This window comes from Lissotriton vulgaris, chromosome 5 (assembly GCF_964263255.1).
Source record: "Lissotriton vulgaris chromosome 5, aLisVul1.2, whole genome shotgun sequence".
NCBI classification, from domain to species: Eukaryota; Metazoa; Chordata; class Amphibia; order Caudata; family Salamandridae; genus Lissotriton; species Lissotriton vulgaris.
Genome location: NC_141693.1, coordinates 1,406,136,431 through 1,406,424,788, shown reverse-complemented (window position 1 = coordinate 1,406,424,788; position 288,358 = coordinate 1,406,136,431).

The following is a 288,358-nucleotide window of genomic DNA, read 5'->3' as shown; positions in this document are numbered from 1 at the left end:
CTTTATTTTTAAACTTTCTGTAAAAGTGCCCCATAAGCTCTTTTGATTTAATTGGCCCGTTCCTTTCTTAAGACGCTGCTCACTGTAACCTGAATACGGCAAGCAGCCTCTAAAGAAAGGGGGTTGGCCACCATTAAAGAGGTCTTGCATTTGCGAGAGTTTGAGCTATTAGCATTAGAAATTAAAGGGCCTTTCATATATTTGTTGCTTGGGAAAACATAAGTAAAAGGCATTATAATTTACAATGACAATAGCTTAACATCACGCAATTGCAAGACCTATTGCATTGAAAAGGCTTGTTTCTCTAACTTTCAATTATTTCCTATGGTGATTTTCCATCTTATTACGTTTGTCTGACACTTTATTGCATTGCAATTTTCGAACTTTTAAATAGCTAGTTTCTAATTTTCAACTTCTAATGTATATTTCATTTTAAATGTGTGAATATTTTGTTAACCATGTTTGCATCTGCCTTGTGATTTTTTTAGATAAAGGCCAGATGTCCGAACTAAAGGCCAGATGTACGAAACAATGGTCAACTGCTTTGTTTGTGGCCTGTGTGGAATTTTGTGAACCGACCTGTGTGCTATTGGTCGGTTTACTGAATTCCAAATTGTAATGGGGAGCAATCTGACGTTACTCATCAATATTTATGCGGTAGGTCGTAAATTGTGTCTGACTACGATTGGTAGCCATCTCAGGGACCATTGCCTGCTGGGATCAGCAGACCACCATGACTGTGATCATTTTTCAATCCTATTTTTGTTTTTTTAAATGCAGATTGTTTTCCTTAATGCAAAAGGCGCTGTAGCCTTAGCAAAATTGCAATGCTATACTCAGAGATTTTGTCTCCTTGCATAAATATTTGGAACATTGTGTACGTAATTAATACTTTACATCGAGCTACAACGCAACAGAAAATTCATTAGATATAAGTGGTTAATAAATCCACGTTTAATGTAACTAATAGAAGGAACATTGTGAGCTGTTAATGTTTAATTAAATCTTTTGATATTCAATTCTTTTAACAAACTAGGATATGAAGGTTAACAGTAATGAGGATGGGAATAACGTGTATTTGTCATTAGAGAGGCTATTTTGTTCAGTGTTTACTTAATGAATATCATGTAGCTGCAGAAATTAAATGATACATGTGATGCCCATGAACTTTAAAGATAATTGCGGAGCCAAGTGCAGTAGATATGTTCATTGGAACGATATAAAGGCTTAACGAGGCCATAAAATTAATATGGAATTAAAATACTGCAGCGAAATTAATATTGCCATAAATTCCTAGATGCAATTTACGACTGCTGCATGCCTACAGGCAATGCTTCTGTTTTATATTTGTCAATGCTCCTTGTGACAGATAACTACAAGTCGAAGGACATGATCACCTATCAAAAATGTACTTATTGTAATCAAACTGAAAGAAATGGAAATATTCTTGACTCTGCTGTTACTCTGGCTAATTATGACATTTTGAAATATACTAATAAAGAAGAAACACAATATGATAACTTTATCACGGTAAAAGATAGTGTGCCCTGCTATGTCCTCCTCAAAAAACAGACGTCCACTCTCAAATGTAGTAAACAAATGTACAAGAAATTCCATGGGTAGGTTTCTCCTTTGAGCACACTCATTTTTTTATGAACGAGTGATTGAATGACCGCCTGTAGGGGCTGATTCCGAGTGACTCACTACTGGGAGCACACTTATATAAAGTGTGGCCACAGTGCTGTATTCATGATTGGAAAAAGGAAAGGAGAAGATGTCTTCTCGAATAAGAAGACCGCACAGATTTAAGGAATTCTTTTGAAGAGTCCTCAGGGTATAAATTATTTTGGGAAAAAAAGTTTGATCTTTTGCTACTTTCCTTCAAATTGTAAACGTTGTTGTTCTGTTAATTTTAATTCTGGGGGAAGCAGCTTCCCAACAGACTGGGGAGCCCTACTGGAGGGATGTGGATTCCACCTTTGAAAACCCTCTATTTTGTTTTCGGACTTCTTTTGCTTTTTGGATCTTTAACTGTTGACATCTGCTGTGCTGCGAGACTCACGAGGTGGGTCTCATTCACCATAATGTTCCATGCAAATTAGAACATTAGCTGGAACTTCCCGGGTCCACTTTTTAGTGTACGTTTAGCTACTTATTGTTACCTAGCATAAGAGACTTTGCTATGGTTCCGAATGGCACATGTGCAGGAGCACACATGTAGCTTGAGAGGGTAGGTAAGACTGTTATTAAACTTAGTCTGCATGTGCACTGATACGCCTGTGGGCAGATTATACCCAGTTTAAGGTGCAGGTGGACTGACACATAGCGTTGCCAAAGCTTCATAATTAATGTGGGTTCCAAAAGGAATGCACCATTTCGGATTGGTGTCACTACAACGCATGCTTTTACATCGCATGCCTTTACAACGCGGTTTTTACCACGCAGTCCATTACAACGCATAATGCTTTTAGGCACTGGATAGTGAATTATTTAATTTACTATTCCAACTCCAGTCCCCGTGGATAGCAGGGAAGGTGTTGGATAGTAAATTAAATATATTCCCTATCCTAGAGCGCCCCCCAGCGCAATGCGTTGTAATGGTGAGCGTTGTAATGGTTGCGATGTAATGGTAGTGCGTTGTAAAAAATGCGTTGTAAGTGATGTTCCCCCACCATTTCTATTGTGCAAAGTGTATTTACAATAGTGTTTTGCATTGTGCACTTTATGTTTCATATTTGTTAAAAGTGTAACTTGATTGATAAATGTTACATGGAGCAACGATTTTCTTTTACACTCAGGGGTCCTGAAACCAGATATAAGGTTGGTTTTAACCTTATTAATTCCTTCACTTATTGGTGCATGATTATTTAGCATTACTGAGCTCCCTGCAATAAAATTCACTGTTGATCTTTCAGGCTGGGTGGAGATAATTGAAATGCTTTCCAGCTGACAGAGCAAAAGCCCCTGAGACAGTATGTCCTCGCAAAAGCAAATTTACCTCTGGAGCTGGAGGATGAGGGAGGCGCTTGTGAACATGCAATCAGCTACATTTTGTCTATATGGCCACCTCCAAGCCCCAAAAGATCCCAGGGGATCATAATGTCTCCTATCATCTTCAATCTCTTTTTAAAACAACTTGGGGCACTACTCCTAAATAACCGCATCATGATTCGCCATCATACGAATGTTGCACAACCCTATCTGAAAGTCTCTGCTATAGACATCTGACGCCTCAAACAGTGCCTGCATCCAATCCAGACCTGGATGGCCAGTGCCTACCTGAAGTGCAACTCAACCAACACATCATTTCTGGTATCTTCAGAGAACAAGTAAGAAATTGTAAAACCCTAGGTCAATGGCATGAACCTTGTTGGCTTCAAACCACAATTTTCAAGGCCAAGTCAATTAAAACACTAACCTCACCTTCAAGGAACAAATCGCTAAAAAGCAGGGCCATCCAGTGTGTCCCTTTCTTTTTTATATGTATTTATTTATGTTCAGCAGTTAAACAACCTGGGGGTGTGGTCAGCAACATGTTTGTTCTCACTGAGATCTCCTGCTGCAGTAGCTAATTCAAACAATATCCAGCCATTCCAATCAGAAACCAAAGTATCCCAATTGGATCTTGAGGGTAGCTGCATGCCGTTGATCGATTAGCGGCAGCGCCCGGACAGTCCTATCTGCTGGGATGACACACACCTGGTGAGGAGCCTCTCTGGTCAGTGCCCGTCAAGATGGAGGCCTACTCAGAGTGATCACTGCTAGAGGCTCACCTGCATGACCACTGAGGGAGAGGAGCTGTGCCGGTCTGCAGAGAAGAGTACTTCGGCACAGGAAACGAAGGTATTGTGCCCCATGAACCCTATCCCTGCACTTCCCCACCAACTACTGCTGCAGCAGTCGCACATGTGGGAGGGGGATGGTGAGTGGGGCCAAAGCAAAGCAGCAATGGCCCGATTGCGACTACAGGCAATACATGGCCATGGCAGGTTGTCAGTGTACCTGAGAGGTAAGGCAGCGAGGATAAAAACAGCCACCAGCCCACTGTATGAAATGCAGCCCTGCAGGATCACCTGAATTTGCAGAACCTGCTTCTTTTGGAAGAGAGATTGCTACAAGAAGAACTTGTGGTCTCTACCACCTCTAAAACAATAAACAATAACATACCAGACAACCTTGGGAGACTGTGTGAGAGGTGGGAGAGTGACCTGGGAAGCCTGTAAGATGTTGACTGGGAGGAGGCCCTTATGCACACCATAGAAGTGGCCATTAAAGCTAGAGTGTGCTTAGTCCAGTACAAAATCCTACAGAGGATATACTATAACAGAGAGAAACTGCAAAGGATGGGCAGGGTGAAGACGCCATACTGACTTGAATGTAGGAATATCAAGGGGTACTTCTACCACACAGTGTAGGATCGTCCTGTTTTGCCGACATACTGCAAGAGAGTGGTGGGGGAGCTGGGGAAGACCTTGGGGGTGACCGTGCCAGTGGACCCTGGATTCGTCCTACTGGGAGTGAGGTTGACATTAATAGAACCCAGCTACATTTTGCATCATTTCATCTGGCTGTGGCCAAGAGAGATGTGGCACCGTGGTGGGGAGTGGAGGAGATTCCCACGATACAGGAAAGGAGGAGGAGAATGAACCTCTACATAGCCGCTAAATGTACAGAATACACCAGAAGGGGATGGACCCATAAGTCTTTATAAAATATGGGGCCCCTGGAGATGCTTTCATGGATTAGACCTATTGGACAATGTGCCTGCACTCACACCATCAGCCACCTGCCTCAGCAATGCCATTACTCGGGGAGTAATCACTAGACTAATTATACACCTACCTTTTCAAGATGAGTTCTTGTTTAGGATACAATACTGGAGTTACCAGATTCTTGTGCTATTCATGCTCATTCAATGGAGTACATCGGTGCTGAACATATGCTGTTCATTTTGACAAATTAATGTTTTGATGACAATATGTTTTTGCTGTTTGCAACATGCAAGAAAAATAAAAAAAATATTTGAGAACAAAATAAAACAATAAAACAATCCAGCCATGCAGTAATCCTGGATGTAAAACTACGCTCTGCTTGTGGAGTTTGTAGATTTTTGGCAACTCTGCATTCCTTGTAGAACACAGAGTTGCTGGAAATCTCCCACTCTGCAATGGAGTGGAGTTTTTTGGGGTCTACGCACCCTAAATGTTTTTCCGCGTGCATGGGAGTGACTTACTGGGTGCCTGCCATTGCTGATGAGACTTCCCATCCATTCGGGAGCACCACAAGATTTGCTAGCCGGGCGCATGCTCCCAAAAGAGTTTGCGATCGCAAACATGTAATTCGGGTCCACCATCGGACTTCTGATGGACGTTTTCTGAAGAACGTGATCCCGAACATGCAGAATCTGCAATCTGTTGAAGGTTCTCTACCGAGCAGCATCAAAACCTTCTTGGAATGACAATTTGGATTTCAAATCTCCTCAGATTGACATTTGGCTATACTTTTTGGTGCAAAGAAGAGCCCCAGAGTCTCCAACTTCCTGTTCTTGCCAGTATGCTCCTCCCAGTGCTTTTTCCATCTCCTGTTCTCTTCTCATTTGGATGTGGAGCTCGAAGGATCTCTCTTTGTGTCTGCTGCATCACATATCATTGGATTTGAGGACGTTTTTCTGTGGGGTTTCACAAATAAGTAGGAAAACTGTTGTTGTTTGCTTGATTGCGGCCATGCACCTAGCTTTTTTGTACTTTTCATCGTGTTTCAAATGTATTGTGGTGGGTGGCTTGTGGCTTCAGTAGGTACCTAGTTGTTTCTTTGTAAGTAATTTTTCATCTTTTAAAAAGGAAACATGTTACACAGTTTACTACATTTCCTCCAACCTTTGAATCAATTTGCAATATTTATATAATTCACTAGCCCAGTAGTCTGCCAATAGGCCTTTCAGCCAGTAGGCCCAGGGCTACTCGTGGGTGCATGAAACAACAGTTTATGTGGTATTTGTTGCATTGAAATATCATTTAGTGCATGGATGGCATTGAATTGAAAAATGCAAAATATGTTTTTTTTTGGTATTTAACTTTTTTCATGTGTGTTAAATAAAAGCCTTTGTTGAATGTGTGTGGTTGTTGTAACTTGCAACCCTGTTTTAGCGCTTTGGATTTTCTTTTTTGCCATTGTTGCAATAAAGCTGTGCTGTTTAGCATGCCTCCTTTGTGTGGCCAGTGTGTGAGTATGTTTGTAATAGTTGGCCAGCATTTGCCTTGGCTGAGCCTCCCCATGTGACCAGGGGTGATTTTGTAAAGTCTGTGTCCAACCCCATATAGGCCTGCTTGAGTTCATTGCTTTCCAGGCCTCCTGCTTGTTGTTGTTGTGAGTGGATCCACAACAATAGGGGAAGTGTAGAGGTAGTAGTGATAGAATCACCCTCCAATATGATATGAAAAAACAATGGGATTTTATCAATGTGAAGTGAAATATTTTTATGTCAATTGTCAATTTTATAGTGGAGTGAACGCCTCTCTTCGCGGGTAGCGAAGAAGGAGCACTATGTGCTTTTAAAATCACCCTCACACACTAAGAATCCCTTAGTGTCATGCTTCATCATAGGGGTCTTCCCGTCCCTCTACGGGGCGGGGCGTGCTACGACCTACGAGCTACGTGGGAGCACTGATATAAATGACGATAGGCTATGTGTGGTGTGGGACAGTGATAGGTGATTAGAGTGTAGGGACCTAAATATGTGAAAGTAAAAAGATTAAAAATCTAGTCAACTAGGTAGTTAACATATTCTGTTCTACCTCTCTAAACCCCCTTTTTAACATTCCCAGCTAGGGAAGCCATTAAATTAATTTTTTCCACTAGCCAGGGGATTTTTAAACTTTTTACTTTCACATATTTAGGTCCCTACACTCTAATCTCGTTGTTGTGAGTGACCATGTGGCTGGTGGCCATTTTGTGGTTGCCGGTTAGTGTGCTTTTTTTAAAAAAAAATTTATTGTTAGCAGGCTGACGAAGAGAACAACAAAAAAAGTTTGTAATGATGCGTAAAACACAATACATATGTATAATAACTATCATACAAATCGTATACACGAAGATCGGTACTGCAATTAAAAGAAAAAAAAAGAAAGAAGAAAGGGCAAAAAGGAAATAAGGGCAGAAACAATGAAGAAAGGAGCAGTTTCTTGTTAACCATCTTAAAACACAATAATAGTTATCAAATAACATAGTTTTTCCTAAGTATAACATCAACGTTCGATGAAAGTTCCCCAAATTTTTTCATATTTTTTCAGTGCCTTTATGCCCCTAATGTTTGCTAAAGCAAGCTCCATCGAGTGTATTTCAGTTACCAATGCCCACCAGTTCCAGATTTTTGGTGTTTCTGGACTAATCCAGGCTCTTGCCACAGTTAGTTTAGCACAAGATATTAATATTGTAATCAAGGCGGCATGCGGGAGTGGAACTGGATAGATATCTAATAAAACAGACGCAGTTGTTAGCACTGGTATCTGAATCTGCTTCATACACAAGACTTTTTCAATTTCGCCCCAGAAAGTTTTCAAATTCGGGCAGGAGAACAGCATATGTATCAGGTCTGCTGCTTCAGTAGAACATTTAGGGTATTTAGTACGATCACTATAGGTATTGTTGAAGGACCATTTAGAAATTCTTTCGGGGGTATAGTAAAGCATACATGTTGTTCTGAATTGTTGAAGTCTTAAGCTAGATGACCGTACTCGTTTGTTAATATTCGTTAGGGAGCTTGTTATCTGTTTAGGAGTTATGTTTGATCCCAGTATTCTGCTCCATTTATCAGCAAGTTTGCTGCAATCGTTAGATTTGCAGCAGTAAAAGTTCTATAAGTCTCACTTATAACAAACTTGTTTTTTGATGAATGTAAGCAAGTCCAGATATCGCATTCAGGGGCTTCAAAAACTTCTTTTTTGTTAATCAGATAATCATGTATCTGTATGAATTTGTATCTCATATTTTCAGATAAATTATATAATTGCTTAAGGGTGATGAAATCCATGAAACCCTGTGTATTATATAAGTCTCCTAAGGTAGTAATGCCTAATCTGGACCATCCGTGGACAGTGTTATCATTGAAGATATTCGGAAGACCAGGATTTCCCCATAATGGTAGATTTGAATGAAAAAAGTTAGTATCACAAAAAGATAAAATATTGCCCCATATCTTTGTTATATCTCTAGCTGTCTTAAACATGACTCTTTTGTAATAATTGGGATCATTAGTTCTAAATAAATATAAATTTGAATCAGATTTTAACATAAAATAATGAAAAAATAGAGCCCTTCCTTCGTTGAGTAGGGAACGTAGACGGTTAATGAAAGCAGACCAAAAGTATAGTTTAAAATCCGGAAAATTAGGCCCACCTTCATGTGTATCATTTTTCATAAGGTTTAGTGATCTTCTCGCCATTTTATACCCCCATATAAAACTGCTGAATATTCCGTCCAGTTTCTTAAAAAATTGGTTGTTTAATGCTAATGGTATAGATCGAAATAGGTATACATATTTAGGTAATACCTTCATTTTTATCAGATTAATTCTGCCAATTATACTAAGAGGTAGCCTATGCCATTTTTTTAATAATAAACTAGTAGATTTGAATAATTCGTCATAATTTACTTTGTTAATGTCTTGTATTTTGGCTGTTATTCTTATTCCCAGATAAGTGGCTATTTTGCATATCTCAGGCACTATCACAGGTGGGGCATAATTAACTATTATTTGCGTTTTTTGTAGATTTAATTTATAGCCCGCTACCCTGTCATATTTCTCTGCTTCTAAGATTATTCCTTTTTGGGCCTCTACAACATCTTCCGTGTATATCGCTATGTCATCAGCGTATGCGGTTATCTTTAATTCTTGGTGTCCTGATTTAAACGGTTTGATCTGGGTTTGAGATTGAAGGGCTAGTAAAAAAGGTTCTAAAGAAAGTGCAAATAAAAGAGGTGAACGAGGGCAGCCCTGTCGAGTTCCTCGTAAAATCCTAAAATCTGAAGATACCAGCCCCCCATAGCTAGTAAAAGCTGTTGGTTTGTCATACAATGCTTTAATACATTTCAGAAATTCCCCCCCAAACCCTAGTTTGGACAGTACGCACCAAAGAAAATCCAACCCCACTCGGTCAAAAGCTTTTTCAGCATCTAATAAGACAATACCGAGTGGGGTGGCATCCGTCTCTGCAACATCGAATGCTGTTATGGCCGTATTAACATGTATGGTGGTGTCTCTCCCAGTAATGAAACCATGTTGCTGTGGATGGGTAATCTTGGGCATAATGGGGGCCAATCTTAGAGCTAGAATTTTGGCAAAAATTTTCGCATCAGTGTTTATCAGCGAAATGGAGCGGTAAGACCCTCTTTCTTCTTTCGGTTTGTCCTTCTTTAGAAAAAATATTATTTTAGCCCTGTTCCAAGATTGTGGTGTTTTTCCTTCAGGGCCTACAGATTGGATTACTTTCAGCAAGGGTTGTTCAAGCTCTTTTAAACATACTTTATATATTTCTAATGGTATAGTGTCTTCCCCTGCTGCTTTGCCTGAGGGTAATGAAGCCATTGCTTGATGTAGTTCTAGCATTGTTATCTCATCAGACAGCGAGTCTATCTCTATAGTATTTTGAGTGTCTGTGGTGTAATTTTCAATATATTTCTGTATGTCATCTATGCTAGGGGTTGTTTCTGGGGTGTATAAGTTCTTATAATAATCAGCAAATTGTTCTAAGATGTCTTGAGGTTTATTATAGATTTTGTTTCCTCTCCCCCGTATATTTGTGATTATGGCATTTGCTCTGTCTTCAGCAGTTTTATAGGCCAGAATTTTACCAATTTTATCCCCACCTTCGTATTGGTTTTTTTTAAATTTATGTAGGCTATTTATACTTTTTTTGATAAATTTGGACTTTACTTCATTTTTCAGTGACGTGAGTTTAAGTCCTATTTCTATGCTTGATGGCAAGTTAGACTGGAGAGATGATGACAGTAATTCCTCTTGGATAGTTATTTTAGACATCAAAGTATCATTCTTTTTTTTAATTCTATGTTTTGTCTAATCACATAAGTTTGAGTATATCCTCTAATACTAGCTTTACAAGCATCCCATACTATTGCTGGTGATGCTGAGTTTGAGTTTATATTTATGAATTCTGTGAGATGTGATTTTAGCTGTGTTATATAATCTGTATCCGATATTAAGTGTCTTGGGAAAGAAAAAGGCCTAGGCGTGGTTCTAATATTTGTTGTTTTAAATGATAAAATTATAGCGTTGTGGTCAGAAGAAATACGTGGACACAAGATCATAGAGCTTGTATTCAATAAGTTCTCGCTTATAAGTGCCATATCAAGCCTTGAGCATAATTTATGGGGTGCAGAGTAGTAGGTATATCCTGGCTTACTAGCATATAAACTTCGCCAAGCATCTTTTAAATTATGTATACGGCATATGTCAGATATAGAAGCCCTTGTCTTATGCATTCTTTGATGTCCCCCAGATCTAGTTGTATCTATTCTATAATCCATAATACAATTAAAATCACCCATGATTATAAGTTCTCCAGTCCAATCTAATAGCTTAATGTTCAATTCGTCAAAAATTGTAGGGTCATCTATATTACATCCATATACCACGCATAAAACATAATTAGCATTCTCAAACCGTATCTGAGCAATAGCCCATCTACCATTTTTATTGCAAGATGTTTGTATTACCTCAGCCTTAAATCGTTTATCCTTAGGTATAGCAACTCCCCTAACAGATTGGCCATAGGTTGAGCTGATGATGACATCATATCCTAGATGGTTGAGAAGTTTTCTATCCTTCCCTGCGATATGTGTTTCAGATAGAAGGGCTACATGAGAGTTATGCATTTTTAGTTCTTCTTTTATCAAAATTCGTTTATTCTTGCTATTTAGCCCAGCAACATTCCAGGCTAGGCATTTTATTTCATACATCTATAAGGCAGTTTAGAAAGTAAAAAAAGAGACAAAATTAAAGCTTTACTCTCAAAGCTTATCTTATATTGATCAAAGTATTGCCCATGATAATAACTTGATCTCGGGTATTGCATTCTACGAGTACGTTTAGTGTATAAAAAAATTACAATATCATTGTTTAAGTCGACCACCTCAGCCTGCAAACTGTTTTCTTTATTTTTACCTCCCCCACCCTCAACCCCCCAGAGTGCGGAGAACGCCCTCCCACCACCCCCCTAGCTCTCACCCCAGCCGGAGTAGAGCCATCCCTCCGCATCTGCTGCCGCTGGTTGGGCAGCTGGTTGGCAGGTCAGCACCGGAGCCTCCCACCCTCTCTTCCCTTAAACAATCCATAGATCCATAAGTCCACTGAGAAAAGGATAAGTCTGAAATTAGTCTTGCATATTATGATGCACATAACCACATAACCTAAGTGATATTAAGTGAAATTAAAGAGTTAGACAGTTGAAACTAGATTTGTTTATGAATAAGTTCTTAATGGAGACTGAAAGATTCTTTTTGCAATGTTTCTGTTTATGTTAGTTCTTAATTCTTAATTTTTGGAGTTAGTCTTGCTCGATCCAGCTGTGGTGTGGACGAAATATGCTTCTGCTTCTTTTATGTCCGTAAAAAAATAGGTACGGCTCCCTTTTATTACCTTTAGGCGTGCTGGTTCCTGGAGAAAAACTTGGGCGCCACTTGATTTAATTGGATCTATCAGCTTACGTAGCAACCACCGTCTCTCCATAGTTTCCTTACTAAGGTCAGAGCGGACAAAAATCGAAATCGCACCAATGATTACCGGGGTATTAGGGCGGGCTCTCTGCCAGATGGCCTGACGAAGTAAAAAATTGCCAAAAAAAACCAAGAAAGGACGCGGAAACTGGCCCCCCCTGTTTCTCTGTATTAGAGGAAGGCGGTGTGCCCTTTGGATTTGTTAATCCCAATCCCAGTCCGCTAAGTCGGGAAAGGCTTTCTGAAGTAGCCCCACTAAGTAGGCCCTCGGATCAGATCCTTCTGTTCCCTCCGGTATGCCAAAAATTCTTAGATTTGAACGTCTTTGTCTATTCTCCAAATCTTCCACTTTTTGTTGTAAGGTCACAATCTGTGTTTCATGTTTATCGGATGAGGATGCAGTTTTAGCACTTGTTTCTTCCACATCGGCAACTCTTTGCTGTAATTCCACGATATCTTGTGAGATCCCTCCAAGCTTTCCAGTCAGTTCTTGTAGGGCTGCCTGAACTTTGTTATTATCTTCTCTCAACTGTAGATAGTGTTCCTGAGCCTCAGTCCGTTGATTACCTAATAACTGAAGTATTATATCCAATGGGGAGGCGTCAGTTGAGTCTTGTGAGTTTGGTTCCTCTTCAGGGGCAGTTATATGACTGTTATTCTCCAAGATATTGTGAGGAGATAAAAGTTCATAAGAGGAGTTCACAGGAGAAGTAGGAAGAGTAACATTGTCTGTTGTCTTTGTGTCCGTTGTGGCTAGGAAGAGTATTTGTGACTCAGACGCCTCCCCCTCTATTGCTGGAATATCTATGGTAGAATCTTGTGATTCATGCAACATTGATATTGGCATTTGTTTGGAAAGAGTATCTGATGCTATATTAGGTGGCGTATTAGATAGTTCTGGTGAAGTAGTTGAGGGACCATTTTTCCCATTGTTTCCATTATTAACATCGCTAGTAATTCTTTGTGCAATTTTATTGGAGGATAATTCTGTTGGACTTGCTCCTGATAATCTTTGAGTCATGTTTTTTACTAGCCCTTTTCCCACAATCCATCTTATTAGCGGGCTTTTGTCCTGTAAAGTTTTTGTCGAGGACTGGCTGTTATTTATCATAGGACTGTTTGTCAGTAAGCCAGGTTTAATACTTTTTTTTTTTGCCTTAAATTTGTTTCTTTGTTTGCGCCCTTTCTTAGTTTTTAATTTTGTAGTTATGCCGGCATTATTCTCCTTCTCCCCTGACTCATCTTCTGTTTCAGCATCGTAATCTTCAAAAGAGCTTTGTTCAGTAAAGTCTGTCAGTACTGTTGCTAGATCTCCCACTAGCCCGCCTTCAGCTGAGTCTGTTATAGAGGCCATAGCCATAGTTCCTTGATCAGCATTGGTTACTAAGCCTGTTAAATCATTATCTACCCCGCCAGAAGCATTTTGGAGATCTGTACACGGACTAGAGCTTGATTTTCTTAATGTTTCTGTTTCTGTTACTGCTATCATGTCTATGTCCTGGACCCCATTTAAGGTAGTTAGTTCTCTGTTCACTATTATCTGGGGTATATCTGACGAATCTTCCTCATCTGCCCTTTCTTTTGTCATTATATTATCTTTGGTGTTATCTTTAGCAGTAATTTTAGCAGAAGTCTCCCCCGTTTGCACAATCTTTTTCCCAATCATTACAGAGGAAATATTAGACTTTTTCAGTACCTGCTTTGTAGCGCTGCTATCTTTCTGTTGTTGGCCTCCCATCATATCTGAGACTTCAATCGTCTCTGTGGATTCTGCAAGCGCGGGAAGTTTTATTTTCTTCTTTTTCTCCCCTTCCTTGCTAGCAGTTGGGGCATTTGACGCAATTGAGGCTGCAAGGGCAAGCACCTCCTGAGGGGTATTCTCTGACATGCCTGGAGTCTATGGAGTCGAGGGAGCAGCAGACGCCGCTGCTGTTGTCAGATTTGATGAACTTGGCTGTAGCGGTGCCTGCGCGGGTAAAGGAGGAGGAGGCGCCGTTTTGCTTGCTGTATTTTTGCTACTCCTCGTAGCTCTTGGGGGATTCTTTGGTGACATTCTTCTCTGTCTCCAAAGATTCGAAATCCGCCGACTCAGGCGGCTCAGGCGTGCAAGTCCCGATGAGCTGAGCCCAGAGCCCTTGAGCAGACCGAAAGTCGTCTGCCGAAGAAACTCAGCTGTAGTGGTAAGATAGAGCATCGATACAGGGCTGCCGTCTTTGATTTTTTCCCTCGTCACAGCGCAGCACAACTCCCCGCGTTAGCATCTGCTTAAAGCGTCGCTGATTTCTTCCTCGGCACAGTACAGCTCCTCACATCATTGTTAGATTCAGAGCATCAGCTTATAGCTACCGTCGTTAATTTTTTCCCTCGGCACAGCGCATCGGTACAGAACTACCGTCACTGGCTTTTTCCACCGGCGTAGCACAGCTTCCTCACGTTGGTATCAGCTCAGTTCTTTATTTTTTTAATTCCGCTCTTCTTTTCCGTGGTTATCGCATCTCCTTGTGAAGAGTGAGAGGGGAGACTCCGAGTGAGCTGCTGGCGTCAATCCTCACTCCGCCATCTTGGATCCACCCTACCTGCCGGTTAGTGTGCTTTAATGAATTTGCCATAGGCCTGCATGTTTTTCCTTCATTCCTACAGGCTTATTGCTTCCATCCATTGTCAGCTATAGCTCCCTGAATGCTGCATCCCATGTGATGCACACTGCCAAACCGGACCCATTACATTTCTCTGTTTGTTGTTTTTCTTCTTCTATCCTATCCTTCCTGAGTATACTGTACAGCACACCAACCAATAAAGCCCTTGCTGTTTTCACAGTCTCACAAATGGCTAAACTGTATTGCAATGTTTTTTTAACTACTGAGGTAATAAATGTAATAATATTAATAAAACTTGTAACCACACACTAAGTTATATATTATATTTGTTTGTTTTGTTTGTTTACACTAGTAGTAATTGAACCACAACAATGACTGCCCGTTTCACTGATATTCGTCTTGCTTCTTTGATTTAGGTGACCAAAACAGGAGGAGACAACATCAGCCATTGTACTGCCAGACAGAAGTCCTGCTGTGTATGACGTCATGTGATGTTTGACCACAGAAATCTCTTCAACTTGTACCACTGCTTGCTGCTGACATCTTCAAGATGGCCCCAAAGAAAGGTACCAGGTCCTGTACCAAGAAAGTTGCCAGTGAAAAGAAGGCACTGCCACTTACCAAGACTGGTATTTCGCCCAAGACCTTGTCTAGGAAACCAAACATTGTGCCTGCAGCAGTAGTGTCTGGGGAACAAGCAGAGAGCAGCACCTCCATATCAGTGGACCCATCCCACCAATCTAGGCCCAAGCCCATGTCTGTTGCAGAGGCAGCCAGTCTAACGCTGACGAGCAGTGATGTTGAAATTGACTAATTGTTATCTCAAAGTAGTACCCTAACAATGCAGAAAACTTAGATAAGTAAGTGGGCAATAACAGATTCAATAACCCCCAATAGTAGTTGTTCCTCCCAAAGTAGGGGTATTTCAGGAGATCGAGCTTCCTGAAGAGGAAGAACAAGAGCAAGCCACTCTTTCAGAAGATCCATTGTATTCCAGATCCCCAGCAAGGAAAAGGAGGGTTAGTCCATCAACTTCTTCTGCAAGCCTCCCTTCTGATGGCCTTGACGCCACTTGGAAGCCACCTCAGTCTGAGAGTGAGACACGCCATGAGACAAGGCTAGGGAAAAGGAAGGGTCCATAAAGTCTCAGAATTATGGAGGTATATGTAGAAGAGGAGGAGGATGATGATGAGCCAGTCATCTTGGACATAGTCCAGCCCCAGTGGAGACCGACATTACCCCATCCCAAATAGCTGTGAGGGATGTGGCAAGGAAACCAGTACTGATACCACCAACACAACCTCTAGTTTCCATATTTTGTTGGTACCGACGTACATCCACCACAACCAACTCAATAGAGTTAGGTGCTACCAGTTCATCCGACATTGCAAGTGGCACAAGCAGCGCCAAAAAATGTACCTCTCTAGTATGGGACATTTTTAAGTTAGCACAAAGGAGGTGAACATTGCTATGCACTCCATTTGTGGACAAGGTGTTAGTCAGGGTAAGCTTGGTACAAACTATGGTGCCGGAGGCCAAACAAACCCGAGAAAACATCACTTTAGCCAGTGGGAGATACACCTTAGCGGCCTAAAAAACTGCACCTGTTGTTGATGGAGCGGAGAAAGAAGAAGAAGATCCAATCATGGTGGAATGTGAACAAGAAGGAGACTTTTTCTCTGTTAGACAAAGCAGCCCTGACCCCAGCATTGCAGTGGGGACAGGGGCCACATCACCTTCAGCAACATGGCAATTGTACAAGAATCAGGCTGAGACACCCTGGTGTCCAAGGCACAAGAGTACTGCAATGAACAAATGTGCAATGATCCTAACATCTGCATCAAGAAGTCACCTGCATCAGTTGCACCAGAAAAGAAAAAAATTCAGGCTACCATTCTCAGTATGTTTATGTCAGAGCATCAGTACGGATGCAACCACCCAATGGCACATGTTAGTGCTGAACCTCCTCCTTTTTTCTTTTGTGAAAGGGGTGTGTTTTCTTGAATTTGTGGCAGCCATCTCCCCGAAATGGAAGATTCCCAGCTGGTCCTATTTCACAAGAGTTACTGATCCATCCCTACATCACAACGTGCTGGAATTGCTTGGTTCTGTTCACACTATCCACCTGACATCAGACAAGTGGATATGTTGCCAAGCCACTGATTACATGTGCCTAACTGCACAAAGGATCTCTTTTGTAGGGATTAGAGAAAAGATATCTGCAGGTGTTGACACTGCTGAGATTTTTAATGCCGCTCGGAAACATGCAACTGTAGCCATGTTCGCCATGGAGAATTCTCATACTGCTGCAAACATTTTGAAAGACTTTGAAAGCAAGGTCTTTAAATGGCTGCGACCAAGAGGGCTTAATATTGTTTTTTTTGCCACGGACAACGGCAGTAATATAGTTAAGGCCAGGGCTGATGGTGGTTACTTCAGGGTCCTGTGTTTGGCGGACTCCATTAACATCATTGTTGAAGACTCTCTAAATAAAGAAGACCGAGTCAGCAACTTTCTGACCACCTGCAGAAGAATCTGCACACATTTCAGCCATTCTTTTAAATGCCCAGAAGCAGCTGAGGATCATTGAACATGATAATAGATTGCCAGTTAAAGCACTCATCCAGGAGGTGCCAACACGTTGGAACTCAACTTATTACATGCTTGAACATCTGTTTGAGCGGTACAGACCAATCAATGAATATGTAATGCAAAGAGGGGATGCTACTGTCAAAGGCAAGATTATTATGATGGACCAATGGGGCCAGTTAAATGCCTGTGAGAGATGCTACTTCCTTTCAAGGTCTTCACACATGAAGTTAGCAAGGAGGACTGTACTATGGGCCAAGCTATCCCATTGTTGCAAATGCTACAGGAACAGCTGAAGGGGGTGTCTACAATGTATTCAGGTGTGGATGAAAAAAAGAAGCATATGAGTTGGTGGAGAGCTTAACCTTTTGCTTAACTAAAAATACAAGGGTGCAAAGAGGCATTGTGTCATCCAACCATTACATTTGTGCCACAGTTCTTGATCCACGGTACAAACCATTACTGCACAATTTAATTCCTTATTCAGATGGGAATTTTGCCAGCTACAAAGCTTGGATAGCTGTGCGGTCAGTCTGTTAGAAAAAGAATGTCTGGGAATTGGCCGCCCCCTTCTCCAGGGCACAACAAGTACTTAAGGTCACCCTTCAAGTTCAACTTCAGAGCCTGAGGGCAGTTTACTTAGCTCACAGCAGCAAAAACCATCAACAACACCAAGAAAAACATCAACAACAAGAAGAACTGGAATCAGCCCCAAAATCGGCCCAAGAATGGTTTCTACAGACAGGGCTAAAGTCCAGTGCTGAGTGCAAAGGCAAAAGAGGCAGAGCAAAGCGGAGCACTCATGAGCATTGAGCGGATGGTCCAGGCCTATCTGGATGACCCAACTGTGGTCTACTTTGATTGAACCCCATTGCTATATTGGAATTGGAAAAGGTGCCAATGGCCAGTACTCAGCAGGCTGGCGAATAACTATCTGGCGTATCCTGTTGCAAATGTCTCTTCTGAGAGTGTTTTCAGTGCTGCTGGTGCCATTCTTACAGTGAGAAGGACCAGTCTCTCACCCCAAAATGTGGAGAGGTTAATCGTGATCAAAATGAATCCGCAATTTATACCACCGGATTACATCATACCTGAAGTAGCAGAGCAGGAAGATGATGAGGGCTACTCAGGTCATGGAAGAAGTATGTTAGGTGACCTACTTCTGGGCTAACCACCAAAGCTTGAGGACAAGCTCTACTTCACTGAAAACTAGAATTTTGATTTACTTTCTTTTTTTTCCTTTGACGCCCCATAGAAAACCAAAAAAGAAATAGTTGAGTAACAATATTTACTTTATTATTTGTGTGTGTGTCACTGTCTTTCTGGTTTGAATCACACCAAATCAATCACCACTGTCCTACTCTTTTATTGCCAGATTGGAGTTGCACCTGTATGTAGTCAGTGAAGAAGTAAGTCCACTCCTCCTGACTTGCCCTAAATCCATTTCCCTCAAGCCAGACATTGGAAGGAGAATAGTACAACAAATTGGAAATGTGTGCCCGCCTTGAGTGCCTCCAAACTCGACTCTAAATCTATCCTCCTTACTGAGCTTATAGGGACTGCCCTGAAAAAACAGGTAAATGATGGCATGCATTGCACGCTCACTCTGAGAGATTGGAGTTTGTTGTGAAAAATGTTTACTAGTATTCTACACACAAAAAAGTGACTCAAGTCAATGTTTCCCTTCTTGTTGTTCTTTAACAGAATTGTACTACTGAAGACCGATCCATTGTATTTTTGAGTCTGGATTCACTCGGAGTTGGACACCATGACCATAACATACTCGCAGTCAGTCACAGTAGTATCAGAGATGATTGATGGAATAACTCAGGGCATTTCATGAAGTGGCCTAAAAGGTAAACAACAATATCAGACCTACTTGTCTGTCTAGTGATGGAGGCGTGTGTGGCGGTGTAACTGACGTTGGCGCATTGATTGTGTAACTTAATTTGGAAAATACCATGTTGCTATGTGCGTATGTGTGCTCACTGCTCAGTGCTGTCTGGCTCAAAATCTTAGCTCACTGGAGGTTGGGTGAGGGGCCTGCTCCTGTTGTTGTAATTAACTAGCACTCCTCCTAAATTTATGATTTGTCAATATCCTTTTTGTTTTTCCATCTACAGGATGGCTTTTACCCGGCACCAAACTGAGAAAAACAACTCACATTTACCTTACCAAACCGCATCCACCAGGCAGGTACCCAAGATTGCCGGACGGCCAGTCTACGGAAGGACCAAGAAGAATGCAAAGATGCAACTTCCAATTTGGTAATATTTATAGTATTGTTTCATTTGGATCATTTATTCTCTTCATCATTATGATTGTGTGTGTGTTGTTGTTTATGCTTGTTTATATATTTGACTACTTCAGATATTTTTACATTTTCTTTACTATCTTTCAAAGGAAGCCCAGTATAACAAAAGAACATAAAATGTATGTAATTTGGGGCTCTCTGGGGCAGACAGGCAAGGCAATTACATAATAATGAATAATACACTGCCCTGTACTAGTCTAGTACTACACTCATCAAGTCATCATCATGGATGCCTTTCTTTTTGATCCTTTAACAGATTTAAGATGGTCGGTTGCCAAGATTATGTGTGTTGTCCATGTATAGTGTTTGTCTTTGTCCAACCTTTCCCTCAAATCCCCCTTCCCAACCATCCATCAAACCCTAACCCTCTACCCCTGTGCAGTGTGATTTATATTGAGGTGTAACTAAATTAAATTTACACCAATAATTGATCACACACTTGCTGGGGCATATGTGTTTAAAGCAACACTAACAAGGCGGAGCTAGGATCTTCTTCTGCTCTAAGTAGTTATACTATAGCCCACTCTGACAATATTAGATAGCCCACCCATGCACAGTTCAATTTTTTTTTCAGATGAGCATAATCCATCATAATTTAATTGGATCATCCTACTTCCAGCACTAAAGGTTACAAAGCCAAGGTTACGAAGCTGCTTGTCCGCTTCATAGCTTGAGTTGACTTCAGTTTGTAACTTGCTCTAGGCTATCCCTCCAGGCATTCTGGTTTATAATTTTACTTTAGCATTGCTTATAACCAACATGGTTTCTTGATAGGCAGTCTTCTTGTGCTCTTTACTTCTACTACTCATTCCCTAGTTGCCCTCAGGTGACTGACTGCCTCATTTTCTTTTATTGCAAATGCTACTGCCAGTGTCTACTACTACTACCACCACCATGGAATCTTGGGAACCCAAACCAACACCACCATGCAGCCATTGCTTCGCCTAAGTATAAACATTAATCAAATGTAAGAGAAGAAGTTTGGGGGAGGCTTAATATATATACTATGGAAATTAATTAATTCATACAACCACACCCTTCCGAGTCCATAGCGGTTTTAGTTGCAGAATACATAGACTAGAAGGAGAGACTGACAGTACTAGTAGAACAAGTGAGGGTACCGCATCTATCTGGGGTGTATTACATTATTGGCAGATTTCAATCAAATACTGATTGCAGCCCTGCAGCAAAGAAAACAGTATGAAGCAAAAGAGTAATCCCCTACAAAAGATTGACATGATATGTAAACTATAATAAATGTATTTCCCTAACAAATAAACTACCTTGAATGAAAAAAAACAACACCTGACCCACCCCTCTCCATAACCCCAACCAATGTCCATCATTAAGAGTTCAATGTCCATAAATTAAAATGTCCATAAAATTAAACACGTTTTCCCCAACACCCATTTCCCACCCACCAAAAAAAGATTAAAATAGGGACGGAGGTCTAAGTGGCTGGCTTGTCCGATCTTCCTCTTTAGAGGGTTTATCTGCTTCTTTAGGCGCACCATCCGTAGGAATATTCAGCACTGAAATGTCTTACAGTTGCATGAAACGGGGTGGGCACAGGTGGCTGCCAGACCACAGCACTGTACTACTGGAGGCACTGGGGGGGCCTGGCTAGGGCCCAAGGCATTGGAAGAGGCTGAAACTGCTACCGCCTCCTCCTCCTCCTACAATAGAACCACCAGCTGCCGATATTCCTCACTGATGGCCTCAAGCTTCTGTTGCTGGGCCATGGCTGCTAATTCCTTTCTGTTGGGTTATTTCGGTTGGGAAGAAGTAGCTATATCAAGAAAGAAAAAAGTCAATTGTAACCAATACTCTTAGTAAAACAGTAACTCAAAAATAATTATACACATAAAAGTTTAGTGGCACAGTAGTACTAGCAAGCACAGTACATAACATTTGTGGTATCCTCCCATTTCTTTGGCCTCTAACATTTGTGGGAGTTTGAGGCATTACTAGGCACCATGGAGTAGACAAGTCTTCTTTTCCTCTCTCTTGTTTAGCTAAATTAGCCTAGTAGGCATGCCAGCTCAGTCAGCTTGCGCCCTAGACAGTCATACTTGTGTCGCAGTCGCAGTCTCATGTTACTTTACAACTGTCTGCAGGTGGGGTAGCTGCAGTCTGCAACTACACAATTATCTATTTTTCTATTATGGCCAGACTGTTTGAATCAATGGCAACTGCTTAATTTCACTTTTACCCTGACTACTATATCAATGCAGATGATATCTGATATGAGGATGATTATATATGGGATGATGTGAGGCACTATCAGTACTATTGTTTGATTGTGTAACCATGCAGCCGATAAGCCACCCATGGCTGACACGGTCGAAATGACATAGGTAGAGAGTAGGCCCCAGAGTCGGAGGTAGGTGATTGATAATGAGTGGGTATGGGTAAATATATACACAATATATATGCTGTGCTTGCAAACTACTGTGAGTCAAGGGAGTATTCTGCAATGCAACCTTGAAACAAAAGCCTTCTGTTCTAGCATTATTTTTTATTCTAATCTTATTCTTTTAATCTTCACCCTTGGCTTTGCTAGTCTGGCACAGTGTATTTTTGTTTTACATTTGCTTCATCCAGTGACAGTCTTCACCTGTGCTATTATTGAATACATGGCTATCATTCTTCTTAATCTCTCAACAAACCTTTAACCAACAACATACATTTGTAATTTTTTAAACAACCACCCATGCACCCTTGCTTGCCTTTGATTTTGACCCATCAAACCCCCCTGGCAGTCGTGGAAGACTCCAAAAGGATTCTTGTTGCAGGTGGTTCTTTGGCCGTGATACTATTATATCTTTGTGCAGCATTCAATATGGTCAATCACTGTATCCTAGTTCATCAACTTCAAAATCTGGGTGTGACTGGAGGAGCCCTTGGCTGGCTGCATTCTTTCCTGGAAGACACATCCTTCAAGGTCTTCGAGGGCGAGGCCATGCCAAGCCCAAGGCCTCTTCATTGTGGAGTGCCTCAGGGGTTGTTCTGAGCCCCACTCTTTTTAATGTTTATATGGCCCTTCTTTCTGACATCGTCCTACCCTTTGGGGTGCATATTATTACATGTGCTGACGACACTCAATTGGTGGTGGCACTTAACCACAAAAATAGTTCCACTATCAGCCCCGGTACACATGCCTTGAGGAGGTGAAGAGATGGATGCGCCACTCCAATCTAAAATTGAACGGTGACAAGACCGCGCTCATGTTGCTTGGTAATCCCTCCCTCCTCGAGGCCTCCTCCATTTGGCTAGCATGTATGGGTCCTGTGCCTTTCCCCAAAATCCAAAATAAAGAGTTTGGGTTTTTGGCTTGACTCTGAGCTTAGCGTTAAAACTCAAGCAAGGAAAGTTGTTGCTTATTGCTTTGGCATTCTAATAATGCTGCACAAAGTGTTGCCTTTGTTACCTCCTCAAGCACGAAAGCTCGTGGTCCAGGCACTTATTCTATCTCGCCTGGACTATGGAAACACTCTTTATCGCGGTACCCCTGCGCGTTTTTTAAGAAACTTCAAACTATGTAAAACTGTGCCACAAGGATTCTTGAAGGGATTCCAGGACCACCAATCAGCTAAACCTGCCCTTACAGTCCTTACACTGTCTCCCTATTCAAGAAAGAGTCCACTTCAAAGCCCTCTGTACAACCCAAAAGATGCTACCAAGCCAACGAATGGTTATGTTCAAATGACCTCCACTTGGCATCGTTCCCTGAATCAAGAGGGCCAAGAAGTGGCAGCCGGCTCTTTTCCTACAACGCTGCTAACCTTTGGAATTCTCCCCCGCTTCAGCTACGTAAAGAGCCTAACCACACTGTTTTGCGCAAGAGGGTCAAAACTTAGCTTTTCCCCAATTAATTCGCCACAGCACAGTGTGGTCTCTGCTCTAGTGCTGGGATGCCTCCGGGTAACCACACGCTTTACAAATGCTTTTTCATTTCATTTCATTATTCCTATCACCTATACAGTTTCACCTACCCATGCAGGCATCCTTTCTTTCACCTTTCACCCATCCTTCAAATACCCATGCATCCTATCAGCCACCTATGCATCCCGGGCCCCATCCTTCACCCATGCATTCTTCTGTGCTAGTCATATATTATATGTCACCCGTCCTTCCTCCTTCCATCCTTCTTCCCCTTTTCGTTCAACCCATCCATCAAGGTTGTCTGACACTTAGTCATCTTCATTAAACTTTCCTAGCTAAGTTGAAGTCAGATAGAAGAGGCCATTAGTTACTCAACTCCCACTGCTAATGCTATTGCTAAAGATAAGTAAAGGGTGTCTTCTTTAACCATAATTCACAACAACGTAGTCTCTCTCAACAGTACAGTGTATAGTACACCCGTGCAGTGAGTGTGTATTGTAAATAAGTAAGGAATATAACTAACCACTGCCTGCCACTGCTGCTGGCTCACCCCCTGCAGCTGCCGTATCTGCTCTCTCCTGGCTGGCGTCGCCTTCCCCACTGGCACCAGCACTGGTGCTTGTCACCCCTATAAAAAACATTACACATTTCTTAGATGCAATATACGACTCCCCCTATTTATTTTAAGATTTAAAATACAATACATTCATATACCACACACATCACTAGTACAAATCGGGTACCATGACTAGAGTAGAGTAGACAGCATGTCCTAGCCTATCAAAAATATTAAAATATCTGGTTGTGCGTTTTGTTGCTGGCAATTTTCAAAAAGCTTCTCAAGAAGGGGACAACCCAAATAACTGGTCTGAGTGGCTAGAGCTATTAGGGATTCTGAGTTTTAAAACTTTTTAAAAAGAAAAATAGTAGCCAACTGGGCGGACAATCGGACATGAGTTCTTTTGAGTCCTCTCTCGGCTGGAAAATATAATTGTGCCTTCCTCTTCCTCATACTTCCCTCCAGCCATGGTGCATGTTAATTAATTGTTCACAATCATCTGCTGCTAATAATAATAGTACTAGGCCTAGATGAGAAAAATATACCACTTGAGGTCTCCAGTGTGACCATTATTTTATTTACTGATTGAGCATGAGAAAGTAGAAGAAAGCCTTCTAATCTCAAAAAACATGCATAGAATACCTATTTTGGGCATGCAATCTGCTCAGCAGAGTAGTAGTACTAGTAATAGTAAAGGACCAATGTCTTCTCTGAGTCTTCCAGTAGTACCACCAGTAGCAAGTCCACAAGATATAAGGGGAGAGGGAAAGCTGACTAAAAAACTGGAATAAATTATAAAGCAAGCTACAGACAGACTAATAGTAGTAGTAGTACAGAGTCATATGCAGTTAGTTTGATAAAAAAAAAAACAGGCACTAGACAAATAAATATCTCAGTTGGTAGGTAATGCAGGGATAACAAGAATTTATAAACAGATAGACCAAAGAAGATTTGGTAAAAAATAGAATTAGGAAACAGAAAAAAATATTTTAAAGAAAATAAGGTGCAGTAATAGTTAGGGAAATATAATTAATAATATTAACAACATGAGGACTTACTGGGGCCAGCAGAAGAGCCATATGTAGAGGAACGATTCTGAGAGGCACCTCCAGCTCCCACCTCAGCAGACCGTTGTCATCTTCTTGCCCCTGGATGTTGATAATGTAAGACATAATAAAGAGACAAAAACTGATTGGTGTGAAACAAATAATATATTATGAAAATTGCTCCAAAAAGATTTTTGGACAGGAAACGGCAAGTGCAAATACAAATTTACCTAACTAATCAGATCACTATTAGTAGAAGATTAGTATTGCGGTCTCAGACTGTCCTATCTCTTTATTACTCCACTGTTCCATTCCGATTCCAGAATCTTAAACTTAAGTCGCACCTAGCCCGCCTATTCCAAAGACTTTGGAATGAATTGCCAAAAATTATATTTGCTTCTTCTAAGTTGAGATCTCACTCACAATCATCTATGAACCAACCCCCTTTGATGGGCCAATTCACTAAGTCTGCATTTATTTTAGTCCTCAAAAATGCTTTGATGGATGCATGCATATTGCATACATCAAATTGTTGGTTGGTTGCTGATGTGCTAAGTTGCTATATTGTTCACTCACTAACATGCTACAAAGGGTTCTACTACGGAGTGAGCAACACGTGATGGAGGACGCATCATGCATACCGCTAAAAAATTACCAACTAATACTAAGTAACTAACTATAATTAATACAACTATCTTAGTGGCAGGAAAAAGGAAAGGAGCCTCTCCTAACTTAAGTTCTCTAACTTCGCTTACATAATCACCCCAAGCGAGCTCAAACTTGCAAACAAGTAAGATTAGTTGCACCTTTCACCTGTCTAGAAGAATAACAATCACATAGTATGACATTTATAAATGTAACTTACCAGGATGTAAGTAACCATGGGCGTAGGACTACGCTACGCTCGCGGAGTGTGCGCAGGTTGCGCTACTACGCGCTACGTGAATTGCACATAGCACTGTGCAAAAATGCATAGCGTAGCGGGCATTTTATGCTTGCTCGCGGTCCTCAACCTCATGTTGGCGACTGTGAGCGAGCAAAAAGATTTTGGGGAGACTTTTTCCTTGTTCGCGATCAGCAACTTCAATTTGCCGATCAAGAGCATGACAAATATACTTACGGGCGAGATTCTCAATGCGGGAGGTTAAGTTTCTCATTGCGAGTGGCCGCATATGCTCGCGAACGCTTGTGGTGAGAAACTACCAGTTTGCATTGAGAAAGCTGCCGCTAGAGTACTAATCTACTCGAGCAGCAGAAAATGACTGCTTGCACTGAGCAAAATGCCATTTGCAATGATTGCACAGTGAGGACAAGCATCCGGCACTGTGCAATCAGTGTGAACGGAATTGTCCCTACCGCACTACGTAGTTCGTGTAGCTATGCGCACCTTGCGTAGTGTGAAGTGCTACTACGCAAACTACGCCCAGGGTTACATGTAAGCAGCAGCAGCATTCTTGCTACACAGAACTTAAAATAGAATATTAATAAATTGGCACTTTGAATGAGCCCCTTCCTTTGATGTCTCTGAGCTATGTCTTTTTGAAGTATCGATGAAATACGTTAAGATGTGTATAACTTATATGTGATGTATGCATCTTTGGTTCATTGTGAGTATGGTTTGAGTATGCAGTTGGCTTAGTGGTGTTGAATGAATGTTGTGCAATGGGATCTGATTTGTCCAAAAATAATTTTTGTTGTTAGGATATGTATTTATTAATGCACTGATATTCTTGTACTGTAAGTATATGTAACAAAGCAAATCTATATATACAAACATGAATAATAAACTAATAAATCAAAGAATTAGTATAACTTCTTAAAATGTCTTTATATGTGTGCTAATAGTCCAGCCAGAGTGTCCATCTCAATATATGACGTAAAGCATATGTTAAAGTGACATAGGTAGAGTTTTTTTCTGTGTGAATATTAGTAATACATTATCTACTCAACAAGCCCCACATCCTCAACACCTAGCAGGTACAGCAGGTCCTGCCCCCGGTCCAGGATGTCGAACCACCAGTGAGTCAATTAATTGTGGGTATGCCGGACCTCAGAGCAGTGAAACACTGCCTGGTGAACCCTTGCCAATTGGTGGCGATGCTCCTGGATCCCTTAGACAGAACCAGGCCTGCCACCTGCTGCCAAGGTTAAGGGGATGTGACACTGCACAAAAAAATCTAGGGCAGCCACCTCCACCTTGGAGAATAGGACACGGGGCTGCACCCCTTCTGGGCACTGATTTCTGCAAGGAAGGCGGCTCCTGGTTTCAGTCTGCATCATCTTAGTACTCTTAGCCATGGTTCTGGGGCGAGGGGGCAGAAAAGAAAATGTAGAAGTAAAAAATAAAGTCACGAGAAGAAGTAGAGAAGAAAAAATACTAAAACAGTATATTAACGCATTCAAAACAGGCCCCAGAACAATAACAAAGAGGGGAAAAACAAGATGACCGCGTCCATTGGTGACTGCGTGGTGAAGTTTGGGCGATATTTCCCCCACATGATATTTGGTGACAGCCTGACTAGATATACTAAGCACAGGAAGGCCCAGGTTTGAGCTGCATACAGGCCTGGGCACAGCTGGTAGGCCCCCTTGAAGCTAAAGCAGGGGCAGGGGCGGCTCTAGGCTCATGGTGGCCCTGGGCATGGAGCGTAGGTAGTGGGCCCCGGAATAGGGGGTCCAGGTGGGGCGGAGCACGGAGGCCAGTGAAGAGGGGGGGATCAGGGTGTTTGAAAGTGGAACAGAGCCGGAGGCCGCCAAATCCCTGCCAGGGGGTGCCGCACAAATATGTATCCATCCTCAGAGGATTATTATATTAAGGACATATATTGTTGTGGTTGCCCCTGGGGTTTGGTGGCCCTGTGCAGGTGCACAGCTTGCACATGCCTAAGGCCGCCCCTGGCAGGGGCTGGATAAAGACCCTGGCTATCCTGCGAATGAAAGGAGCACCCCATCTTACACCAAAGGGCCTTTTTCCACTGTCAGTTAGCAATACACTCACCACTCCAGGGGAATACTCAGGGGTTGGGTGAAACTATATACACTGGCAGAAAGACACATTTGGCTTAGCAGGAACATTATAATTTTCTGTAAGTGTAATTTCTAATCTAGTAATATAAAATCTGACTCTGCCATTTAGTTGAAATGACTATTCAAATTAGTCCTTGAAGCATGTTTCTAGCTGATCCTGAATTGAAGTTAAGTTTTAAATTTACCCTAGTGATTTTATATGGGATAGACAGTCTTGCCACAGTATACTACCACTTTTGGAAGTTTTCACTGCAAGGACATATAAAACATTTGGTATACATGCCCAGTTTGTTACCTACAATTGTTATAGTCCATATAGGTACCCTGATATAGGCCCAACTAACATCATAACCCTTCACTTGTATTCTTCTCTAATTACTTTTACATGGTTTACAGGGACTGATCTTTTACCTGGATACGGCACTGCATTCAGAATGTGGGCTTCCCTTAGTTCTAAATCTCATATATTATGCATGAGGATTCTTGGATGCACAGCAGGACTACCATCTCCTGTATAATATCTATGTATAAAGTTCATGCCCAATATCATCTTAAGTCTGACATAGTAATACAGCGAGGTAGGACCCCTGGGGAGACCTATGGGTATATATACAACACCTCTTGCTAAGATAGCCAGAGGAGACCAGACTTCCCAGCTGATACACTGACCAGAGACGCTGAGGTTCCTGCATGCAGACATTCCAGCTCACAGTGGTCTAAAACATCCCTTGTGGGGTGTCCAACTCGACACCAGGACAGGGTCCCACAGTCTCTCACTCCAGGTAATGGGATTGACTGTATCCTAGAGGGTTTTCTTAGCTTAAAACATACACACATGTTAGGTACACTTAGGTACATCTAGTTAGGGAGACATCGTAGGAGCACGCTGTCGAACCCAGGCCTGAAACCAGCTAAATTCCACAGGAGCGAAGATGAGGTTCCCCCAAAACTTCCTGAAAACAACACCAGGAGGGCAACTGTACAACACACTCACATGTAACTGTTCCATAAAAGTATGTGGAATAACCATAGAGTGATTTGTCTGGTTAATTCCGATAACGATCGAGACTCCTCCATGCTAACTAGTTACGCGACCCCCAGCTGGTATGATTTGAGATTTCATACTCTATTACTAATAAATTTGTTTTCTGCAAAGATAAACTTTCAGATCATATATTATTTATGTTTGAAATTGTGAGAAATGTTTTTTCTCTTCAGGAACAGTCCATCCTGCATGTAGGCCCTGCTTACATTTGCTTTCAGTATAACCATAGAGTGACCACCACTCTTCCCCAGAAGATGTTGCTGGAAAGTCTACAGTGAGATGACAGGAGATGTAGAGCACTGCAAATAAAAGATAGCTGTTACTGATGTGGACTAATAGCTATACCAAACTTCATAAAACCTTAATGCACCTCAAGTTCAGTGATCCACTTACCCAAAGTATGCTCCCGAACTTCATGATGAACAGCAGAGGAAGTCGCAAAGTAGTAATGTAAGGGCTTCTGCTGATAAGACTTGATAGAACGAGGACACTCGCATTCAGTCATTCACACAAAAATAAGATGGAGAATATCAGGTGGTGGCAAAATAGTAACTACATTTCAGGATAACAGCTCAGATATTTTAAGAGGAAAATGTGGTATTCTTGACAAAAAAAGGAGGTGCCGATATGAGAATGTGTGAAGAACTTGCTCAACAGGGAGGCCGAGCATGACAGACACGCAAGTGCACACCTCTACTTATTTCCACATAGTAGTGAGCTGACATAAAAAACAAGAGCTGAGTGGTAGTGGAATCAGGAACTAGGGAAGGAAATTCTTTTTTTTTTTTTGTTTTTTTATCCTCATTTGTGTGCTTAGCTCCAATCTACCAAAACCAAAAAGAAAACCACCACAGAGCAATTGGCCGACTAGTCGTGTATTGTGCCAACTCAGCTTATAGCTGGTAAGGAAATTGTAGGGCGCGAGGCAAGGCCAGTTCCTTTCAGCACTTTATACAGTGACCAATCTTAAACCAGCTTAGGATAGTATCTCAGTTGATAGTGTTCGATTTATCGAGACCACTTTGGTACCAAGACTGTTAATCTTGAAAACCAGTATGGGCAGTGCACACGTTAATCATAGGACCTGGGGAAAAAACAAACAAAAAAAAAAAAAAAAAAAAAAAAACCCCAGGTATGGTCCCGATTATCCAAGCATTGCCCAAAACGCTCTACTATTTAGATTTCCAGACCTGGCTAGATCAAGTTTGGTGATTTGAAGGAGAGATGTTCGCCATTCATGCACTGTAGGTGGTTGAGCGTCTTTCCAATGCCTGCAAATCTCCCTACGTGCGGCAAGTATGGCATAGAATATCAATTTGGTTGCTGGATTGCAGATCTTATTTCTTAAACCAAAGATAACAAGAACCAAGTCTATATTTACATGTTCACCCACTGATTGCGATAATTTATTCTTAATGGCTTCCCAAAATTCTGTTAGATGTGGGCATTCTAGGAACATGTGTGTATCTGTGGCTTCAATTAACCCGCATCTCGGACATTTAACTGGACCTGTTGATGAAAATTTAGTTAACCTATAGGGAGAATAATATGCCCTATGTATAGTAAAAAGGTGGTTCCTGCGAAGCCACGAAGGTTTAACTAGCTCCCATAACAATGAGCAAGAGGCAGACCAGAGCTCTTCCACATCTAAGCCTGGCATTAACTCTGCCCACAATGTAGTTGGTAACTGGAAACTAACATCCATTTCATCTATAATTTTGTTATACCAGCGTGAGATTTCCTTTTTTGCAACTGGGCTGTCCACTAAGCAAGTGAGCAAGTCACTAAAGCCCCCTATAGATTGCTTGATACGTCTCGATGGCAGATCTTTATATGACTGAGCCCAGCTGGAAATCTGGATATATTTAAATCTTGACAACCCAGAACCTACTTTATTGCTAAGATAATCCCATGGGAGTAAAGACCCGTCCATAAACAGATCGTCCCAACAATGGATATCAGCTTCTATTAGCGAGTTGTTTAAGGCATCCATTGTCCATAGGGGAGGATCGGGTAAGTTCCATATTGGAGCCTTAGCAGAATAATATCCAATCTTAGTCGCTTGCCTGATTTTATACCACGTGGATACAAACCCTTTTAGAACTTTCAATTTTATCTTTTTAAAGAATTTGGGATCACCAAACTTAAACAAGAAACTGGCGTGATCAACACCTTCGCAAACCAGTAATGTAGAGAAAAGCGGGCCCATCCCTGTAGATATAGGAGTTTTAAACAACATACGCATATGCGATAATTGGAATGCCCATGCGTATATTTGAAGGTCTGGGCCAGCCAACCCCCCCTTCTCCCTACGACGCCTAATTTTTTTCCAAGAGATTCTGGCACTTTTATTATTCCATATAAAGCTGGTAATCGCACTCTGCAGTTTAGAAATTAACTTTGGATCAAAATAAAGTGGTATTGTGTTAAATAAAAAAGAAACTTTCGGAAAAATGCTCATCTTCACCAAATTAAGTTTACCCAAAACGGAAAGTGGAAGGTGAGACCAGTCCCTCATAAGTTTCCGACACTCTGCAGCCACTTTATTAAAATTTAGGGAGGCAATAGCGTCAATATCGTTAACTATATTCACCCCCAGATAGCGAATTTGGCTTTTAGATGTCCCGTTGTTATTCGTATTGTTACAATTCCAGGACATTGATTCTGTCTTAAGGGCATTAATTTCATACCCTGACACTTTCCCAAATGTAAGGGCCTGATCAATTATCTCTGGATATGCCTCTTCGTAGCTTGTGGAGAAAATCATAATATCGTCGGCATAAAGTGCCACCTTCTTATCCCAGCCACCAAAAATAAAAGGTTTAATAATTCTATTGACCCTAAGAGTCTGAGCAAAAGGCTCAATATATACGTCAAAAAGGAGGGGGGACAGAGGACAACCCTGTCTGGTTCCTCTCATGACCTTGAAAGGCTCTGTCAAGCCGCCATTAATTAGCAAAGAAGCAGATGGATTACGATACAGAAGCTCTATGGTCCTCCGAAATCTGTCTCCCACGTTAAACCTCTTCAAAGCCTCCGATAGGTATAACCAATTCACCCTATCAAAGGCCTTGGTGGCATCAAGGGTAAGAACAACCAGTGGAATTTCCTCCTTTATTGCAACATCTATTGAGCCAATCAGTTCATATGTAAGTTCCCCAAGCTGTCTTCCTTTAATAAACCCCTTTTGGTTTGGAGCTATAATATCCGGAGCCACCCGACCGAGCCGATTAGCTAGTATAGATGTAAAAATTTTGTAATCGGCATTTAATATGGAGATGGGTCTGTATGAGCCGCAGTCAGAAGCAGGTTTACCTGGCTTCAGGATGAGGGTTATAGAGGCATTATTCCATGACTCTGGTGGTAATTCGCCTTCTCTAAGAATTTGGTTGAACAGAGTGGCCAACACTGGAGCAACCTCCGAAACAAGTTTTTTATATATCTCGCAAGGCATCCCATCGGTACCCACCGCCTTTCCACTCTTAGCTTTCTTAATGGCCTCCTCAACCTCTGTTATAGTTATTTCTTTATCTAGTGAGCAGGATTGCTCGGTAGTTAAGGACGGAAGAGATATACCTTCAAGCCAATTAATTATGTCACTCTCTTTAGGCTTAAGATCGTCCTGGTATATAGACTCAAAGAAATTCCTAAAGACTGCTCTAATTTCCTCATCTCTGGAAACAGTGCCCTGCGCTGATGTGACTGAGCAAATATTATTACGTACCCGATCCGATTTTGTTTTCCAGGCAAGCAGTTTTCCAGCCCCCTCTCCATATTGGAAATGCGAAAGTTTGCTTGCCTCCCATCTCTGTATAACCCGCTTCTCCAATACTGCTGACAATAAAAGCTTCAACCTATTCAATTCAGCTTGTTTAATAGTAATGGTTTGATTATCTGTGAGAGTGGTGTTATCTATATCCCTTTGTAGAGCCAAGATGTTTCTTTCGATGGAAGTTACTTCGTCTGTATATTGTCTCGCACGGTAGACTACTTTATTTTTAATAAGACCTCTTAATGTACTCTTAAAAGCGTCCCAAATTATTCCAATGGGGGCTGTATCCTTATTAGTGTTAAAGAAGCATCTTGTCTCTAGTTGTAAAAAAGTAATATCTTCTATTGAACAAAGAAGAGACCTGTCAAAAGACCATATTCTTGTAAGTGGTGTCGAAGTCAGTTTTAAATCGAGCACCACTGCAGAATGGTCAGAGAGATGTATTGGATTGTAGTGTATTGCGGTGATATTCTCAGCTAAAGCTCTACTTGTGAGAATAAAATCAATTCTGGATCTGTGCCTATATTTCCAGTTTCTAAATGAAAATTCTTGCTTTAGACCCTCTTTGAATCTCCAAATATCTATATAATCATATTGGTTCATTAAACCTAGTAGACAGTTTCTAGATTTCGAGATAGTTTTCTGCCTACTATTAGGGGATTTATCTAAAAGTGGATTCAAAGTTATATTGAAATCTCCCGCTATAATCACTGGGTCTGGGAAGCTAAGTAGGTGGCTAAAAAGTGTTTCCAATGCTGAGGGGTCATCTATATTGGGGCCGTAGTAACCAACAAGAGTAAGCTTAGTGTCACCTAGTTCTATTGCTGCAATAGCCCATCTCCCTCCGGTGTCTACTTTATGCTGTATTAGTTTACGGATTTTCTGAATATAATCGAGACCCCCCGTGTGTTGGAACCTTGTGTTGTTGAAATAGCTGATTCTATCCATTTATTTCTACGAACCAAGTCTAGCATCTCACTCTCGATTAAGTGCGTTTCCTGGAGGATAATGATCCCCGCATCACAATCTCGAAGATACTGCATAATTTTGTTAGCCCGCGGTTTGGTGCGGAGACCGTTAACATTCCAGGATAATATTTTTAATTTACTCATTAGGTTGTAGAAAAAAGTAGATTGTTATTGTTGACTTTAAGAAGAAGGGACTGGAAAAGTTCAAGAAAATTATTATTACGTGGCTTAAGATGAGAAGAAAACATAATATTAAGAAAGTTATTTACACAAACCGATTGGAGCTCTTTTTTTGAAATATAGTTGTGCCCCCTTACCCCCCCGCTCCCTCCCCGACACCCACCCTGGGAAAACCCCGTACTCACCAACCGGAAAACTTCCGGAAGTAAGTGCCCCTAGCTCTTCCCCATCTTGACCCCTCGTGCCTATTAGTATCTGCAATGTGACTTGCCATTACTTTCTATGATTAACTTAATGCGAGTAATGTAAGTGTAGTTGTGTAATTGTGTGGTTTTTTTATTTATTTATTTATTTTATTTTATTTTAGTTACTTCTTACCACCCCCGATTATTATTATTTTTTTTTTTTTACACCTTTTTATTTCCGTTTTCCCCATATTTTTTTTAATTTTTTTTTTTTGTAGAGTTGTGCTTTTATAAACTTTATACACTAATTATATTAGATTTTCCTCTTAGATTTCCTCTATGGGAGCTCTAGGAAACTACCCAATTATGGGGATGATTTCTCCATATATGTATAAGATTATATCCTCAATGCATAATGTCACACTCTTTGTTTCTTATTGCCAAGAGACAATAGGAGATCATCTGCAGCTTGCACTGATCTGATGTTGTGCATTTTGTTGTCTATCATGATTTTAAGGGATGCAGGAAAGCCCATCTGTACTGTTGCGCCAAACTTGCGGAAAGCATCCATCCTTTTCCCTAGCTCCCATTGTTTATCCAAGGTGAAACGGGACAGATCAGAGCGGATCTGGAAGTTATATCCCTTGTATGTTTGTGACTTGAGCTTAAGCGCCTGGTTCAAAATTTGTTCTTTTAAAGAGTAAGTATGGAAATTAACGAGAATTTTCCTGGGCTTGGTCCGCTGAATGTTACGTCTAAAGGGATCTCGGTGTACACGCTGAATATCCGCTGCCAGCTCCTCAGTAGATTGAGAAAGATTTAATGTTTCTTTTAGTAAAGTAGTTATATAACTCTTGATATCAACACCTTCGCCCCCCTCAGGAATATTCAAAATGCGTATATTACTCCGCCTTGCGTTGTTTTCTAAAATCTCCATTCTTTCGGAGAGGGCTTGTTCTTCCTTCCTAAGCTTTACAATATCTTCCGTGGTGCCTTCAGCTCTCATTGATATTTGGCCCACTGTCTCCTCTAGAGCTTGAGTTCTTAACGTCAGGTTGCCTAGTCTCTCATCAAGAGATTCACAAAAAATTCTTATCTCTCTCTGGTTAGAGGCTGACTCAGCAAATCCTTGCTTAATCTCTGCAGATAAGGCTGCAAACATTGCTTGTACAGATGCAACAGAAATAGTCTCTGTGCCTGAAACAGCCGCTTCACTTAATTCTTGAGGCGCGCCCAAAGAAGTTTCATCGAATATTCTAGCCTCAAAATTATCTTCAATGTGATTGATAGGGCTCTCAACTGAATCATTTCTACCATCTACAGAGGAGATCGGTACTAATATTTCATCTACTGCCATTAAATTTTCAACGTCTGTTGAGCCTTGTTCCGCTATATTTTCCAGTGCTGAGCTCTCTACCTCAAGCTCCGCCAAAGGAGTCTCTTCTACTTCTACTTGTGTCTCTTCTACTTCTACTTGTATAGTATGGGATAGGTCCGTGGAGGCAGCTTCTAAAGTAGTTAGGGTCTTAGGTGGCAAATCCGACTCTTTGTTTTCCATAGTCTTAAATCCTGAGTTGGAAATATTACTACTGGATTGGGCTTGCTCTTTCCCAAGGCTCAAAATCTGAGGAATCACCTTAAAATACGAGCGCAAAGAGGGGGTCACTCTAGGAATGGGAGCTGTTGAAGGTTTTGCTTTGGCACGTTTTCTCCCCCTTTTTGCTTTAACCTCCACTGAGAGATAAGAGGATGTTTCTTGGTTCAATTGGTCTAATTGTGAACTTTCCCCTGTCTCAAAAGCCTCCTTATCCACCTCCTCAGCAACAACTTGCAATGTGCTCTTTCCTCTTTTTCTGCGAGATACTACTGCCCCCACTAAGTCCTTTGATTCACCCTTCCCTCTTAGCTTCCTAACGGGCTCTAAAGCACTCATGTATGCCCGAAGGGAAGGAAATTCTGAGGGAGAAACGTACTTTCCGACTCTGAGGTAATGAAGCAGAACAGCCATGCACTCAGCAATGATTGGGAATGAGACACGCCGTCCGGCTCCAGGGGGAGAAAGGAGCGGAACAGCCACGCACTCAGCAAAAAGGGAAATGAGATATACTGTCCGGCTTTTGGGGGAGAGTGGAGTGGAACAGCCACGCATTCAGCAAAAAGAGAAATGAGATGTGCCATCCGGCTCCTGGGGGAGAATGGAGCAGAACAGCCACACACTCAGCAAAATGGGGAATGAGTAGTGCCGTCTGGCTCCTGGGGAAGAATGGAGTGGAACAGCCAAGTACTTGGAACTGCAGAAGGATAAAACGCACAATCCGGCTCCACGAATGACCAAATCGGAAAGGCCACACACTAACCAGATGAAAGAGAATCTCCAAAAGCAGACTCGGGAATCCTTGTGACTCAAAAGAGAATAGGCTCGGAACAGGACTAGAAGCAATGCGCAACGCCAAACACGGCAACCAGGAAGTAACAACAAAGGGGAGGGGGTGTGGTCACATCTAGAGAACAGTAAGCCTAGCAATGGCTTATGTAGGCGACAGCCTTTTACGTGTCTTAGGGACTGTCTCCAAATTACAATAGTAATGGCCACAACATACCTTGAAAATGCATTAAGGTTGGTTCCGCATACACCCTGGTACCTATACTACCTCCTATTCCTAACACACGCATCTTTATATATAGTTTATATACTTGTATGTATTCATGATTACTGCAGAGGGTAAAACTTTACTATCCATTTACTTTTATAGTACTGCTAATCATTTATTTATTTTACTGTCTAACGGTTGTTGCAGCTAATCTATTTTACACCAGAATAACAACAGTTCAATAAATACTTATTGAAAACGCCCAGCCTATTTAGTCTGTGCATCTTTCTAAGACAGACTAAGTAAGCAGGATTGACTGCGCGAAAAGTAGTATATTAATCCACAAACCTGAGGGATCAGAGTTGTCATGTTCAATGGTTGCCAAGAAACTATTCTCTCCTTGTTAAGAGAAGATTCTATTGGCACTGTGAGCTAGCTGATACAAAAGGCCAACATACCCGACGGGGGTGTTCAGAATCAGTCTAACACTAATCTTGCATTGTATGCTGTCCAAACACGCAGATCCTGTAAAGTTTTATAGGAACTACACAACACCATGTCCCACTGCCCTGTGGGCATTTAGAGCCTTTCTCAGGGGTTACTTGAAAGTATTAACAGAAAGCTTTAGTGCTGACAAAAGGTTTATTTTAGGAGGCTGAAATGGCAGTTTAAAATTGCACACACAGGTGCTGGGACAGGCCTGGATACACGTTTTATAGTGCTAATTTAGTGGATGGCACAGTGAGTGCTGCAGTCGACTTGTAGCACTTAATTTATTATTATTATTATTATTATTAGGATTTGTATCGCGCAACAAATCATCCCTGCAGGGATCTCTCAGCGCTTTTGGCGGAACAGTGCTGGTGGCTAGGACAGAGTTAAGGATTTAGAACAGCCAGGTTTTTAACAGCTGCTTCAACTGTCCCAAACTGGAGCAGGCCCTAAGCTCATTTACAGACCCTAGGCATATTTAGCACAGTAATCTATGGACATATAAATAAATGAAATGCTCAAATTAGGCATATGTCAATTTTACTATGTTTAAAATAGAACACAAGCACTTTATCACTGATTAGCAGGAGTAGTGTGCAAAAGTTCTATGGCCAACAAAAACGGGTTCAGGTAAGGCAAAACCTGGGGAAATACCACACAAAAGATCTTAATTTCCAACATGCAAGGCATTTAGGGCATTCATGCCTATCCTAGTTTCTTACACATTGTCAATGTACCCTTCCACCCCTGAAAGCTTAAATATTAGCATCTTTATTAGTAGAAAAGTGCAAAGTGTTGAAAAACAGGATGAGGAATATTTTCATGCGAATAATCGAAAATATATAAGTTGCATGTACAAAAAGAATACAGGTACTAGCAGTGAATAGTGTCTGTTATAAGCAGAATATTGTAATATGATTTACTCACCCTGAGCTCTGCAAATTCTTTCATATATATATATGGCAGAAAGGATGTATTCTCAGGTAGTAGACCACAGACGAGGCGAGACCCAGAACTGGTGCAGTTAAATTTTATTAATGCTCTTCACCATGCCACCATTACGCGTTTCAGCCTGAAAAGGCCTTGATCACATGACACGAGTTAAAGGGCAGAGTGCATATTTATAGTATAAAGTGCAGCGTGCCATGAAGATAGAGAATGTACTATGCTTACAATATACACACAGTAAACCTCATTCGAGATTTGACTACATTGGGTCATCATGGTAAGGATGGTCCAAATATCAAGGGCAATGCACGTGTGAGCAAAGTGTCTCAGCAATTTAAGAATACAATTTTTAAAAACATATAAAAAATATACATATCTTTATACATGTTAAAATTTATAAATATTCAAGTCCTTGCTGAAGACACTACCATTGATAAAAACAAATGATTTCTGCCTAAATGCAAAATTAGGGTGCAATTATTGTCTCCAATTCGCGCCAGCATAAATTGAACAGGAACATATGTCGCCCAAGTGGGCAAATTGTCAATCCCAAAGGTGGAGTACATCTGTGCAAATTCGCATGCAAACATGGCATGTTATTAGTGCAACCCAGATAAGTGCAAAAAAGTGATGAAGTGCAAAGTGCAAAAACAATTAAAGAGTGAGATTATTACATAAGCTAAGAGGCATCTAAAAACAGGCAACAGGTTTTTGCATAGTGTGACTCATAAATATGTGTAACAGTTCTCACTAGCATTGAGGCCATTAGGGGTCTTGCTATCTAAAAGAATGATATGCCTCGTCTCCAACTTTCGCAGCAAAGATTCACGGTCGCCACCTCTTCTCTGAGGGGGTACTGTATCGATAACGTAGTATCGAAGCCCGGCCGTTGTTTTTTTATGATGTTCCTCAAAGTGTCTAGCCACTGGGTACACAGTGTCACCATTGGAAGCCGCCCTAAGATGTTAAAGGATGCGTTTGTACACCTGTGGTCGGGTATATATTTCACACACTCTAAAAGCAAAGTATTTCTACTCAAAGGAGACCAGCATATTATGATGAACTAATTATGTAACATACATAAAACAGCATTAATTGAATTGTCTCTTGGCACTTAAATAATAAAGAAATAATTACTCACCACAATAGTATCCATTTTATCACTCTTCTAGAAAGTCTGATAAAAGGCAGAGTAGCTTGATTCTGAGAAGACTTAGTTGATAAAATAGCACATACAAATGTTTCGATTTTCGAACAAATAGAACCTGCAAATCACACAATTATCCCTTCGTTCCTAGACAGCCCGTCAAATAAAGATGCATTTGCTTATTTGATTGATTGTTTGCTAATGCAGTCTCTGTTTGTTGTTTCAGAAAAGATAAAGTGAGTGATTTGGCCGACTCAGGAGATTTCTGGCATGGCTCATTGGGTTTTGCATAGTTTTGCTATACAAAAGTAGTATGAAAAATGCCAAAGTGTTAGGCTAAATAAACTAGAGACAGCATTTGTTCAAGCCTGTCGCCGTGTTTCCAGGGCACTGCTGTTAGCGTTGGGAAGAGGATAAATAGTTATTGGAGCTAAAGAACTGAAATGTATTTGCTTCAGCATATCCAATTGCTTTGGAGTGGGAGGATGAATTAGCTTTAGAGAAATTGAAATAATTTAAAGGGGAAAGAACAAAATATCCTCTAAAAATGCAAATTGGAAACATCTTGCAGTAACATTTAAAAACGTAGCATGCATTTTCTTTGTATATTTTGGTTTGTTTTAATGCAGAGTAAATATGTATTGTGATGGATTATGTTAACTACATTTGTTGAAACCTTTTGAACTTTTTGGGGGGAAATATTATAAAAGTTAAGAGCAGCCATGTCCGGTAGTATGTGTACCTGCACGGCGGTGACTTAGGGAGGGGGAGGAGAGGGTGGGGGGTTGTAATGTATGGAATACGGACTATAACAGGTAAGTAAACTTATTAATAAATAAAACGAATTTCGTTGTGTGCACTGCATCACCAACTGCGATGCAGTGCACACAACGAAATTCGTTTTATTTATTTATATGTTTACTTACCTGTTATATTCCGTAATCCATACATTACAACCCCCCACCCTGCCCCTCCCCCTCCCCACGTCGCCGCCCTGCAGTTACACCTACTACCGGTCGTGGCTGGTTAAGAGGTGATAAAGGCTAGACTGCTCGTCCTCAAGGGCTAGTCCTTCATTTCACATGTAAAAAGAATATCTTGACTTGGACAATATTTGCCCTCGGTGACGCAAGGTGGGCAACTGCCTCATGAAACAGTACTAACAGGGAAGTCTTTGATAGTAGTTAGGCAACTTTGTGTGTGTAGTCCCCAGCCGTTCTAGAAAGAATACCCCCAAATGAAGTAACATCTTCAGCTGGAGCCCTTAAAAAAAATGAGAACAGGATGCAAAATAAGGAAAGGGAAATATAACAGAAGGAAAGAGAGAAGAAAAAGAAACAAAAAATCAACATGGGAATAATGCCAATAGTGGAGGTGTAAAGGATAAAAAATGAAAAGTTACAATAGGTGAATACAAGAAGAAAAAGAAAAAAAGAGAAAAACAGAGAAAGAATAACAGCGGAGAGAAGATGAAAAAAGAAAGAAGTTAAGACTGAAAGAAAGCCTGGAAAGAAGGAGAGTAATCAACAAATCAACAAAGAGGGAAATAATAATAAATGGAAGAAAGGGGAAGACAGAACAGGAAGGAAAAAATAATGAAGGGCCAAAAGAAAATTATTGGGAGAGAGGTGAAGAAAAAAAAAGTGCATTGGAAAAAGAGGAAAAACACAGAGAATGAAAGAAGAGATAAAAGGAACAAAAGAACAAAGAAGAGGAAAGTGAAGGAAGGCGAGATAAAGAAATAAATAGAATAAAACTCTGAAAAAGAAAAGTAAAAGAGAAGAAATGCGAGTCAAAGAAAGGAAAGCAGAAATAAAGTAAAGAAATAATTTTACAGAATAGGTAGGCTGTATCGTCCTGCACTTTCTTTTTTCCTTTTTTTGTCTTTAAATGACCATTACTGCAACATCAGGTGCCTTCTGTAAACACTTTCCGGCCGTTAGCCTGTTGCATAGAATCATTGGCCCATGCCACTCGGCCTAAACCAGATCCCTGGTTCATGGCTGTGCCCAGGTGTAATCATGGGACCACTAATTGGATTGAATATTTGATCCTCATATCGCCCGACCTTTGGTAGTTAGCCCAGACGTTCTTTTCCTTAGCCCCTCCATGTCTACCGACCATATACATTCGACAATTATAGCTAACAGCTTGAAGCCAGTTCCCCACTTTTTGGGGTATCGGGTATGTCCATCATTTACAAATCTCCCTCCTAGCCAAAAGCACAAGATTAAATAGCAATGCCTGCTGTGGCCATGACTGCAATTTTCTGGCAGAAATGTCCACCCACATTAAGATTCAAGATTATATTTATCCCAAGGATATCCCCAACCACCTCCTCAACATCCCGCCAGAAAAATTTCATCTCTGGACATGTAAAAAAAAATGTGTAAGTCATCCTCTTTTAGAAGGACACACCTTGAACATCTGGAGGTCGGTTCCTGTACAATCTTTTCAATCTTTTGAGGAGTCCAAAACAGTCTATAAATAGTGAAGAAGTGATTACGTTTCAGTTTGGCAGGCTTAACTACTGAGTAAAGTAATTTTAAAGATCTTTCCCAGACTTTCTGTGTCTCTGTCCCATTAATACCTTCTTCCCAGACTGAGTACAGGGCCTTCGGTTTTCTAGCCTAGGTGTCATGCAGCCTCCAATACCATTCAGTCTCCTATTCTCGCCTGAATCCTACCTAATACCGAGACTGGAAAAGGTATAGGAATACAGGTAAACAGATATGGCAGTTTGAGTAATGTCACCATTTTGACTTAATTGACTCACCCATATATTGTGTGTATTTTTTACACATCACCTCCAACTTCACATTATTCACTAAATAGGCGACACAATCCTTTAAAACAAACCCCACCCTAGGGATAGTGCTTACAGGGTGTGAGGTGTAGATTATTAGGTCATCTGCATATAGCACAATTCTACTGTTGAACTGCAATGCAGTGAAGGAAATGATCTGATCAGTGTGCAGGAGCTGTGCTAGTGGCTCAATATAGATATTAAACAATAATGAGGAGAGGGGAGAGCACCGCCTGATACTACTTGATATGGTGAAATTCTCAGTGAGTTAGCCATTAAGGAGGATTCTAGCGTTTGTCTTCTCATATAGCCCCTGTAACATAGAGACAAAACGTGGATTGAAACCCAGAACCTCCAAAACACCCCACAGGTATGCCTAACAGACCCTGTTGAAAGCCTTGGCTGCATCCAATGTAACAACAGCCAAAGGCATCGACACGGTTGTGGCAAGATCTATACGGCCTATCAGCTGCTCAGTAAGCTCATGGATATGCCTCCCCGGGACAAAGCACTTCTGATCTGCATGTATAATTGAGGAGCAAGCTTAGGCAATCTCTCTGTTGAGATACTTGTATAAACCCTATAGTCTGCATTCAGGAGTGATATTGGCTGATATGAATCAGCTTTCCTGGGAATCTTTGCTGGTTTTAAGATCAAAACAAATGTAGCATCCTTCCATGAGTCAAGGCTCCGTACCTCCCCCTGATAGATTGAATTGAACAACTTCTCCCAGACTGAGTCCATTTCCTCCTTTAAGAGATTATACACTTCCGACGGGATGGCATCTGGGCCTGCCGCCATCCCATTCTTGCTACGTGATAGAAACCCACAAAATTTCTCCTGGGTTATCAGTGCCTCCATAGGGGTCTGGGAAAGTAACTTCTGTGTACAAAGCAGAAAAGAGGGAGACTAGATGTCTCTGCATAGCCTCAAATTTGTTTGAAATCTCCCACTGGGAGCGTACCACCAACTCCTTAATCATGTTTCAAGATCTCTCCATTTTGCCTTCCAAGCCAGAAAGGCCCCAGCTCGTTCCCCATACTCAAAGTGCCTAATGGATCCAGCCTGCCACCTTTCCCTGCACTTGGAGTCAATCTTAATCATATACTTTAACTGTACCTCTTCTAACTGCTTTGATAACATTCCCCTGTCAGTTATCCCTTCTGCATCTGTAAGATTGTCTCCAGTGACCCAACATTCTGCTCTAGTTTGGAAAATTCTACTCCCTCTTCCCTATGCTTTAGGCATCCCTGGATAATTAGTATCCCCAGAATAAAAGCTCTAAATGTGTCCCACTCCACTTCAAGGGGGGATGAGCCTTCGTTGTCTGTGAAAAACTCAGCTGTGGCTTTTTTTAATACAAATGCCAGATCGCTGTCCAAAACTATAGCTTCCGTCATAGTCCACCTTAGAGTCAGCTTAAACCCAGGGGGTTGCAGTGATAAAATAATAGCTGAATGATACAAAATATGCCCTGAGATATGATTGACATCCCTGATGTGTACCGCTAAAACCCCATCGACAAGAAAATATTCTAACCTGGAAAAGTGCCCATATTTTTTGTTATGGAAGGTGTATCCTTTCTGCTGACCTTTTAGATAGCGCCAAGCATCCACCAATCCCAAATCCTGCAACATTTTTCTGAGCGCCTGTCTCTTCCTTGGTGCCTGACTCCCCTCCCTCGGGTTTGAGCTGTCTAGAATCCCGCAGGATGGTAAAATCTTCCCAGAACCAAGAGAACTCAACACTCTGCTAAGCGTAACTCCAGGTCCACAATGTGATAAGGGTCATCGACGTTTGGCCCATAATACCGGATGTATGTCGTTACAACGCATACTTTTACTCCGCGTACCATTACAACGCGGTATTTACAACGCATACCGCTACAACGCATAGCGCTTTGGGGTGCTGGATAGTGGTAAGTATAATTTACTATTCTAACTCCAGTCCCCGTGGACCCTAGGGAAGGTGTTGGATAGTAAATTAAACTTACCTCTTATCCTAGAGCGCCCCCCAGCGCAATGCGTTGTAACGGTATGCGTTGTAATGCCCGCGTTGTAGTGGTAGTGCGGAGTAAAAGATGCGTTGTAACGGGTGAATACCCATAATACCCCACGCATATAAACTCAAAACCATACCTTCTCATCCTAGCTAGAACTCAAGTTCCACTGCTATCAATTTTAGAGCACGTACAACACTGGTCCTGATCAGTCACCACCAAACTCTCGATCCATCCATACCTAATGAAAAGCCCCCTAATCTCTCTTGCAACCAAATGTAATTCTTTTAGGATGATTATATGAACCTGGCTTTCTTCCAAATACCACAAAACCACTCTCTGCTTGGCTCAGGCCCATATACTGTTCATGTTCCAGGTAAAATATGATTTACTACTACCAGCCCAATCCATTTTTTCCTTGTTTAATATACCTTCTCAAACAGCCCATCCCCCCCCCCCTTGTGAGCCCTTGTGAGCTACTCCACAGGACCTGCTGATTCTATGAGTGCAGCAGACACCCTCGACCCTTCCTAAATCTGAAACACTTGTATTTGACGATAAAGTAGTCTGGGGGCACCTCCTTTCCCTTTAATGGAGTCTATCAGAGCTTCACATCATCCACTGTGCAATAATTGTACATTTGATTGTTCCACAAGATGTGAAAAGTTGCTCGGAATTTTAGCTGCAGTTTTGCCCCAAATTCCAAAGGTCCTCCATCATCTTGCCCAACTCCACTGTCTCTGCTCCGTTGCCTTGTATATGTCTGATCTTATTGCAAGAGAAAAGCCGTTGAGAGTGTAAGGGCCCTCCCTTAGAGCAGCACTAAAAATTAGCTCATTGACTGTATACGAAAGGAAGTTTACCAAGATTTTCCTTGGCTTGGACCATTGTAGGTTCCTCCTGAATGGATGTGTGCCCTCTGAATCTCATGAACTAGGTTGATCTCTGACTTATCCTTTAGAGCTGTGTCTCTCAGGAGCTTGATTATAAAGGGCTTCATATCTGTACCCTCCTCCACTTCCGGGACATTCATAAATCTTAAGTTATTCCTTCTGGAGTGATTTTCAACCCTCTCAATATACTCTCTTAGAACTTTATTATGTTTGCATAGTATAGAGATCCCGGAGGAGTTGTCCACAAAAACCTGCTTTATTGATCCTACCTCCACTTCCAGTGCTTTAGTACGGTTGGCAACGCATCAATATTCTGGCCCAACTTCGAACAAGAGACATGAATGTTCTCCTAAATAGCCTCTGAGACCAGAAACCTATTTTTAATTTCTTCTTTTAAAAAGCACTTTTAGCTTTCAAGGTATTTTAAATAGCTGCCTTATCAGGTTGGCAGCTGTATATTTTCAAGTCTGCTGACAGGCAATTTTCATGTGCGAGCTTCTCAGTGGCAGCCTGCGAGCTACTGGTAGCTCATGATTAACTTGTTGGAGACCCCTGCTCTAGCTGTTATTCCTAATAATAGTAATTGTCTCAATTGTCAACACTAAATATGTTTTTGAGTCATTTTCAACATCTTTCAGGCCCCTAACTGCAGCCATAGAACCAACCACAAGAGAACCCTGAACTACAGCTGAAGAGCTCCGGTTCGGATTGCTTTAAAAAATATGGTAAGCTCTTGTGGAATCATGGATTCAATGACCCAGAAGGCAAACTGCATTATGTTAAAATGTTGTTGAGGTGCTGCTACACTCCCTACAGCCCCTAAACCTTAATAAAATGATTGGTGGTGCCCCTGCATTATAGGGTTGCCACCAAAAAGAAAATATGTACTTTTTGCAGAGTGCTTGGGATGGGATGATGTAATTATTGGCAACTGAGGAGAACTCATGGATGATATTGAATAGTTATCTGCTGTTGTTGGAGCTGGCATCAAATTTGCGAGAGTTAAGGCCTTATTCTGTGCATCACATTGTTGTTGGTGGTATAGGTCGAGGTCAGCTTTGTATGTAGATTTTGCAGTAGTGTTTCTGTAGAGTCTCCATTTTCTCTCAAGTTGTTTGAAGTGGTGCTTGTTCTCTCTGAGGTCGTTTGTGTACCAGCTGCGTCATTTGTTAATTTTTTATGTCTTTTTTTCTGGTGGGAGGAGTGCGGTTCGCACAGTTGGTGAGCCATTTATTGAAGAGCTTAGTGTCAACTTGGATGTTCCCGGTGTGGTTAGGTGGGCATTCCAGTAGAATCTTGATCCAGTTTTCTTAGAATATTTTGCCCCAGTTTTTTGATGGGGCTTTGAGTTCTTCTGGTGGGGTGGCTTGGTAGGTGGGTATCTTGAAATGTAGGATGAAATAGTCAAGCCGAGTGAGTGGGGTTGTGGTGCTGCTGTTGTTGGAGGAGAAAATAGGGTGTGGCCTGCTATGTGGGGTTGTCCTTGGCTGATCTGGCTGAGTCCAAGGTTGCAAAGGCTGTCAAGGAGGGTTGTGGAATTAGAGTCTGTGAGTTTTTCAGATGGAAATTGAGGCCCCTGAGGAGGAGGATGGAGTTGAGTAATCTGATGGGGAGGGGAGTGATGAAGTCTGGGATGTGGTTGCAGAATTCTGCTTGGGGACCAGGGGATGGAAGGCAAGGTTTCCATTAAGAGTGCTTAAGTGCTAAAAGTGCCTGTGCTCTTTCTCTACAATGTGGTACATTGACTTATCCACAATTGGCATACTTAATTTACTGATAAATCCCTGGTAAAGTGCACTTTTTGTGCCCAGGACCAGTAAATTGAATGATACCAGTGGGCCTGAGCACTGGTTGTGCTACCCATTTAAGTAGCTCTTTAAACAAATCTCGGCCTGCTTTTTGCAAAGCCTATGTGTGTAGTTTTAAACTGCCATGTCGACCTTACGAGATATACCTATTTGCCAGTCCCAAACCTTTCTTTTTAGTTGGCCTGTCATCCCTTAGGTAGGCCCTGGACAGCAGTGTATTGAAAATTAGGATATGTACTCTTTGGTTTTACATGTCCTGGTAGTGAAAAACTCTTAGATTTGTTTTCCATTACTGCAAGGCCTATTTCTCCCATAGAATAACAGCGGGATTACCTTGGCAGCTTTGTTTTTTTACCTGTAATGGATGTGCAATACAACAGTAAAAATTCAATTTTACATACTCCTTTCCTTTGTTATCTCCTATATTTGTCATTTATACCTGAGAAGCGTTGGTCGTATTCTCATCTGTTTTTCAGTTTCCGCGCCTTGAACTTTTCTTTTGGTTGGGTAATGGTTTTTTTTTTTGTGAAACAGAGAGGGCCTGTCAGAAATGTTGGTTTGTTTACTGTAGTTAAAGCTACTTTTAAATCATTTGTTTGTTTCCCACTTTTATTTATCTTCCTTTTCCATTTTGCTTCTTAGCGCGATGAGTTGTTTATATTGCGTCCTACAAAACATATAGATTTGTTTTGATGCCTTATGTTAAAAATGTCTTTGCATTGTACTTCCTTTTCAACTTAAATAAACATTTATGTGTTTACCTGCATTGTTGAGTCGAACCGTTTGTATCTTTATTTCTATTCTGTTAACGCAGCCGTTTTTCTGAGAAGAGATAGTGTTTATTTGTAGTGCATTGATTTGCAACATTGTTTCTCTATTGTTAGAAAACATACCTTATTTGCGGAGTGACAAATATTTCAGCGCTCTTTACTCGCATGTGCGATGTTCTCGCTCGTGCATACTGAAATAAAACCAATGGGAGCAATTATCGGTGCTTGCCTCGATACAGTTACATTTTATTCTATTGTCCAAGTTGGTATTGTTATTACCTTGTTAAACCATAAGATTTATGTCGACTTTACTGCTACCTTTCCAAAAGGCTGACATTTTATTTCTGGGCTTCTATTAGTGGAGTTTTGCATGAATTCTGGGAAAAAGGGTTTTGTGCCTCTTAGCCAACCAGACAGTGTGCGTCAGGTGGATAGTTGTGTTGCATTATGGGTCACGTAAATTCTTAAGTTTTTAATATTTTGACAACTCTGTAATAGTGTTGAGGCTTGTCGTGGCACTGTTGTATTTAAAAATTAGGTATGCCTCTGTTTGAAGTAGAGCGTTATCAACATCCATCGGACATTTTGATGAATCAAGTGTCGCCAGGACTGTCCATTTAAACTCATTTTCTCCATGTGACTTCTCAATAAAGTGCTCAACCATAGGGGCAGTGGCTACCTTCTTTTTTATTCTTCATCTGTGTTGGGAACTTCTGGTGTTAAACTGTTGATTTGTCTTCCCTATATAGATTTTCAAGCAGGGACATATTATAGCATAGACTGTATTTTAGGTTTTGCAGTTGGTAAATGCAACATGTTTCGATTTGATACTGTTATGACAGAATTCCGTGCCTTTTATTGTAGTATTGCAGGACATGCAATTGCCACATTTGCGATGGCTTTCAATAGGTTTTAGGTTCCATAGTGTTAGTAGGTCACTTTTCTGTTTGGGTAGCAAGATATCTGCACGTATTATTTGCTATCCTATACTCTTGTTTTTTTTCATGGCAAACAAAGGTTTAGGATAAGGACATTCAAGGTTTTCAAGGAGGTGCCAATTTTTCAATATAATCTGTCTGAACTTATATGTATCAGGGCCAAATGTTGATACGCAAACAACTTATCTAGATCTTTTTTCTCTTTTATTTGGAGGAGACTCTCTCGAGGTGTAAACCAGGCTCTTTTCTACAAATGTTTTAATAATTTATTTGGGTAGCCCCTTTCGGCTATGTCACTGCAAAACATGACTGCGTTTTCTTCAAAGTCAGCTAGGTAGGTGCAGTTTCTCCTAATTCTTAATAGCTACCCATATGGCAAGTTTTCTTTTAGACTATTGGGGTGGGCACTGCTTTGATGTAGAATGGTGTTTTGTCTGTCTTTTTTCTATAGAGAGATGTTGTCAATTGGTTTGCTACTGGAGCAACCTCTACATCTAGAAAGGTCATCTGTGTTTTGCTAGATTGTATGGAAAACTTTATGTCTTCGAGTCGGGCAGTGAGCCATTTGTGGAACAACTCTAACTCTACCTGGCTCCCCTGCCATAGTAGTCAGATGTTGTCTATATATTGAAGCTACTGTAGTATTTTACCTTTAAAAGGATTGTTGTTTTCAGTCAATCTTTCCTCATATTGGGCCATACAGAGTACGGCCATTTCCGGAACATAAGGACATCCCATAGCGGTGCCTTTCACCTGTACAAAGAACTGGTCTTCAAATTTAAAATAGTTCTTTCTTAGGGCTCCCTCTGCTAGTTGTAGGATAAATGTGGTTGGAACCCTATGGGTTGTTCTCTGCTCTCTAGATATAGTTCCATCACTTCCAGTGCCTCATCTTGAGGTATCTGTGTATAGAGCAATGTGACATTTAGTGTCACCATCAGTTGTGTCTGCTCATCAAATGATGTGCCTTCTATTTTTGTGATGAAGTCTGTGATGTATCACAGATATGACCGTACTTGTTTGAGGAAGGGTTTTAGAAAAAAATCTACATATTTTGCAATTGGCTCTAGAATTGAGTCGCAGCCCAAAACTATCGGCCTCCCTGGGGGCTCCTCTAGATTCTATGAATGTTTGGCACAAAGTACAGTATCAGTGTTTTTGGGAACTTTTTAATTAAAAAGTCAAGTTCTTTACGTCCCAAGAATCCTCCCTCTATTCCCAGTTGTAATATTTTAGAGATTGTGTCTTCTATAGCTTTAGCTGGGTCTTCATTAACTGGTCGATACCAGGTTTGGTTATAGACCTGGCTCCTTCCCTCTTTAAGGTACATCTCTCTAGGCCAGACAACTACTGCACCGCCCTTATCTGCCTGTTTAATATCCAATGAAGTATCTGATTTAAGGTTGTTTATTGTCGCTTGTTTTTTGAGCTAATGTGTCTAAGAACATATCTTGTTGTCTTTTCTAGTTCATTAATAGATGACAAAATAGTTTGTTCGAATGCAAGAATCTGTTTAGGGATATTCTGAGTAGGGATACATTTTGATTAGTTTCTGAAGCCCGTCACTTCTTTGTTGGCTGTTGGTTCATTATTTGCAAAGAAGGCTTTTCAGTCTAATTTATCTACAAAACTCTATTGCCTCCAAGTTGAGCTTTGTATAGTCTTTTGGTCCATTTGGGACACATTTCAAACCCAAATTTATAACAATTTGCTCATCTATAGAGAGTTGTTTCTGTGACAGGTTTACTATAGTGGATGTCTTCATGGCTTGTAGGTCCGGTTTCGGGTTTGCATTTCCCATGGTGGTTTGAACCTTATTTTTTGTTACCTACCCCTGTCTAAAAAAGAAACCTGGTTTCTAGGGTTGCCTTCTCTTGTATCTGATTCTCCTGAAGATTCAGATGATGATGTGTCTGAAAAAGTGGTAAAGAGGTTCTTTGATCAACCTTGGTAGGTGACAAGGGCTCTACATGATACAATAGAGGTGTAATAGTCCTCTTTGAGAAATGGGTACACCTGTTCTATATTGAGTGTCTTAAAATCTTTTTCGAACTTAGCACTCTTTATATTATTGGTATTGTCTTTGAAAATTGGAATGTCCTTTTCTATTTTTTGAAGGAAATTCTTAGCCTCTGCAGCAGATGTGTTGTCTTCTTTATTAGTCTGTGTCAAATTTTCTAATTCTAATTCTTCAAGTTCTTTTTTGCATAGTCTTTGGGCTGTTTCTATCGTGTGGACCATAAGGTCTCTAATGCATTTGGTGTTCATAAAACTAAAACCTTTTTTGTATTCAGCATCTTCTATAAAGATCACTGGTACGTTTTTTACTTGAAGTCCCCAGGGGATAGTTCCTGCTCTTAAGTGTTCCAAGAGAAAGTGTCTGTGCGGATATGCTTCTTATGAAGGAGTATTAGTTGTTCTGCCTCATTCAGTTGTTTTGCTGTGGAACTTAATGAGATTGTGGAAAAGGGAGAAGGAGCTGTAATTAGGTCTTGGATATGACTTACAGTGAAAGACAACGTGCCCTTTTCAGATATTATTTTACAGGAAGGTGGAGTACCTGCGTGTATTAGATGCTTTAACTATTTCAATCAAAGGACGCTTTCTTTGCGTTACCCCTGCTCTCACGGATGACCACCCGCTCTATAGTTTTGGTAAATGAGGAAACAGGCCAAAGAGACAAGGTTGGGGCAGGGCCATATTAACTTTTTCAAAAGAAGGGGAATGAGCCTTCACCACGCTTTCATTATAGGCATTCACAATAACATACATGTTTATTTAAGTTGAAAAGCAAGTACTATACAAAGAATATACCAACAATAATTCCAGTGGAGTGCATACATTTAGAAGTATTTCTAAAGTTAAACTTACTACAATTCCTATTGTGAGAACTCATTTATAGCAATGGTATTGGCAAATGAAAAAGAAAAAGGAAACTACTGATCCCAAAATGCAACTGTAATGAGAAAGAAATCGATAAATGTTATTACAATAATGCTGGATTATGAAATGACAAAGGACAGGAAAAACAACCACTTTTAACAACACTGCATTTAGAAAGGATAATTTTCACAGTTTTAATAAATTTTTACCACATGTGCATTCATAAAACTACACTTCCCATGACCACTGTGTGCGACCAAGCAGAATTGACAAAAAATGTTTTAAATGATGATTGGTTGATTGGTTGAAAAAACACTGAACCTGTGATCAAGGTCCCTGCAACGGGTGGTGCTGTAAGCGGCACCCGCCGCAATGATAAAATGGCATGTTGTGCATTGCCATGCACAACGTGATAGGCACTGTGCGGTGCCTGCCACCTTGTGCGTGGCAATAAAGGGGTTACCATAGGTACCCCCCAAGTGCAGCCACCCACCCCCCAACCCCCCGGGGCAACAGGCCCCGAAAGAGATTCACTGTATGCCTTTCCATGGCGGCGTTTCTGCCATGGAAAGGCATAGCCACCACCAGCATCTTAATATGGCCTGCAAGGTACCCTATATTGTGGGTCTTTTCCGCCTGGCCGGCAATTGTGCAGATTGCTGACCTGGCGGAATAGCGCAACGTGGACTTTCCGTCCATCAGGTTACCCCCTGCCATGGCAATATGGTGGGGGGTAAATGTAGTTGTGATGGCAGGTGGAGTGCCACCGCCGGCCGGGCAGCGGCGATCCGTTGACCATCATAATAGGCCCCATAGTGCGAGCTATAGATTCCTTAGGGCATGAGTCATAGTTACTTGAGCTAACCATAACTGCTGAATTTCTATGCTTTTGTGTGTGTGAGAAATCTGAATCTTACCATGTAGTGCCTGTAAATGTTGTTTTTTTCAGTGAATTTCTTTGGTGTTTTTTACATTCTTTTTCATAACTATAACATCCCTGTAACCTTTGTTTTTTCAGTGAATTTCAACTCTTTTTAAACACTATTTCTTAACTATAACGTCCCTCTAACCTTTGCTTTTTTTGAAAATTCTACAGCTGTTTTCACATAAATTGTACTACGATTTGACCCATAAGTTAAATTTACTAGTATACATTTTTGCAAATTCAAAAATACTTCTTATTCACACATTCATTATTATATATCTATATACACTCATCTTGCACATCTTAACAAGTTGTTTATTAAATCCCAATGGCTCTTCACAATAGCCTTCACAGTTAAGAGCTGTTGGGATTACAATAAACAACTTGTTTACAACAAAATTGAAGAAACTACAAATGAAGACTACATTATTGCTATACAATTGTTATATATAAATCTCTACGTGTGCAAGATGCGTGTATATCGATTTACATAGAACTTCAGAGTGGGACTCTAATTTATGAATGTTTGGTGAACATACATCCATGCGCACCATTTCTACTTGGTTTGTACAATAATACTTTCTGTTAACTCTTAAGTAAGCACTGTGGAACCCTTCTTTCACCCCTCCCTTATAGTAGTTCATTATTATATATTTTAAAACAAAAAATGTAAAGATTAAGGTAAGGTAACCTATGTAGTCTTTCTATATTCATTTAATGGATATGTTGGGAATCCTCAGACAAATAAGGGGTTTGCAGGGTATATTGCACACATTCAATACTTTTTGTCAGGGTGAAACACAAGTAAGCCCCACATTACCCTGTGATTAACCTGTGCATAACACTCTGGTAGCTTGGCACAAAAGCAGTCAGGCCTTAACTTAGAGGCAATGTGCAAATGATCTATGCAGCACTTCAAACAGTAATAAAGTGAAAAAACAATGCAAGAAAAAATCCACCTCACTCTAGAAACATAGATCAAAATGTAATACATCATTTAAGACTGAAACAAACATAAAATCAGCATACCTGAAGCTCTGCTATTTTAAAGAATTAATTTAGTATTGCACCTAAAAGCACAAATCGTCACTTACGGTTATGTGGTCTTGTGAGACCGGATGAAAGTTGTATTTTCAGGCCAACTGGGATAGAGCATGGGCTGGATACAGGGACAAGGTTAGTCAAACTGAGAGAGTTACTTTTGAAAATCCAGCGTGAAGAGTTCTATTTGTGACAGGGTGCTGCGAGGAGCAGGGAGAGCATCATGGATGATTGTTGACGTGGGGCGCGAAGAGTAGGCCGGGCATTACGGATGGTCAGAGCTGTAGCCCTAAGATCCTGCCAGGCTATTGTTGTTGAAAATTCACCTTGCAGCCACTGTGATCTGCATTGAATTCCACTGCGGTCTGTTGATGATGTAGCACAAAGTGCAGATATTCGATTTCATCACTTGCGGTCACTGTAGTGCAAAGAGTCAGATTCACATTAGCTTCACGTTGGTGTGTGGTGCCGATGGCAAGATCTTGTTGTTAACAGACCCATTTGTTGTTGTGAAGGGCTCAAAACAGCAGGATGTCTCCTTTTCTTGGAGAAGGAGCACAATATATACCACACCAGGGTCCAGGACCTGAGGAACACCTCTTGCAGATAGGCAATGCATGCCAGCAGAGGCCCACGGGGCTCAGGCAGGTCTAGTTGCAGGTCCATGCAGCAGGCCAGCTAGGCAGATGCAGCGAGGCCACTGGAGCTTGTTAAGACCCTATAGTTCAGAACAGGAGGTCAGTCAGCTGACCCTTGGAGTCCTGCATGTTGGGTGCAGGTCAAATCACATGTCTCAGCAAGCAGATCAGCAGGCAGCAGGCAGCAGGCAGCAGGACAGCAGGGTAGCAGGGACGTAGAGCAGCACAGCAGTCCTTCTACTGTAGAATCCACAGGTCCAGATGTTTACTGAAGGGTTGGGTCTTAGGCTCCAATATTTATACCTTGTACCAGCTTTGAAACAGGACATTTCTAGAGGTTTCCACCCCTATAGGGGGCCCCAGTTTTTCTGACTGAGAAACGACTAGGGGCAAACATTTTGTGAGTGTGCTCAAGCAGAAGTTTTGTGATGTGGAAGAGTGGTAGGTGTCAGCTCCGCCCCCTTGCAAGACAGCGTTGGCTCAATCTGACAAAACCTATTCCCCTTTTGTTTCACTGCCAGGTATACCTAGTCATGTGACCCTGGATATAGGCTGCAGGCACAAAATGGTTAGGACAAAAACATGATAACTTTCTAAAAGAGGCATTTTTCAGAATTATGATGTAAAATCCGACTTTACCATTAAAGAGGTTTTAAATTACAATTCTTTAGACACTAAACTCAAAATTAGCACTTACTTAACATTGAAATTTAGCACTTAATAAATGAGGTAGGCCAGTTTCTGTAAAATGTAAGGCTACATGTCCAACTTTTTAAAATCACATCAACTTGCCCTATAATAATAATAATAATACTTTTCATTGTTTGAATATTTAGTATCTTACAATAGATAAAAAATTATAATTCATATCATAACACATTTATTGCGAGTAAAAACATATTAGGATTAAAAATATATACTTGTTGTACTAATTGAGTACTAGCATATTTTTTTAATATTGCAATTCTAAGTAGTGCAAAATTTATTATACTGATTAACTATTAAACCCATCCTATGCGTTCTTATTGATCAAATCATTAGGCGTTCATTTCCTTTTCATCATTAATATGCATTTTACAAATGCAGAGTTCAAAACTATGCCAATGTATCTTGGACATTGTATGAGTGCTTGTCTGCAAGTCCGAATCCCACAGGTATTGAAAAGCCACTCAAGTGTATTCTGTGTTCTTCCTTCAATTTTGAACATATGCAAAGCAAATGGATACTGTTCTCTTTTCCTGTTTTACATAATCTGCAGGGTATTTGTTCTACTGTATGCAGCCATGGCATCATGTTTCCATCCAAAAGTCTCTGCTACTAAAATGCTACCTAAAAACAATTATGGGATTTGCTATGACATTGGGTCTACCAAAATCTGAAATTGTCTTAATAATAAAAATACGAGTGACGTTCTAATCTTAAATCTACAAGAGCGGTCAGTAAAGAATCACATTCATCATTTGAGATGCACAGGTTAATATTAGAAGTGACAAATGTCTGTAAGAAATATGGCACCAATCATGTGCATTCATTGGATGATTTGGATCCCAAAAAGATCACGTTAAGGAATGAGAGTTTTGATATGTGAAAATGTATTGTGAATCCTATTCAAGCTATAACATTTTCCTGCCCACTGTAATGAGGTGCTCCTTCAAGTCATAGTCAGTTATGCATATGTCATTGAATTATGACAACCCTTTAGAATCACCCTTTAGAATGTCCATTGTTTGAGTTACAAATAACTCTAGGCTATTCGTGGACCCCTATGGGATACCTGTATATGCATTTTGAGTACCTGCAAATGTGAAGATAGTTGGATATCAAGAACAAGGTGGTATATTGAGGGTAAATAATCAATTAGAAGTGCCCAGAGTTATCTTTCTAAGTATGTCTTCATTCCAGTCCTTTACCATTTTGCACAGAGAATATGTGTGGGTTCAAATTTCTATTGTTCCATGCAAGTATCTATGAGTTGTCTGTAATTGAAACCAGAAAAAGAAAAATGTTCTGTTGCGTGTTTATCTAAGTTCCTGATCGATACTGCGACCTTATGCCCCTATTCGGCTATAAATCCATTTATTCCCTATATTGGCATAACCGTTCAAGTGCGATATTCAGAAAGTCATCTCTGGCCTCACACGAACAGAGCCACATTCCAGAATAGTTTTCTGCCACTTCCTTTGCAACCAATTAGTGCAATGACAGAGCAGAAGTCACTATCTGATATTCCTAGATTAACACTCCGAGTTCTTCAACAAGATAAAAACTCAGCAAATCTGGAAATCCCCGCTTGCTGTGTTTTGATTAGTAATGGAACTCTAATGAGCAACTGATAGCTATCACTTCCTAGTGACATCTTTAATTGACGTCTTATGTCCAACAAACTTGCGTCAAACCAGGCACCTGTCAGGTATAAATACTACCAACGTTGCCTTAAGCAATTGCTGTCGTGCACCCTGTTGTGCATCCCATTGCTGTTGTATGCTGCATGCAGTACGCTGATGCTGCTGCTGTCCCCTTGGTGGTGAAGCTACTGATACCATTATCGCTGCTAAAGCGCGAACGATGGTGTGGTAAGCTTAGGAGCTGAACAGCCGTCCCTCTGCGAAGGGCCCAGCACATTCCAGCTGCCGCGGACGCTGTCCCCCGCCTCCTCCTCCCGACGCGCTGAGAAGAGAGCCGCTGCCTTTCTCCTGCAGAGAAATCCAGCTCCAGCGTTTCTAGTCTGCCCTCGCGGGTGACTGGGATACCGGGTTCCCCCTGAAGGAGATACCAGACCTCCATCATTCTATTCAGAGGTATGGTGTTGACTAAACCCTTAGATGAGAATTCTTGAAGCAAACCTTGGCAAAACCAACTTAACTTAAAGCTACTTACTTACTCCCCTTCCACGTGTTAGGCTTAGGTCAGGCACACCGGGGTAGGCTTAGCTAGAAACACCAGTTGAGTATTTTAGCCTAATGTATATATGACTGTATATATGTTTTATTACTTTTAAACCATTGTATTGCTAAGAAACCATATCAATGCTTTTACAGTATTATTTCGCAATACTTATCTTACTGTACGTACTTTTTATAATAACAAGTCTTGCAATTGTGGCAATACATTCCTCTTGTACGAGAAGAAAGACTGTTCAATAAATGTTAACCCTTTATTGACAAACGCCCGTCTCTCTATTCTCTACATCTCGTGAAAGTAAACTGCACTAATCTGACTGAGTGAAATACATGTCTATTGTTTCACACGACCCTAGAGATCGACTCTTGATCTGAGGAGCAAAGTTGTCATGTTGCACGGTTGTTGGAAAGCTGAATCCCTTCTTGTCTGTGCCAGGGAAGCTGATCACTTCCCATGCAGAGAAGAAAGTTTCCAGTGACCTCTGAGCTAGTTGGTAACACACCCAATTAAGTTTAGCATAGTCAGTGGAGGCCTGGAATATCCGCAGTTCCACGTCGATACTACTGTTTATGTTATTCCAATGCGCAGGGCCTAGTGGGAAACTAGGAACTACACTACATGGCGCCCAACGTTTGGTAAGGCGATAAACTAACGCAAGACGTTAGAGTAACTCAGTCGTGCATATTTCACACAGACCCCTTTCTCCCGTAAATATTCCAATAGACGTCTGGAGTGGGTGAAAGGTTAAAATCCGCCCGACCTTAGTAGGAAGAGATTCCTATGTAAAGCTCTGGTTTATTCAACGTTGAAGGATACAGTGTTCCAAAATATTGTGCACCTAATCTTTGTCTCCTTGGAGACCAACTCTGCAAACCTTGCATTTTAACAATGCCAGGAGAAAACGGAACCACTGGGGCCGCAGCAGATGCGACTCAGCAAGGTCCCGAATACACAGACCCGGATGCAATTATCATCCCGGTCCACTTAAGAAAATCTATAACGTTAAAACTTATAGAAAACGGACTGACACCTCAAGGTGGTACAGTAATTTTCGTGATAGAGGCTCACGAGTATCGGCAGACAGAGGTATTCTATTCATGGATAAACTTTCCAGCGGCAAACGCTACAACAAAAGAGTTTCACTATTACAAAATAGAGGAACCTCCGGAAGAGTACGCTCCTTTCGAGGAGATTGAAATTCCACTAAAATTTCAAGAGCACCTGCTCTGGTTTAATGGCGCCCTAAAACACAATGATCACATTACCAGGCTCGGTCCACTAGGTAGACCAGGAGCAACGTGGCCGGTTCTAGCCAGCTACACACCACATCCGGACATTGTAAAAATGTCAAAGGAAGAGCTGTTAGTACAGCTAAAAACACTAATAAGAATACATAGGCAATTAGTCCAATATGTAATGCGGACTGCAACAGTCCAGCCAGCTGTTAATGTACCACAGCTGACCCCTCATCAGGGGAACACTAATAAAATTACACCACAGAACATACAGTCATGTCTTGGTAAAACACCCGTAAAACGGGAACAAATTCCTTTCTGGTTAGCACAGAAAATCACTCAAATAGAGGCAGTATTTCCTGATACTACCCCTATTGAGAAACAATGGGAATCGCACCACACGTGGAGGACTGCAACACTTGGGGTACAGTCTTTGCTTCCATTTACACAAAAACACACGGTGTTCCGTCTATGGCGGTAGTACCAGAAGTGCTAAAACAGATTCAGAATGAATACGGTCCAGAGCCCGCTTTAAATCTAGGTATGAAATTACTGAAAGACTTCAAGCAGGTCTCGGCTATATTATTAGCCAATATAAAGGGAGAAGCAGCATCTGTGGCGATTCGCCAGAAGTTGAAGGAAACAGATATAAAAGATCCTGTTGAGCTTGCAAAAATCATAGAGAAATGCTATGAAGAATTAGGTAGAGACAGCTTGGGTGGAAAACCAGTTAAGCCCCAACTGCTCGAAAATCCTGAAAAATTATTTATTAAAAATAATTCAAACACTCCTAAAAAGAGCTGGGATGGAAATAAACAATCCACTCCCAAGGAAAAAGTTTTCCAGTCCAGAGGAAGGTCTCCTCGACGGAGGGAAAGAACTCCAACTCGAGAACGCCAGTCTCCCCAGAGGGAGCCCTCTGAGAAAAGATATAACCTTAGAAATAGGGATAATCTGAAAAAACCTGATAGATATCAAAGTATTGATACACGTCCCTCTCGATCTTTTCCACAGAATTCGGAAAGAAGAGGACGGTCAGACCCAGGAGAGCACACCAATTCCAAAGACAAGGAACCTGCTCAGAGTAAAAAATCTCAATTTCAGAAAAAGAAGGTAGCCAGTATTAGAGTAATCAACCATGCCGAGAATACTGAGGACACAGTTGAAAAACGGGGAGTGGGCATTGACAATGTTGGACAGTGCAGCAGAAATCAGTATAGCGCGCAAGATCTTGATGAGTCATCTGGAGACAGTGGACACGAATGAATACATTCAGGTTGAAACTGCCGACACCAGACTTAGCGAGCCCCATAAAATATACGAAATAACATTGCGTATAGAGGGCGATAAGACTAGGAAAATAAGAGGTCTATTTTGGGATAAGCTCTCAAAAGGCTATGATATTCTGTTAGCTGAAAAAGATTGGCCCCCAGAGTTTGTCAGGGAGTGCCCTCATGGCGAAGAAATGATTATGCCTGCCTTCTCGAATCACATTCCGATTCACAAAAAATATACATATGCAAGGAAATGGGCAGTGGCCCAGGCACCTGCATTGTATAAAAATCATGTAGGATGGGATGAGGACTCTCCTCCTCACAAAATCCAATTAAAAAGTGAACCAACTGCCCAACGGCAGTATCCCATTAAGCAAGAAGCTAAAAAACAAGTCAGGGAGATCTTAGATCAACTTGAATACCAGGGGGTGATTGAAACATGCACCTCTCAAATGAACAATCCTTTGTTTCCTGTCTCCAAGCCAGACAATTCATATCGTCTAGTTTTGGACTACAGACATCTTAATACATGTTGCAAAACGTTTGCAGTACAAAACTCGCATAGTGCAGCCCTAATGAATAACATAGTTAGGAAAAAATATAAAACGACATTAGACATATCTAATGGTTTCTTTTGTCAAAACATTGCACCAGAAAGCAGATATTTGACCGCTTTCTCTGCATTTGGGTCGCAGAAAAAATTCTGTCGACTCCCACAGGGGTTCAAGAACAGCCCAGGACTATTCTCAGCTAAGGTAACAGAGTTACTACAAATATATGATGATGAGGCATTATCTTACGTAGATGATATTTATCTCACAGATGAGGACTTGGATACTCACTTGAAAAGAGTGAACACCATTATACTTGGGTTCGCAGCAGAGGGTTACAAATTCAACTTTAAAAAGTCTCGAATTGCCCATCTGACAGTACTATTTTTAGGGTACGAATTATCAAGTGAAGGGAAAAGCCTAGCGGACAACTTCTTAGAGAAGTGCGCTGTACTCCAAGCTCCAAAAACGCTGAAGAATTTACAATCCATTCTAGGTTTTCTGAATTTCGGAAGAACTTACATTCTGAATTACGCAGAGAGGGTTAAACCTCTCTACGAACTAATTAAACCTGATTTTAAACAAATCAATTGGACTCAAAAACACACAGAAATTTTGAGATCACTGCAAACAGACATGTTAGCTAAAACAAAATTAGATACACGTGACAACACGATCGATCTTGTAATCCGAGTCATCCCAGGAAGATGCGGATTCACGTACCTAACCTCTAATGGGGGAGAAAAGGTACCAATTTCAATGAAATCTCACTTGTACACACAAGCAGAGAAAACATTCAGTCCCACAGAAAGAACTGTGAAAGCAGTGCAAATCGCATTAGCAAATGAACGAGAACTAGCACACTGCAAACGGATTAATATCCTCACAGCGGAATCCGCCTTTGAGGCGCTATTCAGCCCAGTAAACCTGCCTACAGTGTCACTGGATCCGAAATGGATACAGTGTATAGATTCTCTAGGAGCGGAAGACGTGAAATACTATTTCGCCCCGCAATTTGAAGAACTGAATGATTTAGAATATGAAGAAGAGTATCCTCTGCCTATCGAAATTCTGCCTCTCCCACAACACGCCTGTATAATCTATACAGATGGATTTGTACAGCATTTCAACGTAGAGAGCAAATCCTACGATGCAGCATGTGCGATCATTAAAGGTCGTTGGCTGTGCGGTAAATTCAGACCGAAAGTAACAAAAACTGAATCTGTAAGAAACTGTTCGGTTCAAAGAACTGAAATCAGATGTTTAAAGATGGCGCTCGAAAATGCAGAACGTGAATTCCCGACACTTATAGTGTGCGATTCTCATTTTTGCGTCAACTCTTACAACAATAAGCTGCAGAGTTGGATTGAAAACGACTACAAAGATGACACAGGTGCCACAATAAAGCATAAATTGCTCTGGAAACAGGTAGCTCTTTTACACAAAGAACTACAAAAGACTCACGTGATTCACGCACATAGTCTTCAACGTGATGGCGTTCACGTTGCAGGGAATTCATTGACTAATACAGCCACAGCGGAAGCAACTAAACCGGCTTCCGTAGCCACAAAAAAGCGTACAGAAAAATACATAGACGGGGAAACCATGCTGGCAGTAAAAACGACCGTAAAAGGCGACTGTGCAGCACTACCCGTAAACTATCCACTCAATTATGCATACGTAATCGATGCAAACTCCGTTCCTTTTGCTCGAATCCCTGGAGTGGGGTACAGAGTAATTCCAAACAGGAGCAGGAGGGGCTTCCTCTTACTGGAAGCACACATGGGGTTGGGTCTGAGACACCAAACAATCAAGGTTTCTCTGAAAGAATTACAATCAGAGTACTGGTGGCCAGGAATGAGTATAGATATTCAATGTTTTGCTCAAAAAATTGTGAAAACTGCAACAGAGATCGCAGTAATGAACAGGCCAGTGTAGTTTCAGGATCCCTGATAGACAGCATAAGGCGATCTATCTGCGCAATCAAAGAAGAGAAGCGCGTCCCATTGTACACAGTTAAGGCTAAACACACTTAAATAATGTAGGCCCCAGCGCTCGGCTGACGCCTAGAACTGTTATAAAAGATTTGCGAGTCCATATTGGCATATACGCAATTACCACGTTCCATTCTGACCAGGGTCCTGCTTTCAGCTCTCGAGCTTATAAGGAGGCCATGGCCAGCATGGGAATTGGGTTGCGGTATTCTTGTCCGTCGCACCCCGAAGGGAATAGTGTGGTTGAAAGAAAAAACCGGGACATAAAGCGATCTATAACAGCGAAGGTATTAGGTTCAGGCGCTGGGTGGGTCAAACATTTAATAAGTGTCCAGACTAGTCTTAATAATTTGCCAAGAAATTCTCTAAAAGGTTTCAGCCCATACGAACTATTGTTCGGAATTAGAATGCGTATTCAGGACCTCGATAGTCAGATGTCAGTGGTACAAGAAGAAACAACGCACTTTGATGTAAAGGATCGTTTGGCTGTTTTACAGGAACTGAATGAAACAAGAAAATCCTTAAGCAACATAAAGTTAAAGCAACAGCCAACTACCACTGACGAGGCACCACAAGCAACAGCCCCAGCAAGGCCTGTCTGGATTCCAAAGATTGGGGATCTAGTCAGAGAAAAGATTGCGGTAAAGAAGGAATTTGGGCCTTCTTACAGAAAAGCAGTACCTGTCTTGGCAGTCACCGGAACAAGATCAGTTGTGCTACCGCCCCTTGCTGGTAAAAAGGAGAACAGAGTCGTGTCTATCGATCTGGTAAAACCACAAGCATGTGGCCTATAATCAACAGTAGGCCCAGTGGACTCCCAAGAAACAACAGAATACCCAAACTTGCAACAATCCAAGAGGTTCAAACTGAAAGACTAATCACATTCGATCAACCTGCAGTGCACGGTGAAGGACTATGCAATAATGCCATGGAACTCGTGCCTCTTGAGACACAGATTGAAACAGTTCGTCAAGAAACAACACCAGTCTACACTAATGTGGCATCAGAAAGTGCTACCGAGAGACAGATTGAAAGAACAATCCCAACAATTGACAGAACTGCCTCTGGTTATTTCATCAACTTCGACAACTTCTCTGAAGATCAAAACGACCCGAAGTGATGCAAGAAACAAAAAAGTATTCTAAAGAAAGTACAACAGGACTCCTTCAACAAATCAAAGAATTATATCTGGATTCACCGTTGATTGAGCATTGGATTATTTCAGGGGTATTCATACTCCTACTATGCCTAATTTAAGTTTTAATTTTCGGAAAGTTTATTACAATTGAATGGACACAGTAAGTCAGAACATCAACCTAGTCCTGAAACCATACAGATCATCCCATGTGAAGAAAAGAGAACTGTCAACAGTAAATGTCACAGCAATTCCAATACCTGGTGGGGTAGTATGGGAGAAAACAGACTATGAAATATATGGTCCGGTCGAAATCCTGAAGTATCCTCATCAACTGAAGGTTTCCTTAAGTGACTTTGTAACGCCTAGTACATTCTCTGATGATTGGGACTTTAACAGTATTAATGACATAGGGCCAGATGTAGGTAAGTAACATTTACCGAATCTTAATTACCGAAAATTACCGAATTTTACCGATTCGGTAATCAAGATTCGGTAAATGTGAGGGGTTGGTATGTAGGGAATCCAGATGTTCCCTTTTACCGAATCGGTAAAATTCGGTATTTACCGATTCGGTAAATACCGAATCGGTAAAGCCTATTGATTCCTATGGGCTTCAAAGCCCATAGGAATCAATAGGCTTTACCGATTCGGTATTTACCGAATCGGTAAATACCGAATTTCACAAGGGTGCAGGGGGTGTCACTTTGACACCCCCTGGCACCCCCTAAACAGGCGTGGGTGCCATGTGGCAGGCATACATGCCCTAAGGGCAGGTCTGCCTGTCACATGGCATAGGTGTGCATGCACACATGTGCATGCACACCGGAATCGGTATTTTACCATGAGGTTTTATTTCATGGTAAAATACCGATTCTGTAAGGCCTCTGGGACTCAGAAGAGTCCCACCTACATATGTAAAATACTGAATCGGTATGAATACCGATTCGGTATTTTACAGATTAGGTAACTTTACCGATTCGGTAAATATACCGAATCGGTAAACAAGGTCCCCCTACATCTCATTGACCCATTTACCGGTCGGTAACGGCCGAAATCGGCCGTTACCGACCGGTAAAGGCCACCTACATCGGGCCCATGATGTCTGATTTAGTAATGTCAGGTAGATTCACAGATCATGATTATTTACAAGGTTCATCTAGTTATGAGCAGTTATTCTGTTACACACACTATGGTGATCATTACTTGCATAAATCTGCACAGCCTAGAAATGTTTTTATGTATAATCAATGGGAACATTGTGCTACACCACCTAAAAGCAGTTCTAAAGCATTTTTTGAGAAATTTAAATACTTCTCAGGGTTTAACACTAGTGATGCAGAAAAGTTTTATTACAAACTGTTAGATAAAACAGGAATGAAAACAATGCTGACAAATTCTAAATTGATATATTCAGAAGCATTTTATGATAAAATGATGACATTTGGTTTTGATTATTGGAAAAATATTATTGAAACGAAAACAATCTGGGGTACAAAAGATTGGCAGGTACAGGGCATTGAAGCACTATTTAGAACCTGCATGATACCAGAACAAATGTTGTTTTTAAATGACACAATACACCAAACATCCTGTCTTGGCCTAGCTAAGATCAAAGACCTTAAAACACCGTCTATACCAAAGCCGATACCTGAAAATACAACTGCAGATATTGAGTTAGACGTGTCACAAATTTTACATTTTAACAGAACACATCCTGATTGGAAAAAGTGGTTAATCTGGCCTACTGACACAAACAGCTGTCAAGATAGATTCCTGAATAAAACACAGGGGTTAAAAATGACCAGATTAGACCCGAGATATTCCCAGAGACAACATCCAGGGATAATAACAACATACAGTGTAGGGAAACTCTGCCTTGAATGGCTAACATCATCCACACTGGCTGAAATTAAGCAACACTTGTCTTTACTAAAAGATGGTGCTGATTTGCGCGATTTCATTCTTGGACCACGCAAACAGCGTCAAAAGCGTTTCATAGCGACCAGTATCTATGCTGCGTACAACGAGGCTTGGAAAGTCAAACAAATCGAAACAGCTGAAAAAATACGAGAAATTGATCGTATTAATTTGGAGAAATCACTTTCTGTAGTAGACAATGGGTTAATGACTCTGTCTTCCAGAATATATTCGTTGGACAATATTGTATCCTCTCCTCTGCCTTTGATGTGATAGATAGAGACTTGCTAATGTTACAACATGGCCAATCTCAAATACGTTCTATTATAGAATTAGGCTGGACGCTGCAAAATCTCCGTTCAGGCTATGTGCCTTGGCGTTTAATCAACACAACGTCATTATTTTCCATTTTTAACCTTACTGATAAACAGATCAGTTTGGCACAGAAAGGAGCAGACTATACAATCCTGAGCATCGAAAAACTTGAGAGATTACCATTGACAATGTCAGAGAGTCCTGTCATTGAATGGATAATACACGGAATTATCACAATTCCGATAACAACTTTCCGATTTAAAAAGTGCCTTGAGTACATACCTGCTGGCCAGTATGAACAATTGGGTAAAGGATATGTAAAATCCGAATGGAAATTACCATACACACATTCTTGCTATAGTGACAGCGACAAAAATGTATTTCTTAGTGGTGAAAATTGTAAACATTCACTAAGCGGTATACTTTTGTGTCAGGGTATTAATTTACTCGGAGCATGTGATGGAAATTCTAACAACCTTTCATGCCACCAGCTAGTCACACCTGCAACTCAGATAGAGCCCTTCTTTATGCAACTTGCGAACGGGAGTTACATTCTTAGAACGGATCACAGATGTTGTGTCCTAGTGCCAGGGAAAAGTTATCTAGTAAGCGTAACATCCATGGTCAAATGCTGTATGCAAGCATTGTTCCCGAGTGGGCCTGCAGACACAGTGACTCCCATCTGGCTTCGTCTGAATCTCTATTCTATACGAATTGATACTTTAAGCAAAATGAAATCTGTACTTTTACAGACAACAGTGCCTATAACTTCATCAAAAGAGACGTATGATCTTCTAGTTGCAAGGACAGCTACTGAAGTTCATGAACTTTTATCAACAAATTGCCCCGTGCATTTCGTAGAAATGCTCAGCCAACTCCTTAACATGTCTAGTGCCACAAGCATCCCAGGCATATTTAAGACAGTCTTTACGAGACTGCTAACACCTTTTCAGGCAATTTTGGGAATCGTTCCTAATTTTGTTCACTCTGTTTTTGGCGGCATACCATTATTTTTGGGACTTGTATCAGGTATTTTATTTTTGACCCTCCTGCTTCGTTATGGCAAGCCGAAACTCAGACATAGCTCCCATGGGAATGGAAGAGACAATCCTAGCAATGCGCTACCGGGACAGGATAACTAACGTCCTCGGATTGGCCAGGCTGAGAGATCTAAACATGACCTGGTTCCTTTCATTCAGACCTATATGGCAGAACAGTATCTTACCGGTACTACGATGTATGCTTTGCGGCGATGAATGCGTGTTGGACATCTGTCTTTCACTTCCATCAGCAGTACCAATGGACGTCGATACTTTGCTCAGTCCAATAACGGCTCACGCATTGTGTTGTCCCCAGCGGCTACCAATCCTGATGACGGCATTCGTGGAGACACCTGTACTACGACTAGGTGGTAACAGTGGAGCGAGTGACAAAAGCAACATCACCCAGGTACGACCTTCTGTGAGCATTGCTGATCCTGACTATGATGACAGCAATCATTCTCACACCTGCCAAGTTACAGCGCTATCTAATTTGGTTGAACTGTCACCTGATTTTGTAGACCAATTCTTTGAGAGCCTGTCTGATACGATGTTCTCACCCGTACAGAAACAATAACTTTTGAGAAGCTTTCCGACACACAGCGTTCCCATGAACTCTGAATTCGGCCTTCAGTTTTGATCAACAAAAACTGCTAAAAGCGTTGGAACTCTATTTCCCCGTTCAAGCATTAATTCTTTTGAATTGGACATTTTTTAATATTTGACCTTTTTTGGCACGAACAATTCTTTGCTTAACGTAAAAACTATTCTTAGAGAACAGAAGCTTCAAACGTCTATTCCTACACACATCTAGAGACATAACAAACTTACATCAGCCTCTAGCACATTTATTGCAATGAAGACATGGCTGTTCCCTTGATCCCTGCTTTCCCCCCGGCCCCTTCCTTGGAGACCTTAGTGGATTCTGTCAGCGCTGGGACGCTCCCGGGCAGCCATGCGCTCTACAAATCTCCTAAATAAATAAAAATAAATAAAATTTATATGTGATGATTTATCTCGCCCTTCTTCTGTCAGAGATATTTCATGTGTAATTCTTTATACATAAATGTTCATTGATTTCATATGCAATAATTTTTGAATGATTTCTATGCTTCAAAAAACGTACAGTACCTAAAATTTCACGTATTGCAATATACGCCTATTTCGAATGCATTTATGTATTTTGGGGTGGGCAATGTTACACATGCATCTAATTGCTCTAGTTTTAGGAATTTGATGGACATGAAAACGTGGAGTGGGTGTTGCGTGTTTATCTAGGTTCCTGATCGATACTGCGACCTTATGCCCCTATTCGGCTATAAATCCATTTATTCCCTATATTGGCATAACCGTTCAAGTGCGATATTCAGAAAGTCATCTCTGGCCTCACACGAACAGAGCCACATTCCAGAATAGTGTTCTGCCACTTCCTTTGCAACCAATTAGTGCAATGACAGAGCAGAAGTCACTATCTGATATTCCTAGATTAACACTCCGAGTTCTTCAACAAGATAAAAACTCAGCAAACCTGGAAATCCCCGCTTGCTGTGTTTTGATTAGTAATGGAACTCTAATGAGCAACTGATAGCTATCACTTCCTAGTGACATCTTTAATTGACGTCTTATGTCCAACAAACTTGCGTCAAACCAGGCACCTGTCAGGTATAAATACTACCAACGTTGCCTTAAGCAATTGCTGTCGTGCACCCTGTTGTGCATCCCATTGCTGTTGTATGCTGCATGCAGTACGCTGATGCTGCTGCTGTCCCCTTGGTGGTGAAGCTACTGATACCATTATCGCTGCTAAAGCGCGAACGATGGTGTGGTAAGCTTAGGAGCTGAACAGCCGTCCCTCTGCGAAGAGCCCAGCAGATTCCAGCTGCCGCGGACGCTGTCCCCCGCCTCCTCCTCCCGACGCGCTGAGAAGAGAGCCGCTGCCTTTCTCCTGCAGAGAAATCCAGCTCCAGCGTTTCTAGTCTGCCCTCGCGGGTGACTGGGATACCGAGTTCCCCCTGAAGGAGATACCAGACCTCCATCATTCTATTCAGAGGTATGGTGTTGACTAAACCCTTAGATGAGAATTCTTGAAGCAAACCTTGGCAAAACCAACTTAACTTAAAGCTACTTACTTACTCCCCTTCCACGTGTTAGGCTTAGGTCAGGCACACCGGGGTAGGCTTAGCTAGAAACACCAGTTGAGTATTTTAGCCTAATGTATATATGACTGTATATATGTTTTATTACTTTTAAACCATTGTATGGCTAAGAAACCATATCAATGCTTTTACAGTATTATTTCGCAATGCTTATCTTACTGTACGTACTTTTTATAATAACAAGTCTTGCAATTGTGGCAATACATTTCTCTTGTACGAGAAGAAAGACTGTTCAATAAATGTTAACTCTTTATTGACAAACGCCCGTCTCTCTATTCTCTACATCTCGTGAAAGTAAACTGCACTAATCTGACTGAGTGAAATACATGTCTATTGTTTCACACGTCCCTAGAGATCGACTCTTGATCTGAGGAGCAAAGTTGTCATGTTGCACGGTTGTTGGAAAGCTGAATCCCTTCTTGTCTGTGCCAGGGAAGCTGATCACTTCCCATGCAGAGAAGAAAGTTTCCAGTGACCTCTGAGCTAGTTGGTAACACACCCAATTAAGTTTAGCATAGTCAGTGGAGGCCTGGAATATCCGCAGTTCCACGTCGATACTACTGTTTATGTTATTCCAAAGCGCAGGGCCTAGTGGGAAACTAGGAACTACACTACAGTTCATGGTAAAGTGACAAGACATTATCACATCCTGATATTGTAATTTGATTGGGTTGGTTTTCATACTGCAAATCGTCTGTGGCTCTAATGGATATTGAGCCTATACCTGTAGTTATCCCTTGGGGGAATCACATGCATCTCAGATTCTTTATGGCACCCTCTCTGGATTCTATACAATACAGGAGCTTGTTTCAAAGACCAATCAGGTTCACACTTGTCCCTGAGATCCTAAGGAACAAAGCTTGAAAACATGCTCTCCACGAGGGGAACCTTTTGTACAAGAGGGAGGGCAATCATCTTTAGTGAGCATGATATCATAGACATCCCGTATGTGTGACCATAAAATGGCTTTTGTAGAGTGCAATTGATGACAGTATTTCTGCATTTCTACCTTATAAACTCTACCGGGTGAGTTTGCATGTCCATCCAGTTCTTCCATTTGAATGTATTTGTCAGTTGAAGTCATGGCCATATGCTGCTTAAGAGTCTGGCAAGCTGCACTTACTTCTGCTGGGCCATCCAGAAGCTCTGATTTTTATGTCCATTGCCACAGAAGCACTCATATTTTCTAAATCATACTTCTTATTTTTTGTCAAACCTGCCAACTTCTACTTATAATGAGCTTTTGAATCCAAAGCTTTCTATTCTTTACACTAGACACATTGCCACATGATTGTCCTTTCTCAGCCTTATGCTTGCATATTCGTCTTAACTCTGATACCGAGTTTGTCTACTACTGGTGTCTTTCTCTCAATATCTACTCTCCTCAGAATTCTGTGACAAATGAGAAAGATTGCATTGGTATACTGATAATAGTCCAGCTTTCCAGTTTGTCCAAGGCCTCTCAAATTATAACCATCCCCACATGTCTCCCACTGTGGAATAGATAAAGTCCTTATTTTCTGCTTGGCTCTTTGATTTTCTGTGGTTTTAGGAGGGCTCTCTTGTATCCTGCTTCAGTCTTGCACTTTCATTGTGGTTTTACTCAATGATTACTCAGAGCACTTTGGCCTATAGATGTATACATCTCTGAAATAATTGTTGGACGTTCACATTCATGCTCATTTAAAGACGTCACCAACAGATGCTAGGATATGGCCAACAAAGATGTCTCCTCTCAAACATTAGTAAGAACTATAGAAGAGGATGTATTAAAGTTGTCTATCAACTTCATACCCAAATCAATGATCGTAGCCGCATCATGTTCATTTTATATTTCTTTCAGAACATCAGGTAAAACTTCTTTAGAGTGGGAAATAAACAAAGTGGTATCTACATTGTCAACCTTATTTCCTCATGTTGTACAATCTATGCATGTGGTATCCTTCCCAAGGGAAGGCCCATAGTCAATAGACTGTGCTTGTCATGGATTGTTACATGAAGAAATACCACATCCAGTTTATTAGTTAAGCAAGCAATCCAAAATGTAATTGTATCTTGCTTAGTGGGTACCTTGCTCATGACCATAGTCTATAGAATGATCGTTTTCATTCCCTGTATCTGTTCTGTATATGTTCTGGTCTCCAACATTACCCACTCCAAATGATGTGTCATGTGTACTGTCAAGACACAGTCACTAATTCACTATATTGTTTTTGTTGCACTGCAATTCACTTAACCATTAACCGCATGCGGTTTAAAAAACCCGCGTTACGTGACAAAGCCAGCTCGTCATGCGCGCAGCGCAGGTAACGCCCATGACGAGCTGGCTTTGTCACCAGCACCAAAGGGGTTAAAGATCAGCCATCATTGGACGGTTCATTTGTGTTGGTGGACCAAATCCTAAACCAGCAACAAATGGTGTGGCTCTATAGGTACCAATGATCAGGGGACTAGCCTTACTCACACCTGGGTATGGCCAGATGATAGGACTGATCACCAAGTCAATTTGATGGTAACCCATTGCTAAACGGTTTGGACTTTGTAAACCATTTTATGAATGTCCTATACATTGTCTGTGTTTCCTATAAACATAGTGTTCACCTTTCTATTAATAGGCTGTCTTTATGTGATTTAGACACTCCGAGATCTTGGTCATTCGGATAGGCAGCCTTGATATGAGAGTAATCCGCCATCTAAACTTGAGATAGTTTGCATTTTTTATTCTACAGGAGCATCTATGTGATACACCACATGCATCTCTACGTGAGTACCGAGACATATGAACCACAGTTCTTACACCATACAGATGATGACACTAGTGTGACAATATGGGTATAATCTAAGCATTGATCAGCCATCTAAATTGTAGCAACATTTTCTATTCAGAGATGCTTCCCATGTCATGCTATATCACATGCATGTGCCTGAACGCGAGGACCAAGTTTTTCTCACTGAAGTTAATTTTTTCCTATATGGATTAATGCCCTGAACCAAGATGGCTCCCATTTAGAACACCACAAAAATAGTCAGACCTTGCTGTTCTTTAAAGTAAGAGTGTATTGAGTCTCAAATAGATTATTACTGGTTTGATTAGTGTAAAAATGACTTTTCTTGGATTCTTTTGATATACTACTAAGCGTCATTTGTAATTTTTGTCACAGATTTATTCTTGGTGTAGAGTTATATGTTTTCACCCTAAATTCATATGCTAATGGTTGGATTTACGTTTATATAGAACAATTGGTAAATCCTTGATGTTTAAGTTATCATTGGGATTATATTGTAATCTAAGGTTTTAGTAATCCCTGGATTAAGGTCCTCAGGATATATTGTGACACATTTCTCCTATACCTGTATTTTTCAATAATTTTAAATGATAGGTGGAGCCTAAATCATAATTTCCCTTCCATGCTGAGTTATACATTCACTTAGAAGGTGAGTATGATGATATGCTGGCAAGTAATACACACACATGAATGATCCCTAGGTGTTGCATGCCTCACATTGTTCGGTTATGATAACCTTTAGGTTCTGAAAAAGATTGTGCTTCATGCAATACATTAATAATTTGGAATGTGTTAGTATTGGAATTGCACTTTGTGAATGTGATGATCTGCTTCAATCATGGATAATTATATGCATGGTTAATAGGTTCTGCTTATCCCCACATTACATATTTGTTCTGAGATTTTAGGCTTGTGGTATTTATATATTTAATGAGGGTTTCACAAGACTAAGGGCCTGATTATGAGGTTTGCAAATGGGATACTCCATCACAAAGATGAAGGATATCCCTTTTCGCCATACTACAGGTTCCATTGGATATACCTGAATTGTATTTTGGCAGACGGGATATAAGCCATGTTTGTGATAGATTAACCCAGACGCCAAACTCGTAATCAGGCCCTAAGAATTTTACTAGTAGGAAATTCTGTTCTTTTTTATGACTCTATCACTTGGTGTTAGCGATTTTATGAACAGCAACTGTTGAGCTTCATTGTGTAACATATACTATATGGTTTTCTACCCTGGTGAAGTCATTAAAGACGCAACACATGATGGCTCCAATCATCATCATTCTTTCTTTATTTCGATCACTTGGACCATAAAAGATATACATTAAAAGAAAATAACAATCAAAAATAATTCAAGTTCATAAAACAAGAATAAAAGAATCATTATGAACGTCATAATATTGTACAGGTTCAAAGTACAGGTGCAAGATAAAGATCTGATTGCAAGATACTATTAAAAACACATTTGTTATAGTAATAAAAACAAATGCAGTCGCATCACGTCTAAAATTATCTATGCATTAAATGCTTGTGGTAGAGAGAGCCCTGCCGACTATCCTCAGGTGAGTCTCAAAACCGAATTCAGCCTATAGAAACTACATTTAGATTACACATAATGAGAGTTAACATACCCCCATCTTCTCTCTCCCTCTTTTCCCACAGGCAGGGAGATCTTTTAATACCAACCCTGCATACAATATTTGAGAATCTGTTTTAACTTCATCACACCTCAGAAGCAGAGGAATTCAGTTCTCTAGGTAAGAAGACCAAACAATACAGTTAGGGACCTAGCTGCTAAAAGACAGAAAATAGACAATTAATTTTTATATTAATTATTTTTTTATAGGCAAATAGGAGGCTTACCAAAACACTTCCTTGCCGACTGATTATTTCCTAGAGCTGAAGAATACATCCAAAATATCAGGAGAACATTATAATTTTAAATAGGTAAGACTAAACTAAATATAAACAATGGAATATTATCCCATTTCGATATGTTTATGAGTAACCCTATCCCCACTACCACCGCTGAAAATAGGAAAAATGAATACTTTCTTATCTCCCTTTATATATATATTTTTTTTAAAAATAGATACCTAGAATACCTCGAAGAGCCCAACCGTGGATTCTACAGAGCTCCAATCTACATTAAGGGTTCCGGTGGCGGACGTTAAATATTTATCATCCATATCAACCAGGTAAAGTTACCTGAAAATAATCGCTTGAATAGTAACGATAACTAGAATACTCCATAAAAAAACTAACAGCCAATATGACTTTTCCCCCTGTTAAAGCTTCGGCAACACTTGACGCTGAAGAATTCAGAATAAGAAGCAGACATATTAACTTGGTCGTTTCTTTAAAAGAAAAAACCCCTATTAGTGAGTATCTTTTTTACAAAAAATAAGATAAAAGAAGTACTTCAAGTTTGAGTGACTTTTTTATAAAGATCGAAAAGATAAGGGATAACAATGTTGCTTTTCATCGTGTATCTATTTCCCCATTTTATGTCAATACAGATAGTCTTTTATATATCCGAAAGAGCTATTGCCCTTCATTATACATCTGACCCCTTGCTATATATCGAATAGATTGAACCTGAGAGAATCTCATTGCTGTTTTTATTGAACCGACAGATATCTATGTCAATTCTCCCACCTTCCTCACGTATCATTTAAGAATTGTTCGTCCCCGCACCAATTGGAGAACTACAAGGAAATGACAAAAATAGAGGAAAATGTAAACTAGATTGCTTTTTATTAATCATGTGCTTTTCATTAACTATGGCTGCTAAAACACAAACCTTGGGATGTTAGATTTCTTTTTTAAATCTGTATAAATATGTGAATTTGAAATGATATGCATTTTTATTTTTATAGATATTACGTGGCTACTCCAGGAAGAAGGCGCTGGCCGCCGAAACGCGCGTAGAGTCATATAATTTCGCCACTTATCTACTATAGATAAAGAATCAAATTTGTATTGTTCACTAATTGCTGTTTGATGATGTTTATGATAAAATACACTGTGAATTTTAATTTTGTGTTATGTGAATGAATTGTTTATTGTTTTAATTATTAAATAAAAAAAGATGTCTTTTAGTCAGCTGTAGCCAATCGCTTATTACCTTTTACCAATATGGTATTTTAAACATTGATTGCCTAGGTTGTTACTTTTTATATATATTAAATGCTTGTGGTGCCTATAGCAAGTCCGTATCAGAGTTCATAATGAGGCGGGTGCGCTTGTACCAGATCACTGTTAAAAATTTGGCTACGGCAAACACAGTCGGAGGTGATAAATCCGTCTTGAGTATTCTAGAGGCTCGGATACAGTGTCTAAAACCTAGAAGAGGGACAAGCCAGTACTTTCTGGGTATTTGGTAGGCATTGCAAAAAAATGAAACATGTAGTTCATTTTCCAGAAGATGTGAGCATGCGGGGCATTGTTTGATGGAAGGGGAGTGAGACCAGGTGTTTGTAAATGTTCTAAAAGGAAGGGTGCCGTATCTCCACTGTAAAAATAACTTCCGAGTCAGGACAGGGCAAATTGCGTCTAGGACTACTTCCAGATGATCAGAGTCTTTAAATTGGATGAATGAGTTTGTTAGAGATCCCAAACGCCTACTCCCTAGTAAGGTATTTAGTTTCAATTCGTAATAGTCCTTAGATAATTGTTTACGTGAAACCTTACTGCAGGCATTTTCAGGATCTGTCCATAATTCAGGCCTTCCCAGACTTTCGCATGACTTTTTTATATATTTTAGCCAAGGAGTATTCTTCATGTTTGGTAAGCTTAGAATCTCTTTCAGCTCCATCCGGTATGGCAGGAGCTCTGTAGAAGTCCAGATTCGACTCCAGAATGTTAATGGTTTTAAACCCAACTCTTCATCTTCATCAATCGGTCTGAGGCCCAAGTCAAGAGTAGGGGGGAAAAGCGGGGTACTTAGAGGTAAAGCTGTCAATTGCCTGAGAAACTTGTTTTCCGTAGTCGTCATGTTTTGACAAGCTGTATGCCCCCAAAGTTCCCTGCCATATGTAATTGCCCCTCTTGTCTGCATTTTGTAGATTTCAAGCACAGGAGTGAAGGGTTTGTATTTTGATTTATTTATCATCCTGGAGATACCACCCGTTAACTGCACCAGTTTGACATTTGCCTTTGTACTCTGGGTATCCCAGGTCATATTCTGGTTAATAGTCACCCCTAGATACTCAAATGTTTGGACCCTCACTAACCTCGTAGTACCTATAGTTGGATTGGGGCGGGTTATTGGCGGGGCCTGAATATCATGTATTTAGTTTTCTGAGCATTAATGTCCAGCCCCCTCTCCCGGCAGAATATCACAAAACCGTCTAGTACACGTTGTATCCCCATAGGGGATTTTGAGAGCAGGAGGGTGTTATCCGCAAACATGATTGCGGGCACCCTGCTGCCATTAAGCTTTGGGGCGTCTATGTCGTTGATCCTAGTCAGGTGGGCGATTACCCCATTGACAAAGAGGCAGAACAGGGTGGGTGCAAGCACGCAACCCTGTCTCACCCCCCTGTCAATGGGGAATCTTCCTGAGAGCACTCCATTCCTGCCACACCTGACCCGTGCGTAGTTATCTTGGTGAAGTCTCATCAATATGTTCAGGATGTCAGGTGGGATACCCAGCTCCTTTAACACGAACCACAGTTTGGATCTTGGCACTAAGTCGAAGGCGGCGCACAGATCTACAAAAACCGTGTAGAGGCTACCGCCCTCGAATGTTACATTTCTCCAAAACAGCAGGTTAAGGCGGAAGATCTGGTCCGTTGTGGAGACCTTCTGTCTAAATCCTGCCTGGTAAGGGCTCAAGATGGAAAACTCTTTGATCCAATCGTATATCCGATCAAGTATCAACCTACCGAATAGTTGGTTTGAATCAGTAGCGGACAGTGGTGGGAGTAGCTGCGGGGCGGTGACGTGCGGAGGGGGAGGGGCAGGGTTGGGGGGGAGTAATCTATGGATTACGGAGGATTACAGGTAAGTGAACATATAAATAAATAAAACAAATTTTGTTGCTTGTGCTGCATCCTCGAATGCGATGCAGTGCACCCAACAAAATTTGTTTTATTTATTTATATCTTTACTTACTTGAAATCCTCTGGAATCCTTGGATTACTACCCCCCACCCTGCCCCTCCCCCTCCCCCTCCCCACATCACCGCCCAGCAGCTACTCCCACCACCGACCGCTACTGGCTAGAATGGATGAATGATAAAGATTATGGATTATTCCCAGAGACTGCAATCTTGGTTTATTCGGATGACTAGAAAACAAACGTGCTCAAGGGATTACTATAGAACTGCTTTCCGGATCCCCCTTTTAGGAGTGATTGGCAGCAACTCCTACCATCAGGAAGAACTGAGACTCAGTAAATCTGAAGTAATCATATGATTACATTAGCAGTGTGCGCGTTGTCTTCTCCTGGGTGCCGTCAGTAGTGAATATCTTTCCTCGAATATTGCACACAAATAAGATAACAGCGAAGTAATTTAAAATGTGTTTTTTTGGATATGAATGCTCTGTTCCAGTGCAGGATTTATGAACGTGTGTTTTGCAAAATAAGCATTAGAGTGAGTAAAATAATGCCATGTTAAAACAAGAAAATGAATAACATCATGTGTGACAGCTTTGATGCAGTTTGTGATAGAATCTGTTCACTCAGTTCAGTTCCCTTTTTCCCTTATTCTGGCTAATATCTATATAAACAACAACATCTTGCTGAAAATAGGAGCTTTCCAAGTCGCACCCACCCATATCTGCTAATCATAAGCCTGTTTCGACTCGGTTGCCTGTCCAGGTGCAAAGCCAAAGTCTGTCTATATTTTGTAAGTGAGTGGCCTTGATGAGGACGTTGTGATGGATTCCTCTTCTGGGATACCAGAAGACTTTCTCACTCCCAGCGAAGCTCTCACTAAGATTTCATATAATATTTCTCGGCGTTATTATACGAAAATTGAACCTGTGATTTGAAATGTAAGGTGTGAATACATAGGTGTGCATTTTCTTACAGATATATTTTCTTTCCACGTAGTAAATTTGATGAATATATGACATGTGAACTATTGCTACACTATCACCCTATAACAAAAACATTGAATGAATGAAAAAACACATATGATTTAAATTGTAAACAATATTATGGTTTGTAGAATATTTGCAAATCATATTAAAGACACTATTAAATTTAGGTTGTCAGAGAGCAAAAAAAAAGCAAGGAAAGTCATACGACACACCATTGTATTCAGCTTTCCAGTCTGGTCTTCAGTTGATCCTTCGTGGGTGTTTGCATCTTCTTTGTTATGCTCTCTTAGGTTGCCTATCTGGTTCTTTATACTCTTTGTCAGGGTGCGTCTGTTAAATTTTCCTCTGGGTTTGCATGCTTTCAGCTGCTATCTGTTGATTTCCTAGGTTGATATTGTGCACTTTACGGTTCTCTATTACAAGGCTGCCTGTTGTTGAATGGTTGTTCATCTGCCCTCGGAGTTAGAGTGCTAATTATGACATACTGGATTATGACTTGAGTCTTGTTTGCATTATGGCTGTTCCTTGTTTTCATCCTGGATCTGAGGCATGACATGGGGTTTGCGGGGGCAGATACCTACTTTAGAGGGTACAGAACGGATGCTCTTCCTCAGATTTCTATGTTTGGTATTTTCCTATAACTAGGTGCCAGGCTGCAAGGCTTGTCCACTCCAACCTATGGTTTTCTTCACATTTGTGCTTGCATAGTGATCGTGACATGACTTGCTTTTTGATGCCTTCCACTGTTTGGGCTGCTTTCCCTCTCATTTGCTGGGGGTGGAAGAAGTTCTGAAATGAACAGCCCGCTGGTTAGCAAAACCAGCATGAAAGACTTACATCATGAATTCCTTCACTGTCATGTGCCCACCCAAGTTTACACACCTAGTAGTTTGGCTTATATTAACAGCCTGGTTATCTACCAATTGAAAGGCAGCACTATGGAACCCTCATCAATGAGTTGTTAATGTCTCTCCTTCCACACCCTTAAGCTCCTTGCACCTACTTTCAGATCCTCAACCATCCGTGGTCCTCTACAATGACAGATGTCACATCCTCCCTACACTTCACTGGGCAGCACAACAATGATATCTACAAGCTGGTAGTAAACATTTCTACATACCAACATTTGCCCTCATAACCAGCTGTGGAAATAAGCAGTGCTGTATCAACATGGTTTCGTGGCAGCATGTCGATGAGGGTGGTTGACCAAAAGATGCTTAATATTCAGAACAGCAGGTACTACAAGAGGCTGTTGGGGCCTCAGACCACATTTCCATTCCACATGTGGAAAGGCAGGATCATTGCTGCGTGCTCAATTATGCTACTAGCTCCTGCAAGTAGCAGATGCTGCATATGACAGTGCAGGCTTTGCGCTTAGCTGTTCTCATAGATTCTTCTGTATTGCGTCTTTTCATGTTATGCTTTGAGCTGTGTGCCCATCAGCTGAGTGGTCTTCTTTGTCCAACCTATGGCTGAGTTGTCTGGGTGCAGAACCATGGTCCTTCTGCTCTACGTTTTGAGATGTAGTGTCTGGATTGAGATATTTTCCTTCCAGCTCTTGGACCAAGTTCCTTGGGTCCCATGGCAGGTGTGACTAATGCAACCTTTTTATAAGACATTTCGCATTGAGGGAGAAACATCTATAATTATACAGACATACATCGTACATTATAAAATAACATTTCTTCCAGTTATCTTAAATCAAAATCACAAACATTCTGCATCATTATCAGTGAATGATATAAAGATGGGTGAGTGTAATTGGATCTTTAGTGTCTGCGAGAATTCGTAATTAATATCAATTTAGTAGCGCTGCATATAAATACATGACACCAGTACCACTAAGTAACACACAGGTGTAATTTGTATGGCTGAGTTCAACTGTTTTGTAGTGGTCATTTTAGTTTTTCTGTCTTTACCCGTGGGTTCCGGATATGAAGAGAGAGGATACTGGGGTCAATAATCATTAAAGAGTAAAACCTCAAGTTGGCGTTCGAGAGGATCAGAGAAAATGGTGCGATTTGGAGTGCATTGGGGAGGGGTAGTGGAGGGATGGTGTTGAGGAAAGGCAGGGGTATTTCCTGTGTAGGACCATCAAAATTTATTATAGGATCACTGTTGGACCAATTTAGTGAAGGCTGCCATATGTTCACATTATGCTCTCTGTTAGGTTAGTTATGTGGGATGTGTATTAGTGAGTGTAAGTGGTTTGGATCAGTTCTCATTTGAGGTTGTACGAATAGGATACTGTTAAATAGAATGATTAGAATATTGTTAGGAGAAATATCTTCTGACATTGTTAGCATGGTCAAAATATCAATTACAAGAACATTGCTCCTTTGATCTTTTCCTTTACATTTCGCTATCAATCAGAGGGGAGGGGTGGACCTACATGGCTGCAAGGTGCTTATTCCAGCATGTATTATGGGGTGGATTGGCCTAGACTTTTTGACTTATACAAGTCACATATGGGACATTCCCCATCCTTGGACCTGGAAACATAATTGCTTTTCACAAAAGCGGTGGATTGCCGTTGGCTACAAACATGGATACTAGTTGTACTTGTTGCATACATAGTGGTTTGCCCTGAAGAAGTCCATTATATAGTTCACAAAATGTGGTAATATACAGGTGAGTATTTGACACCTCAAGCATGAAGAATCGCCGTTAAGGCCAGATTTTACAAGACTTAATAGGGTCAGTCTAGCACCAGTTCTAGAAGATTTTAAAAAAAACATTAATTTAAGTTTTCTCCGTCCGTTTAGACCTTTGCTGATGTTTGCTGTAAGTGTGAACCATTCTTCCTTGGAGTAATCGTACAGCACATTATTTTCCTAGATATCACGGAGAGTAGTTTTAGAAACAGGTGGGAGATGCATATACGACACAAATCAAACCTCTGCGCTAATCGGTGTACTGCTGCTTTGGCTGCTATATCCCCATACAAAAAGGATTGGATGAGTGTTCCGTACCAAGGGCTTTAGTGTAAAATATAATTAGTTGAGCAGAGGGCACCATTGCTATGTTTCCCTCGTTTGCTCCATTCAGTTTGCTCAGTATTCAGTTGGCTCCTATGTCCACCTGGTCTGCTTCTTACACAGGTCAGTTCCTAGTCTGTCCTATAAAGGCTTGTGTCAGCTGACTATCTCCTTGCGTATGCACAGGCTTTCCTGATTGCTTAGCATTGCCTTATTTCCTTTCAGCTTCTGGTATCATTCCATGACAATCACTCCAGGGGTTGCTACTTGCCTCCGGTGAGTTTCCTGGCTGAGGTGTGTTCCTTGTAAGGGGTGTTTCTGTGTGGACACCTTCTTCTTTTCTCTCTCCTCTGAATTGATGGTTCAGGGTCCCAGCTATCCCAGGGCGGTTCTCTTCTTGCCTTGTATGTTTGTCCTTTTTTCCTTTTTTCTTGATACCGGTGGATCATTGCTCCACATTTTCTTTGGCAAGGTGGGTATTTGTACCTTTAGTCTACAATAGGGGAATGATTTCCACATGGGTTATGGCATTCTGTGTTCCTTGGCTCTTAGATGGCCCTGGCTTGAGAATGCAGGTCTTGGTTCTAGTACAGGGTGTTGCTGGTATTTCTCTATTGGTCTCCTGTCCACCTAACTAAGATTACAGGGCCTTCCTTTTTAGGTCCTAAGTGGTCCGCTGTTTGGGTTCCTGCTCTAAGAGACCAGCCTGCCGTCTATGATCATACAATGATCATACAGTTTTCCTATCTGTAGTTGTCATTGGTCTTAGTTTTTCCAAAGCTACCTGATACTTGGGATTCCTGATAAGTAAGGATTTTGATGAGGAAGAGGGAGATAATTGTAACACATTGAGTATTACCGGGTAATCATCATTAATCTTAGGACCTGATTTAGATCTCAGGGTGGGTTACTCCACACAACAGTGACGGATATCCCGTCCGCTGAAATATAAATCCCATTATATCTTATGGGATTTATATGTCAGCAGACGGGATGTCCATTTCCGTTGTGATGGACTAACCTGTCCGCTGAGATCTAAATCATGCCCAGAGTCTGACTCTTTCTGTTCACAGTCCTTACAGCCTACCCACATGCCATCTTCTGTATACCCTTTGGATTTGGCTTGTATATTACAGGAGTGTGCACTATCGGGGTGACTCTTTATGGTAGTAAAATAAGACAGTTACCCCCAGATTCATCAAACTCAAAATCTGCGATTTCTAAATTGCGAGAAATACCGAATCGCAATTTAGAAATCGCAGAATGAGATTCATGATCAACAGCAAGTAAAAAAAAGCGAATCGCAATCGGCTGCAATTGCTGATTGCGATTTTCCCAAATTCGCAGAATCGGCCGTTTTCCGTGTTGAAATTGCGATCTCGCTAATTGCGAGATTGCAAAAATGGGAAGTTGCATTTCAAGCACAGGGATGACATCATAACTAGGAAGCAGCCAGTTCCCACCCTCATTCTGCATACTGAGCCTGAAGTGGAAGCAGCACTGTCCAGAGCTCCACTCCAGGTCACCTCCAGCTCAAAATCAGGAGACACCCCACTCCAGAAAATGTCCCAGGAAGCAGCAGGGGGCAGTTCCTCAGGAAGGAAACGAAAATAAAGTTTTCTGAGCAAGGATTGGAATACCTCATTGAGGGAGTGAGCAAAGACCACAGCCGACTCTTTGGGAAGGACTAAAGGAGGGTGCCTGAGTTGGACAAAAGAAGGATTTGGCTGCACATCCATGCCAAAGTAAATTCCGTGGGAGTGACCCAGCGCTCCATAGATGATTTAAAGAAGAGGTGGTACGACCTCAGAGGGCGTGCCAAGGAGGGGATTGCAGAGAGGCTGGGGGAGCGTGTTGCAACAGGAGGAGGAGAGCCCACTGTACCACCCAACACCCCACTGGAGGACCTCGTGGAGGACACCCTGAAACCCGAGCCATGCATGAGGGTGACCCAGCTGGACTCTTCCCGACCCACCCAAGAATCCCAAGGTAAGTGCCATGCGACTGCGACCCTGCCCCCTAACAATGGCCATGACCCCAGAGCTACCCATTAGAAACCCCAGTCATGCAGTCCATGCACACCAGAAAAGCCCTATTGCATTGCGGTAGCTTGTTTCCTTCCCAGTATAAGAATTGGCTTGGTAGTTTGGTCTGCCCTGTTCCCATGATGCACTGGGCCAGGGTCAGACTAATTTGCATATAGCCAAGTTCTGAGCTGGGATGGTGCAGTGAGCTGAAAAACGGTGATGGATCAAGCCCTGATCTTTGGACTGGGTAAGAGTGGTCTGCTTAATTCAGACACTCTGTTCATCACCAACCCCTTTTCTGAATCATTTTTGTCCACCATAAGCATGGAAGGGTATACTCAGATGTGAGTCCCTAACTCATTGCACCATCAGGATTCAAGCAAGCCGGGCCGAAGACGGCTGAAATGCCAGAAACCGGTCCCCGGTAGCTTGTTTCCTTCCCAGTATAAGAATTGGCTTGGTAGTTTGGTCTGCCCTGTTCCCATGATGCACTGGGCCAGGGTCAGACTAATTTGCATATAGCCAAGTTCTGAGCTGGGATGGTGCAGTGAGCTGAAAAACGGTGATGGATCAAGCCCTGATCTTTGGACTGGGTAAGAGTGGTCTGCTTAATTCAGACACTCTGTTCATCACCACCCCCTTTTCTGAATCATTTTTGTCCACCATAAGCATGGAAGGGTATACTCAGATGTGAGTCCCTAACTCATTGCACCATCAGGATTCAAGCAAGCCGGGCCGAAGACGGCTGAAATGCCAGAAACCGGTCCCCGGTAGCTTGTTTCCTTCCCAGTATAAGAATTGGCTTGGTAGTTTGGTCTGCCCTGTTCCCATGATGCACTGGGCCAGGGTCAGACTAATTTGCATATAGCCAAGTTCTGAGCTGGGATGGTGCAGTGAGCTGAAAAACGGTGATGGATCAAGCCCTGATCTTTGGACTGGGTAAGAGTGGTCTGCTTAATTCAGACACTCTGTTCATCACCACCCCCTTTTCTGAATCATTTTTGTCCACCATAAGCATGGAAGGGTATACTCAGATGTGAGTCCCTAACTCATTGCACCATCAGGATTCAAGCAAGCCGGGCCGAAGACGGCTGAAATGCCAGAAACCGGTCCCTGGTAGCTTGTTTCCTTCCCAGTATAAGAATTGGCTTGGTAGTTTGGTCTGCCCTGTTCCCATGATGCACTGGGCCAGGGTCAGACTAATTTGCATATAGCCAAGTTCTGAGCTGGGATGGTGCAGTGAGCTGAAAAACGGTGATGGATCAAGCCCTGATCTTTGGACTGGGTAAGAGTGGTCTGCTTAATTCGGACACTCTGTTCATCACCAACCCCTTTTCTGAATCATTTTTGTCCACCATAAGCATGGAAGGGTATACTCAGATGTGAGTCCCTAACTCATTGCACCATCAGGATTCAAGCAAGCCGGGCCGAAGACGGCTGAAATGCCAGAAACCGGTCCCCGGTAGCTTGTTTCCTTCCCAGTATAAGAATTGGCTTGGTAGTTTGGTCTGCCCTGTTCCCATGATGCACTGGACCAGGGTCAGACTAATTTGCATATAGCCAAGTTCTGAGCTGGGATGGTGCAGTGAGCTGAAAAACGGTGATGGATCAAGCCCTGATCTTTGGACTGGGTAAGAGTGGTCTGCTTAATTCAGACACTCTGTTCATCACCACCCCCTTTTCTGAATCATTTTTGTCCACCATAAGCATGGAAGGGTATACTCAGATGTGAGTCCCTAACTCATTGCACCATCAGGATTCAAGCAAGCCGGGCCGAAGACGGCTGAAATGCCAGAAACCGGTCCCCGGTAGCTTGTTTCCTTCCCAGTATAAGAATTGGCTTGGTAGTTTGGTCTGCCCTGTTCCCATGATGCACTGGGCCAGGGTCAGACTAATTTGCATATAGCCAAGTTCTGAGCTGGGATGGTGCAGTGAGCTGAAAAACGGTGATGGATCAAGCCCTGATCTTTGGACTGGGTAAGAATGGTCTGCTTAATTCAGACACTCTGTTCATCACCACCCCCTTTTCTGAATCATTTTTGTCCACCATAAGCATGGAAGGGTATACTCAGATGTGAGTCCCTAACTCATTGCACCATCAGGATTCAAGCAAGCCGGGCCGAAGACGGCTGAAATGCCAGAAACCGGTCCCCGGTAGCTTGTTTCCTTCCCAGTATAAGAATTGGCTTGGTAGTTTGGTCTGCCCTGTTCCCATGATGCACTGGGCCAGGGTCAGACTAATTTGCATATAGCCAAGTTCTGAGCTGGGATGGTGCAGTGAGCTGAAAAACGGTGATGGATCAAGCCCTGATCTTTGGACTGGGTAAGAGTGGTCTGCTTAATTCAGACACTCTGTTCATCACCACCCCCTTTTCTGAATCACTATTGCATTGTGGGACATGTAGTCTGACCACAATTTCCATTTAGCCCCATACAGCCAGACTGGTACAGTTAGAGTCAATCCTACAGCCAGTCAGGGAATGCTAGCCTGCATGCATGTAGCAACCTTACATGTGCAAGATACATGTCATTAATCAACGTCCACTTTATATCACAGGTGGCGCTGAAGAACTCAACACTGATAGTGAGGCCCTGAACATAGATGAAAATCCTGAGGACACCGAGGGAGATGTCCATCCTGCCCTTCAACCAGGACCATCAGGGCAAACAGCAGCACCATCAGTACTACCACCACCTGCCCCTGTGGACAAGGCCACCTCAGCACCAACAGGCGCGCAACAACCGCACTGTGTGACACCCATGTCAGTGACACTGCAAACAACAGCTGCAGCACAGAAACAAACATGGCGCACAGCCACTGTGAGAACACAGTCCAGCGGACTGGTGAGGGAGGCGCGCAACACAACACCACGTGCAGGCAGGGGGGTGAATGTGCGTGTACCTGGCCTGTCAATAGAGCGGCGTATGCTCCGCATACACCAGAAGCAGGCCCGTCATCTTGCAGCCATTCACCTGAAGCTGCACAAGACTGCAAGCAATGTTGGACAGCTGTCTGACAGAATGGAGAGAATGACCGCTGCAGTGGAGGCAAACACCAAGGCCATGTTGACCCAGCTGGATGTCAACCGGCGGTGCCACCGCCAGCTGCTGACCCGCCTGTCTGCGTACACACGGTCTAACCACATCATAGGGAATGCCACCTCCCAACTCTCACGACGCTCGTTGGCCATGCAAATTCAAATGGTGCAATGCTGCCACGATGTCGCTAGGGCACTGGAGAAAGTCAACACTGTAGTGCAGGGTCTGCAGTCGACTGGCCATGGCCAGGCAGGTGTGGGTGATGACACAAGTGAGGCCAATTCAAGCCACAGCAGCCAATCGTTGCCACTGGTGACAGTACCCCGCCGGAGCACCAGGCCCACTGCTGCTTCACGGGCAAATGCTAAGGAAGAGGTGGAAAGGCGACTTGGAGCGTCCGCCCGGAGGCACCATTGACAATTCATTTTCTATCATGCAGGGACATGCTGATGACATAAGCATGCCCTCCTCACATACATGGGGTTGGATGACTCAATATGGCTCTCATGTCACGAAACAATGCCACATTATTGTGAAGAAAACAATATTATATTTTCAATACCGATTCATCTGACTCATGTCATTATTTCAATTGTCATGCACGAGTGAAGTGTCGGGTGAGGGGAGTGGGTGCACTAGAAACAGTTAATTGTGATGTGGTTGTGGCGCCTGTGTCCTTCAGCAGGATTCTCCCAGCGTGCCTGTCGCACATGTGCAGGTTAGCGGTTGTCCCCTTCCGACTCACTGCCAGAGAACTCTAAAGGTATCCTGCGCTTGGTAGCAATGTTGTGGAGTATTGCACACACGGCCAGGATGCGGCAGCAGACCTCAGACCACCAGTCTTTTGAAGTATGCGGAATCGGCTCTTCAGGAGGCCAAAAGTCCTCTCAATACAATTTCTTGTGCGTATGTGTGCAGCATTGTAACGCCGTTGCTGTGGTGTGGCAGGGTTGAGGTATGGGGTGAGGAGGTACTCGCGGAGACCGTAGGTGCTGTCACCTGAATGAAAGGAGCAGAGGGTGAGTGCCTGTTATGCGCAGATACATGGTCACAATGTAGGAATTGGTGGCATGTGTACTTACCTAGTAGGTGTCCTTTGCCAAAGTCTCCCCTGGACAGTCGTGTGTGCATGCCACTGTGCCGGAATATGAAGGAGTCATGTGTGGTCCCCGGGTATTGTGCCACTATGTCCGTGATGATTGTCTTAGCGTTGCACACAATCTGGATATTCAGGGAGTGGTAGGACCTGCGGTTCTGGTACATGTATTATGTTTGTGCAGGTGGGCAGATGTGGATGTGGTTACAGTCAATGCATCCTATTACATTTGGGAATTGCGCAATGTTGTAAAACTGTAGCTTGGTTTGATTCAAGTCATGTTGGGTGGTCGGGAATGTGATGTAATGGTGTAGCCGGGTCAGCATTGCCTCCAGGAAACTCCTTAGGCAGCGGGACATGGTGCTCTGGGAGATCCCCCCTGCCACGGCAACTACCCCCTGGAAGCTTCCGGAGGCCAGGAGGTGCAGGCTGCACAAAACCTGGACATGGGTGGCCACAGCATTGGTCCTCCTTGTTGGGTGCTGCATCAGGGGGTCTAGGTCACGGATCAGCTTAGTGATCATTGCCCCATTCAGGCAGTACTTGGAGTAGATTTGCTCCGCAGTTTGGCCGAGAAGGGTGATCCGCTGGCGGAATATTCGCTCCTGGATTCTGCGTCTGTTCCTTGCTGCAGCCTGGAGCCTTCGCCGCCTGACCACCATGTAGAGTCCTGGCATTGTTAGAGTCCTCATGCTCCTACTGTGTCTCCTTAAGTGTGTTTGGTCAGGCCTGCACCTGTGGCTAGTTTTTTTTGTTTGTTTTTTTTTCAATTTATTCATGGTTACCACCTGGTTTGGGTTCTCCTTAAATTGCGCGTCGCAAATAGCGATCTTCGGATTTTTCACAATTTGCGATTTTTCATGAATTGCGTTAGCGATTATTTAGCGAGTTCACAAAATATTTTGCAGAATCTATGGATTCTCGCTATATCCGATTCGCTATAGGGGTTCCTCCTGGATTCTGCGAATAATTTTGTGATTTTGCAAAAAATGTTTGCAAATTCGCAATTTTGTACTTATTTCAATCATGAATTGCTTTTCTTTGGATTGCGATCGCAATAGCTAATTCGCAGCTATTGCGATCGCAATTTTGGATGATGAATCTGGCTGTTAGTGCTTACATTATAGTCTAGTCTCAGAGGTCAGACTCAAGACAATGGTAAGAACTGTGTTAAGGAAGTAGGACTAGGAGAAATGAAAATTACCAGTAAGCATGTAAGACAGTTACTGACTTGCGCATTCATGTAATCACTCTCAAGTACAAACACACACACACACAAACCTACCCATTGGGTAACCCATACTTCCACACAGCCTTCCATTACTAGTTCTTCTGCATACTGCATTTACATTGGGGTTAATTAACAATTTACAAATAACTACAGAAATGTAAAAGGAAACGGTTTCATCTATTGTTATGATTGCTTGGAGAATGATGAACAGTCAACATGGTTGAAAGTCTGTATGTCCCATCATAATGAATAAATTAGTTCCAGTAAATATTCAGCAACCTAGAGGGCACCTTCGGCCTACTTTGTCGCTCTCATACACACACAGTAGACCGAAATGTAAGCCTTGAACAAAACTCGTAATACCCAAACACAAAACATCTCTGCAAATTACTCACACATCATACTTAAATGACAATTTGTAAAAATCGGTAACCCATGATTCACAAGCAAACACATACGCACACACGCACACACACTTCACATGTAGTACAACCCCATCTCACCATTTGAACACTCGCACTCGCACACAAAACATACTACATGTTCAGAGTCAGCAAACGCCATACTGGTAACACTAAACCCACATCAAAGCAGTTCTGCCCACAAAATCGCAATTACCTCTTGCAACGTGTCCATGTATTGGCAGCTGGTGTGCTTTACAAATCCTAAAACATAACAAACAAAAAAAACAAGACCAGTGGGCTTTTACAGTAACGAATTTCCAAAGTATTGTGTCTCTCGACGAAAATAGTTCCCGTTTATGATACTCTTTTAATGTATTTTGCATAAATAACATTTATCAAAACTCCCTGTGCTATGCAGCTCTCTCACTTTTAAAAGGCTGCCCACTCCTACATGTTTTTTATTCTTTTTTCCGGTTTATTAAGTATGTGTTAGATCATAAATGAGTGCATTCAATAGCATAATGCTTTGAAATTCAAATAAGCTATTAACCAAAGTATTTCAAAGACTATTGTAAATCCCCAGACAAATAGATCAGAAGGCTTCTAAACTGTGAGATTATGAAAGCCCAGAGAATACCAAACTGGAATGATACTTATCATTGTGAATGAGTGCTCAAAATAAATCGTAGCTAGATATTTCTCCTTCAGTAATATATTGGATGATAGTAACTACAAACAGAAGCTTAATGGCCAAAATGCACCATTAACCCTGGAAATATTCAAAATTTTTATGAAATACCGAAAATTGAATAAATATTCTGCTCAGAAGTGTAGGGTGGCTTTAAAATGAATTGTGTAGAAGATTGGCGTTTATCATTAATTATATTTCATTGTATTTCGAACCAGCTTCAATTCATGCAACAAGGAATACTTATTACCTTCGCATCCTTCCCTTGCCTTCCTTCCGTACAAATGAGGAGCCTTTCCTGCAATCATCCATCCCTCTCCCAAAAATAAAAAATCCTCCCAACCACTTCCCACCTGTTCTTTTTTGTCACATCAGAATAACCTGTTTTTCCCTCGAGGCGGGGCCCGGAAGGAATGTCGGGGCATATTATCTAGATGTGCGTTAAAAAACGCACATCACACATTTTCATATCGCCGGCTATCGCCGGATTTTTTCGCTGTGACAGCGCGTAATTATCAACGTGCATCACTTAGGCGAAATCAAATCCGGCGATAGTCGGCGATATGGAACATTAGCGCATGAAAACAAGCGTTGTTTTCATGCGCTAATGTGTGCCTTGATAATATGGGGGCGTGGATTCAGCATTATGATCCACACCCCCATGTTATCTATGCCTAACACCTGATCAAAGCAGACGTTGGGAGACCTGCGATAAATGAGTTTATCGCAGGTCTCCTTCTCCCAACGCCTGCCTTGATGATAGGGTGTTAACACCTCCAACCACATTTTACATGTGGTTGGAGGTGGGAACGCCCACCCTGCATCCCATTAGCGTTATCTATCGCCCCCAGCACGGGGAGATAGATAACATCAAGAATACATCTCTAACTCAGGTTAGAGACGTATTGGGAATAGTGCAAAATAAAAATTAATGCGTTAGTGACTTAAAAAAAGTTGCAAACACATTTATCGAGGGCTTGGTATTATGCCCCGTCGTTCTTCAATGAATTCCTTGAGGCATAGATTACATCATATCTACTTCCAAACAGGCACCACAATATAAATGGTATTCTGTGTATATACTGAGTGTACAGAGAGTAGAGTAGTGGCAAATTTAGTTAACGTTCATTTTAGGGTTTGGGGGTGGGTAGTGGTACACGGATGTAAACATTTTTTGTGTTCTAGTCTTAGTATGCGTCTGTCAAATTAATTCGACCAACACAGAATGCCAATGATTTGTGAGTTTGGAGTGCATGACTAGAAACAATGTCTGTGTTAACATGGAAATTTTAATTTTAAATATTAGCTTGATGGTCACTTGACATAGTAAAAAGAAGGTGCTATCTTATGGTCACAATCCTACACTATTTTTAAAAGTGTGTAGGCCTTACATGCTGACAGAGTAGGGTAGGTCGAGGGAAACTCTCCAGCATTGATCCCTTTTCTCCCGTAGTTTACACGCGGACCTCTGCCAGACCTAAGGGGCATTTTCACTCTGAATTTCTGGTGGAATTTACCACACTGCAGAAACACAGGTGCAATATTGGCTACTTAGGCAGGCACCAATGAACATAGTTAGGGCCAACACCCATTTACATTAAGAGTAGGATTTATTCCTAGGTCCTGATGAAATGCCAATTGACCCTCCAGGCAAGGAGGGCATGAAGCATGTTGACCATATTACACTTCCCACTTACTAGCTATTAAGGCCCGTTGTGAACACAAGATAGTACCTTGTTTTTACTGTGTCAAGGGACCGTCACTCTAATAATTAAAATCACTTTTAGGTTCCCTTAGACTCTTTTAATTCACAATCCTTTTCCCCCACCCTATATATTTCTCTGACCTCTCACATGAATGCATCTTACAGCATTTAAGGATCAAAAAGTTCTCTGATAAAGAGCCCCCAGGCCCATCAGGCATTGCAGCACTGGCTTGACAAGGTGCGCCCTATGATGAAGCATGACACCCTATTGGGCCTGAGAGGGCTCTGTGACATCAGGACACAGGATAGGTCATACTCCCTAAGGAGTGCTAATGGCAGCTCCTACATTTGCCACTGTGCAAGCATCCAGGAAGTCACGAGGGGTTTATTTCTCCCCCACCTCTAGGTACATCCAGAAGGCACCACATATATCTATTCTTTCTGAACTACACCTAGAGTCCAAATTACAGGGCACAGCACTCTAAACACACACACTCTACCCGTCCATGTTTGAGTAGAAGAAACTCCCTAGGTCCTGATGAAATGGTGAGATCCTTCCGCAAGGAAATGGAATGAAACATGCTGACCCCTTTCACCACACCAACTCAAAAAGAGCTTGAGAGGTTGTAATTCCCCCTCCCTAGCATTGACTTTTCTAGTCCTTGTTTTTATTATAGCATAGGAACCCAATCAATAAAGGACATCTTGTGGGACTACCATAGCTATTTTCAGTTCTCACCTGCATCCTCCTGATTCTACTCAAAACTCTTCCTTGACTCCCCACCCCTTACACTTCACATTGGAAAAATGAGAAGACCTCAGGCAAAGAGCCCACTCACAGAGCCCATTGGGCCCAACAAGAAGCAGCCAGATGATGATGTATGAAACCGGAGGCATCTTGCTCCTAAAATTAGTGATCCCCCTTTTGGTTTCTTTATCTTCTGGCTACTGGAACATCACCCTGTATCCCTCCCCCCACCCCCACACACCTCGCCCTCCATAGGAATTGCACACCCTTGTTTTTGCCAGGCTCCATGATCTGACCACTCAGGTCCCTTGTGACTCTGATGAGCCATACACAATAGGGTTGAACAAATAGGAACTACCTCAATGATTTGTTTATCTAACAATTAAAGGAAACAAAGCCAAAAAAGTCATGTTACAAATTAATTCAAACGATTTTATCTACAGCACCTTCGTCCCTATCTAGTATCACAGCCACGTCTTTGCAGACTTTTAAACAAAAATTGAAAATATTCTTCTCTTGGAAAAAGTGGCAACTTTACTCATGATATTCCTTCTCACAAAATACATTCTCCTTCTGTGGCAGTAAAAGCATAACACAAATGTAAGGAGTAGGCAGATTGGACGACCTAAGAGGTACTAGAACCAATGAAAAAACTAAACCTAGCTGTTGTGTTTAGAAGAACAACAATATAGCAAGGCAGGAGTTCTGAATGAAAGATTTATTAAGAATAAATCTGTAAAGATATAAACCCACAAGAACAGGCTATGGAAGAGCGATGCTGTCGTGTCCAAGTAACGGAATAGAATGACACGACAGCAGAGCTCAGACATAGAACATGGAATACAGTATATGTCATTATAAGAACACAGTACATGTAATACAATAAGCACATTAAAGGTACAGATACAACATCTCCATTCCATAAAAGAAAAAGAAAAACAAAAGTAAGCTAAACAAGTATTAATATGCTAAACAAGTATTAATATAAATAATAATCTTTAAATTTGGAAGGAATAACAATGTTTCTTTTCACAGAAGTCTGATTGGAATCAGAATTGGATACAGAATTTTCAGCTGTTTCTACTTCCTTAGTTACAGAATTTTCATCTGTTTCTACTTCTAACAAATTACTCTCACCCATTTCCTCACCGAAGTAAGATTGAGAATTAGTTTCACTAACATGGGAATCATGTAGAGAATTTTCAACAACTACTTAATCTTTAGATGAGAATTCTTGCTCAACATCCAAAGGATGAGATGGCTGCACAACATCCATGAAGTCTTTGTAACACAAAAAAGAGGAATTTCCTAAAAGATTTTTTCGATCAAGTTTTTTCAAAATAATGTCTTTTTGATAAGGTTCAAGTTTGATAACCGCACTTTTATTCCACCAACCTTTATTCTTAATCATAACAGACGAATTAGATGATCTAACAACCTGTTGAGGCAAAGAAAACTTAGATTCCCCCTTGACAACTTTTTTGGGTTTTTTAATAATTACCCAATCACCAGTTTTAAACTCACAGTTTTTCTGGGAAATAGTATTTTCTAACTTATATTTTTTCTCAAAATTATGCCTAACACACTCATCAACTGAATTAGCTTTGGAAAGATTTAACTTATTAAGAGAAGATGAGTTTTTATCAAAAACAGGTTTGATGTTATCATTTGCATCCCTACCCTTCAACAAGAAAAATGGGGTAAAACCAGTAATAGAATGCGGAGTATTAAGATAACTCCAAACTTTGTCTTTTATGTCTTTTCTAACATCCATACCTGATGACAAAGCTGTTTGTATGCCTTCTTTGAAAAATGTATTGGCTCTTTCAACGAGTCCATTTGCAGCTGGAAAATACAAAGGACTTTTAATATGCTTAATGTCATATTTACTCAGAAAATCAACCATTTTTTTAGATACAAAATGTGTGCCATTATCGGAAACTAATTTCTTTGGAAATCCTTCTACGTTAAAAATCTTCTCAAGGAAATCAATTACAATATCCGTAGAGGGAAATTTAACAAAATCATATGAAATCCATTTTGAATAATAGTCAGTTAAGACAATTAAATATCTCATATCTTCTGGCAAAATGTTATAAGGCCCTGAAAAATCAATTGCTAATTTTTCCCATGCTTGTTCAGGCAACAAATTAGTGGATGTAATTTTTTTTTTACTTTTCCAATGCTTGTCGGATAGGAGACATTCAGGGCATTGGTTAACAAATTCATCAACAAAAGAATCCATACTGTACCACCAATAAAATTTTCTCAAAATTTTCTTAGTGCCGGACATTCCTGGATGCCCAGTATGAGTTCTCTCAACAAAACCCTTTCTCAAAACACAGGGCGGAACAAAAAGTCCACATCTAGTGATGAACTAATTCTCCAGACTTAATTCAGAGGTTACTTGTTGATAAGGTACAAAATCTTTACCAAGACTTCTAACTGGTGGCCATGCTTTTCTGATGTACTCTTTGACTTTTATCAAAATTTGATCTTTCTTATAACCATCCAACCAATCACTCTCTGTAAAACATCCCAAAGAATTATCACATGCATCTATTGCTGAAACCACGACACACTCATCGTCAAAGATATCAGAGGCTCCAATCTGATTGTCAAGAGGAATTCTGGACAAACAGTCAGCCCTAAAATTTGCTCCTCCAGAGATGTGTTTAACATCAAAATTATATTCTTGTAATTTAGAGATAATTCTTACTAGTCTTGAAGTTGCTTGGCCTGTACCATTTCCATTCATCAAATAAATGAGAGGCTTATGATCTGTAACAAGATCAAAACGAGTTCCCCATAAATAACACCTGAACTTTTCTACTGCCCATGAGCAAGCTAAAGCTTCACGCTCTATGGTACTGTAATTGGATTCAGCTGTGGTCAAGGTTCTCGAAATAAAAGCAATAGTATTTTCTTTTCCATCAACAAACTGTGTTAAAACTCCACCAAGACCTACGCAACTTGCATCTACGGTGACAACACACTTAACACCACAAGAAAATGGTTTCAAGGCTGGTGCATTCTTTATCATATCTTTGACTTTTTTAAATGCTTCATCATGGATCAAAGACCATTCAAACTTTTCATTCTTCCGTTCAACCACAAATGCATAACCATGCACAAAACGTGCATAGTACTCGCTAAGTCCTAAAAAGGATCTAAGGGAGTCTTTATCAACTGGAGCAGGTGCAAGCATGATGGAATCAATCAGGTTCTGTTTAGGTTTAATGCCCTCTTTAGTTATTGAGTGCCCTAAATATTCTAATTCTTGAACCAAAAAACTGCACTTCTCTTTAGATACAGTCATCCCTCTTTTACTCAAGATGCTTAAAACTTTATCGAGAGTTTTATTATGGTCATCCACTCCATTTCCAAAAATGAGTATGTCATCCTGAAATTCTTGCACCCCTTTGATGTCTCCAAATAACGAGTCCATTAGCTTCTGGAATACACTTGCTGCAGAAGCTAATCCAAACGGGAGTCTCGTATATTTGAAGGCACCAAAGTGAGTAACAAAAGTGGTAAGATCTTGTGATCTCTCTGACAAAACAACCTGATGGTAGGCTGACTTTAAGTCAATTAAGGAAAAATGAGTAGAGTCTCCTATTGCCATAAGCATCTCTTGAATCAATGGCAAAGGGTGGCAATCCACCAAAATGTTTTTGTTCAGAGAGCGCAAATCTGCACACATGCGCAACTTACCATTTTTTCGTTTGGCTAAGACGACAGCCGAAACCCACTCAGATGAATCTGTAGGTTTAATTACTCCATCTTTACATAGACTATCCAAATGTTCTTTTAACTCTGCTCGTACACTCAAAGGTACATTTCTGACCTTATGTATAACAGGTATCGCATTTTCTTTTAGCTTAATGTCATGCTCAACACCCTTCACACAACCAATTCTGTCCTCAAACACTTCTTTGTATTTACTAAGAATAGAATCCAGGTTATTTGAAAATACTTTTTCTTTGCAGATATCTATAGAAGCTACAGGAATGTCACCAAGAATAATGGGAGTGTCACTACCAGGATTTAACATGATGCCCATCTTACCTAAATCACGCCAACCAATAATATCTTTGCCTTTTTTAACTACATAAACCTTTGTTGTAATTTCCCTCCCTAGCAGTTTAACTAAACCAGTGAAGTACTCTAGCATATTGATGAAATGTCCACCAATTGCTTTTGGATTTACATCAGCAACAGACAGTTTACTAGGAAAAGGATAATTGGCATAAGTCATTTCATCTAAAATGGTTATTGGCGAACCTGAATCTGCCATTACTTCCAATTTTACACCATGAATGATAGCTTCGCCTAAAGGTGCTTTGAAAGTAATCTCAGAATCAACTAAATTTATATTAATAACAAGGTTACTAATTTCATCTTCCATGTAATCTAAAGCATTTACACTGGTATGTGAAACATTCCTATTTTTAAAAATAGTTTTGCATGCACTCTCAAGATGTCCAATTTTTTTACATTTTGCACATTTCTTTCCATGTGCAGGACAAACAGGATTATTTCCGATGTGAGTTTTAGAACCACAACGATAACAAACTAAATTCTTTTTTGCAGAAATGAATCCTTTTTCTTTTTTAAAGTCTTGTACTTTACTCTTATTCGTTATAGAACATACAGCTTCCGCATTGTTTGTTCCTGAAATAACCTTAGTTGATACTGAAGACCTTTCAATCCCAATTGCGATGTCGATGACCTCTTTAAAGTAGGGTTTCTGCATGCCAGAAGGCGTTCTTGAACTTTGTTTGAAAAACAGTGAAAGACCAATTGATCCCTTAAGTAAGTATCAAGCATGTCACCAAAGTCACACTTTGAGGCTAAAATGCGCAAATTAGAAAGATAGTCTTCAATACTTTCATCTTGCAATTGTTTTCTCTTATTAAAACCATGCCTTTCCACCATTATATTAGGCTGTTCATGAAATCTTTTTTCTAATCTTTTTACTGCCTCTGTGTATTCATCCCATGGAATGAACTGTCCAGGTGGTGGTTCACTTTCAGGCATGTTGTCAAAGATTTCTCTTCCAGCATCACCTAAGAGTCCATATAAAACAGCCTTTTTTCTTTCCTTTGAATAATCTTTACCATCAATTGCAACAAGATAGCTTTCAAAAGATTTATGCCACTGTTCCCACCTAACAGGCGGTTTACCTGCATTCTGTAGGAAAGGATTTATTTGATAAGGTTGAATTTGGTAAGCCATTTTCAAAATTCACCTTATTGCTGTTATTTAACTTATTGATGTAATATTAATTAGTTATCTTATTTCACCAAAAAAAAACTCTTTTTTTTTAAAGTTTTAACTTCAGTTTTGAAATGTATATAACAAAGAACAGTTCCGATTTATAAATAAAGTAATTTTACCAGTAACGATCTTCCTATTTATTTAAAAATAATCTGCTCGTTTTTGCCGGTGTCTCGAATCGGGAATCTTTTTCCTTGTTTACATGTAAAGTAAAATGGCCGCTGCGTGGGGTCACGTTGGTTGATCTTGCGTGATGACAGCGCGTAATCTAACACGTAACCACGCTGTGTTTAGATCGCGCACTGAGCTCTCTCTCTCTCTCCTGCGCTCGCGCTCGGCTCCCAATGACGTTTCGTGTTCCGCACTCAGCTCTCTTGCTCTCCTTCACTCGCACTAGGCTCTCAACGACGTTTCAGTGGAACACCAGGTAAATTTAAACGCATTCAGTCTTTAACTTCAAGCGATGCATACGAAATTGGTAAATAGATCTTACCATAAGTAGGTAGTCGCTGTAAACAAAGTCTTCATTTTTTGAAGCCTGAATATTTTCTCAGTGGGTTAAATTAAATTGAACTCAAGCTGCCAAAAATTAAAATTCAATCAAGATATCTTCAAGATCCCAATCCATCGCCGCCATATTTATGTTGTGTTTAGAAGAACAACAATATATCAAGGCAGGAGTTCTGAATGAAAGATTTATTAAGAATAAATCTGTAAAGATATAAACCCACAAGAACAGGCTATGGAAGAGCGATGCTGTTGTGTCCAAGTAACGGAATAGAATGACACGACAGCAGAGCTCAGACATAGAACATGGAATACAGTATATGTCATTATGAGAACACAGTACATGTAATACAATAAGCAAATTAAAGGTACAGATACAACACTAGCCTTGTTAACCAGTTCACAAAGACTTGTAAATGATCTTTTAGGATTGTATCTTTTTTTGCTGGTTTCAAAGTACAACATTTTCTGCCTACATCCTTTGGCAAGCAGAGAAAAATGTAAATGGTGTTTTAAAGACCTGTGAAATACTTTGGTGTGGCTGATTTAGGATGCTAGCCACTGCCCAGCTGAGATGCAACGTTCGGTCGATGACACAGAGAAAGAAGAATTTCACATGTACATTTTGAAATTGGTTTTATGCCATAACTGGGAGGGCCAAGGGTGATTTTTGGGTGGTCCTGGTCCACCCTGTAGAACTCAACCTGTTTAAGAAGCAAAGCGTGACTCTGCAAAGCGGTGGCAGGTAGAATTCCTTTTATCAAAGGTGTCGAGAGCCCAGTTGGGCCCCTTTTTCCCCTTCAATTTGGTGTCAATAAGTATATTTTTTGATTGGTGAATGGGGAAGGAAGTGCTGGGTTGTCTCTATTGGTCGGTGCGAGAAGTCAGATGCTCTTTTCATGGGAGAGTTAGTCTGTGTTGAGGATGGAGTGGAATAGGACTTCAACAAGGAGACGTGTTCTGTCCACTACATCTTCCTCTGAAGGGAGTGTCTGTTCCATCCAAGAGGCGTCCGAGGTCAGGCAGCCTGGGTGTTAGTGGGCCATCTCTCATGTCTGAGGAGGAGCTTCAATATACGATCAATGTGGCAGGGTCCAGAGATATATACAAACTCAACCATTGTCAGGTATCGTAATACTAATAGTAGTGAGTGCAGCAGCAAATAAAGGCTTAATTGGAAGATTAAAAATGAATCTGTTGGCGTGGCTTAGCGCCCGGCGGAGACGGAGGCTTCCATGTGAGCGCTCCGCAACGCCGGGGAGAACAAGCGACGAACGGACTTCTCTTTCATCAGCAATACCGGCGTCTATCGTCGGAAACACCAAGGAATGCCCTGGGGAAAGGCTTCCTTGCCTGAATAGCAGTTTTACACATCTCTGCAGCATTTCTCTTCACCCGCGGCAATACCACGGCTGTGGCCGCCATTTTGAATGCCCTGGAACATATTTACTAACGGCGCCTCTCTCCTCCTCATAATGACATGAAGGCATGAGCTTTTTTCGCTTCTGCAAGGTTGGCCACATGTTTTTTATTCTGATGCTTACAATGACTGAAATACTGTGACCTTTTTCTTTTTTTTTTTTTCTTCAATGGACATACTTCCCTCTGCTGTTTGCTAAGGGCATAAGGGCTTTTTTTGCCTTGATCAGTTTGGCATTTTCCTGAGCATTCATACCGCTTTTTGATATTTCTTTCCCATTTTAAGGTGTCTCTCCTCTAATACTTTGCCATTATTCCTGCGTGCTCCTGTAGAATCCGTTGTTATCGCGCCTACCTGTTGGTGTTCACACGGACAGAGTGTACCAGGTACTAGCCTCTTTTCTTGGAAAGTGCTACTCATCCTATGGATAAGAGTGCAGCTGGTCGTCTTCCTAAGGTCCCGAGACACATCTTCATCAAAAACTCCAAAGTGTTTTCTGCGTTGGCTCATTTGGAAGCTTCTCAGGCATCTGCTGACCAAATGTCACAGTCCAGTGTGGAACATCCTGTACAACCCTCAGGGAAGGCCACAACGAAAAGACTTAAAAAAGATCCTCCATCACCCTCAGGCTCCTCTTCAGCTGTATCCATGGAGTTGTTGTTGGAGGAGATACGTGCCCTTTGTCCCTTTATGGAAGAAACTAATACCAAGCTACAGGTCTTGACTGATAACTGGTCGCAGTTGGATACAAGAGTCACAACGGTAGAGCGCAGTGTTTCTTCTCTCCAGGAATCTTCCTCCAAAGTCACGCATATGCAGTCGCAGATTTCCTCTCTCCAGAAGCAGGTTGAGGAACTTGAAAATCGTAATCGGAGCAACAACCTGCGCATTTACCGCCTGGCGGAGAATTGTGAGGGGAGTGACCCTATTGCTTTCTTCAAATCCTTCCTTCCTAAGCTCCTTCATTTGCCAGAAAGTACCGTGCTTAATATCCAACGGGCACATAGTCTTGGTCATGCTTCTTCACCTGCTTCCGCCTCCTCCAGACCAAGGGGCGTCATCATGTATTTCCAGGAGTATACCGATCTACTTAACGTCCTCTCAGCAGCCAGAGCTTCTCCTCACCCCACATGGTCAGGATCCAGCTTGTTCTTCGCGCAAGATTACACCAGAGCCACAGCAAACCGCCGCAAAGCTTTTTTGGATATGAGACCAGAACCTCGTTCGATTGGCGCCAGATATGGCCTCTTTCATCCTTGCCTCTTCAGAGTCACTTATAACAATAAGACGATGACTTATGAGGATCCTGTTAGCCTTCGGAGATTTCTAAACTCTTGCCAAACAACTGACATGGACTCCTCCAGCTCCTCCTCCGCTTTTCCTCCATGACTCTTCTAAGTGGCTATTGTTCTTTATCTGCATCACTTAGTTCCTGTTGATTTGGTCATGCTTGTCGTTCTAGTTCTTTCTCCTTTCAATAGATTCCCCTGTTTGCTGTTCCTTCATATTTATATAATCAGTTCATGCGTTTTTCTCCATTGTCTGATTTTATATTGTTGGTGTTTCGTCTCTTGATTTTTTTTTTTCCTTATGTTTTTTACAGAATCCACATTCCGTTGCACGTTGTTTGCCCTGGCTTGACGGTCCGCTCACACTGGATGTCTTGCCTTCTCTAGTTGGTTCTACCCCCCCAGTTTCTTCTCGTTTGTTCTCCTTCTTGATTGTCCTCCCCCGGTTACAAACCTCGTAAGTATGTTTTCCTTCCTCCCTTTAATGTTCGCTTTCCCCTTTTTCTCCCTTCTCTTCCTTCTTTCCCATTTTCAATTTTGTTCAAAGGTGTCCCCTTTCCTTTACTTTAATCACTCTTTCTGTTCTCTTTCTATTTATGCCTTTTTACTTATCACTTCTTTTTCTTTCCTTTGTCTATTTAAATGGATGATTTTTTTTCTCGTCTTTTTGACCCATACTCTTTCTCTCGGCTCCTATTCATTCCCTTCCGCTCTCCCTTTTCTTTATTTCTATGATCTTTTATTTATCAGTTGAAACTTTTTCTGGACTTCGCTCTCTTGTCTCTTAGAGTACTCTTCTTTTTTCTCCCATCCACCCTCGTTACATTTCTCGTCCTCTCACCTGCAATTGCTTTTTTCAATTTTTCTCTCTTTTGCCATACTTATTGTCCTTTTCTATCTAATCTATTTTTTTCTCACTTGCCTGTTTTCTCTTCTGGGCTTTCTCTTTGATTTTCACTCTTTCGCTAATTTCAATCTTTCTTTTATATTATGTCCTTAAAAATAGTTACATGGAATGTTAAGGGTATTAATTCTCCTATCAAAAGACAGAGAATTTTATCTCACCTAGCTCGTTTAAATGTTGATGTTGCATTTTTGCAAGAAACTCACTTGTCTGACATAGAATCTGCTAAACTCAAGCGTGGTTGGGTGGGCGAAGTTTATTATTCCCAAGGAGATGGTAAGCGTAATGGGTTTGCCATTTTATGTCATAAAGCTCTATCCCTTTCTTTGCTTGCCCAGGAGTCAGATACTGAAGGACGTTGGACATATGTTAAACTGTCTCTTAAGGGCGTTCCAATTTCCTTTCTTAATGTTTACGCTCCTACTGGTGGAGATCCCATTTTCTGGCATGCGTTCTCCCACCATATCACTAGATTTATTGATGATAACTTTATCTTAGCGGGGGACAGTAATCACCCCTTTGATCCCTTCCTTGATAGGAATTCTAACACCCACTATGTTCCAAACAAATCCCATAAACTTTTTTCCCAAGCCATTTCCCAACATAAGCTCCTTGATGCTTAGCGCTTATGTAATCCGGAGGCACAGGAATTTACTTTTTATTCTCCATGCCATCACTCCCAATCCCGGTTTAATTATATATTTGTTACCCATAACATTGCCCAGACTCTTACTCGCGCAGAAATTGGTCCAATTTTACTCTCGGATCACGCCCTTACTTTAGCTCAGCTTGACATCCTTCCCAAACCAGTTGGACCCAAGCGTTGGCGCTTCAATAATACCCTTCTTTTGGATCCCAAGTTCACTACCCCGTTTACTGAATTCTCAAATGAGTATGTTTTGCTCAACGACACTCCTTCCATTCCTCAGCATACTATTTGGGATGCTTTCAAACAACAGCGAGAGATTTTATAATTGGCTTTGTGGCAAAGAAACTGAAAAATGCCCGCAAATTTACGGCCGACCTTCTCCTTGATATTAAGAAATTGGAGCACTCTTATTTCACCTCTCCCTCGCAAGACAGTTTAACAACCCTTGTTAATGCTAAAAAGAAGTTTAACAAAAAGTCAACGGAAGATGCTTCCCTGTACCTATTGAAATCAAGCGCAAAGTTTTATGGGGGCAAAAATAAGGCTGGGAAAGTTTTAGCTAATTATCTGAAAGTCAAACATAACAAATTGAACATTGAATCTATCTATGATGCACACTCTATTCTTAAACACAAAGATACGGACATTCTCACTGAGTTCTCTGCCTTCTATACAACTTTGTACTCTTCCGAAACTCAACCCTCTTCTCAGTCCCTGGATCGCTTTTTCTCTAATATCCATAAACCTGCCCTCTTTCCTCTTGACCTTTCTCACTTAAAAATGATAAAGCCCCAGGACCGGATGGCTTTACCGTTGAATTCTTTCTTCACTTCTCGAAGCTTCTCATCCCCAAACTACATTCCCTCATAGATACATTCCTAGCTTTAGGTGCTTCCTCAGGTTCTTTCTCTGATGCACACATTTGTCTGATACCTAAAGAAGGGAAAGATGCCAAATACTGTAAAAATTACAGACCTGTCTCTTTGGTTAACATTGACTACAAAATATTTGCTAAATCTCTTGCAGCTCGTCTTGACCTTCTTCTCCCAGACCTTCTGGGTGAGGAACAGTCAGGTTTCGTCAAGGGTCGATTTATCACTGACAACACCAGACTTTTATTTAATGTTTTATCCAAATCTCATCACTTGCCTCACTCCCTTGCAGCGATAGCCCTAGATGCTGAGAAAGCATTTGATAGGGTAGAATGGTTTTATCTTTTTCATACCCTTAAATGGTTTGGTTTTGGTCCCAAATTTATTTCTTTGATTTCCTTACTATATTCTAATCCCCGTGCAGCAGTTTGTGTTAATGGCCAAGTTTCCTCCTTTTTTACTTTGGGGAGGGGAGTTCGTCAAGGTTGTCCCCTGTCCCCCTTTCTTTTTAATCTGGCCCTAGAACCCTTTTTATCTAAACTTCGTCAAAATTCTGATATCCACGGATTTCAAATATCAGACTCCCAAGTTAAGTTGGCCGCTTATGCGGACGATATTTTACTTTTCATTTCTAATCCCACTGAATCTATTCCTGCCTTTCTTGCTGAAGTGAGAGATTACTCCCAAATATCTGGTTACAAACTCAATAATGACAAATGTGAGACCCTACCCTTGACGAAATTCACTTTCAAACCCGATTTTAGCGCCTCCAATTTTACCTGGAGTTCCTCCCATAATAAATACCTTGGTTTGCATATTACACCTTCTATCTCGGACACGGTCTCCCTTTGTTTAACTAAATGTACTCAAAAATTGTTAGACTTAACGTCCAGATGGCACCCTCTTTACCTATCTTGGTGGGGCCGTCTTGATATTATCAAAATGATGTTATCTACTATAGTCCTTTACACTATTTCTAATATTCCAGTGTCCATTCCCTCTAAATTTTTCAAAAAGATTAACTCAATTTTATTGTCTTTTCTTTGGAACAACAAGAAGCCAAGAATGTCCCTTGCTCGACTGATTCGCTCCAAATCAGAAGGCGGGGTAAATTTTCCAGATTTCCCAGCTTACCATAAAGCGGTTTTGCTTAGGCATGCTTCTTTTTGGTTACAGGATCCCACTTCTCCCTGCCCTTTATGGACCAAATTTGAACGCCTCCTTCTTTCCCTCTTTTCTTTTGCTGAATATCTTTCTTTCTCACGTAAACCCTCTTCCATTTCTAACCCCATTCATAAATTCACTACTACATTGCTCTTATCTTCCTCTCCCGCCTCTCCCTCAAATATTGCTGACTTCCTGTCTTCCACTATCTGGCACAATACCTCCCTCCTCATCCGTAACAAACCCTTCTACTGGAAGGCATGGCGCCGAAGAGGGTTGATATGGGTCTCCCAATTATTTTCGCAATCATCTTTTATATCCTTCACTACTCTTCGCTGCCTCTATGGTTTACCTGCTTCTTTTTCCCGCAATTATCTTTTGCTTAAGGAAGCAATAATGAGAATTTACACTTGCCTATCTCAGGCACACTCCTCTCCTGCTTCCCCCACCCCCACTTCATTACTTCATTCCTTTTTACGCACCACTCCCAAGGCTTCCTCCATTTACAAACATCTTCATACCAGCAACTCCATTAGGCCCAAATCCAAAGTGGAGGAATGTTGGGAACAAGATCTCACCACATCCTGGTCAGTTTCTTTATGGGATAAGATATGGATTAAGATACGTAAATCCTCGAGAGCGGCGACTTTGACACAGACCATGTTCTTCATTTACAATAGGCTTCTTTTTACCCCCTCTGAACTCCACAAACGCTTTCCAGACACTCCCCATATTTGTTGGTCTTGCTCATCCCCACAAGCGACTTTGTTTCATATGCTGTTTCTTTGTAAATCTGTTCATGACTTTTGGTTGCAGGTTTGGGCTCAAATCAATGTAATTTTTCACACTTGTATTCCCTTTTCTCACACTAACATTTTTCTAGGCAGTCTTTCCTCTTGCTGGGATGATGTTGATTTGAACCTTCAGATTATTGATTTATTGTTAGCTGTTGCATTTCAACAAATTACAGCTAATTGGAAGGACTTTTCCAATATTTCCTTTAAAGCGTGGTGGTACAACGTTTGCCACAACCATAGACTGGATACTGCTTTTGTTTTTCCAGCTCACATGGCTGCAAAGAGCACGGCCTTATGGCTTCCTGTCACGCTTTATCTTGATGTTTGTGCTAAGCGCTTGTTTCACCTGTTACCATCACAACAAGAAGTCTCCAAACCCCCTTAAATAGCTCCCTACATTCCTCCTTTTCTTTGTTTCATTATCTTTTATGCTCCTTTATTGTACATTCATTTTTGTATAAACATTGTTTTTTTTTTTATTCTCGCTTTCTTTAGCTTTATTGCCCAGAATTTGCTCTTATTATCATTGCTTATAACTGTATTGTTCTCATTATTTACTGATGTTTTCAGCAGTTTATACTCTTCTTATATTTTGTATTGACACCTTATTTCCCTTCTTATATCTAATAAAAATTTTCTTGAACTTAAAAATGAATCTGTTCAAAACTAAATTCCGAAAAATTGTCTTGGAGATATTTGTGGGGAAGGCGATCTCTCAAGATGGTCTCTGCCCTTGATTGGCAGGTTGCCACTCAAGTTTTTACAAACAAAAGCTCAAGAACAAAGGAGCAGTGTGAAGTGTGTGCGCTGCCTCGTTAGTGGTGCACTTCATTGAAGAACCTTGATGGAGTAGTGGCCTTTCCTAGATTCGGCGTTGAGGCAGGAAGAATAGTATTTAAGGGTTAGTTTACCTTTGCGCATGTAAGACAGATTCGTGTTAGGGAATCGATGATTAATAAGCAGTAGAACTGGTTATTGTGTAACGGTTTAGACAGAGAGACTCCTAAGTAGCAAAAAGAATTTAATTCACAAGTTAACATTCATATTAGGTATATATATGGGATAAAAATCTGAAAATCATTCAAAAGGAGTGTACAAATTTCTAGACACAGAAGATGAGCTAAGGCCAGTCTATTAAGGGGTATGTTATAGTACTCAGAAGGAGAATGCCACTGTAACATGCTTAAGGTACCAAGGTAAGAAGAATGTTAATGTTTACTGTTGTTTTGCAGTAGACCAAATCCTTCCCTTCGAGGCAGTTCTAGGAGCTGGATAGAAAGTTTGTAGCAGCTCTCAGAAAAAACATGAGGCCCCTGGAGACCCTTGAATGTCTTTTAAATCTAGATTGGAGGTTAAAGGGTGCTCTAACAATAGTGAAGGTGCTGTTTTCCGGACAATGATTCTTCAGGGCTCTGACTTGGAGGCTCCGTCTACTAATTGAGAAGGCAAGTACATGTCTCTTGAGGTAATGTGTGATATTCTGGCTCATGTGAGGGAGAACTTGGGTTTTCCTTCTTTACATTATGGAGAGGATGGTGGAAACGTATTTCCTTAATATGTTAAACCATTCAGATTTTCCATGCCCTTTCTTGGCCTGGTAAGGACATGGTGATGTGAGAATTCATGGATCAAGACAATTCAATTTTTGATTGTGACACTTCAATAGATTCTGCCAATGGTAGGAGCAGGAGATTTTTTTAGCAATCGTGGAGCTGAGAATGCCTACCTCTATGTTCAAATCACGCTTCCATCCCAAAAGATTTCTGTGCTTCTCTATAGACTCAACGTTCTCCAAAGGTTTTCACAAAGGTCCTAGCCATGTTGATTGTGATTCTTCACTCACAAGGGATGTACATTCATCCTTACATGGACAACATGCTTGTGCAATCTTCAGAAAAATCTCAGCTGATGTAGCACGTGTAAGGGTATTGCAGGTGTTTCAAGTCTACAGGTTCTTGGTACGCTGGGAAAAGTCTTCCCTGATTCCTTCCCAGGACTTGGTGTTTGTCAGGACACATTTCCAGACTGAAAAGGGATTTGCTGGGCTGTTAGAAAGAAGACTGGGTGTCTTGTTCAGCCCATGTTCAGAGCTTGTTGGGTCAGTTGGCTCCAAAAGCTGGAGACTGGCTGAGGGTTCAGAGCTGTTTGGCTTCAACCGTCTTTCTAGTTCCTTGGGCCAGGTATCACCTGCACAAGCTCCTCAGGTGGATTTTCTCCAATTGGTCTTCAGTGTCCCACAGTCCATCAGATCGCATCAGGATGACAGAACAGGTTGAGAGAGATCGGTCATGTTGGTTGGATCAGGACAATCTCCTGTCTCCTCCTGTTTTGATGGTGCTGACAGTGGATCCCAGCCTCTCAGTTTGTGGATCCTGATTAAATCTAACGCAGGTTCAGGGTTTCTTGTCAATAAGTGATTCTAAGAGGTCCTCAAACTGGAGAGAGATGAAGTCTGTTCATCATGTACTGTTACACTTCAGTAATTATCTAGTGGTGGAGGCAGCGGTTGTTTGTACTGAAAATATGTAACACAAGCTTTTGATCAAGAAACATGGTGGCACCAGATCCAGAACTTTGAACTTGATTGCTCTGGACATTTTTGAATGAGCTCAGGGGTCTGTGCTGTCCCTAATTGCAATCTATATTAGGGGGAGGAGAATGCCTAGGCGAAGCTCTAGTGCAGGGAACTTCCTTCTTCTCAGAGATTCTCTCTTTCCCCTACTCTATTAAGCCTCATTGTTCAGAGATGGGGTCTACTGGGGCTGGATCTGTTTGCTGCAGGGGGAGATGTCCGCAGGCTAGGGCAATAGAAGGCTAAAGTGCCCTTGGCCTCTCTCTCTCTGATTACAATGAGGAGAGTCTAATGCTTAGATTTCTTCAGGGTTTGTTGAATCTGCTTCCTATTTTTTTGTTATTTTCCGTGTTGGAATGTTCAGTTGGTTTTGGATGCCCTGACTATTCCCCTTTTTGAGCTACTTGATCAACTTGATTTGAAGATTCTGAGCTTTGCGACATATTTTTTAGTGGCAATTACTTCTGCTAGAGGCCTAGGGGTATTGGGGACTTCATCCTGCAAAAGTCCATTTAGTGATGTTTTTCAGGAAAACATTAATTCTGGTTCCTTCTTTTACTCCCAAGGTTAATTCTGTTTTCCATTCTAGTCAGGAGGTGCTTCTTCCAGCAATTTTGTCCTGGTCCTACCTCGGAGTAGGAGCGCAGGTTCCATTTTTAGGACATTAGGAGGTCTCTCCTAGCGTATTTAGATAAAATGGAAACTTTTGTGAAAGGTGAAGCCTTGTTTGTAAATGTTTTTAGGCCTGCTAGAAAAAGTGAAAGGCCAAAAACAGCCACATTGAGTAGATGGATACGCTCTTTAATTCTATTGCCAAATGAGGTGAAAGGTGAAGTCTGGGCGGAGTTCATGGAGTTCCCCGTAGCAAAAAAAACTCTGGTACTTTACGCAAAGCTCCGTGAGCAGCAGAGTGCATTAGATAAAAGCCATTTTCAGTGATTTTCAGTGCCAGGTGCAATCATCACAAATGGCGCCATGCACAGTGCAAGTGGGCGCTGCTTCATTTCTGATGCTCAAGTAGATTTTTACTCGACCGGCAGTTTTCACAACGCAAACATACAGTTTCTCAACTCGTAATGAGAAATCTGCCCGCACACGTTGAGAAATCTCGCAGGGAGGTTGATTTTCCATGCTAGCGTTAACCCACTTGATGTTGATGATCGCGAACAAGGAAAAATCCCACCAGGAGGTGGATTTTCCTCGCTCGTGCCCTTAACTTGACATTGACAAATGCGAGCGAGGAAAAAAACTCTGCTACGTCAAGAGGAGTTTTTTGGAACTCCGCGTAACGAAGAGTGCGGAAAACTCTGCAAACTCCGTGAGTGGATCGGAATTTACTGCCCAGACTTAGTCTACACACAGTATTGATATTACGATGCTGAGTTGCAGGGGGCTTCAATTGTGGAGATTAGTAGGGCAGCTACATGGGCTACTCCATTCATGTTTGTAAGACATTATAGGACTGCTGAGTTGGAATGCCTTGATAATGTCCTTGGTCATAGAGTCTTGCCCACTATGAAAGAATAGAGCTATCTTTTTGCTATTTTGATGCATTAAATGCTGGCTTCGTGAGTCACAGTATCAGAGTGTCATGGTCAACTGTGTCAAAGGCAGCCCAGAGGGCCAAGAGACGTAGCGCAACAACCCCTTTGCGGTGAACTGTGTTCTTCAGGTGACCACAGATGGCATCGAGGCCAGATTCTGTGACTCTTCCTGGACAGAATACCATTTTGAAGTCATAAAGTATGGCATTATTTTCAATAAATTGTGACATCTGGATAAATGCCGCTCTTTCTACAAGTTTGCCCAGGAAAGGTCCATTTTTAATCGTCTGCAGTTTTCAGGGTTCAGTGGGTCCAAGTTTGACTTTTTGAGTCTTCTGGAAATGTTCCAATAGTTGATGATTCTTCTTACCAGTGTGGCAGCAGAGGTTTTTCGAAGACTTGTTTTGAGGGTTTGCAGTGGACAGGTAGACTGGCTGCCGCCAGGCCTGCTAGCTCTGGCCATGTCCATAAATTAATCATGTGAGATGTGTTGGAAGGAACGGAGAGGCTGGGTTAGAGTATTCATGGATTGTTGTTTTAAAAAAGGTTGGTGTTGGTGCTTTGTCTTTGTTTTAAATATGTGTCCAATGTGTCTGCTTTGGCTGTATAATGATTTGTCTATTTGTATGTGAAATCTTGAGTAACGGAATGAGCTCCTTCTAGGCAATTTGGTTTACGAAATTCATTGAGAATTTTATAGAGTTCTTTATTTGCACATTTAGCATTTTGAGTTCTTAGTTTTTTTGATAGCTGACTTTTATAATCTGTTAATTTTCAGTAGGGAAAGTTTGTCTTGATTGGTGTTTTTTTCAGCCTGTCACATTGCAGATTTCTAATTTGTTGGTTTATCGCCTTTATCTCTGTATTTCTCCTAGGTGCTTGTTTACATTTGTTCAGTTGTGTTGCTTTTAGTGTTATTAGGATATCAAAATCTTCTGGTAGCCACTCATATAGTTTTATAACTGAATTGATTGTGACTAGATCTGTATTAGATGTTAGTTGTGCTTCTAAGGATTCCAAATTGAGTTTGTTCCACAGTCGAAAGGTGGATGCAGGTAAGGTGATTTTAGATGCGTTGTTTAGTGTTGTTTTATGTTGGAAAAGCAAGCAAACGTGATCTGACCATGTGACTGGAGTTATTGTTAGAAAGGTACCAAGCTCTGTATTTGCAAAAATGACATCTAGGATGTGTCCAGTGATGTATGCAGGTTTGTGGACAATCTGATGCAAGTTCAGTGCCTTTAGGCCAGCGTTGAGTATTTTGCGATGGGGCATATTGGGTTTGTCAAACCAAATGTTGAGATCACCCAGAAAGCATAGGTTGGAGTGTAGTGCTATCAAGTTTGAAACCGTGTCTAGAAGTTTGTCTAGGAATGTTGGTCTGTAAAGGAGAAAAGTTATGGGAGGAAGATGGTGTAGATTTGCAACTAGTGAAAAGGGCCTCACAATCTTTTATAGAGATGTCGTCACCCTAATTCAGATGCCAAGTTTGCCTAAACACATCAGCTAGGCCCACCTTCTATTTAGAAGATGATATCATTCATTTTGAAAGTTACATACATTCAGAGAGGACTACGTCTGATATAGGTAGTGCACTGGAATGTCCGACAGCCAGGTAGCGGTCGCGATTGAGGGGATGGGGGTGTGATCTCAGTATGGGAAGAATCTATTTGTTAGTAGCAGTTTTACTTCTTTACTGTAAAAGGATCTAGTGGTTTAGCTATGTGAGCGAACGGGAGAGGAACCGGAAGGCTTTCAGCAAGAAGGAAGGATTGGGACATAGATGGGTAAGTTGGGCAGGAGCCTGGGGAGGTAAGGTACGTTTTAGGGGGTGGGGCTGGATTTTGGGCTCAGGGAGGGGGGTTGGGTGTCAGAGTCATTTTTAGGGGGCCGAATTTTAGGGCACAGGGCAGGGGGCAGGAAAGGGGCAGTTTTCAGGCCTAGGTGGCAGTTGGGCTAGGGCCGGGGGGGGGGGTAAGTTGTAGGGAGTGGGAGATGGTTTTAGGGCTCCGGGATGGGGCTGGGGTTGGGGTACTTTTATGGAACTAGGGGGTCGGGTTTTAAGGCTCTGGATAGGGTGTCAGGGTAGTTTATAGGGCTGGGGCGGGTAGAATAGACTGCAGAGGGCTGAATTGTAGGGCTCATGGCATAGTGGCAGGATTGTGATCTTTACCACTCATGTCACTTTACAAATAATGTCTTTACCATGAAATTGCGTAGTAAGGGCATGTATGGTAAAGGTATGCTTGGTAAAGACTAGGTCATGGTTAAGACCAGGTGGTAGGGGCATGTGTTGTTTAGGCATGCATTGTTTCATCACACTACGTTTCTAACTGGTTTTCACAATAACATATTAGCAATAATTACATGTTCATGGCCCCCTTGCATATTTGCGTACTCCCGCCCCTACTTGCCTAGCTTTGCCTTGCTGTCTCACTGCTTGTGTCTGTGTTGCGATGTGTTATGCTGTACTGACACGCCCGATGCTTTGTCACATCACCGCCTGGGGCACCAGGAAGCGGTTCGAAAAAGCCTGTGGCCTCTTTCTGTCCTGCCTTCAGCTGCCCTATTTGTAGTGGTAAGAGAGTAACAAAGTAACAGAACCTATGACTTATCTGCTGAACAGGTGGGAACATTGAAGATCCTGATACTGGAACGTATGGTCTAGAAATTATGCAGTAGCTGGAGGTCAGGTACTGGACATTGAGAAGAAGGTCTAATGTGGAATTTTCTTATGTATTGGACCAATGGTGGTTGACTAAGTGCGATAAAAGCAGCACATACGTCTCACAAACATTTCAATAGATATTTATAATCCTGATGATTGCTAAAAGTATATAATACACATATTGCTTTCTTACTAAATGGTGCAAGTTCTAATGCAAATAAAGTATTCCAACAACCTTTAAACAACGCTAATAAGTGCACCTGCATGCCATCAAAAGCAAATGTAATAGCAAATTATTTCCTCAAACAACCAAGTGAGCAGGTAACCCCTCAGAAAGAGATCCGAATGAGCCTAATCGAGATGCAACTAGTCACTACAACATTTTTGTCTACACCAGTGCTGCTGCACCTGGCCCACTGGATGGGAAGAATGTAGGGTGACAATATTGTACTCTAGTGGAAACTATAGACACACATAGCTGCCAAATTTTCAGATTGCTTATGTGTGAAATTTCAAAGGCTTCCGTTTGAGAATGAGAGACATTCCATTGCCAAATGTGAGACACTTTGAATGACATATTAACACGAGCAACCGAAGCTATGTAGTGCATGCAAACAGATAAGTATCACAAATTCCCCGGCCCCTTTGAGTAATGTGATGCTCCAGGGAAGGCCTTGAAAATTCTGCAACATCATTGAAGTCGATAGTCCCTTACAAAACTACCCTTTCTAGCGTGATTTTGCACTGTTAACAATTATGGATATAACCAAGATAGTAAACACACACAAGTCTGCAATTGACTGAGTGTTGGGATTGTACCTTAAGGTGTTTACTGAGTGAGGGGCAGTGAATGAGGCACTCACTGCCTATCACAATCAGGGAATTCACTGCACTCACAGGCCCTTGCAGCAAGTGAGGCACATACCTGACCTTCTAACAGACAACACATTTGTCAGACAGCAGAGCTATCCCTTATGTTACGGATCTTAGGAGCTCACATCTGTAATGGCAGAGACGTGGCTAGGGGCACTAGCCTATGTGACACAATGGAAGTCTCATGCTGGAATTTATTTATTCATTTATTTATACTGAGTTCATACAGTGCCTGGTTACACTAGCCAGTGTGTCCCCGCGCTATTCAGTGGCCTAGGAAACCCCCCAGCACAGCTCACAAACTAATGCTACTTCTACCTTGGATAGCAGAGCTGGTACTCACGGTGGAAAGACCGCATGGGCCACAGCTGATCCAAGCCATTTTCCGGCACAATCTCATACCACATCGTTTAGGGTGTCATAGAAAGGGACTTCAAAATGGAAATGGAGGGATTTGTTGTGAGGCTGGTAGGCCTGACTTGTGCTGAAATTGTGCGGGCCAGTATACTGAGCGTTTACTTGTAATTGGGGTTAGTAGGGAGGGCCGGAGGCCTACCCCAAGACGATTATATAGTTTTTTTGTTAGTGACATTGGGCAGTTCTGTAGCAGAGGTGAAGCAGTCTTTGGGGGCATGTTTGTGGCAACGTGGTGGAGGATTGACCTGGTCTGGTGGCAGTGGCGGTTGGTGACATACAAAAATGGTATAGCACACACAGTCAAAGCTCACAAACACACATACAGTCACAATCAGAAACAGAGCCACAGTCACAATCAGGAACACAACCACAGCACACACCAAATCAAAATATATCACGAGTCAGGAAGGAACCACATATCAACTAGAAAATGAAACTTTCACTTACTTTATCCTGCAGCAAACTACCTTATCCAATCCAGACATTGATCTTGTTGCTCTCATGCTCCTAAACCATAAGTGAAGTGTCTGAATTGGCTAGAGCAGGCTGGCTTAGTGCTCTGAAAGGCCCTGGAGATATGTGCCTGGTCTTCAACCCAGCTGTCTAGGACAGCTGGGATGGAGAGTTTGATCAGCGCCTGTCGGGCTGGCCATATCAAGATAGTCAGCCAAACCAATGTGCACTTAAAACTGAAGGGGCCACTCCTCATTGCTGCCAATCAGCATCAACAACACACTTGTCCCTTCCTCACACTCCATTTGGCCGTAAGCTGGAAAAATAAAATGATAATAAAATCATTGTATGACCATTTTGTTTTTCCAGCGTTTTTGCGCAACAATGTCTGTGTGGGGGGGGGGGGCACTATCTGGTGGTCCTGATGCCAACATTACCTTCTAGAGGAGTACGATTGGTATCTTTTCAATCATGTTGAAAAGATGCATGAAAATGCTCCTCCTGTGATAATATTGGGACGGAGGGGAAGGAGGGGATTGGGGAGACTTGTTGGTGCCCTGGCCTCTTTGGGCACAGTGTTTGCATAGTGTTCAAAGAGTTTGTGAGCACATTCTAGTTCATTTGTGATGGAGCAAGGACTCGTAGAAAAGAGACTTGATCGAAAGCAATCTGCTCCTTTCACTCACTAACAAGTATTAAAAACTGTTTTGTGTAAAACTAATGTTCACTACACCAACACACGGGTTAGTGAAGCTGGCATATGTGTTTGCTAACGTTAACAACTCGATCGAATTACTAAAATGGCTTTCAATGGGAAATCTTTATTGCGCATGCGTCAACTGCATCTACGTAGTATGATAAAATGTCGCTTGGAGGGAAATTCTTGTGCATGAGCAGAAGGATCTAATATGGAGTCTTGAAGACATGCGTGCTTGCCACCTGCTTGCTTGGAACTAAATCAAGTGATTTTTACTAATACTAACGCGGGGATAAGTCTAATAAATACACTGGGATAGAGAAGAAATTGGTAGTATACAGTGAAAACATTAAAGCAACATCTGTCTTTCTGACTCAAGTGTGCCTGGGTGAGGAGTCTGAACGTGATTCTCTTGCTGACGGGGAGCCAGTGCAGGTCTCTCAGGTGTCCGGTGATGTGGCTTTGTCGGGGGATGTCCAGGATGAGTCGTGCGGAGGCGTTCTGGATGCGTTGGAGTCTTTTTTGAAGTTTGGCTGTGGTTCCGGCGTAGAGAGTGTTCCCGTACTCCAGTCGGCTGGTGACGAGTGCCTGGGTCACGGTCTTCCTGGTTTCTGTGGGGATCCATCTGAAGATCTTGCGGAGCATGCGCAGGGTGTTGAAGCATAATGAGGAAACGGCATTGACTTGTCTAGTCATCGAGAGGGAGGAGTCCAGGATGAAGCCCAGGTTGCGTGCGTGGTCCGTTGGCTTGGGAGCGGTGCCCATGGCAGGGGGCAACCAGGAATTATCCCAGGCGGAGGGTAATGATCCCAGGATGAGGACTTCCATCTTGTCTGAGTTCAGTTTCAGGCGGCTGTTCTTCATCCAGTCGGCGACGTCTTTCATCCCTTCGTGTAGGCTTGCTCTGGCGGTGACGGGGTCATTGATGAGGGAGAGGGAGAGGATCAGTTGGGTGTCGTCGGCGTAGGAGATGATGTTGAGGTTGTGTTGGCGTGCGATGGCTGCGAGGGGGCTCATGTAGACGTTGAAGAAGGTTGGGCTGAGTGAGGATCCCTGTGGTACGCCGCAGATGACTTCGGTGGCCTCGGATCTGAACAGGGGGAGGCGGACTCTCTGGGTTCTTCCGGCGAGGAACGAGATGATCCACTCCAGTGCTTTCTCTTGGATTCCGATGTTGCTGAGGTGCTGCACTAGTGTGCAGTGGCAGACAATGTCGAACGCCGCAGAGAGGTCCAGGAGGATGAGGGCCGCTGTTTCTCCGTTGTCAATCAGGGCTCTGATGTCGTCGGTGGCTGCGATCAGGGCGGTCTTGGTGCTGTGGTTGGCCCGAAACCCGACTGCGAGGGGTCGAGGGATCCGTTTGTCTCGAGGAAGGCGGCGAGCTGTCTGTTGGTGGTCTTCTCGATGACTTTGGCAGGAAAAGGAAGGAGCGAGATGGGACGGAAGTTCTTGAGGTCGGTGGGGTCCGCCGTTGGTTTCTTCAGGAGGGCGGTAAGCTCGGCGTGCTTCCAGCTCTCCGGTAGGAGGCGGTGAGGAAGAAGGTGTTGATGATGTCCCGGAGATGGGGTGCGATGATGGTGTCTGCTTTGTTGAAGACGTGGTGTGGGCAGGGGTCGGTTGGTGATCCGGAGTGGATGGAGTTCATCGAGCGGGTGATGTCTTCGGTGCTGATCGGGGTCCAGTTGCAGAAGGTGGTGGTGGCAGGCGTTGGTTCGGTGGTAGGGTGCGTGGTCTGTGCGTCGAAGCTGTTGTGTATGTTGGCGATCTTGCGGTGGAAGAACGAGGCGAGTGAGTTGCAGAGGTCTTGCGAGGGAGTGATGTCGTTGTTTCCAGCGCTGGGGTTGGAGAACTCTTTGACGATGCTGAGGAGTTCCTTGCTGTCGTGGGCGTTGTTGTCCAGTCGTTCTTTGAGTGCCGTCTTCTTGGTGGCGCGGATCAGCTGATGGTGTTTGCGGGTGGCACGCTTGAGGGCGGTCTTGTTGTCTGTGGTCCGGTCGAGCCGCCAGGCTTTCTCGAGGTTGCGGCAGTTCTTCTTGGAGTCCTTGAGTTTGTCGGTGAACCAGGGGGTTTTCTTGCTGCCGGGTTTGCTGGGAGGGTTCTTTAATGGTGCGAGGTCATCGGTGCAGGCGGTCAGCTACCTGGTGAGGTTGCTGGCTGCTTCGTTGGGGTCCATGGTGCTGGTGGGAGTGTTCTGGTTGAGGGAGGCGGTGAGCTGCTCGGCGGTCATCTTGCTGCAGCTCCGGCGGGGAACCTGTTGCGGGTGGTGGTGGGTCATAGTTCTTCTGAAGCTGAAGTGAACGTAGCTGTGGTCGGTCCAGTGTAGTCCGGTGGAGTGGCTGAAGGAGATGTGCTTGCTGGATGAGAAGACGGGGTCAAGCGTGTGGCCGGCGTAGTGGGTGGGGGTGTTCACCAGTTGCTTGAGTCCGAGGTTGGCGAGGTTGTCCAGCAGGGTGGTGGTGTTTCTGTCATTGTTGTTCTCCAGGCGGAAGTTGAGGTCCCTAGGAGGATGTAGTCGACGGAGGGAAGTGCGTGCGGGCTGATGAAGTCTGCGATGTCTTCGCTGAATTGTGTGCATGGTCCCGGGGGTCTGTAGATGAGGGTGCCTCTGAAGGTGGTCTTGGGGTCGGTGTGTATCTGGAAGTGGAGGTGTTCGGTGGTGGTGAAGGTTTCATCGGAGTTGGTCGAGATGCGGATGGTGTTCTTGTGTACGATGGCGATGCCTCCTCCCGTCTGGTTGACGCAGTCCCTCCGGGTGATCTTGTATCCGTCCGGAATGGCTACGGCGATGTCGGGTGCTGAGGAGGCGTTCATCCTGGTTTCAGTGAGGAAGGCGACGTCTGGTGCTGTCGCGTCCAGCAGGTTCCAGAGTTCCACGGTGTGCCTGTGGACGGAGCGGGTGTTGAGCAGGATGCACTTGAGGTGGTTGTTGCTGGTGTCTGGCTTGGCGGGGGCGGTGCAGGTCCGGAGGCAGGTGAATCGGCCGGCATGGCAGGCGAAGGGTCCGTGGGTGCGTTTCGGGGTGGCTCGGTAGCAGGCGGGCGTCCGGCCAGCTTTGAGTGCGTTGAGGGTGGTGGGGTCGTAAGTCCGTCGTGTGGGCTGGCGTTCTTGGGGGCCAGGAGTCCTGGCGCTGGGCGCGGTCCAGGCGCAGACGGGCGCAGAAGGGCTTGCCTTTGGGCGCGCCTTTGGCGCACAATCCGCGCGTCATAAGAGGGGAGGAGGGGTCAGCTGGGAGGTGGGAGGTAAGAATCCAATGGGTGTGGGTGGGTGGGGCCGCACGGGAGGTAGCGGCGGGAAAAACGGGGCTGAGGAGCCCGGCGGGCGTAGCAACTCACTCGGGGGTACAAAATAGAGAATGGGGCAGGCAGGCACACGGGCACTCAGGCAGTCCAGGCGGGGGTACAGAAAAAGAGAATGGGGCAGGCAGGCACACGGGCACTCAGGCAGTCCAGGCGGGGGTACAGAAAAAGAGAATGGGGCAGGAAGGCACACGGGGGCACTCAGTCCAGGCGCAGGCAGTCCAGGCGGCGCTCGAACAGGGTAGGAGTGCGCCGATCTGGAGGGGGAAGCGAGAGGCAAGAAGACTGGCAGGCGGGGCAGCAGTGGTGGGGAAGTGACCTACCCGAGGGTTAGGGTCACTTTATCACTAGTGCGCATTCGGGCCACTCGTGTATATCTGATGTGAGCTAAGTCAGATGATATTGTCGCATGACAACTGAAAGTCAATCCGGAAGAATGAAACAAGAGTCGGGAAGAGGACAAGGTTGCAGGGTGCCTGAACCTGAGAACTGGCAGGGAAAAGTCTAAATGACTGAGCCTACATGCTAGATTTTTAACAATTGTTGCAGATGAAATGTGAATGCTAGTGGGAAAATAAAGTATGAATAAAAATCAAGGGGATGGGTTTATGAACAATGGTCTGACAGAATAAAGTGACATATCAGCATGGTGTGATGATGATCTTCCTCCCTTGCCTGACCAATCAGATTTAGCATTTTTATGACATTGAAACGTTAATGGGAGGTACATGAAGAACAAACAGTATAATTGAGATAGGTTTAGTTAGTTAGCGCGCACAATTCGGGATGCTGTTGCTGTGAGAGATGCTGTGAGATGCTGATGAAAAATCAAATCGAGAGCCGTATATCCTAAATTAATTAAGATTTGAATAAAGATTGCGGAAGAATCTCGAGGAGGAAGAGAGTTTCAGAGAGGGGTGCGACGCAGTTATCGGTATTTTAAAGAGGTCATCTATCCTGTCCTGATTCCTGTCCTAAGGCCTTTGTCGCCTGATCTATCCTGGGTGACCCTTACCAGCCCTTTGGCCAGGGGGTTGGTCTTCACACCATTCTTGGTAAATATAACTTTGTGCATTTGTAGGTGTTTTTTTCTCTCTGTCCTCTCCTTTCTGAGTATTGATCCTTGCTTGATCCAAAGTATGTGTCTAATTGAATATTCTCTCCTGACTTCACTGTGTATTTGAGATGGTTCAGATGCGTTTTGAAATTTAGATAACGATTTAAAACTTTCCAAAGTCTGTGGTTATTTACCTTAAATAAAGAATAAGTTAGCTTATGTCATTTCACCATTAACTAGTTCAAATGATGGTACATCGACCAGAGGAAAGAACTTTTTGATCTGTGAAAGATTAGTCAGGAGGATTGAATAACTAATCTTTAAAATTGGGAAGAAATGTATTAAACTTTGACTCTAGCGGTTTACCCAACTAAGTGTGTGGGTTTATGGTCCCAGGTGAGTATATGCTGTTGGAGTATCTGTTGTTGGTGTTCCGCTGGATCAGTTTTTGTGTGATGCCTAGCAGTCTATGGTGTTTTGTCCTCTATTTTTCAAATGGTGAGTGCTGTACTTGGGTTAGTAATTGTTGTTTTGTGTGCTGAACAGTTTTATGTCCTGGGCAAGGCTAGCGCTATATTTAACTGCCCATAAACAAAGCATGGATTGTGCCTTGCCCCCATGCTCTAGTATAAGCCTTTGTGTAACTCCAAGATTTTGGCCATTGGGGGCTGGGATGCGCAGCATGAAGCTGAGGGAACTGGATTGATTCCTAGTATGCCCAGCTGCGGCCGGCAGTGGGAGTACCTGCAGGGCGGTGACGTGGGTAGGGGGAGAACCAGGGTGGGGGTAGTAATGTATGGATTACGGAGTTTTACAGGTAAGAAAATATTTAAATAAATAAAACCAATTTTGTTGCACGCACTGCATTGCATTTTGGGATGCAGTGCACTCAACAAAATTCGTTTTATTTATTTTAATGTTTACTTACCTGGGAAGCTCCATAATCCATACATTACTACCCCCCACCCTACCCCTCCCCCTCCCCCTCACCATGTAACCGCCCTGCAGGTTCTCCTACTGCCGGCCGCGGCTGAGCATGCCTACTTGACCATTATATGTGATCCTATAAAAATACTTTTATTCTCCATGTTTTTTTCAATTGACCAAGCCTTATTTGTGTTCAGAGCCACATAAGGGTTCAGGTGTGTGAGTCTGGGGTGTGCTCAGGCAGAGAGGCCTCTGTGAGGTTTAGTTTGCACTGTGCAATTAAGCCACTAGACGCGTCTAATTTTCTCACGTAATGGCTAATGCTTTAATATTCGTGGCCAGCCCTGTATCCACATTTCTTGGCATTCTGCAGAATGAGCCTTGCCCTATTGCAAAAGAGTGCTTCACCAGAACCACAGAAAATATGACAAGGTTTTTTTTTTTATCAGACAGAAGTTTACCTGGATTTGTAGGCTGTTTAGCCAAAGTGTTATATTGTAATTTACCTTAGTTCACATACAGTTGTATGTTTACATTTCTACCTTTAAGAATCGCGACTGACGCAGCTTTGGAATGTATTTTGGATCTTTAGGATTTAAGTCCTTGGGTCAGTTGGTAGCTGAGCCTTGGACTGTGAAGCTGTGTTCCTGGCGCTTACCTGTTTCCTTGTATTATTCTGGATTTATCTCTAATAAAGGATTTCAAGATATACGGCATCCTTTCTTCACTTCACAAAGCCATATTCGATCCGGGTTTCTGTGTGGCAGTGGTGTCACCTGTAGCCATTAGGCCACATGGCCCCTTGTGAAATCTCGGCTCGTTTCTGCTTTGGATTAAAAGTGAATCTGAAGCGGGACTATCAAAGGGGCAGCTTGCTCGAGGTTTCAGTGGGCCACCAATCTGGCGTCCTGCCAGCATGTCCCAAGACTGGCTGTCAGAGGTTCAGAAAAGAATATTCTAACAGCCAGCACAATCGTTCTCCATGGTAGGCACCACTGTTAGGAGGTGCGGGACCTGAATGCGCCGGTTTTCTTCTGGGGCTGCGGTTTAATGTGGAGAGGCAGAATCAGTTTTGTACAAAAACTATTCTGGTCCTTCCATATTAAAGCAAATCACTTGACCTCCAAATTTGGATAACTGTAGTTGTTATGTTTTGGAGTGCTGGGAAATTAAATGCAGTGTTTCAAAGCTTTAGTACTTCCTCAGATAAACTTAACAAATGAGTTACACTTTCAATGGGTTAGGGATGATTATAAAAAATTATTGAAGAGAAACAAGTTGGTTGTGCATCACATTATGGATTGATTTAAAAGAAGCTACTATTAGGAAAGGTTCAAAACAGTATGTTGAAGTCTTCACACATGTTTGTGTATATAGAGAGATAAAAGACAAATGTCATTTTGGGGTAAATGAGTGGATCACCCATTTTAGGAACATGTATGCTGGGGAGTGATCAATCCCTTCAATAAAGCGAAAAAGTGCCCTGTCCAGAATGAGGGGTCTGGTGGTACAGCACAACCTTGATTATATTTATTCGAGAGGCAGAAAGAGCATGTAAGAAATGTCCCTTTTTGGGTGGTCATCACCATTTTCTGTTAAATTGTATTGCTGGTTTTTAGACTCTGCACACTGGGGCCCTGCTGTCCTGTGCCCAGTGTATATGCTCTGTCCCATAAAACATGTACAGATTGGCTAATCCTCATTTGCATACTTAACCCTACTATAAGACCATTGGCATTGTTTATGGTGTAGCACTTACACCAAGAGCATGAAAAATTGAATATTAAATGTGGAATGGAGCACTTTTTATGACATTAGAGTGTATGACACAGACAACCATGATAGCCTTATAGCCTGAGTACTGCAGTTTAAACCTACAGACCAATCTGTCAAAATAGCCCTTTTGACAGGAAGAAACCTTCCTTTTCAAGATTAATAAGTCACCGGTATTTAGGCTTTGTAGCTAACAAGGTAGATGGCAAGGTATTTAAAACTGAGAAACATTGAAAATTAATGTTACCATGCTCCTTTAGTGACAAGGCCCAAAACACAATTTGCACTCTGGAAGGCTCTGGCTGCTCTGTGAGGAAAGCAGCTTAAAATATAAATTCTTCTATTTCAGGTTTGAGAACAGCTAGAAACATGATTTCACAACTATTTTAATATTAATTACAAATTCGGTACAATAGTGGAGCTGGATTTTTAATTAATATTTTTGAAAACTAACTTTTAGAAAGTTACATTTTACCTGCCTGAAGATCATGTAGGCTAATTTTCATTAGCATGCTAGAAGCTGTCCTATCAGGACTTGACTTTAATGAGGTGCAAACGCAGCTTCCAGAACAAAATCAATGACCTGGGTGTGGGGAGGTGTTATTATTTCCTTTGCAGGAGGATGGAACCAGGAGCTTAGGTAACTTGGAAAAGGCCTGCCCTTTCACAACTAAATGTAATATGAGACCTAAAAAGGCAAACATTTGTTCCCTCAGGTTGGCCCAAACCCAGTGTGAGGGAAGATTTTCCCAAAACAAATTTGATGTCACCATGAATATGGGGGCTCTCATTTCCCTGGTCACTCCACTGGGTGGGCATACAGGCTCTGTACGAGGGAGAAAATGTTTCGGCATCTTCGAATTTAGGACAAAGGTGCACTGCAGGATTGTTTGCAGTACGGCAAACAGGAACTGTTAAAAAGAGTGTAAGGTTGTTCCTAGAAACATTACCCCCATTGGTTAGGGAGGAGCCAGGATTCACACCCACTGACTATCTAGTGCAAGCAACAAATGTGATACGCCAAGAAACCATCTTCAAAACACTTTCTAGACCAGTGGAAGAACTGAAATGGAACTGCATCTGCTGTTTGAAAACTATGAGGAGACCTAAAGCGCTGTCCATGCTCCCACATGCACCCAAGGCAAAAAAGAGGACTCCAATAGTCCATTAGCTTACCTTGTGTGTGGCAGGACTTTCAGTAAGCCCTCTACATCCATTGGCCTGATCATCTGCCATTCACCTTTTGCTTTCACCCACCACTGCAAACAGGATGGGTTTGTGGGCCAGCTCCCTTCAGCCACTGGCTGCTCTCACTGTGAGATGCTTGTTTCCTGTCCAGGGAAGACCTGGCTTGGCAGTTTGGGCTGGACTGTTCCCATAAGGAACAGGGTCAAGACTTATTTGCATATGGCTGGGTCCAAACTGGGGTGGTGTGGTGAGAAAAGAATGATTGATTAAACCCAGATCCTTGTGGCTGGGGGTGAATGTTTGCCTTGTCCAGAATTCCGTCCATCATTTGTATCTTTTGCATATATTGCCCTAAGTGGGAAGGGTATGCCCAGACATGGGTCCCGTGCTCACTACACCACTGGATTCAAGCTAGCCTGGCTGATGAAGGTGATGCCCTGAAACTGGTCCCAGGATCCTTGTTTCTGGTCCAGGGAGGACCTGGCTTGGCAGTTCAGGCTGGACTGTTCCCATAAGGAACAGGGTCAAGGCTAATTTGCTTATGGCTGGGTCCAAACTGGGGTGGTGTGGTGAGCAAAATAATGAAGGATTAAACACAGATCCTTGTGACTGTGGATGACTGGTTGAATTGTCCAGCCTTCTGTCCATCAATTGTTTCTTTTGCTCACTGTGAGTGATGGCATTTTGCCTTTGAACAATGTGGTGATCCCTAAGGAAAAAGTTTCACGTCAGTGTCAAGACTGGTATGGCAGTAAAGTCAGATTTGGTTGTCTCACCACAGGTTTTGCTTATTATGATGTACATTAATCACAAATGGATGAGCTTTGGGTGTGCCTTTTGTGTTGAGTACATTTTAGAGACTCACGAGTGATGGCATTTAGCTTCTGTACTTTCTTAGATCATTGAGAACTTAGTGCATTCCAACGAGGAGATGCGTCCCTTTTCAAGCAAATCAAGAACTCATCCAGACAGCCTCAATATATGTGTGAGGCTCTATAGGACCAGGTGCATGGGGTTTGACATTGTCAACACACTACAATGCCCTCACATGAAGAGCAGTCAAATAAAATACACTGAGACTGAAGGCACAGCATCTAAGGTGCTCTCCACCGCAGTCTGTCACCTGGCCTTACATCATGCATACAAGACTGGCTTGCTCATTGGTCATAAGACATCCCCATTTGTTTTAAAATTGCTTTACACCTATGTGTCACCCTTGAGAGCCTGCACTTCTACTCTTGTTAAGTATTGAAATATGTTCAAGATGCTGTGAGAACAAGACACCTTTTGCACTTTACTGGCATTTGTGACATAAAGGATACTGTCAGTGGGACATGCATTAGTAAATCTTTATTCTTCCTCTGCATATAGTTCTTTTCATACCCAGCTATTGAGGTTCAAGCTTGCCAGTGCACAGGATGAGTCACCCAAGCATTTCAAATTTGTGCTTTCTTTAGGGTCAGAAAATGCTGCTTTTCATCATAAATGTAATGTATTTTCCTAGTTTGCATGCTGAAATTGGTGGAAGATTAAAAGCGTGTGACAAAAGTCAAAATTATCATGTTTCACATGTTTTAAGTATATGAGTGAACATAGAGGAGTTAAGGATATTTTAGAAGACTCCCATGCAGGTATGTCGCCCTTAAGCAGGGGAGCAGCCTAGTCAGTCAGATTTGAGGGTGTGTGAATCACAAGTTTCCCAACTAGAAAAGCAGTGGGCTACAGGGTGTAGGGGCACGATGACTAAGGTTTGAGGTGGGCTGTTTCCATTAGGAACAGGGTCAGTACTGATTAGCATTAGGTCTTGAGTAGGAGAGGGGAAAATACTATGGATTCGAATGTTACCCGAATGACTGCCACTGGTTGGAGTATTTTCAAGCTTTCATCCCATTACCTTTAGGGTGTAAATATTGTAGCAAAATGAGGATAAGAAAACTGCCACAAACATAGCCGGCAAAAATCAGGGTCTCCAGAACCAACTATCAAACTAAGAATGCACTTGAGGGGTGCCTCACTCCGAATACCCTGGCTGAAGGTACCCCCCCAGGATATACCCATCTCACCAAGCCTGTTTCCCTCGGAGCTCATAACTACTGTCAGGTAGTTTCTGCCCTGGGTTCACTATTTTAAAAAATATTTTCACTGCACACACTCATCTCTGCTACAAAAAGCTTTGATGTTACAATTGTCAAATTGGTGCATGTGTGCAGAGCTCCATGTTTCTAGTCCTCGCCTTTTACGAATCAGTTTATCTAAATTAGCTTTTTTAAAGATGTGCAGAACACCTGCTTACAACCTTCATGAGAATTATGCACATAGCGTTTGTATATCTTGCTTGCAACCTCTGCCAAACAATATCACCATCAGTGACCTAGCCAGAGAGGGCATAAAGACACTCTAAGTGTATAATAAATTTGAAACTGTTCTGAACAGAGGCCTCAAAAATACTTTAGGCCCAAGGCCCTAAAATCCTTAAGATGTCCCTGGCTCAGATCTGTAAATTCCCATTTAAAAGGGGTTGCAATTCGACCCACTTGAGCTAACCTTAAAGAGACTATCCATGTATTCCCAGAACTCTAACATGACGACATGTACAATTCAAAGAAGCTCACAAATTTCAACTTAGTCTGATTGGATGTTATCACAAGGACCATGCCCTACAGGAGTTGCAGACCACCATGTCTGTGACTGCATTTAAATAAACTTTTTATTTGAAAATGCAGCCTTTTTTCCTTAAAGGAACAGAAAAATGGATTACTATTTTGATTTTATCAAACGTATTTTTATAACATTATGACATAAACTGCGATACAATATAACAAATTTGATAGCGGAATAAGTTCACAAAGTTTAACAGTAAGAAGAGTCCAGGGCTGATGTATGACACAAGGCAGATATCAAAGTCTTCTTCCCATTAAAACCTAAAATAAGAAGTACAGTTTCCAGTATTGTAAGGGTCCAGAACTTATCTACTTGAAGAAATGTACATTCAGTCTGTCTTTCTTTTGTAACAGGATTTAACTCTAAGCCTTCAAACTGGGAAGGAGCCCCTTAAAAGAAAAGAACCCCGAAACAAAATCCCCAGACAAATAATTAAGAATTTCCCACCCTCCTCACTACCCACAAAATAACAGTTGTGGCTACATATTGTCAGGATGTAACAAGGTCTAGTCACACATAGGCAGTTTAAAATTGAAAGAGATGCATTTCTTTAATAGAGGGAGGATAGACAGTGGCAATCCCCGTGTAAGAAAGACAACCAGTGGACCCCATTGGTATTCAAAGGTTTTATAGTCATCTCAAAAGATGTCTGACATCCTTTCGATGTTCAAAAAAGACAGAGCCACCCAATAATCCCGTGAGGACTGGGTATATTCAATAACAAATAGGCATTTGTCCTCAAAGGAATAATTCATGCATTTCTTTCAGATAATTTGATATTGTCAACATAAGTGATCAATCATTCATCTGAGGTAAGGTCGATACAAGGTCGATACAGTTTCTTACTGTTTTTTATTCTATTTTATATTTCCAACAACTTAATTTGTTAGAATATTGTTCATCAAGATTTAGACTTGGCAATAAAAATACTACAACAGTTGACAATTTTTTGTAGTAAACCACACCTCATGCTAAACACATGGATCCAACCAAGTACCACGTGTGAGAGAATTTCTCAAGATGATCCATTTTTCATTGACATAAACAATTATTATATCAATATCAGCGAGACTGTGTTAAGCGTCGACGTTTCGGTCCTTCTTCAGTTAATTAATTCCACAGGACCATCCTTTCGAGACACAGCAATTTCCAGAGCCTAGAATGCCACAATGAGATAGCGGGAGCCTCCCTCCTCTCCCAGGCCGCTGCTATCACTATTTTTGCTGCCCCTATGCATGTCCACATAATGGCATTGTCTGCCTTAGTTTGATGTTCAAGAAATGGATCACGGAGGCCAAGGGGAATCTCTGCCATGGTATTTGGGAAGGGGTAACCCAGCATGTCTTTAATGTGTGCAAGAATTTCCTCTCCAAATGGCCGTATTGTGGACAGTCCCACCAGATGTGCTAAAAATTCCCTAATAGTACATATCCTCTCCAGCATTTATCAGATGTGTTTGGGTATATCCTCCTAAGCTTAGCGGGGTACAAGTACCAGTCTATCATTGTTTTGAGATGAACTTCCCGAAGTTCTAAGGAGTGGTTAAATTGCGTAATGTCTGACCACAAACCAGACCATTCCCTATCAGAAATATCACGTTGGAGCATTCCTTCCCACATAGTCTTGCATCGGGGCGTGGAGAGTGGTAGAAGCAAGCAGATAGTTGTATCGGAATGAAATCACCCCTTTCATAGAGCCTACATTTTGCACATAGATTTCAAACTTCGTAAGCGGGTGTGTGACTGCTTTGCGAATGTGAAGCATGAGGACCCAGTGTTTCAATTGGATATAGTGAAAATATTCATTAGGCTCCAAGCCATAGCCCCTTCTGCTATTATCGAAAGTAAGAAGATCATAGTTATGAACAAGTGTGTCAGTGCCAAACATCCACCCTCACTCCAGGCATTGAAAGGTCCCGCCTGAAGAGCCTGGGGGAAAGCTGGATTTAGGTGGAGGTGTGTGTAGGGTGAGAGGAATGTGTTTCATTGGTCGTTCCCAGATATGGAGTTCTATACTTTCAAAGTGGTGCAAGGGGGAGTGCTAATGTATGCGTTTACAGGTCCCTCCCTCTTGGGTCGCCATATGGGGATCCAAATAGTCCTTCCTGCGATGGAGCAATCCATATGGAGCCAGTGATTCTCTGACTCCTATTTCGACCACTCAGTCACTACCCGTAGTTGTGCAGCTTTATAATATAGGCCGAAATCTGGTAGGACTACCCCTCCCTCTGTCCGTGGCCGCCTCAGTATCGAGAAAGAAAAGCATGCTTATCCTCCTTGCCAGATAAATCGTAGAATCATAGATTTACCTTTAGGAAGGAATTCCTTATAAAATTTGATGGGTAATGCCTGAAAGACCTTAGGGAGTACGGTCATTTTGACTGCGTGTATGTGGCCGACCCAGGATATAAAAAGTGGCTTACATTGTGTAAGATCGGTTTGGAGTCGGCAGAGGGAGGACGGAAAGTTAGCCTTGTAAAGCCCTTTCACGCGTGGTATCAATTGAACCCAGATATTGGATTGAACGTGAGGTCCACTGGAATAGAGTGTGCATCTGTAAATCCCTGACCTCATCATCTGGTACTCTGAGATTAAGTATATACGATTTATCTAGATTAACCTTAAATCCTGCTACTGCTTCAAACTATTATTAAAATAAGTTCAGCTTGAAGTGCAGGTAGAGAGTTGGACGGGTCGGTGAGGTACAGGAGCACATCATCAACAAAGAGCGATATTTTGTGGATATTATCACTAAAAGGGGTTCCCTTAATCTCTGGGGCTGCCTCGATGGACATCTCTAGCTGTTCAATGCTGAGAGCGAATAGTAAGGGTGACAGGGGGCATCCTTGACGGCTGCGCCTAGTAAGAGAGAAGGGAGCTGTCACTAACCAGTTCACTTGTACTCTAGAGCGAGGTTGTACTTAGTTGGCTTGAATCATAGTAATGAATTTATCTTCAAAGCCAAATTGTGTGAGCCGTTTAAAAAGGATTGACCAATCCACCCTGTCAACAGCCTTCTTGGCATCTAACCCAACAAGCACTGCTGGGATCTTTCATTTGGTGGCTTTCTCAATCAGCTGTACTAAACGCCGGGTTTTGTCATGAGTCTGAGGGACTTTAGTAAATCCGGATTGATCAGGGTGGATTAAATCCGGCATAAGGTCATTTAGCCGAGGGGCTAAGATTGCGAAATAGAGCTTCGCATTTAAATTTAAAAGGGCGATGGGGCGATATGAGGAACATAGTTGCCTATTCTTCCCTAGTTTGGGGATAACTGTGACCAGTGCCTCAGTCATCGAGTGGGTGACCTCTCCTTCCTTGGCCATTTTGTTAAAAAGACGTGTGAGATGGGGGATAAGATCCGGAGCAAACGTTTTATAAAACTGAACCGTACACCCGTCATGTCCTGGGGCTTCATGAAGTTTAAGGGATTTAATGAGTGCCCCCCCTCTTCTGAAGTTATGGGGGCTTTAAGTTTATTGTTCTACTCCTGCAAGACACGGGGAACTGTAGTGTCTGAAGGTAGCTATGTTGCATATCTGTGTCTCGCCGCTCCACAGTGTATAGAGCCTTGTAGAAGGAGCCAAAGATATTGGCCTTTCTTTGTGGACCAACTCACCCGACCCATCCTATATGCATTCTGTATATTCTCTTTCACGTTTCTCCTTCAACTGATTGGCTAGGTGTTTGCCTATCTTATTACCCTGGGAGTAGGAGATATGACGCAGTTTCAAGAGTGTGATTATTATACATAGCCTCAAGCTTCCCTCGTAGTGCAGTAAGAGTGCGCAAGGAGCCTCTAGTGGGGTTAGTTTTATGAATGGTTTCGACTAACTCCAGTTCAGCCTCTAGTTCCTCTCTCTCTTTGGTCCTTTGCTTATTCAGGGTGGAGTTAAGTGTGATGCATTTCCCCCATAAAACTGTTTTAAAAGCATCCGAATCATTGAACACCAATGTATCTTCGGGTGCATTCCAGGCAAAAAAGTCTGTGATCATTTCTCTTAGTTCTGTGCAGAGCACCCTATCTCTTGTAAGAGAAGTCGGAAAATACCATCTGGGGATTGGGGACTCAATGCCACTCCCCTCAGACAATTCAAGACGAGACAGTAGTCCCACACAAAGAGAGGGAAAATCTTGGTCTTCCGAAGAGCTCCCATCAAAGTCTGGCTAATGAACACGTAATCAAGTTGAGAGTATGTGCAGTGCACGTGTGAATAAAAAGTGTAGTCTTGTGCTTGAGAATAGAGCGTACACCAGGTATCACTAAGGCCCATATCATGTATCTGTTGAAGGAACTAATTTACGATCTTTGAGGGTGGGTGCTGTTGAGATCTCCTTGCCATGTCAAGTTGAAGATCCCAATAAGACTGTTAGCTGCTCAACAAAGGCCTGAATTTTCCCCACAAGTGTAGTTAAAAAGGCTGCCTGTCCCGTGTTAGGTGCATATGTTTCAATGAATGTGCATGGTATACCCTTCAGGGTGCCCTTAACCATAACCAACCTTCCTTCCTTGTCCGCCTGGATGTCAGTAGGTTGGAATTTTGTCGAATTATGAAAAAGGAGTGCTACCTCCCGGTGTTTAGTCAGTGCGGATGATCTATAAATCAGCAGATATTTTTTGTGGTGAAATTGAGTGTCCTCTGCTCTAGAAAGATGCGTCTTTTGAAGTGCCACTACATCAAGATGGTGATCGGTAGGGTATTTCAAGACTGTTTGTCACTTTTGGGGGAATTGAGACTCTTCCCATTCCAGGAACCTATAGTGAGTACCATCTATCCAATGTGGACTCTCCTACCTTCATCTTGTACCTGTGTGCAGGACCCATGTATCCGGACATACCTGGCGCGAGCATTGGACTTCCAAGTTGTGCCTGTTGTGTGGAAGACATCCTGATCAAAACATACCTCTGTGAAAATGTGTTTAAAATGTCTCCACCATTCCCAAAACCCTCCCCCTCCCAAGAAACAAAATAAAATAAAATGCAACATTACCAACTACATGTGTTGGGTCAATGAAAGTATCCCAACAGTGGGGTGAGTAACCCCGTGGAACACGTTGGGGGGACGATGCCACCGAGGTCCCCGTCCGCGCCCATCCCGAACGCTATGTAGAGCGTCAATGAGCTATACTGCATATTCAGTCTGGCGAAGTTGGCCCTATGTAACCAAGTCCGAAGATCAAGCATTAGCAGTCAGGTCACAGGTGGCCTCAGAGCAGGGCTAACTGTCGTGCTGTAACAGAAATTGTGGCCCCACAAGAGTATAATCTATAGTCAATCCGAGTTTTAATAACAATCCGCATCTGGGTCTCCTCCCTGAGCTAGTATCCGTGTGGGTCATAATTGAGTCATTGCAATCGTTCCGCATTTAGCGATTAGTGGTGCAGATCGAGCTCCACTCCTAAATCGATCGGTCAGATTTTGGCTACTGGCACTCCCTGACTGAGCAAGATGGTCCATCTTATGTTGTAGTTTCTTGAATGGTATAGGAGTGCAACGCGTTTGTGCGTCATTTATGATGTCCCCGTGAGCTAGTGGACCACTGTGACTTACGTGAGCCACTCCTCAGTGCTCCTTATGTTTTGCTTTGTGTTGGCTTAGGGTCACCCGCAGAGAGACCCAGGAGATCCTGTCCCTCTCTCAAATCAGAAATATGTTGCAGTTTGTTATTGTATTCGAAGATCAGCCCAAACGGGTATGTCCATCTGTACCTGATTTTGTCGTCACTCAGTTTTGATGTGAAGGTTTCAAACTGCTGCCTCCTTGCCAATGTAGCAGGTGCCAAATCTTGATAAAAGGTACAGGAGTGGCCCTGTTTCTGGGCTGCCAAAAGAACTGCTTTCTTCACCTTGTAGGAATGGAATTTAGTGAGTACATCTCATGGCCATTTCTGTTCTCCAGTCACCAAACCTCCGACTCGGTGCACCCTTTCCAACTGGATCTTGAGAGTCTGTGGGCTTATGATCTCTGCGAACAAGCCCTCTAGGAAAGCTTTAAGGTCTGACCCTTCCGCTCTTTCCTCCAGGTCTCGGATTCGTGGGTTCTCCCTCCAAGCCCTGTTTTTTAGATCTTCACTTCAGCCTTTAATTGGGTTTGGCGTAGTTGGTCTTGGAGGGCATGTATGGCATCTCGCAGTTCGGAGGTGCATTTGTCAACTTCTTGAGTTTGCGCTTCCAGATCTACCACTCTGGTGCCCACCAAATCTACATTGTGTTGGAAGGTGGCCAGTCGTTTGTTGAGATCGGACTTCAGTTGATCAATGGAGGCCTTAATGTCCTGACTTAATTCCGTACGGACTTCCGTTTTGAAATCATGTAAGGAATCCAAGAGGTCATATTTTGTAAGGGCCATGGTGTCCACCTCCTCGTCACGGTCCGATGGTAGCTTTTTTCCGCTGGAGGGAAGAAATTGGAGACTTTATTCGTTGCTTTGTTCGGCAACCTCTTTGGCAGCATAGAGGCAAGCCCAGTAGGATCTCCGCTGCTATGGCATGGGAAGTTCTCTATTGCAATGTCCGTTAATGCAGAACTCCTTCCTTGCAAATAGTTGAGGGCTGTCACAGCGAATCAGCAGTCGGGCCCCTCGAAGGCTTCAGGTTTAGAGCAGGTGCACCAGCCGTATTACATGAGGTAGCGATGCAGGCGCCCGCTCATCATTGCTCCCCTCAACCTCTCCACCTCAATGGCCTAGAAATATAAGGTACGGTCTATGTGATATGAATTTTCACCTGAACACAATTGATGCTAGAGATACGGAGGAACTACTTGATATAACATCTGAATAAGGCCTCAGTCAGTTGGTCCAGGGTGCCACGCATATGGCAGGACATACCTTGGATGGCCTGTTCACTAACCATCAGCCATTTCTAATTACATACCCTCCCGTTAATCTGGTCGGACCATCATGCCATTCTTTTCAAATATAAGCTCATACAAAGCAATAAATACTAGGAATGCAAAGATTATTGGTAGAGCATGGCAAAAAATTGACCATACAACTGTGGTCAACGAGCTAGCAAAAAGTGAACAGGAGGTAGAGAACGATGTAGAAATATCAGCCAAAAAAAATACCACCTGGCTTGAGACCAATTATGCAAACCTAATCCCTAGTATGTGGATTAATAAAAATAGGAAATCACCTACCGCCCCTTGGTTTTCTGAAGCCTTGAGAATAGATAAACTTTCAGAAGGCAAGAAAGGATTTGGCGTAAAAATGATGAACTTCTAGAACAAAATAGATTGAAATCCATGCTCTCAATTTTTTTAAAAAAATTGATCGAGGAGAAAACTCTTTACTATACAGCAAAGATAGAAAAAGCTAGTGGATCTAGTAAAGAATGATTTTGTACTGTGAAAAACCTGACCACAACCAAAAAAGATGATTTGGTTAAATTTAATCAAGAATTCTGTTATGCCTTAACGCTCTCTTTTAGAACAAAGGTAGACCAAATTTATGATCAGTGCACTCACTCTACATCAAATGGTATAATAAAAATTTGAGCAAGAAATTAATGAAAATATATTTTTTTTAACTTCTCACCGACCTCTTTTATGCAAATCACTAAACTGATCTCCATGGCTAAGTCAGGCTCTCCCGAAGATCCTTGCCCTCCTAACGTCTTACAAAATATCTGCTATCTTCTTAGACCGCACCTATTGAAGATATTTATTTATTTTATTTATTTAAAAGGTTTTATATAGCGCTACTGGACCCAAGAGTATCAGAGCGCTTTACAGGGTAGTTAACACATCATGAAAAATAAAATCAATAAACGGCACATTTTTAACAAAGACTAGGTGATAAAGTCCTCAAAGTGTAAAAGGAAAAGACGGAGTACCTTTAGAGAACAAGTAAAGGAGAATAGAGCTGTTGAAAAAGTAAAATAGGGGGTTAAGTATTTAGTTAGAGGGAGAAAGAAGGAGAGCGAGAGTAGGAAGAGTAGTGGGAAGAGAGATTGTAGAGGAATGCCACGGGTAAATGGACAGATAGTTCAATAGGAATCAGGGACCCCAATATTTGTTGTGAAGCAGCAGCTAGAGGTTTTTCTTGAAAAGCGAGAGTAGGAAAGGTAGTGTAAGGGAGAGTGTAAAGGACAGCAAAAAGTAAATGGACTGATAGTTTTACTAGGGATTACAGACCCCAATATTTGTTGAGTAGCAGCTTGAGGTTTTTCTTGAAAAGGGGGTAGGAAGGGTTGCAGCGAAGGTCTTTGGGAAGAGAATTCCAAATAGATGGGGCATTTCCTGAGAAAGAACATGATTGAGTCTTTTTCTTTTTGGTCTAAGGGGGAATTAGGACAAGGGCGTTGGTGCTCCTCAAAGATCTAGTACATCCTGCTTTTTGGAGTTTGTCGGAAAGGTACAAGGGGGTGTTTTGGTGAAGGGCTTTGTGAGTGATACACGCAATCTTGTAGGTGGATCTGCCTTCGATTGGGAGCCATTTGAGATTTTTGAGGACCGGGAAGATGTGATCATAATGCTTACTGTCCGGGATAAGCCTGGCCGCCAGGTTGAGGACAGATTTAATCGGGGCAAGATGGTCTTTGGGGGTGCCAGCAAGGGTGGCGTTGCCATAGTCGATTCTGGAAAGGACAAGTGATTGTACAATGGTTTTAAAGTCATCTATTAAAATAAAGGGTTTGATTTTTTTAAGGTGGTGTAGAGTGAAGAGGGCACCTTTGGCAGTGTTTTTAATATGAGGGATAATATTGAGATTCTGGTCAACGCTGATGCCAAGGGATTTGACAGAGTTGGAAGTAGTGAGAGAACAATTAAGTGCTTTGATATCGGCAATCCAGTGTTGGATAGGCAGAGGGTTGTTTTTAGGTGCAAAAAGGAAGATTTCAGGGGCATATTATCAAGGGGGTTTATCTCCCCTTTTTTGGCTTTAAAAGCCAAGAAAGCGGAGATAAAATAGGAAGATAAAATTATCTCCCTATTATCAAGCTGTCGCTAACACCAGTTAGCAACAGCTAGTAGGAGATAGCGACCATCTTGGGCCCCACTTTGCATGTCAGTGATATTTATCACTAATGACATGCAAAGTGGGCGTGCCAAGATGTTAGGGACTGTACACAGTCGCTAACATCGCTATCTCCTATTACCAACTTTTGGAGATATTCGCGCTAAGCGCGAATATCTCCAAAAGCTAACACCTGCCATGAGCAGTTCTTAGCCATGTTATCTAATGGGAGGTGGATAACATGGCTAAGAGCATTAGCTCGGTAATGCATGAATATCACTGACTTTTCAGCGATATTTATGCATTGCGGCCGATTTTTATCGCATTTGCGATAAACCTTGGTAATACAAAGGTTTATTTGCGATAAAAATCGCCGCAGCTCAGCGGTAATTTTTGTCTCTAACCAAGCAATAGCGATAATTATCGCTATTGCTTGGTAATATGCCCCTCAGTTTTTTGGGGATTAAGTTTGAGGTGATTAAGATGGACCCAGGTTTGAATTTTGGTCAAGGTATCATTAAGATGTAAGATGTTGTTGTGTGATTTGATCTTGTAGTATAATTGTGTGTCATCAGCATAGAGGTGGTAGCTGATTTTAGCTTGTTTGAGAATAGTAGTGAGGGGTTCCACAAAGAGGTTAAAAAGAATAGGAGAGAGGATAGAGCCTTGTAGGACCCCCAGAGAGACAGGTTATGGTTTTGAGAGGCAATCATTCAGTTTAACTTGTTGGGTTCTATTGTGGAGAGAGGAGGTGAACCATTTAAGGACAATGCCGTTTAAACCGAAACGGTCTCAGAGAGTTTTCAGAAGGGTGAGATGATTAAAAGTATCAAAGGTCGCAGAGAGGTCAAGGAGGATGAGGAGGGAGGATTCGCCTCTATCCAGGAAGCGGTGAATGTCATCAGTAATGTTGAGCATCGCAGATTCCGTGCTGCATCCCTTTCTAAAACCATATTGGAAAGTGTCCAGGCGATTGAAAGTGTTGATGTGATTATCCAATTGTGATAGGACACATTTTTCAAGGGCTTTAGAAAGGAAGGGAAGGTTTGAGATTGGGCTTAAATTGTTTAAGTCATTAGGGTCCGCTGTTGTGTTTTTGAGGATAGGGGTGATTTGACCAAGTTGGAGGGAAGCAGGAACACTGCCAGTAACTAGGGAGGAGTTGATAATGTTGGTCCAAATAGGGGCAATGATGTGCTTAAGTTCCGAAACCAAGTGAGCATGAAGAGGATCTTTGGTATGAGAGGAGGGTTTGAGTTTGGAGATGATGTTGAGAACATCGTATTCAGAAATAGGGAACAATTCACTCCAAGAAGCATTGTTTTTAGGTAGGAGGACAATGGGATCGGTGTCAAGCTGGGGAGAGAGAGGGAGGATTGAGGGGGGTTAGGCGAGGGGAGGGAAGTGGGCAGAAGTACCGTTGGAGTGCTAGGGTGGGTGTGTTGGCTGAGGGGAGGTGGAGTATGAGGGGGTTGTTGGGTAAGTGGTGGGGGGATGGAGAAGGATAGGTCAATCTAGTTGACTTTATTTGAGAAGAAGCTAGCGATCTCTTCACATCTCTTGACTGTAGCTAATAGTTTTGGAGGGCCAGAGGACGTTTGTTTTTTGACAATGTTAAACAGTTCTCTGGGATGGTTTATAGCCTTGTCAAGTTGGGAACAAAGGAAGGAGGCTTTCTCATTAAAAATGTGCTTTTTGTAGTTGGCTCTGCCATTTCTGAGGATTAAGAAGTAAGAAGAGGAAGGTTGATTCCTCCAGGCACGTTCAGACTGCCTGAGGGCACGTCTTCCATTATTTAGGTCTGCGTTGAACCAGGATTTGGTTGTGATGTTTTTTAGTGGTTTAAGTTCCGATGGGGCAATTTGGTCAAGGTCTCCGAGGATGAAATTGTTGTAATGATCAGTTAGATCAGTGGTGCTATGGGAGAGAGGGGGGAGTGATAATCAAGATTTGAATATAGAATCTAGCTCGCTTGGAGGGACGTGTTTGTTTTATTTGTAAACTGTAGCTAGGGGTTGGGTGAGTAGTAGGGCTGTTCATGGTGATGAGGATAAGGTGGTGGTCAGACCAGTCAACGGGAATGATTTTGGAGAGGGAGGCCAGATCTTTGCTAGAGATAATGGCATCAAGGGTGGCACCCTTAGAGTGAGTAGGAGAGTGGCTGAGTTGAGTCAGGTCACTAATGTCTATGGTCTCTTTAAGGTTAGAAGCAGGGTCTTTGGTTTTATTCCAGTGAATATTAAAGTCCCCAAGGAAGAGATTCCTGGAGTTGGAGAGCAACGCTTGGATGATGAGGTCAGATACCTCCTCGGCGAAAGGAATAGGATTACCGGGGGTGGTATATGATATGTAGGCGGATAGTAGGAGAACCAGGAATGGTAAAATCAGCGCAGAGGTATTCGAAGGATGCTGGGATTTGGAGATGAACCTGCGCAAGTTTTAGTTTGTCTTTAAAGATTATAGCTAGGCCACCACCAACTTGATCAATTCTATCTTTCTTAAGGATGGAATAACCAGGAGGGGTGAGCATATCAAGGATAGAGGTAGAGTGGGGGTTGAGCCATGTTTCCGTTAAGAAAGCAATGTCGATACTATCGCTGAGAATGGTTTCCGCTATTTCCGTAGCATGATGTGAGGCAGCTCTGCAGTTAATCAGCATGCAGCTGAGGGGGTAAGATGTTGGGGTGTAAAGTGGAGGGACATAAGGGGATAGACGTTAGTTGTTGAGGTGGCCTAGGTGACAAAGGTAATATGGGGTATCTGCTTGTTCCCATAAGAACTGGGATGGCAGAGTGAGGGGGGGTGGGGATCACAAAAGAGATATGGGGAGGTTGGGTATTAAGGTGATCAGAGAGGTCATGGTGGTCACATGGGGAAGGATAGATGGGGAGGGTGGAGGGCCGAGTGGGCTGAGATCATCAATCAAGGAAGAAACAGGGGAGGTTGGGGTCAGGTTAATTCCCAAGGACATTGGGCAGGAAGTATGATGAGAGGGGAAGGTCGACGTAGCGGTGTATGGGGGGAAGTCATAGGTGAGTTTGAGGAGGTCTGGTGAGGGCTGGTTTTTCAGATGGAAGGGTGGGCTCGGTGGAAAATTAGTGTTAGGAACAACAGGAGGAGAGGTGATTGAGGGTGAAATGAGAGGCACTGTGAAATCAGGGGTATTGAAATTATGTGAGGGGTCAGGTGTATTGAAATTATGTGAGGGTACAAAGGGGTGGGTGAGATCCATAGAGTAGTTCCTGGAGAGTAGAGAGACATCATTTCTGAGGGAGGCGAGTTCTAAGACAAGAGTCGAGAGGTGTAGTTCTATATTCAGGAGTGATTGAGTAAGGAGTGAGGAATGTAGGTGGTCAATTGGGTTCAGGAGGTGGGAGGTGTCAAATTTTATTGGGAGAGGGTGATTGACAGAAGGGAGCGGGGGGAAACCTGGGGGGGTATGGGAGGGGAGTTGCAAAGGGGGAGAGTAGTTGGAGAGGGGGGAGAGAAGTTGGGATCCTCAGGTTTTTGGTGGTATTGGTTAGGGCATGAGGAAGAGGGATCTTGTAGGCTGGTATAATGGGGATCAGGGGAGTGATAGGGGGAGTGTGTGATGGAGTTGGCTGGGGAGGCAAAGGGGAGGTAGGGTGAGCCGTAATGGGGGTGAGTGAGGAAGTTACAAGAGAAAGTAGTGGATTATGTGCAGCTGGTGCAATTTAGTGCAGAAACAAGGAGGGGAGAGGGGTAGGGTGGCTCGTCGATCGTTAGCAGGTGATAATTGGGGAGGGTAAGTTTAGGAGGCTTGTGGAGTTAAGAAAGGGTCATAAGAGGTGGTAGAAGGAGGAGATGGGATCAGGAGTGGATCACAGGGCAAGGGGCAAACAATAGAGTCTATAAACTTGTGGGTTAATGCGGATGCCAGAGTATGGGGGTAGGGGGATGAATTTCAAGGGGGCTAGAAGAGTCAGGGGGAAGGAGTGCATGGGTCCAGGGGTGAGGGGGCTAGGGAGAGGGGGGTGGGGTAGTTGCAGGTCAGGAGTGGAAGACAGGGTATGGGAGGCAAAGGGGGGAGTGAGAGAGTCTGGGGAGGGTGCGGATGCAAGGGAGGATGTCAATGTTAGGGATTGAGGGTAGGGGGTGTCACTATTGATTATCATATTGAGAGAAGGCATAAACGATTGAGGTTGGGTATAAACATGATGGTTAAGGAAAGAGGTGGAAGTATCAGTGAGAGGAAAGAGGGGGACTTGGGGTGCGGGGGTAGCAAGACATCTAGGTGTTGGGGGTCCTGGAGGAAAGGGTTCAGGGTAGGAGTGAGGTTCTAGGATAGTGTGCTGAAGTGATGCTCAAAAATATAGAGGTGTTTTTCTGATGCTTGAATAAGTATGTTTCCCGATTTGAAAAATGAAATGTCTATTTCTCCAGGAAAGGAATTAAGAGGGGGAGGTGGAGAGTTTCATACCATGCGGAATTTTGCGGGATTTACTGATAGGAAGATGTCATAGAAATATGCTTTTCCATTTGGATGGGCGTTTAGTGAAGAAGATGTAGTTGATAATAGTGGAAGAGGTGAGGCTATTGTGACTGTCGGCAAATAATGTTTCTTGATGAAGAGCAAGAAGGTTATATTTGAAGTTTTTTTTACCATGTTTGGAGAGATGGGGGAGTAAAGGATGGACCAGGAGTTAGGGCCAATTTTAGAGATAGGAGATTTAAAAATCTTGGGCGAAGGTGTGAAGGGGGGCATGATGAAAGGATGAGTGAATGGGGATAGAAAACAGAAAGGTATAGCCCACCTAAACAGTAGGAAACCAGGGTTTAAAGTGCGGGCTAAAGGGGGGAGTAAAGTTAGGGTAGGCTAAAGCAGTAAGATTTTAATATTAGAGGTGGAACATTCAAAGGCGTAAACATAAAAATATAAGAGTCACACAAAAGGTGTGAGGGGAGGCAAGAAAAGAGGAATAGTGAAAGGGAGTAAAAACAAATCGATTAAACCACATAAACAGTGAGAACAAAGTGCAAAGATCATGGGTCAAACCATGTAAACATACAAATATAAGCAGTAGAACTAGGCACTGAATAGATAAATACATTCACAGATAATTAACAGTAAAATTAGAGGTAGAATAGAAGGAAAGTGCAAGAAGAGAGGAATAGTGAATGGGAATAAAAATAGGGAATGAAAAACAAATCGATTAAACCACATATACAGTGAAAACAAATTGTAAAGAAAATGAGCCGAATTTTGACGCTGAGAGATTGGCGAGGCTCTAAGGGGCTGTAAAGGGGGGAGATAGGGGAGGGTAAAGAGAGGTGAATTAGAGAGAGGTTAGCAAAAGACAGCAGGCATTGACAGATCAGTGGGGCACGGAGAGGAGCATATAAAGATACATTCACTATTTTAAAGAATCAGAATGAGGAACATTGTGTTACCACAAACCTTCAAACATATGAGTAATAATATTCTGCAGATGTTACGTCAGTATTACAAGAAGAACTCAGTCCAATAGAGAGTCTGGACAGTCGAGTTGCATATAAAGATACATTCACTATTTGAAGGTATCGGAATGAGGAACATTGTGTTACCGTAAACCTTCAAACATATGAGTAATAAGTTCCTTCAGTATAACAAGAAGAACTCAGTGCAATAAATGGTAAAAAAGAGGCATATCAATCAGAGTGCAAATATAGCAAAAGAATAAAAAATAAATGACATGAAGCGGCTCATGCAAAATTACAATTACAAGACATAATCAGATATAAGACAGATAAGGTCCTGCCGCAGCAGTAGGTTAGATTGCAGGAAATGTATAAGTGCATTGAAGAAACAACATGTGGCAGATTCTTAGGGTGTATGTATTTCAAGGGATTAATAATATCATGTTGCTGTTCAGACTAAATTACAAGGGAGACACTCAGACCTAAAAAGACATAACAGGGGGGTAAACATTACCTCGAGTCAAAAATATTAGTCCGTAGGAGGATGTAGAAATTTCCCCAACTTAAAGTGACGTAGGATAGTAGGTTAAATGCCTCAGTGGGTCAAACTCCCGAAAAAGGGGACCATAGCAGATTGGCATAGCCATTAGTGAAGGTTCCCTTCCAAGATGGCCGCCCTAGAAGTGCGGCGGAGAAAGTCCCTTTTCTATTTCCCTTAATGCCAAAGCCTCAGGTCAAAGGTATAGGGCTTGTCTCTGGACCTGAGGAATGGGGATAAAATGACGAGCTAAACAATTAAAAACAAACAAAATGAGCGCCAGGAGTGAGTATCACCACCCCCTAAAATCACGACGAGGTCAGTAAGACCGCAGTCACTGTCTGTTAAATGCTGCTTCACAAACAGTGAAAGTCACCTCAGCAGGCAGGCCAAGAATTTCAGAGTCCGGACTGCCGGTTAAACTCAGCATCCAGGAGTCACTTTCGATTAGGGCAGAAAAGGTAGCAGCAGAGGGGAAGTGCCGATGACCCCAGGCATCTTTATGACCCTGAGTGTGTTTCCCCTGCAGACCTCAACAAGGGGCTGCCAGGAGCCTCTCCAATTAAGCAACTCGAAGGCTCCTCTCCATCGAGTGCGATGATGTAAAATTGGGCTCACTGAGTCAGTAACCACAATTAATTTATTAAGTACACATTCCAATTTAAGCCGTGAAGGAGGAGCGGGCCATCATGCTGCACTCAACCGTGGCGCAACAGCAACCAGGCAATCCAAATTAAACCAGGGAGACAATCCAGTGAAGTGGGTTTGTCTGACCAAACCCACTTCAAAAGCAGCGTCTCAGCCCGTCTTCCATTGATAGCACCCCGGGGACATCAAACACGCCTGCTGGTCACACAGATTACGGTGCCCGAATCAGAGTTTAGGGCAAAGCGGCGCATGGGCGCATGAAGCGAAAGAAAGCCCGTGTGAGAGGGGGCTTCACCCGGCGGTCGCAGCGTCGAGGCTCAACACCAGCACCTGCAGCATCCCATGAGGGCAGGGGACCCACAACCAGAGGCAACAGCAACGGGGCTCCCTAAATGTACAACCACGTCCAACAAAGTTGGGGTCTCACCAGAGGCAGCGGAGTCGCAGCTCAGTATGTGCGCCAGCCTTGTGTCAACTCAGATTTCAACCCGTGACGACAATGAACCCTGCAGCAGAGTCGACGCCGGTCACAAGCTTCAACAACAGTTTGGCCAACCATTCAGGCCAGAGTACTGCTTGGGATCTGCTGGACACTCCGGTGCACTGCTTCTACAACATACTGGGCACAACTTCAATCCTCTCCCAAGACGATGGGCCGCATGACCAGGTACTGATATTCTCAGCGCTGTTGCAAGTTTTCAATTGTGGCGATGATCCTCTATCCAAGCATGTCGAGCGAAACGGATGGCTAGGGGGCATACGCAGGAATTTTCAATACTTTTTGATTCCTTGCCCCGAAGCTTCAATAGGGTGATCCTGCTTAGCGGCCATCAAGCGAACAAGGATGCTTTCCCGCTGTGTGAAAGCAGGCTTGTATCCTGCCTCTTTTTATAAAAAAAACTATCTGGATGCAACTGACACAGCTAACTACCAGCCCATTGTGAGAATCCAACTTCCGGGCAAGATAACTGGGAAAACCATGAATGCAGAGCTCTTCACCTTTATTGCAACTAATCAGATTTTAGATCACAGCCAGTTAGTCTGTAGAGCTAACCAGAGTAGAATCAGCTCTGATTAAGACTACAGAAGAAATCCGCTCTTCTCTAGACAGTGGTGGGTCCGCAGCCTTGGTGCTGCTTGACCTATCCTCTGCATTTGATATGGTAGAACATACTCTACTGATTCATCATTTACAAGAAACTGGGATAGGAGGAAAAGCCGTCTCCCTGTTGACATTGTTCTTATCAGAGAGGACTCAATCAGTTCATTTGGGTGAATTTAAGTCAGAACCTTTTACTCTCCCATGTGGTGTTCCGCAGGGCTCATCGTTGAGCCCTTCAATCTTTAATATTTATGCAGCGGAATTAGCCCCACTAATAAGAAGTTTTAACTTGATACATACATCTTATGCTGACAACACCCAGCTGGTGATCTCGACAGTGGACAAGGACATCAATCACTCGTTAAAACTCCATGTCTGCAAGCTCTCCTTAAGTCACTGGATGAACACTAATTGCTTGAAATTAAATTCAAGCCAAACTGAGGTGGTTATGTTCAGAAATCTCTTTCCACCTTGGTCCCCAGCTTGGTGGCCAGATAATCTTGCCCCCCTCACCCTGGTAGAAAAGCAAAAAATCTCAGGGTTATTGTTGATGAAAAGCTTAGTTTTGAAGCTCAAATCTCCCAGGTTGTGTCTTCTTCGTTCTTTATGATTAAGACTATAAGAAAAATGTTGCCTTTCATTCCTAAACCATGCAGAAAGCTAGTAGTAACCCCCTTAGTCTTGTCTAAACTTGATTACTGTAATGGACTGTACATTAATGTGCAATCCACCCTCCTCAGTATGTTACAGGCAGTGCAAAATGCTGCAGCAAACTGATTTTGGACATACCGAAATATCAGTCAGTTAGATCAGCATTACGAGAACTCCACTGGCTGCCAGTTGGCCAGTGGATAAAGTTTAAGTGACTCTGCATGGTTCATAAGGCATTACACAAAGAAGGGCTGACATTTTTAGAGGACCTTTTTAGGTGGTACTCTCCAAATAGAGGGAGGGAAGGAGTTTCACTTTCAACGTAATGGAATTCTCTCCCCTCATATGTCAGAAAAATTACTCTCATTCTTGAATCCAGGAAACAACCTTGAAGACCTGACTTTTTTCAGCAGTAGTAGCACCTATTACAGTATGTTGCACTGGAAGTGCCAAGACACCTGAGGGTATTTGTGCGCTTTACAAATGTTATTAACATAACATAACATAACATCCTGATATGTCGATTGGGATAAATCTCGAGTAAGAGTGCTAACATGAATGGGGGATGGTCTTCGCCTTGCAAGGCTGGCCTCTTTTCCGTCCTCCCGTGTTTTTGTGAACTCGCATGGCCTCTCGATAATGCTCACAGTTCATAATGGGTCCCGGTCCCTGGAAAGCGGCAGCTCTTTGCGGCCATACAGTGCTTTGTGGATAGTGTGGCTCACCTGTCCTTAACTCGACCCCAAAGTGGGTAATTTAAATAGTTTGCAAATGATGTGAGCTACGACTCCCGTGCTGATGCACAATCACATCTTAGCCACCATTTTAAGGTCAGGCATGGCATGGATGTGGGACCCGGGTATCGGCAATCATCTCTAAATCCCAAAGCCAGGGTAAAGTCTATTCATACATGTATTGCCTCATTCAAGTAGTAGACCATTTTGCAGTCTTTCCCTAGGCCATACACGCACCTGTGCACTCCAGAATCAAAGCGTGAGCTACGAGGACTGTTGCGGCGTGCTCTCCGCAGAGGTCGATTCTCCTCCATAAATACAGCACTTCACCGGCATCTTTGAGTGCCTACTTTTGGCCCCATGGTCGCCCATCAGTCAGACAAGAGCCACCACTGCTCAGGAGATGGCGGTCCCCATCTTGATGTGCCCTGAGGCAGCTCCTTTGAGGCTTCGACCCGGCCCTTAGAAGTGAGAACCCAAAAGGTTGCAGGGGCTCATTACATGCTCCGATCCTGGAGTTCGCCAGTAGTGGTCTCTGCGACAGCTAAGGCGGTGGTTAGCAGCAATTAGGCATCCGGGACTTGAGCGGGACCTGGAACAGAGTTCAGCTACGTCCGCTACGTCCGCTCGGCCTTCTTTCCCGGCCACGCCTCTTCTGGGATTTTTTTAAGTTAGTTTGCTAGTTGAAAGTGGTCCCCATCCCACTGAAGAACAAACTTTTTTTTAATTCACTAAGGGGGAGCAGTTGCCCGCCCCAATCCCTTTCATGATTGGCTGTGCATCACAAATTAGGAATCAGTCATTTTTAAATTTTTTGTGACGAGGTTGCTGTTGCAAAACATCTCATTCTGATTCACATTTTGAAAGGGATACCCACAATACGCTCATTCGAAATCACGAGTCAGTATCCATTTGTAATCCCAATTAAGGTGCAGAGTGCACTACCAACTCTGTGTTTGCATTTTCAAATGGGAAACTTTCGTGGGTTTTTTTCTTCTCTTTTTTTAAAGCATCCTGAGTTCCGTAAATGAAGTAATGCTGCTCTAAAAAAATACTCATTTTCTAATTTGGGAAAATATGAGGAATAGCTACAAGTGGTTTTCTGGTCCACTGCCTACTTTCCTTAAGGGTATCTACATGATTCACAATGGAGAAGGGGTCCCACAAGGACCTCTTCCTCTTAGTGAAACAGTTAACAACTCCATTGAGGAATCAGTAACTGGTCAATGGTTTGCAAGGAGCTTTGCAATCGGACGCCTTTTACACATTCCATAACAAATTACCACATGAAAGTAACTTCCAATTCTAGTCCCGTTTCAAATTTTGATGCAGTATGTATGGATCCTAAATAAAAATCCAGAATATAAAGTGGGTTTGGCACATTGCACAAAGGAATTTTGCTCTTGCAAAACCAGTGATTTTTTTTAAATCGCAGGGATTGTGATTGCAAAATACATTTATACATCTAGCCCGTAGATCTAAAACATTACCTCTGACACTATCAGAGTCACAAGCATTCAGAGTCACAAGCATCCCTCATTGACTTGTAAGTCGTTAATTCAGTACCAGCCACTCGAAATGTCATTGCTAGAACAACAAGCATTTGCAATGCAAAAGGTCCAGCATTTGTAAATGTTTGCCCTTTTGGCGCTGCAAACAATAATGCAACGCCAATCGCTCTAATTTTCAGTAATGAGAAATCTATTGCATTGCAAATGCTTGTTTTCCACTAGAAGGTTAATTTCCTGTTTAAAGAGTGGACAGATAAGTAGCGAGCAAGGGAGGGAGCAAGAAAACAGGAGAGAGTGAAAGAGGAAGGTAGGACGAGAGGTAGAGGAGGAAATGTGGGATAGCAAAAGTGAAAGGGAGGAAAAAACCAAAGTAATCAGAACGCACCGATAGATAAAACCTCTGGAAGATGATTACAAGCCATGTTATTTTGACAAAATATGATGTCTACTAAATTATGGAAAACGAAAACTTCTGAGTTCGCTCATCGTGATGGAAAATAGATGGTTCATGTGCATTTGGGGGAGAGATTGCATATTTTTGGACTGAGAGATGGGATTAGCCTGAAGTGTGATAAGAAATACTAGGAGGGGCTTCCAAGGTTTATATAGTGTCAACCAAACAAAATGAGCAAGCAGCAACATAGAGGAGCTAGCCATAGAAGGAAAATTCTGTCAGAAAAGTACAGCACAATTACCGAAGTTGTACAGCGAAGGGACTTGCATTTGTTTCCCTGCCAAGAAGATAGACATTGTAAACACTGCAAAACGATGACCTAGGAAAGCTGCCTACCTGGTAAACAAGTGTGGATGAAGGGGAGGGTGGAACAATTGGTGTCTGCAGCAGTGAAGGAATATGTTTAAACAGAAAAAAGTACCTTAAAAACACAGGGGCACATTACCAACAACTAGCGATAATTATCGCTATGTTGGCTTAGCGGCAATAATATTATTGCGGAGCTCCGCCAGTTTTTATCACTTAGGAGCCTTGCTATTATCAAGGTTTATCTCCTAAGCGATAAAAATCGGCCAAAATGCATGAATATCGCTGAAAAGTCAGCGATATTCGTGCATTACCGAGCTAATGCTCCTAGCCATGTTATCCACCTACCATTGGATAACATGGCTAAGAACTGCTCTGGGCAGGCGTTAGCTTTTGGAGATATTCGCGCTCAGCACGAATATTTCCAAAAGTAGGTAATAGGAGACAGCGATGTTAGCGACTGTTTCCACTCGCTAACATCTTGGCACGCCCACTTTGCATGTCATTAGCGATAATTATCGCTGACATGCAAAGTGGGCCCCAAGATGATCGCTATCTCCTACTAGCTGTCGCTAACTGGTGTTAGCGACAGCTAGGTAATAGGGCGATGAAATTATCGCCGCTTTAGCGGGAAATATTCCAGCTAAAACGGCGATAATGCCCTTGGTAATATGCCCCACAGTGTGTTCAGAGGAAAGACACTAATAAGGCTGAATGAATCTGTTCTTAGTCCATGTGCTGGAGAAAAATCGGCCAAAATGCATGAATATCGCTGAAAAGTCAGCGATATTCGTGCATTACCGAGCTAATGCTCCTAGCCATGTTATCCACCTACCATTGGATAACATGGCTAAGAACTGCTCTGGGCAGGCGTTAGCTTTTGGAGATATTCGCGCTCAGCACGAATATTTCCAAAAGTAAGTAATAGGAGACAGCGATGTTAGCGACTGTTTCCACTCGCTAACATCTTGGCACGCCCACTTTGCATGTCATTAGCGATAATTATCGCTGACATGCAAAGTGGGCCCCAAGATGATCGCTACAGCTAGGTAATAGGGCGATGAAATTATCGCCGCTTTAGCAGGAAATATTCCAGCTAAAACGGCGATAATGCCCTTGGTAATATGCCCCACAGTGTGTTCAGAGGAAAGACACTAATAAGGCTGAATGAATCTGTTCTTAGTCCATGTGCTGGAGAAAAAAAAAACATTAATGCCTTGCCTGCGTTGATCAATTAGGAAGCAGTAAAGAACAAGCTTGCGCAGTAATAAAACAAAGCACGGCACCCATGTAAATAGAACCTATGTGCGTGGTGGCCCATTTAGTTGGTTTTGGAAGTCCTAGATGATGAGGCTCCGCCATCAGGTGGGCTGATAGGACTTAATCAGCAACAGTTGATAGTCTTTGTTTGAATTACTTTCTGTGCAATCTTACCAGTGTTAATTGTTATATCTCAGCACCACTTGACCTACAGGCTTTGTTGTTATTTAGCCCATTTAGTGCACCAGAAGTAGTGGTGCGGCGTGTTATAGCTGGGTCATTAAATGCTTCTAATTAATAGAGCTGCGTGTCCATGGTAAAAAAAATGCAGAGCGGCTGCACCTAAAGATGGTGCCGTACTGTTTTAGCAGTGTCCGCAAATGCTTTTTTTCACCTGGATTTGTGGCACACTGCATTAGCAGTGTCCGTCCCTGATTGTGAAGGAGAACCCAGACCAAATTTTTTCACCAGTTGTCCGGGCAAAATTCTAGAAATTCTAGAAATTTAGCTCATGTCCTGGTTTTTGGCAAGGGTCGACAAAAAACAGGGGGAGGTGTTTTTTTGTTTTACAAAGTGGGGATAGTTGTTCCAAGAAAGCAATTTAATTCACAGGCAAGCTACTGGCTTTAAAAATTGCATCGGATGTATGTTCTTACTGCCTATTTTGTAATTCGCTGCTGAGGAACGCTGTCATTCTGTGCGCTCGCTTTACGTAAAATTATAGTCCCTCTTCTATTTTTATGAAATGTCCCGGTTTTTTGCTTTACAATTCTGGGCAGCCTATGTCAGAGTTGTGGGCGCAAAATCCGTTCTGCTTGCGGATTTTTTGGATTTTCGGCAATTTCGCGATCAGCGAATCTCACGAAATTGTCGAAAAATCTGCAAATCCGTGCCAACACGGTGGCATCTTCGTGGATAAATATGCAGGCAGGATTCATTCTGGCACGATGCTCCTGTCACAAAAATTAAACCTCAACAGGAAGCACTTACAAATTCAGTCACGCATTATAATCAGCCCAAACAACCAGTGAGCACGGTCTAGGCTAAGCAGGAGTGCTTCCTCCCCATATCTACCGTCTACAATTAGATGTAATCCTTGATGGAGGTCTCTGCATCCACGAGTTTCTCGAGCGCAGTCCCCGTGTACTTCCTGTGACCAGGAGGCTGCTTCCTTCTCATCTGCTGATCGGTCTCTGACCCTTACAAGAGGCATGTGAACTCTCATGGAAGCCCTACCCGTTTGGGCCCGCCCCACACACACTAGGGTATGCAAGGCCTTCCCGCCCTTTCTTCACTATCATGGACAGCTAACTCGAGGGACCTAGGCGCCTGTCGGCGCGGTGGCAAAGTTACAGACATACGTGGTCACTGGAGACAACTCTTCTGGGCCTTTACGCAGCTGTAGTGTAGCAATAGCACTACACATTTACCCAACGAGGTAGCACCTACTGATTAGCCAGAAGAAAGTACTCCAGTTGAGTAGAGGTATGGCGCAACACGGTGGCATCATCGTGGAGAAATATGCAGGCAGGATTTATTCTGGCATGATGCTCCTGTCACAAAAATTAAACCTCAACAGAAAGCACATACAGATATAAAGCTGGTGCCCGAGTTGAAGCTCAAATTCAGTAACGCATTATAATCAGCCCAAACAACTAGTGAGCATGGTCGAGGCTAGGCAGGTGTGCTTCCTCCCCATATCTACCGCCTACAATAAATGTAATCCTTGATGGAGGTCTTTGCATCCACAAGTTTCTCAAGCGCAATCCCTGTGTACTTCCTGTGACCAGGAGGCTGCTTCCTTCTCATCTGCTGCTCTAATCGGTCTCTGACCCTTACAAGAGGCATGTGAACTCGCATGGAAGCCCCACCCATTTGACCCTGCCCCACACACACTAGGCGAGATTACACTACATATAGAGAGATTACAGCGAGTCTTGTATACAGCGGATGTGTACTGATATTTGACATAAAAAGGTAGCACTGTGACGACTCGTGGTGATTGCGCCAGTGAAAATGTTCGCCTCCCAAAGCATGTACATTAGGGAGAGTGTTGTGGTGGCGTGAGTACACAAACAAAGGACTAGCCATGCTTTACACCCCTCTGTTTTCACAGACCATTGAAGGATCGCCCTTTCACAAGGGCATTGTAGAAAATTAGATTATTTTAAAGCTGGAATTTCTGCATTTAATTGATTCTGTATGAAATTGTAAATTAGTTTGTTCTAAATAAGTACCATTGTGTGGTCAAATAAATCATATATCTGTTACAGAGAAAGACAAGTTTATTTTTGTGTGTAAGCACTTACTTTGAAATGTGAATTTCAACATATCAGTTCACACTCTTGCATAGTATAGCGAAAAGTAGAGTGAACATAATAATTTGTACCTTGAAAAACATGTCTTTGGCTGCCTCAGCACCTTGATTGTTAATGTATTTCAGTGATTTGCATGCATTAAAAACATATTGGAAAATTAACTTGGCTATCATCTGGGAATTTCTACTTGCCTTAATAATGCATAATCTTGTCAGCTGAGGAAAACATTTTCAATCAAAGATGTCATTAGTACAAAGAAACTGTGTCACCTTCCCTATGTGTCTCTATTAAAAATTCACCACTTTTAAAGTGATCTGACATTGTAATGTAGGGTTGTTACAAGATGTTTCTAAACTCTAAATTATTCAAGGATAACACAGTATATCTCAATTAAATCATGCGAGACCTTTCAATCAGAGTTAGGCAGCTACCTCATGTATGGGCTCTGGTGTAAATTTATGTAATTTTCTTCTCAGAATATGCAGAAATGGACAAGAAATGTGTCTTAATACACAAAATGCTGGCTTTGACATCTTGCACAATTTTTTATTGGAAAATGAGCCCTTGTATCTGTTTTTGTTGAAAGCACATGCCAAAACAACTGTAAAATTGTGCGTGCCTCAAATGAAAGCCTCTCGTGTTCTATTCATTAATTTCCTTTGTGTGCTCTCTTGATAGAGTTTTTACCTGAATGAAGTCTCAACTATGCAAGATGTCATAATGATGTAAACCCATTTCGAGTAACAATCATAATGTGAAAGGCTTTGCATTACGCACTATTATGGCAACATAAATACATTTTATTTTTCCGGGCATAGTTCTGCTGTTAATCGAGATCCATATTACAATGTGCTGGGCAAACACATGATGGATGGAATGCTGAAATAAATCATACATTCACTCCCCGCCAACAGATCTGGATTCAATCCATCGTTCTTTTGCTCACCATGCCACCCCAGTTCAGACCCATTGTTAGACCTGGCACCATTGGCCTGGGTCTCCCTTCCATTTTTTAATGTTGCCTCTTATGTTTTTGCTAGTTTTAGATGATTTGGGAACTGTGCCACTGCTATTTAGTGCCTCAGTGCAAGTGCTACAGTTGGTATTTTGATGTATGGAATAGTGATTCCATGATTGACTTGATTGGTTTTATTTGTTGGACCCTAATACAGTGCACTGTGTGTGCCCAGGGCTTGTAAATCAAATGCAGCTGGTGGGGTTGCAGCACTGATTGTGCCACCCACCGGAACAGCTTGTAAAGTCTGTCTCAGGACTGCCATTTCAGATCCTGTGTGCAGTCTGGTACTGCCATGCACCCACTTGCCAGTCCCTAAACTTTCCCTTTTCTACATATTAGTCACACCTAAAGTGGGCCCAACGGCAGGGTGCATTGTAGGTAAAAGGTAGGACATGCCCTGATGTGTGTGGCATGCCCTGATAGTGATTTACAGCCATTGGCATTTTTCAATATTGCCAGGCTATCTGTTCCCCATAGGCCAGAATGGGCAGTTTGATTATACAATCTTATAATCCTAACTGACTCAGGGAACTAGGTAGAAATTCAAGTTTAGTATCTGAACTCAGAATGATAAAATTCATCTTTTAGTGAAGTTGGTTTTAACATTCTTTGTTTGAAAATACCACTTTTAGAAAGTAGGTATCTTCTTGCCAACTGTCCAAGCCTGCCTCTGCTAGGTTGTGTATTTCTTGTCTGGGTTGTGAGAGACAGGGGCTGGGGGACTCCAGGAGGCCGGGTGAGTCAGCACAGGGCTGAATAGACCCATCTGCATGTAGAGTGGTGGGAGGGAAGCACCTGGGACCTGAATAGGGCTGTGCCTGCCTTCCACAATGCAGGGTCAACCTCCTTTGGTGCATCTGATGTCCCAGGCCTACACTGTAAAAGGAAGAGAAGGAGTCCTGGAAACAAAGTGCTCCAGGACTCAATAGAATTGGTTTGGACTAGGCACAGACACTCTCTGCCTTCAGAGACAAAGGATTTGGGTGTATAAAAGGGGGGACCCAGACCCCAAAATTTTAGATCAGTTCTGGGAATCAAGACAAAGCTTTGCTGAGGAAAAGAACCAGGAAGCTGAAGGAGGAGACTACCCCTGTGCTGTGTGTTTGGAGGTTGGCCTGCAGTGGTTGCTTCATTGCCAAAGAAAGGAGAAGAGGATTAAGTGTGCTTTTCATCAACTTGAAGAAGAATCACCAAGGGCTTGAACTTGAGCTTGCCTCCTGCCTGAAGTCTCAGGCATGCAAGACTTAACCAACGAGCTCCCCCCGAATTCCCTTGCTGGGAATTGAAGTGCTTGCTGTTGTGCTGGGCCTTCTGAGAGACTGCGTGTTTCTGGGAGCTGGAAGCGCGAGGCAACGACAAGAAGCATGTCACCGCCACAGCAGCTGTCGTCACATCGCCGAAAAAGCGAGCCGCCGTTGTCATCATCGCATCGCCGAAGCGCGGCGCATCACCGGAGAAGCGTGCAGCCGCTGCAGAGGTCGCTGTTGCATCACAGGAGAAGCACGTCGCAGAGCCTGTCACGGCTCCAAAGATCACCGAGTCGCCGCACAGCCCTGGGGCATGCACGCATCGCATAAACATTGTTGCATCGTGAGCAAGGCGCCATTTTGTCGCATCGCACCGGGGAAGAGTATTGTATTGAGGTGCCATCTTGTTGCATCGGAGAGCAGTAATAAACCGACACATCCACTCCCCTGAGTGTAAGGAACCGACGCATCAACTTCCCTGCTACCCTTTTGTTTTCTTTGCGTTACGCTTTCAAGGTACATTGCGAGTAAAGTGTTGCATTTGCATCTTGAGAGAACTGAGCTATTTTAAACCATTGTAAAGTCTATTTTTAAGTACAGTATTGTGAATTTTTGTTGTTTGGTCTTGTGTTAAGTCTTTATAAAAATACTTTTTTTTTATAATACAACCTGTGTGGTGTCCATCTATAGTGTTGTTACTGTATTACTGTATGTGTTCGCAAATGCTTTACACACTGCCTCTGAGATAAGCCTGCCTGCTCGTTTCAAGTTACCAAGGGGGTGAGCAGGGGTTATTTTAGGAGTATAGTCCCTTACCCTGACTAGACACAAGGGTCCCTGTTTGGTCAAAGGTACCTACCTCTGCCAACTAGAGACTCCAAAATCTAACACCCAGCCATATGCAAATCAGTCTTGACTGAAGGCCCGAAACCGGTCCTAGGATGCTTGTTTTAAGTCCAGGGAGGACCTGGCTGGCAGTTCGGGATGGACAGTTCACATTGGGTGCAGGGTCAAGACTGATTTGCATATGGCTGGGTCCAAACTTGAATGGCATGGAGAGCAAAACACTAATGGATTTAGGCCCAGATCTCTGTACTGGGATAAATGTATGACATTGTTATGCATTCTGTCTATCAATTGTGCTTTTTGCACTTGTCACCCCAAGTGAGACGGGTATGCCCAGACGTGGGTTGCGTGCTCTACATGCCACTGGAGTCAAGCTATCCTGGATGGTGAGGGCTGAAAGCACGAAACTAATCCTAGGATGCTTGTTTGAAGTCCAGGGAGCACCTGGCCTGGCAGTTCCGGCCGGATTGTTCCCATTGGGTACAGGGTCAAGACTGATTTGTATAGACTGGGTCCAAACTGGAATGGCATGGTGAGCAAAAAAACAATGGATTTAGCCTTAGGCCCATATCCTCGTACTGGGGTGATTGTATGACATTGTTCTGCATTCTGTCCATCAATTGCTGCTATTTGCATTTGTCACCCCGAGTGAGACGGGTATGCCCAGATGTGGGTCCCGTGCTCTCCATGCCACTGGAGTCAAGCTATACTGACTGATGAGGGCTGAAAGCCCAAAACCGCTCCTAGGATGCTTGTTTCCAGTCCAGGGAGGACCTGGCCTGGCAGTTCGGGCTGGACTGTTCCCATTGAGTGCAGGGTGAAGACTGATTTGTATATGACTGGGTCCAAACTGGAATGGCAAAGAAAAAAATTATGGATTAGGCCCACATCTCTGTACTGGGGTGAATGTATGATATTGCTCTGCATTCTGTCTTTCAATTGCTCTTTTTGCATCCATATTACAATGCACAGAATATTTTGTTTGATTTTGACCCTGACTGTATCTTCTGAATCTTCACCCTAGTCTCCCCTTGCAGATGTGACAGGTTCTAAATAAGATGTGGAAAATTAACTGCATAATGCCAAACACCAAGTGTTACAAGTCTAAGCAAGACTAAAGGGAGGCAAATGGCTAAATCATGCAATGGACCTGTAAGTGACCACGGCCGGCTGGATGGGGTGCTCTGATACAAAGTGTTTCCTGGGTAGTTAGTGCAAGACTGGTAAGTTAAGTCCCTGATTCCGAGTTTTCTGACCCTTGTGGTACTGTTGTTTGCAAAGGGCTCGAAATCGAGTTGGATGATAGTTATTGCACCCAGTAATTTCTCCATCAGATGCATTACATTTCCTACTCTTTTTTCAAGTTAAAGGAGGACAAGCAGATTTTGGTGCAATAAGCATTCTCCAATACCTCAGAATAGGTACCCTTTGTCGCACTCTGAAAATTTTGGACACTGAAATATCAGATTTTTTGGGGTAGATAAATAACGCTTTCAAATCAACAAACTCAGAATCATTCCCTAAGTGTTACCTTGCTTTCTGTTTTTTCCAATCATTACCTCGTTTAGAAAGTAAAAGGGTTCTTGGTATATGTTAGATCTGGGGTTCTCTAGTTGGCAATGGTTATCAACTTTGTCCAAATAGGGACCCTTACTTCTAAGTCAGGATAAGAGAATTACACTCCTGAAAATAACCCCTGCTCACCCCCTTGGTAGCTTGACACGAGCAGACAGGCTTATCTCAGAGGCAGTGTGTTAAGCAATTGTGAATATACACAGTAATACAGTGATAACACTACACAGGTTTTATAAAAATAGGTATTCTTTATATGGACTTAACACAAGACCACAAATGACAAAAATCCTCAATACTATACTTAAGATTACTTAAAAGATGATTCAAGTCTCTTAGTTCAAGTTGTTGGTAAATGCGACAAAGTTCTCAACAAAGTACCTGGATGCGTAACGCAAAGTGAACAAAAGGCTCGCAAAAAGGGGAGGTGCGTCGGTTCCGTGACCAGGGGGAATGGTTGCGTCCTTCCTCAATACTTGTGCAGAGTAGGGGACTCGTTGTGAGCCTTACTGGTGCGGAGGTGATGCGTAGTGTTAGGAATAGGAGCGTGTAACCATCCGTGTACTACGAATCCCATAATGCATCATTAATGAGGTAGAATGTGCAGTCTCATACTGACTTGTTCCTCCCTGCACTACGAATCCCAGAATGCCTTGGTTTAGGAGTAAAAGGCGTGCCGTCACATGATGCCTAAGAAACCAATCACGTACATGTGGGGAGGTTCATAAACCCCTCCTAACAACATGGCTGCGCTTAGTTTTCTCGCGTGATTCCTCCCTGTGTTTCCCCGTTTCCTAGTACTGGACCTCGTATTTCTGCTTCACCTCATCGAAAATCAGGTTGCTGCCTTTAGTATGATTATTGCCCTTCAACCTGGGATCGTCCTTGCATCTCTTGCGACTCCAGAACTCAAGTGTCAGTTTCACGGTATCCTGCCGCGATACGCACGGAGCTACCTGACCCCTGTTTTTCTCAACAAAACTTTATTGACTAACACCCCAGCCGTCACGTCCACACCCACCACGAAGACGATGAACTGAGTTCCTTATGGCTTCCCACCCTGGTGTTTCCAGCATCTGAGCCTCCTTGACGGTGTGGCAGGGATGCAGTCACTCTGTGGCAAATTTTGCACTCCCTTTTGAGCTAAACGCGAGGACGCGTTTATTTATCTTGTTTTTGAATATCGACATCCGCCCAACGCGAGTAAGCATTTTTTTTGTTTTGCATGCCGAGTTCTGACCAATGCTAGGAAGCGTTCTTTCTTTTGGTGTCAGAAAGACTTATATTACAACTTTATTTCTTTAAAGACGCGAGGACGCGTTCTTTTTCTTTCTTCTGTAATTGGAGTTGTAAACTCTCAGCTGTGGAACTAGATACAGAAAGTGTCTTACTTCCATAATTCTGGGTTATATGATTCCCCCGCTTCCTGGAATTAAAGTACAAGACATATTCCAGAGACTAAACAAACTTTCCTTTTTTCTTTTGTTTTCATTATTTCGGAACTAATTGGATGACTTTTATTCATCGTGAGTCTACAGGTCTGGTGAGTTTGAGACAGCACATTATTGTAGAGAAGTTAAAACCACATTGAGGGAGAAGCGTGGAGAAGTGTGGCTCAATTGTTAGAGCGGCAGACCCTGATGCAGAGGTCTAGCCCGGGACCAGGGTCCAATTCCCCGCCTCGGCGGGTCTTGGGCTCAAAATTCCACTGACCTGATAATTCTCTCCTCGGTGCCTATTCTAATCATAGAGTCCCACTCTGCAACTCTGGGCAATAGCTTGCTTAATCTCCACAACGGCCCCCACAACGCTAAGGATGCCTGGCCTTCACCCTGGGGGTGCCCAGGAGTGGACGCCTCACAGAGAAAGCCAGGACGGGTTCCACAGCGGTATTCGTACAAGCGCCTTGAGACCCTTGCGGGTGAGTACTGCGCTATACAAGTATCAATTTACATTGATAATTGAATCTTTTTACTAAGAGCTGTGCTATTGTGTTTGTGTCTTTCCTCACTGCAGTGAGCTGTGCTGACTTGAAGCTCGGTCTCCAACACACCCCTCCTATCTGGGTAGACCTGTTGGTTTGGTCTCTCTCTTTTGACGAGATAGTTATCTTCTCTTTGGTGTTCTTTGAGTCACCTGAGGGGTGGTATCTTATTGAAGGAGAGTGACACTATCTTTGCTTCTGAAGAGATTGGAATTCTGCCAGGATACAAGTCCACGCCCGACAGAAAACCATGCCCACGTTTAGCTACTCCTCCCAAGTGAATATAGTCATGGACGAAAACGTCTTAATGGGTGATTCCGAGGAAAGTACATTAAGAGAATTAGCTACAGCAGTAGTGAACTTACAGACAGAATTAAAATTAATCAAGAATGAGAATCAGAGACTGGTATCTGAAAAGACAGTATTGAGAGCAGAGAGTAAGGCTGCTGAAGCACACCCTAGACATAACCGTAGTTACATACACCCTGCACATTTCCAGGTTCCCACTGTTAGTGCTACCTCCGAGAACGCCGCAGGTCCCTCTCATGCTCCTCCCACTCCTGTCAATGTCACTGTGGTTACACCACCGCAAACACCTCATGCTATGCCGGAAATGTTTAACGGAGACAGCCAAAAATGTTGCGTTTTTATGAATCAATGCCATCTGACCTTCTAATGTAGAGCCGCTTCTTTTCCTGACGATACTGCCAAAATAGCCTTCATCATTTCCTATTTGAGTTGTAACGCGCCTCTTGGGCCGTTACGTTAGTAGACAACGATGACCTGGTGTTGTATAATTTGGTTTTGTTCAAAGAAAGAATGAGAAGTCTATTCGCACGTCATATTTACATGCAGTCGAGCGATAATGAGCTGTTGAATTTAAAACAAGGTTCCAAGGATTTATTGTCCTACATTACGACCTTTAACCGACTTGTTACTGAAACCCAATGGCCAGCAGAAAAACTTAAAGACGAATTGAAAGATATACTATCTCAAATAGTCAACCCTCCTGAAGAATGTTCCGCGTTTATAGATTTAGTTGAAAAACTCAATCACCGTCTCACGGAACGTAAAGGAGAGAAGACGAAGGGAGACTTTCCGAAACTTTTGCTACCTAGGACAGAAAAGAGAGATACCAGTGAGCCTATGCAAATCGGTGGTATCCGTGGTCCTTTATCCCCAGAAGAAAAGGAAAAATGCAGAAAGCTCAATCTCTGCTTTTACTGCGGTAAAGGAGGACATTTCGCAAAAGAATGTCCTGTCAGGCCTAAAGTACCCGGCCGTGATATACAGAGTAAGAGTGCATGAAGCATGCCCTCGGGAAACTAAAAGACTTGGGGAGTAGTGATGTCGCTCTTCCAAGTCCTTCCTTTTTACAGGCCTCTCAATACCTAGCAAATACCTGGTCACCTATCCCCCAGCCATTCACTATCAATGTTGTATTTGTATTGCCTTCTCAATTTAGACACACCATGGCTATTCTCCTGGATTCTGGGGCGACGGGTAACTTTTTGGACATAACATTGGGTAAGGCATTGGGCTTAGAATTTGTATCCAAGAAAAACCCTGAAAAGGTTAGAGCAGTGGATGGGTCAGAACTGTCTTCCGGCATGATATTGTATCAAACCCCTGAAATCATAGTTATGTGTGACAATGGCCACTCGGAGACTGTGTGTTTTGATCTCATTGATACCCCCAACTTTGGAGCCATATTGGGAGTACCATGGCTCCAAAAACATAATCCCCATATTGACTGGGTAGCTAGAACTGTCACCTTACGTTCTCCTCATTGTCTGACCCACTGCTACCAAGATATGATATCTCACATTGGCATACACCAGTATACTGGGCCTCAACCACTATTGATGACGCCTCCCTACCTAGAGAGTATCAACAATATTCAGACGTATTCGATGAGGTAAAATCTGTTGCCTTACCTCCCCACCGAACCTACGACTGTAGGATAGACTTGGTCCCGGGTGCGGAGTTACCTGTAAGTCGCATATATGCTCTCACTGAGATGGAAACTCAGTATCTCTGTGACTATCTGCAGGACATGTTAAAAAAGGGGTTCATTAGACATTCTACATCTCCCGTCTCATCCCCCATTTTTTTATTCCTAAACGGGAAGGAGTACTCAGGAAGTGTTTGGACTACTGCGCCTTGAATAAAGTGACGGTCCAAAAGGTGGTGGTGATGGACGGAGCATCTGAATCAATCAATCACTCACACCCAGTCAAAAGATCTGGGTTTAATCCATCACCGTTCTTTAGCCCACTCTGTCACCCCAGTACAGACATGGCTATATGCAAATAAGTCTGACCCTGTGCCTCATGGGAACAGTCCAGCCCGTACTGCCAAGCCATGTCTTCCCTGGACCGGAAACAAGCTTCCGAGGACCAGTTTCTGGCATTCCAGCCATCTTCAGCCCAGCTTGCTTGAATCCAATGGCAAAGTGAGCAAGGGATTTGATCACTGTTTATTCAGACCATCAAAATTACCACGTCAACTGCGATGGGTCGCGTTCTTCAGCGAATATGACTTCCAAATACATTTCCGTCCTGGAATTAGACAGGGAAAAGCGGATGCTTTATCGAGATTGGGTAAAGAACATAAATGTGCCTTCGAAGTACCTTTGCCTATCATCCCTATGCATAAAATCATCGCTGTAGGAGACACTGAAGTAGATTCTCACACCTTCCTAGCCCATCTTGAGCAATCCTATGCGGACATTAAACATGAAAGATGGGTAGAAGATACAAACAATACGATACTCGACAACTTGTTGTTTAATAACAATAAACTTTTTTTGCCCACCAAAGAAACACAGCAGTTTATTAGGCAATGGTGCTATGACTTACCTTTAGCGCGTCACCCTGGAGAAGCCAAGACTAGACAAATGTGTCAGAGATGGTTCTGGTGGCAGGGAATGACTCAGGACCTAACTGATTATGTCTAAAAATGTCCTACCTGTGCCCGCCAAAAATCCTCACATGCTGTACCTGTGGGTTTACTGCAGCCCCTCCCTGTGCCCAATAGTCCATGGGCCTCTATCAGCATGGACTTCATTACTGAGTTACCTATGACAAGAGGATACACCGCTATATTGGTGGTGGTGGATCTACTGTCTAAAATGGCCCATTTTATACCCCTTAAAAAGACACCTACGGCATTAGAACTCGCAGATGCTTTCATACACAACATTGTGCATCTGCATGGCCTACTATCCATGATTATCTTGGACAGAGGTCCGCAGTTCATCTCTAGGTTTTGGCAAGGACTGTGTCAAGCTCTTCACATAGACCATCGATTGTCTTCCGCATATCATCCCCAAACAGACGGGCAAACTGAGAGGACTAATCAAACATTAAAGCTATTCCTACGATGTCTGATCACTACCACTTATCAAGACTGGGTACAGGCTCTGCCCCTCCCCGAGTTTGCCTACAACAACTCCACTCACTCGGCCTCCAAGTCCTCTCCATTTTATTTCATGAATGGTTACCATCCCAAATTCCTCCCACTGGAATTACCACCCTCGGTTGCACACACACCAGAGGTAGTAGGTCATAATAAAAATCTCCTGAACATCTGGGAACGAGCTAGGATAGAGTTAATACAGGCCAAGGAGGACATGAAGACACAGGCTGATAAACATAGGCATCCCGCTCCCGAATATAAAGTAGGGGATAAAGTATGTCTATCATCCAAGAACCTGAAATTAGAAGGTCCCCGTAAGCTACAACCACATTTCTTGGGCACTTTCGCAGTCAAAAAAATACTTTCCCCAGTAGCTATCAAATTGAGTCTCCCCCCTGAAATAAGGATACATCCTGTCTTCCACACCTCTTTACTAAAGCCCTATTGGATCCATGCTTACCCTGAGCCACCACCACCCCCTCTGAATGTAGAGGGAGAAATGGAATACGAAGTTAAAAGGGTATTGGACTCAAGACGATACAGAGGGAAACTGCAATACTTGATTGATTGGGTAGGATACCCTCCAGAAGACAGAACCTGGGAGCCTGCTGAAAACATACATGCCAAAAGATTAATCTGGAGGTTTCATGCCCTAAACCCCTCCAAACCCAGACCTGTTAGAAGACCTTTAGGGGGGTACTGTTAGGAATAGGAGCGTGTAGCCATCTGTGTACTACGAATCCCATAATGCATCATTAAATAGGTAGAATGTGCTGTCTCATACTGACTTGTTCCCCCTGCACTACGAATCCCAGAATGCCTTGGTTTGGGAGTTAAAGGCGTGCCTTCACATGATGCCTAAGAAACCAATCACGTACATGAGGAGAGGTTCATAAACCCCTCCTAACAACATGGCGGTGCTTGGTTTTCTTGCCTGATTCCTCCCTGTATTTCCCCGTTTCCTTGTACTGGACCTCGTCCTTCTGCTCACCTCATCGAAAATCAGCTTGCTGCCATTAGTAGGATTATTGCCGTCCGTCCTGGGATTTTCCTCGCATCTCTTGCGACTCCAGAAGTCAAGTGTCAGTTTCACGGTATCCTGCCGCGATACTCACGGAGCTACCCGACCCCTGTTTTTCTCAACAAAACGTTATTGACAAACACCCCAGCCGTCACGTCTACACCCACCACGAAGTCGACAAACTGAGTTCCTTATGGCTTCCCACCTTGGTGTTTCCAGCATCTGAACCTCCTTGACGGTGTGGAAGGGTTGCAGTCATTCTGTGGCAAATTTTGCACTCCGTTTTGAGCTAAACGCGAGGACGCGTTTATTTATCTTGTTTTTGAATACCGACATCCGCCCAATGCGAGGAAGCATTTTTTTTGTTTTGCATACCGAGTTCTGACCAACGCTAGGAAGCAATTTTTCTTTTGGTGTCAGAAAGACTTATATTACAACTTTATTTCTTTAAAGACGCGAGGGCACGTTCTTTTTCTTTCTTCTGTAATTGGAGTTGTAAACTCGCAGCTGTTGAACTAGATACAGAAAGTGTTTTACTGACATAATTCTGGGTTATATGATTCCCCCACTTCCTGGAGTTAAAGTACAAGACATATTCCAGAGACTAAACGAACTTTCCTTTTTTCTTTTGTTTTCATTATTTCAGAACTAATTGGAAGACTTTTATTCATCGTGAGTCTACAGGTCTGGTGAGTTTGAGACGGCACATTATTGTAGCGAAGTTAAAACCACATTGATAATTGAATCTTTTTACTAACCGCTGTGCTATGGTGTTTGTGTCTTTCCTCACTGCAGTGAGCTGTGCTGACTTGAAGCCCGGCCTCCACCATACCCCTCCTTTCTGGGTAGACCTGTTGGTTTGGTCTCTCTCTTTTGATGAGATAGTTATCTTCTCTTTGGTGTTCTTTGAGTCACCTGAGGAGTGGTATCTTATTGAAGGAGAGTGACACTATCTTAGCTTATGAGGAGATTGGAATCCTGCCAGGATACAAGTCCACGCCCGACACGTAGATTCTCGGCCTGCGGGCCCGCTGCGGTGCGCGAGATGGCGCCTTGATGCTATCCGACGATTCGGTTCCGATGCGAGAAGATCGCGCCTTCGATGCGGCGATGACGATGTGATGACACCCTGGCAGCCTTGCGACAACTCTGTACTTTGGAGCCGCAACAGGCCCTGCGACATGCTTCTCCGGGGATGCGATGGCGACTCTCTCGATGGTGTCACGCTTCTCCGGTGATGCGACAGCAGGCAGCTTCGATGAACACACGTTTCCAGGGAGATGCAGCGAAGGCTCGCTTCTCCGGCGTTGCGATGATTCCTCTCGATGCGTTGCGCTTCCAGCTCCCAGCGTCACTCAAGTGACTGGAGTCCGAATTCCCACCAAGGAAATTCAGCAGGAGGCAAGCACAGTTCAAGCCATTGGAGAATATTCTGTAGATGAAAGTCCTTACAAAGTTCCTTCTCCTTTCACTTGCCAATGAAGCAACCACTGCAGGCCAACCCAGCAAAACAGCACACTGGCAGAGGGACAGTCCAAACTCCTGCAGCTTCCTTGGTTCTTCTCCTTGGCAGAAAGGTTTCTTGTTCCAGAAGTGATCTAGGGCCCGATGTAGGTAAATCTACATTTACCACTTCATAAATACCGAATCATACCGAATCGGTATTTATGAAGTGGTAAATTAGAGGGGGGGAGATGTAGGTATTTCAAATTCGGTAAATACCGAATCTGTAAGATTCAGTATTTACCGATTCTGTAAATACCGATTCGGTATCCCCCATTGCTTCCTATGGGCCTTGAAGCCCATAGGAATCAATGGGCATTACCGAATCGGTAATTACCGATTCGGTAATTACCGATTTGTGCAAGGGTGCAGGGGGTGTCACTTTGACACCCTCTAGCACCCCCAAAACAGGCATGTGAGCCATGTGGCACACAGACATGCCCTAAGGGCATGTCTGTCTGTCACATGGCATAGGTGTGCATGCACACATGTGCATGCACACCTGGATTCGGTATTTTAACACCCAATTGGATTGGGTGTTAAAATACCGAATCTGAAGGGCCTGTGGGACAGAAAGTAGTCCCACCTACATCCCAAATTTAAAAATCGGTAAAATTACCGATTCAGTATTTTTGCGATTCGGTAATTTTACCGAATCAGTAAAATACCGAATCGGACAAAAAAAGGTCCCCTACATCTCAGTAGGCCAAATCGGGCCCCTAATTTCTTGGGATCAGGGTCCCAATATTTATACCCCAAAGTCCTTTGTTCTCAGAAGGCAGAGAGGCTTCTGCCTAGTCCAAACCAGTTCCTGAGCACTTTGTTTATATGACTCTCTTCTTCCTTTCACTGTGAAGGGCAGAGACATCAGCCGCCCCACAGGAGGTGGAGCCAGCACAGGGAAGGGAAGATACAGCTCTGGAGCACTCTGTGGACATGATTCCTCCTCCCCTTTCACAGTGCAGGGCAAATACATCAGACAAGCCACAGGGGGTGGTGCCAGCATTGTAGAGGGAAGACCCAGCCCTATTCAGATTCCAGGTGCAACTCCTCCCTCCCATCTAGATGCAGATCTCTCTATTCACCACCTTGCTGCCCCAGCCTGTCTCCTGGAATCCCCCAGCCCTGTCTCACACAAACCCAGACAAGGAATACACAACCCAGCAGAGGCAGGCTCAAATGGTTAGGCAAGCAAATACCTGCTTTCTAAAAGTGGTATTTACAAACACAGAAGATTAAAATAAACATTACTAAGAGACGTATTTTATTATTCTGAGTTCAGGCATACTAAATTTGAATTTCTACCATGTTCCCTGAGTCAGTTAGGATTATAAGACTGTAATAATCTAACTGCCCATTCTGGCCGATGAGAACAGGTAGCCTTCAATAGTGAAAAACGAAAATGGCTGTAATTCACTATTAGAATAAACACTGCCCTTGGGCCTACCATAGGGGTGTCTAATATGAAGCACAGGAAATGTTAAGGGACTGGTAAGTGGGTGCACTTGGCCAAATCGACATGGCAGAGCTAGACTGCACACAGACCTTGCAATGGCAGGGCTGAGACACACTTTACAAGCTGCTTCTGTTGATGGCACAACCAGTGCTGCAAGCCCACCAGCAGCATTTGATTTACAAAGCCCTGGGCACATATGGTGTACTGTACTAGGAGCTGACAGATAAATCAAATAACCCAATCATGAATTCCAATCAGTATATCAATTTAACATGGGAAGCACTTGCACTGTGGCACTGATTAGCAGTGACACAGTGCCCAAAGCATAAATCCAGCAAAAACATATCAAAACAGGGGAGGCAATCCGTCAAAAATGGAAGGGAGACTCACACCAATGATGTCAGGTCTAACAGTATAGAAACTCAGAATTTGAATACACCTTGTAGGTCTGGTCTAGAGATCGCTTTAGCTGTCTCACCAGCCTTTTGTTTTTCTAAAAAGCATTATAGAAATACACACAAATATATACACATAGAGGAGCATTCATTCAGTCTCTTCAGCCATTGGTCTGTTCAAGAGTCAGCGACGTTTGGTTCTGATGGAGCACGATTTCACTAAAAGAATCCTGCTCGATTTAACACCCCTATAATACTTACAAACAGCAAGTAGTGTCTAAACGACTAATGTGCACATTTAGTAATATTAACAGTACATAAGTGTTGTAAATCCATACGAGAAAAAAAGGTGCAAGAGATAAAAAGAACAAAAGAAAGGAAATACAGAGAAAGAGAGAAAAATAGAACTTTAGTAAATAAATGAAGAATACTATGATGTGAAGAAAAAGTTAGATGAGGGTGCCATAAAAGAAGAAAAAGTGAATTTTAAATAAAAAGGTGGCACACTGTATGTGAGTATGAATGATGGTTCCTAAGTCAGAGAGGGGATTGATAAAGCAGGATTTCGCAAAAAAAATCCTGTTCGATTGAACACCCCTACAATACGTACTAACAACAAGTAGTGTCTCAACGACTAATGTGCATATTTACACTGCACGTGGGATGCTTACTTTGCAAATATGCACAAACTAATCAGAATTATTATGTAAATAGCGGGAAATGTAATAACCTTGTGTTTAGAATGGATAAAAGGGTTTTGCATGGCAAGGCTGCAATTGTAATTCGTAAAAGGCATGGTGTGTGATGCTTTAAACTCACAAAAAACGCTGTTTTCTGCTTAAGCTATGCTAGGCTGACACATTAATAATAAATTAGTGGTAAACAGTGAGAATTGTATTATTGTTTCATTAATAAATGTCTGTTTCCTGTTCTTTTAGTAATGAACGAGTGTTTCATGTTCTTAAATTGTCTAAACTAGAGGGAGGGTGAATTGTGTGCGAGCAAGAGTTATGTGACCACATAACTGAACTGCTGTGCTCAGCTGAAAAAGCCTGACCTGGTGAAGGACAAAGACGTTGACTGCCAACCAAGCCAGTGTCATCATGAGAAACGGAACCAGTAGTTGCTGAATTTAATAAATTGTATACAAAATTGTAACATAAGTACTCATGAGAGAGAGGCCTTATTGATGACTATGGGAAAATTATTTTGAACAATGGTATAGTTGAAAGAAGAATGATTTCTTAATGGGGTGACATTCCACCCCTAAAAATCAACCAATCACTTAGAAAATGTGAAGATCGCAACTATTGTGGGACGAACATGTAACTTTAAAGTATAAAGTGCTTTGGGGGTGTGGTTATGAAGCCGTCGGGAGAGAGATTGTGTAGGTTGAGGTGTCCAAAAGTGGGGTGCTTCGCTATCTGTCGGTTTGGCAAGAGGCCTAGCTATTCCTGTCCTGTCCATGTCCTGATTACTGAACAATGACTCTTAGTTCAGGGGTCCCTCACTACTGCCTAGGTCTGGGTGATGGTTTACCCCTACAGATCCATTGGATTTGCATTATTTAACATTGCAGAAATATATTTGCCTTTATATTTTCTTTTGTTCTTTTGCCTCTTCCTCTATCCCTCCGAAATTGATGGTTAAATTCAATATATTTTATTTTTGCATCTAATGTCTCTTCATCTTTCTGCTCTTTGCAACATATATTTGAGATGGTATTTCTGTTATTGCTATGATTAGTTTGTTACTCTCTCATAAGGTTTCCAGTATTTGAGTTTATAACGTTTGCTTTGAGTATTTACTATAGTAGAGAAAATACAAAAAATTATAGAGAGTCTGTGGTACTTTTAGTCAATTATTCATTGTTAATGTTCTTAGAATTTCCATTGCCATCAACACTTCAGCTGATTGGTTCATCGACCAAGTAGATGAAAAGTTGATTACATATGTTAAATATGCATAAAATACAGGATATTTAAATATAAGTTTTAGTAGTAAGGAAGGTTGGAGGAGGATACATAAACTTGACCCCAGCGCATCAGGGATTTGGGTGAATGTGTATGGGCCAAAGTAGTTTGAAGATTTTAAGAATTTATTCCTGATACATTTATTGGCTTGGTGTTGGATCAGTTCCATTCACCACAATCTACAGAGTGGGGCAACAGATAAGCTCATTTTACTCATTTCACTGTTAGTGGTGGCATTCTGCTCTTTCACAAGTGCACCTGTTCCTAGAACGTGGTCTACTTTTGATCCCTGGGCAAGCCACTTCAAGGCAACAGATTTACTTTTTTTTAAATTTACGTTTACATTTTTATGTCTACTACAAATGTTTTCAAAAATACATGAAAAATGCAGAGTGTTCCAAGGCCAGATCTTTTTGGCTTTGCCAACGCTATTTCATAAATGTGCATAAGAGACTATTTTATGAAAATTTTAAAATTACTTATTAACAGCAGCTTCAACATTCCTCTAAATGGAGAGGTTGCTTAAAAATAAAACTATACACTTATGGTGCCCTCTGTTACACTCCTGGTCTGTCAGTAGAGCAATCTTTAACCTTGAAGTTAGGGTAACAGATTTCAGAGTGCAAGTCCTTCTGAAACAAACAGATGTTAAAGCAGAATATATAATATTTAGTAGAATATATATATGCATATCATGGGAAAACAGATTATATAGAAGGTTTGCCAAATACTGGACTGGAATTACAAGCAGCAGAGAGTTTTTAGATAGGATTCATTGAGAATGTAGCTACAAGCACTGGATATTTGGATTACACTATTAGCAGATATATACTAGTTTATTGAGGACAGGGTATGAACAAATGGCCTGAAGTGAATACCCAGATGGCTCTATGTTTTAAAAAGTGTGTATTCACATTTGTGCTCTTGGCAAATAACAAAACACGGGTATAGAAGGTGAGTTAATGTAAAATATGCATAACTCCAGGACAGCTACATATGCATGATATCCAAAACATCTGTCAGGAAGAGGCAGCCTTCAGTTTGGGGAAAAACCAAAACCCATAACAACATGGTCAATGAGGATTTGCATTTGAGATGAAGAAACACTCCATACAAGAAAATGTTATCTTTGGGAAAATGCTCAGCCTCCCACAACCCTATATTCACTAGATGCCCAGGTGAAAACTCTCAAAATATCTCACCAGTAAGAGAATGTTAGTAAATGACCAGGGCCATGGGGAAAGCAAGGGTTACTGGGCCCAAACGTGGAGAATCAGGCCCTTTTTACTACTGATGTCGGGCCTTGACTTCCTATGGATCCTGACCAACTGGGGAAAGTACTCCTTCTGCACTTGAGTGTCTGTGCTGTGGACAAATAGTCAAAGGATGCCTAAGGGAGGAAGTGTAGATACAGATAAGTGAACAGAACTCATAACTTAAAGTGCACACAGTACAAACAATAAATCAATGTCCAGTTAAATATTTACTATTATAAGAAAAATAAGTATTTTAATTCCAACTCTACACATTCAAAGGAATCACAACATACATAAGTAACAGCACAATCCCCTTGAAGTCGTGCTGAAATAGTTGTACAGAAAATCCCTGTCCTATTCTTTTACTTATGACGTTGTTGTGGTTATTTCCCATTCACTGCTAGCAACATCCATTTAATGATTACTAGTAGTATGTACACAAGAGTTCCCTTCTGACTCCTTAGGAATTAGACGAAAGTATCTCTGGTGCTGCAGCACCATTAGCAGTTAGTCTCCCAGGTCCCACAGGCCCAATTCTAATCATACCTTCTCGGGCGGCATGAAATTGTTCAGTGATGCAGCAAGTGCCTTCTCTGCGGGCGCCTACAAGTCCTGATCCTGTTCGGTGAAGTTAGGCTACATGCGGGAAACACGTCAGCACCCAGTAGGCGAAGGTTCTCTCTCTCTCAAGCCCCGCTCCCACTCTGCAGTGATGAGGTAATGTGGTCCCTACGCTAATGGGGGTGCGCGACTGGAGTCCAGCGAGGGGGTGGCATCCCAGGAAGTGTCCTTCATGGTCCTCAGGGAATCAGTCAGGTGCAGGCCTTAGTCACAGCCACAATCTTTAGTCTAAGTATCAACCTGAACTCCTGGCAATGCGGGTACTGTCAGCCCATTCTAGAATATGGTATAGACCTAGCTGAGGCACAGTATCCTATAGTACACTTGCTCTGGCCAGGGAGGCCCCTCCTGGAATATGTGGTTACCGATTAAGGTGATAACAAGTTTCAACACTCAGGCAACAAATAGTTCAATGGTGGCCCCTCCTGGCTTATGGGTTCACCACAAAGAAGGAATAAAGGCATTTTGCTTCCCACAAGATACCAGTAACATGTCTCAGGTCATAGCAGCCCTCTTCTGGCATACCAGGATTGTCAGATTACTTCTGCACATAGGCAATGACAGAATCAGTGCACAGCAGTGCACTCACACCTTACTTAGGGAGCCCTCTTGGTTGGGCTCCCCACTGGAGCTCGCTCAATCCATTGCTGTCCTATTCCTCACAGAGAACACTGGTCTTGACAAGCAGACAGGCACTAGTGCTCCAGCCTCCAGGGTAGGCAATCTTAGTTTTATTTGGTGGGGTCCCTTCACCCAGTAAGGAAATTATGAAGTGTTAGCTGCCAGTCCTGATCACACGCAGAAATATTGCAGAGCTTCCCATTTTCACACATCACAAATGTCTGCTTGGCAAAATACACATTTAGGGGTCCCAACCTCCCCCTCTTATAGTCCTTTTCCAGACACCAACTGTGATTTATGGTCTAAGTCTTTAAAGTTTTGTGTTGAGGGGTCTTCTTCTTTTGAAGTGTAGAATTTTTTTTTTGTTTTTTTTTGTGGAAAGGCTGTTTGACGCAGCACGCTAGACTCCGAAGCTGACAGACCCATAACACAGTTCATGGGAGTGACCAGATTTTACACCTGGATGTCAGTCACAGTGATATGTGCATCAAAAGGTTAACCATGAGCATCAGCCCCACTCTTCATGGTCTGTCACTGAATCACAGAACACCCTTTTTAAGTGTAAAGTTGGAGTCTCCTCCTCCTTTTTCCAGTGTGTGTTTCACACCCAGCTCCAAGTATTCCAGCAATACACAAATCTGTCTGGGAGGACTCCTTTTGTCTTCACCAGGGAGGCCTAGGCTTCCTAAAATGGAACCCAAAGGTTCTCTATGTAATGTACCATTGCAATTTCCAAAAGTCAGCCAGCAGTGGTGCTTCTGGACAGCAGCAGTCACATATACCAATTTTAGTTCTGTTATGCCCACTCCTGGAGTTCTGACTGCTCACAAAACTTAATCCTTGGTAAATGTTTTTGCAATATTAGGAAAGCAAACTGATTTCCTTGTTCACATGAAATTACAAATTGAAAATGCATGTATCTGTAATCACTCTTGTTTTCAATTACTTTCCATATTTAGTTTTTCCATTAATTTCACACATTGGTGCCTTTTTTCATAAAGTTATTTTTATTAAGTATCCAATTCCATCACACTGAAAACCGATCCAGACAACGTATTTCATCCTTTGTAGGGACTTCATCAGGGCATTTTGAGCAGCCTTTCAGTGTGTGTCCTAGTCCTGTCTGATCGATCCCAGTACTGTTCCCTTCATGCATTGTGCCAGTACAGGCACACATTGCTAGACTTATCGCCTTAGCATGGTCTTTCCCCCAACATTTTGCCTCCTCCTCCCCCATGTTTTATGACTTTGCCTTTTCAGGTCTTAGGACTCTGACCACTTTACCAGTGTTCTCTCCAGTAAACATTGTAATATTGGCTCATATCGAATTGGCATATTTAAAATATGTATAATGCCCTTGCAAACTGCACTGCCCAGGGCCAGTAAATTAAATGCTACTAGCGGGCCTGCAGAACAAATTGTGCCACCCACCTAAGTAGTCCTCTAAACAGAGCTGTGGCCTGCCATTGTAGAACCTGTGTGAGCAGTTTTAAACTGGCATTTCATTGTGGCAAAATAAAACTTTTGCAAAGCCCAGACCTTCTTTTTTAATACATTTAATGAACCCCTAGGGTAGACTTTGGACAGCACAGAGGCCATGGTAAGTGGTTGTTTGCTACAGCAAGATCGAATTCTCTCATAAGATAATATTGGGATTACCATATTACGTTTTAAAAATGCAATTTGCATATAGGAAGATACAGCTGATTCAAGTTCAGTTTCTCTGGAGTCCTAATTTGAAATCCTAATTCGTGGTAAAGTTGTATTTTAAATTACATTTCTGAAAGTGCCACTTTAAAAAAATTGGTATTTTCTTGCCTTTGCCATTTGGTGCCTCCAGTCTATCTCTGGTCACATGACTGGTTGTAGTTGGCGGTTGTGCTTTGTGTATTCCTCTAGACCGTCACACACAATGGGAGCTTAGGTGTGACTGAGTGGGCCATCACTAACAGGATGGAATGGAAGAGCTAGGCACAGCTGCCTCACTTACACCCGAATAGATGTTGACCTGTCTTCACACAAATTACTTCATCCCCCTATAGTTAGTCTTGAATCAGGACAGGAAAGGGAGGGCACTCGTGCACTTCAAAATCCTGCCTCTAGAAGCATCTCCCTACTTTAAAGGAAGAACAGTATACAAAAAGGACCTCAGACATCAGCACTTCAGTACACATCAGCTGAACTGCATTCTGTTTGACTCCTGCTTTGCTGTGCTAATCTGCTGCCTGGTGCCCTCTTGCCTGGTGAGAGGACTGGACCTGCATCTCTTGATCCAGGAATTCAGAGTGACTCCAAGGCCTAGTTGGCTGCCCTCCTGATCTGAATCATCAAGGCCAGAACAGTTCAACGAAAACAAGAACAACCCAAATGTCCATGTGAACATAGATATCAAGTAACCTTGTTCAGGAAACAATGGTTTCCAATTATTCAAAATGAACACTCTCCCAATCAGAGATGCAATGGTAACTATTACCAGTTCATCACATCTCCGATTGGGAGAACGTTTTCATCTTTTATAACTCACATTTTTTACAAATGTGAAAGATTGTAATAATGATCTTTTTCTAAGAAAAATTTAATTTAATTTGGCTGAATCGAAGTACACATCAAGATACTGGATTATCTCTTGTAATTAATATTTATATTGATTAAATCCAGACAAAAAGTTGCTGTCAAAAAAGTGTAACTATAATGTTGGTATAGATTAAGTCCAGACAGAAAATTCAGTGTCACTACAATCTTTGCTTCAAATGAGTTCAATGTGACCACTTGTTCAAGGTTTCAAGGACATAACCAAACCATCTTACTCCTACACCTGGACTCTGCCATCTATGAGTCTCCCCTACCAAATAGTGCACCCCAGGCTTGGACCCGTGGAAATGGATCCAATCTGCTTTCCACCAGATCCAACACATCTTCTTTACTGACAGATGCATCCCCAAGCAGAACCGACACATTTCCTCAGCTGACCAGCGCATCCCCAAGCAAGACTGATATATTGCTGCTGCTGCGTGGATTGGACCTATTGCAAAGACCAGCATTTCCCCAGTAGTCCTCAGAACCAACACATCACAGAAGGTATGGCGCATCCACAGCCCAAGTCCCTGCATCCCTCATGACACCAGCCTCAATGCATCGCAGCCTCACAGCTCTTCAGAACCTATGCAACACCAGCAGCATGCTGTATCCCCAACGCCTCACATCACAAGCCCCATCAACTGGTCCAACGATGACGATGCAACAGCATCTCGCACCACAGCCTCACTGCATCTTGAACCGGATGCATCACTTCGGCTGTGCAGCGCTTCATTGATGCAGATCCACACAACGCTCCGCAACCAGGATTTAAAGTGGTCTGTTGAGTGGGCCTAACTGGGTCCCTGAGATGGCCTGCACTGGCTCTTGGTCAGTCTGACCTTGTGCCTTTGTCCTGGTTCGGCACGACTAGATAGTCCCAGAAAGCTTTGTGCTTTTAGGAGCTATTTTCATTTTAAACTTTAAAATCCCAAATTTCCTGTTCTACTAGGACTCTGGTCTTATTTAATTTATTAAAACATACTTGATTTTTTTAAATCTGATGTGGGCTCCTTTTGCGGTATGTTTTCACTGTTGTATTGTTTAACATATTACACAAATACTTTCCACATTACCTCTATGTTAAACCTCACTGCTCTGTGTCCAGCAAGCAAGGAGGTGAGCACAGGCTAATTATTTGATATGCTGTTGTCTTACCTTGACAAGGATTGTAGTTTTTGCTTGACCAGAGCTTACATCCCAGTCAACCAACAACCCAATTTCTTATGCACATGTATTCAGCACACACATTCTGACTGCGCGTAATGTTTGGGACTGTAACTTTACTGGATTGTACCAGGGTGTGCTATTTGCATGCACACACACACACACTACCTGCACATATGCACACCATGTGTGTGCTGCACAACACTTCACCCTTCATGTATTGTACTTCATACAAGTGATGCAGCGCTCCTCGGGAGATCATTTCTAAATCCATATCACCTTTCACTGAAATGTAATTTCTGACATATTCTCAAACTGTGGGGCACATAACACTGTGATCATCCAAAACCACTTACACTCTACTTCATGGATCAGTACAATTCAAAAAAAGAGCTGCTGTATCATAGTGGAGTATCTAAAACTAAAATTAAATATTTATACTATTTACACCTGCAGCTTAAAATACATTTACCATGGTTTTCATTTAATATATTGAGATCAATGGATCTGCTAGTAAAAATTAGGTGTAGGGAAACTCAAGACCAGCTTAATTTTCCATTTATCTATTTTTTATTAAAAGCAAATTCAGCATGTCTGAGATTATCTACTTTATTCATTTCTTTATTTAAAAAAAATGACATTTCATATAAAGTTTAAATTGAGGAAAGTTAGATTCATTTATTTAAGGAAAACTCGAAGATAGATAATTTTCATTTATTTTATATAGCAAGTATTAGCCAAAGACAGATAGTTCCCAAATAATTGTCTATTCACCTAACATCCCCAACTAGACTCTCAATCTAAAGTGCATCTCCCAGTGGAAAGAATTAAGAGTTATTAGAAATCTTACATATCAGGAAAATTAGCATCCCGGCAGCATCTCTGGAGGAAATCGGAAAGGAGTTCCTCTTCAATAAAAACAGCACTTTTTATACTTTTTTCACTAGCTCTATCAATCTAAAAATGTAACTTTCAATCTGAATTCCAGTCCTGATTGGACAATTTTAGGGTGGATGAACATCATCTCGTCATCACAAATATTTTTTTTTTCCTTCCGTCCGCAGTTTTCTAATGGATCCATTGTTTAGCAAGAGTCCGGCCTAGTTACCTACTTGTAACTTTGGTCTGTATTCCCACGTTCTGTACCTTTGTGCTCATCCTTTTGGCAGCCATCTGCACTTCCAGGCTAACATGTCCTTGAACCGTAGTCACTCCAGGCACAAGCAGCTCGCATTCAGACTTGCGCATGCGTATTTCTTTTTTGGCCACAATAATCAAGTGACTCTGTTTTCTTTTAGGCCTCACGAGTCAAAATGTGAACTATCATAGAAACAAACATAAATAAACATTAATTTTAAGTGATTTAACCTTTCTGTTCACCTCCCCCCTTACTAAGGTTTTTCCTGTTAATAGTTACCTAGCAAATAGCCACACTTAAACGCGATATACTCACTATCACCTTGCGTTTTGTCACAAAACACATAAACAAAAGCCGTTATGCCGCATTCCGTTATCTTAAAGCTGCTCATTAGTTTGGAACATGACAAAATCACACAATTAGTTGATTATGATTGCAACGTAAGCAAAATTATTTCCCTCGTGTATTTGTGTAGGTGCATTTCTTATTCGATGTTGGTTAGTCACATATAGCATTCCATCAGTACAAATTATAGTTATTGAAGTATGACTTCACAAGGGGTACGCAAAATTTTGCAATTCCACTTTGCTCCATCAACTTCCTTCTTTGGTGATTTATCACCAAATACCTCCCAAAAATGTTTGCAAAATTTTATGTCAGAACATGTTTCAAATTCTTCAGGTTAGTATGTCTATACTTTAGTATCCTTTTCTCTTGTCTCCTTAAAAATCTTTTCTTGAAACTCTTCCATTTCTATATCACCTTTTCCCTTTCTCTTTCGTGGATCATTTTTTTCAATGATTTTCTAACATTCCTTATTTTTCTGGATATGTAACATAACCTTATCATTAAAATGAGTAATACTTTCACTGTTACTGGAATTAGTATTTTACCTATAATTGAACAGCCTATTTCTCGAAACCAATGTTGAACTGCTGTAAAACTTTTCCCAAGTCGTTCAAGAATACCATCAACCTCCAGTGGTTCAATTTCTCTGTGCAATTCCGTAATATTTGTAATATATTTCTCAATGTTTTGACTTTTATCTGGAATGTATGTACAGCAATTCTGTACTCTCAAAATCCCACAAACTCCTCCCTCTTTTGCCAATATAATGTCAAGTGCAAGACTATTTTGCATTACCATAGTTCTCATAGCAATCATTTCAGTGTTTTACATTAGGAATCCCACTGCTGTGTCTGTTGACAAATGATCTACTATTGTTGAAAATGTTTGAATTCGATTTGCATTGAAAGATATTCCCACTGCTGGTATCAGTGCTCCAAAAACATCACCTTTTATTTCTATGACCCTCTCTCTTTTTCTATGACTTAAAGGTTTACCTATCTCATGAATTCCATTAGTACCTCTATCTACATGAAAAATTTTAGGAAAGACCAAACCCACATAGCATGTCCCGTACCAGTGGTCAGGTAATCTATATTATGCCTTGTTCCCACAGATAAAATATACACCTGGAAAAACAGGATCATTTCCCCCTTTAAATCCCCATCCCCCTAAGTATCTTTACATTGACTTGCTCCCACAAAATAATTGTCATACATGGTATTGTCTCTCCTAATACAACATTTCCCTAACAATGGAGTGTCTATGTTTATTGCTACATTCACATTTCTTTCTTCAATATTGTCATCATTAAATGTCCAATATTTCACTTTTTCATGCTTCGCTTTTTCTTTACGTTTATAAGCAATTTGTCTTTCTTCTTCAACCATATCTAAGAACGCCTTTTCTTCTACTCTCATTTTACATGTTAAATTATTTTTAAACGCATAATCATGACTTAACTCATCTACTTCTAAGAAATATTCTCCCATAACTGTAGCAGGCTTTTTCTTATTCAGTGCATTATCTATTTTCTATTTCATGAACACTTCATTTGAATTGGAATAATGATATTCTAATTTGCCTGTTTGATAAAACAAGCTTGCAATCACACTGAACGTGACTCCATATGTAAGTGGAAGGTGGTGATATGTCATCCCCTCAGAAACAGATGCAGGTAATTTCACACATACATAACAATCGCTGGCATCCATTGTCCTAACATACTCTGTTAACAATCTTGAAAATGTGTTTTTAGTAAAATCACTAATAGAACTATCTTGATGTAATTCTGGCCTATATATATGTTGCTTATTCGATTTTGATTTCACATCTTTCTCACTCGAACTTACATTATGTTTCAATTTCACTAAATTATCTTGGAAAGGTATAATAATAGCTAAAATTATCCATATCAATATTAATAAATTAGTACATATTAGGCACATCCTGCACCATTTTCTAAAAATAGAACATTTCCTTTTATGATCGTTAGACACCATAAATATTTTTTTTTTCACACAGCGAGATTTGCTAACAGATTTTCTTCGACCTTATGTCACCTATAAGTCTTTTCTCTTCTAACAAGTTTTTTTCGACCTAATGTCACTTACAAGTATTAATTTTCTTACAGAATTTTCTTCGACCTTGTGTGACTTACAAAATTTTCTTTCTACTCACAATGCCCCTTTTCTTTTTTCCCTTCTGAATTTCAGTTTCACTTTCCACTTTGTCCCTCTTGATCAATTACCACTTTTCTTTGTGGCTCAGTTCTTTCCCATTTGTCTTTGAGTGATTCAAGTTTTCTTGACTGCTGTTTACTTCTTCAATTGGAGGTAGGACAATGTATGTCCTTTCAGGTGATTTGTACTTCTGATTCAGTCTTCTTACTCTTTTTGGCCTTTGCACAACTTCTATTTTCTTTCCCAATGCCTCCCTTTGACTGGTTATCTCATCGACCTGCTCTTCTTGTTTTCTTTCTTTGTTAACCAGTTTGAATCTCAGTCCATCATTTCCTTGAGGCCAATAATCTCCTTTACAAAACTTCTTTGTTTTAGGCTCTGTGGTTTTATATTCCACTCTCCAAGCCCTTTTCCTTGAACTCTTTCCTAAGGAAGTTTCATCTGCACTCTCATCAGTCTCACTTTCAGTGTCTCCAACAGTTTCGTTGATAATGATTTTCACAGCGTCTTTCTCCTTTTCAGAGTCAGTTTTCTCTTTTGACAGTTCTTTCACTCTGTTAGGAACATCTCCATAGCTGGCACTTGGAATCTCATCTTCTTCATGAGCTGTTTCCTCCTTTCCAATCTTAGGATTTTCGTTCCTGCTATCAGAGCTTCCAGTCTGTCTTTCAGGATTTTCTTCTTCACCAGTTTTATCTTCTCTTTGCTCAGTGTTCTTACTGGTGTCAGTCTGTACCAGTTCTCTATCTTCAGATTGATCTTCAGAATTCGGTATTTCAGGACTTTCTCCTTCTCCTTCAGACGCTGAACTAGTATCTGATACTTCCAGATATCGATGTTCCTGTCGATCTTCAGTATCTGAACTTTTCTCTAGTTCACCTTCAGAATCCGAATCAGTTATGCTTTCACCTTCTTCGTTTAAATTTTCATGTTCAGGCACACAAATAGTATGGCTTGCGCGTACCTACCTCTTTACTCCTGCACATTTGACTGCAGTAGTACTAACCAAAACAACTTGTCTTGGTCTCTGCCAACGAGGTCCAAACAGTTTCTTCTACGGTGTACCTTTATTCTCACCCAGTCTCCAGGGACTAGATCATGTGCTGGACTTTTCTCTGTGGTGTTTGATTCAGTTCCCACCTGATGGAACACAGAAGTTACCACATCAGACAGGTTTTTGCAGTAATCCAGTATGATGTCATCATTAATTGTTAACAATTTACTAACTAGTACATATGCTTGTCTCATCACCCTTCCCATAAAGATCTCATGTGGGCTCAATCCAGTTTTCCTGTCAGGAATGCTTCTTAGTGTCATCAAAACAAGTGGCAAGGCATCAGGTCACTTTAATCCTGTCGCTAAGCACATCTTTGCAATTTTGTTTTTTATTGTTCCATCAACTTGCTCTACGACTCCTGAAGCCTCAGGTCGGTAAGCACAATGCAGTCTCTGATGAATGTCCAATGCTTCACATATTTATATGAGTTCATTCTGGAAATGAGGGCCACGATCAGTTTCAATCGTCACTGGGAAACCAAACCTAGGTATTATTTCCCTTAAAAGTAGTTTTCCAAGAGTTAGCCCATCATTCCTCCTTGTGGGGAAAACTTCTACCCATTGAGAGAACAAACAGTTTATCACCAAAACATATCTGAGTCTGTTACATGGCGGCAGCTCAATGAAGTCCAGCTGCATTCGTGTAAATGGACCTCCCTCCCGTCCTATGGTTCCCAAACTCACAATAGTTCTTCTGTTTGGATTAAATTGTTGACAAACCAAGCATCTCTGACACAGGCTCTCCGCTATCATCCTAAACTTGGGATTATACCAAGTCTGTCTGAATAAGCGAAGCATAGCATCTCTTCCAATATGTGCTTGACCATGGTACATTCGGGCCATATTTGAGATCATGCTATCAGGCATTACTGGTCTTTCATCTTTGCAACCCAGCTCTCATCTTCCTCTCTTTGTCTCCATCCTGCTTTTAACCAGACATTTTTCTCTTCCTCATCAGCTTCTTTCTGCATTTGCCTCACTGCCTGCCAAGTTTCAACTACAGTTGTTAGCATTAAAGGACTTGGAACATGTTCTTTGTCCCTTCCCCTATTAATAGAGGCAATATTTTTGACACAGTATTTCACATTTGAGTCTACATACCTGTTACCTCGGGTGATATAATCATCCCCCTTTTTGTGTGCTGCGCATTTCACCACAGCCAATTTGTCTGGCAGTTGGATGGCATCAAGCAACATTCGGACAAATTCAGTATTACGTATGGGTGTTCCTGCAGAAGTCACATAACCTCTTTGGGACCACAGCTGTCCATAGTCATGAACAACTCCAAAGCCATACTGACTGTCAGTCACTATGGTTACTTTGATTTCTTTTCCCGACTCACATGCTCAAATCAGGGCAATCAACTCTGCTATCTGAGCAGAACAAATTCCTTTCAAACAAGAAGCTTCCAGTACATCTGCCACCGTACAGACGGCATACGCTGCGCTCAAGGCACCCTATTCTGTTCTCAGACAAGAACCATCTACAAACATCACATAATCAGATTCAGGCAATGGCTCTTCTTTAATGTCTGCTCTTGGTTTGGTAGAATATTCAAGAACATCTAAGCATTTGTGATCAACATTATGTTTCACTTCTGTTTCCATTGTGTCAGGCAACAATGTGGAAGGATTCACATTCACACATCTAGAAATTGTTACATTTTCTGCTCCAATAATTACCTTTTCATATTTGGTCATTCTATTGTTGGTCAAATACTGTGTTTTCGTTCTAGTGAGGAGAATCTCCACAGAGTGAGGTGCACACACTCTTACACGAAATCCCATCACTATTCCTTCACTTTGTTCTAGACTAACGCTTGTGGCTGCTACTGCTTTCAGACAACCTGGCAATGCTTTTGCAACAGGGTCCAAAACATCTGAGAAATATGCAATAGGTTTTCTCAGTTTTCCATGCCTCTGAATCAGTACTGACAATGCACATCCCTTTCGTTCACTACAATACAGTTCGAATGCCTTTTCATAACCAGGCATCCCTAAAGCTGGTGCTTCACATAAACTTGTTTTCAGTTGTTCAAATGCTTCCATTTCAGTTTTAGTCAAAATTATAGGACCTCTGATATCTGCTCTTGTTAATCTCTGTAGTGGTTTCGCAATTAATGAAAATCCACTAATCCATTGTCTGCAATAACCCACCATTCCTAGAAACATTCTCACTGGTCTTTTGGTTTTTGGTGGCTGCATTCCCTGTATCATTGTGATTCTTTCCATAGTAACTTGTCTAATTCATTTGGAAATTCTTATGTCCTAAGTACTGTACTTCCTTTTGACAAAATTGTAACTTTGACGGAGACACTTTATGTCCCTCTTCAGCCAAATGATTCAACAACGCAATGATATCCATTACACATGCATCTTTTGTCTTTCATGCCACATGGAGATTGTCGATATATTGAACCAATACAGACTCTCCAGGCACGTTCAAACTCTCTAATGATTTCTTTAGCAATTGATTAAATATAGATGGACTTTCAGGATATCCTTGAGGAATTCGGCACCATGCCAAAATACCGTCTCCAAATCGGAACGCAAAAATTGGCTGGCTTTATGGGTGCAATGGAACTGTAAAGAACGCATTACACAGATCAATCACAGTGTACCATTCGGCATCATGGGGAATTTGATATAAAATCACTGCTGGAATTGGTACAATCAAACAACATGGCACAACTATTTTATTAACCTTTCTCAAATCCTGTACTATTCTGAAGGTTCCATTTGGCTTTTTCAGTCCCATTATTGGCGAATTACAATGACTACTCTCTATTTCTCTTAGTATGCCTTGTTCAATCATTTTATCAATCACTGGGGTTATTCCTTCAATTATTTCTGTAGTCATTTTATACGGAGGAATATTTGGGTAACTTGCACCTTCCTTTATTTAGACTTTTACAGGATCTACATCTTTCATTAGTCCAATATCTGCGCTTGTGAAATCCCACACCTTCTCTGTTACCACCTTTTTCAATTAATCTGGTATCTTTTCTCGATCAAATACAGGAAACAATTTGTTTTGTTCTGCCTCAATCATAAGCATGGTCATTTTGTACAGATTATATTCATCTTGAGTTTGCAATTCTATGTCATCTGGTGAACTGTATATGGTACAGTTCATCTTACACAAAACATCTCGTCCTAACAAATTTACGGGACTACTATCACACACCAAATCGATGCATGTCTTTGAAATTTCCAATCTCTACTTCAACTGGTTGTGTCAAGGATGTTTTAATCTGTCTATTGGCAACACCTTCAACTTGGATGGAGTCTCCTGAGAGAGGAACATTTTGGACTTCCAGTGATCTAACAGAAGAACGGGTAGTGCCAGTGTCCACTAGGAAAGTTATTTCTATATCATTCACCTTTCCGCTTAAAAATGGACCAGGCTGATCTACCTCAAGAGGGGCTCCAAGCACACACTCTTCTTCCTCTCTCAGGCACCATCAGAAACTTTCATCCAAATCACTCCCACCTTCTTCTTGCAACCAATACTGAGGACTCAGATTCATTCTAGATGATCTAGTTACCTGCTCAACTCCGCGGAATCCTGTTTCTGCACTGTATCTCTGTTGGTTTACACTGTGTGGAAGTGGCGGCTGTGGCACCTAACTTTGCTGATTAACTATCTGCTGTTGTTGCGGTTGCTGTTGAATTACCTCATTCTGCACCTGTGGATTCAATGATGCATTTTTCGGATTAACTTTTTTTGGATACTTACACTCTTTCTTCCAATGCCCTATCCTGCCGCAATTATGACAGGGAAACTTCTTCCTAAGTTCATCTATATTCCCTACTAATTTTGTTTTTGGGAAATTTCCTTTCGGTTTCCCTTGATTCACATCTTTATTCTTATTTTCCATTTGTGCCACTTGATGTTCTGCTACATTCACTTGTGCCCACATAGCCTTTTCCTTCATCTTCTTTTGTTTAGCATCTACAATATTTTGCTTTCTCAAAACCTCGTCTACAGTACCTGACTGCCAACCTATCATATTATGTCATACCATGTCTCCAATTTCTGGTCTTAATCCATACACAAATCTATAGATAAAATGACTCATGTCCTTTTCATTCAACTCCTCATATCCACTGTATCGTTTGAAAACTAACAACCGTTTTTTATAAAATCAGTGTACAGATTCCTTTGGTTCCTGTATGGTTCTGTCTATTTTTACCCAATCTGGCTCTTTTGGTAGAATTATATTCTTCAAAAATACAATTAATTGTTCATATTTTCTCATCACATCAGGTGTCGGAGCACCTGCTACCTTGTCTCGAGGATATTCCTCTTTCGGCCAATCTACAGTGATTTTACACTCAGTCCATAAATCTGCTGGCACAACTATGTCAAACAATCCATCCAGATCAACCTTTTGAAACTTTCACAAATCTATCTACTTGTCGATACCATTCTACTGGTTTTTCTCTTAATCTAGGGAAATCATTTGTGAATGATAATATATCCTGTCTACTCCATGGAACATGTACATATCCTCCTCCTGGTATTTCTCTCATAGGGAACTCATTTGCAACTGTCTCCTTTTCATTAACTGGAAATGCTAACTTTGATTTGTCACTGGTTTCCTCTTTCTTCTTTGCCCATCTCAGATCTCCCAATTTTCGTACCAAAACAATTAATTCTTTTATTTGGGTTAATCTTCCTGCAGTGTTCATGTTTTCAATGTCCTTTTCTGAAAAGTCTACTCTATAGGAGTTCTGCAACAATTTATTCTTTGCAAGTTCTATTTCAAATTCATTCACCAGATTTTCCAGCTGATCATGCACTGATTTTGCTTTCCATGTTATACTTTTACACATGAACATAAGTTAATCATCTTGGTGCGTTTTTAATCTATCTGTTCCAATTGTCCCAATAATTAATTCTTCCATATCTACTTTTAATTTTGCTACGTCCAATACTTTAGATTCATGCTCTTTTAATGTCAAGGTTTTGATCCAATCACTTAATTCCAGCTCTGATGGTCCTACAGATGTTTGCATTAAATCAATTTTTTCTATGCTCTTTTCAGGTGTAGCGGAATCAGATTCTGCTCTGGTCGCATATTTATAGGGTAAACTCTGATTGAAAGTCAGTTCAGGTGGATTTACATTATTGGTTCATCTAATTTCTGACAAATCAGGATAGATGTTTCCTTTCAATATCTGTAAACTCTGTTGTAAAGAAATTGTTAAACTGTTGTGAATGTATGTAGGACCCTAATTAAATATTCCTGATTCATGCCTTCATGCGGTTATAATGAATCATGTCCTAATGAATACATACGAATCTTGCCCATATTCAGTAATTGCCCACGCAGCCCAAATATGGCAAGGCTACTTCCTTTGATTCCTAGAGAGCACAACGAGTTCTTTCGACACACCAAACCTTCACCAACCTGGGAACTCCCCATGTCATTGTTTTGATTTGTCATTAAACTCCTGCGAGCACTAAAGGAACAGTCAGTTCTTAGTGACATTTTTTATTGAAGTCTTATGTCCAACCTTACGTCAAACACGGCACCTTCCAGGTATAAATATACCAACACTTGACTTAAGCAAACACACGTTGGTGTGGAGCAGAGCGGCTATCTACTTATCCGAAGCCCAGCTGATGCGAGAGCCAAAGGAAGCCGCCCCTCCCCTTTGACACACTGGAGAAGCTGCCTTTTCTCACTCCAAGAAATCCAGCTCCGGTGTTTTCCAGCCACCCTTGCGGGTAACTGGGAGATCAAGTCCTGAGAAACGAGTTACAAGACCTGATTTAAACCTTAGAGAGAATTCTTGATTCAGATTCTTGGCAAAAAACCTAACCTAACTTAAAACTGCAACTTACTTACTCCTTCCCTCGTATTAGGCTTAGGTCAGGTACACTGGGGTAGGAGTATCTTAGAATCACCAGTTGAGTTTGTTAGTCAATGTTTTTATGTATGTAAATATTTTATCCGTTTTAAAGTATCATATGGCTAAGAAACCATATCAATGCTTTTACAGTATTATTTTATAATACTCCTTTTACTGTAATCACTTTACTTCATGATAAGTATTGCAATTGTGGCAATTCACTTCTCTTGCATGAGAAAGAAGACTGCTCAATAAAATAACACCTTTTATTGAAAACGCTCGTCTCTCTATTTCTCTGCACCATGGTGATATTAAGCATGCACAATTGACTGAGTGAAATAGCTGTCTATTGTTTTCACACGACTCTGGAGATACACTCCTTATTCTAGGGGAGCAAAGTTGTCATGTTATATGGTTGTCAGAAGCTAATCCCTTCTTGTCTAAATCAGGGAAGTTAACCCCTCCCTATTCATTCGAGAAAGTTTCTAGTGACCTCTCAGCTAGCTGGCAAAAACGAATTAAGTCTAACATAGCCAGTAGAGACCTAGATGACCTCAGTCCTACGTCTACACTACTGTTTATGTTATTCCAATGCGCAGAGCCTATTGGGAATATAGGAACTACACTACAAAACTTGGCTCTTTTATTCTTTGATTCTCAAATAATGGAATTACAGGTCCTATCGTTACTGGAACTGTTACTGCTTCCATGTTTTTCGTAAGTTCCTGTATCTGCTCTGTCAATGCATTTGTAGATCTTATATATTCAGAAGTACTTACTTGTTCTTCAACTCACCTTTCTACACTATTTACGTTTCCTCCCTCATTACTTTGCTTGGGGGTATCAGTAAATCTTGGTTCTGTCCTTGAGGTATTTGGATTATATCTCACTTCTACTCTTTCAGGTACATCATTAAAATTAGAAAATTGTTTTGGGGTTTCATTAATCCTCTCATCTACTGTTGGAGCATTAGGTGTAGTCCATAAAGAATCTGGTTGATACGGTGGTGGTCATCTATTTTATATTTCCTCTAGTACAGCATCCTCTGTTTCACTTTCACCATAGCTTTGATTCCCTGTTTCTATATTCTTTCTCTTTTCTGTACATTTCCGTCCTTCATAATCATCCACTAATCTGACTGGATACATGCCATCACACATATAAGCATCTCTCCATCTGCGCATTCTAGTCTCATGTGTCTCTCCCCATAGATTTCTAAATCTACCTCCGGGGCTGATATGTCCTAACAATCTTTCATATTCCAACTCATGCATCTCATCCTCCAATTCAGCTAAAGCTTCAAATTGAGTCGGCCTAGGTCTTGGGTCAAGATTCATCATCTTCTCTCTCAAATTTCTCAAAACTGCCAAGTCAAGTGATCCTCCTTCCGGGAAAGCTAATACAACATCATTTTTGGTATACCTTACCCAGTTCTCTAACCAAACACATGTATGGTAACCATATTTCGACAACATATAGGAAGCAGGCGTTTTTTGGTGGCGAAAGTATTTTTCCCTCTCTTGTAGTAATTTCTTTATCCTTTACAAACATACTTTTCAACTTCTTAAACCAAGAAGGTTTCTTTCTTTCCTCTCCGCAATAGTAATCCATTTTTGATAAATTTCCTGTCTTTCAAAAGATCGCGTACTTCCCTGTTGCTGTTCCGTAACACCAACCTATCACAGCGCGGTTTACACTAACGCACCAATTAGACAAGATACGTCTTCTTAGTGCTTAACCAATAATACTTCTGCTTTTTCGTGATGAACCTCTCAGCTCCTACTCTGTCTTGATCACGAGGACCAATCCCAGCACGACACTATTGACGTCACCAGCGCTCCGGCTTCTGCAGCGCCGACTGACCCCTCCTTTACAGTATTTACAAGATATTTTAACAAAATCAGTTAGTAACTTACACTAAAACAACTCCATTCATCTGTTTCACTAAACAAAGTGATAGTTTTTTCAATTATACAAGTATTCTGTATTTCCGGTAGACAGCGCTTACCTCTACTCTACCACAGAATTTCACACTCGCCGATAAAGCAGTGCTTGCCTCAACCTTTACCCTTCTTACAAGCTTGGGTTAAATCCAATTACTCTCTCAGCGATAAGTTTTAAACCAGGATACGCAATGATCCCTATACTTGAAGGCCAAGATTTTATAGACTGTCCTCGCTATACATTTATCTTTTCACACGTAGTGTCCCTAAACAGTGATATACGACGATACCACCGCAGTATACGATGATACTACTTTTTTTAAACAGATTATGCGATGTGCAACTTCACTTCTCACACTTCCTCTGCCTGCAGACAGAGGCACCAGCTTCACGCAATACTCGGAAGCCTTTTCAGGACTACATATAACGCAATACGAACTCAACAGATCTTAGTCATAATTCTGTACATCAAAATTCTTATGTAATACTTTATACATAATCCTAGCTAATTCAATAGCAACCAATGCTCTGCTACCAAGCTAAATACTGATGCAGCGCTCCTCAGAAAATATTTTCTAAACCCATGTCACCTTTCCCTGAAATGCAACTTCTGACATATTCTCAAACAGTGGGGCTTACAACACTGTCAATCATCCAAAACCACTTAGACTCTACTTCATGGATCAGTGAAATTCAAAAGAAGAGCTGCTGTATCATAGTGGAGTATCTAAAACTATACTATTTACACCTGCAGTTTAAAATACATTTACCATGGTTTTCATTTAATATGACATTTTTATGTAGACACACCACCATTGAGATCAATGGATCTGCTAGTAAGAATTAGGCGTAGGAAAACTCAAGACCAGCTTAATTCACCATTTATCCAATTTTTATTAAGAGAAAATTCAGCATGTCTAAGATTATCTACTTTATTTCTTTATTTAAAAAAAACTGACATTTAATATAAAGTTTAAATTCACGACAGTTAGATTCATTTTTTTAAGGAAAACTCAAAGATAGATAATTTTCATTTATTTTATATAGCAAGTATTAGCAAAAGACAAATTGTTCCCAAATAATCATCTATTCTCCTAACATCCCTAACTAGACTCTCAATCTAAAGTGCATCTCCCTCTGGAAAGAATTAAGAGATATTGGAAATTTTACATATCAGGAAAATCCGCATTCCGGCAGCATCTCTGGAGGAAATCGAAAAGAAGTTCCTCTTCAATAAAAACAGCACTTTTTATACCTTTTTCACTAGCTCTATCTATCTAAAAATGTAACTTTCAATCTGAATTTGACTCCTGATTGGACAATTTTAGGGTGGATGAACATCATCTCGTCATCACAAATTAATTTTTCCTTCCGACCGCAGTTTTCTAATGGATCCATTGTTTAGCAAGAGTCTGGCCTAGTCCTGTCCCCTACTTGTAACTTTGGTCTGTATTCCCACATTCTGTGCCATTGTGCTCATCCTTTTGGCAGCGATCTGCACTTCCAGGCTAACATGTCCTTGAACCGTAGTCACTCCAGGCACAAGCAGCTCGCATTCAGACATGCGATTGCGTATTTCTATTGTGGCCATAATAATCGAGTGACTCCATTTTCTTTTAGGCCTCACGAGTCAAAATGGGAACTATCATATAAACAAACAAAAATAAACATTAATTTTAAGTGATTTAACGTTTCTGTTTACCTCCCCCCTCCCGCCTTACTATGGTTTTCCCTGTTAATAGTTACCTAGCAAATAGCCACACTTAAACGCGATATACTCACTATAACATCGCGTTTTGTCACAAAACACATAAACAAAAGCACATTTATGCCACATTCCATTATCTTAAAGCTGTTCATTAGCTTGGAACATGACAAAATCACACAATTAGTTGATTATGATTGCAACGTAAGCAAAATTAATTTCCTAGGTGTATTTGTGTAGGTGCATTTCTTATTCTATGTTGGCTAGTCACATATAGCATTCCATTAGTACAAATTATAGTTATTGAAGTATGACTTCACAATGGGTACGCAACATTTTGCAATTCCACCTCGATCCATCAGAAGAATAGATACACCCAGCACATGCTTCCATAGCGCCTGCATTGCACAGCACTACATTTCTCATGTAATGTATTCCCCACACGCATACATACAATCAATACATCCACTAACCACACATATGCTGCACAGTACTTTGCTATCCCTGTATGTAATCTTCAGGGGCACATATAAATCCAGTGCAGTCACTACTTTTGCACTTTGCAGCACCACACATCTATCTGATGTAAGCCAAGTGTGAGTTAAGCACACAGCAACAGAACTTTGATAAAGGTGAGTGAGCCTGAAGGCCTCTCTCCAGGAAAGCAAGTTCAAAAGGACTGGTTCACTTCGACTGATCACTACACGGTGTGCTGCTATCACCAATCTTGTGCTGCTTAACTCTTGGTGAAGGTGATAGCCTTCCACCACTATGACGGTAGCACTTTGGGCTTCCCTACCGGTGGACCATGACCGCTATCAATGAGAAAGGTGGTGGACACACATGATCCATGTTTATCTATGACACACAAGTAAGCGTTAGGGATACAGACTACAGTACAAAAGGACCTGTTGTATTACCTAGAGGGGTGCCCCAAGTGTGCAGTGAAAGTAAGCAGTGGACTATTGCCCATCTCCTGAGTTCATCTAATAAAGAGGTGGTCGCACACCATATTTTATGACTTGTAGTGTCACCAGACCGTTTGCTTTGTAAAGCTCTGCTGTTATATTAAACCCAGAACCTAGAGGTGACATTCTTTGTGGATGTCAAATGTATGTGGATATAAAGTAAGAGTGACCCATATATCGTAGTTAGACTCTGTGTGTGTGAGTCTGAGTATAGAGGCTAACGGGATCCATTTTGGATGTCCATGATTGTAGCATGGTGCAAGATGAAGAGTGAGGATAGCTTCCCCAGACAGAGGACATGGATTGTCTGTATTCCTGTAGCTGAAGGGTGGAGACAATGAAGTGTGGAAGATGGAGACAGGGCTTCCTTTAGAAATTCCATGCAGATTTTGTTGACATTGAGCTGCTGACTGGTTCTCCCTGAACACCGACATATGGCAGATGGTATACGTAGGAAATTGTGTTACTGGGTGAGGGGGTGAGCACTACACAATTCGCAACCACAGTCTCTGTTAGAGTGATACACAAGCAAATCCCAAATTAACCTGTGCTCAAGCCCCTGGTAGCGTGGCACAGAGCAGTCACCGCAATGTGTTAATGTGTTAAGGATTTATGCATCACTTCAAATAGTAATGAAGTGAAATCACAACATAACAAAAATATCTCACTAATTAAGAAAATAGAGTAAAATTTCATAAATTATTTGAGACCAAAACAACAAAAATACAATCAATAGATCCGCAGATATGCAATTTTTAAGATTTAAGTACAAATAGTGTCTAGAAGAACAAAGCGGCAAATGAGGTTATCTGGTAGCGCCAGACCAGGACAAAGTTACAACTTCAGGCGAACTACGCGAGCCAACTCTGTCAAGGGAGCAGAAGTACTGCCATACCCCTATACAAATCTCCTGTACTACCTGGTGAGGCCAAGGAACGCTCTCACCCCTGTCTTAAAGGGTTGCAGAACCAGAATTGTTTGGTTTTTGGCTTGGAAGGGCTGCACCTTGCCTCCTCCTACTTGGTGACCTAAGTAGACCCCCAGATCCTGCCCTATTTGGCACTTACTCACCCTGATAGTCAGGTTTGCTCTCTACAGAGCCTGAAGCATTTCTCTGAAGTGACAAAGGTGGTCCACCCAGCTGAAACTGAAGACCATAATTCCCTCTAGGTAGGTGGCACTGAAGTTCTTCAACTCAGCCAGGACCTGCTTGACCAACCTCTGGAAGGTGGCAGAGGCATTCTGCAACCTGAATGGCATCACCTGAAAGTGGAAGTGGCCTTCATGGGTAGAGAGCGCAGACCTCTCTTTGACCCCATCATTTAGGACAATATTCCAGTACCCAGACATCAGATCAAACATGCTGAGGAACTTAGCAGCCTCTACCTGATCAATGATCTCATCGGTTCAGGTGATGTGGTGAGCATCATTCTTAGTGAATACATTTTGCCCCCGGTAAGGGCTGCTTGAGGGCTCAATGTAAATGTAAATGTGTGTGTCTTGTAAAGCGCACTGCTACCCGGAGGCGTCCTGGCGCTATAGACCGCTGGGGAACCCATCCTGGCTTTCCCTGTGAGATGTTCCCTCCTGGGTATCTCCAAGGTGAAACTAGGCATCCCCGGCGTTTGTGGGGGCCGTTGTGGAGATAAGGCAAGCTGATGCCCAGAGTTGCCAAGTGTGAACCCTGGTTAGAGTAGGCACCGAGGCGAGAATTATCGAGTCCGCTGACCCTGGTTCACAACCCTGCCGCGTCGGGAATTGAACCCTGGTCCCATGCCGTCCTCTGCTTCCGGGTCTGCTGCCTCTAACCAGTGAGCCACACCACTCCACACCACTCGACTCAATTACCCCTAGCTCCAACATTTTGGAGACATCCTCCTTTATGCTGGCTCTCACCTTAACAGATAGCCTGTAGACCTTATTTTACACAGGCTTACTGTCCCAAGAGTCAATATCAAGAAGACACTATGTAGTGAGCTCTAGGTTTAGGGAGAAGCAAGAGTCGAACTGCTACAACACTTGGTGACAGGCACTCTGTTGCTATTGGATCAGGATAGGGGAGATATTGACACTCTCCACTGACCCATCCTGCTCCTTGGAAGAAAAGAGGTTGGGGATACATTTACTATCCTTCTCCACTCCATCAACTGTGACTAGGAGATGGTAACTTTGGACCTTTCAAAGTGGGGTTTGAGGTGGGTGACATACAGGATGTGTAAGGGTTCTAGTAGGTGGCCTCCTCATTCAATCCTTCACCTCATACGGCCTAGGCCATTAGTCTTGTAGGGAACTGGGACACTTGGTATCACCATTGAAGTGCCCAAACTAATGATACTCATAGAACTTAGGGGTGAACTTCCCAAAGGACTTATTGTCAGGGAACTTACTCTTCTTCTGTTCAGGTTAGGATTGCAAATCCTGCTTTGGAACTATTTTGGGGACCTTTAGACAACTCATTGTTTTTATTTTAACTCATCACACCTTCTTCTAGTGGGGGTCCTGCCCACCCTAGTGGTGATACATCCAGATCCGTTCTTGTGGACCCTGATGCTGAGCCATCAGTCCACCTGTTTGGCATGCTATCCGGGGTCAGTGAACTTGTTGTCAATCAGGTGTTGGTGCAGCTCTGCAAAAGAAAGACTGAATGTGTGCTTTCTTACCATCAAATTCTACAGACCTTGGAAATCATTCTCTTCACTGCCCTTAACCCAACCATCCAGTACCTTGCAAAATGAATCTACACCAAGGACTGGTGGGGCAGGTTCTGGCTGTCCCAAAATGTCTACCTATTCTTTTCTGGGATGAGGCCATACTTCCTGGCAAAGGTGTCCTTCATGGGGGGATACCTCACCCTGTCATCTTTCTCTAGGCCCAGAGGCCTAGTTAGTTTTAAATATTTGTTATTAGCTTCATTAAATAGACCTTAGTGCAATAGTGATAGGCATATAGTATAGATCATTAATGATTTGCAGTACATATACAATCATTTGTTTTAAAAAAAGAGATAGATAATTATAATAAATAGATAAAAAAATACATTAAGAAGGAGAAATATCCAGATAACTATAATTAATGAATTAAAAGTGATAATCAATATATCTCATATGAGATGCATCCTTAAGCATCCAAACATATTTCAAATACTGTAAATTTCATACATATCTTAGGTCCACTAAAACTACTACAATAAAACTATAACATCATTCAACCCCATCCACAGTTACCCTAATCAAGTGAAGAAGTCACAAATATAGTGCCAAGATATTCCACATGAACAAGTAAATCACGTAGTAAGCATTATCACCTAATATATCCGAATTTAACTAGATTTCCCATCTTTCACCTGCAAGGACTTAGGGAGCTATTTAACTAATCTGTATCTTCGTCTGGTGCCAACAAACTATCCAAAAGGTGTTCCCATGCGTTAACCCTTTTAAATTTTCCCTGCCCTCTCTTTATCTCACAAAACAACACAGCGCTCACCAAACTTACCATTTAACCATTTCCTTATGCCATTTAGTAATTTAAGGACCATGTGCCTATATCCACTGCATAGTGAATTCTTGTTTTGCCCAAATTAAACATAAATCAGTAAATCTAGTAGTAGTTTTCTTATTGTTGGGGGCAGTGAATCCCCCTAGGCAGCAGACCAAGGGAGTACAAGGAATATCCCAAAAGGTTATTCCATTAATCTATTCTATTACTATCTTCCAGAACCCCGCTAATGAAGGGCAGGACCATAACATGTGGAACATTTCCACCACCAACTGCCTACATTTAGGGCATTGTGCAGCAGAAGTCACATACAACCTGTTAATCTGGCCAGGTTTTAGATCAGCTCATTATGGTAAATGAGCATCTCCATTGTTTGCCCCCGGTGAACCTTTAAAAAGTGCACCAGGCGCAAACAGTGAAAATGTACCCTATTACCATGAATGCACTGCCCCAGGGCAGCTGTGTTCATGTACTGCCCTGGAGACAGAGCATTCCTGTGAAAAACGGAGCAGCTGTTTTAAAGCCGCACCATGTTTTCACAGCACAGGCCTGCCTGCACTTTTAAAGGGGATTAAAGATCCACATGCAGGCGGCTGTAGTCAGTGACTGCAGAGGGTCTCCGTAGAGGAAGCAAGAAGATTTTCAATAAGTCCTGCAAATCAGGCAGTGAGCCAATAGCACCTTCTTCAGGGGTAATTTGACAGTAAACCCACTTGCTTAACCATTGTAGTTGAGCCACCAGATTATAAGATTCAAGATCTGGAACAGCCAACCCTCGCTCTTTTACAGAGTGCAAACCAGAGATTTTTGTCAATTAATATATAGCCCAGACGCTATACCAAAGTGGCTTAATAGGTCTATACAACAAAGCAAAACCATCCCAACATCTTGGAGAAAGAGCAGCATATCATCAGCATATAATGTTGCAAAATGGGTTTGCCCACTGACATTCATCCCATTATTAAATTGCAGAGGAGGGCACAACTGGCCCTTCACTAGGTATGTAACTCCAGACATTGGTCCCCAACCTTCCTCAGGGACCATATTCATCTCTAGAGCAATCTCATAAAATTCAAAACATTTGATGCCATCTCCCACAACAATATTAGGCACCAGGTCCTTTTGAAATGTGGACCCTCTTGTCTCCAGAGGGCACTCTGTGTATGTTCCCACCTTATGCCTGGACTCTACCTGCCTAGCTCTCATGTCCACTTTCTGAGGATCGTTTCATGAATCATTTTCCTCTCTTCTGCCTCCATGGCAAGTTTCTCCATTGCCAAGTCTCCCTCAGCCTTCTCTTTCTCTGCTTCTATGGGAAGTTTCTTTGCATCCATCTAAGCTTGGCCAACTCCAGCCCTAAACTCTGTGTCAGCCTTCATATCCACCAGCTCCTCTAGAGACAGTCCTTGGGAAAACACAGTGCTCCGTGCTCCGGCCGGGAATTCTAACCCAGAACACAACTCATACTCCTTTCCTGAGTGCAACATCTCAGCGCTTGTATCCAGGCCCTGCTCTTGCTATTCCATATCATCCTCCTCATTCCTATCCTCTGTTGCTTCTAGTACTTGCTAAGCATCTTCCCAGGCCTTCTAGAGCTCCTGTTCCTGGTACTCCCCTTGAGTGAAAGCTCACTCTCCTTACAGAACTCCTTGAGCTCAGCCACAATGTAGACATCCATGTTGGCAAGCTCTAACTCCATTCCTCAGAAGGGGCAAAGGCACAGACGGCCAGGTAGAACGAGGGTAAATTTGAAACCAAATCTAAACAGCTCATCAAGTAACATCTTTAAAAACTCAAATTGGACTCAAATTATTTATCTGTGATTTTAGTGTTACACAAAATCACTGTATAATACTGTAAAAGCACAAGTCCTAATCTCACTGCTGAATATCAATTTAGAAATTTAAGCTATTGGTTCAGGGGTATGAACCATACCCCCAATTAATGTGTGCTCAACCTCTGGTCATTTGGCACAAAAGCAGTTGGGCTAAACTTAGAGGCAATGTGTACACTATTTATGCTGGCCTTCAAACAGTGATAAAATGAAACCACAAAAACAGGGCAATATAAAGTTAAAAGTACATGCCACATTTTTAAATGCACTGTATCCTGTCATGTGGGATATTTGATGCCTACGCTAGGGGTCGCATATGTATTAAAAAGGAGGGGGGTTAGGCCAGGCAAAAGGATTGCTTTTCCAGATCAAAATGACAATTTAAAGATGCACACCCAGAACAAAATGGAAGCCCTGAGCCATGTTTACAACTATTCTATTCCTATTCCTACTGTACTTAAGTGGGTGGCACAATCAGTGCTGCAGGCCCACAAGTAGCATTTAATTTACAGGCCCTGGATACATGTAGTTCCACTTTACAAGGGGCTTACAAGTAAATTAAATGTGCCAAATAGATGCAAGCCGATGTTACATTATTTAAAGGAGAGAGCACAAGCTATGTAGCATTGCCAAAGTATGCAGAGTCCTAAAGCAAGCAAAACTAATGGATGGAAGACAAAATGATAGGTGAAAACCACATCAAGGGTGCAAGGGCCAAACTTAGGGATGAGAGTTGGGACTGCCCGTTTAGTTGTTAAAGAAAAAATCATTTTAAGCAGGACCTACCCTTTTGTCTCCAATTACTACTTCAGGAGGGTTGTTGGCAGCCAGGTACAGAAACCTCACACTTTATTACACATATGGTGTGGGTACTTCTGCTTGGGTCCAGCTCAATTGATACTTGCATGCAAGCCATCATATTGCTTATAGACTGTCAGGAGGGCAAATGTAAACTGTAAACGACACTGTACCATAGCATGTAATACTGTGCCTCCTATCAGCCTGCTGTAGGCTGAATGACTGGTGAAGCTGCTGATGACCAGAAGAAGGCTATTGAATCAGAAACCCCAAACTGTCCTTGAGGTCATAGATGTCCACATACCTGCCAAATATGTAGCAAGCTAAAATAGTGGTCTTCAGTCTATGCTTGAAGGCCACCACTGCTGAACACTTGTGCCACTATGTAGGTGTGCCCCCAAACCCAGTACTCTGAAGTTTTCCCTGCTTGTAACCGCTGCTGTAGTGATCTACAAAGGATGTGTCCACCATGTAGCTTAGTTGGCCACCGATCATCAAGAGGAACCCACAAGCCTAGTTAGTTGCACCTAAGGTCGAGAAACAGACTGAAACCCATTGGTAAATCTGTTTTGTCTGTATGGAATTTTTGGTACAAAAAACACTGAAGACAATGAGCTGAGTTTCACACTAAACATGTGAAAATGCTTGAGTTATCAGCATCTGAGCTTTCTTTATGCTAACATTCTAGTGAAGTGGGGATGGTATAAGAGCATCTCAACCATGATAGTAAGGAAGATGTACTGGGGAAAGTAGGGGACTACTCGCCATCGCAACCCTGTGAGTCAAATGCAGACAGGATTGTACTTGACTCATTTTGCAGAGCCATAATAGGAAGGACCTGAGGGCAATAGTACAAATGACCTTAAACACCAGGATTGGGACCCAGTAGCCCCTCTCTGTTCCATGCCCCCCGAATGGGGCATGACACCGACCACCGCACTGAACTGGAAGAAATGCTGGGTGAAGAGTAAAATGGGCAAAGCTGGTCAATAGCAGGATCCTCTAAGGAGGTCATGACCTCATAGTAGTGTGTAATGTATTTTGGGGAACAAAGAAAATAATTTGTAAGCAAATGTAATTACTTGCCAAGTGTTAGGGTCTTAACATGTCAGGAAACCTGACTGCTGGTGGCTGTAGAGCTAAGGATAGCTTTTGAAGCCAGATATGCCTGGAAGGTAGCCCTTGAACGTCAGAGCTACCTGCTCAAAGATCTCTTCTAAGATTGGAACAGGAAAAGTGGGAGGCATTGGCACACACTAAGAGGCCGATTACGATGTTGGTTGGGAAGCCTCCGACCGCTAGTCGGACGCTTTCTGACCTCGGCCGGTGGCTTTCTGACCAATACGTTCGGTTTGTGGTTCGACCACAGGAATGATGTTGGCAGTCGGAACGTAAACAGCCTGGTCATTCCGACTTGGTTACAACTGGCTCTTGGAGTCTTCCAGCCAGTCAGACCCACACCATAATCCCCTATGGGTGGCTTTTCTCCTGTTGGGAGTAGGATGTCGGTTTTCCCACAGCCTTTACGTGTGGACCTTTTTGACATGGAAAGGCTGTTGGAAAGCAACTTTGGGTGCCCCTAGCAGGGCCCCCTTGCCTCCGTGGTACACGGTTGGTAGTTGAGGGGGTGCCTAGGGTACCCCCCTGTAAAACCCTGCACTGTGTGTCAGGCACCATAAGTTGCCTGCCACACAGGGTTCAGGGTTTTACACCCCTCCATTTCATTATTGGAGCCTGTATTACGGCCTGTTTACAGTCGTGACACAAGCTCCCATAGAGGAAAGTGATAAAGCGACTGAACATTGTGTGGTCGCATGGTACTCAGGAGTTCAGAACCGTCAGCCAGAGGTTGGTCGGTCCCTAGACACTGCCGGTTGGAGGCAACTCTGACCGACATCGTAATAAGCCCCTTAGTAGCACTTGTGACATTTTTTGTTTTGAAATACAACTTGAAATCACTCAAAATTGTTTGAAGGATCAGAAAACTACAAATATCCATCGGAAGAGCCCAGCTTTCCTGTAAATAACTGCCACAAAGGAATAGCCTGAGATGGCAGTAGTGCAAATTTGGCCACCACCACACCTGCACTTTTTCAATCATCATACTTATCAACAATGCAAGCTTTTGCCAACTCCACCATTTGTGATCACCACCATTCAAAGCAATTTAAACTATATAAAACTAACCACAGGAGAACTGACCTGTGAATGACTTCAATTACCTTAAATGTGAAGGTAAATTGTTGTGCTGTGCCAGACAACTAGCGTCATCCCACATGTGACTCCATATAACCTTTCATCCCGGGCTTAGTAAATAAGATCCATTGTTGTGAATGTTTATCATAGGGACTTCTAAATTAATATGTATCCCTGTTGCCTAAAATTGAAAAAAAGATATTTATTTAAATGCTTATCTTGTCATTTTAGTGTCAAACCATTAATTGATTTGGTGGAATTATGTAAAATTACATTCTTCAGTTTTTATCAATAATATGTTTGTGGATTATTAATCACTTCACCCACATTACCTTCTTAAGAGTAAGGCTCCTGAAGTGCGAGACAGAAATTCTTTAATAAAATTGTCAGAAATATAATTGCATATATAAATTGTGACCCGAATATTATTTGCATAATACATGTCTCATTGTGTGTCGATTTCCCTTTATTTTTATTTTTATTTGTTTTTTTTTTGTTTTACATAGCGCAAACTCGACCCAAAGGTATCAGAGCACTTTACATGAGCACCAGTTGTGTTACAGATGGATATTTTAATTTGGTTAGGCATGGGGAGATTAAGTAGTTTTCCCAAAATCACAGGATGTTGAGTATCTCTGCCAAGACTCGACCCTGGTTCCCCAGCTTTGAGGTCAACCACTCTAGACGTTAAGCCAAATATATTTCAGTGACGCCATATTTTTGTAAACACCATGTAGAACACTAAAATTATGCCGGACAACATTCTTGCAATAATCATCTGGCATAAGATGTTGCAAAGCCTCAATGCTTTCAGCTCAGAGTATACAGTGTCTATAGTGTATTACCCCAATGAGGAGTGGATCAAGCAACTGGGTGACTGGTGCCAGATGAGAGTGGTCTGCCATGCCCACTGTCCTGGTCCCACCTCTGAAGAACACAACATTAGCCCAACTTGCCTGAAGTGATGCTCATCTGTCGGCCCTCACTGCTACAATTCGCCATAGCCTGTAGACCCCGATAACCCACCCTGACTGGCCCATTGTTTTGAAGGCGCCATATGACCCATTACATTTGTTTTGGTTACCCTTCCAATTGCATGCTAGTGTTCCTACAAGGGTGCATTCTGCCGCACCATTTCCTAGTAATTCTTGATGACTGATGTCCCACGTAGGGACATCCTGGAGACGGAACAGGAAATGGTCGATGTAAGGTAGGACAACTTTGTTGGATCTCCATAGCCAAGGATCATTCTGCATCAATGAATAGGAATTACTTTAATTCAATTCTTGAATATAAAGTCTTTGGGTGCGTTCATGTGTTATCTGTGTTTTACCTGTTGTGGGTTGTTTGTAGTAACATTTTATTTTGTATCAGACTTGGTCATACCAAAAAAAAGGCACTCTATGTATGTATGTATGCATGTATGTATGTATGTATATATGTATGTATGTATGTTTGATGTCATGGGGTAAGTAGCTAGTAGGGGCTGTAGGTTAGATTAGTGAGTAATAGTGTATGGAGGGCTCGGAATCTTAGAACATTGGTGTTTGTGGAGGTGAGGCTAAAATTCATGGTAGAAACTGAGGAGAAAATGCGCTGGGAGGATCTTGTGGACAGTGATTGTAAAAGAGAGTGCTGTTCAGTAATACATTCATGTGTTTTGTTTGTGAATGTCATTTTCTTCAATAATCCCTAGGACTCTGGTTTACAAGTGATGATTTCCTTTCATTTATTGTGAACTTTTTCATCACATTCGTTTTCGATAGTCGTAAGCAACTTTTGGTATGACCTTTCTAATGGTTAAGATCACGTTGCTGATTGCTTCTTTGATTTTGAGGTGACTATTAGAAATTGAGGTTTTTGGTTGGCATTTTATGCATCCTGTCCAAGCAGGAGCCACAATCCTAGTTAAGGTAAGTCAGATACACAACCTAAATTAACCTGTGCTCACCCCTGGTAGCTTGGCACAGAGCAGTCAGGCATAACTTAAGAGGTAATGTGTATTTGTGCAAACTTTGAATATGGTAACACATTGATAACAACAAAAACACAACGGGGGTAGGACCTAGGGAATATTTAACACCTTGGCTGCTAGGGGGTTTTCCCGTCCTGTGCTGAACATACATGATCCCCATTGTTCATGACAAGGTCAACTCGTCATAAGCACAGGGCAGGTAAAACCCATGACGAGTTGACATTGTCATGAGCACTGAAGGGGTTAAAGACCTGGCTCTGAATACAGTCCCCAAGTATCGAACAACTACAAAAAGTATCAGAGGGTCTGGAAAAGGGAAGAGTTCAAAGATGACAGACACCAGCCCGACAGTGCAAAGCCCTTTAACTGACTGAACAGATGCGTGGTGTGCAATAACATCTCAAGTGGATGAGGAAAAATCCCATCAGTCACCACTCGGATCATTTGGGGTTTGTCCGGACCATCCGTGTGAGTATGTTATGTCACATTCATAAGGAGACCAGGTGGTTAAAAGGTCTTCTTCGCTGTACCAACAACAGTATGGTCTACCACTCGGTAACAACTAATGAGTGGAAAAAATGCGATGTGACTGGGGTGTGCAGTGCAAATAAATGTGAATGAAAAACAATAAACGATGTGTTATAAAATTGGATAAGAGAGCATAGAACTAACTTTATTCAATTGATGCTCACTTGACCAAGATTAAAATTTTTGTCAAAGACAGTGAGATTATGTGGACTGTCTAGGGTGGAACCAGGTCGACATGTTTCAGCAATTCAGGATTCCTTTGTCCTTGCTTTCATCAGGACCATATAAACAAAAACAGTGCTACTGCACAATAGTGAAAAAATGAAAAGTGACAACAGAGAAATAGTGTAGAACAAACAAGTGCAAATGTCACCTGAAGTTTCCAAAATGCAATTGTTCGTCGTGAGAATACAGCTAGTGTTGTTCACTGTGAAGTCAGAAAGAAAAAAAGAGGATTGAGTGTCAGATATGGCTATCTACACCTTTTAAAACTCTTTCAGTAGTTAAGTCCAATCAGTATAGACCTTCAACTTTGTCAGAATTGCCGGTGCTGACATATGCACTCATAACAGTAGAGGATCAGTACTATTATATTTGGATATATATCTTACATTCCAAACACATAAGAAAACAAAAAATCTTACCATAGTCTGTAAGATATGACGACCTCACCCCACCTGGCAGTGGCTCAGGAGAAGAGTGAAGCACCGCTCTAAAAAACATGTAAAAGTTTCGACATGTTTTACGTAGTGTGCAAGAACCTTCATACAATAACCTTCTCTCTAATGAAAGGTATCGGAGAAAACAGAATCTGTCAAAACGAGTGATTAGCCCAGTTGAGTTGATTCGAGACTGTTGTTAAAAAACTCGGGGATAGTAGTGAAACCACTCGTAGGCCGCTGGCAGGGAGCATAATGACCTAGTGCACACTAGGTCTGCCTGGGAGCTCACCCTGTGTCCCTAGGGTTTCAAGTCTTTAACTAATTAATCAATAGTAAAAAACAAAAGTTATTCCATGTTAATTAATTCACACGATCTTTTGGAGGTATGACGTTTTTTAGTGATATAGTATTCATTTGTATACATTCAAATCATAAGTGATGTCATAATAAAAGAAGAGGAATGACAACTTCGGTTTTCAGAGAACGATCAAATTAGAACAATTGCCCAGTAGTACTTGAAAAAGTAAAATATAAATCATAACATTTCCCAATGCATTTCGGGTCTACTACGACCCTTCTTCAGGGGAGTACAATTACGAAAGTTGAGTCCAATCTTGATAATGTTTGATCACATAAATCATCACATCAGTTACTTTTTCAGAGCACTGTGAAAAAATAATGATATGTACCAATGTATTTACATAGTATATACACGATCAGCAAAATAGAATTAACACAGTAGTCCAAGGGTGTAAAACCAAAATGTTTAGAAATGTTGTTACCGGAAACATTTGTGAGGTCAGAGGTGACGGTACGCCCGGTCGCCGAGGTAAGAAACGCGAACACTATGGAAGACTTCAGAAATTAGTTACCGGTCATTTATAAGCATGGGCAGCTTATGCGCATTTTCCATTTTTAGTTACAGCGGCAGACACAACCGTTGAAGAAGGGTCGTAGTAGACCCGAAATGCATTGGGAAATGTTATGATTTATATTTTACTTTTTCAAGTACTACTGTGCAATTGTTCTAATTTGATCGTTCTCTGAAAACCGAAGTTGTCATTCCTCTTCTTTTATTATGACATCACTTATGATTTGAATGTATACAAATGAATACTATATCACTAAAAAACGTCATACCTACAAAAGATCATGTGAATTGATTAACATGGAATAACTTTTGTTTTTTACTATTGATTAATTAGTTAAAGACTTGAAACCCTAGGGACACAGGGTGAGCTCCCAGGCAGACCTAGTGTGCACTAGGCCTCTACAGAGCAGCATTAATCAAGAGTTGTGGGCACAACTACTTACACTGGGAGGCTCCCAATATCAAGTTAAACTTCATAAATATACGTTCAATTAGATTACACAGGTGTGCTAGCTACACATTTACATAGCAGGGAGCATAATGAGTCAGAGGGCTAACTGATACTAATCTATATAACTAACGCTGCGGTAGAGGAGCGGAGCACACTTTTACCTGTCTGTCGGTACTCCGTAGCCGGCGTCTGAACCGACTGGGGAGGCACCGAACAGCAGGGCAGAGCTTCGTTATCTAGCGCCATCTGATTGGCGGAAACACCACGTGGTATGTAAGGCTCAGCGATCCTATATGTCTGTTCTAAGCTAGCCATGAAAACGCGCTTGTCATTGGTGTTGCTGCGGTTACAGGGATTGCATTCGCGTTTGTCATTGACATTGCCACAAAAGGACTCCAGTTCAGAACAATCGGGAATATTTATCTGAGTAAAACAAGACCAGAATGAAAAAAATCCAATAAGTGGAACTTGAGATATAAATGTCTAAAGATTTATGCTCAAAGCAGTGCATACCAAATCTGTGACAGCCCTACGCACAACCTGAGTGCGACCCTGGACCTAATCATTGCTGAAGCAAATTCCATTCAACTTGAATCTATCATCCCATGCGACTGGACAGATCACCACTGCATCACCTTTTTCATCACCGAATCAGTGAGGACACATAAATCACAACTTAAGAAACCCAGTAAAGGATCACTTATGACATGACTTGACATCCCTCAGCAATAAAGTTTTGCCTCCTCTAATGAACATGTCTGATTTCAATGACCTTACAAACCACTACAACATCTCCATGACGACCATTCTTAATGCAGTTACGCCCTTACAGCTAAAACATTTGTCCACTAGAGACTCCAAACCACGGTACAAAGTTTAGAGTCTAAATGAAGAAAGACACAATTTGAGACTAGCCGAACAAGTGTTGTGATCCTCACCATCCCTAGAACACCTCAAGCACCTGCAATCACGGAGGAACACCTACAGTAATTACATCACAAAACAAAGCAAATTTCTTCAGAGTTTAACTAGACAAAGCCAAAAATCGTCCATAAATACTATTTGAATTATCAAACATCAATCTACTCAAAAACCCAACCCCTGCACAATGGGATCCCTTTCGCTGCCAAACTGCAACATATTTGCCCCCTTCTTTCTTGAAAAGTCAAAAAAAATTGAAAGTGATCTCCAACCAGCAATTGAGCTCCTCCCGATGATACCCCCGAATAGCCCATGCCAGTATATGATCATTCAGCACTCAGATCTACATGAAAATTCCCTCAAAAACAACGCGTCGTGGGACACTTTCAAAACCTTTGAGGAAAATGCCATTCCTAATATCTTAACATCACTTAAACCGTCAAACCACTTCTGCGACCCTCTACTAGCTAACATCTTCAATGAGATTAAAACCTCTTTACTCCCTCTCTGGACTAAGATAGTGAATGCTTCACTACTCCAAGGGGCTTTACCAGACTGACTAAAATCAGGGCAGGTAACCCGCATTCTATAAAAAGCCACAGCAGATCATACAAACCCAAATAACTTCCATCCCATCTCCACCATGTAATCACCTTGATCAGGTCCACCTTATTGACCAATTCCAATCGGGTTTCTGTCAGGGTCACAGCACGGAAACAGTCCTTACCCACATAGTTGATCATGCACTTAAAATGCTAGATCAGATCAAATTTGCCTCCTAATCCTCCTAGACCTATCCTCAGCCTTCGACAAGGTCAAGCAAGACAGCCTCCTTGAATTACTTGAACACAGAATGAGATTATCAGGGGTAGTCCTAAATTGGTTTGCCTAATTTCTACACAACAGAACTCAAAGAATTAAGGTTAACCAATCATTGTACACTACCACTCCTGTCTCTTTAGGGGTCCCTCAGGAGCCCACCTTATCAGCTGTTCATTGAGCCTCTAACCGAAATTCTGATATTTTCCAATGTACAATACCACATGTATGCAGACGACACCCAACTATACCTTAAAATCTCCTCCACTGAGGATATCCGTCTACTCAGCGCAACTCTGCAAAAAAACAAAACAGACTGACCAGAAACCACCTGAAACTCATCTCGCTCAAAACCGAATTCCTCTTAATTGCCCCACCAAAATATCCCTCGACATCGAAGATTGGATGAAACACTTAACAGTCTTCAACTGCCTTCCACACATTATAGATTTCATAAGACCACTAGGAATTACACTTGACAAGAATCTCAACATGCAAGAACACATCAGCTTAGCCACCAGAGGAGCAAACTTTCAAATGAGCACTCTAAGGAAAAAAAAAACTTCCTATCATTTGACAACCTTAAATCAGCGGTGCAAAAGCTAGTTATCCCCAAATTAGACTATGGGAGTGCTACCCAATGTGGTCTGCCGAGATCCAAGTTGGCTCCACTAAGGGCATCCCTTAACTCTGTTGCAGGGCTTATCACTGGATCGAAAAGGTACAGCCACATTACTACAGATCTGAAGGCACTAAACTTGCTCCCTTATGAGGCAAAGATTCAGATGAAAATTGCTTGCATGACCAAGAAAGCCCTACACTTCAATACACCAAAGTACCTAGCTGACAAACTGGAACTGTCCGGCAGTGGAAGATCCTCTAGAAGAAAATCAACAACCGAGCCTTCTCCAGATTGGCCCCTAGATTCTGGAACTCCCTGTCCATTGAAATCAGAATGATCCCTTCAATCACTTCATTCAAAAAAGAAGTCAAACTGCTTTTAATGAACAAATTTCCACTCTGAACCGACAAACTCATTTTCTGGATACTGATCTGGTGCTGTTCTCCAACCAGGGCTTGCACACCTTCTGAGTATTAGTTTATAACTAACTGTCCCACTCCTGATTTGCAATGGACATTGTCAGCCTTTATGTTTCTTGGGTATCTATTTTCTACTTATTGAACTAATCTGTGAAGCGCTCTGATACCCTTCTAGAGTCAAGTTTGCGCTATATAAAACGTTATAAATAAATATAAAAGAAGTCAATAGCGCTAAAAGATTAATTGAGGTCATGCTAGACCAGTTTAAATCCAAAGTCAATGCAGATCAAGATGGATTCAGGGCAGACCAGCTACATGGCCCATGCAGGGCCCACTGAAAATGGTACCTTTGTATGGAGTAAGTGTCAATGTCGAAGACTCGATGGGCCAGTTCCAATTCACGCAGTCGAGTCAATGTGTCAGAGTCGAGCGTCGCAGAAGGTGTCAAAGGATTAGCGCTGTGTCGAAGTTGAGTCTTGCATTGGCGTGTTTAGATCTGCACTGCAACTTTGTAGAACCTTGCAGTCATGACCTGCATCTTCGTTGAATCGGCACTGTGACCGTTCTGATTTGTGCAAAGGCGTCACTGTGTCAAGTTTGCATAAAACAGCTGTAGAACCAACTTCTGAGGCTCAGGACCTGAAGGGGAACCACAGGCAAGGATAGGACTCACATATGGCAATGTCCTGCATCCCCTGCAGAATTGCAAGACAAATTGTGCGACCCTGAGATTTTCAAAAAACAGAAGTCAAGCCAACAAACACTTGGAGAAACTTGGGTTCAAGGAAGTAGAGAACAGGTCCAGTCCTGTTCACTCCCAGGCAAGAAGCAACAGTCAAACACTGCAAAGCAGGTAGCAAAGTGTCAGTCCTTCCGACAGCACAGCAATCAGTAGGCAGCAGGCCAACACAGAAGAGCGCTTACCAAAATGGTTGTCCCTCCTGCAGCACAGCAGCTCTTCTTCTTCCAGGCAGAACGTCCTTGGTTCCAGCAAAGTTCCAATGTAGAGGTGTCAGAGGTCCAGTACTTATACCCACATGTGCCTTTCAAGCGGGGAAGACTTCAGAGAGGCCTTTTAAGAAAACAAGATCCCTGTCTTTCCTGACCTGGCTCAGACTAAATGCTGGGGTATGTAGCTCCTTGTGTGGGGACAGACAGAACTGTATCCAGGTGCAAGTGCCGGCTCCTCCCTCCCAATCTCCCATAGGAAGGCAAATCAGCCTGAGGAGGGGCCATAAGGATGCAAATGTCACAGTCCAGCTCTCTTTGTTTGACTTGTCTAGAGGGACTGCACAAAGCCCAGCTGTCACCCAACCCAGACGTGCATTTAGAGATAGGCAGAGTCAGAGAATAGTTAAAGTAAGAAAATGCCAACTTTTTTTTTTTTTTTGGTGTTCAAAACTGCTTTATTGCATAGTTAGAGAATTACACTGCTATGTATGCCCACAACCCGGAGGCTGGCAGCGACAGAGTCACAGTAGCACGGTAAAAAAATTGGTAGTGGTAGACACAGCCTTGATACCGGCATCCCGGAGGCCCGGCGGCGATAAACCATGCTAGATAAAGAGAGAGGGGGAGGGTGGGTGGGTGGTAAGAGGGGGAAAGGAAAAAGGGTGGATAGGGAGAGGGGAGGTGAGAGAGATAGGAGGAGGAAGATGGGGAGGGTAGTGGGGAGGGGGGAGGGGGAGAAGGGGCAGGAACAGCCCAGGATTTACAGCAGTAGAACAGATTTTTTATTGTTTTCTCCCCAACTCTTAGCAACCCGGAACAGTTAACCAGAGAAAAGAAAAAAGAAAAAAGAAAAGAAAAAAGAAGGAGGCTTCGCACATGTCCGAATAAAGAGAAGAACAGAAGGACATGTCAATATTGTTGCACATGGGGCATCATGCACAGATTACAACACAAGTCTGTAGTGATGGCAGGTGCTTCCGCAGGGCACATACAACAACAAGGCAGGGGTCATGCGTCATGTCCTAATGGAGTGGTAGTCGTGAGGAAAGGGTGGGGATGCGGCGTGCATTAGGATGTAGAAAATCCGCTATTTACCCTAATTGTCGCATCAGCATAATCCACGTAGTAGGTGGGGGATTTATGAGTGAACGAAGATGCAGGATATGTAAGCGTTAGGAACGCAGGACTCCCAGTCGCCCAGGGATCTAGCACCTCTGGTCACCCCCAGCCGTCAGTCCGAGGTCGTGTCGTCGTCATCCTGTCTCGACAGGTAGGAACCAGTGGTTCCCAGATGTCTTTGGGTCTGCTTGCAAGCGGTAAAAGTTCGGAATAAGTGACGTGTTGGACCTAACAGTAAGTCATATCTGAGAGCCAGTCCTTAAACTTTGGGGCCCTGCCACGGCCCCAACGACATGCCACACGCCATTTAGCCAGGAGCAAGGCAGTGTCAACAAATTTCCTGCTGGACTTCGGGATGTGTGGCGTGTGCCCCAGCAGGGTGATAAGGGGGTCTGCTGCTACGGGAATCTTGGTCATCTCGGTGAGGGCCTCCGTCACCTCCTGCCAGTACGCCCGCACGGCCGGGCACTCCCAAGCGAGGCGCAGGAAGCCGGCATGATCAGCTCGACAGCGGTCGCAGCTGTCGGTATCGGCAAGGTGGAACCTGAATTTCTTAACTGGGGTATAGTATAGTCGTTGGAGGAACCTGTAGTGTATTATCTTAAGCCTGCTGCTAGCTGAGATCCTGGCAGTAAGTGCGCAGCAGTATTGCCACTGCGCATCAGTGAGAGCGGGACGCAAATCCGCATTCCAGGCCGCTCTAGCACCCGTCTCAGGAGGGTCAATGTCCGACCGAAGTCGACGATACAGGCCAGAGACCAAATGTGCTCCATCCTGCGAACCCAGCAAAAAATGTAGAGGGCTCAGGAGGTCTGGCTCACGGGGATAATCAGGAAGGATATCTTTCATCCCCTGCCTGAGGCGAAGGTAGTAGAATACGTCGAGCGGGGAGCGGACATGAGTGGCAAAGAAGATGTCAATGGATTTGAAAACTTTATTAGCAAAGAGGTCACCCCAGGTGACAATACGTAACCGACCGCAGAGTGTCTGGAAGCCGCGCTCCTGCAAGAGAGCGAGCGAGGGATGAAATGTCAGAGGGAGAAGGGGAGAGTAGGGGAAGGAGCAGGAGAGTCTCCCGGCCAGGCGGCGCCAAGCGTCCAGGGTGCAGGAAACCGATGTGTTCGGAGTCTGGATCATCGACTCCGGGCAATGAAGTAAGCCATTGAGCGGTATGGGGTGCATGATCCAGTCCTCCACCGCAAGTTGCGGCATGAAGGGCGTGGGAACCATCCAATGAAAAGCATAGTGAGCCTGCGCACAGAGGTAATAAGCCTCCAGGTCGGGAACGTCGAATCCTCCGGCCTCGTAAGGTAGTATCAGCGTGGACCATTTCAGCCGTGGGGCTTTGCCCCCCCAGAACAAGCGACAAAGCTCCGATCTCAGGGTCTTGAAAAAGAAAGCGCCCGGGTAATACGGGATATTGAGAAAAAGGTACAGGAAACGGGGCAACACAACCATCTTGATGAGAGACGCCCTACCAGCCATGGAGAGGGGCAGCGTGATCCAGCGGTCGATTGTGGTAGCGAGGGACGTGATTGCCACTCCGTAATTGGAGTGGAGGGTCTCTTCCCGATTCCGCGAATTCTGTATGCCTAAGTAGCGAAGGTCCGAACGACACCATTCAAGAGGGTAGTCGAGGGGGAAGTCAACCACTGAGTTAGTGAGGGGAAAGAGCTGCGATTTGGACCAATTAATGTGGATCCCCGACATGCCCCCGAACGCTGCAAACTCTCTCAATAGAGGATTGAGATGAAGATGAGGATATTTAACATGAAGGGTGACGTCATCCGCGTAGAGGGAGACGTCTATCTGGTGCTGTAGGCACTGCACGGCACCCTCTCGATGCAATTGACAGAGCCGACAAGCAAGAGGTTCAACTGCGATAGCAAAAAGGAGGGGAGACAGAGGGCAGCCCTGACGCGTGCCCCTCGTGATGTCTATCGAGTGAGAAAGACGGCCATTGACTAGAACTCTTGCCGTCGGTCGTGTGTAGAGGAGCTGTATCCAGGAGAGGACAGAAGCGACTGGGATATCAGGATGTACCGTGCGGAGAAGCGAGAATAAGGTGCGCAGGTTATGAGAAGTGGAGCGACCGGGAACAAACCCCGACTGGTCTGGCAATACAATCCTAGTCATGAGCAAGGACAGCCTAGTAGCTAGGACCTTGGCTAATATCTTCACGTCGCAATTTAGGAGGGAAAGGGGGCGGTAAGATCCACAGGAACAGTGGTCTTTACCGGGTTTAAGAAGGGAGGTGATGACTACTTCACGCATGGAGCCTGGGAGAATGCCATCCGCGAGGGATTCCTCATAGACTTCACGAAGGACTGGTGCCATGACATCGATATACGCTTTATAAAATTCAGCCGGTAAGCCATCCAGGCCGGGCGCCTTACCGTTTTTGAGGGACATGATGGCTTCGCGGATTTCATCCAGTTCGAACGGAGCCGCCAGGAAATCCCTGTCGCTGTCACTAAGCCAACAGAGTGCCACTTCGCTCAGATAGTCTGCGTAGAGCATCTCCACTGTAGCATTGGTGGTATACAGAGTGTGGTAATGTGAGGTGAAAGTGGCAAGCAGTGCTTCCGGGTCCCTGATCGTGTGTCCCTGATTGTCAGTAAGCTCCAGTAAGGCGTTGCGATCACGGGGCTTACCCGGGCGGTCGCCTTCGCAATATTTCCGAGCCTGCCTGTGTTTCCCCTTGAATCGTGTTTCCCTGTCAGCCTCCTCTTCATACTTGGTCAGTTTGACCCTGAATTCCGCGTGTAAGGCAGGGTCATCCCCTTCGACCATACAATTCTCCAACGCTCGCAGTTCCCCGTGCAGTCGACGGATAGTGGCTTGTATGTCCCGGAGGACCCCGAAACTTTTAGCTATGCAAAATCCCCTGACAGTTACCTTAAAGGCCTCCCAAATATGCTCTACTGAATCGACCGACCCCTTGTTCCTCGGAAAGAAGTCCGCAATTTCCTCCCCCAGCTCAAAACAGAAAAGGGCATCCAACAAAGCCGCCGGTTGTAAGCGCCATGGAGGTCTAGGGTAATCCCACCCAGGGAGTCTAGTATGCATCAGGATTGGGCTATGGTCCGAGTATGTCCTCGGCTGATGCGTGACTGTCGAGACTCCAGGTATGAGTCCGGGGGTGACAAGGAAGTAGTCTAGTCGAGCCCAAGTGCCAGTCTGCGGGCTGAAGTGGGTTCCCTCCTGTCTGACCGGTCGTAGGGACCGCCATATATCTACCAGGGCCCCTTCCGTCATGATGCCCTCCAGAGCCTCTCTCGCCTTAGGTTTGTAGTGGGCACCCCCGTCCGCCCTGTCCATGCTGGGTACCAATGCCAGATTGAAGTCCCCACCCCAGATGACGTGGCGGGAGCCCACGTCGAGGATCTTACCCCAAAGAGTGGTGAAGAAAGAGGGCGTGTCCACATTAGGGGCATAGCAATTTACAAACGTAACAGTGTCATGGCCCAATCTCCCCCAGAGTAAAGCGTAACGACCTCCCCCATCCAACAGTTCCCCACATTTGTGAAACGGGACAGCACCCCGGAGTAGGATGGCCACCCCCCTGGCGTACGTGGAATATGATGAGAAAATGCGGGTGGTAGCCCATTTACATGCAAAGGTGGTCCGCCCTCGTGGTGACAGGTGTGTTTCTTGGAGCATGGCAACATGTACATTATGCCTAGTGAGGTATGCGATAACATCACGACATTTCCTAGCATTATTGAGCCCACGGACATTCCACGACATGCAGTGAAGTTGTGTCACAGACCCCAAAACCGCCAGTTAGTATAGTGTGATGTAACATTGCTTCTCCAGCAAAGCAGAGCAACCATTCCCAAAGGAGTCGAGTCTATGTGAGCAGCACAAAGTGACATAGTCCAAAAAAGTCTTCGGTGTGTAGGCCTCCCCCATCCCAACAATACCCCCCCCTCCCACTACAGCGCCCCCAACTTGCCTGCAGCCGTCCAGTCCCACCCTCTGTCCCCTCCCCCCTCCCCTTCCCCCAACAGCAGAGTCTAACATTTTAACAGTCAGCGTGGGGTACACCCGATGGGATGATGATATCAAGGGCGCACAACCGCTGTACCCGCCGCTGGCCTCCAAAACTGTACCGCCCTCAGTGGAGACCATGGCTAGGCAAGCGGATCCTGGCATATATTACCACAGAAGTGTCCAGGCATCGCCGAGTCCCGTCGAAGAGACTGCCATCTCGGAACCCACAGGAGGTAGAGGCTCCGTGCTCGCGCTATACAGACAAAGGTTCAATACAGATATACGCTCCTGATCAGTGTTCGTCCTCCGCAGCAGAAGGATCATCATCCCTTAAATCAGCAGCAGCAGCATGGTCGCCTCCCCTGGCCCTACGGAGTGATTTCAAGTAGTCTTCGGCTTTTTGTGGGTTCGTGAAGAAACGTTGCTTCCCCTGATGCGTGATCCGTAGTTTCGCCGGGTAGAGCAATGCATAGTCCAGCTGCGCTTCACGTAGCTTCTTCTTCACAGGGAGAAATTTACGCCGTTCCTCCTGCACCATTGGGGTGAAATCCGGATAGATAGAGAAGGTTACACCATCATATTGGAGGGATCGTTGAGTGCGAGCAGCCCTCAGCGCCACATCGCGATCACGGTAGTTTAACAGTTTAGCGATGATTGGCCTGGGTGGGAGGCCAGGCTTAGGGACAGGCGCCAAAGACCGATGTGCTCACTCGACAATGAACTGTGGAGAGAAAGCATCCTCGCCTATTGACCCCTTGAGGATCTTCTCGACGTAGAGCTCCATCCTGCCCGTGTTGGTCGATTCCGGAATGCCCGTGACGCAGATGTTGTTGCGTCGGCTGCGGGCTTCCAAATCTTCGTTCTTCGCTGCTATGACCCTGAGAAGATTGTCCATGCGGACTAGCTGAGTGGTATGAGTGGAAGCAACATCGTCTGCATCGGAAATGCGTTGCTCCGTGGCTGTGAGTCGTTCCTCATGCCGATCTACTTTGTGAGCCAAAGCGTCGAGTCTAGCGGTCACACCATCCACCTTCTCCACCACAGTGGCAAACCCCTGTCGTATCTCCTGGAACAGATGATGTAGATCAAGTTCCTTGGCCGGGGAGGAGAGAGTGGAGGTGGAAGCAGCGCCGGAGCCAGCGTCGGCAGGGACAGCCTTCGTAGATTTCTTGGCGCCATCAAAGCTGGTCTTCGTTTGGCGATTCTCAGGATGGACCATCCTGGCCCCCCAGATCTGCACCGCCGCCCGTCCAAACTGCACGCGCACGACACCAGTGGGAACCGGTCAAGGCGGCAGGACAAGGCACGTGGAGGGATCCGCCACAAACACCTGTGAGCAGGAGTGTCCAACCGAGGTACAGGAGGGCAGCGTGGCACGCGCGGCCGCAGCGGTGGCAGGCAGGAGAGGACAGGCCGGAGGCCAAGGCTGCCCGTCTCACTGCTGCGTGGAGACAGCAGCATCAGCGAATGTAGGTAGTCACCAAAGCACGGGGATTCCCAGGGGAGACAGGCCCAATGCTAGTCAGCATGCAGGGCAGAGCATGCGGCCCGCAGTGCAGTTGAGGAGAGCCGGAGGTCGCAGTGCAGGCTTCTGGCAGGCCCGACCAGGCAGGCAAACAGGAGAGGTGGAGGTCCGAATTGCGGTGACGCGACAGGCGTCTAGGGGCCCCCGCAGGCACACGGGAGCGATCAGGCAGGCCAGTGGGCACCGGGGCCCGAGCAGGTCAGCACCGAGGCGATGCAGGGCCCCGCAGTCCGTTCTAGCCCCAGCAGGTGGTAGGCGCAGGGTGGCAGCGGGAGGCAGGGTCCGCGGGAGGGGCGCCACTCACCATTCACAGGGATCGCGGCGGTAGTCTTCGGCGGCCGCCGGCGGTAGGCCCCAGTACCACAAGGCCACACTGCTTCTCGGGGGTTGCCGCGCAGGTCTACCGTCCGTGGCAGGCACACCCCGCAACCGTCCGCCACGGGGAGCCAGTGGACAGGCAGCGGTCAGGTAGCAGATCTGCAGGTCCCGCGGCGATCCAAAGGCCAAATGAGGGTCGCACCGGAGCAGAGAGCCCCGGGGCAGGCAGGGCCCACAGCCGCGTGTCAAGCACCGGCCTCTCGTGGAATCCCGCAGCCAGCCTCCACGTCCGGCAGCACCAAGGGTCCTCGCCGGCCCAGCTTCACTCGGCGAGATCTCCGCCTCCGACGATAGGAGAGAGGTGAGCTTCGGAACGATTGTAGCGGACAGTGTTGGGCTTCAGATGGCCGGGTCAGGGGCGATGCCGGTCATCCGTGGTCAAGGATTTTTGAGGATCTATGGCCAAGGTGCGGGAGCTGCAGCGTTAAGCAGCCATTCCGCGTGTGCACCCTCTAGCGCCCAGAAAGTGCCAACTTTCTAACAGTGGCATTTCAGATTTACAATTCTAAATCTGACTTCACCATAAGTTGTGATTTTAAATGGTGAGTCCAGAGACACCTAACTCCAAGTCTCTTGTGGAAATTACACTTAAGAGATGTTTTAAGGCAATTTTAAGGTTAACCTATGGGAAAGATAGACGGAGGAGTAGTTAGAAACAAATTTAGCAATTGTTCACTACCAGGACTTGTTAAACTCAAAAGAACATGTCCTGCCTTTTAAATACACTGCAGCCTGCCCATGGGGCTCCTTAGTCTTACCTTAGGGGTAACCTATATGTAATGAAAAGGGAAGGTTTGTGCCTGACAAGTAGGTTAATTTGACAGGTTAAAGTGGTGTGTTTAAAACTGCACCCACAGGCTCTGTAATATCAGTAAATCTGTGCTGCAGGCCCACTCGCAGAGTTTAATTTGCAGACCTAGGCCACATATATGGCACTCTACTAGGGACTTCTAAGTAAAGTAAATGTGCCAGTTGTGGATAATCCAAAGGTACCATGTTTTGAGTACAAAGCATTTGCACTTGAGCCCTGGTTAGCAGAGGTAAAGTGCCCAGAATCATAAAGCCTGCAAAAAAGAGATCAGCAAACAGTAGGTCAGGCGGAAAAAAGTCAAGGGAAACCACACTAAGGATGCCAGGGTTAAAAGTGACTTTAAAGATGACGTAATCAGGACCTTCGTTTTTAATAGTTTTTATGGTTATTTAACATCATGGAGAATGTTTTACATGGTGTTGTTCAGGATTATTACAATTAAGGCATTCTCTTGAGGTGTGGAACAGTAGCCAGGGCGGCTGACAGGGCTCACTGTTCGATCCTGGTGTCAGCTCAGCCCAGCACCATGTGACCCTGAGCAATAGCTCTCTAAATCTTCCCGGAGGTGATTAGTTCGCGCTTTACAAATACTGGGTGATTATCTTCAAAAACATGCTCAGTACCAGAAATAGATTGGCAATACTTTCTCTCACAAACTTCGCCCTATCAGCCTCCGTACAGGATCCTTGCTTACACTCCAAGTTCCATTTCACAGTACTGAGCAGGTCCAAAAAAATTAATGAATTATACCAGCATTTGACTCACAAAAATAGAAAACTGGGCGGAAGTCACACAGACAAAAGAAGTGAGTCATCACTTCTGAAAAACACAATCAGTAGGTACTTCCGACTTCCAGCACACCGAGAGTTTCCTAACAATGAGAACTTTAAGAAAAAGCTCTGCATTATGCTTATTCGCAAACGCTTTGATACAACCAGGGCTGCGACACCTCGAACGTCATTTGCGGAAAACTCCGGCCACACTATAAAGTTAACTTTCCCTGTCTGAGTCATTGTGAAGTCTTCTACACAGCATGGTTTTGAACTAAAAAAGAAAAGATCGATTGCTGTCTAAAATGTGTTCTGTTAATATCATTCCGCGCTTCCTAATGGCGTTGCCCATTAGCCTGTTGAAACAGAAGTAGGCCAGAATAATACAGCGCAGCGGGGTGCTGGCTTCATTCGGATCCGGCATTAGAGGCTGCGCGGAGAACCCATCCCGCAGATGAATTATAGGACGGAAAGGCCACTTTTCAGCCAGTGGTGGCCATCGCAGGCATGAGAAGAGCAGAGCAACATTCAATTCATTCAAGCACATTTTTACTTCTACTTAAGAAACAGAATAAGCAAGTGGTTTGATTGACTCAGATCCGCTTAGCAGAAGAATAATATATTTTTGGCTTTCCCAACACATCCGCCTGAACAGGGATGGATGATGGATGCTGGACAAGTCTATTTACGGCGCTTCTGTTATTTTACTGTTCAGCCCTATCAGAATAAGGATCGGACTGATCTGTAGCAGCGGCATCGCAGGGCCCTGCAAACCTTGGTGTTTAGGGCCCCCCAACCATTCAGAGGTTCCTGGCCGCTCAGGGCCCCTCATTGGGCCCAACAGCAATAAATATTTGGGAGACAAGGGAGCCAGCCTTAAGGGACCCTGTGACATTCTGCAGGGGGTGGGGAGCATCACTTTACGTTTTGCCACTGGCCTATAGAGAAATCATGCAAGCAGTGCCAGAAGGGCTGGTCTGAAAGGTTAGTGTGTGGGCTTGTTTTGTCTGTTTGTGGGCCTGTGTTATGGTCTGTTGATGGGTTTTACTGGTAATTTCCAGGATATTAAAACAAACATTGCCTTCAAGCTCAAATCTATGCAGTGTTCTATACCTTGCTCATTTAAAAGCCCCTTGCAACAATTTTGCACAGCCGTTGTTTGACTTTTTGTGATGCAGTGGCGCAGTAAACAATGCTCCAGGTTGAGCCCTATTTACAAAGTGACACATCTAGACAGATGTGTCATCTTGTAAACCCCTGCGCCACATTATACCTGCGTCAGGTATCATGTACGCAGGGTGGGTTTCCCACACCAGAAAGCATCGTAGAAATTACCCAGTGAAATTTCACTGCGCCACTTCTAGGACTCCACTTCGCAGGCGTAAGGTTTTGACAAAGTGTAATAAGAATAGGCCTCCACCATGCATTGCTGGAGTTGGGTCAGGCTTACGACACAACTCCAGCAATGCATGGGTTTTGCGCTGACAGTCAGAATTTCTGATGCATCTGTGAATCCTTGCGACATGGTGCGCCGTATTGTAAATAAAGATGATCCATGGTGGCACAAGGGGTTCTCTCACAGATGCAAGGAAACTAGTGCTTAGCTGCTTTAATGCAGCAATGCATCAGATTCTTGTAAATAAGCCCCACAGATTGCCCAATGTTCTAATATTAAATTAGGTATCCCCCAGAGAACGAAAGGCTGATATAGCTCTGTCAGGATTGGAACCTATCACGTTTTCAGCACTTCAACTACAAGTATGGGGTTGTTCACTAAAGGGACCATCCAGTAAAAATTGACATTTCAATATTCAAAGTGAACTATACCTTGTGCAGATATAGGAGAAGGGGATTTTTAGGCAGATTGTCAGAATAATAAAAATCCAAAAGACAGTAAAGAGATCTTGGTAAAAAAAACTGTAGAGCTCTCATCTGTCTCTTGTGACCTTCTAGACGTTTGCTTTTAATGTAGCTTTTTTGCCCACACTGAGGACTCAGGTCTGTATTGTTATCTTTACCTCCTTTACTGCTGATTCCCTCAAGCAAACATTTATCTCAACATAGACCACTTGGATACAATGATTAAGGGATTACACAGGTCAGGCCCTTGGGCATGCAACTTGGAAGACATTTGCTGCACAGAACGAAGTGTAACTTGTGTGTATGGGCAGAGGTCCAAAAATAGCACATCTTCTACCATTTTGGGGCTCCTTGTCAGCACATTGAGAAAGGGATGGCAATGGTCTTGTTTGTTTAAAAGGTTCTTAATTAAATTGGATTTCACAAATGCAAACTTAAATCTAAATTTAGTTTGTGTTTAATTTCCTTTTGTTAAGGAATAATGGCAACTTACTGGCAACCTCTTCAAGCATTCTGTTACTCAAACTAGCTTTATTCAGTGGTCTCTTATGCCCATGTAAGAAGGAGACTTGTTAGTGAGACACCTCACTTAATCCAAAGCCTGCACTTTAACCTCAAGAGAATTCTCGGTCATTGTACAGTGTACTGCACTGGGAAATATTTGATCGCACATGTTAACTTCTCTCAAAGTCCCACAGAATACTGTTTGTTAGAACACTTTCAAAAATATTTATACACCTATACCGACATTACACACCAGCACACAACCTATTCACATATGAAGTTATCCTACTCACTTATGCAAACAATGGATCATACTTACATACTTACTTAGCTACACACTTATACAAATACCACTTCATCTATTCATTTTGATAGTAAGTCATATTTAGTATATTATAAAATCATTATTACAAGTATACAGTTATCCATACAGTCACTCACACAATCATTGAGTCTTATGTATACTTATTTATATACAACTGACACATACACTGCCTTTTATTTTTCTAGTTTGTTGGACATGTACCATTGAGAAATATATTTGCTCATCACCACACCCAAAAAGATATTCATTCACCCAAACAACTGTTAGAACATGTAGTTTTAACTTCATATTCACACATATTTGGGCAGTCACACACCCTCTACCGAACCACACACACTTTCACTCTCCCATACAAATACTCAGTTAACTAATCAATAACTAACATAGACTTTCACATAGCTAGTAACCAACTGGAGAACCAGTTTACACAACAACTGACAAAGTAATACAGATATTCACACAGTTTAGTCACTATCCACTATATTTAGTGAGACACTATACATTGTTAAAGTCCTCTATCCAAATATTTATTTTATATATCCACTCATACTTCAATGCAAATTGCTATATATATATAATGCATATTTAAATAACGAAGCAAACCATATTCACTGGATGATGTCATCAGTGATGTCATCATTGATGTCATTTGAGATGTCATCAGTGATGTCACTGACCATGTCATGAATGATGTAATATGTGACATCATCAGCAGTGGATTGCAGGTGCGCGAAATATAGTTAGTACAACTAACTACATAGGAGCAATTTCAATGGTTTTGTATGAGTGAAATGTCCAGCTAACTATAACCCCCCTAAAACTTATAGTTTTTTGAGTGAATTTCAAAGGTTTTTTAAAAGCGAATTCCTAACTATTTAAGACCTGAAAACCTATGTTTTTTTCAGTGAATTTGCAAGGTTTTTTAAATGCTAATTCCTAACTATATAAGGCCTGAAACCTATGGTTTTTTCAGTGAATATATAAATATATAGTTTCATTTTTCACATCTCAGAGAAAGCTTACTGTCTGAAAAATTGAGAAGCAAGCACTGATTTACCTGGGTGCAATACCCTCACTTGTCTCACATACAAGACATACACAAACATAATTGGGTCTCCCCTCTCCTTGTGTTAATGCTTAGTAAAATAGGGAAGCCAAGGGTATACCCTTATCATATACTTCCCACTCCTCTTCGGTGAATAAAGTATTCTGTACTTGTCAGCCTTCATATTTCTTTCCCTCGCAGATCTTGCTTACATACTTAGCTCCTGTTATTATTGGGGGTCTCTAGTTGGCAGTGGTATACACCCTGTCCAAGTATGGACCCTTCCTTCTAGTCAGGGTAAGGGGATTGCACACCCAGATGACCCCTGCTCACCCCCTCAGTAGCTTGGCATGAGTAGACAGGTGTATCTCAGAGGCAAGGTGTAAAGTATTTGTACATAACACACAGTAGCACAGTGAAAAGCCTGCATAAGGACACCGGACCACTTTAGAAAAATAAAGTATCTTTATCAAAACAAAACAAGACCAAAACAACAAAAATCCAAACATACAGAACTCAAAATATGACTATTAAAAGGTTTCAAGCAACTCTGTCCATACATCTTTATGGATGCTGTGATTTTACACAAAGTACCTCAAATGTGTCAAAATCCACAAGGCAAAGCAACCGCAGAGGAGGGAAGCGTCAGAAAACACAGCGATGGGTCAGTCCCTTAGTCCTTAGGGAGGTTGATGCATCAGTTAAGCTGCACACAGGAGAAGTGTTGCATCCAATCTGGACTGTAAGGGTTAGTGATTCATCAAAATCCAAAGCTGTTCTGGTCTGTGGGTGATGCGTTAGTAAACCTTGTTGCACAAGTGCAATGATTGGAAATGTAGATGCACTGGAGGTAAATGCGGCGTTGGCAAATGGGCACTGCATCGATTTCTTCAGCCACAATCCCATGATGCGCCGATTCTTTCAGTTGCATAGCAGGACCTGTGTAGGAGTCAGTTCGGGGGCTTGGACTTCAGTGAATCCGGGCTGCAGCGGTTTCTTTGGCTTCTGGCAGGCACTGTGTTGATTTCAGCTGCACGGCGGCAGTGCAAGAATATTTCTCCCACACTGTGGTGCTGCGTCAGAAAAACAGGCGCTGGAAGGGCGATGCATTGATTTTGATGTAACAACTTCGAAAGGCTCAGAACTGGAATTGGCAACACTTGGGAGGTCAGAACTCCCACCAGTGGATTTCAGGGAAACCACAGGTAATGTCTTTGCTGTCCCTGAAACTTCTTAACAGAAGACAACCAAACACAATCCCTTTGAGAAACATAACCCTGGGCGTAGTTTGCATAGAAAGCGCAAAGCGTAGCTAAGCGAAGTGCACTTCGCACTACCCACGCTATGCATAGCTACGCGAACTGCGCAGTGCGGTAGGGAAAATGCTGTTTGCACTGATTGCACAGTGCCGGATGCTTGTCGGCACTGTGCATTCATTTCAAATTGCATCTTGCACAGTGCAATTGGTCGTTTTCTGCAGCTCAAGTATATTTGTACTCAAGTGGCAGCTTTCTCATCGCGAGCGGTCGTGAGCATAAGCGACCACTTGCACTGAGAAACTTGATATCACTGATTGCGAATGAGGAAAAAGTCTCACCAGGATGTTGATTTTGCTTGCTCTCGGTCACCAACTTGAGGTTGAGGACCAGGAGTAAGCAAAAAATGCTGCTACGCTATGCTACGCGTTTTTGCACTGTGCTACGTGCAATTCGTGTAGTACTACGTCCATGGTTAACAAGCAGGATACACAGCAAAGTTCCAGTCCTTATCCTCTCCAAAGCAGAAGCAGCAACTGGAAGCCAACCCAGCAAAGCAACACACAGCAAAGGGGAGGTACTCCTCCTCAGAGCTCTTCATCTCTTCTCCTTGGCAGAGGTTTCTCTTGATCCAGAAGTGTTTTAAAAGTCTGGGGTTTTAGGTTAAATACTTATACCCATTTTGACATTTGAAGTAGGCATTCTTCAAAGGATTGTCTTTGTAGTGAAGTTCTTGTTCTGCCTGGTCTTGGCTCCAGACCAGTAGTGGTCGGTGGTGGGAGTGCAGCCAGGTGGTGACGTGGGGAGGGGGAGGGGCAGGGTGGGGTGTAGTAAACTAAGGAATACAGACAAAGTAAACAGAAAAATAAATGAAACAAATTTTGTTGAGCGCACTGCATGGCATTTGGCAATGTAGTGCATGCAACAAAATTCATTTTATTTCTGTTTATGTTTACTTACCTGTATTTGTCTGTATTCTGTAGTTTACTACCCCCACCCTTCTCCTCCCCTTCCCACATCACCGCCTGGCAGCACTCCCACCACCAACGCTACTGCTCCAGACACACTCCAAGGGGGTGGAGACAGCATTGTGAAGGGCAAGGCACAGGCCTATTCAGATGCAAGTGACAGCTCCTCCCATCACTCTAGCTCCTGAAGGCCCATCACCAGGCTGATAGGCCATCAGGATACGCAGGGCACATAACTCAACTCTGTTTGTGTAACTGTCTAGAGTGAATGCACAAACAGGCCCCTGTCAGTCTAAAGCAGACGTTGATTCCACAGGCAGGCAGAGGCATAAGATGATTAATGACAGTGGCATTTTCAAGCACAAATTTTAAAAACCACCTTCACTAAAAGATGTGTTATTTATTTCAGAGCACAGAGAGCCCAGACTCCAAACATCTAGCTGTTCCCAATTGAAAGTTAGACTTGTAAAATGTTACAGGGCAGCACCAATGATCACCTATGGTAGAGCTAGTCCTTGCAATAGTGAAAAGAGAAATTTGGCAGGAAATATAAAACACACCAGTACAAGTCCTACCTTTCACATACACTGCACCCTGCCAATGGGAGTACCTTGGGCTTCCTAGGGGGTGCATTACATGTAATAAAAGGAAAGTATAGGGCCTAGCAAGTGTGTACACTTGCCAGGTCGACATGGTAGTTTAAAACTGCACTTACAGACACAGCACTGGTGGGCCTGAGGCAAGTTTACATGGCTACTCATATGGGTGGCACAACCAGTGCTGCAGGCCCACTAGTTGCATATGATTTACAGGCCCTGGGCACACATAGTGCACTTTACTAGGGTCTTACCACCAAATCAAATATTCCAATCATGGAGAACCAACGAAAATCACACTTTTCTCAGAGAATGTATGCACTTTAGCACTGATTAGTAGTCATAAAGAACCGGAGTCCTAAACCCAACTCAAACAGGTCAGAAAAATAGGAGGCCAAGGTCAAACAGTCAGGGGATAAACCTGCAAAAAGGTTCAGGTCCAATACAACCCCCACTAGTCTAAAGCCAGGGGAGATCACACAAACGTTTGAGGGACTTTCCTGATTGGGGTGATAGAACATGGACCCCGGCCCACAACAGCAGAGGCACATTGTCATTCAATGCCTTTCTGAGCCCAGTTGGATCCCTCTCTATACTCCCAGATCCCACTAAGCTAACCCATGAGAAACATGTCTCCTCACCAGTGGATACCATCTGTGCAGCACCTAACCTTATTTTGCTCACAAATGTATTCCAGCGGGCAGACACTACCACCATAGCCAACACAGTGGTGTGAACCAGTCCACCTATGGGGTGAGACTCCTGTTCCCCCCCAGGGGCAACTCTGTCTACCAGCAAAGCAAGCCACAGAGGTCACTGACAGCGGTCAGGAATGAGTGTCAAGGCTCAAGCCTCTCAGGGCTCTCTACCTTTGTGAGTTCATGAGAGTGGGTGGCTGTTGCCACCTTTTGTTCACTCTCCCTCCGGCCAGTGCAGGGATGGCATCCTGTCACTGGTCCACCAGACCGAGGTCTGTACCCTGAGGCTGGACAGAAAACTTGGGTGGGCTCTCCCACACTCTTTTCTCCCCTCTGGGGTTCTGTACTCTCCACTGGGCAGAGGTACCCCGAGCCTCCAAAATATTCAGGGCACCTGTGGCAAATGCCCTGCACAATTCTCCCACCAGTTCAGGGGTGCTATCCTGCAACTGGTTTCCCAGCCTATGGTCTATACCCTTAGACTGGACAAGATTCAGGGGTGAGGCTTTTTTCCTGCTGCCCCCTCCGGGGCTCTGCACTCCCCCACCCGGAGTAGCAGCCCCAGATGTCAAAACACTAGGGACACTGCAGCAGTTGCCCCCCCTTCCAGGTCAGGGGGGCACCCTGAACCTGGCCCTCTAACCCAGAATCTGCACCCTTAGGCTGGACTGGTGCCTGGCAAGCCAGTATGTCTGAGGGAGGAATCCTACCCCCTAAGGGAAATACTTTCCTCAGGTGTTTTGCTAGAGTATTCCTGGTGTGGACCTCCACCCTCCTGTGCGCCAGACAGGGCATGAAGACCCCCCCACGCTAGAAGTGGCCTCTCAAGATCCAGTCCTGGAGTTCTCTGAACTCAGAGCTTGCAACTCCTGAGCCACTGATCCTCCCACTAGGGACTGTCGCTCCCCACCACCTTTTTTGGACATCTGCCCCCTCCCTTCTGAAGTGGTGCTGGCAGACACCATACCACGTATGGTGCTTCTGACAGCCACCCCCCAGTTCTCCTGACACTAGGGATCCCCCCCAGGAGATGGCCTCCTGGCACAGACTAGGACCCCTTCTGGTGCTCACTTATGGAACTAACCAGGATCTGGGACTGGGTTTTGGGCACCCTGGGACCAGCCGCAATCAATGCAGGTAAGAGCTATGGGGCCATGTAATGTTTCATAGGCATTGTCCCTCAGAACCCCCCATTACACGGCCCCATCGCCCCACCACTGTTACCTGCACAGGCCGCTGCTGCCTGAGACTCAGCTCACCCCCATTCCCTCTCCTCTAAGACAGGACAGGGGATTCTTTATCCATCCCACTACACTGGGACCTATCTATGCTACAACAAACCTTCCCAACAGCCGCTCCCCACAGGATTGCTCTCAAAAGCCCCCTCATAACCTCTGGAATCCACAAAAGGCCAGCCTCTAGTGCAAGCTACCTGGGGCCAGAGAACTAACACTCCACCAGATGTTGGCATAGCTCTGGAAAACAGGGACTAAACATATGCTCTCCATCAGTCAGATAGCACAGCCCCACATAAGTTAACCAAGCTACCCTTCACCTCACCATCCAGTGCCTTGAAAAAGTACCCCATATCACCCTCCTGAGAAGGCTGAGACAGTATCAGACTGTCCCGGCAATTAAACCCACACTCTTCTGGAGTGTCTCTATACCTCATTTCCAGGGCTTTTATCATGGGGTACACCTCTACCTGTCACTGACACCTAGAGCCAGTAGAGTGTCCCTCCCACCACTAGGAGTATGACTCCCCATGTCAGTTCACCAATCCACCACAAGCACACTACGCACCTCTGGAGCTATGCATTAAGCCTGAACCTTCTTGTGTATGTCATAAACCTCCTTCGAAGCCAAGCACCAAGTCTTCTTCTGCAGTCATCAGTGATGTCATCAGTGATGTCACTGACCATGTCATGAATGATGTAATATGTGACATCATCAGCAGTGGATTGCGGGTGCGCGATATATAGTTAGTGCAACTAACTATATATGGAATTTCAATGGTTTTGTGTGAGTAAAATAAGGTTTTGTAAATGCGAATTCCTAACTATATATGGTCTATAACCTATGGTTTTTTCAGTGAATTTTCAAGGTTTTGTAAATGCTAATTCCTAACTATATATGGTCTATAACCTATGGTTTTTTCAGTGAATTTTCAAGGTTTTGTAAATGCTAATTCCTAACTATATATGGTCTATAGCCTATGGTTTTTTTCAGTGAATATATATATATACATACATATATAAACATATATCATCTGTATATCTATATAAATACAAACATAAATGCATGCATACATATACTTATATGCATACAGATGCATGTTATTTACATGAAAGTTGAAAAAACACTAATAAAAGCAAAGCTAAAAAGCCACCTCATTACAAACAGAATGGCTTTAACTTAAACGAGGGCGAGATCTATTGCATTTTCAATGCTTGTTTACTTTGGTTCCATCAAGAAGGCATTCAGATGTGTCACACAATTGCCATAAATTCTGAATGTTAGCACTCTAGTTGCACATTAGATCACTGTAGTAAAGCTACTGCTCACCAGGGACGTCTGCTGCTGGTATTCAAAGTGCATGTTTCAGTCTGCATGTCAGAATTTTTTTAATGAAATAGAAGAGGATTTGAGAAGTCACTCAAAATGATCCCTAATTTTTCTTTCTGAAGCACTAATCATACTTTCTATGGCAAAATTAACCCCCTCATGTTGTTCCTTTTTAAATTGAGTGTTTTCAGACTTACCACTTCATTCCAATCAAGATGGCTTCTGGTGTGCCATACTTTTGTCATAAGTAAGACTGTTAGCGCTCTAGTTGTTCTTTAGAACACTCTGGGACATTCTGTCATTGGGCTATACTTGGGGTACATCTGGGTGATATTTGGGCTACATTTAGGCTCTTTTGTCTCTGGTGGCCATCTTGGGAGACTGTATGTCAGAATGTTTTAATGAAATTGAAGAGGGTTTGAGAAGTCACTCAAAATGTGCCCTAATTTTTCTTTCTGCAGCACTAATCATAATTCATATGGCAAAATATACCCCCTCATTTTGTTCCTTTTTAAATTAAATGTTTTAAGAGTTACCACTTTATTCCAATCAAGATGGCTTCAGGTGTGCCATACCTTTGAAATAAGTAGGACTGTTAGCGCTCTAGTTGTTCTTTAGAACACTCTGGGACATTCTGTCATTGGGCTATACTTGGGCTACATCTGGGTGATATTTGGGCTAAATTTGGGCTCTTTTGTCTCTGGTGGCCATTTTGGGAGACTGCATGTCAGAATTTTTTAATGAAATAGAAGAGGATTTGAAAAGTCACTCAAAATGTGCCCTAATTTTTCTTTCTGCAGCACTAATAATACCTTCTATTGCATAATATACCCCCTCATTTTGTTCCTTTTTAAATTAAATGTTTTAAGAGTTACCACTTTATTCCCATCATGATGGCTCCAGGTGTGCTATACCTTTGTTTTTAAGTAGGACTGTTAGCGCTCTAGTTGTTCTTTAGAACACTCTGGGACATTCTGTCATTGGGCTATACTTGGGCTACATCTGGGTGATATTTGGGCTACATTTGGGCTCTTTTGTCTCTGGTGGCCATTTTGGGAGACTGCATGTCAGAATGTTTTAATGAAATAGAAAAGGATTTGAGAAGTCACTCAAAATGTGCCCTAATTTTTCATTCTGCAGCACTAATCACACTTTCTATGGCAAAATATACCCCCTCATGTTGTTTCTTTTTAAATTAAATGTTTTAAGAGTTACCACTTTATTCCAATCAAGATGGCTTCAGGTGTGCCGCCAGTAGAACACAAAGGAATCAACTGACAGTCTCTGTCCTTGTTGGATGTACATGTTTTACTGAGAATGTCAGACTTCATTTTCACATGACTGAGAAAGATAATGTGAATTTACAGAAAATATGCTTTCAGTTTAGCTTATAGATCCCCTTCCAAACCACTGTGGGAAAATCATGAGATATTAGTTTTCTTTCAAACAATATTCATGATATCACAGCAGAAGGTTTTTTCACATGGTAAAATCACCTTAGAACCCACCACAATTCCTAAAACGAGTATGCTACTGCAGCCTCCTAGAGTGTTCTAAAGAACAACTAGAGCGCTAACAGTCCTACTTATTACAAAGGTATGGCACACCTGAAGCCATCTTGATTGGAATAAAGTGGTAACTCTTAAAACATTTAATTTAAAAAGAAACAACATGAGGGGGTATATTTTGCCATAGAAAGTATGATTAGTGCTGCAGAATGAAAAATTAGGGCACATTTTGAGTGACTTCTCAAATCCTTTTCTATTTCATTAAAACATTCTGACATGCAGTCTCCCAAAATGGCCACCAGAGACAAAAGAGCCCAAATGTAGCCCAAATATCACCCAGATGTAGCCCAAGTATAGCCCAATGACAGAATGTCCCAGAGTGTTCTAAAGAACAACTAGAGCGCTAACAGTCCTACTTATTACAAAGGTATGGCACACCTGAAGCCATCTTGATTGGAATAAAGTGGTAACTCTTAAAACATTTAATTTAAAAAGAAACAACATGAGGGGGTATATTTTGCCATAGAAAGTGTGATTAGTGCTGCAGAATGAAAAATTAGGGCACATTTTGAGTGACTTCTCAAATCCTTTTCTATTTCATTAAAACATTCTGACATGCAGTCTCCCAAAATGGCCACCAGAGACAAAAGAGCCCAAATGTAGCCCAAATATCACCCAGATGTAGCCCAAGTATAGCCCAATGACAGAATGTCCCAGAGTGTTCTAAAGAACAACTAGAGCGCTAACAGTCCTACTTAAAAACAAAGGTATAGCACACCTGGAGCCATCATGATGGGAATAAAGTGGTAACTCTTAAAACATTTAATTTAAAAAGGAACAAAATGAGGGGGTATATTATGCAATAGAAGGTATTATTAGTGCTTCAGAAAGAAAAATTAGGGATCATTTTGAGTGACTTCTCAAATCCTCTTCTATTTCATTAAAAAAATTCTGACATGCAGACTGAAACATGCACTTTGAATACCAGCAGCAGACGTCCCTGGTGAGCAGTAGCTTTACTACAGTGATCTAATGTGCAACTAGAGTGCTAACATTCAGAATTTATGGCAAATGTGTGACACATCTGAATGCCTTCTTGATGGAACCAAAGTAAACAAGCATTGAAAATGCAATAGATCTCGCCCTCGTTTAAGTTAAAGCCATTCTGTTTGTAATGAGGTGGCTTTTTAGCTTTGCTTTTATTAGTGTTTTTTCAACTTTCATGTAATTAACATGCATCTGTATGCATATAAGTATATGTATGCATGCATTTATGTTTGTATTTATATAGATATACAGATGATATATGTTTATATATGTATGTATATATATATATTCACTGAAAAAAACCATAGGCTATAGACCATATATAGTTAGGAATTAGCATTTACAAAACCTTGAAAATTCACTGAAAAAACCATAGGTTATAGACCATATATAGTTAGGAATTCGCATTTACAAAACCTTATTTTACTCACACAAAACCATTGAAATTCCATATATCGTTAGCTGCACTAACTATATATCGCGCACCCGCAATCCACTGCTGATGATGTCACATATTACATCATTCATGACATGGTCAGTGACATCACTGATGACATCACTGATGACATCTCAAATGACATCACTGATGACATCTCAAATGACATCACTGATGACATCACTGATGACATCTCATTTGACATTACTGATCACATCACTGATGATATCATTCATATGATAATACGATGAACCTCTTCAGACTCTAATATAACCTTAGATACAATCAGTGTAAACAGACACTCACAGACTGTCACTCATCCATGGAGTTACTCACACACCTAGTCAGTCATGCAAAGAATCAATCACACCTCCATTTTTCTCAACTATACAGTTATACAAACTTTACTTATTCAAACATATACTAACACATATTTACTCTCTTATACAATCCCTGATACAAGTTCACAATGATCCATACAGCCACTCACACATTCACTGGCTCTTATGCACAGTTATTTATATATGTCAACTCTCACATGTACTGTGTTTTACATATGTACTTACTTTGACATGTAGCACTGAGATATCCATTCACTCACCAATACACTCATGCACACAGTCAACCACCCATACAGCTGTTTCCACATGCACTTTTGAAACCATACATCTAGTGAATCAACTGCTCACACATCTATGCACAGAGTCATACAACTCCCAGCCACCCACACACACACTCAGTCTCCCATACAAATACTTGGGCAACCAATCAATAACCCATATAGTTACTCATATAGCTACTTATCAACACATGCAACAGTTTACAGAACAACAGACATAATGATGCACAAATTAAGACAGTTTAGTCACTAACCCATGCACTCAGTGAGACACATTTAATCACTCACTCATACAGTCAGTCATGCACCTACTAAATCCTTCATCCAGACACTTATACATCCACTCATTCTTCAATATGTAAGACATATTTTAACTTTACAGAAACATACAGTCACTGGATGTTGTCATCAGTGATGTCATCAGTGATGTCATTTGAGATGTCATCAGTGATGTCATCAGTGATGTCACTGACCATGTCATGAATGATGTAATATGTGACATCATCAGCAGTGGATTGCGGGTGCGCGATATATAGTTAGTGCAACTAACTATATATGGAATTTCAATGGTTTTGTGTGAGTAAAATAAGGTTTTGTAAATGCGAATTCCTAACTATATATGGTCTATAACCTATGGTTTTTTCAGTGAATTTTCAAGGTTTTGTAAATGCTAATTCCTAACTATATATGGTCTATAACCTATGTTTTTTTCAGTGAATATATATATATATATATATATGGACAGGGGAGAAAAGGGAACATATGCAATTATGCTTTGCAATTATTCGAGAATTAGAAATGCAAAATAATAAATAAGCAATTACCCACACAGACTTTATATTTACCTAGGATAGAGTGAAGACCAACCCTGGCCACGGGTCAGTTTGGAAAGACGGGAAAGGACCCTCAAGGACTTAGATGCCAGTAGACGAGCAGGTACAGCTCATGGACAGTCAGGACAGGATAACCCCAGAATTTGGATCAGGACCGGGTTCACCAAAGGGTATTACCAACACCCACAGCTTTGGTTACAACGCCTGCACTACTCCCTCTCTGAAAGGAATCTGCCAATAACCCGATTGGGTTCTCGAACCTCCCAGCAAAGTGCTTCGCCAGCACTTTAACTCTGCATAAACCCCGAATGGGTTTCTCAAACCTCCCAACAGAGTGCTTCGCAGCTCTCTGAGTTCATTCACCTATAGAGTGCGTTGGGTCAGTGACAGGTCAGCTATTCAGACAAGTCGGACAATTTCTCTAGCGAAACCTAGGCTAGTTATACTGTATTTTGGGTCAGTGTACCACCCCCCAATGTTGCAAGTGTAAGGATCCCCAACTTTGATTGGACCAAGGAGGAGGTTAGGTCATCACACCACCTATAATTTAGACTTTCTCAGGCTTAATATTCAATCTTCGTACTCACCCCCTAGTTTCTAGCTTCCCATGACATATGATTCTCACATAACATTGGTGAATACATTAATCAGGTACATTTGTAGCAATTTCAGTACAGTTCAGCTTCTTCAGCTAGGTTGGAGTTCAGGCTCCCAGGAGCATCTTGGCTGTGGCTGCCAGCTGGCTTGGTTCCACTGCTGCATGTTTTTCTTTTCCCCCATCACGTGCCTGGTACCATACGGGCTTTCAATATGGAGTAGCAAGCACCTCCCAGGCCCAAAGAATACGATACATGAAAAGCAAGCGAAAACAATTTAGAAATTCTGAACAAAGTGATTACACTGTATACCATGAATGGCTATTCTACATCCCTTACTTTATAATAACTATAGCGTTATGAGTTAAGCATAACAGACAACTTCGCAAAAGCGGCAATGCAAGCTTAAAGCATGTGAGAACATAAAGCAGCCATTTTACTGTATTGCGCATGAGCAAACACTTTCCCACCAGAACTGAGAGTATGACCGACGCATGCGCAGTCTAAATTCCCGCGTAGCAGCGGCCATTTTAATGACAAGCGTATTAGGTTTAGTAAACACATAGGCAAGCGTCACTGGGACACCCCCATATAGTGTAAAAATGTGCAATATTAGTAACATGAACATGTTGATTTATTCTATTACCATTATTTGAGGTTCTTGATACAAGCAAGTCGCTTAACGTGCGAATCCTTGCTCCATAAGATGTACCAGTGGCAGAAGCTGATTTCCTCTTTGATTAGGCCTCACAGGTACAACAGCCAACCAGAGATCAAAGCGTCGCAAACAAAATTCAGAAGGAAAACAAAGAAAAACAGCATGTGGTTGTGTAATGGTCTGCACTCAGTAGTAATGTAAACTAACCATTGTATGTCAGGTATGAACACAAGCCCTATACTCACCGCTGACCACCAATATAAGAAATGGGGGTCTATAGTTGGTGGTGGTATACACGTTGTCCAAGTAGGGACCCTTCCTTCTTGTCAGGGTTAGGGGATTACACACCCAGATAACCCCTGATCAACCCCTTGGTAACTTGGTGCGAGCAATCAGACTTATCTCAGGGGCATGGTGTAAAGTATTTATACATAACACACACAGTAACACAGAGAAAACACTACAAAGGGACACCTCACCAGTTCAGAAAAAGAAAGCATATTTATCTAACCCAAACAAGACCAAAATGACAACCATCTAACATACAGAACTCCACATATGACTTTTAAAAGGTTACAAGCAATTCTGTCAATAGAACTCTGTGGATGCAGTGATTTTACACAAAGTACCTCAGATGCATCAATATCCACGAAGCAAAACAGCCGCAGAAGACGGAAGCATTGGAAAACACTGCTATGCATCAGTTCTGCTGCACATAGGAGAAGTGTTACGTCGAATTCTGACTGTAGGGGTAAGCGATGCTTTGAAATCAAAGGAGGTTCTTGTCTAAGGAAAACTTGCCTCATAGGTGCAATGCATGAAAACTTGGATGTGCTGGAGGTTGATATGGCAATGGCACACTGGCGCTGTGCCAATTTCTTCAGCCGAGATCCCATGATGCGTCAATTATTTCAGCTGCACAGCAGGGCCTGTGTCGGAGTCAGTGCAGGGGTCACAGATTTTGGAGCAATGGTGCGCTGAACTTGGGTTGCAACGGTTTCCTCAGTCACTGACAGGCACTGCATTGATTTCTTCTACTGCACGGCAACGGTGCCTGGAAATTTCTCCCACACAATGGTACTGCATTGGAAAAACAGGCCCTGGAATGTAATTATCTCTATAGTTTATTCAGCTTGAAATACAAATCATTTTTCCCACGAAACCAAGTAATGATTAGGTCAGTCAAGAATATTGAAATATTTTCTGCAAGTTGTTTATTTTTATTTTAAAAATATCTTATTGGTTGTTATCAAGTAAAGCAACACATAAAATACTACAAATGAAAGGACATATGGAATAAACATATGAAAATAAACAAAAAGGACAATAAAAGCAAATGCATTGAGTATTCAGGTTGATGTGGCAGTATGACATTCTTTCATATACAAGTGATGTTTGGCCTAGTGTTGCAAAAGCCACCATGGTGGTTATCAATGACAAGAAATGTATCCAATATATTCAGCGAGGGGGAAATAAAAAGAATTCCAGAGCTCACAGTCCAGAATTACTTATGGATCGGTATGCATCTAATGATCTATGGTGTGTTGACATTAGCGTAGTATATCGAACACTTGTGAGAGCATTCCATAGGGGGGATTAGTTTGTCAGGCCTCTGTTGTGGTTCATGGCGGTTTGTGTGAGCTAAAGTAGAGATCAAGGCTGTCCCACATGTGCCTAAAGGGGGTTTCCATGGTGAGTTCTGGAGAGCTACGTTGTCAGCCCCCCTTATGTTAGTGACCCAGTTCATCCAACATTTAAAGGATGCTTTTTGCGTGTCTTTCCAATTGTTGAGTATGATCTTAACCGCTGCCGTTAGGAGTAGGTCTAGAAGCTCCCCATATTTTTCATTCAGTGACTCTGCTCAGAGCTAACCGCATGTCAGTGTTGATAGTTCCCTACTAAGGGAATATGAGAAGAGGTTAGATATGAAATCGAAGACCTTATCCCAAAAGGGTACCATGCATTTACACAGAAGTAATACATGTTTCAGGTCTCCTATTTTGTCATTACAATTCCAGCAAACAGGATCTTCTCAAATTTTGTGTAAGTGTAGTCGGGCTGGTGTCTAGTGGGCCTTATGTAATAACCAGAACTTCATCTGGGATAGTGCTGGAGTAATCATTTCTTGCGACTGAGTTCCAGGTTTTGGACCAGTCAGTCAAGAAATCGGGGAATAGGAGTGTGACTCCCAGAAGGATGTGAGTTTCTTATTGAGGGCAGACTGTTGTGGCCGTATTAGCTTATATATCCAGGAGACGTAATGTCCTAAACTATTTATTTTCGACACATATTGTGGAAGGGAAGGAGGTATGGGTGATAGTTTCGCTTTTGTCAGTGCAGCATTTATTTTTAGGAATTTGTAAAATTCGAGGAGATCTAGGTTGTATTTTACCTGTATTTCTTTAAAAGTTAGTGGGTAGACTCCGTTGAAAAGTTGATGGGGAAATAAATACCCCTGTTAACCCAGGTTTCGTTATGTAGAGTATTCCCTTTATATAAGTTTTTATATAAGACCTCCGTCAAAGCTCAAAACTGCCGGTGTCACACCGGCAGTTTGGAGCTTTGACGGAGGTCTTCGTCCCCATTATCAGGCAATGCGGTACGATTGACTGTTTTCCCATAACTAGCCCAATTTTAACGACGCCAAAGGAGTTTACCTCCCCCCAGACCCACAGCGATCGTATCTACACAGTGCCTTCAATTCACATGAAGCTTGCCCAAACCCCCCCCGTCCTAAAGAAGACCCTCTTTGTAAGGGACATCAACACTACTATCTTCGGGGCGAAACGTAGACCACTACCCCATCGCCACCTTCTAACAAAAGTGTGATTTACAATGCTGATTATAGAAGTATGGCAATGTAAACAAACGTAACATATGATGTATTCTCATTGGGCTCCCCTGGGAATTCAGTAGTAATTATGCTTTGCATATCAAGATTGTATGCTTGACCCTGACACATTCCTTATCTTCACTACTTCCAACCACTTCACTACCCTTTCCCCCATCCTACCATTGGGCACTATAACATTTAAAAAGTACTTAATAAATGTAATGTACAGTAAGATGTTCTAAACACTATGGGCCCGATGTAGGTAGGCCGTTACCGATCGGTAACGGCCGAAAATACCGATTTTGGGCCCTTACCGATCGGTATACAGCCATCGAGATGTAGGGCAAAGAAAATCGTCCAAATCGGTACAAATACCGATTCGGAATGACTACCGAATCGGAAATAATCCGATTCGGAAATACCCCGAATCGGAAAGATAACGAATCGGTAACATACCGAATCGGATAAAAATACCGATTCGGTCCATGTACCGAATCGGTAGTGACACCGAATCGGAAAAAAACGATTCGGTCCATGTACCGAATCGGTAGTGACACCGAATCGGAAAAAATTCCGATTCGGTCCATGTATCGAATCGGTAGAGACAGCGAATCGGAAAAATGCCGATTTGGATAACCTACCGAATCGGTAGAGTCACCGAATCGGAAAATCTCCGATTCGGACAGATAGAGAGATGTAGGGAAGCACAGAAATACCGATTTTGGCTCAAAATCGGTATTTACCATGGATTACAATCAGGTGGTAACCAACTCCAACCCATAAAAATAGACCCAAAATGCATTGCAACTTGCAGGATGGCTGCTTTTTATGTCATTGCAAGGCGGCTACGGCTACAGCAGGAAGGAGAGAGGGAATGGCAAAGAGAGGAACAGGTCTACAGACAGAGGATCACCCTGTTCATGCTCACAGAGGCAGAGATCCTACAGAGGTACAGGCTGGACTCAGACACCATTCTGGAGCTCATCAGGGACCTCAAACCACTGTTGGACCACCCCACCCCAAGGGCACACGCCATCCCAGCGCACGTCCAGGTGCTATGCAGCCTACACCTGCTTGCGTCTGGCAGCTATCAAAGTGGAGTTGCAGTGGTAGGAGGGGTGACCCAGAGCAGCCTGTCAAGGTTTTTCCACACATTTCTTGACGCCATGATACACAGAATGGACCAATACATCTCTTTCCCTGCAACCCACGCAGAACTGGTACAAACTAAAGCTGACTTTTACCAGATGGCACAATTTCCCCAAATCATTGGCTGCATAGATGGCACGCACATTCCGATTTGCCCCCCAGCTGACACAGAATACATATACCGCAATAGGAAGTCTACGCACACCGTCAATGTTCAGGTGATCTGCAATGCGAAGTGCACCATCACAGACCTGGTAGCAAAATTCCCAGGGAGTACCCACGACTCCTACATTTTTCAACAGAGCGGCATCTATGCACAGCTGATGGCTGGCGAATTTGGTGAAGGATACCTCCTAGGTGAGACACATCATCAGACCCCCATAACACAAAGTAGCTAAGTGAAATACATGTATGCATGTGAGTAATGTTACCCTTTTCCTTTTAGGCGACAGTGCATATGCCCTCCGCTCATTCATACTCACCCCCTACCTCAACCCCTCCACACCCAGCCAACGGAGGTATAACCGGGCCCACAAAAGCACAAGGAATGTAGTTGAACTGACCTTTGGCATCTGGAAAAGCAGATTCAGATGCCTGCACAAGAGTGGAGGTGCAAGGCAGTATACCCCCATCACCTGCTGCAAGATCATAGCTGTCTGTGCAATGTTGCACAACCTTGCGGTGAAGAAGGGCACTGAGGTGGAGTTGTCAGACTACGAGGACCATGACGACGACGTTGCTGTGCCACAAACACAACCTGCTGGGGTGTCTACGCCAAGTGATGGCAGATACAGACGTGAGGAGATTACAGAAAACTATTTCTGAGTGAGTACAGATGCACAGACAGGTAAATGGTTGTGAGGAAAAGAAATTTTTAATAATGTTGCAACACCGTTACTGCACTGATGTGCAACAAAAGAAAATGTTAACGAAAAGTAGTTCAATGTCAAAGGTCCGGGTTGCCTCACCCGCCCTGGCAAGCCTATTTTTTGCTGCGCTTAGCAGCCCCACTGGTGCTGCCTCTCCCCCTTCCGCATGTCCAGCAGCTTCAGCAGAGCGCCTGGTGCTCCGGCGCGGCTCCGACACTGCGCTGGCCGGGCTGCTGCGGCTGCTGCTGTCCCCAGCCTCACCCAGGTCCAGGGCTGGATTGGCCACAGTGTTTGAAATAATCATTGCCTCCATGGCGGTCGTTATGCGGGCCATGCCCCTGGTGACCTCAGCGGTGTTCTGGGTCAGGCTGGCCTCCATATTTGCCCCACGTTGGCATAATTGTGCGGTAGCAGCAGCAAGGCGGCTTATTGATCTGTTGTGCATGCGGGCATCCCGGCGGCGTGAGTGCTCGTGCTCGTCAAGTTTGGTGCATAGCTGTGTGATGGCTGTGGTCACACGGCCAAGACCTGCAGCAACTTCCTTATTGCTTTCGACGAAAGCCTTAAACCCTTGCGCCATCTCTCCCATTTGCAGGTTATGCTGGCGCAGCTGGCGCTGGCAGGCCATGATGGATTTCGCCTGCATGCGCTGTATCTTCACCATGCTGCCTTCCAGCCCTTGAAAGATGCTGCCTTCCGTGCCGGAAGTGCAGTGCTGGAAGTTGTACGCCTCCGGGAATTGCTGCTGCCCTGCTGTGTGGGCTGGGGTGCCACTGGTGTTGCTGTGTTGGTAGCTGGGGCCTGACCCGCTGCTCCCTGGATAGGGTTCAGTGGAGCCACAACAATACTCCTGGCAGGAGATGTGGCAGGTGCAGGGTGGGCCGTTGTTGGTGAGTTCTCTGGGGAGAACAGCAATTGGGGTGTGCCAGATATTTGGGGGGAGTGAAGAAATGTGAAGTCAAGTCCTAGGTCTTCCTCATTTCCCTGGCCAATGGTGTTGTCATCCTCCTCCTCCTCCAGGGCAGCTTGACTAGTGCTTGGCCCTGCCACCGCACTGGAAGATGTTGCTGGTGCTGGTGCCTCAGTTGCTTCTGCTCCTCCGCCTGATGGTGCCCCTAGGTATAAAGAAGCATTTGTGAATTGAGTGCCGATGTATTACAGTCACTACAATTAAAGCATTGCACACGTCCTTTCATATACTTTGATTCTGTTCCACTGTTTTTTTTATTATGCTTCTGCACTGCCATATTTTGCCTACTTCTGCTGACTACATTTACCATGATGCATTTCTCTTGTCTGTTGGTAGCAGTACTGGGCTGGGGTTTGGCTGTGCATTGTGTCTAAAGGGGAGGTGTCTGGTAGGGTGTGTCATGATGCACATGCTTCTTACCTTTAGCTGTAGCTCTGGCTTAGCTATCCAGGTTCCCGATTCCAGACACACTCTCCCTCTCGATGGTGGTCGACACTAGTTCCTCCAGCTCAGTGAGGGGTGGCGCCGGGTTCCTGCCTCCACCAGTCAGTCCAGCTTGCCTCTGCAGCTCTGCCATTTTGCGTTTTGTTAGGCTGCGGATATTATAGAACCTTTTTTTTAGGTCATCAAGGCTCCTGGGGGTAACACCAACTGAGTTAACTTTCTCGGCAATCTCGCTCCACAGCCTCCTCTTTGTGCTCTCCGGTACAGTGAGGGACAGCCTTCCAAAGAGCTGCCTGTGCACCCTCACCACCTCCTCCACCAACACCTGCAGCTCCATGGTACTGAATTTAGGTTTTCTCTTGTGGCCAGCCTTCTGGCTCTCACTGCTGCTAGCCATCTTTCTCTCACAGTGCTCTGGATCCTGCTTCCACTGCTGCTCACTGTGAATGTTCAGCTCAGGCTGCCTCTCCAGAAAGTTCTTAATGAGCTGCACCTGCCTGGGTAGCCACTCCCTGCTTGGGTGGGGGAGGGTGGATCCACCTCATTGGCTGTTTCGGATTTTACCGAATCGGATTTTTCCGAATCGGATTTTACCGATTCGGATTTTACCGATTCGGATTTTTCAATGCATTCCTATGGGCATTTTGGCCATGGGGGTGTATTTCGATCACCGATTCGGTATTTGCCGATTCGGTATTTGCCGATTCGGGAAATTCCGATTCGGTGGTAGCCAATTCGGTACATTCCGATTCGGTGGATGCCGATTCGGTACGTATCGAATCACAATACCGATTACGACCGAATCGGTATTTTTCCAATTTTTTTTTCCTACATCTCGTTTTCCGATTTCAGAATACCGATTCGGTGCGATTCGGTATTTTCAAATCGGAAAATGCGTTTTACCTACATCGGGCCCTATGTGATTAAATAACATTGTGTTCTCAAAAATGGAAAATACAGTATTTTGCACATTTTCTTAAATGTGTCCTTATGGTACCTTGTTCTAGGTTGAATGCCTCCAAGAGGGTTCCATTAATTGCTATTCGGGCAGTAAGGTCTGAATACAGTGCCATAACCATGTTAATATATGGACCACGAAGATTAAAGGATACCATGCAGTGTTTCAAGAATGACCACGATACTCTGTCAGGTGCTTTTTCTGCGTCGAGGATAATGGCAACGGAGGGGGCAGAAGTTATCCTAGCTTTCTCAAGAATATGACATAATAGCCTAGTGTTATCATTAGACATACGATATTTGAGGAACCCTACCTGCGAGCTACTGATTAATTTTGGAAGGACCGCATTTAGCCTATTGGCTAGGATTTTTGCATAAATCTTACAGTCAACATTAATCAATGAGACTGGTCTATAGTTTTTTGGTAAAAGAGGGTCTTTCCCTTCTTTTTGTATGACGATGATGTTGGCTTCCCTCATCGATTTAGAGAGACATCCCTCTTTGGCTATAGAGTCAAATAATTTTAACAAAGTTGGTTGTAGCAACCTATCAAACTCCTTATAAAAGGATGCTGAGAAGCCATCTGGGCCCGGGGCTTTATTGTTCTTGAGTGATTTAATAGAGATAGATAGTCCTTTTTCAGAAATGGGATTCCCTAACGCTGATTTATCTGCCTCTGATAGTTCTGGTAGGTTTAGCGAGTCTAAGTATCTGGTGCAGTCTCCTGAGTCTATTGGTTGTTTGTTTTTGTATAAATCCTCGTAGAAGGAGTGTTTCTGCATGTTTTTTAATGGTAGACTCATCTGTACTACACATAATCACAGCGGAAGAAACCTATTTGAGCACAGTGGGGTTTAACGTTTCTGCTGTACATTTGTAAAGATTCACTGCTATCCTTTTTGGAAACACAACGCCAAGTTGGCTTCCTAAATCTGTTTACTATCATCTTTTTTTCTGAATTACTGATAATTGTGCACATAATTCATTAGCTGCATGATCACAGCTGGTCCCAGGTCCAACACAGGGTCACAATTCAATAGCATTAGCTAATCTCAATTGTGAGATTTTGATATAATTCAATGAAAACAGGTTATGTTTACATAGTATTTGTCTGCATGGCCACAATGTACACAACAAACAAGTGAAATCTTTTTACTGAGATGATTTTTGCTCTTCCTTTAGTATATCCCCTAAAGAAGGAAGTAAATCCCGAAATGCATTGGGCAGATTGCTCTTTGAACAGAGCGTAACACAAACAGGGACACATAAAAAGCTTCGCTAAGGAAGACAGATAAAAATATCCTAAAGAATAATAAAGAAGAAAAAAATGAATGACATGAAAAACAAACTAGTGTGAATTGTATTAGGTTTAATGATAAATTCCATAAGCAGTGTGCATTGAGTCCGAGAAATCAGATATTCTTGGCTATATTAGTTATTTTGACACATGTATCAAACAGTACGCTAAATTGTCTAGCAAAAAAACGCATAGTAAAAATAGAAAAAAGTGAGTGCATGACACACATAATTTGAATTTTACAAAGAGGGTGCACTTGCCAGGTCGACATGGTAGTTTAAAACTAAACTCACAGACAATGCAATGACAGGCCTGAAACAAGTTAAGAGGGCTACTCTTGTTGGCTTGGCAGTTCGGACTGGACTGTTCCCATGAGGCACAGGGTCAGACTGATTTGCATATGGCCATGTCTGAACTGGGGTGGCAGAGTGGGTCAAAGAACTGTGATGGATTAAACCCATATCTGTTGACTGGGTGTGAGTGTTTGATTGGTTCAGATGCTCCGTCCAATACCACCCCCTTTTGTACCGCTTTGTTCGACATAAGTTGGCAGGGTATGCTCAGACGTGAGTCCCTTGCTCACTTTGCCACTGGATTCAAGCAAGCCTGGCTGAAGACGGCTGAAATGCCAGAAACCGGTCCTAGGAAGCTTGAATCCGGTCCAGGGACGGCATGTCTTGGCAGTTCGGGCTGGACTGTTCCCATGAGGCACAGGGGCAGACTGATTTGCATATGGCCATGTCTGAACAGGGGTGGCAGAGTGGGCTAAAGAACAGTGATGGATTAAACCCAGATCTGTTGACTGGGTGTGAGTGTTTGATTGGTTCAGATGGCGCGTCCATCACCACCCCGTTTTGTACCGCTCTACTCTTGTTGGTGGCACAATCAGTGCTGCTGGCCCACTAGTAGCATTTGATGTACAGGTCCTGGGCTCACATATTGCAATTTACTAGGGACTTACCTGTAAATCAAATATGCTAATCATACAGAACCAATCAGAATCACAATTTACACACAGAGTATATGAACTTTAGCACTGATTAGCAGTGGTAAAGATGCTCGGAGTCCTAAGGCCAACAAAACAGGTCACACAAATAGGAGGCAAAAAGTCAGAGGATAAACCTGTAAATAGGGCCAGGTCCAACAGCTGCCTCAAAGCCACTTTGAAAAAGATGATTTCTTAGCCTCACCTTTCATCAAAGCTCTCTCTAGGGATGCTCCCCCATCGCTACTAATAATTGCCAAAGCCTCCATTCCTTAAGCCATCTTCCCAGAATCTGTCAAGGCATGCCAGATCCTAAAGAAGCCTACACTAGACCCTAATGACCTTACCTAATACCCGCCCATCACTCACCTACCATTCATCACCATGATTGTTGAAAAAGCAGTCTATGTTCAACTCCAAGACAACATGAATTTTAACATCTCCTGCATGACTACTAGTCTAGCTACAGATCATGCTGCTGCATGGAGATCACTTCATTGCTTATGGTAGACAATACCCTCTTGACTACTGATGAAAATGAATCCTGCCTCCTGATAGTGCTGGACCTCTTAGCTGCCTTTGACACAGTTGATTATCCCACCCTAGATGTTTGAATGGAATTCACAGGCAATGTCCTTCACTGGTTCACCTCTTACCTTTCCAACCAACACCGGTTTGTTCACATGGGCAGCTCCAAAACTGAAAAGATCCTTCTCACCTGTGGAGTCCCCCAGCATTGTATACTGTCCCTGTCCTGTTCAGAATCTACTTGGACAAGCTTGGTGCTCTACCTACAGACAACACCATCAAGATTCATCTGTATGACAATGATACACAACTGTACTTGATAGTTTCCCCAGCTTCAGACATGTAACACCTCAAAAACTGTGGGCCTGATTCATAAAGGTAAACTTACACTTTTGTGCAAGTTTATGATTTTTTGTAATTCACAAAGTAATATTACGAGTAGTATCTTTACCTCTGCACTCATGGTGGAGACTCCAAGCATTAAATGATAAATGTAAATGTAAAATGTAAATTGATACTTGTATAGCGCACTACTCACCCGCAAGGGTCTCAAGGCGCTTGTACGAATACCGCTGTGGAACCCATCCTGGCTTTCCCTGTGAGGCGTCCACTCCTGGGCACCCCCAAGTTGGAGGCCAGGCATCCTTAGCATTGTGGGGGCGGTTGTGGAGATTAAGCAAGCTATTGCCCAGAGTTGCAGAGTGGGACTCCATGACTGGAATAGGCACTGAGGCGAGAATTATCAGGTCCGTGGAATTTTGAGCCCAAGACCCGCCGAGGCGGGGAATTGAACCCTGGTCCCGGGATAGACCTCTGCATCAGGGTCTGCCGATCTAATCATTGAGCCACACTTCTCATAGACAGTCGTAAAGATACTACTTGTTAAATTGGTTTGCAAATTGTAAAAAACTGTAAACCTACACAAAAGTGTGAGTTTACCTTTGTGAATTAGACCCAAACTGTACATCATTCAGGCCTGTATTTCCAGTGCAACAATGACGTTCAATTACAGAATGCTTGCTCTTTGTCAAGAAAAACAAACAAGACCCAGCACAAACCTGCCTCAATGGCTTAAACCTTGACAGCTTCGAACCCCAGCTTTTACTTAATAACAAGCCACTTGGATTCGCACTGGACACCAATCTCACCCTCTAGGAACACATTCTTAAAATATGAAAGCTAGGCTGATACACGTTTCATCCTCTAAAGACAATGAAACCGTTTCTTCCAGAAATCAAATTCATATTTGCAATTGAAGCCCTTCTACTTCATCGGGGGATCCAAGATGGCGGAGTGAGGATCCCTGCCGGCTGACTTACCTGTAGGCTCCGTTCTCCTCTCCTTTCCATAGCGTACCAAAGACACGAGACTGCTAAATAGAACTGCACGGCTCTGAGCTGTGCGCTTAAAAAACTACCAGTACCGTTGATCCTTTTCTTTTAAAAAATTTAAACTACGTCGGCGGTCTCTCTCCTCCCAACAAGCTGATGCTTCTACTTTCTGATCCGGTTTGGCTGTTCCGGTGGTTGCTACACGAATCGGCAACTCAGGGATCGGCTGGTTTGGCCTTACTTTCAGCCGGCGAGTGACGGCCGGCGTTTTGTGGCTCAGAAGAATGTCTCCTAAGAATCCGAACCCAATCCCGCCACGCCAAACGAGGAACAGTAAACAGGCGGTGGTGGCGGCGGTCCCCCTGTAGCCCCCGTCACTATAGTCATCACGCCCGTAGCAGCAGCACTAGCGTCCACAGCGGCAGCAGTGGCTCCTTCCCCACCGATAGCGGAGGCACTTATCGAGGACACCTCATCAGAGGACAGCGGGGGTCCTGTTTTACCGGAGGGAAAGAAAACTACAGCCACAGCTGCTAAACAGGTACTGAGGCCACCTATCCTCTTAGCTGGGACCCAAACTAAGGGCTCTAAGGGCTCTACCCCTAAGATAGCTAAAACGGGGCCTAAACTGACAGCTAAAACAGGGGGGGCACCGGGAGAGACTGCTTCACAACCTTTGAAAAAAAGCCTCTATAAACCCCAGTGCAATACAGAAGGGGGGAGAAACAGCAATGATCTCAAATAGTCAAGATGCTGATATTAATGCCAAAGCTGATGCTGTTTGGAAAGTCCCTCTACTGACCCCTCGAGCGCGCAGCTAATGATACTGGGGACAGCAATGGTGACTGTAATGTTGATGTTGTACAATCGCTGCCTAAAGGGGATAACCCTTATATCATAGCCCATGAACTACGGCCGGATTCTATAAATGCCACCCGGCCAGCACTTTGCGACTCAATCCCAAATAATCTAGAGGGGATACCAGAAGTCCATTCGGAGGACATTGAATGTGGGACACAAAACGAACTCGTAGCTCATACAATGGCTTCAGTGGATATCGAGTTGGACTCGTACGAGGATTACGAGGCTGAGACAGAGACTGAAGATGACTTTTCCGCCAACCCCCCTATGGGGGGATGCATCTCTAAGACCAAAGCCAAGGGCAAACAAAAGGCAAGGAGAAGCAGCAAGGCTGGTGCTATCTCTAAACGGCTAAAGGCAAACAATAACGTAGCTCTAAGGAAGAATATTCCAGACAAAAGTCCACTCAGAAAATGGATCGAAGCAAAGGGTCTGGTCAAAACTATGACGTTAAGGTTATCAGGAGCGAGCCCTACAGACTCTATACCAATACTGATCTCCCCGGATAAGAGCATTCTGATTGACCCGGATAATACACTCCTTGCGGACCGGATCGAAGAAGCACAGTCTCAAGCACAGTCTCAAGAGCAGGATAACGGGCCGTCTGACAATTTGGAACTAACACCAGCACATACAAACAACGCTTTACATCCTATCACTCAACTATCCGCCCACGTAATAGTCAGCCCTTCTTCTTTGGCGGAGATACCCTCCGGTTCCGTTCTAGCCTCTTCTTCAGCTGTTATAGCAAAAAATAGGGGAAACCCACCAGATGAGGGACCATCGAATCAAGACTCAAGAAGGGAAGGACCCAATACCTCCTCTCTGGATGAAATACTAACGATCTTGAGTAAGCAATTGAGTAACCAACGCGCAGAAGCACAGGAGTACTATCTTCAATTTAGGGAGGACAAAAACAAGATGCAATCCTCTCTGTGATCTCACTACTAAAATTGGGGGGATTTCACAAGAAACCACGGAACTACAGCAACGGGTGGTACAGGTGGAGGAGCCAAACTCTAAAATGGCAGGATCAGTGGAAAAGCATGATGATCAGTTGAAGGTATTACAGCTAAAGGTCGAGGATTTGGAGAACAGGCAGAGGCGATCTAACCTAAGACTTTTTGGCATCCCGGAGAGATCAGAGGGCTCAGACCCCAGGGCGTACATTGTAGGGGTGCTCCAGAAGGCCTTTCCTGACTTGGCAGATTGGGACTGGGACTCACAAATCCAGCGGGCTCATCGTCTGCCTTTGTTTCAAAGAAATAGAGAAAATCAGTTCCCACGTCCCTTTCTAATTTATTTTGGCAACTTTCTTTTACGTCAAGCGGTCTGGCAGAGAGCCCGCCCTAACTCTCCAATAGCTATAGGGGAGTTTTCGTTCTTTGCACGTTCAGATCTCAGCAGGGACACTATGGATAGGAGGTGGCAGCTTCGTAAATTGATGGATCCCTTTAAGGCCCGCGGAGGGCAGGTGTTCCTCCAAGAACCCGCTCGCCTTAAGGTTATGAGAAACGGGCGGAAACACACCTTTAACGACGTTAAGGAAGCAGAGGCTTATCTTTCTAGCATCAGCTCTAGCCAAAGTCAGAGTCAGACTTAAAATAACTACTACCAGCCCCATGGGTGGTGAATAAGCTTTTAAAAGGGAGGATGGGGAGCACAAACACATAAAGAAGGGGGAGGAAAAGGCGGACAAAAAAAGGGAAAAATAAGAAAAAGGAAGAGAAAGAGTTTCATTTCTCATTTCATTTCTATTCGGTATACACAATGATGATTGTTAAAAGGGGGGGGGGCAGGAGCCTCTCAGAGTGTTTAACCACACGAGCTGCCTCACCAACGGCAGTTGTAACTGGAGGGTGGAAGCCAGGGGGGTGGGACCCCTTCTCCGCAGGTTGGGGGCAAGGGGAGTTGGGGGGGGGGGAAACTTTATAAAATTTGTGTAGGAGAGTAGGGTCTGCTATCCTATGGTCACCCGAAATTTTTGCTTTTTGCTTCACTGGTTTATGACTTAATGTGGCTGTGGGCCTGCTAATCAGACCCACAGCCTGCTGTTCTCTCTCTAAATTACTGCCAATGCACTCTAGGTACATTACGAATTGGAACTGGTTCACCTTGTTGGCCCCTGTAACAGTGTACCCTAGGTACCCAGGGCATAGGTGCATCCAAGGCCTACCAGGGGCTGCAGCATGTATTGTGCCACCCCTGGCCTGGCCTCCACATTTGACACAACTGGCTGATCACTCAGCTGGGGTAAGTCGGTGTAATCACCTCTTACTTAGGTATAGTATCCCTATGCCTGACCTTAAACTGGACACATATGTTCCTATCAGCCACTCCTATGGAAGGCCTCATCAATCCTGGAGGCAGAGTGCTTGGAAATATGTGAGATGGTGCTCTAGCATGAGCTGAGCCTGTCTGCAGCTGTCGGGAACCACTCCCTAAGCTGTTCCGGGATATTGCCATACCATATACTCTTAAGTGCATTATAATCCTCGCGGTTATATGCTATCTTTGGTTTGGCTTTATCAAAACATGTCGAGTAAGGTGTCATACGAATTGGAATACTATCCCCTCGACAGTTCTGTCGACGGGGATAGCATTCCACCCTTCTAGAGGGACACGACATGTGCGTAGCCTTAACCCCGTTTAAAGTTAACCAGAGCCTCAGCATCACAAAATGGATGCTGCCACCGCAGACACAAGTCTGACCTCCTGCTGCTGGGAGTCCTTCCAGGGAGGGAGGCTTGGACAAAGGGTTTCCTGCCTTGGGAGGTGCGAGCACCACCCCAGACAGGGTTTTGTGTATTGGGTAGGACAGGGCTGAATAGATTGAGACATGCCCGGGGCACACAAGGTGTCCCCGTGCATAAGCCAGTCCAAACCGGTCCTGGGACTTTCCAGACCCAGGCCTGGCGAGGAGCTGGACAAAGGAAAGAGGGTGTAACCTCCCCCTTCCTGGTTCCTCCCAGAGGAGGGACCTAGTAGGTGATCCACCCCTCAGATTGGGAATAAGAGTGGGAGCAGTGCCATTGCACAGCAGATCATCCTGAATCAACTTTACACGAAGAAGAAGACTGGACTTCGACATTCTGCTGCACAGAAGACTGAAGAGAATCTCCCTTGTGGCCTAGGAGTGGCCACCCTGCGAAAGCAGGCACCAACCAGCGAATCGACGTCTGCTTTGCCGCCACCTCCCGCCGGAGCCCGAGCACAGAGCCTGACAAGATTCAGACTCCCAGACTTCTCACAGCCCGATCCACAGTCCCTGCAAAGAAGGGACCCGTGGAGGCACCGAGAGACGTGGGACCGGACATCTTGAAAGACACCCGAAGAGCTGACAGCGCAGCACCAGAGGCACCCTCGACATTGTGCTTTGGGGACTGAGAACCACCACCACCGAGCAGCCCTTGCACCGAAGATCAGCCCCCAGCATCTCCACGATCTGCGTGGGGCCCTTTTGCATTGTGCCACTTGACGCGCCATCCAGGCCACTAGCCACGTGGTCAGCGGCCATCTTTGCAACTACAACTACAAACTACACTGCGGGTCTGGTTGCTCCAGACCTGCCCTAGCTCCGGTGAAAAGGAGCCCCTGCTCTGACCTTGCTGGTCCGAGTAACAAGCCTTTCTCGATTCCTGCGTGGCTTGCATTAGCCAAGGTCTGTTTGCTACAATCAAGTTGCCGATACCGCCAACAGCGAGAAACCTGCGTGGGACAGCTCGTGACGGACTCCTGGACGTCCTCGACCCCCGGTGCCCACGTGGCTGCAGAGAGAAGCTACACCTCAACGCCTGTTTGCACCCGACATCGCCTGGTTCCGATCTGGTTCCACGGTAGTCACTGGCTAGTGACTTTGAACATTGTCCCCTCTGCTTTCAGGTCTTCACATCTTCAGATCCACCCTTGGATCCACCGGAACTCTTCACATCGAGCCGCCTGCAGCATCTTCAGCTCCAAGCACCATCGACCAGCGTGACGAAACCCGACACTACTTCGACCCTGTGCACCCGCTTCCTGTGGGTGAGGTAACTCAGCTCCGCCGATGTTCCTACACTGGTACACACCTCTAGGGCCTGTGTCTCAAGTTTCAGCTTTATAGTTCACTCGGAAGGTTCCGAACTAACTAACTTTGTACTTTTTACGCACCATAGACTTTGCATTGGTGAGTGCGTGCACTTTAAACACTGCACCCGAGTCCCGCGGGCCTTTCCCGACTTAGTCACTGCTAGTCTCGAATAGCTCCAGCGATTCCCAAGGTCCTAGGCCTATTTCCTTTCCGATTGGTATCTCTTATACCACTTTCTTAGTATATGGTTTAGGTGGCCCCTAGGGCTCATCCATATTGTGCAACTTTTGTGTATTTTAACCCCTTGGACGCTCATGACGAGCTCAGCTCGTCATGGTGTCCACCTCCATACACTCATGACGAGCTGAGCTCGTCATGAACAATGGGAAACCAGAAAAGTCAGCATCCAGGAGAATTAGCTGTAGCATTCATACTGTCTTGTGTTTAACGCTTGTGCTTCTGTGCTCATAAAGAGTCCAGGGGATACTTTTAGTTAATAAATCAATATATATTTTCAATATATATCTGTGTGGTGTCCTTTCATTTGGTATTTCAGGGGGTTGTGTATGGTAATACAGCTCGCTTCACATGCCTTTCAGAGTTTAGCCTAAGACTGCTTTGTCCACGTTACCACTAGGATAACTGGTCTAGAAGGTTGACTTACAACCAATCATCATAAGGGTTGCTTGGCATGGTACAAAGTGATCACTAGAATTAGTGAGCATTATATACCAGGCCAACTTCTCACATTGGTGAGCAGCTGATTGGGATCTGAGCTTGCTGTTGTTTTACCATTACAATCTTTGAGATTATCATTTGAAAGATCATACAGGTACCTGCTAGGTACATATAAAACAAGACTAGTATACTTAAGTTCTACTGAACTTAGTTGTTGTAGAGCAAAGAGAGTAGCACACCCTGACTACAACTACTAGATAGGTTTAGTAGGTAAACACCAGTGTAGGTAGATTGCAACACATCCACCCACACTAGAGCAATGTCGGGAGCAGAGGGTTCCACTGGGAACATCCCTGTTGAGAGTGGCCCTCCAAGGGCACCATCCAAATTTGCTATTTTTTCCTTTAAGGAATTAAGACAGCTTTGTGTCTTAAGGGGTCTGAGGACAGGGCCTTCCCCTACCACAGACCACCTTAGAGAGATCTTGGACCAGTCTGAGACTCTAAAGACCTCTAAGGCAGACTCCACAGGGAATGCTGAAGGAGGCCATCCTTCTGAGGATGACACTGTAGAAACCCCTGTCCCTATAATCCTGGTAGATGAGGAAGCCCCCATCACTGGAGCTCCTCAGGTAGATGAGGAGGAGGAAGAGGAAGAAGAGACAGAAGGGGGAGCAGTGAGTCAGATGATGACAGAAATAGTCAGGTGCTGGTCAGTAGACTGAACAAGGCTAACTTAAGCCTATTTGGGAGTGAATCTGGTAACAACCCATTCAGACCCCCAGGTTGACTTAACCAGAAGCCTAGGAGGAGAAGGACTCACTCAGGTGACTCTAACAACTCCCATGCTTCTAGAGGTTCTCATGGTCACTCCAGAAGGGAGATGACTAGCCCTCAGAGAAGGGAACATGAGGCCAAAATGAGAGAGGCTGAATTGAGGATCCAGAGACAAGAGTTAGAGGTTGCCCTGGCCCAAGAGAAACTTGCTAGAGCAAGACAGCCTAGAGAGAGTGGGGTCATAGAACCCACTGGTGGCAGCAATATCCACAAGGATAAAGACAGGTCGTTTGATAACAGAAACCTGAGTAAGATTGTGCCCCCCTACAAAGCTGGGGATGATATCCATAAATGGATAACTGCAATGGAGAGAGCCTGCAGAGTACAGCAGATCCCTCAGGAGCAGTGGGCAGCAATCTTGTGGCTCTCCTTTGAAGGTAGAGGCCGAGACAGACTCCTCACAGTTAGTGATGGGGATTCTAGAAACTACCTGGTCCTGAAGAGTGCTCTGATTGATGGATTAGGCTTAACCACTGAACAGTACAGGTTAATGTTCAGAGACACCCAGAAGACACAGACTCAGGACTGGTCTGAATTTGTTGAGTGTGCCACTAAGGCTCTGGAGGGATGGTTGCTGGGAAGCAAGGTTACAGACTATGAAGGATTGTATAATTTGCTGATGAGAGAACACATTTTAAATAATTGTCAGAACCAGCAGTTGCATCAACATTTGGTTGACTCAGATTTGACCTCTCCCCAAGAATTGGGAAAGAGGGCAGATAAATGGGTTAGAACCAGAGTTAAGCAAAAGAACCAGAACCAGAACCAGGGTGGTGACCAGAAGAAAACAGACCAGAAGGGTGGGGAGCAGAAAACTAAAGACCAGAAGTCTTCAACAGGGCCCCAAACTGAAACAGAGGGTGGGTCCCAAACTTCCAAGAAAAAGAAGAAAGAAGGTCAGAAGAAACCCTGGTGTAAAACTTGTAAGAACACCTCTCACTGGACAAGTGAGTGTAAAAAGGGTGGAGCCCCCAGCACTGCAGCCCCTAAGGCACCTGCGCCCACTAGTACAGCTAGCAGTGCTGGTCCACAAACCAAGGGGGTAGTGGGTATCACCTTGGGAACTGAAGGAGATTCTGACCTAGTCAGAACCCTTACACAGGCTGTTCTGATTTGTGAAGGGGACATAGATTTGACCCCTGACATCAGTCCCAGTAACCTGGGCAAATATAGACAGACACCTTTGATTAATAACAAAGTGGCTCAAGCTTACAGGGACACATGTGCCAGTGTCACAATGGTGACACCTAACTTTTTGGACCCTGGACAATACATGCCAGGTGATAATTACCTGGTGACAAATGCCAGCAATGTCACTACTACACATAGTGTGGCACTTGTTAACTTTTCCTGGGGAGGGGTAACTGGCCTAAAAAGAGTTGTGGTTAGTGCTGATCTTCCAGTTGAATGTTTGTTGGGCAATGACCTGGAGAACTCTCTATGGTCAGAAGTTGAGTACAGGCCTCATGCAGAGATGTTAGGGATATCATCACAGGCCAAAAAGTGCCTCTCTGAACCTCAGGTCTTGGATCCTGGAACAATGGACCAAGCACCTTCCAAGAAGAAGAACAGGAGGGTTAAGGCTGTGCCCTCCCAACTGCCTACAAGTGAGGATCAAGCTTCACAGGAAGCTGGTCTTGAGACCCCTGAAGGAACTGTCTCTGAATAACTTGAGCCTGATCAGGTTGAGTTTCTGGGGACAGGGGGACCTTCTAGGGCAGACTTGGGGCAGGCTCAGTTAACCTGTCCTTCTCTTGAACCCCTCAGACAACAGGCTGTTGCTGAGGCTGCTAGGAATGCTCAAGGTGCCCATAAAGTTTATTGGGATGAAGGACTCCTTTACACAGAGGGTAGAGACCCCAAGCCTGGTGCAACCTGGAGGTTGGTTATACCTCTGCAATTTAGGGGTTTCCTTCGCACCTTGGCCCATGATATTCCTAGCAGGACACTTAGGCCAGAACAAGACCTGGGACAGGCTTGTCCCTCACTTTCACTGGCCTCACATGTCTGAAGACACCAAGGAGTTTTGTCGCTCCTGTGAAACCTGCCAAGCCTGTGGTAAAGCAGGTGGAATGACAAAGGCCCCCCTGATACCACTACCTGTGGTGGGGGTTCCCTTTGAAAGAGTGGGGATTGATATTGTAGGTCCAATGGATCCCCCTACAGCATCTGGGCACAGATTCATACTGGTGGTGGTGGACCATGCCACCAGGTACCCAGAGGCAATTCCACTTAGGACAACAACAGCTCCTGTTGTGGCCAGGGCCTTACTTGGAGTTTTCTCCATAGTGGGGTTTCCTAAGGAGGTAATATCTGACAGAGGTGCCAACTTCATGTCAGGATATTTGACAGCTATGTGGAAGGAATGTGGTGTCAACTACAAGTTCACCACTCCTTATCATCCACAATGTAATGGGCTTGTTGAAAGGTTTAACAAGACCCTAAAGGGTATGATCAAAGGATTACCAGAAAAGCTCAGGCGAAGATGGGACATCCTTCTACCCTGCCTTTTGTTTGCTTACAGAAAGGTCCCTCAAAAGGGGGTTGGCTTCAGCCCCTTTAAATTGTTGTTTGGGCACCCTGTAAGAGGACCCCTGTGTCTGGTGAAGGAAGGATGGGAGTTACCTCTCAAAAAGCCTAAGCAAGACATAGTGGACTATGTACTTGGTCTCCGCTCCAGGATGGCAGAGTACATGGAAAAGGCATCCAAAAACCTTGAGGCTAGCCAAGAATTACAGAAAGCTTGGCATGACCAAAAGGCTGTCCTGGTTGAGTTTCAGCCTGGACAGAAGGTATGGGTGTTGGAGCCAGTGGCCCCAGCAGCACTCCAGGACAAATGGTCTGGACCCCATACAATTCTGGAAAAGAAGGGAGAGGTTACCTACTTGGTGGACCTAGGAACTCCCAGGAGCCCCCACAGGGTGCTCCATGTCAACAGACTAAAGGCATATGTCAGCAGGGCAGACATGGGCTTGCTCATGGCTACAGATGAGGGACAGGAGGAAGAGAGTGACCCTCTCCCAGACCTGCTCACTCAGAACCCTGAGGATGGCTCAGTTGATGGTGTGGCCTTAGATGGCAGCCTCACTGAACATCAGCAAAGTGACTGTAGACAAGTTCTGCAGGCATACAGGCATATGTTCTCCTTGACACCCAGTCAGACTAACTGGTGTACCCATGTGGTGGACACTGGTGACAGTCTTCCTGTAAAGAGCAAGATTTACAGGCAACCTGATCATGTCAGGGACTGTATAAAGACTGAGGTGCAAAAGATGCTGGAATTAGGTGTCATTGAGCCTTCAGAGAGCCCCTGGGCTAGCCCAGTGGTTCTGGTCCCCAAACCTCACACCAAAGATGGCAAGAGAGAGATGAGGTTCTGTGTGGATTACAGAGGACTCAATGCTGTCACCAGGACAGATGCACACCCTAATCCAAGGGCAGATGAGCTCATTGACAAGTTGGCTTCTGCCAAATATTTGAGCACATTTGACTTGACAGCTGGCTACTGGCAAAACAGGTTAGCTGGGGATTCTAAAGCCAAGACAGCATTTTCTACCCCTAGTGGGCATTATCAATTTGTGGTGATGCCCTTTGGTTTGAAAAATTCACCTGCCACCTTCCAAAGGTTGGTGAATCAAGTCCTTACTGGGTTGGATGACTTTTGCGCAGCATATCTGGATGATATTGCTGTCTTTAGCTCCACCTGGGAGGATCACCTGGTCCACCTGAAGGAAGTGCTTGAGGCTCTGCAGAAGGCAGGCCTCACTATCAAGGCAACAAAGTGCCAGATAGGGCAGAGCAAGGTTGTATACCTGGGCCACCTTGTAGGTGGAGGCCAAGTTCAACCACTGGAGAGTAAGATCCAGACCATAATGGACTGGTCCCCTCCAACCACCCAGACTCATGTCAGAGCTTTCTTGGGCCTGACTGGGTACTACAGGAAGTTTGTTAAGAACTATGGGTCCATTGTGACTCCTCTTAATGATCTGACATCTAAGAAGATGCCCAAAAAGGTTCAGGGGACAGAAATCTGTCAAAAGGCATTTGATGACCTGAAGAAGGCCATGTGCTCTGCACCTATCCGGAAGAGTCCTGACTACTCAAGAGAGTTCATTGTCCAAACAGATGCTTCTGAGTTGGGAGTGGGAGCAGTGCTTTCACAGCTTAATGTAGATGGCCAGGACCAGTCCATTGCTTTTATTAGCAGAAGGCTGACCCCAGAGAGAAACGTTGGTCAGCTATTGAGAGGGAGGCCTTTGCTGTGGTGTGGGCCCTGAAGAAGTTGAGACCATACTTATTTGGCACTCACTTCAAGATTCAGACCGACCATAAGCCCCTCTTATGGCTTAATCAGATGAAGGGTGAAAACCCCAAACTACTCAGGTGGTCCATTTCCCTACAGGGGATGGACTTTACAGTGGAGCACCGCCCAGGGACTGACCATGGCAACGCCGATGGTCTCTCCAGGTACTTCCACTTAGAACATGAAGACACAACTGGTCAAGGTTAGTCTAATGTCCCTGCATTTGGGGGGGGGGGGTTGTGTAGGAGAGTAGGGTCTGCTATCCTATGGTCACCCCAACTTTTTGCTTTTTGCTTCATGGGTTTATGACTTAATGTGGCTGTGGGCCTGCTAATCAGACCCATAGCCCGCTGTTCTCTCTCTAAATTACTGCCAATGCACTCTAGGTGCATTACGAATTGGAACTGGTTCACCTTGTTGGCCCCTGTAACAGTGTACCCTAGGTACCCAGGGCATAGGTGCATCCAAGGCCTACCAGGGGCTGCAGCATGTATTGAGCCACCCCTGGCCTGGCCTCCACATTTGACACAACTGGCTGATCACTCAGCTGGGGCAAGTCGGTGTAATCACCTCTTACTTAGGTATAGTATCCCTATGCCTGACCTTAAACTGGACACATATGTTCCTATCAGCCACTCCTATGGAATGCCTCATCAATCCTGGAGGCAGAGTGCTTGGAAATATGTGAGATGGTGCTCTAGCATGAGCTGAGCCTGTCTGCAGCTGTCGGGAACCACTCCCTAAGCTGTTACGGGATATTGCCATACCATATACTCTTAAGTGCATTATAATCCTCGCGGTTATATGCTATCTTTGGTTTGGCTTTATCAAAACATGTCGAGTAAGGTGTCATACGAATTGGAATACTATCCCCTCGACAGTTCTGTCGACGGGGATAGAATTCCACCCTTCTAGAGGGACACGACATGTGCGTAGCCTTAACCCCGGTTAAAGTTAACCAGAGCCTCAGCATCACAAAATGGATGCTGCCACCGCAGACACAAGTCTGACCTCCTGCTGCTGGGAGTCCTTCCAGCGAGGGAGGCTTGGACAAAGGGTTTCCTGCCTTGGGAGGTGCGAGCACCACCCCAGACAGGGTTTTGTGAATTGGGTAGGACAGGGCTGAATAGATTGAGACATGCCCGGGGCACACAAGGTGTCCCCGTGCATAAGCCAGCCCAAACCGGTCCTGGGACTTTCCAGACCCCGGCCTGGCGAGGAGCTGGACAAAGGAAAGAGGGTGTAACCGCCCCCCTTCCTGGTTCCTCCCAGAGGAGGGACCTAGTAGGTGATCCACCCCTCAGATTGGGAATAAGAGTGGGAGCAGTGCCATTGCACAGCAGACCATCCTGAATCAACTTTACACGAAGAAGAAGACTGGACTTCGACATTCTGCTGCACAGAAGACTGAAGAGAATCTCCCTTGTGGCCTAGGAGTGGCCACCCTGCGAAAGCAGGCACCAACCAGCGAATCGACGTCTGCTTTGCCGCCGCCTCCCGCCGGAGCCCGAGCACAGAGCCTGACATGATCCAGACTCCCAGATTTCTCACAGCCCGATCCACAGTCCCTGCAAAGAAGGGACCCGTGGAGGCACCGAGAGACGTGGGACCGGACATCTTGGAAGACACCCAAAGAGCTGACAGCGCAGCACCAGAGGCACCCTCGATGTTGTGCTTTGGGGACTGAGAAACCCCACCACGGAGCAGCCCTTGCACTGAAGATCAGCCCCCCAGCATCTCCACAATCTGCGTGGGGCCCTTTTGCATTGTGCCACTCGACGCGCCATCCCGGCCAATAGCCACGTGGTCAGCGGCCATCTTGGCGACTACAACTACAAACTACACTGTGGATCTGGTTGCTCTAGACCTGCCCTAGCTCCGGTGAAAAGGAGCCCCTGCTCTGACCTTGCTGGTCCGAGTAACAAGCCTTTCTTGATTCCTGCGTGGCTTGCATTAGCCAAGGCCTGTTTGCTACAATCAAGTTGTCGACACCGCCAACAGTGACAAGCCTGCGTGAGACAGCTCGTGACCGACTCCTGGACGTCCTCAACCCCCGGTGCCCACGTGGCTGCAGAGAGAAGCTACACCTCAATGCCTGTTTGCACCCGACATCGCCTGGTTCCGATCTGGTTCCACGGTAGTCACTGGCTAGTGACTTTGAACATTGTCCCCTCTGCTTTCAGGTCTTCACATCTTCAGATCCACCCTTGGATCCACCAGAACTCTTCACATCGAGCCGCCTGCAGCATCTTCAGCTCCAAGCACCATCGACCAGCGTGACGAAACCCGACACTACTTCGACCCTGTGCACCCGCTTCATGTTGGTGAGGTAACTCAGCTCCGCCGGTGTTCCTACACTGGTACACACCTCTAGGGCCTGTGTCTCAAGTTTCAGCTTTCTAGGTCACTCGGAAGGTTCCGAACTAACTAACTTTGTACTTTTTACGCACCATAGACTTTGCATTGGTGAGTGCGTGCACTTTAAACACTGCACCCGAGTCCTGCGGACCTTTCCCGACTTAGTCACTGCTAGTCTCGAATAGCTCCAGCGATTCCCAAGGCCCTAGGCCTATTTCCTTTCCGATTGGTATCTCTTATACCACTTTCTTAGTATATGGTTTAGGTGGCCCCTAGGGCTCATCCATATTGTGCAACTTTTGTGTATTTTAAACTGTCTTGTGTTTAACGCTTGTGCTTCTGTGCTAATAAAGAGTCCAGGGGATACTTTTAGTTAATAAATCAATATATATTTTCAATATATATCTGTGTGGTGTCCTTTCATTTGGTATTCAAGGGGGTTGTGTATGGTAATACAGCTGGCTTCACATGCCTTTCAGAGTTTAGCCTAAGACTGCTTTGTCCAGGTTACCACTAGGATAACTGGTCTAGAAGGTTGACTTACAACCAATCATCATAAGGGTTGCTTGGCATGGTACAAAGTGATCACTAGAATTAGTGAGCATTATATACCAGGCCAACTTCTCACAATTTGTTTGCTGGCTGACAGGGGAAAATATGATGAAGAATACGATAAAGACTTCAAATCTTGGTTTAGTGAATGGCTTATTGGTTGTTTTAGGTGTTTGAGAGATCAAGACTTATTATTTGACTATCTGAAGAGGGGTTTAATATTTCTACTATCATTCAAATGCATTTATTTAAATGTCTAGCTTGGAACGTATCAGGGCTTAACAGTAAAAACAAAAGATCTTTGGTGTCAGAAGAGCTAAAATTACATAATCCCCATTTTTGTCTATTATCAGAAACCCATATCATATGGAAAGATAGGAAAATATTAAGTCAAATGGGGTATGACATTCTGGTTTGCTCTACCTTTGGGACTCCCACAAGAGGGGTTGCTATCCTCAAGGATAAGCGATTTAGGGTTGAAGTAATGCAAACTGCTCACGATAAGGACGGTAGATGGGCTATCGCGCAAATCAATTATGAAAACAACAAGTATGTTCTATGTGTGGTTTATGGCTCAAATTTAGATGAACCAATGTACTTCGACCAATTAAATATGAAACTTTTGGACTGGGAGGGGGAAATTATTATAATGGGGGATTTTAATTGCATCATGGACTATAAAATCGACACAACTAAGCCGTATGCTCATCATAGGATGCACAAGACCAGGACATCTATATTGGACTTATGTCGGACTCATAATATTAAAGACGCTTGGAGATATCTGTATCCAAATACACCAGGGTATACATATTACTCAGCGCCCCACAAGATGTGTACTAGATTAGACATGGCATTAGTCAGCGATAAGTTACTGCAAACTGGCTCCATGACTTTATGCCCCCGAATACCTTCTGACCATAATGCACTAATAATGATATTTGATACACCAAGTATCAGGACACCCCCCAGACCATTCTCTTTCCCTAGACACTTAATCTCAGACCTAACTTATATGACGCAGCTCAAAGCTCATCTCAACGAATTTATAAGCATTAATAAGAACTCAACTGGTTGCTGTATGGTATGGGACGCCTGCAAGGCAAGCATTAGGGGTTTTACGCAGGCTTATGCGATCAGGCAAAATGCAGTACGAAGGCAGCACAAGATCATGCTATTAGCAAACATAACTAAACAAGAAGAATTACTGGCCACAGCTCTACAGCTCAACCTCCCAACAATTATAGAAATCAATCTAAAACTTAGCACACTTAAAAATGACATAAAATCTAACTTCATTCAAAAAAGTAGCGCAAAGATCCATAAATTCAAAATTGCACAATATGAGGGGGGGGATAAAATCGGCAAAATCTTAGCCTATAAAGTTGCCGAAGATAGAGCAGACACCCTAATCTCTAATATTCGGGGGCATGGGAACAAACTCTATAATCAGCCACAAGATATACTAGAGCAATTTGCCGATTATTACAGAAACCTTTACACTCCAGATAGCCCTGTAGATCAAGATCTAGTCCGGGAATATGTTGATGAATATCCAGTGAGCACAGAGACCTTATCATGGCTTGGGCTTACTGTCTGACGATATAACACTAACAGAATTGCATCAGGCAATTAACTCCCTACTGATTGGAAAAGCGGCAGGAGAGGATACGATACCTTTGGAACTCTATAAAACATGTAGATTGGAATTAGAACAGCTACTACTGGAAGTCATGCAATCAATTGGGCTAAACGGAACGGCTCCCAAATCCTGGAACAGGACAAAAAGATTTTTTTTTTTAAAGAAAGATAAGCCCAAGGAGGAGAGAGGGTCATATCGACCTATCTCCCTGATAAATACTGATGCGAAAATATTCGCAAAAATTATGGCACTTAGACTAGCCCCAGTCATGCCCCAAATTGTTAACCCACAACAACACGGGTTCATTTCCGGGAGAGATACAACGACACATGTAAATATGGCCATTACGGCGTTCGATGTTGCGGAGACTGAGTCGACCCCACTCTGCATGATCCTATTAGACGCTGAAAAAGCTTTTGACCGAGTGGGGTGGGACTACCTTTGGAGCGTGCTGTCCAAAATCGGTTTTGGGGGGAACTTTCTGAAGGGTATACAAGCACTCTATGACAAGCCTACCGCCAGTATTAGCTACGGGGGCCTGACCTCATCAGAATTTCCCATCATGCGTGGGACCCGTCAAGGCTGTCCCCTTTCACCCCTTTTATTTGCCCTTTCGTTAGAACCATTTTTGCTCGCCCTTCACTCCCAAATCCTGATTGTGCCTTTTAGCTCCGGCTCACAGGAGCTGAAAATGACAGCTTATGCGGACGACATTGCCGTTTATACTTCCGACATTGCCGAAGCCTTAAAAGGAATATCTATAGAGGCTGGGAAATTCGGGAAGGTGTCAGGCTATAAGCTTAATAGACAGAAGACACAAGTTATAGCTAACCACTCCCCTACTGCGGCTATCCCCGAGATCTGTAAAGAAGCGACTTACTTAGGGGTTAAATTAACGGCCAGACTACAAGATATTAATAACATAAACTATAATGAGTTGATCAAAAAAACTATTCTTCTATTAAAAAAATGGAACAGATTGCCCCTGAATTTGATTAGCAGAATTAATCTTATTAAGATGAAGGTTTTGCCAAAGTTTGTTTATTTATTCCGATCTATCCCACTCGCACTAAATAATAAGTTCTTTCAGCACCTAGATGGGGTACTGAGTAGCTTTATATGGAGTTACAAAAAGGCTAGAAGGTCACTAAAAATGTTGAAAAATAATACAAATAAGGGAGGGCTGAACTTTCCAGACTTCAAAATGTATTTTTGGTCTGCGTTTTTTACACGCCTACGTTCATTACTGCATGGAGACAGAGCTCTTTTTTTTCATATTTTTATGTTGAAACAAGACTCACAATTTTTTTTGCTTAGAGTTAATGACCCGAATTATTACAAGAGGGTGAGATTTAAGACTGCTAGAGACATCGTTAGGGTTTGGGTCAATGTACTAAAATTTTGTAAAACAACTTTTTTTCACCCGAAGCTGCCGCTGTGGGGCAACCCAGGCCTTCCGGCTATCTTCACGGATACTATCACTTATAATTGGGCTGCGCTCAGGATTAAGGTATTGGCGGATCTGTACGGCATGCAGGGGTTTCTGGAATTCAATACGCTCAAACAGATATATGACTTACCGGAAGCCACAAGATACAAACATCTGCAAATGCACGATTATTTGATTAATAAAAAAAAGATTCAAAATATCACTGAATGCGATATATGGACTTGTCTATATTCAAACAAAAACAAATCAGTTATTAGCGAGGCATATAAAACACTTAGTACCTTTAAAACGAATGATGGCGATAAACTGGCTGCGAAGTGGGGCACTCAACTAGGTTTAAATATTACCTCAAATCAAATTGAGCATTCCCTGGCTAATATTAACAATCTAGTATGGTCATCCAGCCTTAGGCTACAACAATTCAGAACGACCTGTATGCTCTACTATACACCTGAAAGAATCTCTAGATGGTCCCTTAATGCCTCTTTTAGCAATCGTACTAAATGCCCTAAATGTCTAACCGATGCAGCCAATTTAGTACATATGTTGTTCTCTTGCCCCAAACTTAAGACCTTTTGGGGGGACATACAGAATGTTCTCAGATTAAAGAACATCTCGCTACTTAACATCACGGCTGCCTCGGTCTTACTAGATTTCTATCCTTCTTCACCCCCACAATCTACCTTAGTCACTATGCTCATCTCCTGTGCCAAATTAACCTTGGCTAGGGCCTGGACCGATCCGGAACCACCGACGGTTTGGAAGTGGTGGACACTAGTAACAGAGATACATGCCATGGAGCTAGCCTTAGCAAATCTTAGGGGAACACGCTCACTGATCAAATTTAATAGAAACTGGGGCACCTTTCTAGAGTAAAATCTTACTTAAACGTTGCATAATTGTTAACTCTCTTATTTTTTTCTCCTTTTGTAAAGAAAAATATGTCTATAGTTTGATTTTGTAATAGGAATTCTTTTACTGTCTCCATACATCAAATCATTTGTTTTACAACATATATACTTTAATGTCTCTTTGTACATGTATGAAACCATCTATGTATTTTTTTTGTCTTCTTTCTTTTTTTTTATGTCAGCTGGCTAACAATAAAAATATTTTTTTTAAAAATGAAGCCCTTCTACTCGCACATCTGGATAGTGGGAATGATCTTCTCTATGGCCTCCCAGGCCCTACACTCACTCCCCTTAAGGACATTATACACATCACTGCACATTTCATCCAACACCTGAAGAAATAGAATCGCATTAGCCCCATGCTGATGGAACTCCATTGGCTACCCTTGTCGGACTACACCATCTATAAAACCAGCTGCATTATTTACAAAGCCACCATTACTGACACCCTTGCTTATCTTGCAGCCGCCTGTGGTAGATCTTGGCACACCAACACCCGGGCCACCGTAAGACTGAACACTAAGAAGTGCAAAAACGTATAAAATTAGGCAGAAGGCCTTTTCCATGTAAGCACTCATCTGGACCAAAATTCCCCCCATTTATCAGGACCTCCCCAACGCTGCCCAAATTTAGAAAATAGTTCAAGATGCATCTCTTTAAAGAACACCATATCACATTACATTAATGCCCAACAACCAACTGCCTCTCCTATTTCTTGTTTACTTTAAGCTTACCTTTGATCTTGTTTAGCACACTGCTGGCTTTTGGCTAGGTCAACTCTATGGAAATGCCATATACATACATCTGTTATGGAGTTAATACACTAAGACATGTAGTGAAGCAGATCAGAGGATATATTTGGTCTATCTGAGATGAAGATCTCCAAACTGAATTCCTACAGATTTTTTAAACGTATCTAGGAGAATTTCCTGACATCTCAGGGATAACTACTGTGCAATTATTTGTGAATTACGGTAAGCTTATAGTGAAAATCTGTGATGCTTGTGTGCATTCTTAATTTGTTCTGGGACAAATTTAATGAATTAAGTTTTTTCTCTGTATCATGATTTTTCACGTTCAAACAACATAATACCACCTAGATGTTAATTATCTACAAAAATATATATTTCCCATATGCTCAGTTTAATACTTGAAATCAGTGTGAGATAACTTGTTAAAAACAGTCCCAGCTGCATCGAAATAAAGTGGTTTGATCTACAAGGATTTTGGTTTTGGTACATGTTACTCACTTTTGTAGCACTCCCAGATTACTACTAAATTCAAGGAGTACTTTCAGAGAAAGTCATCGATATATCTTTGCGAATTTGGAGCCCTTTGTGGAGATCTTATTATAATAACCAACCTTCCTTTTCTCATAACAAGTTGGAAAATTCTGTATTGCACTTATCAAGCTGCTTAAGTTTTCTGTTTTTTGAATATTTACATCAAATTACTGGCCCGTCACTCTCATCAATTACACTATTAATGACTATGGGAGAGTGATACTGGGGAAACTGGAAAAAGAGAGACCCTTCTTCACGGCGGTCTAATACGGGTTTTGACCAGTCTTAGATACCTCAGTACAAGCACTCAATCTGTCCCTTAAATTATAACAGTATGTCAAGGCCAGGAGAAGTTCCACGCATATGGCTTATATGGACTTCTCCTCAGCCTTTGATTTAGTCGACAGTGATGAACTTTCGTAGATTATGGGTCTAGCAGGTGTTGATTACCCCTTTTTTAATGGTATTGAGAAGGTCACATTTATTTTATTTATTTATTTATATTCTTGTAGCGCGCCTGAATCAGCCCTGAAGGGGTATCTCCGCGCGTAGCTTTCTGTATGAGTCGAAAAGAACCTTTTGAGGGGATGACAGAGAGATAGGCAAAATTAATCTTGGGTGAATAGGTATGTTTTGAGTTTTTTCCTAAAAGAAAAAAGATTAGAGACATGTCTCAACTGAGGTGGGAGGGAGTTCCATAGCAAGGGGCCTTTGAGAGAGGGTGCTCGGCCACCCTGTCTCGCTCTGGTAACTTTGGGCACATGCATCAGCATGGTGTTGCTGGAACGCAAAGCACGTCCAGGAGAGTAGGGGGTGAAAATGTCTTTTAAGTATTTGGGACTGGACCCATGAATGCACTTATGCATTATGCAACAGAGTTTGAAGTTGACCCGTTGTCGCACTGGGAGCCAGTGAAGGTGGGAAAGGAGAGGACGTGACGGGGTACGGGAGGGGGCATTCAAGATGAGTCTTGCTGCGGTGTTCTGCACCACCTGCAGTCTGCGTAGTTGTTCATGAATGGCAGAGATGAGTAGACCATTGCAATAGTCTATCCTCCCAAGAACTAGTGCCTGTACCAGCGTTTTCCTGTGGATGTCTGGCAGGAAGGGGAAGATACGCCGTAAAAGACCAATTGTTCGGAAGCACGTTCCCGTGACTTGACTGACATGATCTTTTAAAATCAGCGTTTGGTCCAGGCGTACTCCAAGGTTTTTGATGGTCTGTTTAGGCGTTGGGACAGGTCCTAGCTCAAGTGGCCACCAATCCGGAGACCATAGCAGGGTGGCCCCTCCAAACAACATGACTTCGGTTTTAGTCACATTGCATTGGAGGAAGTTCTGGGCCATCCAACCTGCCACAGCTCTCATGCCATTTTGGAAGGATTGCATGACTGCAGGTGTGATAGTTTGGAAGGGAAACAACAGCTGGGTGTCGTCAGCGTAGGAGATTGGGGAGAACCCGTAAGATCTTATAATCTCCGCCAAAGGGGCCACATATACGTTGAATAACGTGGGGCTCAAGCATGAGCCCTGTGGCACACCCTTGGTGAGCTTCCTGCAGACAGATTTATTGGAGCCAAGTTTGACACCTTGTTGTCTGTCTGTAAGAAAGCTTTCAAGCCACGCAAGGGCGGTCCCTTTTACTCCCACTCCCTTCAAGCGGTCGAGAAGAATTTTATGCGACACCGTGTCGAAGGCAGCGGGCAAATCCAATAGCACCAGAATCACTGAGCTCCCCCTGTCAAGTGACATTCTGATGTTATCTGTCACTGACAAGAGGGCTGATTCGGTGCTATGGTTGGGCCTAAAACCAGATTGTGAGTAGTCTAGGCCGCCCGCTGCCTGGATGTAATTAGACAGGTGTGCATTTACATGTTTCTCGGCCAGCTTGCTGAAGTACGGCAAGAGGGAGATGGGCCGGAGGTTGGAAAGCTCCGTCCAGGGGAGAGCTGCGTTCTTACGAATGGGGTTCACCACCGCTCTTTTCCATTCAGTTGGTACATTTCCCTTCTTCAGAGACTGATTGATTACATCTTGGATGTGGGGGCCTAACAAGGTATTGAGGGAGGTTAGGGTTTTAACAGGGATGAGGTCATCCGGGGATCTAGATTTTACTTGGGTCATTAGTGTCAACAGCTCTTCATTGTTGATGGGAGGGAATGTAGTCAACGTAAAATTGGTGTTTTCATTGGGGGAGAGGGCAGTCAGGATGTCATTATCTGTTTGAGATGCTAGAATTTTATCATGGATGGATTCTATTTTATTTTCGAAGTATAGGGAGACTTCTTCACACAAACTTTGTGAGAAGTCATCTGGACTTACACAAGCCATAGGTTTGACAAATGTTTCAAGAATCCTATAAAGTTCTTTAGGAGAATTACCAGCTTCTACAAGCTGTTGGGCAATATTATTTTTGCGGGCAGATTTAATATGTTTATAATAGTTTGTTTGGGCTGCACGGTATGCCTTCTTGTTATCCTCGGAGTGGGATTTTCTCCATCTCTTCTCTATCCTCCTGCATTCTTGTTTCTCTTTTCTGAGAGCCTCGGTGTACCATTTTTCCTGTTTAGCCACAGGGAATTGTCTAAATATTTTAAGAGGGGCAATTTTGTCAATGGCTACAGTGAGAGATTGCTGAAACATAGTTAAGCTATGTTCTATTTCTTCAGTATCTTTAATATCGGGTTTTTCCCATACCTTTTGTAGTGCCTCCAGTGTGAGTTTGTGCCACTGTCTACGTATAGTAGGGGGTGGGGATTTCTTATGAGAGCCTTTATTAACTTTAAAAATAGTAAATTGTAGTAAAAAGTGATCCGACCAGTCCAATTGGGACATCAAGACACTACTATGAGGGTATGGTTTCCACAGAATGGGGATTTGATGTCTCTGATTCCAGTTACTCGGGGGGTCAGACAAGGTTGTATTTTGTCCGCCTCTTTATTTTATAATAATGCACTAGATGCTTTTTTAAGGTCCCTGACCATTGATACCTCAAAGTGGGCAAACACCTGGTTCCCATACTCCTTTATGCAGATGATGCAGTGCTTCTATCACACCTCAGTAACGGATGCATACCTTGCTGGATGGATTCAATACCTTTATGGGTGATCTGAAGCGCAAGGTCAATCATTAGAACTCTTATATTCTGACTAGCAGCCCTAAAAACACCCGCTCCAGGAAGTATTTGGGGGGAGGTACGTCAAAAAAAAAAAAAAACTTTCAGCTATCTGGGAATTTTATTTTCAGTGAATCTGACCTGTGTAAATCAGAGGTCTCAGCTTACCAAAGCAGGATGTAATGCACTCTTTACATTTGCTGAAAAAATTAAGACATAAACCCTGAAAGAAATAGGGATGTTCTATAAAAGAAAGTCAGTCACTACGTAAGGAGCGGGAGTATGGGTCTATGCACTGGTGTCGTCCTTACATACAGTGGAGAATACATTTCTTTCCAAACTTTTAGAACGATCCGTTGTAAGCCTGATTACACATAATGGAATGGGGCTAAATTTCCTGGAAGATTCGGTGAAGCTAGCTTCTATCATGCAATGGGTCAAATTATGGTTGTCTCTGGATTTGAAATTCATGTGTGATATTGTAGAAGACTGTTTAAAACAGAGCAATGAACAGACCATTCCATGGTTAAACTATGTCTAGTTATCCTTGCAAGAACTGGGGCTGGCAGATATGTGGGTAAACACAGGAAGCATTTGTTTTCTTACCAAAGCGTAGATCAGGTTGAAGTTTTTTAGAATGCATGAAAAAGCTAAGAATGGAAAAAAGCTATTGACATGATAACTGTTCAATAGTGCATAGCCCTTTCCACGTGCACTGTTATAGAGCCCTATCCTATGTGGATTAGAACTACCCAACATAGATTGTATCTCTCACATTTTCGCATGAATATGATACATTTTTTATGAGCGTTTCCAACCACAGGTTCATGCTGCGCGTCCTTACCGCCTTGTCATTGTGATGGGATTTCCTGCCAATCTACCAAGCACTTTATATTATTCTGTTCACTTCACGCAGTCAGTCTATAGACCCCAATTTGTATGGCCAATCCTTAAAGTGAGGTCTTTTAACTCAGATCTTGAAGGTTTGATTTTCTTATAGCGCTTAGATGCCCCATTGATCTGCATTGCTGTTTTAAAATTGATTATCCAGGCCCTGAGTCTGAGAAAAAGAAACCCTTCATTAAACCTAATTTAAGACATTAGGTCATATGAGTTGCTTTGTCTTTATATTTAATTTCACTTTTTATATATTTTTATTATATATTGTTGAGTCAGAGTAACATGCATGTATTATGAATTTAAACTGACAATGTGAGATTCTATGATTTCATCTGATATTTATTAGTATGTCTTATGTTTTTTTACTGTGTTGTTAATAAATTGCCTTTCTATGAGCTTTTATGATCAAATATCTGACCGAATAATGTATCATGAATAGTTCAATTGAATATTTATGGTTCCCAAGTCATTCAGTTCTTCAAATTTGATCAGGTTAAAAAATCTGCATATGCATCCAGTTTGTCAGATAATATTGCTTAAGGATAACATTTCATCACCTTTATCATACATGTATATACATCTTTCATGTGGGCACTGAATTCTGTAGCAGAGAACAGTGGTGAGACTGACATCAGGGCTCTGTTGTTGAACCCACACCTGTTCAATTTTTACCTGCATGACAGATTTTTTTACTAAACCCTGGTTACCGCCTCACTTCTGTTTCAGATACATTATTCGCCATCTTCCACAAAGCCCTATTTATGCATAAGTTCTTCGTAACAAATTTGACAAGTGCACAAGTTATCCCATTTACCTTTTTTCTGTGAATAAAAAGGGTTACCTTAGTTAAATACATATAGTAAATTACTACATTTACTCCACCTGTCTTCATCCGCCTTCTCCTCTCATCAACCGGTTCCTGGGAAAAAAATGACAAATACAGGTTATTGCCCCCCCCCCCCCGCCCCCCCCTCCTTCTCCAGATAAGGGCAGGGGGACCCCTTTGGGTCCTCAGCTGTCATCGTCGTCACGTGGTTCAGAACCGTTCGGGTGATCATCGTGAAGCAGAGGATTTCGCTTCAAGCTGCCAGCAAAGTTCAACATTTTACTTACTATGAATAAGTGACTTGGAAATTACAAAACCTCCAGTTCAGGTAAGAAGAGGCCAAAAAGGATATTCTACAACCGGCTACGCAGAGCACCATTTATCTTCGATGTCCGCTCAAAGGCATAATTGGAGGCGGTCTATACACACTCCCCGTGGGCTCCAGGCACAACACAGTTTTTAACAGAAATAATATTAATTTGTCCACGGACAGACACTCTGGGTTGCTCACTTCAGGCAGCTTTCCAGCACAACAAAACCCTGTAAGGACTTGGCAATTATCTGAAAGTCGATGTTGACCTTTTGTAGCGGCAACCTTACAGCAAAAGTCATCCATTAAAAGTGCATTCTGTCCACTGTCGAGAAAATTAACCCTAGTAAAGGGGAGGCCGATGCATCAGCGGGCCAGGTCTCGGTCCCAGGAGCCAGGGATGAGCAGAATACAACAGGAAAACTGTTAATTCTCATATTATCTCCGTAGACAGCAGTGCTTTGGCCTCATAGAACAGAGAGAGTAGGGCAGTGCACACTGCCACGTTCAGCTGTCTAAACTACCATCGGACAGTGAGCATTCATAAGCATTCCAAGGCTGCAATGTCCTGGAGGTTAGTTGCTACCCACAAGCCGACAGGTTTATCTACCCACCAACAAACTTAAAGGTTTTGTGCAAGTCCCACATCCTCTCTGAACCCTCCCCACTCTGGAAACGGTCAGAGATGTACTGTAGTTAAGAGCAGGAGTAATAGATTTTTTCAGAACTTGAAGGAAAAGGCAACGCCCCCAAAATTGGCGGGTCTGTAAAGAAAGGGATTTATTCAAGGGGAAAACTATTTTCCACATGAAGAAGATGAAAAAAGAATAAGGATTGTACAGGAAGGTGTTCCTTCCTGCACATAAACAAAGCTTAAATGCCATTTTGTAACTTACATGTGTGCTGCTTCATGCAGCCTACATGTAAGTTACAAATTGGCATTTTTAAAAAGAGGTTTGTTTATGTACAGGAAGGGACACCTTCCTGTACATAAACAAACCTTGGCATTTTGCTTTTTCCATGTGTGCTGTACAAGGCAACACACATGGAAAAAGCAAAAACGAGGAGAAATGAAGCATTTCTCCTCGTTTCACCACCTTAAAAACAGGTCTTTCCTGTTCTTAAATTCGGCGCTGCCACCTATTATCGCCTCTCTTGATAATAGGTGGCAGCGTCGAAGTGAATGGGTGTTGCGGTGGAACGCTCACTGCAAAACCCACTGCACGCCCCCTTTCAAGATGAGTTTATCGTGAAAGAGGCCCTCTTACCAAGGCAACGTTAAGTCAAGTAACGTGGCTTTAAGCCACGTTAATTGACTTAACGCTGCCTTGATAAATAGGGCGATGCAAATATCACGGAGTTATCTGCAGAAAAGTGCCGAAGACGCGGCGATAAGGGCCTTGATAATATGCCCCCAAGTTCAATAGAAGGTCACTTGTGAGAGATCTACGGGCATCATAGGAGAAGGGTAAAGACTTCAATTCAAGGTGTGGCTCTCCTCCTAAAACAGCCAATCTAGGAACGCCCTACAAAATCATGAGGCTTTGTATAGTTGGTCTAGGACGCATCTTAAACCCTGCACAGCTTCCCCCAATTACAGATTTTGGATATTAGTGGACATTTGCTCCTACAAATGAGGTGCAGCAGTAAGGGTATCCCTAAATTCAGGGATATTCAGAACGTTTGTCTGTCGACTAGATCTCGGAAAAATGGCCACTGGTAGCATGAGTTAGCCAATAGATTTCAATCTAATTGTGTTCATCAAGACCAAGGCCTTTGTAAGATAGCGTTTAATATAAGGAGCTGCTTCTGTTATTCTTGTGATTGCTTTCTCTCCCAAGACTCCACCGCTTCTTTGTACTTTCGTGTGCAAACAGCTAACATGAAAGGGCAGTAAAAGCAAGTAAAGTATATCTCTGTCCCTGGTGTTAATTTATGAAGCTGCCCTCCCGGGCTCTGAGCGCCACGTTCTTCCTTATAGGAAGGCCACTGGTGCAAGTTAGAAGAGTGCTTTGATTTATTATTTAAGGAATCATCAGTGCAATCTTTCTTCTCCAAAACATTTCTCTGTGAATTAAAATTTTCCAAGATTATTTTTTTCAAAAGACAAATAAACAGTCATTATAGTTGCTCATATGGTTGTTAAAGATTGCAGGAATCGCTGTTAGCATGAGTTGAACGCTATTTTGGACTTGGCAGCCATCTTAGTTGGCCATGTGATCGCCATGTGTCCCTCTTCCAGAGCCTTGCACATGCTCAGAAAGGCTGAACTATCAGAATGCATCTGCTCTTATGTTATAACTGTCAGGCTATTCTTGCTGATGTAAGGAGAAATGTCTCCCCTCCCATTTTGTTAAGCAAGCAAATTCTGTAGACCCATATTAGTCAAAAAAGCATGCTTGTATGTGCCAGGACCTCCCCTTGGTTTAATGCTGACTATGTAATCTTTGCCTATATAAGGCCCCTGTTATCTGTACTCCTTAGAATGCCTCCTACAGTGACCTGAGGGTCCTGTGTGAAGCAATCCCCCTCAAGTGAGGTTAATAAATGCATTGTTTTTATATTACAGCTTCTGTGCCAATTTCTTCTTTGTTGGTTTAAAGGACCAGGTGTACCAGTGAACCCCTAAGAAGGTTTTTATTTCTTCACCAGTGTCAGCCAAATCTATTGAGTCCACCGCTTTCGGACGGGGATGAGGTTCTTACCTTCCTGAACATTTCCATGATGCTCATTTATTATCTTTGCGGCGGCTGGCTCTGTTCTCAACCATTTTTTGCCTTCCCATCCCCTTAGGTCGTTGGGCATTTCCTCCATTTTCCAAATGCAGAACTTTTTCAGTGCTTAATTTGTAAAATAGGAAGTCCAGGTGCACAAATGTTTGGTCAGAGGCCACACCCACTTCATCCAGCTCCGCCCACTTACTGTATTGGCCCCACCCACATCCCCAGCTAAGCGTGAAGCTTGCAGATCACACACATATATTCACCTATCTCGACAGGTACAGCATATCTCACTGTGCTATGTCCACTCAGAAGAGATGTCGGTCAAAGTTCAGGAGTGTAATTTATGCTTAACTTGTTAAACACAGTGTCACACGTGACATACATTCCGTGAACGTGATGATGTAGTAAAGAGAGGAGGTAAAGGAGGTGTGCGTTTAGAAAGAAAAAGAAGCAGTCTCAAAGGCAACTATGTAGACAACTGAAGTTTTTAACAATAATTTGATACACAAACAAAGAAAAATGTAAGGGAGATAGTAGGAGAGGGAATGCCGAACAATCGCACGTTTTGAGGAAAATGACAAGGTGGATGCACGCTAAGGAGTGAAATAAGTGATGACACCTTTACTCAGTCCTTGCCCTTAAGTATGTTTAACTGAGCTTGAATAAATACCAAAAAGAAGCACTTCTATTTCCAACATAAGAACCGTTCCTCTACCTTTTTTCAATAATAAATATATTGTTCCATGACACTTCTACTAACAGGAAAAGTATAGACTGTCAGGAAGCCACTTGACTTCATAGGGCTACATTTTCCTCATGTTCCGTCAACCACATGAAAAAAGATCTGGATATGCATAAGTAGTTAATTGTCACAGGAGGAGCGGAGGGCCAACTTTCTGTCTCCGCCCCCATTTTTGACACAGGTGAGGTGACCAGATTGTCAAAGCCACATTCATCAACATGGAAAAGGGAAGAAAGAATGGTTTTTAGATGCCAGAGAAAAGGCGCACTGCCAGTATGGAAGCACTTTAGAACTAAGTAGAGTGTGGTGCAACTGGGTGAGTGGATAACCATATAACCACTCAAAGGATAGTTTAGCGAGCTATACTATTCCAACGTTACAAATAGAGACATACCCTATGCACACACTTGAAAGGTATAAATAATGGGCACAAAGTGTACAAATACAGAGGTTCAATGCAGTGCAGAGAAACAACAATAATATGCAAGTTGGTGTAAATGAATAGACGGGTATTTGTATAGAAATCTTGGTCTCCTTGTTTTAATCAATCACAGCTTGTGAACAACCAGCCGACACGTGTTTCATCGCATCTCGCGAATCTTCAGGGCTCCAATGGTTGCGTTTGGACCAAGCGGTCGCTCTTCCGGTGATAATTCCGACCCGGAAGGGCCCAAAACCGTCAAATTTCAATCTCAAATTGAATTAAATTGGCTTTCAAGCGTAATGCGGTTGTTTTGGGTGGCCCGGGAGAAGTTGTAGCAGTCAATCACTTTATATCTATCTTCTTTTGTATCCCGCGAATATTAGCAAAAGCTCGATGGCCGCGTCCGGACTCAATGTCTTGTGGACGTCTTATCCCTCTTGTATTCTCCCGGGTCTCTGTGTTCGGAGTGCCGACCACACAGAGACCCGGGAGAATACAAGAGGGATAAGACGTCCACAAGACATTGAGTCCGGACGCGGCCATCGAGCTTTTGCTAATATTCGCGGGATACAAAAGAAGATAGATATAAAGTGATTGACTGCTACACCTTCTCCCGGGCCACCCAAAACAAGCGCATTACGCTTGAAAGCCAATTTAATTCAATTTGAGATTGAAATTTGACGGTTTTGGGCCCTTCCGGGTCGGAATTATCACCGGAAGAGCGACCGCTTGGTCCAAACGCAACCATTGGAGCCCTGAAGATTCGCGAGATGCGATGAAACACGTGTCGGCTGGTTGTTCACAAGCTGTGATTGATTAAAACAAGGAGACCAAGATTTCTATACAAATACCCGTCTATTCATTTACACCAACTTGCATATTATTGTTGTTTCTCTGCACTGCATTGAACCTCTGTATTTGTACACTTTGTGCCCATTATTTATACCTTTCAAGTGTGTGCATAGGGTATGTCTCAACATGGAAAAGGGAATTCAACTAGGCTTGCCAGCCTAAGATATACAATTTTCTGGTAATAACACAGGGAAAGTGAATGCGTATTTTACACACAGTCATCTGTGTAGTGTAAATTGCTTAGTAATTGAGTTGTTTGTCCCCCTGAGTTGTGTCCAGCCATTTCAAGGTTGCAGGCCCACTGTACATAAACGATGTTTAAGCAGGGAATCCCGGGCTGGAAACAAAAACAATATACAACTTAAATTAAGATAAACTGTGTCAGAATACCAGGTTAATCTGGGCCATATGACTACAGCATGAGAAGGACTCCCAGGAAGGGAGATTAGGTGACCCTATCCAGTGCTTAATCTGCAAAAGGATTGAGAGAAAGTGCCCACAGCTGTGCTCCAAAGGCCTCGAATGGCACTATTAAATGTCTAGGCACTGAATACCAAAGCTGCGTAGTCCAGAATGTATCACAGGTCTCTTTAATCTACTCCCAGACACTACCTACCTCTTTAGCTCACTGTTGTTGGTACCTGCATTCTCCCTTTGTCACTTTTTCCATATTTATTTTACTTCTCCATTCCCGTTTGTGTATTTTTCCCCTCACTTGCTCTCGCCTGGAGCCGCTGTGTCAATATCTAATGAGGAAAAGTAAGTGCCTGGTTCAAATTAAGCACTGTAATTTCACAGGAATATATTTTTTTTTCACCCTTTAACAGATGTTGTTAATCAGGGTATGTTGGAAATCTAGTTCAAGTGCACTGCCTACAACTCCCAGAAAACATTAATTTGCTAAACAAGAGAGAGGAGACTGGAACAGGAATTGTGATGTCCCAGAACCATGCAGTCATCTGGTGACACAAGCTCCCAGGTCACATCCAAAATTGATTGGAGGTTTTGATTTTCTATATTCTTTATGAAGCTCTTCGAGTCATCAAAATATCCCAAAGAATGTAACAAACTCAAGAATGTGTCCTAGGTAAATCAAGGGCAATGTTAGCACTGACTGCATGAAAAGCAACATTGAACTAAAACCAAACGTTGGAAACAAAAAACACATGTAACACCAACACCTTATCTGTCAGTTACGTAAAGAACTTCAAATAGGTCTATGGGTATTGGATATTTTACACTTGTGGGTGAGAGCGAAATGGGTGACAGAGGAAGATGTATCCTGCATATTCTGGGGACGTTACTGCAGCGTGTGGTTAAACAACAGAACTGCTTTAACCACATCGCTGCGGCGGCTATTCCGCCGCAGCGCTAAGTGGGCGGGGCGGCCGCATGCTGATGCCGGAACCGCTCCGTCATCAGCCGCTGTGCTAGTATATCACTGGGATAGTATATCAGTAATACTGCCCTCCCTTCAACGTCCCCAACTGCTCTGTCATCAGCTGCGGGTGCGCTGTGCTGATGACGGAGCGGTTCCGTCATGGCCCCGCCCGCTCAATAGAACGCTCAGCGCAGGCACGGAATTTGCGCCGCGCATGAGCGGCGGGCGGGCCATGACGGAACCGCTCCGTCATCAGCACAGCGCACCCGCAGCTGATGACAGAGCAGTTGGGGACGTTGAAGGGAGGGCAGTATTACTGATATACTATCCCACTCTGCAGTTTGATCACGCAACTAAAGCAAATGTTCCTCTTCTGCGTTTCCATGCCAACCACTTGCCCATGGTCGCCATGAATCCTGCTTACAGCTTCGGCACACACTCTCCCCTTACCGGGCCCCAGTGCACCGCTACCCCAGAGCTGCCAGTCTGTGCTATGGTCTCACCATCCCACCAGCTGTGTGGATGGCAGGGCTCGGTGCTTACTTTGTGGGACCACACCAGGGAGGAGAGGAGACTGCCAGCAAAGGAGACCAGTGACAGGACGGCTCCAAGGGTCCACTAGGGAGAACAGGTATTCAAATACTGAAATATGACCCGGATAAACAGCACTTCAGATGTAAGTCAACAAATAGACAAGAATACAGACAGAAAGAGGTTAAGGCCCTGCCCTTCCAGCCTCCTGACCCAGGGATTGCACACAGTGCCCGGCGCCAGTGACATGATTGCTCAGACTCTGAATCGGTTCATACCAACCACCACGGTGACCACACTAAAGATAAAGCAGCGTTGGTTTGGTTACTTACTGGGTAACTGCCTTTAATAAGAAGAGGCCTGCTGCTGTAAATTGCACGACACGCTGGCTGCTTCAAATAATAGTGCTGTTGACGTCATTCTGAAGTGCTGGTGTGTCTTGACTCGTGTGTGTGTGTGTGCGCCGGAGCGTAGAATTCAAAATAGGTTACGCACACTGCTACGGCTGCCGCAGTCCCACAGAACCAAATCTAGCCCAGCCAGTGGCCTTATCATCGGTAACAATGACTTCACTGAAGTCAAATTGGCATAGATTTATGATTGCCTCCACAGCAATCTTCACTGGGGACTCAGTAGACATACTGTGAACACTGCGGTCAAATATATTTTTTGACACATGACATGCAGTCGTTGAACCAGAGAACCCTAAGGACCCTATGGAGCCCGGACGTGTGCAGGATTTCGAGAGCTCCCAAGGGCGAGTACAACCGCCAGTGTCCCTGAGCCGAAGTGACCCACCAGAGCACCGGATCAAACCTGGACTATCCTAGACTGAGACAGTGGGAAGCCAGGCAATCGGGAACCACGCAAAAACGCCCATCGAGACGGTTAGAGGCTGCACCCCTGCTGCTCTGCCATGCACGATCATTACCCAGCAACCTGCGATGCACACTGCAGATGTTTACACTCTGGCTAGACATGTGATAGATAACCTTACTATCAACATCGACGTGCTTGTTGAGTAGCACCCACAAATAAGGTATTTATTTTCCCCTTTCGCTTGCACACATTTTTGAAAAACTTCCTTTGTTCAAAATGGCTGGAGCCATAAAACTGTAGTCATAAATCCCATCCTGTACCTTCTTTTGGTCACGAGGCTCCGCAATTTAACTCCCCCACACAAGACCTCCACAGCAGAGATAAGATTCCCTCCAGCAAGCTAGGGACTGGACTTGCTTGAATAGAAACTGAAACTGCACTTCCCTGCTCTCAAAGCAAAACAACAAAAAGAGGACTAACTATCTATCTTAACTATTTGGCGGCCATTTTTGATTGGTCTCTCTCCCTCTTGGGCGGCCATCTTGGACTAGTCATTCTCTCTATCCGACCATTCCCTAAGACCTGGCCTTGTTAGATAGCACACTTTACATAGCTTTGTATTTAAACCCTCATGTGACTAAGAGTCTTCCTTTTATTGCAGTACTATACCTCTACTTGTATTTTGTTCATTTTGTGTAACCTGCACAAACCTCACTTTTCTTACTAGTAATGTACAGATCGCTACCTCAATTATTTCTGGCTGCTTGCTAATGTCATTTCTGCTTCATGCAGCTTTTGGTTGCACCAGTACCTTGTATCAGTATATCATTCTTTGATTTGTTTATTGTACATTTTGTAAGCTGCACCTATTTCACTTTTATGCCTGGAATGCAACGACTGATACCTCACATATACCATCATGCAGCTTTTTGGTTGCACCGGTATCCTGTCTCAGTACATCATTAGTACCATTCTTGTAGTTGTCTATTGTACATTTTTGTAAGCTGCACCTATCTCACTTTTATCCTGGAATATCTCACTTTTATCCTGGAATGCACCGATTGATACCTCATATATTTACGGATATTTTTGTACATTGTGTAAACTGTATCGTGTGCTACCTCATATTTTTTGTATCCTGCCCTTATATACTACCAGTATTATACCTACACTTACACCTTGTACTTTGTAATTCAACGTATATACCGTATGCTACTATTGTGTATCAAGTGCACTTGCACTTATTGACACTATGGTTTTAGGGCATGTGAGTCCCCATCCAAAATGGCCAGCTGGACAAGGAGTCTGCAAGACTTGTAGGGCGCCAGGCCAGTAGATATTTGTTGGTGTTAGAAATCGCTTTGCATATAGTATGTTCTCCGCACCCTGCCCTGAGCACCTCTACTGATAATCTTAAGATGTTGGGGCTGGTTTGCACACCTAGGCTTTGCTAGTCCCAAACGGCACATTAGCTTTGATATCCTCACCTTAACGTCCGGACTATGTGCCCCCTTTATGCCCTTCTATTTCTCTTCTCCACCGCTTTCCCAGTAACACCTTCCTCTTATCCCCCCCACACTCCTTCGCCACTTTTCACCATCATGGCCACCCCCCGAGTTAAGGCTGGAACTAATTGCTACAAAATCATTTATCCTCCTAGCCTGTCTAAAGCCGCAACTAAACGATGGAAACATAACACTATTGAACGTTTCCCAGATTCCCTTTTTGTGGATCAATTTTACAATAGTCGTTTTGGGAGGCTAAAAAATGATTTCATTTTCTTCACTCATGACATCCCCTCCTGGTCCAACAGTTTTTACTATTCCCTCAACGTCACCTCCTCCTCCTCTATCCCCCATGGGAAAAAACAAAAAATTTCCCCCTCTGCTTGCTTCAAAGGTAACCTCACTATCTCACTCTATAACAAGGGTACTGTCCTGATCCAAGGCACAGACAACTGCCTCTCGCTCTTTGACTGCCTCTTCCCCTCCTTACTCCCCTCCTCTGCAACCGGATTCCCCCATCACTCTCCTTCAAGCTCCACCCATTACTCCCTTTCTCCTCCGCAGACCCCACCTCACTCCAATTGGCTGCTCCCTCGAGGAGCACAGGTCGGCCCCCTTCCCTCCCCCTCCCCTGTGACCTCCCCTCCTATTCCTCCGCCCTCACAGTATATCCCTTCACACATCACTTCAACCTTACCACAAGCCAATACGCTCCTCGTCCCATCTGCACCATCCCGTTTCTCCAATCTCTTCTCCTCCCCCATCTTCCTTCCCATCACCCCCCTTTTTAGCCCACCTCTCCTCCGTCCCTCTCCCCAAGTGTACTTTCCTTATGCTCCCCTCACCCCTTCCATCCCTCCCCCCTACCCCCTCCTCCCCTCGTTATTCACCCCGTCCTCTCCTCAATCCCACCGCATCTCTCTCCTCCCTCCTACTCCGCCAGTAATGCTGCACTACTCCCCTTCCCCGCCCGGTAACCCCTTCCACTTCCCTCCCTCGGGCCCAGCAGAACCACTTCCTCTCTTCAACTCCCCTTTCTCCCAACACCCCTCACTCTGCCTGATGCCCGTTCCCTCGCAGCCACCTCTCCTAGCTAACAGGTCCTCCACAACCACCGCACCTCTTTTCCTCCCAAACCTCCTACATTCTCATGACGCCACACAGGCCTCCCCTCTCATTCTACCCAACCGCCGTGTTCCACACACCTCTCCCCCTAAATTTGTCCTTAGTTCCTCTCCCTCTTGCAACACCAACATAGACAACTCTCCCTTAACCTCTGTTTCACTAACTCCAGCTCTCACCCACCACCCTTCCCCACTTATGAACCCCACACCCAACATTACCTCCTTTCCTGTCACCTCTCCCTGCCTGCCACCACCCACTCCACCCCCCCTTGTTTCAATAGAGCCACCCAACCTTCCCCAACCCAACCTTCCGTGCTCTGCCCCATTCTCACTGGAAAACACGCTAGGCTCTCTTACCACCTCCATCTCCCAGCTTACAGCTGCCATTTCACTTTTATGCTCTAAGATTGTCACCCCTTCTTGCACCGCTACTCCTTCCCAACTTCCCACGAGATGCACCTCGCCCCCTCACCCCAGTACAGCCAAGCTTAACCTATCGTTGGGAAACTCTGTTAACTCACTCAAGCCCTTGAACGCCACCCCTCCTAAACCGGCATACCCTAGCAACCCCACTATCTACGCCATTCCGATCATCACCTCTGTCAGAACAAAGCATCCACCTAAACCCCCCCGAGCACCCCCTCATAAGTACAATATCCCGATCACCCTTCAGAGCCCTAGTGCCCCCATCACCAAAACAGTCTTGACAGAGCTGCGCTGCATGCTTCACAACTGCAGATCTGCAGTAAAACACAAACTTGAAATCTCCGATACCATCACCCTTCATAATATTGACATGCTCTTCCTCACAGAGACCTGGTTCAAAGATACATCTCACTCTATATTTGATCTCCTATTACCCACAGGCTACTCTTTACTTAGGAATGACAGAACTGACAACACGGGGGGAGGTGTTGCAGTCATCTTTAGAAACACCCTCCAACTCAAGGCCTCTCCTAACAGCTCCTCCAAAACCTTTGAATGCCTTTCTCTTGAGCTTCAATTGCAACACCGTTCACCCCTCAGATTCCATGTCATTTACCGCCCGCCTCGTAGTGGCCCTTCGTTTATGGATGAACTCACCGACTTCATCAGCGACCAATACTCGCGAAGTGACAATCAGACCTTCGTGGGTGACTTCAATCTCCACTGGGGAGTACCGCAAGACTCCTCTGCGAACTCACTGGCCACTTTCCTCTCTACTAACGATCTTATCCAACACTGCACTGAATCAACCCATTCTAAGGGCGCAATCCTGGACCTTGTTATTTCTAAAGCAGGCATGCTTTCTACCACTACCCCAATTCATGTAGATTGGTCTGACCACCTCCTCATCCCATTCTCTCTTCAACTTTCACACTCTATAACTCTTGGCCAACCCAAGAGGGCCATCTCATGGTTCCGGGATGCTAAAAATATTGATGTCGGTCCCCTCTGTGAATCAGCTTTGTTATCTCTTCCAAGGCTCGACCCGAACCTAGATGTTGACGAACTCACCTCTCAAAGCCTCATAGTTCTTGCAGCTGAAATTAATAAAGTCGCTCCACTCAAAAGCAAAAGGTTAAGGCCCACTCCCTCAGCACCTTGGTTCAACAAATCCCTTTATGAGGAAAGGAAGCAGCTAAGATCCCTGGAGAAACAATGGAGGCAAGTGCCCTCCTCCGACAATTTGGCCAAGCTTCGCTCAGCAAGATCCAAGTACCACAAGCACATCTTCCTTGGGAAAGCGACACACTTCAAAACCCTCCTTGACTCCGCCAAAAATAGACCCAAAAAACTATTCGATCTCATCAAAATGCCTAACTGCTCTCCCCCAACCTCCAAGGTGGATGATTCTACAAAGAGAGCAGCGGATTTTGCTATTTTCTTCGATGAAAAAGTGAAATCACTTGTGGATCAGGTCGCTCATCCTACCCCTCCAGAGGAGCGCAAATCCTTAGCCATTTGGCAGAGCTTTGACCCCATATCTGAAGATGCCCTTCTCAAGTGCATACGAGAAACGAAGCCATCCAACCATTCTCTTGACCCTATCCCCAGTGCCATTGCCATTGACTTCTATACCCATTCCCTCTCCTATTGGACCACTCTGATCAACCTCTCCCTCTGGCAAGGCTCCCTTCCTGCCTCCTTCAAAACTGGGCAGGTCACCCCTCTTCTGAAAAAACCCACTGCTGATGCGAATGACCTCAACAACTTCCGCCCCATCACTAACCTTCCCTTTCTGGCGAAGATCACAGAAAGATGTGTAGCAAAACAACTCTCCTGTCATATCAAGGACAATGATCTTCTAGACCACTGTCAGTCCGGCTTCATCCAAAACTGCAGCACTGAAACAGCCCTACTGCAAGTGGTTGATGACGCGTTGAGGATACTCGATTCAGGGGGGTCCTGTCTTCTAATTCTCCTTGACCTTTCCGCAGCCTTTGACACTGTCAATCACAACACCCTCCTCAATATTCTTCAACAGAGAATGGGCATGGAGGGCACTGTGCTTAAATGGTTTGCATCCTTCCTTTCTGGCAGATCCCAAATGATCAAAATAGCGAACAGTCTTTCACCTCCTGTGGCGGTAGGTCAAGGTGTTCCCCAAGGCTCGATACTTGCTCCCACACTGTTCAATCTCTATTTAGAACCACTGGGAAATCTCCTAAGTAAATCCGGGATTCACTATCATCTTTATGCTGACGACACTCAACTCTACCTCAAGATTGCCTCTACTCACGATCTCTCCATCCTAAGCTCCACTCTCGACTCCATTCAAAACTGGATGTCAACTCATCAACTGATTCTGAATCCCTCCAAAACTGAATTCCTCCTCTTCTCCTCCTCACTCTCTCCTCCCCCGGTTCAATCATGGATGGATCAGATGAATCTACTAAACAATAAACCCATCATTGTCGACAGCGCCAAATCCCTTGGTGTCATACTAGACAAAAAATTCCCCACATCAATTCCATTGCGAAATCAGGTCGATACCAACTGCGCCTTCTTTGGGGAATCCGTCGCTTCTTCGCGGAGCAGGACCTTATAACCCTGGTGCAAGGACTGGTCCTCTCCAGACTCGACTACTGCAATTCTCTTCTTACTGGCCTCCCCAAATCCCACTTGTCCCCACTTAAGTCTGTTTTCCACTCAGCAACTCGTTTCATTTATGGGGCCAAAAGAAGCGATCACATCACACCGATGTTATCTACCCTCCGCTGGCTTCCGTTTGAGGCTAGAGCTATCTACAAGACCGCTTGTATCACCCACAAAGCCCTGCACTCCTCTTCTCCTCTCTACCTGGCGAATAAACTGAAACTCTCTGGAGGTTCTAGACCTTCACGCAATGCGGAGAATCTACTGCTTGAACCTCCCACTTTCAAGAAGGAAAGAACGATGGCCCAATCCTTTTCAGGCAGCGCAGTGAGAATCTGGAACTCACTCCCGCCTCAGCTCCGGACCACCGCCTCCTCCCAGGCCTTGAAAAGGGACCTCAAAGCTCTCCTCCTCCAGAGACACCTCCAAAAGTAACTCTCTTTTATCTGAAGGAAGATCTCCCACTACTGATAATTTCTACTTCTCATGTCCATGGAAGTGCCTTCCCAGTGTGTTCTTGCGGTTAGAGTGTTCGCCTTTTATTGCAGTATTATCCATGTACTTGTGTTTGGTACCCTCTTGCAACTTGCACTCACCACTTTGCCCCTGTAACACACGGTTTGCTTCCTCTCACATGTTTTTTACCTTTGATACTTGCACAAGTGCCACTTTTGCCTACATAATCGTTTGTTCTTGTGCTTGAGTGTCTAACATATATTGCAGTATTATACCGCAAATTATACTCTATTTTCTCTTGTAGCCTGCACACTTGTCACTTTTTCCTCCTGTGCACTTTTTACTACCTCATGTATTTTTGGTAGCCCACATTTTTACTACCTCATGTATTTTGTTTGCTCACAAGTGTCACAATTACCTTGTCTACCTCATGTATTTTTGGTTTCTCACAATTTTTACTACCTCATGTATTCTTGTTTGCTCACAATTATCACTTTACCGTATGTAACGTAACGTATGCCTCTGCAATCTGTTGCTCGTGTAATGTTCTCAGTTTGTATCATTTCTGTTCCTATTGTGAAGCGCTCTGACACCTTCGGGTAAAGTCTGCGCTATATAAAATTGCATAAATAAATAATAAATAAATAAATAAATAAATGTGTGTTGACACTCAGGCCCTGATAAAACAGTACGGTGCTAAGCACCGGAAAGCTCTGGCACAAATTAAGCACTGCTTTTACTGTTTATGTGTATTTATTGAGCTGTATTAAAGGCTGACAATCTCATTTGTGAAATATGAGTGGTAAAAACTGGTGTTATATTGCATTTTGTCTGCTGAGACACTTAAATTATATGGCTGCATCCTTTAGTCCACCTGCCAAGAGGTAAACAGATATACTTAGGTGTATTATTTCATCTAACCATTTCTAGTATTCTTCAAAATGCAAAATAGTTTTATTTGTTTAGACTTTAAGTTCCACTAACGCTGTATTTTGTTAGATATTGTCCACGGCCCAAGGAGTCCGCTCTCAAATGCCCCCAAATGACAGAAACCTTATGATGTGTAAATGTAGTAAATATATTGTTGTGGCGTGGTTCTGTTCAGTGATTATTAAGTCTTCTACACACTGCTTTAACTTAAATTTGTCGGATGTAAGGGTGCTCCTCACACGTCTGGTCATCATCCACTGCAATTCATCTAAAGAATTCAAATGAAAGATGGCTTCCTAAAACAAATGACTGTGACACACCATTCAGGAGATTTCTGTTTTTTATTGCTCTTATTTCTAAATGTTGTTCTTTTGCCAGAGTTGAATGAAATCTTCAAAATGTTTTTGAAACTTTCCTTAAATGTCAAACATATTTGTGACCATATTACGAGTACCCTAACCCAGCGTTTCACTTTAGGTTCGTTTTCAAACACTGCACCCATTTATCTCCTTTGAGAGTCCCAGATCCTTAGGAAATCCATAGTATCAGTAACCCACACTCCAGAAACCCAGAAGACCAGAGATGGGGCAAAAACCTGACAGGAGTTATGTTCCTGCAAGAAGGAAAATGAAGGGCATTATTATGTTTCAGAAAAAGATATCGCCAAAAATCCGATAAACGTTATGTACAGTATTTTCAGTGCTTAATTTGAGCCAGTGGTTTCCAATGCTCACCACTGGCACTTAATCATCAACACCAGCACTTTTTATGAGCACCAGTTAAGCCCACATTCATTTATAGTAGGCATGGGGAGATTAAGTGATTTACCCAGAATCACAGGATGTTGAGCGAATGCCCAGACTCGGACCTAGGGGCATATTATCAAGGGGGTTTATCTCCGCTTTTTTGGCTTTAAAAGCCAAGAAAGCGGAGATAAAATTATCTCCCTATTACCAAGCTGTCGCTAACACCAGTTAGTGACAGCTAAAAGGAGATAGCGACCATCTTGGGCCCGCTTTGCATGTCAGTGATATTTATCACTAATGACATGCAAAGTGGGCGTGCCAAGATGTTAGCGACTGGAAACAGTCCCTAACATCGCTATCTCCTATTACCAACTTTTGGAGATATTCGTGCTGAGCGCGAATATCTCCAAAAGCTAACACCTGCCCTGAGCAGTTCTTAGCCATGTTATCCAATGGGAGGTGGATAACATGGCTAAGAGCATTTGCTCGATAATGCATGAATATCGCTGACTTTTCAGCGATATTCATGCATTTCGGCCGTTTTTTATCGCATTTGCGATAAACCTTGCTAATAGCAAGGTTTATCTGCGATAAAAATCGCCGATGTGCGGCGATAATTTTTGTCTCTAAACAAGTTAGAGACAAAAATTATCGCTAGTTGTTGGTAATATGCCCCCTAGTTCCCCAACTTCGAAGTCTGTAGCTCTGGCCATTATGCCACATACTCTCCCCCACTTTCATGGTCAGTAGCTTGTTCTGTTTTAAGCGGCGTTAACAGGAGAAATGGGATGGTGCAAGCTGCCTTCTGACCAGGGCCCAAGCACTTCTTTTTTTTTTACAAATTAACTCCTGAGTGTTCATTATCGGCAAGTCGGGGCAACAGAGGTCTAACTTGCTATAACAGATTCCTTAGGTGAACAAAATTACAAAATATACAGTTGTTATACTTCGATATAGACCTGAGTTTGGTGTTCGCAGCGCTTAACTTGTAAAAGAAGTGTCTGTCCTCAGGGCTCTGCTCAGAAGCAGTGCAACTGAAGGTCGGTGTGCTAAATACTTACGCTGGGTAGTCCTAAATATACCTAGTGCCTCTTTAATTCACTGCAGTGCCAGCCACACCCTGCCCCTTGATCCCACTCTTGCGCATTCCTGATTTGTCACATTGTTCCAGTTTTCCAGTCTTACTCTTTCTCCATCTTTGCATTTAGAGTGTTTTTCTTTCTCGTGCTTTCGGGAACGTGTGATGTGGAAAAAAATAAGTGCTAGTCCAAAATAACGAGAACTAATGGCGCCCAACGGCAACCATTAGCTCAAATTTGGTGCTGGATATTTGTCAACAAATGAACAGTGCACTACAGAGAGCCACCATTTAGTAAAGTGTGCTAATATGATAAAATATAATGTGCAGACCTACATTCCTTAGAACAACCTATTCATATTTGGCAATGCTGAACAATAAACATACAGAGCAGCAGTTCATGGGGGTAACATTTGAGGATTCATGTTTGTCTGTTTAGAATTCTAACAAAATATTGAGGACATTTGTTACTTTGAAAGTATCTCCACATTTTTTATTTTGTCTCCAAGCTGCAATGAGATACTAGTGCAGGGTTTACGCCAATACACAAGCCTGAATGTGCTGTAAAGCAAACCATAAATGAGTGCATTACTTTAAAAAAAAACTTTCTGGAACAGAGATAAGGAAAACCCAGATGAGAAAGAACATGTTAATTGGACGATTAAATAAGGTAGCTGGATGAATCCTTCACAGGAAACAGTCAGAACAATGTGGTTTGAACCACGCATGTTCTGAATACACAAGCTCGACCACGCTTGCCTTAACGATGCATATGCTGTAACCATGCATATGCGTGGTTAAGGCAGTGCGTGGTCTAGCTGCTGGAAGACGGAGGCAGGAAGGCGCTGCACTGAGTTAAGTGGGGCGGGTGGGTTGTTTTTAGGGCTGGAGGTCGGGTAGTTTTTAGTTTATGACTGGGAGGGGGTCGGGTAGGTTCTCGGGCTAGTGTAACTTATGGGGCAGGGTATTAGGCCATTAGGCAAGTGGGATGGGAATGGGTAGTTGGGTTGGGTTTTAGGGCGTGTCGGGTGTCCAGGTCGGTTTTAGGGCAGTGGAAGGGGTTGGTGTAATTTAAGGGACAGCACAGGGGAGTCGGGGTAGTGTATGTAAAGGGGCAGAGTTTAGGCCTAATGGCAGTGGGAGGGGAATGGGTAGATTTTTAAGGTGGCGGCCAGGTAGGTTTTAGAGCAGTGAAAGGGGATGAGGTAGTTTACACATTTACTGTGTGCGAAATTCCTCCACGCTGTGGCGGTTTTAAAGGGTGGGTGGGGCGGCGTAGGTCAACTGTGGTAGTCCTTGCTGCGGCCGTTGGCCGGCAGAAGCAGCGAACGGGTTGAGGGACAGCACAGAGCCGGGAGATTGAGGTAGTGTATGTAAAGGGGCAGTGTTTTAGCCCTTAGGGTAAAGGGAGGGGAATGGGTAGATGGGGTAGTTTTTAGGGCTGGTGGGTCAGTGTAGGCTTGAGGGCAATGGAAGGGGTAAGGGTTGTTTAAGTGACAGCGCAGGGGAAGGGAGAAAGGGGTAGTGTACATAAAAAGTCTTAAGTGAGTGGGAGGGGAATGGGTAGATGGGATAGTTTTTAGGTCTGGGGTGGTAGGGGTAAGCTTTATGGCAGTGGAAGGGGTTGGGATAGTTTAAGGGACAGCACAGGGTGGGGGTCAGGGTAGTGGCAACCTTAGCCACACATAATTGTTTACCATTCATACCTACACCACAAAATTTAGTAGGAAAGGAATGTGTGTTTAAGAGGCATTCGTGGTTTGGGCTGCGTGGTAGAGGCACATTTCGTTTAACCATGCATGCTTCTATCATACAGCTATCCTTCACAGGGTTCACTATGGAAACCCTTGCTCCATTCACACCTAAAGTAGTTCCCTGGCTCACAGGCAGGCAGCTTGTCCAGGGCTGGTTGGCTGTGGGTACTTTACACTGGCCTTGTAGCTGGCTCTCAAAATCCAAAAACATCTGCGGGCTTGTAACACATCAGGAGAGAAAAGAGCTTTAAGTTTCCACTCACCACTGGAGCTGTGCACAGGAGTGCTGGTAAACAAACGTTACCCTTCATGTACTGTAGCACAAAGAAGCAGTTTGCAGAAAGTGCAGGCATAGATATACTTGAAACACAAATCAGACGTGGCAGCAAATAAGTTCAAACTATTCTGATAATGCAGGAGGCTGTGACTTTTATGGGCTAAGGGGGCACATTTCGGTCATGTCTTCTATTCTGATATGAAAGCAAACCCCTAGTCTACAGGTTACCCAGGAAATGCCAGAGTGGCAGATGAAGTTGTGTTTAGCTTATGCACTACTGTCTCGCCTGGGTATTCCCATTTCACACCTGCCTAGTCCTCTGTAGGTGAGACTGGTGCATGCCTATAAATGGATTATGACTTTAAACAACATCAATGCACTTCAAATTTAAATTCCAGGAGGTATTATAGGGCGACCCTGAGCCATGCAAAAATGATCACTCTTTAGGAAAGCTCCATTTGCCATACAATCACTACAGGGTGTAATACTAGTTTGTGGGTTGTAACTCTGGCAAGTACTGGCCATGCACAGGCTGACCAGGCTTGTGATGTCCCGTCATTTTATGTACTTCAGTCATGAAGAATGGAACTGCTTCACTGCTTGGCTGCAAAAAGCCTGACCTCCTCACCACTGCCTGTTCATGGTGTAGGGGATGCTCTTTGTGACTGAAGCCATCATGCCTATATAGAAACCCTGCTATTCCCTGACGCAACCACAACAATGTGAAACTTACCCTGGCTGCGGCACTGCTAACGGCTGTTAAACCTCTCCTCAAGATTGAGTTGAGTAAGGCTGTTAGAGAGAGAATTGATTCAAGAGAGCTGACTAGAATGAGGATGGGATCTGACTGTATGTCAATGCCTGGTGATGTGATCTGAAACCCAGGATTTTCTGGTGAAAGTGGGCCTCATCAGTTCACAGGGCAGCCACTATTCGGATTGGAAAGATCCACTTTGACATCAGAGGGTTTAATAAAGGCGCCTAATAGAGTGGAAGATTCTTATCCTCTTTGGGATACCTGTTAGGAGCGCAATGTAATTGTTTGTAGAACACACACATATTTTCCGGTGTAATGAGAGAATTAGATGTTAGGCGAAAATGTGAATTAGTTAAAACAGTACTGTGAAAGTTAATGTAACTCAATGTAAGACTCGATGATAAATGCTCAGAACTTGTACTTACCATTGTAACTAGTGTAATTTGTTTGAGGTCTTGTTAGATGTGGAGGTCTCTAGTTGGCAATGGTATACACCTTTGTCCAAATAGGGACCCTTGGTTGTAAGTTAGGATAAGGGGATTACACTCCTAGATAACACCTGCTCACCCCCTTGGTAGCTTGGCACAAGCAGACAGGCTTATCTCAGAGGCAGTGTGTTGAGCATTTGCGAATATACACAGTAATACAGTGAAAACACTACAGATGGACACAACACAGGTTTTATAAAAATAAATATTCTTAATATAGACTTAACACAAGACCACAAACTGCAAAAAATCTACAATACTGTACTTAAGATTGACTTAAAGTTACTTACTTCAAGTTGGTGATGAATGCGACAAAGTTCTCAACAAAGTACCTGGATGGGTAACGCAAAATGAACAAAAGGCTCTCAAAAGGGGAGATGCGTCGGTTCCATGATCCGGGGGAGATGATGCTTTGCGCCTCAATGCTTGCACAGAGTAGGGGATGCGTCGTGATCCTTACTGGTGCGGGGATGATGCGTAGGTTCTCATCTTGCAGTTCGGTTGCAATGCACAAGATTGCGCCTTGATGCGATGCGACAATCCTGGTGCGATGCGAGAAGATGGAGCCCTTGCTGCGGCGATTCGACGATGATGTGTAGATGCCCTGGCAGCCTTGCGATGACTCTGTACTTTGTAGGCGCGACAGGCCCTGCAACACTCTTCTAAGGTGATGCGATGGGGACTCTCTCGATGGCGTTATGCTTCTCCGGTGATGCGACAGCAGGCAGCGTTGATGAAGATACACTTTCTGGGAGATGGAGTGGCGGCACGCTTCTCCGGCGGTGCAACTACTTCAGCTGCGGCAGCGTCACCCTTCTTCTCATTGCGTCGCGCTTCCAGCTCCCAGCAAAACACAGGCCTCTGCAGTTAGAATTCCCAGCAAGGAAATTCAGAGGGGAGCTGGAGATGAAGTCTTTTGTCCCTGAGACTTCAGCAGGAGGCAAGCACAAATTCAAGCCCTTGGAGAATATTCTGTAAGATGATGAAAGTCCTTAAAAAGTTCCTTCTCCTTTGCCTTGGCAGTAAGGAAACCACTGCAGGACAAACCAGCAAACAGCACACTGGCAGAGGGTAGTCCAAAACTCCTGCAGCTTTCTTGGTTCTTCTCCTTGGCAAAAGGTTAGTCTTGTTCCCAGAAGTGATCTAAAGTTCCTGGGTCTGAGTCCCAATATTTATACCCCAAAATCCTTAAATCTCTGAAGGCAGAGAGGCCTCTGCCTAGTCCAAACCAGTTCTTGAGCACTCTGTCTACAGGACTCCTTCTTTCCTTTCACAAAGCAGGGCAGAAACATCAGACGCCCCACAGGAGGTGGAGACAGCTTTGTGGAGGGAAAGCACAGCCCTGGAACCCTTTGTTGACATTTTTCCTTCTCTTCTTTCACAGTGCAGGGCAGAGACATCAGCTGCACCCCAGGGGTGGAGCCAGCATTGTGGAGGGAAGGCCCAGCCCTATTCAGGTCCCAGGTACAACTCCTCACTCCCATCTGGATGCATATCTCCCTATTCACCACTGGGCTGACTCATTCTGTGACCTGGCCCTGTCACTCAAACTCCAGACAAGGAATACACAACCTAGCAGAGGCAGGCCTGGATAGGTAGACAAGAAAATACCTACTTTCTAAATGTGGTATTTTCAAACACAGAATGTTAAAACCAACTTTACTAAAATATGTATTTTATCATTCTGAGTTCAGGCATACTAAATTCGAATTTCTACAATGTTCCCTGAGTCAATTAGGATTATAAAATGTAATAATCTAACCGCCCATTCTGCCCTATGGAGAGCAGGTAGCCTTGCAATAGTGAAAAACGAAAATGGCTGTAATTCACTATTAGGACATGCTACACACACCAGTATTTCCTACCTTATACTTACAATGCACCCTGCCCGTGGGCCTACAATAGGGGTGACTGATATGAAGCAAAGGAAAGGTTTAGGGACTGGCAAGTGGGTGCTCTTGCCAAGTCGAGATTGAATTCACAGACTGCACACAGGCCTTAAAATTGCAAGCCTGAGACACACTTTACAAGCTGCTTCTGTTGGTGGCACAACCAGTGCTGCAAGCCCACGAGCAGCATTTGATTTAAAAGCTTTTGTGTGTGCCTGCTCCTAGTTTGACTATGATCGAGGTGTTTGAGTGGAGTAATATCAGCACGTTTAGGAGGGGTTTGGGTATTCCCCAGCTGTCCAATTTCTGCCAAAGTTTATTGCGATCCACATGGTCGAATGCAGCGGTGTAATCAATAAAGGAGAGATATAGAGGCGTTTTTGTCTCTTTTGCTGCTCCCATCAGCCCAGTCAGCGCCATGATGTTAGTTGTGGTCGCTTGCCCCTACAGAACCCTGTTTGATTGATCGGAATTACAGAGTTTTCAGATGCCCATGACGTTAGTTCCTCCAAGATAGTTCCTGCAAAATAATTGGGGGCGTATTTACAATAACTGGCGCATCCCTGCAAATCAGCAGGGATGCGCAAGTTATTGTGCGCCACAGATCCGCCACCATGGATGGGCCACATTTACAATGCGGCGCACCATGGTGCAAAAACGGCACAGATGCGTGACGCATCTGTGCCGTAAAAGTGATGCATTGCTGGAGTTGCATCGCAAGCGCGACGCAGCTTCAGCAATGCTCTGGGGGCCCTAACTAGTTAATGCTGCATCAATCCTTATGCCTGCTTCAGGCAGGTGCAGGGTTTTGACACAGCATGGGCCTAAAAGTGACTAAGTGAAATCTTGTAGATTTCACTCAGCCACTTATAAGAGGCAATCCCGCTCCGGAACGCCCCCCCATGCACAGAAACGCCTACATGTGGCGCGGGGCTTTACAATATGACACATCTCCCAGATGCGTCACGTTGTAAATACCCCCGCACCATGGAGCAGGATTTGCGCCACCACTGCATCACAAAAGTGATGCAACTTTAGCGTAAATGAGGTGCAAGGGGCTTGTAAATCTGCCCCTTGGCCTCCACGTCTATGAGGGCGATAAGCTGATAGTTATTTGGGTGTTTCTTACTGCCATGTTTGAAAATTGGGCTGATAACTGACCCATGCCAGGACTCAGGAAGAGTCTGGGTATTCCTTAAGCTGTTAAATATTGGTGTTAATGATACACTCCGAAATTCCGTGTCGGATTTATACAACATTGGTGGTATGCCATTTGGTCCAGGGGCTCCTGTAGGTCTCCCCCTTGCTATTTGCCTTTTGAGCGGTACAAATGGGGGTGGTGATGGACGGATCATCTGAACCAATCAAACACTCATACCCAGTCCACAGATCTGGGTTTAATCCATCACCGTTCTTTAGCCCACTCTGCCACCCCAGTTCAGACATGGCCATATGCAAATCAGTCTGACTCTGTGCCTCATGGGAACAGTCGAGCACGAACTGCGAAGCCATGCCTTCCCTGGCCCGGAAACAAGCTTCCTAGGATGGGTTTCTGGCACTTGCAGCCGTCTTCAGCCAGGCTTGCTTGAATTCAGTGGCAAAGTGAGCAAGGGACTCACGTCTGAGCATACCCTGTCAACTTATTGCGAACAAAGCGGTAGAAAAGGGGGTAGTGATGGACGGAGCATCTGAACCAATCAAACACTCACACCCAGTCCACAGATCTGGGTTTAACCCATCACCGTTCTTTAGCCCACTCTGCCACCCCAGTTCAGACATGGCCATATGCAAATCAGTCTGACCCTGTGCCTCATACGAACAGTCCAGCCCGAACTACCAAACCATGCCTTCCCTGGACCTGAAACAATGTTCCTAGGACCGGTTTATGGCATTTGCAGCCGTCTTCAACCAGGCTTGCTTGAATCCAGTGGCAAAGTGAGCAAGGGACTCACGTCTGAGCATACCCTGCCAACTTATGGCAATAGTTATTTGGGTGTTTCTTACTGCTATGTTTGAAAATTGGGCTGATAACTGACCCATGCCAGGACTCTGGAAGAGTCTGGGTATTCCTTAAGCTGTTAAATATTGGTGTTAATGATACTCTCCAAAATTCCTTGTCGGATTTATACAACATTGGTGGTATGCCGTTTGGTCCAGGGGTTCCTGCAGGTCTCCCCCTTGCTATTTGCCTTTTGAGGTCGGCTGGCACAATCATCAGGTTTCCAGACTGTAATGAGAAGAACTTGCTTCGGGCACTGGTTTATCAGATTTAGGTAGGAGCATGGCCCCATTCTCACATATTTCTTGAGTCTTTGTTGCTGTGTAGAAATTGTCTGTTTCTTCTATTTTAGCCCTAATAACTTCTATACTCGTTTTTTTTGTCGCCGCCTTTCCAGGACTGTCCTCTTTGTTAAAGTGCCTAAGTAGATATTTTGTCCATACCTCCTCCGATATGTTTGATTTTAGGCCAAGATGTTCCAGATTCTTTATTCTTTTAATCATTTGCCAAAACCTGGAGCTATTTTTTAGTTTTCCTACATAAAGAAGTTTTGCCCATAGGTCCTCATTTCTTTGCTTCTGTTTTTCCCATTTCTTCCTTTTTAGCAGTTTTTTTGCTTTCCTTAAGACAGTTTGCAAGTCGTGATTTGTTGGGTCCATTCGCATTTGCCTCAATGTTTGGTTCAATGACCGTTTTTGTGTTTTCATTTCTAGGGTAGGTTGTAGTTTGTTTGGAATTCCCTTCCCTTGACGAAGCAATTTGGTGAAGTTTTTAGCAATTTCTCACTGATCTTTTGAATAAAGTTTGGCCAAACTTCGGACAACTTAGTTGAGGAGTTGGCAACTTGAGTGAAAAGAGTTTTCGCTGCAAGGCTTATGGAGTCAATATTATCGGCGTTATACTGAAGCCGCCTTAGGTTTGAAGTAACTTCAATTTCAATGCCTATATGTGGATCAGTTTCCATTTGTAATTTAACTTTTATTGTAGCTTCTTGAGGCAGATGGTCGCTGAGGTCACTCATCCCTATTTAATGCTGTTACCGAATCAAACCTGTTTAAGGATGTAAACATGTAGTCAAGGTGGGAGGATTGTTTGTTAGAATGAAAGGTGGCAACTGGTGGGTCATCTTCGACATAACGCCCGTTCAAGGCCCTTAGATTAAGGTGTTCCAGTTGTCGAAGTAAGTTTTTTAAATACTTCGTTGATTTGTTAATTTTTGCATAGCCGTAGTCTTGGCACGCTCCATGCATCATTCAATTCTTGGCTAAGATTGTTGTCTGGGTCAGAGCTAACAAGAAACATGTTGAAGTCTCCTGCCAAGATGATTAAGTCGAAGTCCTTTTCTTCCATTATTTTTTCCAGGGCTTTTACCATTGTTGGCTGCTTTTTGTTTCTGTTTAGGATGGATATAAGTATTGATTATTATAACTTCTTGAGGCTGTTCCTGTAACCAAAGTGAAATCTTCACCACCTGTATTGCACTAGGAGGGGGTATATGAGATTTTATTGTCGTAATCTCACCTATTGTTTTTATTGAAGCAAAGAACATCAGGCCTCCTGATATGCGACCGAAGGTGGAATTTTTATTTGCTCGAATACAACAAGATGTGAACCCTTGCAGCTCAAATGCCTTTTCCTCCCAGGTTTCTTGGAGGATTAGCAGGTCAAAAGAGTTCAGATATTGTAAGAACTCTGGATCATTGCTTTTTCTGGCTAGGCCATTGATGTTCCAGGAGCAAACACTAATTTCCCTGATCTTTTTCAAGGGGATTAAGGAGAGTGACCGGCGAGATATGACCTCTATGCCTTTGTTTTTGTTCGGGTAGAAATGTTTTTGTGTCTTGGGAGTATGCCCTTGGGGAATTACTCCTAGCTCCCTTTAATACTGAGTTGGTATTTTTTTGGATCAGTGGCCAAATGAGGGGTAAAAAGGGCGTCGGATAGCGAGGTTGCTTTACAAGTCTCAATTCAATCCCCCATTGTTGGAATGTTACTTCTTCTTCCATAATGTTATTAGCTATCTCAAAGGAGTTCCAGGTTGCTTTTGTTGTTTCTGAGCGCGGCGAGTCGTTATTAGACTGAAACTCTATTTGCATGTGGTCAGAGGAGCTGATGTTTACTAGGCTTGCAACCGAGTGCAAAAGTCTTAATATGTTTCCCATGTTCAATATGTCGTCCCTACCTCGGGACGTGTATTAAGGAGTGAAAAGGATGGTTGACTGCCCTGGTGCTGGACTGTTGTTGGATTTATTGATGGTCCCTCTTGGTCTTGTTGAATGGACTGGGGGGACGGCCTGGGCATTCACAATTTGGATAATTTGATTGCTCACTTTGATGGTTATCCGTCCTCAATACTCTTATGCTGCTATTCGTTCTTCGTGTTGGTTACTGAGTTAGCTCTGCGTTGTTAGTCGTTACATTGTCGTTGGTTTCTGTTAATGGGGTTGGTTCAAGTGTTGTTAAGTCACTATTGTATTCTGCTTGAGTTTTTTTTGGTTGAGGAAGCTTCTGTTTGGGTTCGCTCTGTCCAGATTTCTGGGTGGCACTGCCTGTTGATTTTATCAGAATTGCTGGAGGCGATGGAAAAGGACTCTCCGGGTCCTTGCGCAAGAGTAGAAGTTTTTCGATGTCTTTGGAAGATGCATTTAGTTGTGCTTCTGTGTTAAGTCTTGCATCCACTAAAAAACGCTTTCTTCCTTTCCTTTTTTTCTTTCTACAAATCTTGTTCGGGGCCTGATCGTTGACTGATACCGATTCAACTGGGGCTGCAGTATTGTTCATAGATTCGATTTCCATGGCTCCTGTCGATAATGTTAGAACTGCTCTTCCACCTGAGGGTGGGTTGGTAGGTACGGTC